General features: G+C 39.9%; 2 protein-coding genes and 2 pseudogenes across 5 annotated transcripts; 2 read left to right on the top strand and 2 right to left on the bottom strand.

The window, feature by feature from the left end:
- Positions 1-9877: 9877 nt before the first annotated feature.
- On the top strand, positions 9878-44094 carry MYB (MYB proto-oncogene, transcription factor). 4 transcript variants are annotated; one of them, XM_037045699.1, is made up of 16 exons: positions 9879-10064; positions 14582-14699; positions 16715-16786; positions 18253-18345; positions 18593-18813; positions 20480-20714; positions 21872-21952; positions 22398-22502; positions 23787-24041; positions 24939-25289; positions 26811-26953; positions 27889-28003; positions 28095-28220; positions 29129-29239; positions 31072-31179; positions 42822-44094. In XM_037045699.1, exons 1-16 carry the CDS (start codon positions 10042-10044, stop codon positions 42936-42938), a joined length of 2274 nt encoding a protein of 757 aa, XP_036901594.1. In that variant the 5' UTR covers positions 9879-10041; the 3' UTR covers positions 42939-44094. The 4 variants fall into 4 exon arrangements, with proteins under 4 accessions (XP_036901597.1, XP_036901594.1, XP_036901598.1 ...); XM_037045700.1 differs by lacking the exon at positions 9879-10064 and adding an exon at positions 11073-11764; XM_037045702.1 differs by lacking the exon at positions 31072-31179 and having other exon boundaries at positions 9878-10064.
- Positions 44095-92364: 48270 nt separating this feature from the next.
- Positions 92365-287050, bottom strand: AHI1 (Abelson helper integration site 1). The gene is made up of 26 exons (XM_037045869.1): positions 286966-287050; positions 286516-286606; positions 286106-286418; positions 273037-273596; positions 271992-272170; positions 264629-264851; positions 263487-263679; positions 260565-260660; positions 257364-257549; positions 256109-256261; positions 252332-252464; positions 247303-247426; positions 241034-241263; positions 239309-239415; positions 237079-237197; positions 234390-234520; positions 232973-233113; positions 213936-214132; positions 211546-211572; positions 199564-199684; positions 162578-162633; positions 133860-134022; positions 129488-129585; positions 109346-109404; positions 97721-97823; positions 92365-92451 (listed from the first exon to the last, which is right to left on the bottom strand). Exons 1-26 carry the CDS (start codon positions 287048-287050, stop codon positions 92449-92451), a joined length of 3891 nt encoding a protein of 1296 aa, XP_036901764.1. The 3' UTR covers positions 92365-92448.
- Positions 194057-195755, bottom strand: LOC118986680 (E3 ubiquitin-protein ligase RNF26-like; annotated as a pseudogene).
- Positions 195833-197004, top strand: LOC118986815 (60S ribosomal protein L7a-like; annotated as a pseudogene).
- Positions 287051-288358: the final 1308 nt, after the last annotated feature.

Here is a 288358-nt window from a genome sequence, read left to right as displayed (position 1 = left end):
TTTCGCTTCACGTCACACAATTGGCTGGGGACAGCTGCGAACACTCAGTGACCCGGACCTCAATCCCAGGTGTCTTTCTGCCCTCACTGCACCCTGCCTCCTCTCACCACCTCGTCAGCCTTTCCTTCATGCGAGGTAACACGCAAACTATTCAAGGAGAATTCTCGTGTTAGATCATCTAAATGAAACCTGCTGGGAAAAATGTCCTTTAGTTTAGCATTCAAGAATTCTGCAAATCTTGTTCTTAAGAAAATGATGAGGGCATCAACAGCTGGAAGAGAGCTGATTAATAAGCATCTGATTTCGGGCAAACCCATGTTCTACAGCCACGCGGTCTAATATAGTGGCCATGAGGTACATATGGCCACTGAGCAGTGAAATCGAGGCTTCTGTGACTGAGGACCTGAATTTTGCATTTTATTTATTTATCTATCTATTTATTTATTTTTAAAAGATTTTATTTATTTACCTTTAGAGGGGAAGGGAAGGAGAGAAAGAGAGAATATCAACGTATGGTTGCCTCTTGTGGGTCCCCTGCTGGGAACTGGCCTGAAACCCAGGCATGTGCCCTGACTGGGAATTGAACCTCAATCCTCTGGTTCGCAAGCCCCCGCTCAGTCCACTGAACTACACCAGCCAGGATGGCATTTTATTTATTTTTGATTAACCGAATAATACATTTAAAACTTGACACTTGCTTCAGTTACTGGAAAGCTGTTCAATATGTTTTGAAACAACTTGTATAAAGTTGTACAACTAAAAAAAAGTTGTACAACTTTTTATTTATTTATTTATTTATCTTTAGAGGGGAAGGAGAGGGAGAGAAACATCAATGTATGGTTGCCTTTCGTGCATCCCCTGCTGGGAGTTGGCCTGCAGGGAACTGGCCTGCAACCCAGGCATGTGCCCTGACTGGGAATCAAACCGCGATCCTCTGGTTCGCAGGCCCGCGCTCAGTCCACTGAGCTACGCCAGCCGGGGCAAAGTTGTACAACTTTTAAGTAAACCTTAATAAGTTTAAGTAAAAGTAAACCTAAAAAGTAGGTTTAGTTTTTCAGTTGTACATTTTTTAAGTTCTCATAATAGATCAAGTATTTCGGATAAAAATTTAACATTTGAGTTGATATGTTTTGTAAGTATAATATAAACACCAGATTTCAAAGACTTATGACCAGAAAAAAGAATGTCAAATATGTTCTTAATTTTTAATATTGATTTGCATTGAAATGATAATATTTGGGATATAGCAGGTGAAATAAAGTGAAATTGCAAAATTATTACAATTAAGGTTGTCAGTTTCTCTTTACTTTTAGAAACAGGACTACAAAAGCAATTTAAAGTAAATAACGCAAGCTGGCGTCCAATTCCATTTGGCGGCACCGCTCAACAGGAAATCCAATCACCTGTGTACAGAAAATCTCAGGTAATATCACTTCTCATTTCACCGATAAATTTCAATTTTTTACTAACGCAAGTCTCAGAGTCTTCATATTTAAGCTCTTTCAGGATGTTCCTGTTTCTGAGACAGCAAGGACGTGTGGGGATTTTTGGTGAGGTAAAAATGAAGGGATGGGCCAAAGTTCTAAAAAAATCCTAAAGTCGACATGATGCCTGACTTCAAAGCTATGTTCAGTCTAATCCAGTTGGCCTCAAACATGTGTGGGGTATCTACAAAGTGAAAAATAACTTGTTACATGAAGGTTAATAGAAGCCAAAACACTGGCCTCTGGGGAGCTTGTCAGAAACCGTTGCATCGGCACCACCTGGTTCTAGGTGCAGCAAGGCCTGTTGAATTAGACTCTCTGTATATGGTTATTCAGTCATCTGTGTGTTGAACGGCAATCCTTACGCCACTAAAATATGAGACCCAGTCTTCCAAAGGGTGAGAGGGACAGGAAACAAAGGTTGGATATAACGTAAGTCTTCCGCTAGAGGCACCGAAGCATTCACAGTGTGCCACGGGAGACTATCTAGCAGCAGGCCTTCGGACCGAGACTGGAACGACCAGCAGGAACTAGTCACCAAAGCAGGATGAAGGAGAGCAGCAAGGAGGATGGGACAGAGCAGGGCACCTCATGGCATATGCAGTGACGTGTACGCAGTGAAGTCCTACCGGCTCATGAGTATGACAGGAGGCTAGGAAGAGTCTTAGATGCAATGCTAATAATTTTGATCTTTCACCTGTAGGTCCGTTATTTTTTCCGGTAATGGGCTCACTGGTCAAGGTGGCAAGGGAGTCACCTGTAGCCTGATGCCCCAGATCTTCTGGTCAAGAGCCACTGCTATAAGCAAGATTTTAAGCAGAGGAGTATTAAGGCCAAGTCCATGTTTACAGGTTTTCTGTCTGACAACCACAGTGGGGATGGCTTTAAGGAGGCAGCCCAGCATGAGGGACTGGCTAGACATCTAAAATGAGGTGCTGGTAAAGGGGATAAAAAGGAGGGAAACCGTGGGATAAATTTTTTTTAAATGAACTTAGCAGGAGTCTGTGTTTCACTGAATGTTGGAGCAAGAGAGAGTTTAGAGCGACTCCCAAGATTCTGGCCCAACTAACTGAGAGGGTGTGTTGCCGTTCCCTGAGAGAGAACATAAACTCAGCCTACTCCAATTTCAAAACTTCGCTTGACATGTTCTTTTGAATTAGTCATTCTATGCAAAAACTACTGACAGTCTTCAAAAAGAACCAACAAAACCGTAACGTGGCTTTATGTATCACTCCACAGGAACCGCATCAGGTTTTGCATTAATAAAATCTGTTCCCATATTACATTTACAAAGAAACCTACTTACTATGAAATGTTCTTGGGATTTGAATCAATATTAGTTTAATGAAAATTCTGATAGTCACACACAGAAAGGTATCTTTAAATATATTGCAGTGAGATTTTCTTCTAAGTTAGGAAGGAAGGACAGTAAGAAAGAAAAAGAGAAAGAATAGGAGGGAGTGAGGAGGGAAGGAGGGAGGGAGGAAGGGCGGAAGGAAAGAAGGAAGGAAGGAGAAAGGCATGTTAGTGATTAGAAAAGATGCCAATTCTTACCAAACGAACTTTGCAAAGACTAAGAAAGTTTTTCATATTTGCTGGGACTAAGCACTCATTGGTTTTATGACTAGTTTCAAAATATATGGCTCCTTGACATAAAGAAATAGAATTCAATATTCTATAAAGATATATTAATGTAAATAAATGGATATAAATATGTAGTGATAGAGTGGGCTGGGAAGAAATAAGATTCAGACAAACAATATGTGAAAAAAGTGATTTGAAAGAAAACAGTTCCAGAGTCAAGTTGCCAACATGACAATAACCTAGGCAAATATTAGAAAGAAGTCACGATCAAGCAATGGTTTAGATATAATTTGTAAGGTTATCATCTTTTACTTGAGGACTAAATTGAACATGGGAGGTATTCACAATTTGAGTAGAATTACAAGAAAACATAGGAATTAAAAGCTGGAGGTTACCAGAAAGTAGTGGAAAGAGCTTGGGAACTGGAATAAAAAAACCTGGATTTAAACAATCCCAGCTCTTCAATTTATTATGTGTGTAACCTTGGGCAAATCACTTCACCTCTCTCAATCTTAGTCACCCCCACCCCAAAATGGGGAAAATAACGTGAGGGGGGACCATAAGCAGAAAGACAACAACTATTGTGAAGACTGAATGAGGTAATATATGACAAAGCTTGTTGTAAGCTCTAAAACCCAAAGATGAGGCATTATTAAGTATATTTAAAACACACACACACTCCAACTCATCCATCATGTATTGTCATCAGTGCTACGGACACTTACGTGCATACTTACTTGTGCGTAAGACCCTGATCCAAACTTAGAATGTAGAAAGGTAGAAGATGCCATTCCCCCCTTCCAGTTTATAATTAATACTCAAGATAAGGCATATTATAAAAGATAAAGTGATAGATATAGAGAGAGATGGATAAAATGGGTAAGTAAATATATAGCAAAGGAAGGTAATACAGGCCAAATGCTCAGTAAATGCTAGGAAAGTAGGCATTATCACAACTCACAGGTGGGAGCAATGATTGTGGATTAAGAAAGTCTAAGATAACTTCAGAAGGAAGGCTGGGCTTCACTGAGGCGAGTAGGATGGCAGGGACACTTACATAAGCAGAGAGGAGGAAGGAAGGCATTGCAGGCAGAAGGCATGGTGTAAGTAAAGGCCCTGAGATTGCCAATGGGTTTTTAGAGGGAGGAAACGGCGTGAACAGAGCATGGCAGGAGATAAGGTTGGAGCATAGGTTGTGTTGTGAAGAACAATGACGTTCAGCCCGTGCGCCCCAGCTGAGCTTACACAGGTTGTCTACAGCCAGGCCCATTCTGATTGGTTGTTACAGGAGCCACCGATTATTAAATACCATTACCCCTGGGGAATAAGGTTGTGTGGGCACAGAGGCCAAAGCAAGCTCGGGATAGGGAAGGCCAAATTAAAGAGTTCAGATCTTATCTTTTCAACATTTAGAGGCCAATTATGGGTTTTTAAACAGACGACTAAACTGCAAAAAGTGGTTGTAGTGAGGTGAGAATGGGTGGGGGGAAAAGAGACCATAGAGTGGAAGACTAGTTAGAGGCTAGGATGGCAGTGCTTGGCGACGTAATAATGATTTAGAAGGAGGTGGTTTCAGTGGGACTGGCAGAGCAGCCCTGAATGTGTATGGGCCTAGAGACAAAGGGCCCAGGCCTTTCCTTCTGCAAACCCATGCCCAACCCAGTGCCCAACACTGAGTAAATACTGTGTGTGTTTATCAACAAAAGGAACTATGAAAATATTGTTAGGCTTGGAAACCTTATCACTTTGTTGCTCATATAAACCCTTAAATGCCATAGTCATTGTTGTTTCTATTCGTGAAAGTCTGCTATTTTGTTGATAGATTGATTGTGTGTGTGTGTGTGTGTGTGTGTGTGTGTGTTGAGGTAGGATAAAAAATGTGTTTCTTCACGGCCAAAAGTATTTGAAGACCACTACCCCAAAATATTTTTTCTAAAAGTAAATAAAAACCTTTCAAAATCAGTTTACAAAATACAAAATTCCACTAAAAGAAGAGAAAAACATGTACTTGTATATATTTAGAAAAATTTCTTTGCTTTGCAGGAAATGTACTCACCTAGCCCCACAGCCAGTCTCAAGCTCATCTCTGAACCTAAGTATTCTCCAAAGACTTTCCCTTGGTTATATCTCTATGCAAATATATGTTAGCAAATTCATGGTGTGGCACAATTGTCACCTTCCTGCAGATAACTCTTAAATACAGCGTTTATTCAGGGTTGCCCTTGTCAAGGTGTAACAACCAGTTTTCTGGGGCAAGGCCCTATTTGTCGCATTTGCTACTGTGTGTGGTGTAAATACTCCAGCCTTCGCCCATTGCAAGCTATCCACATGACTTCACTGAACTCAGAAGTGGAAAGATATGCACATCAGCACACATTACGCAGTATTTCTACCATGCAGATATGATAGAGGCAAATAACCTCAAGAGCATATGTTACAGTAAAGTGTAGCAAAATAATTAGGAAATGATGAGTTTTAAAGACTTCTTGCCTTTAAAATATATTTAATTGTAGGTTTATATAATTTCATGTTTTCTGATGTCTGTGTCTAACAACTGGCTCACAGACCTTCACTCTGGCAACCCGGTGTCCTAGCTCGGGCTCCCAGGCAGGCTCTGATCCCATTGTCTCTGCCACCTGCCGAACTACTCTACCCACATCTCTTCCATAAGAAACCACAAACTTAACATACCAGAATCTAAATTCACTTTCCTCTTTGAATGTCCTTAGTGCACACTTCTCCTCCCCTCTTGACTTCCCTATTTCTATTAATGGTGCCTCCAAAAGCAGTCTAATCAGTTGCAAGTCTTGAAGGTTCTGCCTGTGTGATGTCCTTCAGACCTGCCCCCTCCTTTTCATTCCAATGAGGGTTACTGTCCTAGTCCAGACCAATGAACTGACCTCTTCCCCTTCCCCTTCATCTCAATCGGATCTACCCGAGGATACTGTTAGATTACTCTTCCAAATGCAGCTCTTCCATTACACAAACTCTCTGTCTCTTTCTATCTCTCTCTTTCTCTCTCTCTCTCTCTCACACACACACACACACACACACACACACACACACGCACAAATCTGGACCTCAAAGCTCTCCTTGCTCGGAGCAATCTAGACAGCTTCTTGTTCCCAGTGCCTGCAATATTCCTTGCAGCTGCTGATCATGTGCTTATGCTCACAGTTTTTTCCTTCCACTGGAATGCCCATCATAAAAAAAAACTCATACCTTATATTCAAGACTCCATTTATATGGCAATGAAAACACGCAAGTTGTTGTCTTAGGAATACATAAGTTTATGAGAATCAGGAGGGTGAAAACACAGAGGAAATGCCAAAACCGGTAACTATTTATTTGGTCACTGTCTCACATGGAGGCTCTAGGAAACGCTGCACTTCCCTCATGCTTATTACTAAAAGGTTTGCAGTGAGTCAACATGACGTTTATCTCAAACCTGTGGATTTCAAGTATACGTGCTCCAGCTGTCTATCTTTCATTAACTGAAATGATCAAGAATTGCCTGTATTTTCAATATTTGGTGTTAAGTGCAATTATGTCCTTCTTAATGCTCTAAACCAAATTGCGTTGAGGGGTTGGGGAAAGGTGGGTGGTTAGAGACACAGAGTCCCTAAAGCCTAGTCTGTCACCATCATTGATAAAAGCTCCTTCATTTTTGGTACACGGATCACAGATATTAAAGATCTACCACACGCACAGGATTTCTCAGCAGTCAGAAGCAAAAAAGCTGGAATATGTATGTATCTTCTATACATCTTTCTTCCGTCAACCCTTCCCCAATGTTTAGAGTAAAATAAAATGCTTTAAGTGCTTGCTTTCTCAAGGAGAATCATAAAGATAATTAGCAAGTGATTCCTTTTCTTCCAAATTTCATACGTGAGGCTGAATTTAGTAGTAAAGGACAAAGGAATAGGCTGCCATAGCCCTGTGGTCACTTGGTACCTACTTTCCTATGGACTTGAGTTAATTTGGATTTTTGAGAGCCTGAATCTTTAGGAGAGGTGAAGAGAATGAAGTAGGGGGAGGTGGTAAGAGATGGCTGGCAGAGGTAAAAACATTCTGAACCATCCTGCCCTCACTCTAATATCAAGACTGCCAATCAGGGCTCTGGAAACCTCCTCCATCATAGCCATTTAAGTACTTGTCTAAAATGCAGATTCCTGGCCCTGCCTCAGACCTACTGAGTCACAGTCTCTAGGGGACCACCTGGGACTGTGGGGATTGAGGATCACTGTTTTGGTGTTGAACAACTATGGTCTGCTGGCTTGATATGGCCTTTGAACTAAAAACTGTTCTTACATTTTTAAAGGGTTGCTTAGAAGGAAGGAAGGAAGGAAGGAAGGAAGGAAGGAAGGAAGGAAGGAAGGAAGGAAGGAAGAAAGGAAGGAAGGACGGACACTAGAGAAAGAGTAGGCAACACAGCCAACAAAGTCTGAAACACTTATAATCTGGCCCCTTTGCAAATAAAAGCCTGTGTCTAAAGTTAGCCCTGTCTTAGCCCTGCCACAGCTAAAATAACTAATGCAGTAATTTTTTTAAAAAAATTGAGAGTAATGAAAAATATATAAAGTCATCTAAAATGTGTTTGTAATATATGTGTATAAAAGAAATGTAGATAGTTACAGTACACATTCTGCAATGTTTTTGAAAAAATATATTTTATACATACAAGAATTTATGGTAACCCCATTGTAGTCTATCCTTCCATATAATTATCAGGTGGCACCGTATCCCAAATTAGCCTAGCAAGAATTATTGCATGTATATTCTTTATTGGACTAAGTTTGTCCCCATATATATTTTTGTCACGCATATGAGGAAAAATATGAACCAATATCCCAAAATGTCTGGGGAATGGAAATATTATAAATTCTCAAAACAAAACATAGGAAAATTATGCACAAAGGGAATACAGGAATTTGGTATCTTTCTACTTAAAAGGAGTTTAAGAATCATAGAGCAGTTTTAACTCGTAAGGATCTTGGGAAAGAGACTCTGAACTCACTTTGGGAGGGGTCCAGATGTTCTCACTGTGGCGAAGAGGCTCAGTGTTTGGGAATCATGTCAGTTAGAGTCATAAAGAAATCCCAAAGGCAGAATGCAGTTCTTTAGGGGGATGGTCTCTAGATATTTTTTAAATGTGTTTATTTTTGATGTGGAGAAACTTTATCACAGAACCTAGAAATAAATACTGGCTTTGAAAATATATAAACTTAAAAAGTGACTTGTCCTTTAGAATTGCGCACTGAAATATCTCACAATAACTTTGTTTCAATGTTGTATTTTCTCATGAAGAAAGGAATGTTAAAACCTTACTAGCAACTGACATTTTGATAAGTATTTAAACTACATGTCAGTTTTTAAGAAACAAAGGTCTTGAAACCTAACACACTTTACTATTTAATAAAATTATGACTCATTTCAGTAAGAAAATGCTTTTTTAGTAAGAAAAATGCTTTCTGAGCTAAGTTTGAACTGCTGGGGCACATGGGACACCCACAAACCCAGTCAGCAGAAGTCTCAAACTCCTATAAGATTAAAGGAAAAATAAATTAGTGTGTACAGAGAATGAAAAAAAATCCCCAATGGTACAAGTGTATAAACGGAAGTAAAACTAAAACTCCCCTAAAATCCCCCAATCACCAATCCTTATAAATTCAGCCCTTATCTTCTCCCTTTACTTCTTAGGGAGCCCCTAGTTAAATGGACATAAAAGTCTTGGGTGATTTTTATCTAGTAAAACAGTCCTCAAACTACACTAAGCGTGGATACGGACCTCCATATTACATATTGCTTAACTCTTAAAACCACAGATGCAAACGTGGGGTTTTCTGAGTTCTGCTGGGGGCGGGTTTTTCGGGACCCGGTGGATTTTGCAGGTGTGTGATCCAGGGCGCGCACTCCAAGGGCTGCGCGGAGGCAGAGGCGTGTGGTGGGCGCGGTCCGGGCAGGGCAGGGCAGGGTGGGTGGGGCCGGGCGTGCGCCCCGCAGAGAGTGACGGCCATGTGACAGCGCGGAGGTGGCGAGTCAGCTCCAGGATCTGGGTGGGGAGTCAAAGTTCCGCCGGAGTGTTCCACGAGGGAGCGGTGATCGCTCCAGTTCCACTCGAAATGTGTGCCCCTTGTCACTAGCGAGTTAAATTAGAGATGTTCTTTATTTTAAAGATATTAAAAAGGACCTAGGCAAACTTCCCATGAAAACATATGCTCCCATTCCCTATCACTACCACCCTCGCCTAATTCCCCCGTATTCAGAGAGCTGAGTTTTAAACCCTGCCTAAAATCCAATCCCTAATGCGGGAGTCGCCCCCGACCTGAACTGCGCACCCACTGCCGCCCCCGCAACAGGGAGTCAGAGCCCAGTTCTGGTTCTGGTGCCCCGGGGCGTCCGGAGTGGAGCGGCATCGGCGCGCGGTGGCGCGGGCCCTCGCCGCCCGAGCCGGGGAGCGGGGTTTGCGCAGGAAAAGGCGCCGCCGCGGACCCCGGCCACCCCTCCCTAGCCCCAGGCTCCCCGCCCGCGCGCTGCCCGGACCTCGAGGCGCGCCCGGCGAGGTGCGGCGGCGCGAGAGGCGAAGGGGAGCGGCGGCCGGGCCAGCCCTGCAGCGGAGCGGGCGGCCGCCAAGGCGACCGCGGAGGCGGCGGGCAGGGCGCGTGCGCACTGCAGGGGCGCCAGATTTGGCGGGAGGGGGAGTGTCCAAAGCTCTTTGTTTGATGGCATCTCTGTTTACAGAGTTTACACTTTAATATCAACCTGTTTCCTCCTCCTCCTTCTCCTCCTTCTCCTCCTCCTCCTCGACCTCCTCCTCCTCCTCCTCCTCCTCTTTCTCCTGAGAAACTTCGGCCCGGCAGTGCGGAACGTCGCTGCGCAGCCGGGGAGGGACGCAGGCAGGCGGCGGGCAGCGGGAGGCGGCAGCCCCTTGCGGTCCCCGCAGCTCCCGGCTGAGCCCGGCGCCCGCCGCGCCATGGCCCGCAGACCCCGGCACAGGTAACGGGGAGCCCGGGCGGGCGGCTGCAGGTGGGGGCGCGCGGGGCGCCAGACTCCCGGAGAGCAGGTGGGAATTCGTTCCCGGATCTTGTGCGGGGCTGTCAGATCGTGCGAGGACCTAGAGCCTCTGCCTCCGCAGCATAAGCCGCTGGAAAGACTGATGAATGAAAGAGTCTGTGCAGGAAATATATCAGGATGCCGGGAAGCACGCCCTGCGGCTCATTTTGCAGGTTGCACGGGGCTACGTTTCTGTCTAAGGGAGAAAAGGCAGCACGTTCCAGCCGGGGGCAGAGTGGTGCCCACCAGCCCCTGGGAGTCCACTAGGTCCCCGGCTTGATGCCGCGGGTGTCGGCGAGGGAGTCGCAGTGTAATTGCTGGATGCACTACGATTTGTTTGGACTTGGAAATGCAGAGCATATGGCAGATATAGGGAAAATGCCGGATTGTTCAGAGGCTGCAGGTAGTTTGTTTAGAGTTCATTCATTCTTTATGGACTCGAAGATGAGCGTCAGCTGACAGGCGGCTGGGAAAAGAAAGATTTTAGGGGAGGAAAAGAGTCACTATACTTGCAACATTGTTTTAAGCTCTGGTTTTGAAGGTTCTAATCGTTATTCTCTGGGAGGCTATTTCTAATGCAAACATTGCACAGGCGCCCGCGCCGCACATGTCACCGCACTTGGGATGGGTGGATGAAGTCCACTTACGTCGTGGCCGGACCAAGGGGAAGGGGGACAGAAAAGGAGGGAAACACTTGTCTGAACTGTCATTTGCTGACTCTGCCGCTTCCAAGCCGGTCTCTGGACTTCTCGGGCCGGACGCGCCAGAGCTCCCTGAGGGCGGCGGGGTCCCGGGCCGGCTCCGCGGAGGACACGGTTGCCACTCTGCGGAAAGGGACGGAGGCGGGCAGCACCCAAGGCCGCTGCCTCGCAACCGGGACGCAATCCGCAGGGCTAGAGGTCCGCGCGCGGCGCGCACACGTGGACGTGGCTGAGGTCGCGGCTCCTTCCTGCACTCTGCTCCCACCACCTCGGGTCGCCGGAGCGGAGAAGGGGTGACCAGACGGACCCTAGTGCAGAGGTTCTGGGTAAAGTCTCTGGGGGCACAGCAAACCCAACCCTCTTTTCTTCTGGGTAGTTTGATGATCTCGTGTTTGCTTTTGAACCTGCGGCCGCTTGACCCCGGTTAGCACTGGGAAGTTGCAAAGAGCGTGGGTGTGGGCCCTGCGGTAACACCCTCGGACCCCGCCTGGCTGAGAGCGGAGCAGCGCCGAAGCATGGCTGGGCTCCTGGGAAAGAGGCGAATTAGGGGACTCTAGGTCCCTACTCCTCGCCCTGGGTCCGGCTGCTCGGGGTGCGGGTGCTGCTCCTGAAGTGGTTTCACCTTTGCTTTGGGGACTTAACAGTGGAGAGCCGAGGTCACCTATTTTTTTTTTTTCTGAGAGCAGAAATTGGGAGGAGGTGAGCAGAGAGCTGGAAAGGGTTGCGGAGAGGAGGCGCGGTGGAGACTCCGCGCCGCGAGCTGTGGATCGTCCCCGCGGGGCGGGGCCTCTCGGTTCCCTGTGGCTCCCAGGTAGCGGAGGGGGGAGGAGGCCCCGAGGGGCGGGAACCTTGAACCTGCCTCCGGGGGAAGAGAAACCCGGCTGCGAGCCCGGAGCCGTTTCTTGCAGGGCCAGCTTCAACTCGGCTGGGATTATTAACCAGGTCAGCGAAATGAGTCTGAACCCCTTTTCTAGAATCACAGAATCGGCCACAAGGCACTTCCTCCCGCTCCCCTCCCTCTTCCCAACCCCCAACACCTCTTTTCTTTTTCGTTTCTTTGCACGGTTTGTTTCCTTGACAGAATGTAATATTCATAGTTGTAGTCTTGTAACCACACCGGGTCTAGCAGGTGGGGGAGTCGAGTGCATCAAGCCTGAAATCAGCCTTTGAAAGTTCTCTGACTGTTGGGTCTGAGATCTTGTCAGAATAGATAAAGGAAAAGTTATTTCGGGTCCTTAGTAGAAATTAATCATGCTACTCAGGCGACCGGAGACAACTTAGAACAAGGAAATCGCATGCAAATCGCAAAGGCGAGACCCCTCGCCCAGCCTGCGGACCGACCCAGGCGCTGCGTGAGCAGCCCTTGGCTCTCCCTCCGCTCCCTGCATGGCCTCTTCAGGACCTGCAGAAGTCGCACACCACGTTTCCCTCCGAGACTTCGCCTTTGCACACCTCGGCGGCTGTGCTTAATTCATAAGAGGCACAGCAGACATGGAATCATTATTTGTTAGCACTGGAAAGTACCTTAGAAGTAGAATCCAAACCCTTTATGTATACGCGCGGAACCGAGGTCCTGAGAGAGAGGAAGTGATTTGTCCAAGTCACGCAGCTAGGTGGAGGCAAAACTAGGACTGGCTGCTTCGCCTCCAGAGCCCTAGTCCTCTTCGACGGTGCCTGTTCTCTCTCGACTGATGTTGGCTGCCCCCTATGGGCGGCTCAGTATATTGCTTGTTCCTGGGTGTTGAGCTGTTTCCAAAAGAGTTCTGAAAGGCTGATCTCTAGGTTCCGCCAGACCTAAAAAGTTAAATCGAGTTGAATCTAAGGTTCCACTTTGATTACTCCTGTTTTCTTGGTATCCTGGATATTTCACAGGGATGCCACTTCATTTCGGGGGTTTCCAAGGAGTTCCCTGTGAACCTTTCAAAAGATGCTGATCTACAGCTCCGGGCCTTCAAACAATATTTTCTCTTGGGATCAAGTATCCCAAACACAAGTTGTTTTTTACTAAAGGGAAACTATTGCAATTATTGATCAGAAGTTATGAGCCTGTTGCTGACACTGCAGAACAGGATTAGGCGCTTCTCNATCGAGTTGAATCTAAGGTTCCACTTTGATTACTCCTGTTTTCTTGGTATCCTGGATATTTCACAGGGATGCCACTTCATTTCGGGGGTTTCCAAGGAGTTCCCTGTGAACCTTTCAAAAGATGCTGATCTACAGCTCCGGGCCTTCAAACAATATTTTCTCTTGGGATACTTGTGTTTTTTTACTAAAGGGAAACTATTGCAATTATTGATCAGAAGTTATGAGCCTGTTGCTGACACTGCAGAACAGGATTAGGCGCTTCTCTGAAGGGATAGACACCAAATGAAAGAAACGACTGTAGATTATAAATACAGTTTAATGGCCTTTTTTAATGATGGCGTTTTTCATTTGGGTCACGTCCTACTTACTTGCTACCATGCATCTTGGACTTTAAGATTGTTGCCCAAAATAATAGTTTTAAATTGTAACAACTTCTAATTCAGGATTTTTTAAGCACTTTTGCTGGACTTATAAAGAGTGGGTAGTGTATACTTATAAGTTTGGGAAAACAAATCTGATATGAATATAAACTTCCTTTTTAAAAAGAGTAAGTTGGCTATGATATTGCTTTATATTATTTTATTGGTCTCAGTTTCATGGGTTTCTCAATATTCCAAACAAATTTTAGTGAAGTTGCTAAAAGTATAATTTTCTCCATATCTTAACTTTGTAAGTAAAATTATAAGTAACAGTAAACTGTTACTGTAAAATTACAGTATAATTCAGCATATGATTAAGTATAGAGGAACTTCAAAAGTCATCCAAATTCAAAGTTTTGGTTAGCTAGGTAAAATAAAAGTCAGTTTTGAAGACAGTAATGTTTTTTTTTTTAACCCATCTGGAGGAATAGCTCAGCTTTGAATTAGGGACATTTTAAGATAGTTCAAATACCATTCCATTAGAGTTAGAAAAAAACCAGAAGAGTAAATAAGATTCTGACTATTGAGTGGCCTAATTATTCATTCAGTTACTCTGGAAACTGAGTACGGTAAACACGGCTACAGGCTGGGTCAGCCTGGCCTGGAGTTCTGAACTGTTTGATATTAATGTTCTTCACAAAGCTGATCCCTTGATTGTTTTTACCCTTCCTCGGGTTTTTAAATCCTTTCCTCTTAGATTCTCTTCATCTTCTAATCTTTAAGGGGTGACTGTAATTACATTGTGGGGCATAGTACTTCCTGATTTTTCCCCTCTTAATAAAACACCAGTCCCATTGTAACAACATAATTGAGTTGTTTATTGTATTTGGGGAATATTGTTTAAGTGATGTGACGTGTGCCAAAGACCTTGAGTGTGTACTTATCAAAAGGGTATGTGCTCTCATTCCTTTTATTGTCCTTAACATTAAGTTTTCAACTTAAACCTTCATTGGTTGGAGGGTGGCCAAATGTGTAACTTGTCACTGGTCTAACAGTAACAGCAGGTTTAAACACGCAGAGCAGCAAGCAAGTGCCAGGTCCTTGGCTGTATCTGTGGAGACCAGTAACAGCAGAACCAGTTTACAATACTAGAGCAACCGAATGCAGAAAACAATCTTGTTGTGCAGGTTTTCAAAGTTTTATCGTCATTAGCTTTGAAAAGGTTGCTGAGGAGTTTTTGTGTCAATTTTGCAGCCCAGTAGTTTAAGACTTCTGGTTTCAGCCCATATCTGCCTTTTCCTTTGTATTTCTGTAGCATATACAGCAGCGATGAGGATGATGAAGACATCGAGATGTGTGACCATGACTACGATGGGCTGCTTCCCAAGTCTGGAAAGCGTCACTTGGGGAAAACTAGGTGGACCAGGGAAGAGGTAACTAACCATGTTATTAAAACATGGGGAGAAACTAGAGTGTATCCATTTGTGAAAAACAAAATTTCAGCTAAACTACAAGTGTCCAAGCTCAGGCTTTTGGAATCTTACCTAGCCTGCCTGTGCAGCATAATCTTATTTACCTCTCACTGCTCTCCCGTATGTATATTATACCATAAATTTCCAACCCACTTGTAGTTCTTTGAGTGTCCTCTCTTTCTTACTTTATGTTTCATCCGTGTCGCCCACTGCCTAATCTGCTCTTGTCCTCTTGCTCCACAACCTCTAAGTACTTCATTACCTGTGAAGATACCACCTCTTCTGTGAAGCCATCCCTCACTTCCCACACAGGCTAGATGCACCCTCCAATCCTTGGATGCATGTTCTTACTATTGTTGCTGTGACTGACATACATGCCTCTTCCAGTAGACTACAAGTCTGCTGAGGGTAGGACTACACATCTGTTCATTTTTATGTTCCCTGAACCCAGAATTGCTGACACAAAATGGAATATTCACAAGTATTCCCTGAATAAACTGATGAATTGCTATTTCCAGAACCAAAAGAATAAAGCAACACTCCCATAGAACTTGTCTTGTTATAAAGGATTCATTCTTTAAAAAAAAATTTTTGTCTTTATTTATTTTTAGAGAGAGCAGAAGGTAAGGAGAAAGAGAGAGAGAGAAACATTGATTGGTAGCCTCTTGCATGGCCCCAACTGGGAACATAGCCCATACCCAGTCATGTGCCCTCATGGGGAATTGAACCAGTGACTTTTTGGTTCACAGGCTGGCACTCAATCCATTGAGCCACACCAGTCAAGGCTCATTTAACATTCTTGATATATAATAAATAGTATCTCACAGAGCCATATACATGAAGGTCTGTTTTAAAAGCAATCAATAATGGAAGAAGATATATCTGCTCCTTACCTATTTCTGATAGCTTATCAAAAGCTTATTTTTTGTAGGAATGAAAACATATTTAAGGAGAAAAATTATTAGTATATGGGAGAAGTTACTTTATCTTTAAAGTTTCAAAAAGTTTACAGCAGTTTTTAAAAAAAGATTTTATGTTAGAATTATTAGTACTGACTCTTCTTCAGTTTTATTCTACTCTACTTCACTTAAACCAGAGCTCCTCCTGATAGGCAGGCAGGATTTCCACTGAGGTCCACAGGAAATGCATATTTTACCGGTGGAGATTTTGGCTTAGATGGTCCTTAGAGATACAGAGTTCAGTTGTTAACACTGGTTTCCTAATTCCCATGTCTGTGTCATACCAGGGACCCACAATATGTGCAAAGTTAATTTTTTCAAAAAAGTGAGGGTTCTCTTTCAATTGATAGAACGTGTTTAGAAAGAATGAACTGAAAGATTTTCCCCACAATTTTTAGTGTCTTCTGTGTTCTAGTAAGTTCTGTATTCTAATAAGTTTAAATGATGAACATATTGATACAAAAACTAAATGATTTTCTCACATCACCCATGCCTTCAAGTTTAACTAAGAAAAGTGATCTTCCAACAGCGTGGTGTTTGAACTATTTTTCACTCGAGATCCTATCCATTGCCATAGATAAATGTCTTGAATCTAACGTTGGAGTTCATTTTCCCCCCCAACAGGGTAAAACTTTAAACAGTGACCGTGTACTAAACATTCAAGGAGCCAGGCATTATGCTATATGTTTTGCACAGTTACTGAATGTCACCCCCAAATAACCTTTTTGACACCATCATTCCCATTGTGTAGATGACAATACTAAGGCCTAGAAAAGCAAAATTATTTACCCAAGCTTCTACAACTACTGTAATCAATTACAGACTCAAGATTCAGACTCTGGTCTTTCTGACTTAAAAATAAACCTGTGCTCTAAATCAGTATATTACATTAATTATCTGTTGTGTTTGTATATTTTTTCCCTGAAGCAGATGATTAGATTGATTTCCTTTTACTTGAGTAGATTAGAGCTGTACAGTAAATGACTGATACCCTAGGATTGCCTTTAAATGTCTTAGGATGAAAAACTTAAGAAGCTGGTGGAACAGAATGGAACAGATGACTGGAAAGTTATTGCCAATTATCTTCCGGTAAGTCAGTAAGTTTTTCTTTCTGTAAAAGGAAATCTTACAAAGATCTTTAAGTAAGATATTTTAGGAGCATATATTAAAGCATTACATATCTGCTCATATATAAGAAGTAGAAGGACAAATACCTGACCCATAGCTTGTAGTGTATATTATAATACATATAATTAGTGTATCTAAATATTATTATTAATGGATTTTATGACATTTAAATTTTTTTCATCTTATCTTTTCATTTATTAGGACAATATAAATGATCACTTTCATGATTTGTTATAAGGTAGATGACTAACCTTGTAATATTTCCCCAAGTCACCTTTTGAGTTTCCTGTTTTTTGTCAAAGCCATACCTCTGATGCTTAAAATTCTGGAGCCCTCCCAGACTCCTCCCCTCGCTCCGCATCCCCTGCACCTGAGCGGCGACCGCGGGTTCTCGGAATCCCGTCAGCAGTCCCTTCTTTTCATTCTCCTCTCTGTTCCTACCCCCTCTCCTTTCCCTGGATGATGACAATGACTTCCTACTTAAGAGTTTTCCACTGTTTTTGTGCACTGGAGAGGGAGCTTCCTAAAATGCAGCTGTGCCCTATCTTCTCAAAGTCAACATCCATGACCTCGTCTCACAAATCAAGTGCACTGCCTGGACCTGGCACACTCCCAGGTGGCTCCGACATAGAGCTCCAGTGCTGTTTCTGGCTTCCTCTCAGAAAGAGCACACTCATTTGAATCCATTTCTGCTTTCCCTCTGAGCTTCTGTCCCGGCCGATGCCACTGCCTAGAATGTTTTGCATGGTTACTTCATGTCCTTCAAAGTTCCTATCGAGAGCCTTTCCAGACTCCTCCCAAGGAAACATAATTTCCCCTCCTAAGGAGGCGTTCCTTTTCCCACCCCAATACCATTTTGCATGGATTCCTTCTTGCCTGTGAATCAAATTCTGCCTTCTACTCATTGTATATTTGTCTTTGGCTGCTTATAAGATTACAGGCTCTTATAAGGTAGGGCCTATCGTTATTCATCATCTGAAACATTAACAGTGTGGTTCGAAATTGAAACACATCTCTTAGTTTGAATGGGAGTCGTGAGAGCGGGTTGCCACAAAAGCTTGACCTTAATATTGAATCTCTAACGAGGCTTAATCTTAGTCCTAGGTACTTCCACATGCAACAGACTGAGATTCAGCTTAAGTTAAATTCACAGCCATATGTGCAATATGATGGTCCTTTTGTTCATATGGCAGGACTATTGCCTGCCCTCAGGACGCAGAACTCACTTAAAATGCAACTTTGATATATTATTTGTATGTTTCTTAGCTGTAAGGAATGAGGGACAGAGGAGCTCTCCACACATGCCCTTGTATGTTCTTGAACATATTCACTGTATGTTATCTGTGCATGCTTCATGTTATAACAAAATCTTCATGTGCACCTAGCACATTGTATCTACATGACAATGCACACTCTTGTCTGTCTAGAATCGAACAGATGTGCAGTGCCAGCACCGGTGGCAGAAAGTACTAAACCCTGAGCTCATCAAGGGTCCTTGGACCAAAGAAGAAGATCAGAGAGTAAGTTCCTTCTTCATTGGCAGGTGGATCACAATTATGAGTATCGCCCAAATGTCCTTGTTGAATGTTTCCCGACTTGAAGAAACAGGTAAAGTGTGCATACAGGAAGCAGAGGACTCTATTCCTATATTTTCAATGAATGAAAGCAGATTTTTAGAAATTTTTCTAAAGAACTTGTAACAGAATGATTACACTGACTCATTATATAACATTAAAACATAGGTTATTTTTGTGTGTTTATCTGAAGGTGATAGAGCTTGTACAGAAATACGGTCCGAAACGTTGGTCTGTTATTGCCAAGCACTTAAAGGGGAGAATTGGAAAACAATGTAGGGAGAGGTGGCATAACCACTTGAATCCAGAAGTTAAGAAAACCTCCTGGACAGAAGAGGAAGACAGAATTATTTACCAGGCACACAAGAGACTGGGGAACAGATGGGCAGAAATCGCAAAGCTACTGCCTGGACGGTAATAATATGTCAACAAATATATTCATTGGGAAGAATGAGGGAGTGGGTATTGAATAGTTTGTTTTCAATGTATGGTGAGGGAATTCCATTCCATCAATGGTGTTTCGTTAGTTAAACCAGATCCATAGTTTTTAGAACTAGAGGAGATCTTAGAGTTTATCTGGTGGAACACTTCGAGAATCCACCCAAGGGTGAGCCTTGGGCCAACTCAATGGACTGTCCTCAGCCTCGGTTTCCCCATTTTTCAAATGAGTAATAACATAGTTCACAGGGCCAATGTTAATATAAAGTAACATACATTTCAAAGCACTTTGTAAACTACAAAGCTCTAAACATAGAGAAGGAAACTGAGAGGGACAGCTAGCCTGTGATCTGACTTCACAGAGCTGGTTAAATGGCTGGAAGGACTTTGGCCACCGTTTTCCTGATGCTAGCATTCCATTATACCACTTGGCTTAGTTTTGTTTTTTTTTAAGAAACAAATAGTGTATGTATCCAATTAACATGACTGCTCCCATGTTTTTAAATAACGTCAGTGTTATGCTTTCTTTCTAATGAACGGAGCACAAAAATGACCTCACTGTGAGGGATAGGTATGGAAGCTCATTTTTGTCCATTTTCCCTATTTAAACAACCATAACAGACTTTTTAAAAAGCTTACATAAAATAATATGTAAGTCAAAATATTTTAAGTAGTTTTCTTCGTGAGCTTCATAATCCAAAAGGGGAGGAAGCGTCCTTGCAAAGAAGGCCATGGTCCTGTGGTTTATGTTGTGATGCTCCGAAGCACCTCCTCCCTGGCGGTTCAGAAGGAGCTCGGTGAATTCATGAGACTGATCAAAGGATTCCTTTTCTCCCATATGGTCTGAGAGGATGTGCTGTTGATGCTTCTAAAACTTTAAGGGGCAATTGAACTTCCTCTTTCTTTAGCATGCATTCCCCACCCCCATCAAAATACTAAAAAGGAGGCTTAAAACGGTTCTTTTGAATTGAGAAACTGTTTTCCTGAGAATCGAAAGACCTTAGTAAAAATGCTTTGCAGTTGGAAATACATGGGAAGTTAGCATCTTTCCCTCTGGATCCCATTTTCAATTCTCAGCTTCTGTCTGGTTAACAGAACAATTTGTGGTGGTTTTCAAAAAGTGGGAGTGTTTTTTTCCACTCATAATTTCTGGCTAGTGCTATTGGAGATAAAGCGAGGACAATGAGGGGGCAGCAGCGTCACTATTGTCCACCCGACTTCACTCGGCGCCTGCTGTGGCGTCTGCAGGGGCCCCACTAGGCCAAACTCAAAGGAGCAGCTTTCTAGGACAGCAGGGACTTGGAGTCCTATCAGAGTCTTGTGCCACCGTCAGAACACACATGATGTGCTGTTCCACTGAGAGTACTCTCATCAAAGAAAGAGAATGGTTAAAGAACTTCAATATTCATAGAAAACTACGACTCCATATTAGGTAATGAAGAGCTGTAAATGGATTTTTAAATTAGGTAATAGGGGAAGCATGATTTTAGAATACAGAAATGACCCAAATGATTGAAAAGAAAAGGCATTATTGGTGAACCAAAAGAAAAGGCCTCTGTTAGAAACAGTTTTCTGTCAATTAAGTCTAATCTGAATTGAAATTTTTGTTTGTAAAGTTTGTATGTGATGTATTTCTGTGCAGAACTGATAATGCTATCAAGAACCACTGGAATTCTACAATGCGTCGGAAGGTTGAACAGGAAGGTTATCTGCAGGAGTCTTCCAAAGCCAGCCAGCCGACCGTGGCCACAAGTTTCCAGAAGAACAGTCATTTGATGAGTTTTGCTCATGCTCCACCTTCAGCTCAACTCTCCCCAACTGGTCAGCCCTCGGTGAACAACGACTACTCGTATTACCACCTTTCTGAAGCACAAAACGTAAGCCACTCCTGAGAATTTTGTTGAGCAAGGGAAATGGTTATTTTAACTCCAGGTAATGCTAACACCCCGCAGTTTCATGCTCTTCAGAAAGCATTTTATAAACAGGTCATGGGGTAGACATTGTTCTTCCTGATAGGTTCCTGGAAACGAGGGTGGTAAATGATTTGTCCAGGGCTACACAACTCACAGAGACAGCGCAGACTAGAATCCAAGCTGTTCCATTCTGCCTCTGCCTCTAATCTAATCTGAAGTTAGGTTTTAAATGTAAACTTACTTAAGGTCCTGCTGAAGAAGAAGGCAGCTGTAGTCAAATTCTTTTCTCTCCCACAGTGAAAGGGAGTGTAACTACATTTAAAGAGGAGATAGATCGACACCGAAATTCAATAGATCATTTTCAAGTTCCATTCCGGTAGTGATGGAACAGAAATGTCTTGACTTATTCATTCTGCGTTTACTTTCTTACTCCACATCTGGCGCAGTTTTGCAGCAGTATTCCCTGGTATCTCCTTTTATCTCCCTTGGATCAGTCTTATCTCTTCTTCATTTCCCGATATGAAGAAAGGTTCTTAGTCAGTGGAAAGAGAAGAATAAAGAGGAAAAAATTGAGACACTCTAATCTTAAAATTAACAATAAGAAGTGGTGTAATTTACCCAAGAATATAGAGCTCATATGCAAATTCTATGCAAAATATATTTGTAGAGTTTTGAGATGTATTTGACTACAGACTTTCCAAAAGGTCTCAGATGAATGAAGTACCACAAGAGGCTTTGTGCTACTTACTAAAGCTCATATTATTCCCAGAGAAATATTTTTATTTATATACAGCTAATGCCATAAGTTTTTCCCACCAAAACTCCCATGCATTTATTAATGTATTTTAGATTTCTTTTTCATTGTTTTTCTCTAAGTAAGGAATACTTCCTGCCAGGATTGATGAACACTTTAAATTTCTTTTACTATGTTGCTATAGCTATTTAGGTGTTGTTAAAAAGGCTTGGCTAAAATTTCAAAATAGAAGGTTTTTTTTTTAAATGTGAATTTGATCAGTGGAGTTTTTTTTTTCCTTATCCTTGAGCAAAACCTCAGGAAGCCAAGTCCCCTGGAGCACGTGCAATCACGAATGACTCGTCCTTTGTTCTGCCTTTCTGTCTAGGTCTCTGGTCACGTTCCATATCCTGTCGCGCTACATGTCAATATAGTCAATGTCCCTCAGCCAGCCGCCGCAGCCATTCAGGTAGGACCATTTTAAGGTCTTTTCTTAAAGAAACCTAGCTGTTTAAGGTACCGTTTTGAGACATGCTTTATTTCTTTCTCCTAAACACTTATCGTCACCTGACCAACTGAAATAAAAGGAGAAGGGATGAGTGGAGAGGCGGCAGGAGCTCCAGCCAGCCACCTACCACTCTTCACTTCTTGAGCGAGCTTACTCAGGAATTCTGGGATGATCTGATGGTATACACAACTCGTCAGTCAGCATCCACTGTAGCCTCAGATGTCACATCGCCCCCCCTACATCTAGAATAGCATGCATAGAGATTTCTATGGCGGCCACATTCAGCTGGCATTGGTTTCATGCCAGGCTCTATTACTGTTTTTTCATGCCCACGGGCCACAGCCATTGTATTTACAGCTTCCAATCAGACTCTTGTCTTTTTTCCTCCCTTAACTTTTCATTTCAGAGACACTATAACGATGAAGACCCCGAGAAGGAAAAGCGAATAAAGGAATTAGAGTTGCTCCTAATGTCAACTGAGAATGAACTCAAAGGGCAGCAGGCACTACCAGTAAGAATGTCACTGGGTGCTTAAATGGGGGGAGGGGGGAGCAGCTTTATTCCAGTGTTGTTCTGTTCCTTTTCCCTTTTCTTCTAAATAACACGTAATCAAGACTCTGAGTATCTATTAACAACGTTTAAACATGAGAAGTTGCTTGTGATAAAACACAGTTGGTATCAGAATGTTGACTAAATTGGAAGTCGTCCTCTATGCTACAGTAGAAACTCAACATCTATTAGTGATTATCCTCACTGATTTTTTTTCTTTAGAAGGACTATAATCAATTCAAGGACTATCAGAGATCAAAGGAATAAAAATATGCTTTTTTTGCAAAATATTGTATCTGTAGGATGCCTGTTCATTTCATTGCACTTTCTCTTTATTATTTCTCTTAACCTGGATTTTCATACTTTATAATTTCAAACATGATTTGATGAATGTTCAGTGTGTACCTGTGAAAAAGATGTACACAGTCTCTCCATCAATAACATTAGCTGCTCTCTTGTTTGTTTGTGTGAAAGCTGTGCAGACCATTCTGGAATTCTGACATCTATTTTAGTGATTGAGCAGCAAACTGGGAAAGCAGCTTGTAATTAATTCATAACGTAGGTAGTTAACCAGCCAAGAGAGGAAAAGAGATGTGATACAGAGTACATGTTTTTTGGGTTCAATACTAGAATGATTATATGCTTATGTTGGCTTGGCCACTTTTTAACTCGGAGGTTTTGCAATGTCTCCTGTTGCGTGGTCATGCTGAAAGGAGACTTCTGTTACTTTGCTCTTCTGCTTTCCTAACCACGTTGATTTGGCAGCCCTTCCCTGCATCAGCGCAATCCTTAGCATTCGAAAGGGACGGAAGCAACAAGAATATATGCAGATAAAAGCAACTTTTAACTCTTGCATTTTCCAGTCTTATGGAGGTTACAAAGAGACTACGAGAATTCTTAATTCACAGCAAACATTTATGATCCTATTGGAAATTGTATTAAAGAAGATTTTTCACTCCATGTGGAGGTTGTGCTTTATAACACAGTCCCTTTGTGTGCGTTTTGAACAAAGGGAGGACATTTAAGGTAATCGTGCAGATGACAGACTACATGACTATCAAAAAGCAGGGTCTTGCATTGATAAAAGGAAACATCTTGACAACTGTTTTATAGGCGCAAGTTTTGGATGATGCAACTACTTTTATCTTTCCTCCAACAGCGTCTGATACCTTGTGCAACTTCATTGCTAAGTTCCTTCTCCCTTTCTTCTCCCCGCTCTTTCTTTCTTCCCCCACCCCCTCCTTAGACACAGAACCACACATGCAGCTACCCCGGGTGGCACAGCACCACCATTGCCGACCACACCAGACCTCATGGAGACAGTGCACCTGTTTCCTGTTTGGAAGAACACCACTCTACTCCCTCTCTGCCTGTGGATCCCGGCTCCTTACCTGAAGAAAGCGCCTCTCCAGCAAGGTGCATGATCGTCCACCAAGGAGCCATTCTGGATAATGTTAAGAACCTCTTAGAATTTGCAGAAACACTTCAATTTATAGATTCTGTAAGTAGAATTGTTAAGGCAAGTTAATGTTTTTAGAAGGGGAACGAGGAAACCCGTTTCTCAAATCATTGCCATTTTCTATAGCAACTATCAGGTTACTATCATATGTTAATGTAAAGATAAATGTATGATTTTAGTCTTTGTGTGTATGTTTTCTCAAAGATCTAATTTCATACACTGCCCAGATGAAAGTTAGCTTTTCACACATTTCCTTCAAAATGCATATTTTTTAAAATAGTAAAGTTAATGACCTATAAGTAGAGCTTGGGTTATGGGAACGATGTTTTGAGTTATTTTTTATCTTTTAATTTATTTACTTTGTGGTTCTCGAGAATTGTGCTTTCCTTTTGAATAATGGCACGTTAAGATTATGTTTACTCAGAGCTTAAAGCAACCTTTCAAAATGTTTGAAGTGGTAATAAGTTCACTGGTGGTGCATGGCTTTCTCCACAAAACATTGATTATTGATTGAAACAAACCACCTCAGGGAAACAGACTTGAGTTCGGCCCCTCAAAAGCAGACAATCAATTCATTTCCTTTGTTTTCCAGTTGGTCAGCAGGCCTTTATTGCATGCCCATCAGACAGGGGATGAACACTGCCCAGTGTGCCGTCTAGAAAAGGGTTTCTTTTTGCTTTAAATTGCATGCAAATGCTGGGGTAACCCCTGGTCCCTGCATCACTGGTGCAGGACCAGCCTTGGGGCAGCATGGTAGACCTATGTGCAGTGTATCAGAACAACTGTTAATCCTGAAATTGTTGCTCAAGAAGTCAAACTAGGGAGCCAGGCAGGCGTTTTCTTTGCATTCAGCACCTCTTTCTCAGTGCTGTGTTTCAGGTGATGGCCCACATCATGCACACACTGTCTCAGAGTTCTGTGCCTCCCACATTGTTTCAGGATTCTTCATCATGGTGTGACCTCAGCAGTTTTGAACTCTTTGAAGAAGCAGACTTTTCACCTAGCCAACAGCACACAGACAAAGCCTTACAGCTCCAGCAAGGAGAGGGCCATGTGAATAGACCTGCAAGAGAGCCTAGCAAACGTCAGTTGAGTGAGGGTTCACTTGGCCCGCTCAAGCCCGTACCTCCTGCGAGGCACAGCACAATTCCGCTGGTCATCCTTCGAACAAGGAGGGGCCATGCCAGCCCCTTAGCCACTGGTGACTCTAGGTCCTTCATACTTGCTGATGTCAGTAGTTCAACTCCCAATGGGTCCCCTGTCAAAAGCCTGCCCTTCTCCCCCTCACAGGTAGAGCGCAGTTTCTGCACAGCTGTTACTAATTTTCAACAGACAACTGAGCTTTAACAATCTAGAAACTAATCCTTTGGAACAAATGACTAATTACTGCTGCCCTCACTGATTTCATTCCATCGTTGAATCTAGCTGTTGCTAAGTCATACTTCCTCCCCAAGTTCAGGCTCTCTGTAGGCTGCCTGATGATTTTGTCACAATTCTATCTTTTGGGTGATATGAAAGATGGTTAGTTGCATGAGATGCGCTTTTATTTCCTTCAGCACTAGAGTTTAACGTTTCTATCCCTTTCTTTTTTCCCTCCCTTTAAAAACTTTAACAGGTTTCTGCTTTTTCTGATCACTTGCCATGTGGTTCACTGACCCAGGGGAGGAGGGAAGCAAACTATGGTTGGGTTGCAGCTAGAAATTTTAAAGGTTCCACTCCATCTTTAAGTGGAAAATTGTGGGAAGAAGTTGAGGACAAATGCTTGAGGGAAACAATTTATGTTTTAATTTTCTCTTCTCAACATTGGCTCTTTGGACTTGTGCCATAACATTTTATTAGCATAGTTTTTGCCAATGGATATTCTTGTTTCATGTAGTATTTTTAAAAGCATGAAAATTTTCATTCGTATCAGAAACTTGTGTTTCTTAATTATTAAAATAATTGAAGTTAATAGATAATTTGGCACTATAAAACATTTTTCTGATAAAGTCTTGAGTTTGTGTTCAGGACAGCTTTGAATAGATGATGCACCTGGCCAAAACAGTCAGCTTGCATTTTTGCTTGAATTTTTCAAGTTGTGTTCTGGATAATATTCATTCTGCACGATTTTAATAGGTGTTCCAGAAAAACATCTACATATATAAGTATATATAGGTTTGGGAAGTACTGTATCGCATTAAGTTAAAAATTGCTTTTTTTACTGCAGGGCCTCCCACAATTTTTAATACACTGATGGATACTGTGAATTTCCAGAAGGAGATTATGATATGTGTGTTTCCCAAACTTATTTTACATTGGAACTGTTTGAGGAACACCTATTATTTTCCCAGAATATTAGTGTTCTAAGAGACACTACCCATTCATTATTCAACACAATGTAAACTTTTTCATACAATGTAAACTTTCTATAATAATGTCTCATAGATCATTAAAGAGAGAAAAACAGAGTATAAGAGAGAAACAATCATTACTTTCCAAAAAAATCACTTTGGTAATGCTTTTAGTCTCAGTGTAAGAGTGCATCTCGTTTCTTTAATGGCAAGTGCCATTTTTTGGCAATATTTTCTTAGGATTTTGCAAGTTTCCCAGCATTGACCCTCGATTTTGTTTCTTGGAAGTCACACTCCAAATCTTGGTGCTCAATTAAAATAAAACAATACCCCATCCAATAAATACCACACATTGTCAGCATCTTTATTATTTTACATAATGGGTCAGTAAAACATACTTGCTTGTTATCATGGTATGATTTTTAAGTTGGGCTGAATAAAGACTGACTGTTGAAGTAATTGTTTTTCTTCCCATATTTAGTTCTTAAACCCTTCCAGCAATCATGAAAACTTGGACTTGGAAACGCCTTCTTTAACTTCCGCCCCTCTCAGTGGTCACAAATTGACTGTTACAACTCCATTTCATAGAGACCAGACTGTGAAAGCTCAAAAGGAAAATACTATGTAAGTCCTTGGTTCAAGAATGAAGTTATTTATCTTATTTACTCCTACTTAATTAATGGAATATAGTCCCCAAATGTCTGTTCCATTTGTGTGTGTATTCCACATTGACTAGGTTTGTCCTGGGCCTCTTACAAGTACCTAGAGGTGGATGGTGAGAGGATAAACTAAACTAGCTTTTGAAGGTCACGTCAAATTTTCCTATATATGCAGAGGTAGTTTTCATATAACTTTTCCACTCAGTTTTTCTGTTTGACCAACAAGGCCTTTTCTTCTTCACTGAAAATACCTTTTCTCTTTGATAACAAGCCTCAGAATAAGAATGAGTATGGTTCTTTTCAGTTCATATCATTTTAATCTTATTTTTTTCTTTTTGAAATTTATCCATAGAGAGGGCCTCTTCTGACATCACCAGTAATATTATATGATTAGAAGCCTAAGAGTGATTAAGCAGTCGTTTATATTTAATAAAGGCTTAACACATTCAAAGAATGTCAGAGAAGCTCAATATGAAAACCTCAAAAACCTTTCATCTGATTATTTTCAAGTACAATAAATATGTCGTAAAAGATTAACGTGTTTTCTATGGTGGGTCCTGTTTGAATGAATAGATAAAATGGATTGGTAAGTGACATCAGATCTTCACGATGCTTATGGTCCTTTTAAAGACCTGAGCCAGTATGGGTGTCTTCAGATCAATTGGAAAAAGATGGGAAATATTTTAATAGTCTTATGGGGTACAGTACTTTAGTGTATTTGAAAATATGTAATATATTTAATATCTTTTTCTTAACAATACATGTATGAGTAATCGCCATACCCAATTTCGTATCAATAACAGTCTGTTGTGTTTAGTAGAAAAATACTAAATATAGTAGGTGGAGCAGTGTGAGGAACATACATTCTTTATTGAACCAACACTTGTTTTCTTTTTAAAGTTTTAGAACTCCAGCTATCAAAAGGTCAATCCTAGAAAGCTCTCCGAGAACCCCTACACCATTTAAGCATGCGCTTGCAGCTCAAGAAATTAAATATGGTCCCCTGAAGATGCTAGTAAGTGTTGGTAAAGTTCTTGGGTTCAGTTGGTACATGAGTTCAGACACAAATTTTCCTCCGATGCCAACATTCCTACTCTTCCCTTCAGCCTCAGACACCGTCTCATCTTGTAGAAGACCTACAGGATGTGATCAAACAGGAAGCTGATGAATCTGGAATTGTTACTGAGTTTCCGGAAAATGGACCACCTTTACTGAAGAAGATCAAACAAGAGGTAAATCCAAGACCCCTCTGCAAGGAACAGGCTGCGCATCCTGCTCCCTTGACTCCTCGGGGGCAGTTCCGTATGCCGGCGTCAGCGCGGCGGAACAGCCCCACTTTCCACCCCAGATGCTGTTCAGAGGCACTGCCAGACGGCAGGTTGGTGGCCTTTCGTGTGGTAGGCCGAGCCACTAATACCTACTTCGCGTTTTGAGCAGAAACATGCTGGAGAAGCTAGAGAAAGAGAAGGAAGCAGCTTTTTAACTATTCTTTCATCACTGCCGTATAGATGGACAGACAATTGACACACAGATATTTAACTTTCAAGAAGTCATGGAGAATTTAAATTTAAATCAAAATAATAGTATCTTTAATTCATAGTATAAAAGACAAGGAATCTAACTTTCAAGGACCAAAATTTTAGCTTGGTGGCAAGAAATGTTTCTAATAGGTTAGACATAGTAGCTCTTGAATTTATTTGTATATAAGGGTAGGTGTTTAAAAGACTGGCCAGACATCTATTTATTTCTTTTAGATGAAAGAAATAGATCTGTTCTTTTTATTATCTATTCATCTATCTGTTTTATTCCAGCCTAACTGAGATGGGATGAGTAGAGTTGTAAAATATTTAAAGTGTACAATATGATGATTTGATATGTGTGTACATTATGAAAGGATTCTCCCCCATTGAATTCATTAACATATCCATCACCTCACCAGTTTTCCCTTTTTTTGGTGAGAACATTTGAATACTACTCTCCTAGAAGATTTCAATTATACAATACAGTGCCATCAATTACAGTTACCTTGTTAAATGTTAGCTCCTTAGACCTTATCTTACAGAAATTTACTCTTGGGTGTAAATGTTTCATGGGAAATTCTGGTTCTGGAAACAACGAAGTCCTTCCTGTTTGCTTTCAGGTGGAATCTCCGACTGATAAAGCGGGGAACTTCTTCTGCTCCAGCCAGTGGGAAGCGGAGAGTCTGAGCACTCAGCTGTTCCCACAGGCCTCGCCTGTGGCAGATGTGCCGGTAAGTGCAGGCCGGTGCTGGGAGCTGTGGGTGCCTCGCAGAACTCCGCGTGGCGTGTGGGCTCCTGTGGTGTCAGCACCCGCAGGGGCGTCCAACCCAGTGGCGTCTCTAGGCCATGCTGGAAGAAGAGCTCTCCTGGGACACACATTAAATGAACAAATACTAATGAAAACTGATGAGCAAACAAAAAGGTTTTAATGAGTTTATGATTTTGTGTTGGGCCATATTTATAGCCGTCCTCAGCCATAGGCGGCCCGCTGGCCGTGGGTTGCTCACCCCTGCTCCAGATATTCTCTCACATTATGATTAATGTTGAATATAAAGTTGAGGTTTTGTTTATGTGTTGGAAGTAGATTCTGTTATATTGTAGATTTTGTGGTTATTTATAGTCTTAGGATTTGAAAGTCCTTAAAAAAATCTGCTGTTAAATATATATTTTTCCATAAAAATGAAATGTTAATTTTTATGTATTTTTTAATTTATTTATTTGTCTTCTAAATATAGTGTGTCCTCCTTGTTAGACTGTCACTTGGTTGGTCCTGTGCAGTGTAGTGCTAACTGCAGTGTCTATAAGTAGGTGCTCCTTACTGCACCCTGTATTGGATTGCTTTGGACACCACCATTTTAATAGACTTTATTTTTGTAGTCGTTTTGGGCTCACAGCAAAGCTGAGCAGAAGGTATGGAGATTTTCCCATGTACACACCGCCCCACACATGCACAGCTTTCCTTGTTAGAAATATCCCCTACTAGAGTGGTACCTTTGTTAGACGTATCACCCAAAATTCATAGTTTATATTCGGGGGTGGTATGCATTCGGGGGAATGGCATTACCCAAAGGCGTATGCCTTGCCTTGGGCAGAGGCGTTATGAAGTGCATCCACCACTATAGCACGGATATCAGATAGAGTAGTTTCACTGCACTAACGATTCTCTGTGCGCCACCTATTTATCCCATCTTCCCCCTCAGCCCTTGGCAACAACTGATCTTTGGTTTTACCTTTTCTGGAATGTCTTATAGTTGGAATCATACAGTACATAGTGTTCTTGGGCTGGCTTCTTTCACTTAATAATATGTACTTTTGATTCCTTCGTGTCTCCTCATGGCTTGATAGGTCATTTCTTTATAACACTTAGTTACCCATTTTTAAAGTTTGTAATTTGTGGATGGTTGGTTATCCTTTATGGTGAATCAAAGCTAGTAACAATTGTGAATATTTATTCAATATGTACTAAGTGGTAAGCGCTATTCTAAGAGCTTTAGATACGTTAACTCATTTATGCCTCTTGACAACCTTACCTGTTGATAACATCATTTCCATTATACCAGCTGAGAAACTGAGGCTCAGGGAGGCTTTGCTACTTGCTCCAGATTATGTTGTTGTAAGTAGGGTTCTTGGGTTACAACTCAGAAAGTCTAGTTTTCATTGACATCCTTTTAACTGCTATACTATACTATACTGCCACTAATTTGTAGCTCTGAAATATTTTGTACCAATATATATAAAAATAAGTCATTCCCTCACCAGAGATTAGTAAATCTTTCATTTTTAACAGCTGGTGTTCAGTAATTCATTTCACAGATGTTTTCTGAGCACCCAGCTCACACCTAACTTGTCTTCGTGCTGGTGCTTGCTGCCACGGGGTTGGGGCTAGGACACAGCTGAGTTCTCCTTTTCGCTCACCGAGGAGAGAATTTCCGGCAGATACCTGCATTTCTTCCCACTAACACGTGTCACATCACAGCCATCTACTCTCTACAGTGTCAGAACTGTGTCGGCTCTCACGTTATCCAACCCTATTTAAATTTCAAATTATTCTCTTTTCCTTTAGAATGTTCTTACCAGTTCCGTTTTAATGACTCCAGTATCAGAGGATGAAGACAGTGTTCTCAAAGCATTCACAGTACCTAAAAACAGGTCCCTGGCAAGTCCCTTGCAGGTAATTGCTATTCCCTTATTGGTTTCTTACAAGCCGTTCACGGAAAAACTTTTTGTTTTGATTTTTTTAGAAGGATTTTGGACATAAAGGAGTGGCACTTTTTAAAAATTTATTTTTAGAGAGAGGGGAAGGGAGGAAGAAAGAGAGGGACAGAAATATTGATGTGAGAGAGAAATATCGATCAGTTGTTTATGGTACATGCCCTGACCAGGGACCAAACCTGCAACCCAGGCATGTTCCCTGACCAGGAATCAAACCAGTGACCTTTTGCTTTGCTGGACAATGCACAACCAACTGAGCCACATGGTTCAGGGCAGAGTAGTAGTATTCCTAAACAACTCTAGATATCTAAAAAAAAAAAAAAACCCTTAAATTCCTCGTTGCCACTCATATGAAACACAATGGAAATTTTTCCGGGAGCAGGTTCCCAATGCATGATGAAGTGAAGCATTTGTCACTGTGTCTGAGACTAAGGTCATGTATCACACAGTGTCAATACCTCCTGCTTTTAAATATTATGTAAAAAGTTCATTGGCATAGTTTACTTTTTGCCCCCCCCAATTTTTTATGCTCCATCAAAACTCAGACACTGTTTAGATTTTAAATGAAGTGTGAAATGAACTAACTAAAAATAATTACAGTTTATCTGACTATCAGAGTAAGAAAGTCAAGTGTCAATGTCATGTGGTCAGCCTGTTATTGACCCTCTGCTGCTGGGTTTTAACATCAAAAGAGATTTCCTTTGAAACTCTAAAGTCGGTGTATGTTGATGAAATACAACAAATTCCAAATTAATCCTGTGCCAAATGTAAATAAGAATGCAAATTTTCCTCCCTAAATTATTTAAAGCAGTTGCCAAACATTAAATAGCCCCAAACCCAGCCACCTGCAGAGCCTTCCCCTCCATCCCTCTGAGCTACACTGAGAGGAACTTCACAAACCCTGGGGCATATAAAGAACCTGGATTCCGAAGCAGACAGTCATGTTTGGACTGTGAGTTATGTGCACTATAGTGGGATGTGTGCTAGGAGAGCTTGCCCTTTCTTTCAATGGCTTTCCTATCTTTGTGGTAGGCCTTCTCTCTCCAAATTGTGAGTATCTTAAAACATTCCCTGTGTAAGTATCTGTGATAGGTAGCATGGTTTTTTAACTGATACAAATAATGCAATGCAAGTAATACAGCTGGAAGGGCTACCGGCATATTTTGATGCTTCATTCAGTCGATTGCTTTCCTTGTGGCCGCTATGTGACCCACCTGCTTTGGCGAAAGGTGACTGTTGCCCGGAGTATGGATAGGGAACGTCAGTGCTTGTGGGGAACATGAAGCGGGGCCTGAGGTGGTCAGGCCTTGGTGGGCCCCCTCTGCAGAAGATTCAGAGCATCACAAAGGATTGGGAGATGGCAAAGGGCACGAACCCCACCGAGGCCTAAAAGGGACACAGAAGATGAGTTAGAAGGATGTCAGGCAAAGGCGGCTCTTTCAGAATTCTACCTCATGCTGATCCTGGCACCAGGGAAATGCCTTTCAGTTTTTCTTTCCCTCTTCTTTCCTAAATGTCTTGGCCCTTGGTTCCCACAGCATAGAGTTTGACTAAGTGTTGTTCTTAAGCTAGATTAAGTTTTATGTATGTTTTGTAACTTTGCCCGGGACTCAACCTACATTTATAGTAGTATATAAAAAATTTCAAATTTCTAAATTTGAAAGATCAAATGCGTAATTATATTTGGGGACATTTATCATTAAAATTCTTGGTTATTTTTCTAAAATCAAACCTAAAACTTTTAGCATGACCAAATAGTGCTCAACCAAAACCATTGAGCTGAACATGGTACTGATATAAAATACATGACGTATAAAGTTGGGGGGTTGTCAGTATAGTTGACCCAGGGACAACATGACTTTGTACTGCTCAGGTCCACTTACACACAGATTTTTTTTCAATGAATTCATCATCGTAGGCCCTCTGTATCCTTGGGTTTTGTACCCACAGATTCAACCAACTTGGATCAAAAACAGTATTTTCAATCTGTGACTAAATCTGTGATTGCAAAGGACTAACTGTGTGCATTGATCTACACCATTTTACATAAAGGATTTGAGCATCCATGGATTTTGGTACCCATGGGGTTCCTGGAACAGTTCCCCACAGATACCGAGGGACAACTGAGTTTTGGGAGTGTCAAGAAATATACACTGATCTTCACTTGTAAAGGGTCAGCTGTACTTATAAAATGTTGGTTGTCCAACTTTGTAAGTTCAAGTTTTCATTGCTATTGCATTTTTTAAAAAATCAGTATTGAACTTTATTATTAACATATTTATATTGCATTTCATGAAAACACTACTTCTCTTTGAAACTCAGAATTAAATAGTAGTTTTATTTTATTCATCTAGATTTCTAGCATAAGAGGGAGCCCCATTTGGCACTCTACAGATTCTGATGTCTGTGTGTGGAGATTCACCAAGTTTGCACATCACAGGGTGAAGGTGATATTTGTCAGTTCTACTAGTGTTCAGTTCAAATAACTGACACCTGAAAGTTGATTTTAGGGTTGAGCTTCCATCTGCACTTTGTGGTTTACTGATTTATGGTGCTCAAATATATTTTAATAATCTCTTATAATAGATAACTAACTTATTTTAAAAAATATTTATTAAATGGATGAATGCTGCACACCAGGTATCTCCTTTGTTTCGTGTCGTGGAGATCTGGCTTCTGATACCATAGAAATATGTGATTTCTAAAATGTTTCAAAGTTTTATGATAAATATTGGAAAATGCATCAAGTAATTTTAAATATTTAAACATAACTGTCCATATTTAATATAATCCTAATTTAACAATATTTATATAGGTTTTATGCAATTTGGTAATTTTGGTTTTTTAAGACAGTACTTTATTGTGTGTTTCCATTGATAATTTGACCTAATTAGATAGATTTCTCAGAGAGACTATTAGTGAATATGTTGTGCCTTTGCTAAATGACATGGCTATTTGACTTAAGAGTACTTTTGATAACCTGTTACTTCTGTAATCTGTACTGATAATAAATCAAATATTAAGTGAGATTTTTAGCCAAACAATATATATTTTTATCAGAGTGCTTTTAATTATGCTTCCTAAAATATTTTATAATTTTGATACATCTAAGGACAGTTTATTGAAGACTACAGTGACTGTGCAGTTCTGTAGTTAATTATCCCTGGCTTAATGAAGTATGGCAATAACACGTTAGCAGGACAATTACTGTTTTTGAGGCCCAGATTCTGGGCTTTCATGGTTCACCTTCAAGTGTACATGCAAATAAACATGCTTATACAGAAATTTGTGTAATACATGTAAAATTTTAAAATTGGAAATGCAAGAAGCTATGAGTTTAACGTTTCATTGTGATAAATCTCAAACATACATAGAAGTAGTACAGAGACTATTTTATAGTTTAGATTTACCAATTATTAACATTTTTTCATATTGATTTCATCAAGTTTTTATGAAGCATTCTAAAATCCAGAAAATACAACATTTTATTTTATGTATCTCTAAAAGGAAAGACATTTTCCTATACACCCTAATACTGCTCTCACACATTATTATTAAGAATACTTCCTTGATATTCTAATTCTTGGACTATATTTAAGATTCCCCATTATTCCAGAAAAGAATCTATTTATTATTTGCTTGGTCAAAATGGAGACAGTTTCACACATTGCATTTGATTCTTAAGTCTCTCAAATCTCTCGATCTTTGAACCAGCGTCCAGTAGAAGCTGTGCAGTGACCGAAACGCCCCAGGTGCCGCTGTCCAGTCTTCCAGCCAGGAGTCACATGTGGCCATTGAGCACTTGAAATGTGCCTGGAGCCATTGAAGAACAGAATTTTTAACTTTGTTTCACTTAAATGGCTTTAATGAAATAACCACATGTCCTTCCTTTCTTCTTGGAAACCAACCATTTCCCCAAGATGCCCTGACCATTCTATGTATGTAGAGACCAGAAGCAGGGTGCTGAGTGTGCCTGTTTGTTATTGGGTTGCCAGTGAGAAGCAACAGATTTTACTAAGTTGGAATTCTCCATAGATCCCCTAATACATGAACTGTGATGCCTAACTGGAAGCTGTTGTTAGCCATTATGCACACATAACGTTAGGTTTGTTTTAAAATGATTTATGCTTCATTTTTTTCCAAAAGTAATTTGTGCTGCCTGCATAATCTTGTTATGATTTGGACTTGTTTTCTTTTTAAGGTGCTTTAACTTTAATTGTAAAAGCAGGCAGGGATTCATAACATAAATGTTCTGAGACCTCTTTGATATTTATGTCTTTTTGTAGCTCAGAATGTGTGAGATTTCCCTGCTGGGCAGTCATTGTTCCGCATTGTGTGGGGGTCAGATGGAGTCCAGAAGCTCAAAAATGATCACAAGTGAGGACAAACACGTTCAGCTGAGAAACCTTGCACTCTTCAAAAGTTACCCTGAGCACTGGCTGGGGGCTCAGTTGGTTGGAGTGTTGTCCAGGGCAACAATAGGCTGTGGTTTTGATTCCTGGTCAGGGTACATACCTAGGTTGCAGGTTCGATCCCAGTCGGTGCGTGCATGGGAGGCAACTAATCGGTGTTTCCTTCTCACATCGATGTTTCTCTCTCTCTCTTCCTACCTCTCGCTCTCTAAAAATCAATAAAAATGTATCTTTGGTGTGGCCTAAAAAAAAATCACCCTGAGAGAGCGCCCGAGGCGCACACACATGAGCTCCCTTCTCAGCAAGGAGAAAAGCGGTGCCTGATTTTCTCAGTATGCTCTCAATTTGCTTTATATTTTGAAATAAATACATTTTACCACCAAACACTTTTTAAGGTTGACATGTTCATTAGTAGATCCGAAACTACTTAAGTTATAAGCCTTCTGAACTTCTGTATTTTTCTCTTAAATTATAATTTCCTTTTATTCCTATTTAAAACCCAAGTGTAAAAGATGTGTTCATATGCTTTCTACTCACTCACTTTCCTCTTTTTGGTAACCACAGAGTGACAGCCTTAAATTTTAATTTCCTGACTTAGCTTGCCATGGCCTTGCTTTTTTAAAAAGTGAGCTTAAGTAAATTTCTCCAGCCATTATTATTTAAACACATTTGCACAGCATCAGTGAATTTTAAAATATTGTTGTAAGCAACTGAAACTCACTTTTCAATTGCATGTGTTTGGGATTGCTCCTATTTTAGAGAATTACTTACAATTTTTTTAAAATGGGGTGAACCTTTTTGCATGATCGGTGTTGCTGAGGAGTGTAATAGATTACAGGCAATAAAATAAAATGCAGCCACCAAGGGCCTGGGCTCTGGTCTAGGTATCACCATTTTCTAACTGCATGTCTTTCATTCATTAACCTCTTCAGACCAAAAGGCTCTTGTCCATGGATTAGGATTATAGTCCATCCTTCCCTCATCATCCAAGGTTGCTGTGCAGTCCAAATGGACACAATGATGCTTTCAAAATGCAGCCCACTTGCCAGTGTTCATTGGTGGTGTCTGTTAACTAGGCAAAGGCCAGTGCAGCCTTATTCGTGAAACACAGGCAAGGAGGCCTCAGCAAGGGCCCGTCTCCTTGCCCTGTGCTGTCTTATTTCCTCTAGCACACGCTTTCTCATTCCCTGTTCCCCTCTCGCAGAACTGTGTCAGTGGGTCACCAAAAGAGATAGCTGATTCAACTGATTCCTGAAATAAAGGTAGTCATATCTTTGGTGTTATGGAGATGAAACAACTGATTGACTGGGTTTTCTCTATTTTTCTGCTTGTGTTGGCATGTCAACAGATACAAAACAGTCTCGTGTGACACAGAGCCTTCCAGGCAGTTTTGAGTACAGGGTGCTCTAGTTGACCTGCCTCTCCCCACCCAGGATACGTATACATGCATTTGGTGCTCTCTTTGGGTCACTTTTTTCCACTTGTCCTGGCAAGAATTTACTTAGCTGTCAGTAGTATGTCAGCAACCTGCTTTTAATATATGTTCTGAATTACTCAAGTCTGGTGGGTAGGGGAGATAGAAGAGGGTAAAGAGGAGATAAATGGTGTTGGAAGGAGACTTGACTTCGGGTGGTGAACACACGATACAATATACAGATGATGTATTAATAGAGTTGTAAACTTGAAACCTACGTAATTTTCTTAACCAATGTTACCCTAATAAGATTCAATAAATTTTTTTAATAAGTAAATTAGGCAAATTTACTGAGTATAGTTTTGGGGTTGACCTGAGAAAGGCTAAATGAATGGGAAGGTATGTCAGGCTCTCCACTGCATCGTGACCTGCCCTGGATATGTGTGGCCTTTTGGTTTGGTTTGGTTTGGTTTGGTTTGGTAAACACTATGATGTTGAAGCCACCTCTGGCCAGCAAAGACAGACTTGCTTTGGAGCAGTTTGGCACTTGTCTTAATCTTAATAGTCTGGAACGGATAGGTGACTGAGGAAAGAGCTATTCTCCTAAAAATTTGTGACACCCTAGGCTATGTGAAGTAAATTGTTGGAAAGTCTATAAACATATAAGGGAAGAGACCCCTAGTTTGTCTGGGACAAACTCCACATTTAGGCGAAGTCCCTGCCTGTTAGAACTTGCTAGCTTAGGCTCCGGTGGGAGGTGGAGGTACTGGTGGATTGGGCAACTCCCTGTCACCACCTGGACCTTCTGTCCCCTAACTTCAGGGCTCTTTTCTTTGACCCAGGGGACATTTAATGCTTTCGTGTCTGTATGCATAGGGTAGCATTTATGCATGGGAAAGTTTGGTGAACATGAACCTTGTCTTAGTGACTGTTCACCTCAGGTTCATCTCTGACATTCAAGGTGCAAGTGAAGATTTCTGTGTTAGCTCTTACAGCTAACACATTGTCCAAAGATGCCCCTTTGGGAAGGAATTCTGACTTTTAGAGTTTTAGTCCAAGTATTTTCCTCAAATGGGTTAAACAGAATAATCAGATCATTCTTTTTTTTACTCTTTTGGACATTATTCATATCTGCTTATTAAAAAACAAAGCAGTAAAAGAAAAACATGCCATCTCACAAGCTGCCTTGGTGTTACCAAATCATTTTTGATGATATATGCAGAATTCTTATTAGGCCTCTGAATTGTAGAGCACATACTTTGCTTTTGATATCAGTAGCTCTGGTGTGAAGTTGCTGTATGAATATAATAGTAGTAGTCGTAATAGTTGTTCAGCATGATGAGAAAAACTGTTCATAGTCTAGATGAAAAGTATGAATATAATCTGACAGAAAACCACCTGCGAACCTGGTCTTGTCTCCTTTTATGTCTTCTGTTTTCTGCAAAGGATATGAGTATTTATTTAAAGTGCTTTAGCAGGATATCCCAGTTAAAGCTTTTGACAGTCTACTTACAGTTCGCTTCTGCCCAGGGGCAATTAAAGACAGATTACAGGATAAGGAAGGTGACTCCCAGGCAAGAGCAGGGGGATGTGTGGTAGGATTATTGATGCTGAAATGAATCTGGGTAGAGTGACATGCCTGCAATAGTCCTGTGTGTTCATAATTTCACAAGAATTCACCTGCACAAATCTGGAATTCTTATGAATTCTTTATTGTAAATGAAACTAAATTTTAAAGCGAGGGAATAGGGAGGCTGCACAAAGATCTACATGACAGTATTAAAAAATATTCTTCCAGCACAAAGACATTTAATCCTTGTTTGTCAAACTCTTCTGTCTGCTTGAGAAATTGGCCCAGGGCCCCAGGGCTTCAGGGTAAGGAAAGAGACGGAAATGGCAGAAGAGCAGGCAGCTGCCCTTTGGGCTGTTGGATTGGAGTGTTTCTTTTCTTACCCAAGTACCTGGCCTTCTGCTCTGGCTTCCATGCCAAAGCATGGGGATGTGTCCACTCTGGCCAGTCTTATTCATGCATTGTTGTAAGAAGTGCTTGCTTTGTGCTCTCATAGTGCAGGAAAGGAGGCACCCACACGCTTCTCTGCTGGCTTTTTGTTCAGCACCCAGACTCTCGTACACAGTGGCTACTGTGTCCCGGTGTCTGTCTACACCGGGAGATTCAGGTGTTTTGAGTCATCTCACCCCTCCCAAGCCCTGAGCTTCAGGGCTTATATGCCCCTGAAATGCTCTGCTTTCTGGAGTTGGAACATTTCCATCAACTTGATCTATTTCTTGGTAAATTCCATTTGATGTAAGAGAAGCTCCTGAAAAGTTTTCTCAAAACCCTAATTACAAATACGTGGTGCCTTCAATCTACTGATCTTGTCTTCAATATCCGGCCCTGGAGGAGGAGCCCACAGGAACACAGTGATGATCGGGGGGAGGCCCAACAAGAACGGAAGTCCCGTTTCAAGTTGGAAATGTATCAAACCCATAACACTTGGTATGAGAATCTTCAGAACTCATTGTGGCAATTCTGAATTAACTTCAGTACCGGGATGCCAAGAATCAGAACTTGACTTTTACCAAGAAGCATGGTAAAACAATCATAACAGTCTCAACATAGTGTTTTAGGATACTTAGTTTACACATTTAAAAAATTAATTCCCTATTAATTGAAGCACAGCTAAGTGGGAAAATTCTCGACCAGTGAAAAACAAAAGCCTCCTTCCGTGCTCCTCAGCTTTATCTCTGCTCCTGCTCTCACTCCCTGTCCCCTCCACGTGTCTGCACGCAGTCTTCCCAAATGTGTGTCTTTGGTCTTTGGGTGTATCCCGTGTAATTTTAGACTTACCTACAGGATATTAGTGTACTGAGATGTCTCCTTTTGCTGCTTCTCTGGTCACTTGTTCTTTGAGATCCACGTGCTGTGTTCTCTGTGCCCTGTTGGCCCTGAGCCTTGCCTAGCACTACACAGTGGTCACTGGATGCCACATTCACGTCGCTGCAGTGACCGAAAACACAAGCTCCAGTTTTGAAAGGACCACATTACACTTTTCCTAACTGGGTTTTTCTGTGTGTCAATTTGGTGTTTTGGTGCTGCACTGAGAAATTTTAGCAACAACATATACACCATGACTAAACTAAAATAGGAAATTTGGTGGACAGATACACACCAGAGAAACATCCCTTATTCAGAACCACTTCGTAGAGAGCTGTAACCACCCTGGTGACCTTTGTTCAGGAGAACATTCAGTGTGGCTCAGTGGCAGAGTCAGGCCCTCTGTCATGTTTGTCCTGTCATCCTTGTGAACCACAGCTCCAGGAAAACTCTGCGACACTCCACCTTGCCACACAGTAGTTCTGGTTCCACGTCCATCCTCTGAGCAGAGTAAACGTGCAAACACGGCCAGTGCCCTTGACATTGGTGGTGAGATGGCATGGCCGATCGGGTGGAAGTGGGCAAACCCAGTTTGTGCCCCATGAAAGTTCCCAAGTTAGACACAAGGTACTAGAAACCTTATGTGACTGACATTTTTTTCCAGCCACTCTCTGAGGAAACCCCATCACCATACAGATACCACGCTCATTCAGAATTATCATACCTCTTGGCTAAAAGTCTGACAACCTCGACAAACCGTATATACACTCTTCCTACGTTCCAAGGCCTTGCTGCCCACCATTTTCCACTGATAAGAGCTGGAACAGAAGCAGCATCTTATGCTTACTAGGGCCCGAATTTGCATTCTTGCTTCTCACTTCTTAGCTGGGTGACCTCGAGGACATGCCCTAAATTCTCTCTTCCTTTGAAATTGCCTGGTTTGTAAACAGATGCGATGTGTGATGTGTTCGGTGTGAGAACTGGATGAGATGACTCGTGTGAAGCACTGGGAGCAGGGGAGGCCTGTAGCGCCCGCCGGCTGGGTGCTGTCATTCAGTCCACTCTGCTCCTCCCCTCCCTCCCACCCAGCCCCTCCCACAAACAACGCACACATGTCGGCCTCCTGGCCCTTTCATGCCATTTCTCCACCTGGGTTACACTCCTCTCTCCCCTGTCTACCTAAATCTTGCCTACTCTTGCCCTGTCCCAACAGCAGCGATTTTCAACCTGTGTGCCTCAGCAGGCACCCTGGCGTGCCACGAGGATTTTTAAAACATGCAATATCTGAGTGTTTAGTCAGGGCACAGACCTTTTTTCTTAGATTGTCAAATAAAATGATAACAGTAATAGTCATCTGGTGTCAATGAATCAAAATTATACCTATTATTTTGTCGGATAAACAAAAACTATAGTACTTGGTGTACCACAGAATTGCAGTAAATTAGTCTGTGTGTGCCATGAGACAAAAAAGGTTGAAAATCGCTGCCCTGGAGCATGGCCCTGGCCGTTCCTCTGTGTCCCCCACGTCCTCCTCACCTGGGCCCAGCTCCTTTCCCACCGCCTGCATCGCTCTGCCTATTTCACGTGTGTTCATCTTATCTCCTAATGGGCACTCGGAGCTTTAGAGAGCAGAGGCCTTTTTTGTTGTTGTTTTCTTCCATGGAAAGCAAAATCTCTGACATCAATACCAGGAATAGTTGTGCTTTTTAAAAACTGCCGATGCAGCCCTGACTGGTGTGGCTTGGTTGGTGGGTCCTGCAAAGTGAAAGGTCACTGGTTCCATTCCTGGTCAGGGCACATGCCTGGGTTGCAGGTTCAGAGGCAACCAAATGGTGACATTTCTCTCTCACATCGATGTTTCTCTCCCTCTCTTCCCCTCTCTCTAAAATAAATAGATAAATAAATAAATACCATTGATTTCGTTTTGGGCTTTCAAACATCAGATCTTATATCTGCTTGTGTTTTTATTTCCCTCTTTACACTGACTGCTGGAGAGCTCAGGGCCCAGGTTGAGGTTTCCATCCAGCAGGTACATTGCACTTCATGGCCAGTGTTTTGTGTACAAATCTCTCCCCATCTTCATGTGGTTAACTTTCAGTACATTTACCTGTGACCCTGCCTCATTCATGGCTTTATTTTGTAAGCATTTGACATCCTTTGGAGAACAAAGTAAGGCACAGGGAATATATATTTTAGTTTGAATGAACTGCTCCCACCAGGGCTGTTCAAGACAGACCTGGATTCGATGCCCCTTCCCTGCATGCCCTCACAGCGGCCTTGGGCATGTTCTCTCCACTCGGCGTCTCCGTGTCCTGCCCAGCTGAGGAGGGAATGGGCCTCCCTCGCAGGGTAGTTGTGCTGTGCACCTGAGATCGTGTGTGTTAAGTGCCAAACTTGGGAACTGGATCTGGATGCTGCCATTAGATAGTAGTCCTTTCCTATATCTTCCAGTGTGTCTTTAAAAAGTAAGCTCTCCTGCCCTGGCTGGTGTGGCTCAGTTGGTTGGGTGATGACCCGCAAACCGAAAGGTCATGGGCTGATTCCTGGTCAGGGCACGTGCCTGGGTTGCGGGTTCAATCCCCAGTCGGGGTGCCTTTCAGTGTACGCAAAAGGGCAAGCAATCAATGTTTCTCTCTCCTATCAATATGTCTCTCCCTCTCTTTCTTCCTCCCTTCCCCTCTCTATAAAAAATAAAACAAAATAAAGTATTTTAAAAAGAATGCTGGATCCCTGGTTGTCAGAGAGTTAAGGTTTTATCTGACAGAGGCTCCCTGGCGTTCATAACTTGCTACCTGGCGGTCAGAATTCCCTCTGCTGCTCTGCTGGGACTGGGCCTTCGCGTGCGGGCTCGACTCTGCTCTCGGTCTGACCTTGCTATTGCCTCGTCTTTCCCTCTTCAGCCTTGTAGCGGAGCCTGGGAAGCTGCGTCCTGTGGGAAGATGGAAGATCAGATGACGGCTTCGGGTCAGGCTCGGAAATACGCGAACGCCTTCTCCACCCGGACTCTGGTCATGTGAGATGCCCCCGCAGAAGCATTATGGTTTCAGAACACTTCAGGTCTGCGTAGGGTGCAGCCATCCTCTGTGTGGGACTTTTCGTAAATGGGAGAAGAACCTATTTTTGTTGTGGTACAACAGTCGAGACCGGCACCAAGTGCAGTTTAGCTGGACGAAGTCTCACCGGATTTCAGCCAACTAAAATGATTTTTTTAAAAAAAATAAATAGCAGTCTTACCTAAATTATTAGGTAATGAATTGTAGTCAGTTGTTAAGATGGTAGTGAAGATCTTTTTGAAACAGAAAGCAATTTACCTATAGTCTAGAAGATCCAACAGATCCATATTTTTTTCATAGTGAGGTTTTTGAAATTTTACGCACAAGAAGGTCCTCCAATATTTCACTTTTCTCAGTCACTAAACACAATGCATTACTATAAATGTTGGTTTCAGTGCCCCAGGGCAACTAATCGAGATTGTAAATGCTCATTTATGGTTCACAACATTGGAAGTACATCTCTCGTACCAAACCATTTTATGAGTTTTTTTTGTTAGCTTGCTCTAAAAGGTGTCACTGTATGAAATAGTTTTATAAAAAGATTTATATTTTTATTCAGTAATTTAATTTTGTAAATGCCAAATGGGAAATACGTTTTGCTGCTACGCTCTTAGCCTGTAGACGTGCTGCTAGTGTGAGGGGCAGTAGAGCTTGGGAGAGAAAGAAAACCTTGGTGATTGGTAATTGACTATGCACTAGTTTGTCAGACTTTTTTATTTTTATATATATCCTTTTTTTTCCTTTTGTAATACATCGGGAAACTTATTTGGGAGATTTCTGCCTTTGTTCCTGGTTTGTTGTTGTTGTTATTGTTACTCTTGGTTTATGAGAGCATGTGTTGCACTTCTGTTATTTTGGGAGATCTATGTTAGTGGTGTTCTATGTTTTATTTTGAGTTTACCTCCCTCTTCTTTAATTTGGGAGTTACCATGTGTCGTTCGCCATTCCTCGTGGTTTTCAAGTGCCTGGTTTCAGAACTGCCACACGTAACCTTTGTTTGCAGCTTGTGAGAAGTCTTGGGTCTTTTGGAAGTATTTGGTGCACAGTGCCTAGCCCAGACCTGTTGGTATGACAGTGTACTAACTGCCTCAGAAGGAAATAAAGCTCTGGTCTTATTTTACTTACTTTTGACGGCTCTCTTACTTGTGATCGTGGATGTTAGTTATACTTTTTTAAAAAATGGAGGGAACTCAGACTTCTTTCTTCTGTTCATGTGCACACCATCTAAATGTCATGGGAAGAAGCCAAGAATCATTACTTTGGAGAAGGAAGAGCAGGAATACCAAGTTCAGTAGTTCTAGCAGCATTGAAATTGGGCTAATCCAAGGAGAGTTCATTTACAAGGGTACTGATGCCACAGATGTGGGCAGGGAATAGGAGGACCACAGGAGTAGTGCATGCCTACGGGTGCAAGCCTGAAGAACTCTGCCTTGTGCAGGGGGAGGAGAGTCAGAGAAAACAAGAGTCCTCGGGAGGAGCCATGACCTTTGGAGACCTTACAGGGACGGCCAAGTATAATCCTTGACTTCCCTTCCCTATCCCTCCCATCTCTGCCAAGGGTTCTCCTCACTGGCAGAACCAACCAGAAGTGAGAGAGCGCCTGGATGTAAGGCAGCCAGCCAGCCTCCTCGGGCAGAGCCAAAGGACATTTATCTGTTGGGGCAAGGACAGAGGGTCCCGGCCAAGTTACCCAGCCCAGCTCCCTGTGTTACAGATGAACGTCCCCTGGCTTCCGTGTCTCAGCCCTGTGTTCTTTTCACTGCACTACAGTATCCCTTTCACACGGGTCCTTATAACTTCCTTCAGTCACTCTCAACTCAGACTGGGATTCTCACATGCATGATGCCCTTGGTGTCCCTAGAGCCAAGAATTTGTCACCCCTGGTGACTAGTCTTCAAAACTTCAGTATTCTTTGATTGTGTTTCTAATAGGTAACAATATACCATCCCAGTGTTAGGAAGCTTTTTATACTCATGCACTCTTAAAGTATTTTCCAGGTGCTGACTGCTACTTAACTAGCAGTTTGAACTTGGACAAGTCACTAACCTCTGTGCCTTTTTTCTTGTGAAATGCATGTGCTAGACAGTGCACCATACCAATGTGTTTGTTATTACATATGCTTTCCATAATGACGTGATACAGGTCATGCAGTAGATCAGATGTTCATCTGGCCAATAGTGTGCACTGCCGATTGCAGAATGAAACTCAGCGGCCCTATCGTCACTATTAAACTAATGGCAAGGGCGAACTCAGCACTGTACAGAACAGAAGTAAATACTTACTTTCCCAGCAAGTAGGTAAACCAATAACTAGAAACTGGAAAGTTTCTAAACTTTATAATCACTAAACTCATCAAAAGCAGTGTAAATGTAGATTTTATATACAAATACTCGCATTCATAAAACTCCCATTTCAGAAGCATCTCTAAAACATTGATTTATCCTGGCCATTTTTTAGTCTTTCTGCTTTCTGCAGCAGAGATTCCAGTAGTAACATAAACTGAAACAGTATCACTGACTACTCAAAGGCAGGTTGTCCTTTCGAGTTACTATGTGTTCAGCTTGTGTCCACACGTGCAACACTGGAGGACAGGACCCATGCTGAGGAGATTCCGAAGTATCTCCCAGCTGCTAGTGAGACTGATAACCCAAAATGAGAAATATGTGCAGTGAAGAACTTTTTGTTTCATTAAAATGATACTCTTAGAACCGGGGAAAAACCTGGTCTCCACAAAGCCATCCCCTTGTATCCTCCAGGGCCTCGTCCTGCAGATATTGTCTCTTCCTCCAACCTCGTAACATCTTCCTCCAAAGTCATCTTACCACACCAGTGGGGTCTGCATCTCCCAGGAGTAAAAGCCAGTTCCCCTTCCTCCCGCATCAACACCATCACACGGATCCGGTCATCCGCTCCTCCTCGCAGCGTGACTGCTTGCAGGGGTGCCCACACCGTGGCCCCCGAGTCGTGTGCAGCACAGGATGGCTGTGAATGGGGCCCGACATAAAACTTAAAATTTACTTAAAACATTATGAGATGTGTGTGTGTGTGTGTGTGTGTGTGTGTGTGATTGTGTGTTACATTGCATTTAATGTGTGGCCCAAGATAATTCTGCTTCTTCCAGTGTGGCCCAGAGATGCCAAAATGCTTGGACGCCCCTAGAAAGGATTTTTTAAAATATTTTATTTATTTATCTTTTAGAGGGGAAGGGGAAGAGAGAGGAAGAGAAACATCAATGTATGGTTGCTTCTCGTGCGTCCCCTGCTGGGAACTGGCGTGCAACCCAGGCATGTGCCCTGACTGGGAATCGAACCACGATCGTCAAGTTCACAGGCCTGCGCTCAATCCACTGAGCTACACCAGCTAGGGCGGAAAGGATCTTCTCTCGTTGGTAGTCCACGCCGCACGAACTTTTCTTCGTCCCTGCTCCACCTTGCCCGTCCTGTCCCTGTCACCAATGGCCTCCATGCTGACAAATCCTGGGGTCACTTCTTAGGCTTCATTTTACTTGGCCTCTCAGCATTCTTCAACAGAACTGACACCCCCAATTCCTAGAACCACTTTCGGGGCACCACTCTCCCGGTTTTCCTCCTTCCTCGCTGGTTTCCTCTGTTTGCTACTCTCCTGCCCGCGGCCGGGAAGTGGCCATTTTCCTCTGTATTGTTTTCCCGGCGGGATTGCATTGTTGCTGCTGCTTTAAATACCATCTCCATCTTCTGGAATCGCAGACTCCTGTGTCCTATTCCAGGTTAACATCCTCCCCACATAAGCGTCTTACACTTAGTCTAAACCAAACAAAATTTCTAATCCCCCAGTGCTTCTAGTTTTCTCATTCATAGTAATTAGCCCTAATTTCCTAATTATTTTTTTCATTCCTCAAGCCAAAAATGTGTCATCTTTGATTTCTCCCTTTACTTTATTACCTCCCTTACACTCGAGTGCTCAGAAATACCTGAATGCGGTGCCTTGAAAATACACGTGTATATTTTAAGCATGTCCACTTTTCTTTACTGTCAGTGATGACAGTAATGGCACAGTGTGTGTGACGTGCTCCCTGCTTGCTGGGAAGGAGGAGAGAGGGAGGGTTTCTGGCAAGGAGAAGGTAATGGTGGTGTCAGAGGTGGGAATGAGGAGTGACGGGAAGGGAAGCCTGGGGGAGCAGGAAGCCCAGAAGATGTTCTTTAAAAAAGCGAGAGCTTGGTCCTGAGAGGTATGGGACTTAATAAGTGGTCTTAGGCAGGGACATGAAGTTATTAATTTATACCTGATTTATATGAATAATTATTCATATAATTATTTGAATATAATTATGTTCAGATCATCATATAATTATGTTCAGATCCCTCTTTCATGGACAGTATAAAATTAAACCTCAGGTTTGCAGTTTAAGTCTTACACCCAATGAATTGGGTTTTACACAGTACATTTCCTATTGCTTCTTAATTTCAAAAGAATGTGCTTTAATTCCAGAAATTCTTACTGAAAAAAATCCTTTGATCTGAAGTATACACGAGATTTTTCACATTTTATTGTATATAATTCAGTATAGAAAGAATTGTTTGCATCAAACTTTTCTCCTTCAAGAGCAGACTATGTCAACCAATAAACAGTAATTTATATAAAACCTTCCTTGTGGCTTTGAAACACCAAATCTCCCATTGAATTTTTAAAATATGGTACAATCTTTGATTTGCCTCATGTTTTGTCCAATAATGAATCCATCTAATATTTGTTTTTAAAGGTATCATTGGCTTAGTTTTAGACTTATTTTATTAATACTCTCTAATCTAGAACACATTTTCTTGTCCATTGGTTTTCAGACTTTTGGGGTATCAGAAGCACACTGGGGACTTGTTTAAAATGGAGATTCTTGTCCTCACCTTCTGGGCTTCTAATTCATGAGTCATTTGTAGGTCTAGGAATGTTTTTTTTTTTAAGATTTTATTTATTTTTTAAAGAGTTTTTTTATTTCCAGAGAGAGAGGGGAAGGAAAAGAAAAAGAAGGAAATAAACATCAATGTGTGGCTGCCACTCACGTGCCCCATCTGGGGACCTGGCCCGCAACCCAGGCACATGCCCTGACTGGGAATTGAACTGGTGACGCTTTGGTTCATAGATTTGGTACTCAACCCACTGAGCTATACCAGCCAAGTGTATTTATTCATTTTTAGAAAGAGGAGAAGAAAGAGAGAAAGACGGGGAGAGAAACTTCAATGTGTGAAAGAAACATTGCCTTTTGCATGCCCCCAACCGAGGACCTGGCGGCAACCCAGGCACATGCCCTGACTGGGAATTGAACCAGTGACCCTTTGGTTTGCTGACCAGTTCTCTATCCTGAGCCACACCAGCCAGCACAGAATGTTTTAACAAGCTTCCAGGTGATTCTTATGTACGTGGTCTGAGTGGACCAAGGCAGTGGACCCTGCCTTGGGCAAAACCTTTTACACCCCCAACCCTGTGTTTTCCTTCTAGCACTACCCATAGCTTTCAACTCCTGTAAACCCCATAATTCTTTATTATAATACCCACTGTTCTATAGCATATGAGGAATGTGTTAAGCCCTAACTGTAAGTAGAGTTTCCTAACTGCAGAGAATCACTATATTACAGGTATTTTAATGTAAGCGAACCTTAACCTTCAGATCTATCTTTTTGTTGATTTTTACTGTATGTAAGGAAGTATAATTTTACAACCAATATGTCTCTTTAACATTATGGTTTTATTGGGCATGATCTAGCAAAGGGAATTTATATCGCAAGAAGCTTAAGCACACAAACAAAACAAAACAAAACAAAAAGAATATTTTCATCCAGAAGTCCCTGGTTCTAAACCAGGCTCTAATCAACTTGCAGGAAAACCCTTGTGCAACTCACTTTACACCTCCGTGCCTTGGGATTTCTATTTAAATGGAGGAACTATTGAATTCTGTAAATCCTGTATATGGTTACAAAGCATCTGGAAGTCCTGAGATCAAAAACAAAAATTCAAAGTAGCTCGAAGACATCTGAATACTTAGAATTGTGAGGTTTTCCTGCTGGAAAACATCCTCTGAAATGTATTTGTAAGTTAATAAATCATCCTTAGCCTGTTTTGTGGTAGATGTTCAGGACAAAACTAAGGTTTGTTTTCGTTCAGTCACTTTTCTAAAGAATGTAAATCCACCCACCGATTCTTTAATGGCCCCGCATACCCAGCAATGGGAACATCTCCTGCCTTTCCTTCATTGGCCAGTGTCTGAGTCAGTGCAAGCCGCAGCCAAGTGGACAGGCTGAGGACACTACAAAGGTGGCCACTGGTGTGATAGTAGATACTTGGCTTTATTCAGGTCATCCCCAATCAATGTTTCTCCCTGGTTTCAAATTGACCAAAATGAAAAGATGTTAGAAACGTATTCTGGTTAGATACAGTACATTGAAGATGTGAATTAATGCCACTCCATTGGGAAACTCAACCAATTGACCATGAGTGGGGAGGGGGGTGGGAAGGGCATAAATATATAAATCAGAGAATAAAAATAACAGGTGAGAGATTACTTGACAAGAACCTAACTCACTTATTCAATAAAGATTTATCGAGCACTTCCCATGCAAGGTAGAATTCAAAACTATACATAATTTGATACGTATAATTTTCAAATTACTGGTAGAGCAATATGGTCTTGGATACCCCACCCCCCCCAAGTACTAAGAAAATGGCCTACTCCAGGTATGTTTAAACATTCTGACACCAGGCTATATCTTTTAACATAGCCTGAATTTTCTTTCTTTGAAAATTGCTGGCCCTGGCTGGGTAGCTCAGTTGGTTAGAGTGTCATCCCAGCGCACCAAGGTTGTGGGTTCAATCTCTGGTCAGGGCACATACAAGAAGCAACCAATGAATGTAGAAATAAGAATAACAATAAATTAATGTTTCTCTCTTTCTTTCCCCTTTCCTCCCTCTCTCTAAAATCAATAAATAAAATGTTTAAAATTGTTATTAAATCCACAGAGCCTTATAATTGATGATACCATAAAATAAAGAGCTTGGAATTTATAACCAGAAATCTTAAAAAATACTCCTACTTCTTTATGAGTAATAAAACCAACAAGTGTTCAGCCTGCCACAAACTTTGTCTGCTTTCCCCAGTCACATCAAAGCCACATAATTAATTATGGCTCATGGGTTGGTGGGTGTCTAAACCATTTCAGGGTGGGAAGCCCCTTTTTTCTCCAGCGCCTGACCTCCACATGTGGTAGGTGCTCGAACAATATTTGGAAAATCCATGAAAGAATGTGAGTTTGCAGCTCTACACAGTCTCACCTCCACCTGTCCCTGTGATGATGGTGAACCTCTCCATCCCTCCGGGTTTGTGTTTCCTCAGCTATAAAATGAGCTTGGATAAGCTCAACTGCAGGCTCCTTTCAGCTCTCACCATCTGTGAGTGAGTAAAGTCATTCAGATGTGGCAAATGGGAAGCTAGGGTGATTTTAGAGGATTTATTTGACATGTGTCTTGCTCATAAAGGTAAAGCTTCTCATCGTTGTTAAAAGCTGAATTATGCACACCTCCCCAAACCCATGTGTTGTAGTTCTAACCTCAAGCATACCAGAATGTGCCTATATTTGGAAACAGGGCCTTGAAAGGGGTAATTAAGTTAAAATGAGGCTATGTAGGTGGGCCCTAATCCAACATGACTGATGTCTTATAAGAAGGGTTGAAGACACAGACCCACAGAAAGAGACTACGTGAAGACACAAGAAGAAGACAGTCATCTGCAAGTTGAGGACAAGGGTATTAAAAGAAACTAACCTTCTAATACCCGCACCTCAGACTACCAGCCTTCAGAACTATAAGAAAATAAATTTCTGTTGTATAAGCCACTCAGTCTCTGGTACTTTGTTATGGTAGCCATAGCAGTTTGCTAATCACCAATTGTATAAGAGGGGAAGAGGAGTTTCCTCACTTCAGAGCTCTTTCTATCTCTGTCCCCAAGCCTCACAATTGCTGCTTATGTGGGAGCCCTTCTATTCCAAGGAGCTCGACAATACTCTATTGTATCACTTGAAAGCTACTCTACATACGGAAGCTCTCTGTGTCTTACAGCTACTTCATATAACTTTACCTAACTTGACTAGCCAGCTGTTTCATCATGCAAAAGTCGTGGGCAACTTACATCTATTCTCTAGCACTCTCGTGGAAAGTCCATGCCATCAAACTGGGGTTGGAAAATTATGGACTTTGGCCAAATCTGGCCCATTGCCTGTTTTAGTAAATATGGTTTTATAGGAACACGGCCATGCCCTTTTACTTACACCTTGTCTATGGCTGGTTTCCCACAACAATGGCAGAGTTGAGTAGTTACAAGAAAGACCATGTGGCCTGCAAGGTCTAAAATATACATTATCAGGTGCTTTTCAGAAAAAATCTGTGGCACCAGCCCTGGAGAAAGAGTAATAAAAAATCACAATAGCAGAGCTATTATTAGTGGTGAAGATCATGAACTCTGCTCTAGTTAAACAGACTAGTTGAGTTTATGATTTCTCCATTTCCTCAGCCCTCTTGTTGGTTACATGCCACGACTGTTTTGTTTGAGAGTTGAGAACATCTATTAGGTTAAACAATATTTAATTGCCAACATTTGACAAATTTTGACCTACAAGTATGGCAACTTTATGTGACTCAACCTAATACTTTGGTCCCTTTCAGTGTGCTCAGTTTCAATCCCATTTTCCCTCTGTAGGCTTCCCACTACCTCCGTAGTTCTCAATCTTGGCTACCTATTAGGTGGCAACATACAAGGTGAGGTTGATGCTGCTGGTTCAGGATCCACAGTTTGAGAAACATTATGCTATTACCATCTTCCATGGGCACAGTACCCAGCACATAATGAGTCTTTCTCGAATGTGTTTGAACATATAAATGGGAGAATTTTGTGACAGAAGGTAAAGTTGATGATTCTTCCATGCTAGGTGGTAAGGCTACAGCAGTGGACAAGACAAACAGGCTTGTATGTATGTTCTCTATGCTCTGGGGAGAAATGCAGAACTTCAAGGGTGAATGTCAATACTGTGAAAGGGAAACAAGGAACACCATAGCAGCACATAGAAATCCCATAGCCTAACAGTTCTCAGTCCTCTGAAAAACCCCTTTTAAATTCCATGTTGTCAAGTTCTAAGATCATCACTAGATCCGCTGGAATTCAGGAAGAGAACACTCACTTGGGAAAATGGATAAATAGGTAGAGATAGGAGGGGGAGAGAGAAAGAGAGACAGACAGACAGACAGAGAGAGAGAGAGAGAGAGAACAGTGTATAAGTGAGAGCACTGGTTACAGATAAAAAGAAGAGCAAAAAGTGTTTGACCAGGAGTCAGATCTTAGGTTCCTACTTCCATCTTATTACCACTGTATTAATTAGCTTCGGTTGCCATAACAAAATACCACAGATTGAGTGGCTTAACAGCAATTTATATTCTCACACTCTTGAGGCTGAAAGTATGTGATCAGCATGGTCAGGTTCTGGTGAAGTTTCTCTTCCTGGCTTAAGATGGCCACACACTTATCACTGTGTCCTCACATGGCATTTCTGTGTCCTCACATGGCATTTCTGACCTTCTTATAAAGTCACCAATCTTAGCAGATTAGGACCTCGCCCTTTCGAGGTGAGGTCCTAATTCAACCTTAATTACCTCCTAAAAGCCTTATCTCCAAATACAGTCACCTCGGAGGTTAGGGCTTCAACAGACAAATTTTGAGGGGCTACAATCCAGTCCATAGCAACTACTGACTATAAACATAGCCTATTAATCAACTATAAAATTATATTATTTCTAATATATCTAAGATCCCAATGCTTCCAAAAGGAGTGACATGAAACTGTGAGCAAAGATTACATAGCTTATCCCTCTGCTCCTCCCACACACATACAGTGAGCACCTTGGAATACAAGAAGGTCTCCCCTTTTCAGTTCCTTCAGCTGCTAAGACTGCAAAGGCACAATCAGACTGGGGTCTTGTGGAGAACTGAGGGTGTCTGGGATATCATGGCAGCTGTGATGGTCCAATCACCCTGGGAGGCTTCCACTCCCACAGCTCAGTGGCTATTTCCTCCTGTCCACTGTGGTTCTACAGACCTTCCCACCATGAGGGCCCCAAGCAAACCCCCATCCATCTCTCTCCCACTGGTCATAAGCCTTATACTATCTCCTTAGCCAATTAAGATGACATGATTGTTTTCATCCTGAGCTTAGTTTCTGGATTCTTTTCTACAAACTATTACTGAAGACCCTCATTTTTCAAGTCAAAGTGCAAGTAATCTTGTCCATCAGGAAATTCATAAATGATGTACTACATTAATAACAGACTTAGGTGAAGTAGAATTTTCCTGTACTCTTCATACTACAAGAGAGTTGCTTAAATTCCTCCAAAATTTCCTCTTTCTATTCCTCCAATGCCCCCTCTGAGTGCTCTCTTGGTAAGTAGTAACATTCTATGAACATCTGCTTATCCCCAAACAAGGTGGCTGTGGTTTTAGCAGAGGGGTTGGGGGAAGTGGAGTCATAGGGCTTCACTCACTGGAGAAAACCCCTTCAGCCAGAGTTCAGCAGCCACAGGACATCCCCAGTCAATTTACAAAAGCTGTCAGCAGACATTGGAATTTGTGGACCTCCCAAACCTGCAAGTTTCAAATCCTTGGTTCAATACTTGTATTAAGTGAGTGGAATAAGGCATGAAATGGCACGTTCCAGGGACAGAAAATCAGCGACCAGGCTACGTGGTGGGTATCATGGTCTTAAACCAGTAGTGGAGTGTTTCCAGGACCCGCTGTCCCCACCCCCCATGGCACACATTGATCACCTTTCCTTCTAACGTCCAGCTGTATCACTCTTCTGGAGGTGCCTTGCCTCTTCTTTCCATCAGTGACTTTACCTTTCATCTGGGCGCAGGGCCCTTTGACAGAGTCACAGGGTGATCTCCTACCTTTCCACATCCATGATTGCAGGGTTTCCTGCATGTCTTCTTTTACTTATGTCACTGTTGAGAGGGAAGTCTAAGGAGAGAGAGAGAGAGAGAGAGAGAAGGAGTAAGGGAGAGAAGAGAGAAGAAGGGAAAAAGGCCCCAAACTATGACTCAGAAGTAGAGTTGCAGTAAAAGGAACACTCTCTGGGCCAGTGGGCAAGCGTTGCATTCTCGCCAACCCTTGCTACCAGCAGGCAGGCAGTGCCTGCCTTCAGACTGTGCATGTCATTTTGAAACTGACTGCAGTTGGCGCTTTAATTGGCACCCTTCCTTCGAAGCTGGCTTTCAGATCATCAGTGGTTTTGTATGCAGACCCTGCTGCTGAGGCAAAGCGATCAAACTTGGCTCACAAAGCAGTATTCTTGACAGTATTTTGTGCTGGGCTACTGAATGGTCTGACTAGGGGCGAATACAGAATTGGCAGGTGGGTAGGAATAGGTACATGGGTAGATGATGTGATAGAGCAAGTAAATTGTATAATTAATATTTTATCATCGATATTGTAAAAGATCGATGATAAAAATCTAGCAGTGAGTATATACCTATTTGCTTTAACATTATTTCAACACTTCTGGATGTTACAATAGTCGCAAAAAGTTGGGGGGAAAGATGGACACAATGTCAACAGTGAGTTTAGTTGTAGATTATAAACACTAGAAAGCTAAGCATGAGGATAAGACTGTAAAAGTTTTGTATTTTTTGAACTAAATGACTTGTTAGAGTTACTTATCTTCCTATTCAATATTTCCCAAATCAAAGACATTAATTTCATGCAAAAGGAGATGCGATTAACATCCTGAAGATCTTAAATGAAACATCCTATCAAATTCCAAACCACTGCTCACCTAAGTCACACGCGGAGAGGTGTGGGCTGCGGTGTCGGACGGTCTCTTCCAGGTCACTCATCTCTCTGAGCCTTGGTTTTGTCATGTGTAAGATGGGGCGGGGGGAGGGATAATACCCACATTTTTCAGTTATAATGTTTGTAAAGAATAAAGTACCTTATGCATATTACTCATAAAAAGAATAAGACGACTTTTTTTGTCACCCAGATGTCTCAGACGTGCTCCCTCCCCAGCCCGCACACCCCCAAGCGTGGCCACTGCTGTGTAAATAGCACCGTGGCCCTTTTGGAAGCCCCCTGAAACTCATCATTCATTCAATGTTTTTTTCACTCTCAGGGGAAAAAAAGATAGAAATAAAATACGGTGACTTTTAACTGTACTTCTTAAGTAAATTATATAAAAGTTGTGTGTACCTATCACAGAAAGGTAATTTGCCCAATATTGAAACAAATAAAATGCGTCACGCTGTCTAAGCTCCTGTGAGAAACCTTTGTCCCCAATCACTAATATTGCTACTACAGAACAGAGTGGGATTTGCCCTCTTAACCTGCCTCCGGAGAGAGATGGAACCCTGGCGGCAGAGCAAGGCAGTCCCAAGCTTCGTGTGCTAATGAACAGCCGTGAACTATTTCCTGTGAGCCCCATTCCTGCTGCTCTCAGCGGGGTTTCCTCCAGCATCCGGAGTCCAGCTTGGCCTCTGGGGCTGGTGCAGGGCTGCTGGGCTTGTTCGCCTAGCGGCTCTGGAGGCTCTGGAGGCGCAGGGCTCAGGTGGGCACAGTCTCTGGAAACCAGGGCTCAGTCACTTCCTTTGTCTTCTGTTGGTCAACGAAAGCCACAAGGTCAGCCCAAAGTCACAGGGAGGTAGAACAGACTTCAATTCTTGATGGGAAGAGCTACAGAATCACCATGAGAGGGGAACCAAATACTTATAGCCACATCTACCAACAGGCTATCAAAGCAACCACCACATCACTTACTTTTACCCGGGAAGATGCTCCTAGAGCGGCTCAGCACACCTTCCTCTTTAAAACAGCTGTGCAGCCAGGGACCAAATCCTGGTTCAGGATTGCCCATCAGAAGGTAAGAACCCGAAACAAAGATATTTTAGAGAAAACCAATGTCATGGTACCTGAATATATAGCAACAAGTTGGGTATCTCTGAGTGTCTTAATGCCGTGAAATTGATGTCCTGATGTCATGGTGTATTTTTAAACAATCACAAGTAGATGTAACTGAGAAAACACTTGCTCCTGAATTAGACGGGAAAGTCCCGTTTCCAGTTGGCCAGCACATTGGCACGCGTGGTACAGCGGGAGCCCCAGCAGCATCTGGATAAACAGATGGTCGAGACGAAAGCCCCGGGCGGCCTGGGCTCCGTGGGAAGCTCCCTGTGAGCTGCACTCCCATGCGGCCTTCTGGGTCCCCTAGCTGGAAACAATCTCGCTCCCCTCTGACTTGGCAAAGCATTTTATTCTTCTCTCTCTTCTGACACAAATTTCTCCATTATCTTTACATATGTAGCTCATCTTTCCCACAAGAATTTTCTGTCAGACCTTTCTTACGTTTGTCTTTGTATCTCCCATAGCCTTTTGTAAAGTGCCTCCTAGACACTGGAGCACAGCAGGGCTACAATGTATCTGCACTGGACGTTCATGGCCAGTGTCAATTCTGACTGCTCAGTGGCCATGCTGCCCCACCGGTAAAATGCACGCACACACGCACACACACACACACCAATGACAATGGCAACACAACTCCAATCAATTCATAAAGAATCAGTGGGTATCGAATCTATCATCACAGGGCACTATAGACCACAAAGGCCCTCTTATGGTAATATAACTAGACTTTATGTAAGTGTCAACAAATGGACTTTAAAAATAATTTTCAGTCTAACAAGAAGGCAGGATAAATCTCTAAGCCTCCCACAGCCCAACTCAAAGAAGACATAGTAAGATGATAAAGCATAGAGACAAAATCCGAATGACAAGAAGCAAGTAACTCCCAAAGCTGAAGTTGCCCAGGGAGAAAGCACTCACACTAGATCTGGAATATGGAGCGGAATTCCGTGTGAACAAAAGACCCTCCAAGGGGCCCAGCTGAGTTATTCTCAGTTGGTTCCTGGGGTAGGCAGAATTCTAAAGACGCCCCTCTCCCCAAGATTTCTGTACCCCAGCTACTTGGTCAAATGCTAATCTTGGTGCTGCTATAGGAGGAATTTTCGCATATAAGTTCCAAGTTAGTGGATCTTAATAGAGAGTCTATTGGTGGGCTTGACCGAGACAGGTCAGCCTTTAAAAGCAGAGCGTCTTCCCCAGAAAGTAGCAGAAGTGGAAGTAGGAGAGATTGGAAGTGTGCGGGGGACTCCTGTTGCAGGCTTTAAAGATGTAGGAGTCCCATACAAGACCATGGAGAATTCTCTAGAAGCGGAGTGGTCCGCACCTGTCAGTCAGCACGAAAACGAGGACCTTCGTTCTAACCAACCACGAGAAACTAGATTCTGCCAACAGCCTGGATGAACTTGGAGAACCTGCAGAGAAGAGCTCAGTCCGGCCAGCACCTTGACTTCAGCCAGTGAGGCACTGAGCAGAGAACCCAGCCAGGCCCCCCTGGAGGGCTGGCCACATAACTGCGAACTCGTAATAAATGGGTGTTGTTTGAAGTTGCTGAGTTTGTGGTAATTTGTCATGGGGCAGCATATGACTGTGTAGTTAAAAGGTGTGAAGTTTAAAGAGGGGAGGGAATGTGAGCAGTCTGTTCTCGAGAAGTGCTTAGAAGGAAAGCTGTCGTCAGGTGACAGGAGTTTCAGCTAAGGCCCAGGGGTGGGGGCAGCAGTCAAGTTTGGCGTATGCCTGTCAAAATGAGACGATGGCGTGGTTAACAGAAAGATGCTGCCAGTGCATGATCAAGTGTGGGCGTCTGGCTTTCTTTTCTTTCTCTTTGGTAAAATCAGGGGATATATACAAGTTTATGTTTTATAAAGACAGCTTTTCATAAAGTAGAAGATAACACGGTCAGAGGGAAGTAAATCTTCCCAGGTCCCCAAAAGTTCCCCACAGGGATGTAGAGCCCCGGGCGTACACCACACTGCCATCCTAGAATGCGGATTTGGCCAGGCATGAAGACCTTTGTGGCCTCCTGGCTCGTCTCCTAACCGACACTGTGGAAACCCTGCCTTCCTGAAGCTTATCAGGGGCAAGGCACTAGTGCAAACCAGTCCCAGCCCGTTCTCAAATGTCTGCTGTGAGATGCAGGGACGTGAAGGCAAATGTCCCAAGAGCACCCTCAGCAAGTCCAGCTGCCGGCTGGCCTGAGGTCCACACCCACTGGGCTTCCGTCATGATAGAGAGGAGCGTCAGGGCTGGAGAAGGGTCTGGGGAATATCTGAGCACAGGTCTGAGACTAAAAGAAAAACTGTGGGCCCTGGATGCGGTGCTGCCCCTGTGGGTCTAGTGGTGTTGGGCCACTTAATCCTTCTGATAGAATATATCCTGTGTGTATCCCTGGCTGGGCAGCTCAGCTGGTTAGAGCACCATCCTGATACACTAAGGCTGTGGGTTCAATCCATGGCCAGGGCACATGCAAGAAACAACCAATGGATGCATCCATGAGTGGAACAACAAAGCAGTATCTCTCTCTCTCTCTCGCTCTCTCTCTCTCATTTCCTATCTGTCGCTAAAATCAATAAATACACATTTAAAAATGCCCTGAGTGTAGGGTGGAGGTGAGGCTGCTGTGGGGTGCAGGGCAGGGAGAAGACAGCAGATTTCCTAATTCTCCTGAGAGAAGTGTTTTTGTGTTTGTGTTTTTCATTTAGACACGCGAGAGAACTGACTTAACTGCATATAACCAGGGGGCTGAATTCAGGAGCGTCAGACAGGATTCTATGGATCTTGTGCCGGTGCCGACACTTTTCTCCTAGTCAGAGCGAAGCCACAGGCACTGAGGTGTGGCTCGGGGTGAGATGAAAGCTCAATGGCACCCTGTCTCCCTTTCTGCCCACTTGTTCCCCTGAACTTCCAGTTCCTGCGAACATTTACACATCTTTGAATATGAACATGTTTAGCACATGCCTTTTTTACTTTCATATTTATTAACTTGATCAGTTATGATCTCTAGATTGGTAACTGTGTTTGGTTGGGGGGAAAATCCAAAACAAAAGTCCTAGTTACTGTTTTTCTCAAAAATGTTTAAGAGACTACCCAGGGAGGCAAGCACTATGATGAAAAAGGTAAAAGCCAAACTGTAGGTGCTTAATCTTCATACAGTGAGACGTGCCTAGAGGGTTCTCACATAGGTGGGGCCGAACCATAGAGAATCTGCTAATGCGCATCTCAGAAACTACATGCACAGTTTGGAGTAACTGTGCTGTTTTCCTTCAAAAGCATCTGTAAGCATTTGCAAGCTCTTCGGTCTCCACAACACTGGTTGGGATTTTCATGGATGTGAATGACAGGACCCCTGCTGAACTACCTGAATCACGTCTTCTATCTCAACCACACCTTTGGAGAGGTCCTGAGATGCCTGAGGGGCAGCTGGGGGCTGGGTTATGAGCATCAGGGCTGTCTCTGCTGCTTTCTGTGGGTGAGCTTCCTTCTCTCCAAACTTCAGCAGCGGCAGGTGCACCCTGACAAGCTCTCCACCTCCCAACTCCAGGTGCAAAAATCTCAGGCAGAGACATTGACCCAGCTGGAGTCAAGGCTGGCTTGGGTCAGGCTCCCTAGGAGCAGATCCAGTGAAGGAAGAGGCTGTGTGTTCAAGTAATTGAGAATGAAAGTGCTTTCAGGAGAAAAGGATCAGGGGAGCTGGGCAGGAAGGGGAAAGACACCAAATCAGGGTGCTGTTTGGGGCCATTTTCAGGTTCAGCCTAATCCTGCAGGGAGCTCTGGAGTACAAATAGCTCTCAGAGTTTGTCTGGACGTGAGACAAGTTTGAGGCACTTTCAGACTTCCACACCAGCTAGTCCTTGGCTGCAGGCCACCAGGAGAGCATACACTCCTGACGCTCTGACACTGCACTTGCTCGCAGGTGCTGTGTGAAGGCCAAGCCTCTCCAGTTGTCTGGGACAGTCCCCAGGAGAGTCACAGGTGCGAGCTCTCGGATGCAAAACACAGCAAAGCTGGGACACAGGCGTGCAAAGTGGGTGCCTGCGGGAACTGGTGCAGAGAACCAGGAGTGGCTGTTACACGTGGCTTTTCCATGGTCAAGGGCTATGGTCAGAGCCTTGGGATTCTATGTATCTTCAACAAATTCAGAGACTTTCCTCTTGAGTAGTCGCCATGGCCAAGTATATGAGGTTCCCTAAACGATGGCTGCTACCACTTAGATCTCGTGGTAGAGGCAGGGGAAGGAGAAGTTCCTCCAGAGGAATGCGATAGACAGATAAAATATGATTGTCTACAATGACCACTCCCCAAAGATTAAGAACAGCAAAACATTTTCAACCAGAATTTTGCAGATACCTTAGAAAGTTCAAATAATCTTGGGATGCGACATTCTGTCTATCTGATGCTTGTTCCTTTAAATAATATTTACTCATGGAGATGCTATTTATTTTTTTTAAAGTTTCTAATGGAGAGAAGCAACTCTGGAGAAATTGAGAAAACATGCATAAATCAAGTATTTGAACTCAGCACTGTTTGAGTCAAGACAGATTAATGGGGGACTGATCTGGCACATTAGTCTCTGTTGTTTTCGATTTCAGGAAATAGAATGTACATGTTGTTGTTGACAGTGTTTATTTCCTTGCAAACAATGTTTACAGTTAAAAGGGTGTATGTCTTTCTGATTTAAAAAAATGTGAAAAGAGTTGAAAGTAAATATTATGACTTACAGTTGGTTCCAAAAAAAGCACACATTTCAAAACAAAATATTACAGAATACCACAAAGCAAATGTTTCTTCAGCTGATTCAAAAATCTTTAATGAAGAAACTGAGATCAAAGATTCATTGACAATGTGCGCAAGCTTCCTGCAGAACGCGTTGAACAACATGGGAGTCTCACGGGCGCTGGGATGTCATCGAGACAGTCTTCGCACGGCTCTGAGAGCTGCTGTCTCATTCACGAAATGCGTGGCCCGGCCTGGGAAGACATTGCAGACACAGAGGGAGATTCGGTGGAGTCTTAGAAAGAACTAAGAGGAAGAATCGGAGGTTGGGTTATGCACCAATAATCACGTGAAAGTCTGTCTTCTGATTTATTCTTCATCTCCAGGGTTCTAGATTTCTTAGCACCCTTTCTACCTTCAAGGCTAACTCACTCCCCTGGGACCTGATTCTTGACGTTTTTCTCAAATATGGCTCTGGAATCCTCTTCTTGGCTATAATTTGGTCGTCCTGTTCGTTCCTGTCTGCTTCAGGCCGTTCTGAGCAAATAAAATATCCTACTCACCTTATCTCAAGTGGAACAAGAAAGAATCTCTCAGGTTTAAAGAAATACCATCAAACCCCACCGTGATATTTTTAAATCTGATAATACGATATTAAGTTTCATTTCAAAGAAGGATTAGGTTAAAATATCAAAGAGTACCCTAGAAAAAAAAAGACTAAGAAGGGGAGCCAGCACTGCCCTCTATTAGCAACAATAAATACATGTTTACAGCTCGGTGGGTGTTACTACACCCACAGCGCAGCAGTGAGAATTTAACACATCTTAAGGGAGGCCTCATCAAACGACCAGGAGGGAGATCAATGGTGGTTAATAGTTAGTGATTAGGCAGAAAATCCATTCATACCTGTACCACAGAGTATAGGATACAGTAAAAACCTAAATATTTTAATTTGTAAAAAAAGAGTTGAATATTTATTAAACAATAACAAATAATAAATGCTGGATGGCTTTATTAACCTTAGCAGTGAAAGACTGAATCACAAAAGTATCAGTCAGTAGATCTAGCTGAAGAGACATTGAAAGCCTTCACATCTCCAAAAAAAAAGTCTTTTTTAACCAACATAAAAAGCATACGAAAGGCTGTGAAAAAGGTATACAGCAAATACCATAAATACAGTAAATTCTTTCATACAAATTCATAAGGAAAATGAGCAAAATCCCAGTAGACGAATGAATGATTAGAAAAAGCATAATTAGCAAGCAACAAGACTTAAAATTATAAACCTCCTTAAAAATAAAAAAGTATACATTAAAACATTTTTCATCCCATTTCTGGAAATGTGGTTTAAAAAGCCAAAATAAATAAGAAGCGGCAGGATTTATGACAGGAAGCAGGGAAGACAGAAAGGAAGGTAGGAAGTTAAGAAGTTGGGAGGAAGCAAGGAAGAAAACAATAGGGCATTAATCAAGTTATGGTGCAATGCAGCCGTTTGAAATACTGTGTAAACTACAAAAGGCAAGTAACCACTTAATATTTAATATCCAGTACAAGAAGGCAGGGTGCGTCCTTTACACAGATTGAATTAGCCACCATGCAAACACGGGGCAGGAATATCATCAGCACAGGAGACTTTGCAAAGGTGAAGGTCGTTGGGATTTACTCCCTCGGTCTTCCAAGTGTTCTTTGCTGTCCCTTTATCTCCCTGCCCCTAGTGATGTGGATATAGAGTTGTTCCAGAGAAAGCTGATACACTCACCAACTCTTCCAGGCCAGATGATGAGATCAGTTTTTAACTGACCTTGGAAGTTTCTGGAACAAGGATAAACAAGAAAAAAAATAGAGGAAAAAATGAACACTTTGTTTACTTATTTTTTTTGAAGCCAGGAGAGGCCTAAAAGCATCCACCTTCTACATGCACGAGAGAGAAGACCGTGCAGGTCCTCGTATTCGTATTTCCAGGAAAACTTCAAAAAACGCTCCTGATAAGATCTTCTGGATAGGGATTGAGATTTGAGTCCTGTTTGGGCGCTTTGTTGCATTAGTCATCACCATCAAAGAAACCGTGTGTTAGTTACTCTCGCACACGCTGCTCCACTGGCCTTTATCTGAAAACAGTGGGATCCGCCCCAGGAACAGCAGACACCTTTCCTAAGAAAATGGGAAGCTCTGGCCTTTGGACTGGCTTCCTCCTGGCTCCACCACCGTGCCCTCGTCTGAGCACTCAGTTCCCCAGTGTGGTCCCAGAGGAGGGCACAGAGATTGTCTGCCCCTCGGGGGGCTTGTCCCGCTGCTCTCTGGGGACGGGCTTTCCTTTTCAATGATTAATAACAACGTGGCGGATTTTTTCTATTGTTCAATTGTCATTTCTAGGCTTTCCATTGCTGTCAGCCTGGCAGCCAAAGAAAACAAAACAAAACAAAACAAAAAAAGCCTCTATCCACACCAGAAACCGCTGCATTGGCTCAGGATCAGTGGGCAGCAGCGTTTCTGAACTGACAGCTTTAGGTGGAAGAGATGTCAGATTTACAGCCCTACCTGCTTTTTTGCCTCCTCAACTGTGAAAAGCTACAAGTGCCTGTTTCCTTTTAACACCTCAGCCCTAAACTACAACATAAGAAAGAGATTTCTATTTCCTGCCTTCCACTCCCATAGTTGCAAAACTGTCCTTTTTGACAGGTTATTAAAATCTTTAAAGTTGCGATGTGGGTTGTGTTTTGGTGGGGTTTTTTTTTTGAGCACTAACATTAATGGTTTTAGAATATCTTGAAAAGCAAAGTATGATTTAGCTTTCCGAGGACGCCATTCAGTTGTATAGCTCTGGCCCTGGTCTCCCAGAGTCCACTGGGCCTGACATGAAGATTTTCGAAAGGAGCCTTGGAGAAAGTGGTGGCTACGAGTTAGCAAAGTATTACTGCAAAAGGAATTTTACGTAAACAACTAACTGTAGACCCTGAAGATACTTCCAGTACAGTTCTGGCAGATCATTTGCTGTTCTCTATTGTACAACTGGCATGATTTGGTTCTTGGTGAAGAATTCACGGCCTTACGTAAGCTGATATGGACGAGAACTGGGGCAGAGCCAGAGTCCTGACCTCTCAGTACAGGCTGTGGCTGGGACTGTATAAATTCATGCACCTATCCAGTTAGAAAGACAGAAAGTGTGTTTTATGTATGTATGGGATGCAATGTCTCACTTGCCTCACTGAGGTAATCTTTTTTTTTTAATAAAAGTGCTTTTCTCAGTGGATTTATTTTTCTTATTATTTACACAAATATTTCATAGAACATACCAGGTACTTAGGAAACAAGAAAACTTTCCGAATGGAATCATGACACTACAGAGAATTAAAAGTGGCTTTCAGAAATCTTTAGGTCCACATAAGTATTAATTATTGCGATTAAAAATATTGCAATTTTTGATGAAAAAAGTTTAGTTTGCAGGTAGTGACTGTAGGACATGCCCAGGACGTGACTTCTTGGCAGCCCTTCCTGGTGGCTTTTTAAAGAAGGGCTGATGAGTATCATTATTTAGTAATAACATATATATAATAATTAAACTAGTATCTGCACTTCGTTGAGGCAGTCCTAGACAGCAAACAGAGATTAGTGTAAGTTCGAGTTCCCTCAACATTAATGCAGGACCCACTTGCAGGCAGAGCTCTACTTCAGTGTCCGTGGGAAATCACCATACAGGTGGGGAAAATGACCCCAGCACAATGAGTGACTCAGGCAAATTTGAAAGGGCGGGACTTTCAAGAGATCTGGTTGTCCAGGTTCCCTGTGTCTAGGTATGTCTCTAGTTGTGTCAATAAACAAGTGACGTAGCTCAGTTCTCTCTGGTCTGTGGACTGGGGAGCTTTAGCTCAAGTACCACAGAGCATGGCTCAGGACCAAATGAGGAAGAGTGTGTGTGTACGTGTGTGTGTGTGTGTGTGTAAACCACTTGACCCTGGGTCTGTAGAACTTCCAGCATCTCTAGCCAAGGCACTCCATCATCCCACCTCTCGGACCTCTGGCATTGAATTCCCTGTGTGCAGACCTGCCTTGAATCAGAGGGTAAATGCCGCCTTCAGAAATGAAAGGTCTGTTTGCAACGTTTGGTGTGTAGTGAAGAAACGTGTCAGCTGGCACAAAGGACCAGGTTGTCTGCTGAGCTCCTTAGTGGGCTTGGCAGGCCTGCGGGGGCAGGGCCAGCAGCGGGTTCTTTCTGGCCATCAGGACTGAGGATGTGAGGGGGCACTCCCAGCAAATGAGTGAGGCCTCCCCTAATGAAATGTGACAGTGTTCCCACTGGTGGGAGGCCGCCCGGGGACAGGGCCAAGGGAGGAATGGTAGTTAGGGAAGGATTTGCATAATTACATTCACCTGAGGGGCTCCATTTACCCAACAATGGGTCTCATTGTGGTGAAGCCTGCAGCTGGCCACACTGCTCCAACAATGTAAGCTGTGGCCTGGCTCTTCCGAAACCAGTGCCTGGACTCTGGAAAATGACAATTAGCGTTTTAAATGCTCTATAGCTATTAACAGTACTAATGTTAGCCTAGTGTTTAATACTCCAAATTATGGGGAATGTATTTATATGCAATTCATGAATTATATCACACTATAGCTGAGGAATTATGTACTAATAATAATACATTTACACATGCCCTACCTATACCATACACAGCCACCTTTATATATAAACATATACATATATATTAAAGTGTTCATGTGTCCATGGACAGAGTGAGATGACCCTTGAAGTATAAGTTTCCTCCTCATGTTTGGAAAAGAACCCGTATGAAAGGCTTTTCCTGTGTAGGGCACTTACTACTGTCAAGTTCCCGCACAGGGTCTTTTGTTCTTTGACTCCAAAAGTACACAATGGATTCCAGAGATGCTAATCAGACTGGGAGAGGAGGCAATTGACGGGAGAGGCTGCAGGGCTCGCACTCAGCCTTGCTCCATCGCTGGGGGCATGTTTACCTGAGACTCCAAATAGACAGAGTAGAGATATGAAGACTGTAAATACTGTGCCGGGCCCATTTCCTGGAATTGCCCACATTAACATTAAAAAGGGAGGCGCAGAGGGTGGAGGCTGGGTGGCTTAGATGCAGCTCCTTTCAATATGCCCAGGAATTGCTGTATTTTGTCCTTCAAATTCAGAGCACGGGAAGCATTTCCGAGGGGAGAAAAACCACTAGATGGGTTTGCCTAATCCCGGCTTTAATTAAGGACACATTTTAAATAGCATTTTGTAAGCGCAGCGGCACCTCAATTTTATTCCACTGTTTTCCTGAAGAGTAGGGACATCTTGGAGGACTTCAGCTGGGATGGAAGCTGGGCCTGTCTGATGCCAAAAAAGGGGAGGGAGAGTTGGCAAGCTCCTGCCTGAGGGACAGACACAGAAGCTGGCAGCTCGCAGGAACCGGAGCAGGTCTGGTCGGCCTTGGCCCTGTCCTGACTTCCAGAGACCGTGTTCTCATGAAAAACAAACATGCTGGTTTGTTATCTTTCTTCAGCAACAGGCAGTGGGAATTACAAGTGAAAGAGAGACACCTTGCTGCTAGGAAATAGGCTCACTCCTCGGGAGACAGGGTAGCACCAAGTGTCAGGATGGACGAGACAGGTGTGCCCCCACGGGAAGCCCCAGGAGGACCTGAGGCTCAGGCCACGGTCAGTTAGTATGGCCGGGCCTCCCACTTGGTGTCTGTGCCCTGTTAGCCCACCACTACCTGCCACCAAGGTGAGCTTTTTAAGAAAAAAAATAAAGAAAAAGAAACTTCCTTGAAATTTTCCTGGTCCTCATAGTCCACGGCAGAGGTGTCCATAGCCACCAGGCCTGGTGGCACCTCAGAGACATCTGGGCATGACCCCACCCCAAACCTCAGGGGCAGGTAGACACAGAAATCTGTATTTATATTGTACTTTTCAACTCCTCCAGCTTCTTGGAATCAGAGCAGTACAGAAGGCCCTCAAATAACATTATCTTGTTCAAAGTCATTTCATTATAACAATTATAATGTCGAGATGTCCTAGGAACTTAACTCTTGTTTGTATCAATTAGCTAAATTTGGTTTCACTAGCAGGACTGAGGCAGGACATTGAGAAGCTGGGAAAAGTCCTTGGCGCGTGGAACAGGGAAACTGAGACAGAGCTGAGCACAGTGGCGGAGCAATTCACAGCCCCAGGTGCAGATGTCACTAGGGCGGAAGACCCCAAGTGTCTGGTAGGGGGCAAACCTGGGAGAGCAAGGACCTCACCCCCAGGGGAACCTGGCCTCCCTGGAGACAACATCTAGGCTGCAGTTTTGTTTTGGCTTCAGGCCCAGAAAAGCAACAAAACCAGGCTGGTGAGGCCAGAATCAACGGCAATGACTAAACACCCCCTGTCCTGTCACTGACCACTCAGAGGAGGCCACGAAAGGGCACACCTGGAGAGCTGAGGAATATTCCATGGAAACCCTCCCCCGAGACCTCCCTTGATTTCCTGCCTGCAGGAGAAAGAGGAAAGGTGCTTTCCCTCTGGGGAGCAGCCGGAGGCATTTCCTTTCCCTTCCTTTTTCCCACTTCCTTCCCCACAGGCACGCACCTCCCAAACTCTAAGGCAATGGGCAGCTGGCAGCTTGGCCCAGGCTGACCCCCTGAACCTGCCCCCAAGACCCCCTTAGTTCTCTGACTTCCCAGGGAGCTAAGGCAGCCCAGCCCAGGCTGTCCTGTTGCTTCTCTGCTACAACCTTCCTTGTTTCATTGTCTCCAGCTTCCATAAATGGACCCTCGCAGTCCAACGGGTTCGTGCTGTGGAATCTTTCCTCCATGGAGTCGAGAACCCACACAGGACAGCTGGCCCCTGCAGACCTGCTCAGGTCCAAGCCCCCGTCCAGTAACAGGACCAATGGACAACATGAAATGAGACTTATGACTCCAACTACGTGAAAGAACTCAAGCTTCCATGATATGTAGTCTCTAAAAAATTTTATTTTTCTCCTAAATTGTTCTGAAGCTTCCCAGGTTAAAGGGGAGAAGGTTCTTAGATTTTTCTTGTTTTACTTTTTTTTCCTTTTTCTATTTCCCCAGCTCAGAACTCTTGCCTTCAACTTTTCCCTTTGATCAGTCGGTGGTCTCCCTGTCCTGTCTTTGTCTCTTTACCCCACCCTTCTTTCCCAGAGCATCACCACCAGACTGACACTAATTAGTGAATAGTACACCTTACCTAATGAATTGGGGGGGACTAGAGACAGTGAAAAATAGGAGACAGGGTACTGTTCAGGACCAGACACCACCGCTCCTAAAATGACCTGTCCCTTCCCACCAACAGAGAAGTAGCTGGATGGTGATGGCTGTCCTTATGTCCTGACCTCACCTGCCCCCAGCCAGAGACCCTTCTTCCCATCTTTCCTTCCCTCCCCCTCCCCAGTTTCAACTTCCTTCCTGCAAGCAACTGAAAGTTTCTGTTCCCCCAAATTCATATGTTGAAGCTCTAACCCCTAATGTAATGAATGTATGTTTGGAGGTGGGGCCTTTGGAGGTGATGAGGGTTAGATGAGGTTATGAAGATAGAGTCCCATGATGGGATTGGTTTTCTCTCTCTGTCTCTCTTCCGTCTGAACACAGAGCAAGAAGGCAGTCATCCACGAACCAGGAACTGAATCCACTGACACCTTGATTTTAGACTTCCCAGCCTCTAGAACCCAGGAGGCAAAAAAAAGGCACCAGGCCGAATCTGGCTCTCAACCTCGTTTTATCCGGCCCGAAACCTTCTTTCTAGTGGGCGGCAGCACTGAGCTCTTGCTCAGCTGTTAGGGAGCAGTTACATTCATACAGTCCTAAAGTAAGTTCGGCCCTTCGAAGGCAACTAATCACAAGGCTGATGTGGCCCCTGGTGTAAATGAGTCTGACGCCCCTTCTCTGGAACTATTAAGGCACAAATGTTTGTGGCTTAATAGATGTCTATATTCTTTCTGACACTGTCAGATTTTTTGCATTGCAAACATCTCCCTTGCTGGAGCCCCGAAAAGATTTCCGGTTGATTCTGATGGAGCCAGCTCCCTGACCAGGCCCGGGAACCTTGGCCTTCCCCTCCGTGGGACACCCCTCCCAGAACCTTGTCCATCTTGGGGAGTCCTGCTGGCCCTGGAAGAGTCTCTCTGCTTTTTCTCTCTGAAGCTTTCCATAACTCTACCCAAAGTAGCTTTTCCTTTTGTAGCACCATTATACTTTGTCCCTATCAGTACAAAAGCATTCCTCGTGTGGCAATGGGATTGGGGGGTTGTCACCTCAGACTGTCCTTCTGGTCCAAGGGTACCTACCTTGAGGGTGAGTCTTGTTCATTCTGGTGTCTCTGGAACCCAACATGCTTGGTGTAGAGTGCAGTGTTTTGTGGTTACTGAATGAAGTAAGATGTGGAATAAGTATGGGTTGGCTTAGGAAATTAGGAGGTTACTGGTGACCAGGGTCACTCCAGACGAAATACTCACTGGGCACAGCCTGCCTTTGGGGTTTCTGCTGGTGTTTGGGCAGGCTGGGATCTATACACAAGTGCTTGACTGGTGGGCTGGCACAATGAAACCATACCCACGTCCACTCTCCTAGCCCTGCCCTCTGGCTTGTGTGCCCCAACCCAGCGGAAGGCCGCTGTTTACTTACCAATCTCTCCTGGGGGTCCTGTTTTCTGCAGCTTGTCAGCTGCAGGCACTGCACGTGCTGGTAGAATCCCTGCTGCTGTTAGCTTCCACCTCCTGAGATTGGAGACAGCAGTTGGAACCCTATCGATTCATTTCATTCCTTTTTCTTTGTGAAGGCGGGAAACCTATTACAAATTTAGATGAAGTATTTTAGGAGGGCCATTACTGCCACGTATTTGGAAAATGTTCAAAGACCTCGAGATGTTTCCACAGGCACCTGAAACTCAACACTGGAAAAACGAATGTCATCCCTTCTGAATGGACCTGTCCTCTCTTGCATTCCCTTTAGCGCATGCATCTGGTTGCCCACAGGTCCTACTCCTGGGCTCCCTTCAAAAAGCTAATTCTAAGCCTCTTCCTTCCATTCCTTCACCAATGCCCTGCTTCAGCCCATCATCTTCTCTAGACCAGACTATTGCGATTGCTTTTTGTCCTCTCCTGTTGTGTTTGGTCTTTCCTCGCAAGTTCATCCTCCAGATGCCCTTCAAATAACTTTCTGAAAACCAGGATTTTATTCTCCTGCTCAAAGCCCTTACAAATCTCCCCGAAACTCTCATCCCACACTACCTTAGTATCAAGTCTGGCCTCTAGCTTAGTATTCACGTCCACTCACTTCTGTGCCAACCTAGCATTCTGCTCTTTCCCAGCTGCTCCATACCATTCCTTAGCCAGGTTCCTAAGGGTGTCACGTTTCATGAAGCTTCTTGGCTTTGCACGTGGTATTCCCTCAACAGTGCCTTCCCACTTTGTCAGTTCCATCTCCAGATGAATCCGAATCCCCCAGGTTCTCTATCCCTTCTCTCTATAACCGTACACTCCTACTTGGTAGTACTTCAAGTTCACATGAAATCATTTGTTTAATAGCCCCCACGGGAACTTGAACTTGGCTTCGTCAAAGGTGATGTATCATTCATTTTTCTCTCCCCAGCATTAATTAGTGTCTAGCATTCATTTTGCGCAAAGTAAATGCTTGTGGAATTCAAAGTCTATCAACAGACACATCAGGAGCTCTACTATGGAATGACAAGCAAAACTAAGGAGTGAGTTAGATTCACTCATATTGATTATAGTCGCAGAGTGATATGTATGGTACACCTCTAGTTTTGGTAAAAGGTGTAAAAACAGCTCTTTACATTTGTTTTTGCCTAGTTGAATATAGCACAGTGGATAGAAGACATTCTAAATGTAATTCTTGGTTAGCCCAGCGAAGAAGATTACAGGAAGGAGGGATAGGTGATTTCCTTTATAAGTCTATTGTTGACTTGTCACAAAGAGCTTATCTTGCTTTGTGCAATCCATTAAGAAAAATAAAGTCAATGGTTGATGAATGAGTAAATAAGCTTCAGGAAAGAAGTTTGTGGAAAAGAGAGAATATTGTGCAAACCCTAAGAAAATGTGAGGATGAAAATAAAGTCCCCCCGAACCTGAAACGTACAATTAGGGTATGATTATTCACTTTGAGAAGGATTTTTCTCTCCTCTAAAAGATCTCCGTGGGCTCCTTTTTTAAAAAAGGCAATTCCATTAAAGCTCTCACCCATTTGTTAACAGATCATTCATTAACTGCAGCGCTGGTGGGGCCAAGAAGAAGAAAGTTTTAGGAATCGGTGCCAGGTGTGACTGAAAGTCAATCTAAGGAAGATAAGCTACACTGGTATTAGAATGTCATTATCAGGGAAATTATTACAGTTTTGTAATTCAAAGGTCACACGGTTTTTCCGGAGAGAGGGCACACAGAGGTTGAGGAGAAGGAAAAGTGCCTGACTCGCTGGGGTGGGGAAGGTGGGCAAGGCCAGCGGTGGGGTGAAAGCAGCGCACTCACCTGGCAGGTACAGAAACCAAGCACAGATCTCACTGAGAAAGCAAATCCTCTTCAAGTGTCTGGAATGAGTCAGTGAGGAGAGGTAGGCTGGTAGTGGGCAGAGAAGAAATCTTTTTTTTACTTGAAGAAAAAAAACTAAATTAGACTGGGCAGTCACCATGGAAATAGAAGAAACTCTAAGAAACATTGTACTATGAGAAAGATGTGGACATACCTTTATCACTAAAGCAGAGAACAATGAGAGCTAATGACTCGTTTATGGTATTTAGTAAAAAAGAAATCAGTTGGGCTTGCATTCGTGTCTTACCATGTGCTTGTCACTATGTTGAAATTTTTTAAAATGTATGTTTTAACCAAAATAAAGGAAATCAATCTACAGGCCCCTTGGGCTCCCACCCACACTTTTTATACGATAAAAGTCAAGTTAAAAACAATAAGCACAGCCTCGAGGGCAGGAGGAAGACGGCACAGTGTGGCAGAGTATTATTCCACTCCTCCGAGCCGCATAAAACGTGGGAGGAAGACTTTTTCTGAAAAGAGCCAGATAGTAAATATTTTAGGCTTTCTAGGCCAAGAGATAAAATCTAAAATAACATGTAGGCACTTTTATAACAAGAGGGAAAAATAATTTTTCCACTACTTTTTCCTTTGACCATATTTCAAACTTTATTTATGGCCAGTGAAATTTGAATTTGATATCATGTTCATGTTCTACAAAAGAGTATTCTTTTCTAAATGTTTTCAACCATTTGAAAATGTAAAAAGCATTCTTAGCTCTTGGGTCCTACAAAAACAGGGGGTGGGCTAGATCTGCCTTTGGGGTATAGTTTGCGGACCCCAGACACATGAATGAACCACAGAACATGAATGAGTCATAACATGGTTCTGCAATCAGTCAAGACCCTGGAAGCTCAAGCTGAGCTTAGGTGTGACTTCAGAATCCTTCTCGACACAGCAGTGCTGCCAGTGGTTACCACGAGAGGTGGGCACGGGCAGCCTCCTTGCCACGCAGTAGCCGTCTCTACAGCGGCTACTAAAGAGTGGCTAACTCAGGTATCAGCTGGGTTCTCCCTTTACCTTTCAGATCTGGGAGCAATGGACTCAGTTCTCCATCCCCGGCCACGGGGAAGTCAAAGAGTTGGGTTGTTCCTTCAGGAGCGGGCCTGCTTGTCTCCAGGAGCAACTGCTTCTGCTGGCATTAGGTCATTTTCTGGACTCCCCTGCCCTTGCTTTCACTGCTATGTCGACCAGAGTGGGACATTCAGTGACTAACATTTGAAACACTTTTAAACAAACCCACGGACTTTAAACCAAAGATTTGCGAGGAGACGATGTTGATTCGCAAGGCAGCAGAGGCGGCATCCGCTCAGCGTGGTCCTTTACAACATAGCCAGCGTTTCCAGACAGCTGGCTTGTTCTGTCGGACACTTTCATATATTATCTTATTTAACCCCTCAATCATCATGAGAAATATACTATTTTTCAGAACAATTATTATTGCATTTTACGAAAAAAAAAATGAAGCTAAAGAGATCAGAAATCTGCCAGTCACAGAGCTAGTGATCAGTGGTGGTGCACAGTCAGAGACCCAGAGCCTGTTCTCCTAAACACTGCATGTTCTTAGGCACTTTAGTGAACATCAGGCACTTTTGCCCTTGAAAGTCATCCCCCCACCCTACTGGGGATTCTCTTTGGCCAGACCACCTCATGGAGTATGGCAACTTCCAGCCATTTTCCTGACCCCCTCCTCACCTGCGTCTTTCTCATCTCTTCTCCCAGGTTACTCTCACAGACTTCCAGGACCTTGATAAAATTATTTAGACTGATTAGGTCTTGTCAGCTTATACTCCCAAACTGAGCCCTAGGAAAAGCCTTCTTTGAGAAGCAATGCCATTTTACAGAAGGAAAATCTCAATAAGTCAATTGGACGTGTAAAAGTAAGAGGAGGTCTATAACAGGGAGGTGGAAGAAATGAAGTACAATTGGAAATTAGAGAATTAAAGAATTTTCTTTCTGAGAGAGGGGCAACAAATATACAAGGGAGGATAGAATTGGGGATTGTTGAACTGAACAGAAGAGAAGATACAGGACTCTTTGAAAAAAAGGATTTGCTTTGTATGTAACTATTCAATAAGGTCTTCTCCGCATAAGGAAAGCCTTGTGAGAATAGGCAGAATATGTGAAATGAAGAAATGAAGAATTCAACAGAGATGGGAGGTAGCAAGTGAATGTAAGCTCTTTGAGAATTTAAGGAGGTTCTGTAGATTTTTTATATTGGATGTTTGACATTGGACTTCCCACAGGATGTGCTCATGTTATCCAAATATTTGGGAACAGGGTGAATTGACATAGTAAAGTGTGAGCCCACAGGGAAGAGGACACTCTATCTGGGTGGGGAGAAAAGAATGAAAAAAAAATGTGTGGAGGGTGAGTAAGTGCTCATGTTAAGACCATCTTAAAAACCACATAAAGGGGGCCCGAATAAGGGGCAGGAAGATGGAACTGGAAAAAATGGCATGAATATGAGAGAGATGATACCACTGGTTGAGGTTCAGGTGTAGGAAACAGAGACTCCTCTGGGTATTTTAATGAGAAAGGGGAACAATGTAGGAAACTGGGTTATTTCAGACTTTTTTTTGTGAGGGCACAAGAAGCAGACTCTTAAACAACTCCTAGAAATGAACAACAACGCAGAGTGGCCCACCTGGGGATTGTACCCCTGCCTGAATAAGAGAAGTGGGGGTATCTGGAGGCCAACTTCAGCACTGTAGAATTCTGGGAAGGCCTACTGCACCTGTGACAGGAGCAGCTGTCCTTGCAAGTAGGGGCTCTAGAGCTATACACTGCCTGCTGCACTTACAACAGCAAAACGTGCAAGCCCCAGCCATGCTTTGCAAACCTCACTGTAGCAAGTGGCTGAATGCTGGAGAACTACACTTGCTAGCAGAAACCAGCATAGAAATACACCTTCCACCTCATTTCTGCCTTCCAGATTTCACACAAATGCCATACCAAGCTGTACTGGAGATAAAAGCAAGAGGAAATACCAGTAATACCACATTACATTTCAGTTTTTAAAATACTCCATTAACAATATTTACCTTGATTGCTGAGTTCTTTGATGACTGAGGTGCCTTACTGGCCTCATGCTAATTTCTGCCCTGTTGAGAACCCTAGCTGCAAGGGAGTCTTAGAAATAACAACTTTTAGCTTTTCATTCCCTGCGACACAGAAAGCACAGTAGAGGAGGATGGGGTGGAGGCAGAAAGGCTTCTGTGAGAGTTAGTTGTATGTGTTCTCTCGGCTAAGGTATGGTGCTCAGTTGCTTGGTCAAACACCAGTCCACATGTGGCTGTGGAGGTGTTTTTTAGATGTGGTTAACACTCCATTCACATGGGAGTCCTCGTCAAAGTCAGTTGAAGGCTTTAAAAGACGGAGATTCCCAGAAGAGGAAGAAATTCTACCTCTACAATTATGTGAGCCAATTATTTAAAATCACTGTCTCTCTCATATATGTGTGTGTGTGCATATATATGTATATATGTTATATATATACACATACACAACAACAAATCTCTAGCTACTTCAAGCAGAAAGGGACATACTATAGGGGATTGGGTTCTTTTGAATGTTTCTGGAAGGGCAAGAAAAGCAGACTCTTACACATAATTGATCCTACTAGTTCTGTTTCACTGGAGAACCTTGGCTAATACATGCGGAAGAGGTGATGGTTCAATAAGTCTACCATATTGAGGTAGAATAAACAACACTCAGTTACAGTTTCCATGTGGAGGGAGGGGACCAGAGAAGGAGAAGACTGTTGATTCCCAGGTTCCCGGTGTGGGTGGCCGGCTGGTGCCCCTGACCACGATAAGACAGATTCAGTAGCAGATATCCCCATGAGGAAAAGAGCACCTGCTTGTCATCCTTAGAAGACACCGCTAACATGTTCGAAATACAGCCATGCCTCAGTGTATGAGATCCACCCCATACATGTCACTGGTTGCTTGGGACAGGTGTTTTGGTTGTTCACCCAGTTATTCACTCAGTTTCCCATCCATTAAATAATTACAGAGGCGGGCAAAAGTAGGTTTATCGTTGTTTGTATGGAAAACAATACAATAATTGCTAAATAATAATATAGGAATAAACTCTAATTCGTGTACTCACTACTGTAAGTGTCTACCAGCATCTGGTATTGTTCTAAGTTTTGAAGGCAATATGGTGAATTAGGGATGAGTTGGCTTCTTTTGTGATGTTTTCATTGTAGTTTAGGAAGATGCAATAAACACATACACAAATAGCAAAGGAAGCCATTTCAGGTAGTGATGGGTGCAGTGAGGACCACAAAACAGGGAATGTGATGGAGAGTGACAGGGCATGCGTGATACCCTGGACACAGTCATTCAACTTGAATGTACTTGGATCCTGTAGGGACCTGGGGGGGGGGTGGTGGTGGAGGCGACAGCTGAGCTGTGTGTGTCTGTGTGTGTGACCCAGCTGGAATGAAAACAAACAGCCCCAGGCTTGTATGATGAGTCACTAACACAAGTGTCTGCAACACACTCACTTCCGCACACTGAAGAGGACTTGGCAGTAACCAAATGAGCCTGTGCAAGGCAAGAGATGGTGAGCTACACGGCAAGGGGCCAGGGCTGAGGCTACGAGCAGCATCTGCATCCCGACCAGAGGCTCCTTGGGGCAAAAGCAATGTCTGGAGGAGTTAAATTCCCAGAGTGACACAGGGCTTGGCACAGGGTGGGTCCTCTATACATATAGGTTGATGAATTAAGGAATCCTGTGCCTGAAGGTGAAGGGATCAGCTGTAGCGGTACCAGGGAGCCTTTGCATTCTGCATGGTTTCTTCATACTTGGGAGAAGCATTTGTCTCCCTCCATCAAACACGTCCCAGAGATGTCTCTGATTTTGTGCATGTGATTCCAGCACTTGCCATCCCCCCAGGGGATTGTGATTTGTTTTTAATGCTCCTGCCAAAGTCTGGACCTAAATCATTTCCTTAGGTTTGTCTCTTCAGCAGCTGAAGCCTGGGAATTCTAGAAGTCTTCATTAAATACGAAGGAAGTAGAAAAGACCAGCGAGCCAAGAGGACACAGGAAGAACAAGCTATCAGGTCTGTATACACTGTATAGTGTTCTGATCTTTCTAGACCTACTGGCTCTGGCACCATGTACTACATAGAAAGACCACTCATATCCAGCCCCCAAAATGGGTACAGTTTCACAGAAGACATGAGTCAGCTGTAGGCCCATCTCCACAAAGAGGGAGCAAATCTTACTTCTTCTCCAGCCTGAAGCTGGTACCTGACATTTGGATAGCATCAACACAGCCGGCAAATAAAAATACAAGGCTCCTGGTTAAACTGGAATTTCAGATAAACAACAAAGATTTTTTTTAGTATAAGTGCATCTCAAATGTTGCATGTTCCAAAATGGCACATGTGACATACTTATATTACGAATGACTAGTTTATCTGAAATTTGAATTTCACTGGGGAGGCTCCTATGGTCCCTGGCAACCCTAGTGAAGACCACAAAAGCAATTTGAACTTGCCACCTGCATCACATTTTCCACTCCATCCTTATTCTGGGTTCCAGCCCGGGGTCTCCATACCTCCCTTAGAGGTGTGAGGAAGCTTTTCCATAGTTCCAGTAAGTGACTTCTCCCTTTATTTGAGACCTTACCCACTTCCATTTCTCCACATGCAGGGGGTCCTGCCTGTCTGGACAGAGTCACAATGTCTGAACATACCATGAGCATATCATCCACACAGCAGAAATTATGTATTTTGTCATGCTTTTCTCCACAAAGCCTACGAGAGCTTTGTGCTTTCCTTTGGGAATATGGAGCTCAGTTCCCCAGGGGCCGTGCTCAAAATCCCGAGGACAGTAAAGCTTCATGCACAGTTGGTAGATAAGCAGACTAGAGCACAGCCATTTCTCTTACTTGTCAGAAGATTAAATAGTCACCCAACCATACGACATGCCTGGGAGCTATTTTGGGCTCTGTTTTAACCTGTTGAACCCCAGATAACAACTTCTATATTTTTGTCTTAGTGTACGTTTCCTTTGAGGCAGTGAGTCTAGGGCAGTGAGGTTGAAAAGGAATAACTAACAACTTTCAAGAAAACAATCTAAATTAAGCACTTGTGTAGTGATTATAAAAATATACAGAGTTCCTTCGCTTCTGCTGGTGATGCTGGAGCCCACACATTGGCGATGCGTCTGCGGCACGTGACTCGCCCTCACCCGCACAGTTCTTTTCCATTTAACCTTTGAGGTCCCATCTGCTAGATTTCCTCCCTCCTCCGCCACGTGATCAGCGCAGGATTTCTTGTTTTCTCATGTTGAAGCACTGATAATACTGTGTAACCCTTAATTCAGATATAGAGGTTAATGGCCATACGTGCCATTACAAAATATGTCTAAAATTTAGCTGGAATTCCTGGTCCTGGTTCTTGGACCGACTCTGGCTGTGTAGACAATGTTCAAAAGTGTCACTAGTCACCCCCCTTTCTCCTTTATGCAAGTGGACATGAGACTGGGACTTTTTTCAATGGTCTGAAAATTCAGTGAGGACCAGGACTTAGTCTTATTAGTTGCTAAAATCTCCTGGTAGGGCTGCCCCAATGAAACACCACAGGCTGGGTGGCTTAAGCATCAGAAAGTTAGTTTTCCCCAGGTCTGGAGGCTGGAAGTCCAATGTCAAGGTGTCAGCTAGTTTGTTTTCTTCTGGGCCTCTCTCCGTGGCTTGTAGATGGCTGCCTTCTGCTGTGCGTTCACATGGCCTTCTCTGTGCGCCCCTGTGTCTCTTTGGCCAAATTTCTTCTTATGAAGACACAGTCAGATGGGACTAGTGCCCACCCTGATGGCCTTATTTTAACTTAATTACCTCTTTAAAGGCCCTGTCTCCAAATAAAATTCTATGCTGATATGCTGGGCATAAGGGCTTCAACATAGACATTTTGAGGACACACAAATCCAGCCCGAACCACCGCTGTATGCACAATAATGAACTCAGTGGCTGGTACACAGCAGACAATACACATTTGTTGAACAAATGCAAGCACTTTGATGATGTCTTGGTGGGGTACATCCCTTAAGAGTTCCTTGTACCAGCGAATCTGCTTTTTAAGCTTCTTCTGTACCTGTCCATTTCACTGGTCATTAATTGTGTAAATGGAAAGTACTCTGACCATACATAACATTTGGGACACCGGAGCTTCAAGAGATGGGGCAGCACGTGAGGGCATCCTTCCCGCTCCTGGGTGCAGAGCTTGTCACTTCCCTGGCATCTCTGCCGCTCCCCATTGGGCTGGCGATGGTGGCTGTCCATGCAGCAGCAGTGACGAGGCTCCCCAGCTGTCACTCTCCTTTCAGCAGAGGCTTTACCTTGCCCTATGGAGGCAGCACCTCCCTGCTTCCGTTATTTCCTTCAAATTGGGAAGAAAAAATGTAACCCACCAAAGGTCTTCTCCTTTTCTAAGGGAGACCGGGCACCTCAACCACATACCCATTGTCTGATCTGAGCTTTGGTCCACTAGCCTTTCAGGGGAAAAAATAAGCCCCAAAACTTTGATCCCTGGGGAGGTGAAGCGGAAGTTGATCTTCACCATTAAATTTTTTTATAGATAGCAAAGTCCATGCTTCCACCTGCATCCAGGGCACAGAGGCAGCTGGCAGAACAAAGCACCAGAGAAAAATAGCTGGCCAGAGTCTCTTAAATTGCCCATGTACAGGTGCAGCTTGCTTTTCATCTGGTGGCAGTCACTCGTGATTGACAATGTTTTACCCAGAAGATTTAACCCTTTTCTCTCCTCGAGGAGCAAGAGTCAAATCTTAGGGTTTAGAAAACAAGTCCTACCCTGTCTGTTCCAAAGTAATTCAACCCAAATGGGTGGCAACGGGACTTTGAACCAATGTCAGTGTCAATGGAAGAAAGAACAATTTCAGACAAAAATTTTGAAAAATGCTCCTTAGGTCTTTATAGCTCCCTTGAGAAGGCTGATAGGACCCAGGCAGAGGCAGCGTGTGAAGGAAGCTCCTCTAGAAGGAGAGTGACTTTATGCGTTGGATTTGCCTGCTGTTCAGTAAGCCTTAAAGTACCTGACCTAGAAAACCAATTCCTGTTTGCTCTCAGCTTTTTCCATTACCACCAAACAAGGTATTTTGGAGGGTGAGCAGCAGAGAGGAGACACTGTCATGCAGCCAGCTTTGAAACTTTCAAAGATGGTGAACTGAACGGACTTGTCTCACTGGTTCTGTGCTGGTTTGCTGTTTTCTTCCCCCATGACTCCCACTGTGGGGCTACTTTTCACAGTTGGCACGAGGACATCAGCCATTTGGGGAGTCGCCCTGGAAGGTGTAGAAGTCCAGACAGATGAACCATGTGCATGGTGCTCACTTGGGCAGTCTTTGGAAGTTGCATGGGGGAAGGGGGTGAACTGAGCAATCAGACCGAGAGAGGGGTAGTCTTTAACAAATGATCGAGCTGGCACTGTGAGGTCTGCACAAACAGCTGTCAGAACCGCCACCAGGGTGGAAGAGTTGGGAAGAGGCCAAGTGCATGGGGGAAAGATCTCCAAGGCTGTGAGCCCTGCTAGTGAGGAGGGAAGTTTGCCATTGCTGACTACAAGTTGGCACTTCAGGAGAAGGCACTGAACCCTGGGGTGGACCCTTTAGTTCTCTGCATCCTCAGCAGGGTCCTGAGCCCAGGGAAAGAGATTTTAATGAGACAATATAGTATTGTGGATCAGATGGTTTCACATTCTGGTAGGTGCATTATAAATCACCTCCGCTTAGCACAAGAGACCTCACAATGCACATTTCTGGTAATTCAAGTGCCTGGAACACACCATGACATGAGTGCAGAGCATGACTGCAACACCCCTCCCAGTCAGGGAGCAATGGTTTGACTTCTGAATGGAAAAATGACATGCAGACAGCTTGGACACTTCCTGTGAGAGTCTCAGTAAGTTTCCAATGATCAAACATGCCGAAGAAGCCACTTTCTGTATCTCTGGCCTTGCCATGGCCTTTGAAATGAGTCCAGGCTAGGCGGAGGGCATCTGTCCAGATGTTCAGGTCTCCACACTCAAACCAGTTAATCTGGAGGTAAAATAATCAAAGGACTTCTGTGGCCTGGAAACCAATCTACTCCATTCATAAATCAAACCTTCTGTGTGAGCCCTGATATACCTATGTGGCCAAAAGCTATTGAATTTAAAATTTTTGAATTTTCATGAATTGCTTTGATCTCAGACATGGATAATAGCTACTAGTGATTGTGCATGAAATAAAATACCGAGATCATGCAGAAGTTCTAGGCTGAGCACCACGGTGATAATCTAATGAGACGAAAGCTGGGACCCATGTCAACTTCACAGAACAGCAGCACTGAAGCCAGGCAGGGGGACCGTAGGAAGTACTGCCTCGGAACCAGTTGGGCGGCATGGCTCCTCTCCACCTGAGCTCATAGTGGGCACAGGGCACATGTTTCTGCCTCAGTCTGATTCACAAAAACTTCTGCATGACTGGTGAGAAAAAGTCCTAAATTCGACTTCAGTATTTACTCCTGTCACTTGGACCTACGTCACTGCCACCAAATGGAAGCAGACAGCTTCCGGGCTCAGAGTGACCCATGGGCAGCTGAGGGCTGTGATCTTTCCACTCTGGTCACCACACAGGGAAGGCAGTCTTTCTAATCACCACACACATTCTAACAGATTTGTGCACAAGGGGTTATAGAGAATGATTTAGACTGTGGATATTCATGGCCTTGGGGAAAAAAAATTTCCCCCTCAAGTTTGTAAAGGTAATTACCATTATTTACAGTGCCGAGGCAAAGCCCCACCCTGGGCTTCAAGCCAGGGGATCTCAGACTGGAGTGTTGCGAGGTGAGCCAACTCCAAGACAAAAGCACAATTATGTTCACATAAAAACCAACACTGGTGGTAGTGGGCTGAAGGAAACACCCACGCAGAGGGGGAGGTGGGTGTAGGGAGGGGCTTCCTTTGAAGTTTTGCATAAACCTGGTCCTTCTCCCCCTCACGCTGCTGGGAATGGAGACTGCGTTTTCATCTTGGGTCTCTTATTAAGCTGTGCCATAAGGAAATGGACTTCCTTATTACTTGATTTCCCAATTTTAAAAACTGAACTTTAAATAAAAGAATTTGGGAAGAATTAAGAAAACGGGAAACGTTGTGTAAGGTGTTAAAAGGTTTTCGTCATTTCTTGGCAGAAAGGAACTCAACACCAAAAAGAAGGCGTCTATAGTTTTAGGCCCACTTCACTTTCAGGCACTTCTCTTGTCTTTCTCATTCATGTCCCTTGTCCCCTTGGGGACGTTTTACACTGTGAGGTTAGAAGAAGTGCTGCCACAGTATGCCTGGTTCTCCTGGTCAGAAAATAACTACCTGTAACTACTTGCACACATTATTTTCTTGTGAACTGTTCACCTTTTGCTTCCTGCCCGGATTAGGGCCAGATGATTATGTGTGCTAATGTCATGTATCAGTGACAAGAAAAGCGTGTAATGGAAGTGTTGACAAGCCTTGCAATACATGGGCCCTACGAGGTATCCATGGGCAGTGACAGGAAGCAGCAAAACTCACAGAGCTCACTAGAGCACTTCCCATCTGGCCCTAGAATGGTTGAGTGCCCTGGTTCTCCAAGCACAGGCCCCACAGATCATCCATAGCTCAGCTGTTCAGGAAAAAAAAAAAAAAAACATAGCAAGTTGGGTTGTCCCGAGTCCAGGAGGAAAATGCTCTTTGGGAAACACAGGTGGACATGTGAAGTCCCTTGGCCATGACCTCAGGGAAGCCAAAGCTGAAGACATTTCAGAGCATCAGCCTGCCCCTTACTCCTGCACGAGCCAGAAGGACGGACACACCCGACAGAACTCAGCAATCGGCTCTGCACACCCAGCGCTCAGCTGCTGGCAGCAAAGAGGAAAGGGGAATTACGGGAGGGCTGGGCTGGAAACACTGCTGTGGCCCCACCTGAATGTCAGGTGCCCCAGGGAGTGCTTTCAACCACCTGGGATTGAGGCTGTTTCAAGGTGCAGATGCAATATGTGTTTGTCTTGCTTTTGTTTGCACCTGAATGTAAGTACCAGGTGGAAGCCAGAAGGTGTGGAGCATTGCAAACAATTTTGACTGTAAATAAAGAGTATGTAAGAGTTTAAAAGCCATTGCTGTGGGCCTAAGTCCTGGAGAGGGAGATAGAGAGAGAGAGAGCAAGGGGGCGGGGGGGAGGAAACGTGAGGGGAGGGAGGAGAGAGAAGAAAGAGGAGAAGAAATAGTTTTACTAGAGGAAATGGGAAAATATACAGACATTTGTAATGGTGTGATATTGCTACATATTTCCCATGATATGTTAATATCCCTGCATACAACTCATCCTCAATTTATCTACGTATAGCAAGTAAGCCTTTGGCCCTGTGATCTGCCTTCTTCAGTACTGAATGTACCTACTATGTGCCAGGCACTAAAGTAAAAACTGGGAATAAACGATGAAAAGATACCTGACAGCAAGTTAAGACTTACAGTGTGACGGCTGCTACAGTGATGTACCACGGGTCATGACAACCTAAGAAACCCCGGTGTTCCTGTAGGATAGTGAAGGAAGACTAAAGAGGAAACACACCCAAAAGGAAGATCTTACTCAAACCTCTTCACCCCCAGAAGCAACCCCAATAGATACAACCCCCACAAAGGCTTGAAAGGCACTGGTGTGTTACTCGTTCCTTTTGGCTAGGATAACGTCTCTGTAGCACATAAAATTTAGAAATACATTTTACTTTAGTGCTAAAGGCTGATGTGAATATTTCCAGAGCAATGTGCAACTTTGAGACTCAGTTTTGATCAACCTATTTTTGTTGAAGATTGTTCTGCAGGAGGCATTCAAAGTTTGAAAAACATTAAATATTTATTTTTTTAGCTTTCTTATTTTTTAGTGTTACTTTTTGTCAACAGTGAAAGAAAAAAGCACTTTAAGTCACTGAATTTAAAAGGAGATACAGTATGTGTTATGGTTAAATGATTTTTTGAGTGGGATGACCCAGTAGTACTGAAGACATTCATTTAATAGAATAAACATCCAAATCACATTTTCCTGGCTGTGTCGACAGACTGAGTGTCACGGTGAGGTTACCCACAATGGCTTCCATTCTCAAGAAGCTGACCAGGCTAACGTTTATGCTCAGTAGTAGTTTCACTAATCCTAGGAGGTCTTATAAGATCAGAAGTTGAAAGCACATCAAGACGAAAAGTTAAGAGTGTTCAGCAGCATCTCTAACATCAGTCGGATAGAAAGCTGAGTGCAAAGTGTCATGACCATAAGCAGACCTGACATAGCTGAACCCCTTGCCAAAAGATGTTGAGCCCCATCTCTGCTCCGGTTGGCCACAGATTCCTGTGTGGATTCGTACCCCTCTGCCTCGGGGGTCTCCACACTTTTTATGTCAACACTGCTGCTCCACAGTCTTGGGCTTGCTTGTTGAACAAAGAGTTGTTTGAAGCTTCCAGGCTCTTTTTTATTTGGGTGATGAAAGTGAGTAGATTCCCTTTACTGGCATGAAACACATAATGTGAATCCTTAAAATTAGATGCTTAGACTCAGCAAGAGTGATACTCTGGACTTTTGCATGAGTCTAGGAAACTTTTCTCTCAGAAAACTATAGAAATTTTAAGAAAAGAGAGTCAAACTATCAGATTCACAGACAACAGAGTTCAGATATACAAATTCCAGAAGGTTTCTGAAGGATTTTTACCCTCAGATGAATGGGAATGCAAAATACTATGCAAACCTGATTTAATCTTCTGGATGATTTGCCTCAATAAAAGAAGTTAAAGATATAAAAAGAAGACTACAGCCACATTTTAGGATTGTGTCTTTGTGTAAATGAGGTGCCGCTCAGAATGTCTTGGGGGCTTGAACAGAGGTATCCAGAGTCACTCCTGGATGGGTCCTCCATGTTGGATTCCTCAGGGTCAGGAGGGAACTGAGATGTGATCAGCAATGGCATCAATGGATTAATGCTGAGTTCAGTGAGTGCCACTGGCTGATGTCAGGCAGGGGAGAAAATAATGAGCCAGAAAAAAGAGGGAAAAAAGAGGAGAGCGTGAGAAAGGGAAGAGAGGATGAAGAGACAAAAGACTGATGTGACCATGGAGAGGTGTGATCAAGTGACTAATGACATTTTCTTAGATTGCTTCCTTAAATTCAGTATTGTTGTGGGACATTCAGAATTTTTGCAGAGTATGTTCCACTTGAGAATATCCTGTGATATTGAGCATAAGCAGATTTATAAAAGTTATCTCAGACAGACCAAACATAGTAGATAATACACTGACCAATAGATCATGTATTACTTCATGTTAAATAGTACATTCATGGACAGATGGTCAGTTTCAATGTCACGTGCTGAGTGTCTTAATGAGAACACAATTACTCATCATAATGAGGACAGGAACCTCAGTCCACTTGACATTTGAAATGAAACTCAAATGGCAATATTTTGCAAAGGCTTTGGGAAAAAGGTGCTTTCGAGTCCAGGGCTTGAAGCTGCAATGGTCCCCGGAGTGAAGCAGCATGGCCTCGCAGCGGTGTGAACACAGGAACGGCGGACACACTCATGGAATGGGACAAGCCGCAGGGGAAAGGTCACAAGCTCAGTGGTTTGGACCTTATTTAGATATTGACTACGTTTCCTACTTTTGCGGTCTCTTCCTAAGTGCCAATTTCATCTGAGAGTCTCCTGAGATATCGAATAGCACAGGACCGGATTTATAGAAATTCTGAGGCAAACAGTTAAAGCTCAGTGAATTGAGTGATAGTGGATGGGGGTACCAGGGAAGTTCTAAGCAGGGCATGATGTGGTCTGGTCTGCATTTTATGAAAGGTTGGTTCTGCTGTACCTCTAAGATGGTCAGTTGATCTAATGAAGTTCTAGGTCAATGGAAATTGCCCTTTAATAGCAAATGTAATTTATTTGGTCACTTGAACAATAGTCATTTGGCTTGAATACACAATGCATGAAATTATTTTTTTGACTTGATTTACAAAAAGGTTTTGGAAAAGGGACTTGGAAATTTTCTTTACACCCCCACCCTCCTCTGTCTACAAAATACAATTTAAAAAATTGCTATAGGCTGTTATTTGGATTCTGTTACAATTTCATATGTAAGTTTCTTGTTTTTAAAAATATTCTTTGTTAATAATTGTGAGTTTACTGTCATTTTACTGTACACGTTTTTTATCTTCTTTTTCTTAGATAAGTCCCTTTAATATTTCATATAATAAGGGCTGGGTGATGATGAACTCCTTGAATTTGATCTTATCTGAGAAGCACCTTATCTGCCCTTCCATTCTAAACGAAAGCTTTGCTGGATAGAGCAATCTTGGATGTAGGTCCTTGCCTTTCATGACTTGGAATACTTCCTTCCAGCCCCTTCTTGCCTGGAAGATCTCTCTAGGATGGCAGCAAAAACACAAATACCTGACTACAGATCATAAATGGATTCCAAAAGACACACATCTAAATCACTATTAACTTACAGTTGCACAGGGGACAGATACTGGTTTCCCATATAATTTATTTACTCTACATTTCCCACGTCAGAAGAGTATTACTGGTTGGAAAGAACAGAGCCCTGGGAGCACAGCTGGGCTCTGACCAATAGTTGTTGGGCAAGTCATTTAATCTCCTCATGACTTGTTTGAAAAATAGGGGAATAATGCCTCTTCTGCACTACCAAAGGTTATTATAGGTTTAAGTTTGGTAATGTACATGGAGGTGCTCTGAAAGTCACTGTTGGGTGTCAGTGGCCGTAAGCAGGGGACAGTTTCAAGGTAGTCGACTAGAAGAGCAGAAGCTTCTGGTTCAACGGCCCGTCTGCTCCTGTCTAACGAGGGGCAGACAGGCATTTGATAATTAGTGTTAATGATAATATTCATGTACACACACACAGTTAAAAACATTAAAGGTGTTAAACCACTGATGACCCAGAATTATAAAAATATATTTAAGGAAGTAGTTAATAATTCCAGCTATTGAAAATTAGTCCCTATCTCTATCCAATTGTCAACATAGTAAGAAAACTAAAATCAAAGAAGCCAAACTCTTTGCCCATGCATGCACAGAAGTGCCACTTCTCCAGACCTGACGTCATCTTTTCTCCCCACTTCCAGCACTCACTCACTCAGAGGTACCACTTGTAATATCCTAGTTCTAAGGGGAATTTATCTGAATGTAGAGTATTCTCTGTATAGGGCATTTCCTATTAGTTGTGTATGAGACGGAGGAAATGTAGGGCTTGTTCTGAGAATTAGGTTTTAATGATGCAGCTGTAAGTCCAGTGAGGATGTTTATCCAGTAAGTAGGAGCAGTACCTGCCTCTGGTTTCTGTGACTCCAGATAAGTTATACTCAGTCGGGGTGTGTGAAGAAGGCTCTTGGGTGTTACTCTGGGGACACACACACTCATCCCATTTCAAAGTTCCAGGGAGAGAGCTCTGATGGGAGCATTTCAGGTGCAGGTAGTGGAAGGGTACAAAAGCTTTCCCACAGTACACTGCCTTGTTCATTATTCCCGCAGGTTATTCAGTTTGGAGTTCTGGTTTTTTGTTTTTTTTTTTAATTTAGGCCCAAGCAACAGACTGCTCATGTCCTCTGAGACAGGATCCATTTTCAGTAGTAAGGCTACGGAGAAAGACTATCACCAGAGAAAATGCAAAGAACACCAAGTGTTTACGGTCAGTCCCGGTAACTGGGCTGGAACCCCTGGTCCTAGCCTCGCTTCTCACATCTGTCTCCTTTGAATAGGACCCATCTCACCGGCTACCACCCGCAACCTTTCCCTCTCCCTGAAACTTCCAGATCAAGGTTCCCAGACCCCTCTGGGTGCTCTCGTTTGCAGTCTGTAGGCCTCCCAAAGGAAACAGCAAGGCTGTGACACTGACACAATGCAGATTTCACTTTTTAGGGGTGGGCAGCTCCACTCCGCCGGCACGAAGGAGCCTGTTTACTACGATCCATCCTTAACATCGACCACTGTTAACACCTGTAGTACACACACGAGCTTGCCTTTTCAAACTGATATGAAATGACAAAGGACTTACTGTTATATAGGGAGATCTATTTTGGCCAAAAAAACAGTTGTGTTTCTTTTTGTCTTTCTTTCTCTGGATTGGAGGGGGTTGGAGCAGATTTATCTGTGCTGGATGTTTGCAACATGGCAGTGTTGTGGCTTCCAGAAGACAACGAGACACAGATGCAGGAGGAGGTCTTGAGAGTCTTGTTTCCAGGAAAGGTGTGCTCAGGAGGCTATCTAGAGAACTGACCTTCAAATCTCCCAGGAGAGAATCCCGTCCCATCTAGCACGAGGCAGGCATTGGAAGGGTTGACCAGACTTCTCAACCCCCTACCCACGGCTGTCCCTCTTTAGGAAAAAAAACACACAATGCCGAGAACTTGTGATCTCAGCCCGGGATCTTTTCTACATTCTAGATATTCTTATTCTGAAATTCCAAAGTAATACTAAGTCTGCCTTTGGCTATAGGGCAAAGTAAATATAATGGGGCTATACTCATGTTTGAAAGGGAAATCTATTTTCACTTTATGTGTCTGCAGGATCTCCAGCAAGCATAGTAAAAAAAAAGTCTGTTGCAAGTGTATTGGATGTTTCAGTTTGCCAGACCTGTCATGATAAATTAATTACAGGATGTTGCAGAAATGGCAAAGCTCCAGCAGCATCTTGCATAGTTTAATATAGCCCCATTTCCCCATTTCAATGTATTTGTGGTTAGATAAATCCTCAGAAATTTACAGCTGCTATAGACTAGTTTATTATGTACTCTGCCTGCACACATGATAAGTATAATAAGAATTTGATGTTCTTAAAGCGTATGGATTTTACTGACATTTCTTTACCACGATGGAAATATTTAGTTGCTAAAAGTAGCATATACAGATACTTCTGAACATGAACTTCTGTGTAACAAGCAGGGATCGTTAAAACATTACTGTGCCTACCCATCTTCCTTTTACTTTAAATTGAAGAACTGTAGCTCAGAGAAAAGTTATATGGAACATTTATATAAAATGGTCCTGTGAACAAACAGAAAAGAAACTGCTACTGATTTTCAGCTGAAAACACTGAAAAAACGAACTGAAGCTACTACGCTTTTCTCCAGGGAAACTTCTTCCTTTGGTCTCATGACTGGTTTTTACAAGCTTCGGTTGTCCATTTTTGCTCTGGCAACAAGATTGTTTTCTTCACCTTCTTTTTTCTCTTTTTGAACTCTGCTTTTTTTTCTTTCTTGTCTTCATTAAACAAATCATCTCCATTCCCAGCAATTTTTAATGACTGACAATATGTTAAGTTTACTTAGATAAATGTTGTAGAACAAACCATTCCTACTTTTTCCGCTACCATATTCTTTCACAATTCTTGAAAAGATCAAGTGATAACTTAAGAAATGAAGCACAATAGATTAAGTAAAAATCAGATTACTCAGTACTTTTAGAAATGACACAAGCAGATATAGTTGGACGATTCTGACACAGTGTGAGAGGTGGAACATGTATGGTTACAGACTTTTTTTAGATTGAGAGTAGAAATTAAAATTGTAGATTCTTAGCATTATCCTCCCTAACTTTTTGAGAAAATAAAAATCACTCCTCCATACTCAGAATGAAGCTGAGGTGTTAGAACAACTTCAGAAAACTGGATGCTCACAACATATGCTGGATGCAGACTTGAAGAGCATCATTAGAAAAAAAGCCTTCTTTGTGTTTACAAAACAAATGTTTTTATACTATCTAGTTTCTGCCTTAACTTAAAGTATTTCCTATTCACTTTAATAATTAGAGCAGAAGTATATGATGAATGAAGTGCCTCATTACCAAGTTTGCTTTCCGGGTCTAGCTGTCTGCTTTTGCCTACTTGGTCCATTGTTAACCCTAAATGATGCTGACATCCAGTTCTCCTGCACATAATTGGGTCCATCCACAGACTGAGTTTGCCAGTCAACAGAGCCTTTTGATTGACATGAGTTTTGATGTTTTTATTATCATCTCTTACACGACTGGAATGGCGCCGAGGCTGCTTCTCGAATAATACGCGGTTATATATGTATTAGTTTGATTCCACAGACTCTATTTCTTAAGAAAATGTAAGAATTAGAGTATGGAGTAAAGATTTATCAAAATAATTATGGATAAACAAATGATCAGTTAATTTCTTTTTACCCAGATGTATTTCATTTTATTTAAGTCACTGTTGCATTAAAGACAAGGCAGACATTTCTGGTACCTGGATGTGGTTGTCAGGTAGTCACTCTGGCATATGCTGGAGTATCTGACTCTAGTCACTTGCTGCCTTACTCCACTCGGCCACTGAGACCCAGCACTTTGCAGGCCTCCCAGAGGACGAGTCTGACAAGCCTCCATTCACAGCTGACACTGTGTTTACTCGCCAAGGGCACTTGGACAAGTTCCTCAGCTTTCAAAGTCTTGGTTTCCTTATTTGCAGCGCAGAAAAGATTTTATCTACCTGATGGGTTTGCTGTGAAGAGTAAATGAGGTCATGTACCTAAATTGAAGAGCTGGAGAATATTTTCTGTAGTGAAGTTCAATGATGTAGAAATCAACAAATATATATAGTTTTAAAATGTTGGATTGTTGAAAAATGTTCCCATAATTCACTTAACAGATATTAGCCCTCAGATAGAAATCACTTAAATATTAAAGTATAAGTTCAAAAATTTTTGTTATAGTTTACAGAATTTTCTAACCCTCTTAAAAATACTTGTGAGTGAAATAAATGACTAAAGTGACCTGTCATGTACAGCTATAAAACCGTAAGTTATTTCCCAGATATAATCTTGCTGAACTTCTTAAGAAAAAAAATGTCTATAGCTTAAAAATAAAATTAAGGTCAAGAATTTGCTTTTATAAAAACAAACCTCACACAAGATTTCAAAAGCACCAAGTGTTAGCATTTTAAATATAAAACTGAATTTACGGTATAAAAGATTTCATGCTTTAAATCTTTTAAAAGCTTGCTCTTTATTCTAGTTTTGCAAATCTTATTTATTGACACTTTTGATACTGAAGAATCTTTAGTCATCAAGCTAGAGTATAATCAATAACTGGGAAACAAATTTCTAAGAATGGTTTAAAACATTTCTTAGATCTAGAAAAAGAGTGTCAAAGTGTTACTTGTTTGGAAAATAAAAAGACATCAAAATGGGATAAAATTCATTAATTTCAGAATGAAGATAAAACAAAAAAACGTTTTTTTTTACTAAGAAAGTGTATGGCTGTCAGAAATCTTCAGACTCTTTTGTCTGATTCTTCTGCCTGAGTATAATTTGGAACTATTACCTGTGGGGCATTTTTATGATCTCCCCCATCCGATCTCATTTCAGAGAATGTGGTGTAAGATGTTTCATTAATTTACTTGTGAACGTAACCCAGTCTTTCTTCATCAACGACAAGAATGACTGGGCTTTGAGCGGAGCCAACTTTTCCTGCTGTTTGCCTCAGTGGTGATTTTCATCTTCAGGAGTTGCAATATAAAAACAACCCTTTATTTTTCATATGAACATTGAGATCTCAGCTTATGTTTAGCTCTCCTAACATCTTCTTTCAATTGCCATGATTTGAAGTTTTCTGCAATGTGTTGAGAATCTTTGTGATTAAAACCAAAATAAAAGAATCAACACACACATCAAAACTATGAGCTGAAGCTGCAGAGACGCGTATTTTTATTGAATTATCCAAGGCAGTCACAAGACACACAAAACACGCTTGCACAAGGTGTCTCAAGCTGGCTGCGCCCAGCTGCGCCTGAAGGACGGACAGAAGCATCCAGAGCCATGAGAACTCACTGCTGTAGGAAGGGACTTGCGCTGATCCCGAGGGCTTGCACACTCACCACCACCACTCACCACTTTCAGAAACGCCCCTCCCTTCACTTCCACACAGCAGGGGCTGTTTACCGGTGTTCATGCCTCGACGCCGCGTGCAGGGATAAGAGCCAAATGCAGTTTTGCTAGAAGACACTTCGCATTGGGTGCACATCTGGACGAGGTTCACACCTCAGTGCCCAGCACTGTTTTTCTCACTTCTTATTTTAATGGAATCAATTGTCTAATTTGGTAAATAAGTTTTCTAATTTTACATTAGTTTTGACCTTTGCGGGTTAAATATTTCATTGACAGACTTATAATCACACAGTTGAAGAAAAGAAGTCAAGAAAAATGAAATAAACTTTCCTATGATAACATTACACTTCAAAATATATAGTCACATAGTAATGACAAGTGTTATTCTGGAATTAAAAAAATAATGCAATGTAACCATTTAAAACAAACATTAAGACTAAAATAAATATTGAACATTGTATGCCTAGAAATCACTTATATGCTTAAATATGAAAGGCTTTTTTAAAAAATATTTTATTTATTTATCTTAAGAGGGGAAGGGAAGGAGAGGGGGAGAGGAATATCAATGTATGGTTGCCTCTCATGCATCCCCTGCTGGGAACTGGCCTGTAACCCAGGCATGTGCCGGGACTGGGAATCAAACTGCGATCCTTTTATTCGCAGGCCTGCGCTCAGTGTACTGAGCTACACCAGCCAGGGCTGAAAGGCTTTTTTTAAGTAAAGAAATTTGGAATGCCATTGCCACTCTAGCCAAAAGACATTTTAGTTGATCTATATCAAGTTTATGACTCATTCAAAACAAATCTGTTCCCTTTTAATGCCTTTCTTACTTGGAACGGCTCTGAATACACAATATTTTAAAACCACATATATTTTAAATAAAATTACATGTCAGAAGCAGATACTTCATATTTTGAGCATAACATCACACCTGTTCCCACATTAGGGATATAGCATTAGATGATTACCTAACTGAACACCCTAACAACACAAACACTTTTTTTTCACATTTGTTGAGTAGCAGTTATGGTTTTTACTTTACTGGTTTTGAACAATGGTAATGTAATTTTAATGTAATCACTAATAAGTACAAGTACTGACACTTTGATCAATAACAAATCACAATGGTTTATAATAATTAAGCTCAAAAGGCCACATTTATTTTTCTAATCATACCTTCTTGCTTCTGATTTTTCTAGATTCTATCATATGGATGAGAATAGTAGATTCTTCCTTTCTTCCTTGGTTCCTGAAAATTCTCAGCTCTGAAGAGAAACTCCATTTGATTTAATTTGTCATTTCATTTCTGTGTATTTGGTTCTTTGTCTCTTCATTCTTCTTCAACTCTTTACTAGGAGAAAAATATACACAATTTACTAAATGAACTTAATGTCTTTTGGCCACAGTCAAATCTTGGCATGATCAGGCCAAGTAACGGCACAGGCAATAAAACCCACGTGCAATGCACACGCACAACCACCAAAACATTAATTATAATACTCATCCTCTGTGTGTCTTGTGAAAATACTGTTAACATCTTTTAGTACCATAAGCAGTTGCTGAAAGCCTGTTCCAGCACTGGCAACTTAAGTATAAGCACCCCCCCCCCCAAAAACACACAACAACAACAGCAACAAAAAAACAACCACCAACCACCACTTCTCAAATACAGACACTAAGTACTCCAAGCACTAGATGCCTCCCAGGAGTTAAGAGCAGGCTATCAGAGTTTATAAAACCCTTCATTCACTGGGAAAGAAAATTGTCATGGATCAGGCTTCAGAGTTATAAGTGGGTAAACTATTACGTATTTTTTTCAAATTAATCAAAAAAAATGTTGTGTGTCATTTTTGATGGACAAAGACAGTGATGGTTAACTCTGCATCTAGGTGCAGCTTTGAGATAAAACAATTACACCATTAATGAAAACCACAGATGAAAAAAAAGCTGCCTCTTTAGAACCCACGTAGTAAGTACACTGCAACTGAGGGCGATAAGCAAGTGGGGTTGAACCTGACCCCATACACTAGTTACCAATAAAAGTATCTGGACTTAAACAACGTCTCTTCCCTAAACAGACAGGCGTAACACTTGGTTGCTCTTCAAAAACAGACCACAGCCTAAGGATGCTGGCATCCTGGGGAAGGTGGTGGTGCACTCCACGGGTCGCTCCCAGGGGTGGTGTAGGCTAGCTATTTCCCAAGGGCCTTCCCTGGTGGCCCAGAGGGATAGGGAACATCTGTGTCTGGGGACAGGACCCTCCTAAGGAAATGATTGCATTGTCTTTTCATATGAAAAACATTTACACACAAGGGGCAAAAAGTCCTTTGTTAGTTGGTGCTTCCTGACTTTAATTTGTTAAACAGACTAATTACAGAGAAGTTGGTATGACAGACAAACCCAAAAATGATTTCAATGAAGTTCGCAAAAGAAACTGGAGTAGGGAATGGTACAGGTACAATGTGCCAAGGTACAGTCTCATAGGAGCAAAAAAAAGAACAAACCAAAAACAAACAAAAAAAAACAAAAAAAAAAACCCAGCACCATTTTTGTCCATGTGTGGATACAGGTCGAGTACATAAAACTTGCAGCTAATTAGCCCTGGCTGGTGTGGCTCGGTGGATTGAGCGCGGGCCTGTGAGCCACACAACTGCGGTTTGATTCCCAGTCAGGGCACGAGCCTGGGTTGCGGGCCAGTTCCCAGCAGGGGACTCATGAGAGGCAACCATACATTGATGTTTCTCTCCTTCTCTCCTTCCCTTCCCCTCTAAAGATAAATAAATAATATCTTTAAAAAAAACAAACAAAAAACTTGCAGCTAATTAGGGTCCGATGAAAATGAGAGAGTAGTAAAGGCTCAAATGGATGCTGGACACCAGTCACCCAGAGTCTTACAAACATGTGTAAGGGACAGAGAAGATGGTTAAGAGGCCCTCAGAAGACTAATAAGGCAAAATAGAGGGAGAGGAAGTTTACGACCATGGCAGGCCAGAGTCAAAGAAGGAAACCAGGAAAGGGGAAGGACGGGGGGACAGCTGGAAGTGAGGGAAGGAACCCCGCACATGCAGAAGACACAGGGCCAGTTAAACGAATCGGGTGGAGACAGCACTGTGAGGTCGGTAAACAGAGGAGCCAGGAGGACCCCCAGGAGAGGGAACCATGAGAAATCTAATGAGAAAAAGCTGAAGTAGGCAGTACAGATAACGTCTCTACGGGAAATGAAGCAGGCTAAAAGGAGGAAGGTGGGCTGCAAGGAGAATGACAAAGGCTGCCCACGAAAAGGAGAAAAGGGACTGAACTGCAAAGGAGAAGAGATGGTCAAGTTTACACCTCTGACAACCAGGGAGAAGGAACGGCCCACTGTCACGGTGACTGGTGACAATACCGGGGCTGAAAGGCTAAGAGACAGATTTGCTGCAAGAGGGAAGGAATGTCCCCTAACCAAAGTCACAAGAATGAGTCCAAATCCGGTCTTCCTCTGAGGCATCTCCACCTAAAGTGTCCTGGGGAGGAGCTAACAGAGGAAGAGAGTAACAAAGGGCCTTTTTAAAGGTAAATCGCATGAAAGGAAAAAGGAAAACCTGCACAGCAAGATTTTGAAAATGAATATGAAACCACAATTGTGTTTGTGGGTATGTTACATGTGAAAAAGAAGATTCATAAAAATACTGGGCTCTCCCCGACCAGAAATTCAATCCAGTAAATATTCCCCACAGGTTTAGTAGGTGGCAAGTCCCCAGGCCGAGGGCCGCCCACAAGCAGGTACAGTCCCTGCCTACACGCACTCGCCATCCACGCATCTCATCGGAGTTAGCAAAGTGCTGGGGAACAGACATAACCCTGAACTAGGAGCCAAAAGATCAAGTCCTAGTTTGATCACTTTTTAGCGGTGACTCGGAGACCGTGAATCTTTTACACGTAGAGAGAGCAGGCCATGGAAATTTTCTGAAATTACTTTCATTTAAAAAGACAAATACCATATGATCTCACCTTTAACAAGAAGCTAAACACCAAAACAAACAAGCAAGCAAAATATAACCAAAGACACTGAAATAGAGAACAGGCGGACAGTGACCGGAGGGAAGAGGGGAGGGAATTTCAGGGGAAGTAGGGGAGGGATTTAGAGGAACCTATGTAAAGGATACATGGACAACAACTGGGAAGGGTGGAAATGGGAGGGAGGGGGGGAGCATGGGAGGTGGGATGGGATGTGAGTAATAGACAGAAAACTGTACTTGAAAAATAATTAAATAAAAAAAATTTAAAACAACAACAACAACAAAACAAAAACAAAAACACCCAAAACAAAACAAACAAAGAAATGATAAAGGAGTAAATATCAAACAGGCAGAGTGGAAAGATGAGAAAATACACTAAAATGAAAGTTCCAGGTATAATAATAATAATAAATGTCAGGAGCCGAGAAGTCTTAGTGTTTATCATTCATTGGCTACACGGCCTTAGCCAGGCTCCTGCTCTTTGTAAACCACTGCCTACAGGAGCACCCTTTTAACTGAATCTCTGCACGTGCACTTGACCCTTTTCCTCCATTAGAGTCTTGCAAGCTGAACTCTCAGGTCAAAGTACAGGAGCGAGTTTGAAAATTAAACCTCAAAACAACAACGACAACAAAACCAAACCACCCTCCACAAAGTATGGATCAGTCGCACACTGCTGCTATCAGTGTATCAACTTGGTACTTTACCTTTGAAACTTGTTGCCATTTATCCTTATCCTTGTGAAGGATAAGGTATTTGTTTTAATTTCTCTTAATGTGATCACTGACAGAGGGTATGTTTCCTATTTTCACTGCCATTTACATACGCACATATGTATAATTTCTTCCTGTTTTTTAAAAACAATTTATTTATTTTTAGAGAGAGGGAAAGGGAGGGAGAAAGAGAACGAGAGAAACACCAATGTGCGTGTGTCCCCTACTGGGAACTGGCCTCCAACCCCAGACATGTGCCCTGACTGGGAATTGAACTGGAGACCTTTTATTTCACAGGCTGGCACTCAATCCTCTGAGCCACACAAGCTGGGGTATGTATGTGTGTGTGTATAATATTTCTTTAAGAATTACTCTGAGAATGTCTTGTGTACCCTGGCCTGTATGGCTCGGTGAATTGAGTGCCAGCCAGTGAACTGAAAGGTCTCTGGTTCGATCCCAAGTCAAGGCACATGCTCAGGTTTTGAGCCAGGTCCCCAGTTGGGGGTGTATAAGAGACAACCAATGGATATATCTCTTGCACATCAATTTTTTTCTCTCCTTCTTCCTCCCTCCGTTTCCCTCTTTGCAAAGAAAAATAAATAAAACCCAAAAAGAGTGCCTCGTTCACACTTTTTGGCAGTTTTTCTATTGGTGTCCTTTTCCTTGCTATTTTTTAGAGCTTTTTATATGCTAAGGGTATTACACTAATCCTTTATCTGTCATATATTTTATGAAGTTTTCCCCTATCTTAGGCTATCATAGGATTTTAGATTTTGCTTATGGCGGTTCTTCTGTTTGAATCACAGAGTTCACTGTGCTTCACGAACTGCTGGTTCATGGCCGTCTTCCGCTGAGGGAGTCTAGGGCTTCATTCCATCAACAGGCTCAGACGGTGGCCAGCATTTTTGGGCAATCATGTGTTTTTAAATTAAGTGTACCATAGATATAATGCTACTGTACACTTAACAGACTACAGTATAGTGTAAGCAAAACTTACATATGCATTAGAAACCAAAAAATTCATGTGACTTGCTTTACTGCAATATTTGCTTTATTGCAGAGGTCTGGGACAAACCCACCCTATCTCTGAGACATGCCTGCACATCGTTTTAAAGTTTCTATTATTTGAATCTAAAAATCTGCTTCAAAATGGTTTCTAATTCTGGTATTGGGATTAAAAAAATTTATCACCTAACCCTCAATTACGTAACTATTCACCTCTATGCCCTCTGTACAATTAGATTTTATATTTTTACAACTAAAATCTGATAATACTGATGAAAAATTTGAATCTAGTTCCCAGAAGATGAAAATTTCATAAAAGCAGACACGCCAGAGCAGCAGCGTCTTACTGCAGCAGACAAGGTGCCGGTACCAGACAGGAAAGACGGAGTCTTCTGAGGGGCCTTCCTTATACTCCTCCCCCATGAGAAAAATGACCACACAAACACATTTTTTTCCTGCTTGCCTGTCGGAGTGGCAAAGGGGCCCCCATTGCTTGTTACACAGTCTAATCCTAGGTATTTCCGTAGGTCCCCAGGGATTTCCCTCTTTTCATGTACCTTCGATGGCTCCGCTCAAGGAACAATTTCCTCTCAGTCTGTAAATATTCTTGTCACTCCCCTCTGTACCAAGACCTTCTCTACACTGGATACTGCCCAGCCTTGTCTTTCCTTGAAGGCAGCCTCTTGGAGGAGCAGTCCATTCTGACGGCCTCTTCCCCTTAGGCAGGAGAATCTGATTCCTGCTCCTGGGGCTCCACCAAACCATGCTCCGTCCTCTGGGCTGCAGGGCACTTTTCAGTCCCGACTCAACTTCTCTCTTTGGCACTTGTCATTACTGACCACGCCTTTCCAAAATCTTCTCCTACTGACTCTATGACACAACTTTCTCCCAGTTGTCTTCTTACCTCTATGAGGGTGACTTTTCGGCCGGTTTGCTCATCCTCGTTCACCTGTGTGTCCACCACATGTCCTCGGTCCTCCTGGCCCTGTGCTTTGCCCGCTTGAGAACTACAGGAGGGAGAGATTCGAAACAAAGAGCCAGTAAGAAGGCTGCTGCAACAGCTCCAACCAGGCTCTGGTCTCAGAAAGTGGCAGTGAGAATGCAAAGGGGAGGTAAGTGTGAGGACCGGAGAGGAAAACACTTGAGAGACTATACGAGGGATTATACATGGGGGTGAGAGACAGGGAGTTGCTCAAAATAATGCAAAGACATAAAACTTGGTAGGGCTCCCCCTTAACCATGACAAAGGGAGAAAAATAAAACAAATTTTACTACTCTCAGAAAGATGTCTGGGATATCTTTCAGAAAGCTTTAATCAATTTAAAATGGAAAAATATGTGTGCCTGTGTGTGTGTGTATGTAAAAGTATGGGGTGTTCCTTAATGACAAAGAAATGAATGAAGAAGTTCATGCATAAGAAAGTTGTGATATTCTAACCTGTGGAATGGGAATGCAGCTTTTCAAATGGTTCAATAGTAATAGTAAAATATAAAACAAATATTAGTGGATGATTCTGTATTAGTCCAAGTATGTTAGAAGAAAGAAAATACGAAAACAATGTAAAAAGGGAAAAAAGTCAGCCAGAGCTGGCAGGGCTCAGTGGACTGAGCACCAGTCTGTGAACCACAGGGTCACTGGTTCTATTCCCAGTCAGGGCACATGCCTGGGTTGCAAGCCAGGTCCCCAGTAGGGGGCATGTGAGAGGTAACCACACACTGATGTTTCTCTTCCTCTCTTTCTCCCCTGCTTCCCATCTGTCTAAAAATAAATAAATGAAATCTTTAAAAAAAAATTTAAAAAGGGAAAAAAATCAAAGAGTGGAAGACAGTACCACCTCCTTTCTAGGAGATCCAGGAATGGTAGGAGATAGCAAAACAACCAAACCAAAAGATGAAAAAAATTCATAATCAAGTAATAAGTAGAATAGAATTGAATAGAGAGTGCTATGAACTGAATGTGCTATCTTATAACAGACAAATTGAAGACTTAACCAAAAGGAATATATTTAGAAATAGGGCCTTTAAGGAGGTAATTAAGTTTAAATGAGGTGGTAAGGGTGGGACTCAAATCTGTAGGACTGGTGTCCTTATAAGAGGAAGAGACACCAGAAATCTTCCCTTTCACACATGCACCAGGGAAAGGCCATGAGAGGACACAGCAAGAAGGTGGCCACCTGTGACACTGCTGGAACCTTGATCTTGAACTCACCGTCCCCTAGAACCGTGAAAAGACAGAATGCTGTTGTGTAAGCTGCCCAGACTCTAGCGGTTCGAGAAGGGAGATACGGAGATGTGCAGCTAAAATGAAGCCTGATGACTGGGAAGCAAAAGGCCAGGAATTACAAAGATGAAAGAATAAATAAAGTATAATTAAGAAAGAAGTAGAATAGTGAGTGAGAAAGGAAAGGATGAAAATGAACATGAAACTGGGCTAGTGTTCTGAAATAAGAACTAGTAATTTACAATATTAATCAATCTGAGGTCAACCCTTTCCACCTATCTCCAGGGAACTGATGCTGTGGCATTAAAAGAGAATTTTTTTAAAAAATATTTATTTTTAGAGAGAAGGGAAGGGAAGGAGAAAGAGGGAGAGAAACATCAATGTGTGGTTGTCTCTCATGTGCCTTCAACTGGGGACCTGGCCTGGGGACCCAGGCATGTGCCTTGACCTGGAATCGAACCAGCATTTAGATTTTTGCAGGCCTGTGCTCAACCCACTGAACCACACCAGCCAGGGTCCTGTGGCATTAAAGTAAAACCCAAGTGTCTGTGTAGGCCACAGTGGCCAGTAAGTGAGGGAAGCCACAGGTAACACAGCAGCACTGCGACCAACTGCAGAGGGGCTGACCCAGCTGAGGGAGGTGGTCCATGGGCTCGGCCTCAGCTGATGGACACCACAGAAGAAGGTAGAGCTGTGTATTACTCATTTCATTTTTACAAATTATATTTTATTGATTATGCCATTACAGTTGTCCTATTCCCCCCTTCATTCCCCTCCACCCTGCACACCCCCTCCCCCACCATTCCCCCCTTCATTTATGTCCATGTGTCAAAAGTTCTGTAGATTCTATATTTCCCATACTATTCTTGCCCTCCCCCTCTCTATTTTCTACCTACTGTCTATGCTACTTATTCTCTGTACCCTCTCCCTGCTTCTCCTCCTTCCACTGCCCTGTTGCTAACCCTCCATGTGATGTCCATTTCTATGGTTCCACTCCTGATCTAGCTGTCCTCTTAGTTTGCTTTTGTTTTATGTGTGGTTGTTAATAACTGAGTTTGCTGTTCTTTCACAGTTCATATTTTTTATTTTCTTTTCCTTAGATAAGTCCCTTTAATATTTCACATAATAAGGGCTTGGTGATGATGAACTCCTTGAATTTGACCTTATCTGAGAAGCACTATCTGCCCTTCCATTCTAAATGAAAGCTTTGCTGGATAGAGCAATCTTGGATGTAGGTCTTTGGATTTCATGAGTTGGGATACTTCTTTCCAGTCCCTTCTTGCCTGTAAAATCTCTTTTCAGAAATCAGCTGACACTCTGATGGGCATTATTTCTAAAAGAAGTCAAATACCTGTATTTATGTAGAATATTTTTATATTTGGACAACTAATACAATTATACATAGGCACAGTGGACCCAACCAAGGATCCCAGGAAAGATACCTTGGAAATACATAAAACATCTGGGCTTTGCTCGCAGCCAAGATGGAGTAACTGGAACCAGATGTACCTTCATGTCTACACCAACTAAAAAGATGACGAAATACATGAACCAACAGTTTTCAAGATACTCAATCAGAGGCAACAAAGAAGAGTTTCCCAAGATATGAACAATAAAGGAGATAAGCCCTATGATGGCCCAGGGTACTGCCTTCACTGTTTCCAGGCCATGGCGTGAGACCCGCGTGGAACCCGGGGAGAGCCTGAGAAGACCTGAGGGCCTGGGAAAACCAAAGCGGGCAGGGTTCGCTGAATGCCAGAGAGGAGGGAGCTTCATAGTGAGAGAACCTGAACATCTGCAAAGCATTCCCTTCAAGTATTTGACAGAGCACAGATGAGCGCACGCATCTGAGGAAATTCAGCAACAGTGCCTGTTCCCACCAGCCAGGCTGGAAAACCTCACAACTCAGAGGGCATTGGGTGGAAGCCACTGTGTCCGTGGTAGGAATAAGTAGCCCTAGACTAAACATGGTTCCAGTCCCACCTAACAAGCCTTAACAGCAAGACCTGAAAGTATCACACAGTTTTCCAGTAGCTTAATGACATTCCAGAACAGAGCTTAAAAATGTTTATGGGAATACAAAAATATCTAGCAGCCGAAGATAAAAGTTTCAGTGTGGCATCCAATAAAAATTGACCAGAAGCGAGGTAAAAAAAAAAAACAAAAACAAAAAAACAAGGGGTAGGGTAAATACAACCTATAACAAGGACAAAAAATGAAACCAACCCAGAATGCCACAGATGTTAGAATTATCAGATGAAGACTTTACAACAGTTGTTTCTGTATTCTACCTACTCTAAAGGTAGAGAAGACACCTGGAGGAGTTTTAGAAGATCTAAACTGAGTTTTTGGAGATGAAAATTAGTATGTCCAAGATGAAAAATATTCTGGATGGGATGAAAGGCAGACTGGACATTGCAAAGGAAGTATCAGAAAACTTGGAAGACACAATAAAACTATCCAGGATGAAACACACAGACAGAAAAGAATTAAAAAATAAACCAAGCATCAGTAAGCTGTAGGACATCTTCCTATGTCTTACTGTACATGAAATTGGAATCTTCGAAGAAGAGCAGAGAAACAACTGGGTATAGGGGGAAAAAAAGGCAAAAGAAAAAGTGGCCTAAAATGTTCCACATTTGATGACAACTATAAACCTACAGATCCAAGATCAGCTAACCCCTAGTACCAGAAATACAAAGAAAATCACAATGAAGCACATCATAATTTAATTACCCCAAACTAATAATAAAAAATCTGAAAAAAATTTATTTTTGATTTTAAAGAGAGAAAGAAAGAAGAAAGAAGAAAGAAATGTCAATGTGAGAAACACTGACTGGCTCCCTTCTGTAGGCTCCCCGACTGGGACTGAACCTGCAACCCAGGCAGGCATGTGTCCTCACTGGGGATCCAACTGGACTTTCCTCTTTGTGGGAAGACACTCGACCAGCTGAGCCACACCAACCAGAGTGGTGATAAAGAGAAATCTTCAAAGTAGCCAAACTGGGAGAATACATGCTATACACAGTGGAACATATTGCTTGTTGGGAAAAAATACAAGTGAGAAGAGAGTGGAACGACATCTTTCCAGTACCAGAAAACAAATAAAGAAACAAACAAACAAACAAGCAAATAGCAAATGTTTTAATGGAGAATTGCATTCCAGATGAAAATAGCATTCAAAAACAGAGGTGAAATGAACTGTTTCAGATACGCAAAAAAGTAAGGTATTCATTCTTAGCTAGCCAACAGTACAAGAAATGCTACAGGGAGTTCTTCAGGCAGAAGAAAAGGATTGATGAAAATACAAATCTATATAAAGGAATGAAAACCACTGGACTTATAACAAAATGGGCAAGTATGTAAGACTTTAATATTTTCCATCTCTTCAAAAGATGGTAGTATAAGCAAAAATAATAATCGTGCAGTGAGGGGCTTTTTATAACATATATAAAAATAAAATATATGACTATAGAAACATGAGGGTCAGGAGAGAAGAAATGGAAGTAGACTATTCTAAAGCTCTTGAAGACACACTGTGTGATAAGGATTTGTATTATAAACCCTAAAGAAATAATGAAAACAGCAAGAGAAATATATATGTGTTTTTTTGGATACAGGATTTACTTCTCTGGATAGAATATATATATCACAGGTAAGTATGGGGAAAGTGTCTCACGAGATAATATCAATAAAGGGATAGAAATTATAAAAGTGAGTGGTAACACCAAATCTACATAAAATCTCCCAGAAAACTGAAAAGATGGGAATACTTCCTAATTCATTCCATGTGGCTAGTTTACCCTGATACTGAAACTGGACCAAAATACAACAAAACAAAACAAAACTATAGACCCATGTTCTTCATGAAAAAAATACAAACAAAAATTTAAATAAAATTTTAGTAAGTCAAGTAACATAATATCAATTTATAAAAAGGATAAATGGGGTTTAGCCTATGAATAAAAGATTTGCTTTAACATTTATGCATCAATGTAATTTACATATTAAAACACTAAAAAATCATATAATTATCTTAACATGCAGAAAAAGCATTTGACAAACATCCAACATCCATTCCTGATACAAACTAGAAAACAGAGGAAACTACCTCAAAAGGGCATTTATTAAAAAAAAAACAAAACACCTTATAGTAATATCGTAATTAATGGTAAAAAAAAAAGACTGAATGTTTTCCTACTCATTCTCCATAAGACTGGGAAGAAGATAAAAATGTCTACTCTCATAACTTCTATTCAACACTGACCTGGAGGTTCTAGCCAGTACAGTAAGTCAAAGGGGAAAACCCCCCCAAAACAAAAGGCATCTAGATTTGAAGGAAGAAATTAAACTGCTTTTTATTTGCATGACTACACATATATATAAAATGTACTGAAATCTAAAGAGCTAGTAAAACTAACAGGAATTTAGAAAGGTGGAATGATGCAAAGTCAATCAATATACAACTATTTGCAATATTCTGTAAGTTAACAACAAATTATTGTTAATAGAAAATAAAAAACAATACCATTTACACATGAAATACACAGGAATAAGTTAGCCAAATATGTGCGAGAGTTATACACTAAAAACTAAAAATACAGTGCCGAGAGAAATTAAAGACTGAAATAAATGGAGAAACATGTCATGTTAAAGAGTGAGAATATTAAATATTGTTAACATGTCAATTCGCCCCACACTGATGTAAAGATTCAAGGCAATCCCAACCGAAATCCCAGCGGGCTTTTTTGTAGAAATCGACAACCTTATTCTAAAATTCATGTGGACATCCAAAGAACCTTGAACAACTTAGTCAACTTTTAAAAAGGACAAAGCTGGAGAGCCAGTATTATTTGATTTCAAGATATACTGCAAAACTACAGGAATCAGGAGAGTGTGTTACTAATGCAGAGACAGAATCAGATCAAATCAGAATGGAGACCAGAAAGAGACCTAGTCTCATACCAACAACTGGTTTTCAATAAAGGCCATTCGGTTGAGGCAGGACTGTGTTTCAACATATGGTACTAGAACAAATGCAAACAAAACAAAACAAAACAAAACAAAACTCTCTTATCCAAACTTCACACCATATACAAAAAGTGAACACAAAATAGATCACAGACAAATATAAAACCTGGTAACACAAAACTTTCACAGGACAACACAGGAGGAAACTTTTGTGGCCCCGGGCAAATGTTTCTTAGGTACTACACTAAAGCATGGTTCATAAAACTAAAAACATGGTAAATAGATTTTCATCAGAAGTAAAAAAAAAAAAGTCTGCTCTTCAAAAGCCACTAATAAGAAAAAGAGTGAAAAGGCAAAACAGACCGAGAAAATATTTGCAAATCATGTATCTGATAAAGAACATACTCGGAATATATCTGATGCCATCCACCTGACAATGGATAGTTCTGATTTCAGAAATGTGGGTGTGTGCAGAGGGTTAAAAGGCCAAAAAAGAAAGAACTTTAAAAAAGTTGCCAGTAACAGTGTATTTTAGGGAAAAAAAGTAAACGAGAGCTTTCTCATGAAGAGAAGAAATTGAAGGAGTCTAGAACAGGATTATAATAATGAAAAAATATATAGTGGAGGAGTGATAGAATACTTGGAATTAACTCGTCACTACTCTGTAGTAAGAAGAGATTTCACTCATTGAGTTCACATTTGAGTGCAATATTTATAAAGGACTTTAATATGATTGACCATGTAAATTAACTTCTTTCTCACTCAAGTTGTTAATAATAAAGCACTCTCTGTTTTAAACACCCTCCAACAAACTCAAGATAAAATATGTTAGTAACTAACTAGGGAACACCAACACTATTGTATTTATATGGATTATAACATATTTATGGACGTTTCCTTGGAAACTCTGACTTGGTCAGCAGATAGTAACAACATAGAGGCATGAGGTACAAAAGTGAAAGTTTAAGACTTTCAAGAGCTTGCCTTTGTTAAACTAACCTAGAGAAGTTTCTTCTTCTTATCTTAAAAATAGTGTAGCTTTACTAAAATATGTATAAATAGTTTGTGCAGAAGTGATTGGCATTTCAAAAAAATACAGGAAGAAGAAAGACAAGAAATTCAAGTACAAAGTTGTAAAAGGCGATCCTTTATGACTCATTCTGGTCAAGCAACTAATAGATGGTGCAAACAGAATGGCAAGACTGCAAAGAAACCAAAAAACTGAAAAAACAAACAAAAAAAAACCAGACCAGCTTCAGTCCATTTACTTGGGTACAATGGACTCACTAAGGTAAATTAAAGAAATAAAGAGGTGATTTTTTTTGTACATAGTGGGCCATAAATAGTATTCCCACCTTCCACTAGCCTACAAGTTTTCAGTCATGAGAAACGCATCTTAATTCATACTTGCTTCTAAGAAATTACAGGTTCAGGGAAAGCCCAAAGACTTTAGATGAACTAGAGCACTTAGATATATCTGAACTTCTCATGAAAATTCATTTCCAGATGCTTCTTAAACACTCCATGTTCCAAAGGAGAAACCAAGCTGTTCTGAGAGCCTTGAGGGGTTGGGATGTTTTGTGAGGCTCTTCAACTTGAATCTGGAAAGCAGGGAACAATCTCTCCATCACCTGAAACCGGGTGTCCAACGGAGTCAGAGTGACTAGTCTCTCACTCACTTAGGAGGTAGAAAGTTTTAATGATGTTACCAAGAGCATTGTTCCCATAATGTCTTAAGTGTGGTCATTTTTTGGTTGTTGAAATAATTTGTCCTTATTTTTCCAGTCTGTTTTTCACACGTGCACTCTCTTGTTGAGTATAATTTCCTCACGGTCAGTGACTGTATTATCACTGCTATGTAAACTTTCAATTATTCAGACTGGAACTGAAAACATACCTGGCAGATAAAACAAAAACAAAAACAAAAAACAGAAGGATCTGGGATGTGTGTCTGCACCTCCTGACAGACGAGGAGGAAGACAGGAAGAGCCCGGCTGATGAGGGAGGAGGGGACTGGTGGCCTGGCTCTGGTCACTGGTCATTCACTGGCTCTGCCACTGGCTGCCTGCAGCGGCTGAGACCTGCCACAGCCTCCCAGGGCTTGCCTCTCTTCCAGGTCTGCATCCCTCCCAGGGAAGTGGGAGAATCAACTGTGACACTGTCAGTGACTGTGCTCTGAAGTGACATGAGGCTGTATATAGTTATCTAATTACTAACAGATTTTCCTTCTCAAAAAAAAAAGATTTTAAACTTGTAACAAAATGGTATCTTACCAAGGAGCCTGACAACACTGAATACAGCTTAAAACACACACACACACACACACACACACGTGGCCGGAGGATCAGGAGACGCAGGTCCTGGCCCAAGAGCGGATGTAAATATGCCCGTGCGATCTGTAAGAGGCCTTGCCCATTAGCATTCTTGACAATAAAACAGAAGCTACAGAAAGAATTTCTAAGCCATCTTCTAGGGCATGATTTGGTGACTCCTTTAAATACCACTCAAATATTATGCTGATCTTTTATCTATAGAATGAAATATTATCTTGTGAAATAACACATGCTTTCATTTGATAATTCCTGTAAATTAGACTGTAATCTGAGTCAGGATTTTTGAACCAGAAGACATTTCAAAATATCAAAGTGTACAACAGGATTAACTTCAACAGATATTTTCCTGAAGAAAATTCAGCAGGGATTATGTGTGCACACGTGTGAAAGCATGCACTTGTGTGTTTTGGGGGGTGACAGGAAGGCATGATATTTGAGGCATGTTCAAGGCATGTGATAGTTTGCTAGTGATGTCTGAGTATAAAGTTTGGGCTTAAAATTAGGTGCAAAATGATCTTCAGTGATAAAAATTTGGGGGAATGTTTTCATGTAATTCTTTTAAAATATAAGAGGGATTGTCTATTTAATGTATTAAATGATACAGCAAGTACCAAATTAAAACACAAAACTTTCTAGAGATCTTTTAAAATAAAAACTTCAAAATAAATTGCTCAATCGCATTACGCATTTGTAGAAAATACACAATGCTAGTGTTTTGGGTATTAGCACTTTTTAAAAATTTTATTTATTATTATTATTTTATCTTTAGAGGGGAAGGGAAGGAGAGAGGGAGAGAAATATCAATGTACGGTTGCCTCTTGTGCGTCCCCTGCCAGGAATCGGGAACTGGCTTGCAACCCAGGCATGTGCCCTGACTGGGAATCGAACTGTGATCGTGTGGTTCACAGGCCTGGGCTCAATCCACTGAGCTACACCAGCCAGGGCAGCACTTTTTTTTTAATACCTGGAAATAGGCACTTCATGGTATTTTTTACTGCATATTGTACATGTTTTCAGTTAATACATTTCAAAGGTGACTCAAACAAAAGTAAATGACAAACTGGGTCCATAAAAACAAAAATTTAGTGTGAACCTCAGACAATAGCTCAACTGGTTACAGCGTTGTCCTGATATACCAAGGTTTTGCGGTTTGCCCCACCCTGGCAAATACCTGAGGCTCTGCCGCTTACTACATAACAGGTGCTCTGAGACAAAAAATTATGGCTCAAATCAAAAAACAGAACAAAACTCCAAAAACAGAACTAAGTGATGAAGAGACAGCCTATTAGATGCAGAGTTCAAAACACTGGTAGTTAAGGATGCTCAGAGAAATGGTTGAGTGTGGTCGCAAAACAGGAAAAAATGTAGGCTACACAAAGTGAAATAAGGAAAAATTTCCAGGGAACCAACAGTGAAGGAAAAAGAACCAGGACTCAAATCAATCATTTGGAACAAGAGGAAGAACTGAACATTCAACCAGAACAGAATGAAGAAACAAGAATTCAAAAAAAATGAGGAAAGGCTCAGGAACCTTCGGGACAACTTTAAACATGACAACACAGAAGCACAGGAGTTCCAGAAGGAGACGAGGAAGAGCAAGAAATTAAAAACTTATTTGAAAACATAATGAAGGAGAACTACCTCAATCTGGCAAAGGAAATAGACTCCCAGGAAGTCAAGGAAGCCCAGAGAGTCCCAAAGAAGTTGGACCCAAGAAATATACACCAAGGCACATCATTATTACATTACCCAAGATTAAAGATAAGGAGAGAATCTTAAAAGCAGCAGCAAGAGAAAAGGAGAGAGTTACCTATAAAGGAGTTCCCAAAAGACTATCAGTTGATTTCTCAGAGGAAACCTTACAGGCAAGAAGGGGCTGGAAAGAAGTATTTCCAGTCATGAAAGGCAAGGAACTCCATCCAAGATTACTCTATCCAGCAAAGCTATCATTTAGATTGGGAGAGCAGATAAAGTGCTTCCCAGATAAGGTCAAATTAAAGGAGTTCATCATCACCAAGCCCTTATTACAGAAAATGTTAAAGGGACTTACCTAAGAAAAAAATGATTAAAAATATGAAGAGTAAAATGACAACAAACTCACAACTATCAACAACTGAACCTAAAAGAGAACAAAAGCAAAAGCAAACGACTAGAACAGGAACAGAATCACAGAAATGGAGATCACATGGGGTGTTATCAGCAGGGAGGGAAGGGGAATGGGGGAAAAGGTACAGGGAATAAGAAGCTTAAATGGTAGGTACAAAATAGACAGGGGGAGGTTAAGAACAGTACAGGATATGGAGAAGCCACAGAACTTGTATGTATGACCCATGGACATGAACTAAGGGGGATGCTGATGGGAGGGGGGTGCAGGGCAGAGGGGAATAACGGGGAGAAAAAATGGGACAATGGTAATAGCATAATCAATAAAATATACTTAAAAAAAGAAGCAACCAGTGAATGAAGCAGTAAGTGGAACAACAAATGATGTATCTATCTCTTCCTTATTCTCCTTCTCTTAAATAAATACATCAAAAAGATTATGTTCAAAAAATTTTAGTGTGATACTTTAATTTCTTGTAATTTTTCATATACATCCTCAACATCCAACCATTAAAATATTCTCCTTGCCCTGACTGGCATGGCTCAGTTGGTTAGGCATCGTTCCACAAAATGAAAGGTCACCGGTTCAATTCCTGGTCAGGGCACATGCCTGGGTTGTGGGTTCAGTTCCACTTGGGGCAGGTGTAAGAGGCAACCAATCGTGTTTCTCTGCCACATCAACGTTTCTCTCCCTCTCTCTCTCCCTCCCTTCCCCTCTGTTCAAAAATAAATGAATAAATTTTTTAAAAATATTTTTCTTAAATCAACTAAACTCTTTTATATGAATTATCTGAAATTTAATTCAGAGTAGGTTTTGAGAAGGAAAATGAAAAATTGTCCTTAATAAAAAAAAACCCCAACTATTTATTGCTGCAAATTCTTTAGGAAGAAATGTTGCTCACTGTGTCACAGACTCATAGCTCTGTCGGAAATCCTGAGACTTGTCCTTCTTGACCGACTGCTGTGAAAGAGGAAGAAAACACCGAACAGGAAGTCAAAAATCAGAGAAGACAGCACAGGTAACACTCATGCTGAAAACCCACCAACGTGCCGAGTGAGGAGCGAGCAGGCCTGATCTGAACATAGACCAAGAGGTCTCAGACTGCTGAAGCGCACTCTGCCAAGACGGCCAGCTTCCAGGTGTGTGGCAAAAGGCATCCCACTGAACAGTCTAAATTAATCGGGCAACACTACCGGAGATATTACTTAAGTTCTGAATTTACCTTTCGTCATTGCATCTTGACTTTGTAATCTTTTTAATATACTCTGTATTTTCATAGTATACTCACTGAACTATATGTAAAATATTAAATCTGGGAGCTCTTTAAATCTTCTACAAAATTTGTTCCAAGTGCCTGTTTTATTAATGGCACCTCTATGAGAAAAGCAAATAAATAAGCACTCTCAGTGGTGTCATATTATACACTAAGTATTAGATATGAACATTACTTCCAAGTAAAAGTATACTGTGGGAAAACAGTGTTTGATATAGGCAGTTTTTTACAAATCAACCAAATATTGCCATCAAATAGACTGCAAATGTCTTCTACAGATAATTACATGTTATGAAAAGGATCCACTTAAATTCATATAAAATATAAATTGTTACTATGCTAAAGTTTTGAATTATACACAAATTGAATCACATACGAGTGAGGGAGATACACCACATCTGTTTATTTAAGTAAAGAAACTCAGAAAACAAAACCCAAAATGAACGAAAAGGAGTACAACCTTCTCTTTCCATCTCAAGCTGTTTGAGTAATTCCTCCCCCCCAGTCCTATGGCCATGAAAGCTTGTTTTCGTTTTTCGCATTTCCTCTACAATGAGATTCCTGCAGGATCGTTCCTCACAAGATTCAGCACCAAATATTTTTAAACATGTACCACTTTTCTCATCAGAAAGACTTCAAAAGGATATTATGTTTTTCTGGACCATAATTACATGATATTATTACTAGCTCTATAGCATTAAATCAAGCATATAATAAAACAAGAAAAAAGAACAAGAAGCCTTAGTAGTGAAAGGTTTTAATAAGTGACTCAATTTTATAGAAAACAAAAGAACCAATGACAAACACCTTAATTTTTTTTTCTAGCAGTGAAGATGATCTGACTCAGTTGAAATGTGTTTGTTTGGAAAATTCAAACTCAAGGAGTAATTCAGATTGCAGAATACTTTACCTGCCTTAAATCCAACAGAGCAAGAAGCTAAGAAAACCATCAAAACCTAGCTCAAAAAGCATCAATTATAATGGAATTTCTTCAGTTTTTTTCCAGGCTTAGGAAATAAATTCCAAACATAGCCATCAAATTAAAGGTAAGAGGCTTTACTCTTTACGTGGTCTAAGTATTACTATATCTCTTTGCCCATGGCAAGACAAGTATCTTACCATAAGTATATCTACATATATGAAACTTTTATAAAATTACTGGATAAAAAAACCATTAACATAATGGCTCTGATTAGAATCTGTACTACTCCAGAGGTTGAGGAAATGTCAAACAGAATTACAGATCACTAAGACAATGTTACTTTTAATTACTTGTGACCTTGACAGAGGAGGGTAACATATTACCACGTGCAGGTCTTACCAAACCTGCTTCTAATAGTCAGTTCACGTGAAATGGATACGGTGATGTCCTCAGAAAAGTTGGTCTTACCCAGGTCAAACATCGTCCCTGCCATCTTTCCTACTATATTACTGCACTACTGTAACTGTCTATCCAAAGGTGCATGATGCCTTCAAATGCTATGAATCCCAAAGTAGGGTATCCACATGACAGAGTTTTAATACTTATTTGTAAAAGGACACACATTTAATTCACTTCTGAACACCTTTACTCACTCATTCCTTGGTCTCGGCGGCAGCATGCCATATGGGTAGTTACTTATGGAGGCAGAAGAGGAGGGGGAAGAAGGAGCTGTCTCTGGGAGCTGTTTTGTTTTATTTTCTCTTTAAACAAAAAAGCCCCTAAGGCTACAATATCATCAGCCCATAAGCAACCCGCCCCCCCCACCATCCACAAGGCCAAGGAGCAGGACTGCCCTTCTTCCCCTCCTGTCCACACACACCTCTCTGAGGGTTGTTTTGTGACTTCGCTTCTTCCTCATGGGTACTCGTGACTAGAGAGGAGGATGAAGAGAGGAAGATGAGCAAAGCAAGAGAGATGAATGAAAGGACCAACTTCATCTGCAGACTCCTGCTTCCCGAAACCTTACCACTTCTTAGAGGTGCTTTTACATTTAGAATCAGTGAGACTTAAACATGAGAGGAATGATTAATGGAATGATTTTTAAGTGCTTCGACTGATTACATGCAGATTAGCCAAGAAGAAACAACTCATAAATAGCTCTGTAAAAGAGAAATGGGCCAGGCAAACAAGTTACCCAAATATTTCTTATATATTTGAAGAAAGAATGTAAAATTACGTAAGTGTCCAATCCATGTTTGTTGTAACTAGCACACCAGCTTTAAAGAAGGCAAATTTAACATGGCATAGCTCTACTTTTACCTGCTGTTTATATAACCCCGGTATCTATTTTTCCATGTAATTAATATCCATAACTTGTTTATATCCACTCTGTAGGGTTTTAAAAAATGTTTTATTTATTTATTTTTAGAGAGAAGGGAAGGGAAGGAGAAAGTGGGAGAGAAACATCAATGTGTGGTTGCCTCTCATGGTCCCTTGCTCAGGACCTGGCCTGCAACCCAGGCACGTGCCCCGACTGGGAATCAAACCAGCAACCCTTTGCTTCGCAGGCTCGTGCTCAATCCACTGAGTTACACCAACCAGGGCATTTTTTTTTTTTTTTTGGAGAGAGAGAGAAAGAGAGAGGAACAACGACCAGGGATGGTGGTTAAATTCTAGTCTTGGTTCTGTCATTAACTCTCTATGTGGCCTAAGTACACCACTTCTCTTGGGAGTCTGATGTTTTATTTGAAATAGAACAGCAGGGGCAGAATGAAAGCTTGAACTATTGTGGCACCACTCTCGTCTTTTACAGATGAGGAAATGCAGGCCCAGAGTCACTACAAGGTTCTGGAAGTAGCCTGAAGGTTATGCTCCTGTTTTTAAAAACAATTGAACAGTAAAATAATTTTTCAGTACAATTTTGTTTGAAAACCTCATATACAAACACTTAATGGTAGACTCACTCTAGGTGAAGCAAGGTTTGGCAGCCGGGCAAACCTGGCCCCCACACCAGCCCCCAGAGCCCTGAGGAACAGGGCTGTCCCAGAGGACAGAGTTGACAACTGGACTACACAAGTTCTTCGGGTTTCCTCTGTTGCTGTAATTCTGTTCCAGGAGTGTAATTTTATGATTTTAACTATTCATATGAGTTTGATGTTGATTCTTCGATTTTAAAATTTATTATCATGTGATTTGTATTTGATGCTAAATCCTCCAATGATAATGCTTTTCCTTAAGGACAAAACATTCTTTTGCATTGAGATGCAGTTTCTACAAATAGACCTAAAAGGGAAGGCTTTTGTGATTCAGGATTTATAATGCTGGAGGGTGACGGTGCCAATTAAACAACCGCACACTCTCGGGGAACACCACTCTACCAGTGAGGTGTGATGCCAGGCTCCCGGGACATGGTACCGAGCAGGCTCAAGAGCTCACACTCCAAGGGAGACAGGTGTGGAAACAATGGACAAGGAAGAGGGAGAGATGTCATGATAAAGGTGAAAAGGAACTATGCGGAGAAGAACAACAGACGGCTCAAATTGTGTAACTGGAGACTTTTGAGAAGGATTTAGAGGAGGAAACATTTAGTTAGATCGTAAAGGATAAATTAACATTCTGGTAATTGGGGAAGCACCCAAAACCCCAAGAAAGCAGTTCAAGAAAGCAGGGTGAGCAGAGGTTTGAGGGACCTGTCTGTCGAGCAGCACACAGCAGCCTGTGTTGGAGGATGGGGAAGAGTAGGTCGAAACTTCTTTTCGACCTCTGAGGATGGGAATCCAAAACCATTTGCGAGATTTGGACAACACAGACAAACATAGAGCCAACTGACATTTCTGAGCTGGTAAGTCACATGGCTTGACTTCTGCTTTAGGAAGGTATCTGCAATAGGCGATGAAAGGTACATAAAAGTTGGAGAATGGAAGAACGAAGACTGCGGTAGGCGGGGGGGCCTGGGGGCCGTTTCATAGCAACACCCTCCCCAAGCTCTTCCCCCTCAGTTCACTCTAAAAATTCCGGCATCCTTTACTGATCCCTACCCTTTGTCCTGTTCATCCTTTACACTTCTCTACTCCCATAGGTTCAGCCAGCACGCTTATGCTAAAGACTTCCAAATCAATACAGTGAATTCAGATCTCTAGTGATCTTCATAATGACCCAGCAATTGTCAGTTTTCACTGAATCTTATAAACACAATCGTTGTTCTAAATACACACTTGAATCTAAAATTTTCACCCAAACTACCTTGCAAGTTTTAAAATTTTTCTTGAGTCCCATTGAAGCCTTCAAGAGATCTGCAACTGGCTGTTGTACATATACTGCAAACTTCACGTGTCTCAAAACTGAGGGTCTTATATTTTCATACACAGGGATGTTCAAATTTAGAAACCTAGATTTCTCCTTTTCCTTCTCATGGATTTAGTCACCAAATCCTACTTTCTCAACATGTTTGGCTTGGGTTACTGCAACAGCCCTTTCTGGTCTTACTTCCTGCAGTACTGCATTTTCCCAGTCTTCTCAGAGCTTCTAGAACGAGCTTTTGAAATAACCAATCTGATGTCATCTTCCACGCTTTATATCCTTTGTGGCTCCCTACTGCCTTGAGGATAAAAATCCCGCTCCTACATGTGCCGCATGAGGACCCCCGTGATCCTGTCTGCTCGCTCAGGTTCGGCTCTGCTTTCACTTTGCGTCCTAACCCCCAGCCTGATGAAACACGTGTGGTGGCCCACGTGTATCGGGCATAGTATATGCCTGCTCAGTCTGCCTCGATGTCCTTTCACCCCTAACACTCAATTTAGAAATTAACTCCTCTGGAAAGCCTTTCCCCACTGGGCTCGGGTAAGGGGCTACTTCTATTTGCTCGCCTAGCATTTCATGTAGCACTCTATCAAGAACACTTACACTATCATGCTACAACCCCCCCTGAAGTTTGCCTACCTGCCTGCTCTTTTCACAGAGAATTCTTTGACCTTCAAGGTAAGGGATGGTTCCATTAATGCACTGGAATATTGAGGAAAATTCAAGTTTTTAAACATGGATTTGATTTTGGGCATTTTGTACTCAAGATTCCAGACTGTATCTATGTGAAAATTTCTAGTTGGCAGTCAGAAATACTTGGGGAATTCAGAACAGGAGCCAGGGTTACAGATGTAGAATATACCAAAGTAATATTTGCAACTAAAGGTAGAAGGGGAAAATCCAGAAAAAACATGCTACAGAAAAATAAAAGAAACGAACAAAAGATGCAACATGTGTCTTGGTGAAAGCTTGTATTCTAGTGCCAGGCAAAGCCAGAGACAGAGAAACAGGAGCGGTAAGTGCAGTGTCACAAAAGTCAAGGAAAGAGAAAAAGTAGAGACAAAGGTGTTCATGACCCAGAACACTGGGGGCCGGAATATTTCTTCACATGGCCTGTAAATTGCTGGCTTTGGCCCCTCCCTCCATCTTGTGTTCACTCCTTCACCCTCCTGCCTGTGAGCAGCTGGTTTCCCGTTTCTCTGATGAGCATTTCTGGCTACATTAGGGCTTGTGCACACGCTATTGCTAATGCTCCCAATGCATTCTCCTGCGTACCTGGCCCACCTTACAAACACTAACCCATCCATTCCTTTCTACTTGGCCTCATAATTTCTTTGCTACCCTTTTGCCACTTATATGTTTAATTTTGTGACTCATTAATTACAGTTACTTTCAATCACCAGACTGTCACTTCTGTAAGTAGAGGGACTATTTCTGTTTAATTCACCAGTATCCACCCATACAATATTCCACCTTAGTGCCTGGAAAACCAGCAGGCATTCAATATGTACATGTTAAAGGAATAGAAAATGAAGATGCCAGAGGGATGAGGAGTGAGGGCTAGAAGAATGTGGGAGGGGAAACTGTCAGTCACACAAAGGAAGGGCACTTCCTTTTCTGAGATCTGAAAGGAGCAGAGAAGGAAGGTGAAAGTACAGAAATACAGAGAAAGTAGGGATGAGAAGTCGAGGCAATTAATGTTGGATTCTTCTCTTCAAGAAAGCAGGTAGATTTCTGGTCAAGACGGCAGCACAGGCAGACATGGCTCACCTCTTAGCACAACCACGTCAAGACTACAACTAAAATATAGAGCAACCATTGCTTAGAACCATCAGAAACAGAGTTGAATGGAAGTCTGACAACTACAGAATAAAAGACACCACGTGTGTCCTGACTAGTAGGAGGGCCCCAGATGCGAAATGGACTGGTCCTTCACCCACATGCAGTGGACAAAAATTTCGGAGGAATATCTTGGGAGCGAGGAGTCCCGACCCCATACTACAACCCCAGCCCAGGGTTCCAGTGCCAGGAAGATAAGTTCCCACAACTTCTGGCTGCAAAAACCAGTGGGGATTGAGTCAGTGGAAAAAACTTCTGGAGCCCCAAGCAACAACAGCAACCAAGGCTCGACTACAAAAGGAAGGTGTACTCAGCCCACACGAAAGGTACATACCCAGCTTGGGTGATAAGGGAGGCTGGGCCACTGGATCCTTCAGGACACCTACTACTTCAGGCCACCCTAATAAGACACAGAGTCAAAGCAGCTCTACCTAGTACAGAGAAACAAACACAGAGAGGCTGCCAAAATGAGGAGACAAAAAAACATGGCCAAATAAAAGAACAGATCAAATTCCAGAAAAGGAGCTAAATGAAATGGAGATAAGCAATGTATCAGATGCAGAGCTCAAAGCATTTGTTATAAGGATGCTCAAGGAACTTAGTGAGGACCTCAGCAGCATTAAAAAAGATCCAGTCAGAAATGAAGGATACACTAATTGAGATAAAGAACAATTTACAAGGAAACAACTGTAGAGTGGATGAAGCAAAGAATCAAATCAATGATTTGGAACATAAGGAAGTGAAAAACAATCAGCCAGAACAAGAATTAAAAAAAAGAATCCAAAAAGTCAATATCCAGAACTCTATTAGGAAAGAAAACTGGAGAGACAGAAGGAGACCTGGGCATATTGGACTAGAGATTCCAGAATTATATCAGTGCGAACATTCCTAGTTGCAGCTAGAAGTACTTGGGGAATTCAGACCAGGAGTTTTAAGAAGCCCACTGTTGCCCTCTGTGTACTGCTAAATGTCCACCTGTGTGTCTCCGACAGGGCTCGGGCCTGACTTGGGAGAGTAACAAGCATCTCAGAACAGTTGCTCCTATTTGTTTACCCAACCCTTTACTCAGTAAACATTCATTCATACCTGGCTTTGAAATAGATGCTTGGAATTCAGTTTTGAATAAGAGTCCCTGTCTTCAAGGAACTTTTACACCTTATATTTCTATCTAAAGAGGAAGAAAGGAAAAGGAGAAAAAGGCACACACAAAACAAGAGCCATGCTGGGAGAAGCAGTCAGTGACACTTTTCCTTTTGATCTAATTTCCTTTACCTACCCTTTCCTTTCTTCAATCTTCATTTTAAAGACCCACAGGTTTTATTAAACAATGTTTTTATTTTTAATGAAGTTTCAAAAGATAGCAGATCCTCATTACTTGTAGATTTCCTATTTGCAAAATTGCCTACTTACTGAAAGTTATTTGTAACCCCCAAACCAATTCTTACAGAGCTTCCAGTCATTTAAATACAGGCACAGGCACCGGGCAGGGAAAAACTGAGCTGCTCAGTCACGCCTTTTCTCCGCTGTAAGCTTTTAATGCCGGGCATGTTCCTAATGCTCTCCCTGTGTTGTTTAAGCTCTTATACTGTGAATGAGTGTCCTTTTGTGGTTTATGTAGTGCCATGCTTTTCGCACTTTTGTGCTTTTTGTTGGTGATTTTGCTGTTTAACATGGTCCCTGAGCACAGAGTTGAAGTGCTGTCTAGTGTGACTAAGTGCAGAGGCTGACAGACCATGTACAGAAAACACGTGAGCTAGGTAAGCTTTGTTGAGGCACAAGTTACAGTGCTGGTGAGTATGAGTTTGATTTTAATGAATCGACAATCTACATATATTAAATAAAGCGTCTGTAAACAGAATATATGTAAAACAAGGTTATGTATGGATTGATTGATAAAAATGTTGTGACCACAGGCTCACAGGGACTGAATCCTATACTTCCCCTAGAGATGTTGATTCAGTATTTGCTAATTTAGTGTTCACAACAAATTTATAGAACACAACTACTCTGAATAGTAAGAACTGACCGTATATTTTTCAGCATGGCTTCTGTGCACCTACCAGATAACAATTTGACTGTTCTTAGTTGCCACCTTCTCTAATGCTATTCCTGACATATCTCTGAAGTTTTGGGAAGTTCTGTCTCAATCAAATCGTAGTTGTTCATTGAGACTATCCTGTAGTAAAGTACTAAGGTGGTGACTGGGGGCAAAACGACTCTCACACAGCTGATTCCCACTGGTTTCACACAGCTGTGTGGAACAGTTTACAGACTGTTCCATTGTCCAGTCAACTGGAAGTTTATATCCGGAGATCAAGGGGCCCAACGTAGGTACTAGTCCACCGAGAGGCTGGAAGAGGATTTTGAAGAAAACTCCGTAACTCCTGTGTCTACAGGGAAACTTTCAGAAACATAACGGAGCACCTGCTGAAGATCAGCACACTTAGAGGAGGGCCTAGGCATTTTTCTTAATTGATGTAACATTTTTAACTTATTATATAAGTTTCAAGTGGACATTATAGTTTGACATCTGTACACACTGCATTGTGTTCAGCACTGAAAGTTTCCATCTGTTATCATACAACAGACCCCTTTAACTGTTCTGCCTTCCCCCCACCCCCCTTCCCCTGGTAACTACCACTCTGTTGTCTGCATCTGTGAATATTTTGGTTTGTTTGTTCATTTGTTTTTATTAATGTTCAATACATAAGTGAAATCACACAGAATTTGTCTTTTTCCCTTCTGACTTATTTCACTTAGCATAATAGCCTCACGGGCCTTCCATGTTGTTGCAAATGGCAGGACCTCACCTTTTTAATGGCTGAGTAGTAGTCCATCACACACACACAGAGCACATTTTTATCCATTATCTGTCAATAGACATGTAAGTTGTTTCCATTTCATGGCTATTGTAAATAAGGCAGTAATGAGCATAGATGTTTGGGTGTGGGTATTTTTACATAATGATCTAAAGATGTTTGAGGCATAGCAGTTTGATAAAGATTAATCTGGCATACACCAAATTGGCTATGTGTAAGGGTAAGAATGCCCAGATCCAATTCTTGACTTGTCTGAAGCTGACTGAGTAGCCCATAAGTGCGGATTGCTGTTATCCCTACTGTTTCCTCCTTTTCTTCCCCCTTCCTCTGGTTTGAAACTCAATTTTTCCCTACCCTTCCCATGAAGGATTTCAATTTCCCTCCCAACAAATCATAGTAAGCAGACACAGACAGCCAGGGCAAATGTGGGTCTATGTAATTTGGCACCGAGGCAGAAGGCGTTAAACGCAGTCTACTATAAGACTACAGGACAAAATGAGAGCCCTCTGACCAAGTGGAGATTCTGGACAGCCTGCCTGTAGCCCAATCTAAGAGATTCCTTATTCCTCATCACCTCACTTTGTGTACATATGTAGGTATGTATATGTGTACAAATAGTCAATATATATTATTAGTTTAAAAAGCTGCTCTGTCGTGTTGCTTTGAAATTTGCTCTTCAGTTTTCTTCTCTGATAGATTTATACCTGTGTGTATCTAAGCATAAACTATTTTGTTGATATTTATAATGTACACATTAGCAGCCATAACAGACTAAATAATTACACAAGGTATTATTTAGTGGTAATTATTATTTTGTGGTAATTACAAAAGTTGCAACAAAAAACGTATTCCTGCTAGTGAGTTTAAGGACTGGGCAATAAGTAGCCTTCACGGCCTTACAGGAGTGTTTTCCTACAGTCACCGGGGTGCGACACTACTCTCTTGTCAGTGCCTGGAAATGACATGGCAGCGTTTTTTCTCAACGGAGTTGTCAACCTTTGGAGGTCTGTCACACTGTCTGCATTGTGTAAGATGCACCGATGTGTAAGAGGCTGCTGCTTTAATACACCCACGGTAATGGGGAAGCAGCCGTAGGGGTACAAAGAAAGAAAAGACTCATTAAGTACAGAAAAGTTCAGTAAACGAGTGATACAAGCAAATCTGTTCCAATATGTTGAAAGAGATCAAGTGTGTGTATGGTTTATGTGTCTAAAAGAGACATTTACATAAAGAAGGTTCTTCCCTTGTGATGTCAGCCAAAGGAGAGCCACCTTAGAATCAGAGGCCATTGTAACAACGTTATTGTGACTGCTAAGCAATTACAAGAACGCTAGCATACAGTTCATTTTCAAAGGTTTTTGGAAGGAGCAGCATACAGTTAATTCATCAAGCAAAGGAAATAAATGGTAGTCAAGAGCTATCTAAACTAAATTAAGAGAGATTTTTATATAAACTCATCATGTTGAACCTCACATAGCTGGCTGGATACATCTTTATGTGAAATGGTTGTTTTTAAGCAGAATAGTCTTGAACTCCAACTACTACTTATATAGTTGCCAATTACATAATGAAAAAGTGAAAGCAAAATTTCATTTACAGGATCTTAAAATAAAAAAATTATAATTTGAGGAAAAATACATATCCACACACAGTATTATACATGCTCTTCTATTAAAAGAGAGCAGTTCTCAGTGGGGGGTCTGTGTGACCTCCAGGGAAGATCTAATAGTGTCTGGACGACACTTTTGATCATCAGAACTTGAGGGGGTTGGTGCTTCCAGCATCTAGTGGACAGAGGCCAGCGATGCCACTATACACCCCACAATGACCAACACTTTCCCCCCAAGCGAAGAATTTTTCTCTAGCCCAAATGCCAATAGTGCCAAGGTTGAGAAGCCCAGAGTACTTGACAGAACAAGAGCAGAGTTAGGGTGTCAGGAGACTGAAAAAGGTCATACTGCTCGTCAAGTCCGAAGACAGCGTGACTGATAAGGATCAATTCCACCACTATCTAAAGGACAAGTTACAACCAGGAATGACTGGCTGCCAGTTCTCTCAATAACATCTTTCACATTTGAGATCTGTAATAGATTGTGAGACGGGTGTTACTCATTTTTAGGTCGACCATAAAAATATACTCATGAAGAACAAACACTATCAAACAGCCCTGAAGGTCATTGTCAGAGAGAGCAGTACTGGGCCAAGCAGAACACTGTTTTGACACAGCGCAACATTATTTACCTCATACTTTTTGTTTACCTGTTATTCAAAGATTAAAACCCCCTACTTGACTTCTCAGAAGGAATGTCCTACAATACTTATCAATGCTCCATTGGAACAATGACGAAATCTTTATTGAAAATTTACATCATTCTCCAAACTGAGTTTTCATGGAAGATCTATTCATAAGAAAATGAGATAGAGGCAGGGCTCAGAGGCTCACATCAGCTGAATAATCAGTGGGCTGCTAAAATAAAACACAAAATCACACTTATTCTGTTTACTATAAATTTTAAGTAACTTGAGTTAGGAAGACGTGAAGGCAATGACACACTGGGCCCCCCCAAAACCGGTTCTGGGGTGGAGGCTGCAGAGGCGCTCTCTCCCAGCCCACTTAGCTCAGAACCCTGGGCAACGACCTAGTTTGTACCCCCAGGTTAGACAAACTGAAAGGCAAGCAGCCAGTGGGGTGCCTGTTTGTTGAGGGTAACAGGGTCCTGGGAAGTTGGAGGGGAACCGCCCAGGGTGGTGAGGAACACAGCTGCTCGGGGAAGCGACAGAGCAGCACTGAGGTGCGCGTGTCAAACCCAGCGCTGGGGCAAAGGCAGGAAAAGGAGACCGAGCAGCAGGCGGGTCCCCAGGCCTTCGGGAAAGTCAAGACCTAATGGGCTCCTTTCAGGGTCAGAGAGAGTCTGAAGGCTTTGAGAGTTCCTCTGTGCACAACGGTTAGGGATTTCATTTTCGAAAGTGAATACTTGAACAACAATTAAAACAATTTTTTTTCAAAAAAGAAAGAAAGTGGAATCTGTGGGTGTGAAGTGACTCACACTGGCTTTGCAGCCACACTGCTGGGGTCCCACTCACTTTCTTTGTGGGACACAGATATTTTCAAAAGCAAATGACATTTTTTAAATCAACCTTAAAATACTTGTTATTGAAACAAATTTGGGGGAAAAAGAAATATGTATCAGTGTTGCCTGCACTGAGACTCTTCATGGGACACAAGTTCTTCCCTTATAAGATTTTGATTTTGTTCTCATCAAATAAAGAAAAAAAACATTGAAATAAAAGCAAATCCAAGCATATATTAATTTTATCTCTTTAATATAATAAATCATATAACTGGTTTTCTTTGATAAATAAAACTACTAAAGTATAAAAAGATATAAATTAATATTATTCTTTAGCAATAGGAAGGAGGCAATAATAATTATGATTGTATTTTCAATGATTTACTGTATATTAACTAACTTCTAGGTATTTGGAAAGCCTGCTTTGCTATACCAAAAATAACTAATGTCTATTATAAATTTGTTGTTGGATTTAACACAGTAATAAAATCAAATTATTCCTAGGGTTAAAAATAATTTAGATGGACTCCTGGTACAAGGACCAGTACATGGAAAAACATTTTTTTTCTATATGAAGTGATTTTTGAAAACAGTGATATAAGGCACAATGAATCCAGACTTTAATAAACTGTCTACTTTGGGGATGAAGAGGGTAAGTGAAAATTAGATATTTTTTAGACTAAGCTAGACACATGTACATTAAGGGCAAATTATTTATTTCCCACTGTTTTTCTGAGAGGTTGACAGAATCACCAATGTAAAACTGTGTGTGTGTGTGTGTGTGTGTGTGTGTGTCTGGAAGAGAAACCACCATGGAGTTATATGATCCTTTTGGGTTCTCTCTTTGTTTTGTACTAGACAACAAAGCAGCTGGCCCTGAATTTAAGTGGAATATGCACTTTGTTTTAGAAGCCAGCTCTCTTTTGAACTGACCCAGCCAGGTAAAAAAATGAAAATAATTACCACTCTTGTCACATGAAGAGATGAGCAATAACGGATATTTTTATAATTACCTTAGGAATGGCAAAACCAGTAACTATTATTTACTTACTGAGTTCTCAGAGAAAGACATAAGCAAAAATGTCATAGTAATTTCTCCACATTCACAGATAAAATATGACATTCCTGTGCATAATTATTACTATATGTATGGCATTAAAAGAAAACATATTTGGTTTTGTCAATGTTTAAACACTTACAGAATATGGAAGGTAATTTTCTACTTTGGTTTTTTAAAATAAGTATTTTTAGAAATTGAAAAAAAGTTTATTTTAGGAATTAAAAAAAAGAAAATTAGGCATTTTAGTAACTTGAAACTGTTAAACAGAATTGTCTATACTAATAAGAAAGATGTCCAAGGTATACTGTGAAAGAAAAACAGAATATTAACTATGACCCTGGTTTCATAGAAACATAGATATGAATAAAGACATGTATATTTATACACAGAACATTTTAAACAGGAATGCAAGTTAGAATGAACATAAATATTAGCAGGACAGTTTTATTTTTCATGTATAGTATTCTTTATTGGTTGAATTCTTAAAACTATGAGCATATATTACTTTAACACAACAACCTAAAATAATACTGAAAAATGTTTAAAGGAATTTTAACAACTTGTTTCCCCAAATAAATGAATGACATAGGTATAGCAAATGATATAGGTTAGAGAAAATAAAAAAGCCTAAAAAAATAAATCTCCTCTTAAAAAACCAAAGTTGTCAGCAGGGCTTTTTCTTTTCTTTTCTTTTTGTAATCCTCACCCAAGGACACTTTTTAACTATTTTTTAGAGCAAGAGAGAGGAAAAGTTGGCGGGGGTGGGGCAGGGGGAGAAAAACATCAATTGGTTGCCTTCTCATATGTGCCCAGACCAGGGGTAGAACCTGCAAACTGGATATGTGTCCTGACCAGGAATCAAATCTGGGACCTTTCAGTCTACGGGACAATGCGGCCAACCAACTTAACCACACTGGCCAGGGCAGCTGCTTTTTTTTTTTAAGCTTCTGAGTTTGTTTCATCTTAGATAGCACCAATATTCTCCCCCTCTATTAGAGGCAAAGTTATAGCACACTGTAATCAAAATGTTCTGGAATGAACTTGAGGAAAACGTTCTTCTACTCCCCCATCCCTCTGATACAGGCCATTACTGATCCGTTTGGGGACTCAAGCCTGTGCCCTCCTCCTGCAGCGGGAGAGCAAATGCTTCCATCGCCTGCTAACATTTCAATGACCCAGATGAAACGCTGGAAGGGACCTGGCACATTTAGCAACAGGACAGGTGTGTTCCACTTGGAAGAACTTAATAAGATCCAGCAGCTGCCAAGCTATTAAAAGGTATAATTTTACTTCTCATTCTGCAGTTTGAATAGAAATAATTTAAAAAGAAAACAATTCTGGAGGTTTCTTTTTTTTTCCTTAAAAAGTATAAAGAATGAAATTCTAAAGACTTCCATATGAAGAAGGGTATAATGAAACAAACATAAAACAGGGACGTGAAAAATCAACGTGACACAAAACCTGGTCAGCTGTGCGGGCAACAGCTGTCTGGGTCAGTGCCGCGGTGGTGGGGCAAACAGGCCACTGACCTGGGGCCACGGAGGAGCCGGAGCCCCACACTAGGACTGTCGCTTCCAATGACACTCTCCCAACCTTTCTGGGCCCTGATTCCTCATCTGCAAAGTGAAGGGAGCTGACCAGAACCACAGGGATGATCCCGGATCATGTCGCCAATTCTATAATTCTACGAACTGAGGACTCTCCCCCGCTTCAGTCACTTTTCAGAGACAACTTTTCATGTTCTTCTTCTTCTTGTCACATATAGTGACAAAAATAAAACTTGCACGTGAAATTAAACACCTGGTAGAATTTGTGGTAGGTTTATAAGGCAGGATCTTGATCAAATCAAACCATATACATTTCGATGAAGGAAGGAAGCCGAAGACACGCCTCCATACCAGGTGCTAAGGAAGCCCAGGCACACTTTCTCAGGGGCTGGCTGCCTGCGCGCGGGCTCGTGGCTCAGCGCACGGGAGGGAATCTGAGTCCCAGAGTCAACACTGCCATTTCGCAGGGACTTCTTTTCACATAAGTATAGACCACTCTTCATACTTCCTTCCACAGGACCGCGAAACATTATCAAACTATACACATGGTAGGTTCCCAAGAGGAAAAGATGTATGTAGGAGTCTATGCTTTTCAACAAAAGAAATCTGTTATCTCCAACGTTGAAGCCCAATTCGAGTTCCGTCACCTCACCAAAACCTTTCTGCGCCCTTGCTCAAATAGATTATCTTCCACAATTCCCTTGCTTTACCTAGTTTCTGTTTTCAAATGTTTTACTTTGCATGTCTGCAAGTTCCTTGAGCTCTGTTAGAACTGGGGTTTGGGCAGCAGTGGGTAAGCCTGAAGCACTCCTCAAGGATCAGAAAGAACTGGTCTGCTGTGATGTGAATACGAAGGTGTATGTTAAGCACGATCGGTCTGTGAGAGGAAAGGGCACACAAAATCAAAAAACTCAACTACAGTGTAAACTCTGAGGCTGTGATGCAGTGAGTTCTAAGTAGGGGAGTAGCACACGTAGGGAGAACTGGCCAGTCTGGGAAGCAGGTAAGAGGTCTTGATCTACGGTAGCACAGGAGCATCAGGAAGGGGAAGGGGTGATGCCAAATTCATGGACAGCCAGTAAAAATTCCTTGTTACCTCTCCTCTGGCTGAGTCAGAGTCAGTTCAAGGCCATTGGTCAGGGACACACAGAGGCAGGGTTAGGTAACCCCAGTTTCAAAGACCAGCATGACAGAGCATCAGGGGTACCAGAAAGCCACTACAGGTACAGACTGTGTCTGGCAGCTTCTCACACAGTTCCGGACACAGACTACAAATACTATTAGCTGTCCTGATGACTCCCTGAGCCAAGTTATAAATATTTTGAAAATTTACATTACCATCTTCCTAAATTCTTAAATCTTGTGAATTGCAAACAGTGGATAATATTGCACATGTGGAGTTTGCCCATGGTAAAATTTTTTGCCAACCCTTCCAAATGCATCCCGTGTAGTCCCCACGCTGTCACAGGCAGCCATCCCCACTCACCCCCGATGCGCGTGAAACCGGTGTTTTACCGAGAAACCGTTTTTCTCTCAGTTCCTTGCAGTACAGGCTGTTCATCCTCACAGAGTCCATAGGCCACGACAGTTAGCGCTGGCCTCTCAGCTCTGTTGCTGATTTTGGACATATACATTCAAAGCACTCCTCGCTGGGTGCCCTCACACCTGGCTGGAACATCCTCTCTTTATCTTTGCAGCTGTTACCCTCGGACATTGGGGTCACTCTAACACAATGGTTCTCAACGTTGGCTGCATGTTAAAATCCCCTGGAAAGCCTTTGAAATCTACCCATGCCAAGGTTCCATTCTGGACCAACTGAATCAATTTGTGGGTGTGGGGACAAGCATCAGATTTTTAAAAAATTTCTTAAGTGATTTCAACGTAAAGGCAAGACTGAGACATCTGCTTGACCGCAAGAATTCAGCACTTCAGCTCTTGGTTCAGTGTCCCCTTGACCCCAACTCTTGCAATCATTCCGGCACTTTAATGTCCAAGGAAACAATCTACCCAACTCTTGGATATAGTTCCTCGGTCAACTCAATGCTAATAACAGGTCCTTCAATTTGGCTTCAGCTCTTACATACATCTCTGTGAATTTATCATAACTTTAAGCTGCTTAACATCTGAAATGCTAAGTAAGCAAGCTTCTTGATTTACAGGCCATAGTTCCAGTCTGTTAGCTCCATTACTGCATGACACTATGCCTCCACTCGGGCATGGGTGCTTATGGCGACCTTGCAGAGAACCTTGCTCTCTAAGTTGGCCAGTCTTCTGATTCCACCACATCTTTTCCAATCTGGCTGGTCTTCCATAACTTATTACTCCCATAGTTTTTGCTATCAAGTCTCTGATGATTTTGGCCTCGATCATACCCACAACTCCAATTATTTATATATCAAAACAAATCTATCTTCTCTACCACTACATCCTAGACACTGAGCATGACTAAAGAAAAAACCCAACTACAGAGAATTACGCCCCCTCCATTTCTATGGTACTCAGCAGCTTCTGTGTTCTCAGAAACCCCTTTACGTGTCCCGAATGAGCTCCTGCCCCCGCTGTCCTCACAGGCATTCCAACAGTCACTGTTCCTCCTATCTCATGCCTTTCACCCTCACATCTGATGTGGATCTTCCTTTCTGTTTTTAAGAACATAAAGACATCCTTGATTCCCAGACTTCCACTTTATTAACTCATCTGCAGCCCCATTCATATTAACCTGTCTCAGATGGGTACTGCTGTCAGCTCAGCACTACTGATGTTTTTGGCCAGATAATCCTTTGAGGAGGAGGGCTGTCCTGTGCATTCTAGGGTATTTATCAACATCTGTGACCTCTACCCACTAGATGCTATCGTATCCCCCTACTTGAAGACATTTGCAAAAATATCTCCAGACACTGCCAGGTGTCTCTTTGGAGGTGAAACCACCCTCAGGTGGGAACCACTGCTCTATAGCCAATGTTAACCTACCAACCTGTCTTGGCGACAAAAACCTCCTGCTTTCTCCAAGACCCTGCGTGCTTTCTTTGTCTATCTTCAACCTCAACCTGTCCATTGGCTTTGTCTTCTTATGTTATAATTTTATGTGTCACTCCAGTATTTAAAAAGTCACTCTTAGAGCTGGGTCTCCCTCCAGTGACTGCCTGACTTTTTTTTCCCTTCAAGGGAAGCCCTGGGAATGAGTTCCACGAGTTCCCCTGCTGAGGCCCATTCTACTCTTCAATCCTTGTCGTGCTATCATCAACCTTAATACCAGCGCAAAGGCGCCGAATGCTTAGACAACCTGACTGGCTATTTCTGACGCTACTGACTGTACCCTGTACCTAGTACTTCTCTTCTCCCTGGCTTCCAGGGCAGATCTTTTTTTCCGGATCTTTCTTTCTCCCTTGATTATTCTTTATTAATCTTCTCTTCCTTTGATTTCCTTTAAATGTTAGTGTTCCACTGGGATTCTGTCCTTGGACTTCTCTCTCAGAACTCCACAATGTTTGTTCTGAGCCACCTCTGTCATTACAAGCTTTAGCTCTACTGATGTAATACAATACACAACAAATCCTAACTCCTCCCCATTTTATGTTGAAGCCCTACCTTCTCTCAAGTTCCAGCCCTGCATTTCTGGCTCCCTGGTGAATCTCTGCACCTGGGAGCACCACTAACAAATCACGGTATCTAAAAGTGAACTCACCACATTCTACTCCCTACCACTCCTTGTCTGTATCCCCCCAACCTTCCTTATTCTTTTATTATTTCCGTGGTACCACTATCCAGTCACTTATACAATAAGCCAGGGCCCTTAGCACAGTTCCTAGATTTCAACATCACTAATCACATCCAATCAATCATAAAATCCTGTCAATCATACCCCTGCAGTTTGGGTTTTTATATTTCATTTTAATGGATTCCCAATGTACAGTATTTCCTTGTCCCAGGCCTTAGCTCCCTTTAAGCCAGTGCTGCCAGTAAAACAGTATTTTTAACATGTCGATCTGCACACATCACTTCTTTGATCACCTCGCCCAGGGGAGCCCCTGGGTCTGAAGAATACGACCTAAGCATCTTAGCGGAATACAGCAGACTCTCTGCGGCCTGACTCCTGCACTTCTTCATCCTTCTGTCCGTTAGGACCTGCACTTCACAACACACCTACACTGTACCACATCTTACTCAAGTTGCTCCCTTTGCTGGAATGTCTTTTTTCTAAGATCATCTACCTAGCACACACTTTCTCATCCTATAATCCTCAGCTCAAGCATGACCTCCTCTGGAACCTCTTCTTGGACTCCTCAGGGCAGACTTAGAGGGTTTCTTTCTGTGTGTTCCCAACACATTGGGCACACGTCTTCTCTATCGTCCCTACCACAGTCTGTTGGAACTGCCTATTTGCAGGTGTCCCACCCACCAGCCTGCTAAGCTCAAGGGCAAGTGCTTTGCCTACTCAGTCTTGTTTCTGTGAGGACCAATGGAATGCTCGGCATGGAAGTAATAAGCACTCAATAAATACAGGTGAATGACTAATGACACAGGACAAGTTCAACTGTCAAAAAACTGTATACATCAGTTCATATTGTCAAAAAGTGAAGTGACTCAGTCCAAGGCAAAAGCTAATGTCACAGAATGAAATAAGTTCAATAAGTAATACACATGGTGGCATATTGCTTATTAAACTTTGTACCAAAGTACTAGTAACATCAGAAGAATACTGACTGAGGGTACCTGAAGGTCCAGGCTGAAAAACATGACACTTTTCTGGCTGATAATATATCCACACTCATTTTAATCTGAAGATATCTTAAATTACTATCAAGTGGAAGGCGTACTCCAGGAAGAGAGACCACCTTTATTTGGTGGCCTCTAGTGACTTTCGGCACACACTTGGGTGGGGCTGATGACAGTGTCACCATCACGGTGCCAGACACAAGACAGGGTGGAACCAGCATCACACTTAAACTCACAAGTTCTACTTCAGGTCCTTGTTCCATTACTTGGGCTATGACTCCCAGTCTACTTTCATCTCTGAGCCTCCTCAGTTTCCCGATCTGAAAAGTGGCTATAATAATATTTGCCTTACATATTTCGTAATGTTGGTGCCAATAATACAAGAAATAATAAGGTAAACAATGAAGGATGTAAGCATGAAACTAAAGTAATATTTTACCCAGAGAGAGTGAAAAATCAAAGTACATTTGCTATACATATTCTTGAAAACATTTACCTTTTGAGAAGATGAAGGTTTCTCCATTTTGTTTTTCTCCTTGGGGGTTAGAGGAGGGGATCGCTCCTTTATTTCTGGAGGCAGTTCTTGATACAGTGCTGGAATTAGAAAAGGAATTCAGGAGTCAGACTGAGAAGCACTGTTTCACAGGGGAAAGAACGGCGATGGAGGAGGGGCAGATGTGAAACCAAAGAAACCAATATTCAGTGCTTTGGTGTACAAATAAGCTACCTAGCACTTACTGTTCAGGCAATTTGCACACTTACACATTAGTTATCAAAAGAACATAATGTATGATTGTGAAGTTAGGATCAACAAGAATTCAGAAATGTAGGTGTCATTTTCACTTACTACGTGGTCACATAGATGTTTATTTCATTTTACTTCAATGCACACCTATCAGGAACGTGCCACACGCATGGCTATCTGCTAGGCACTGCTAGAGGGGATACTTATTAGATGATCAAAGCGGTCTTTCTCTCAGGGAGCTTACAGTCCGGCTAGAGGCACATGTTCACAAGGAACTGTAACACAAAATAGAAGGTGACACTACTTAAAAGAAAAATAATAACAAAGACCCACTTATGTGGGGATAGCAAATGCTTAATGCAAGAAATAGGTGCGTTGGACTTTGAAGAATAGGTAGGATTTTGCCAGGCAGAGGTGTGGAGAAAGGATAATTTGGGAAGATGGAATGAAATAAATGAGCATGGAGCAAGGACTATACGGGATATGAATCTATTCTGTCTTAAATCTAGGATTCTTGCCCTGGCTGGTGTAGCTCAGTGGATTGAGTGCGGGCCTGCGAACCGAACAGTTTGATTCCAAGTCAGGGCACATGCCTGGGTTGCAGGCCAGTTCCCAGCAGGGGACTCATGAGAGGCAACCATTCATTGATGTTTCTCTCTCTCTCTCCTTCCCTTCCCCTCTAAAGATAAATAAATTTTAAAAAAATCTAGGATTCTTACAATGTGAAGTTACAATCTACATAATCTCTTTAACTTACGCACAATGCTGAATCTAAAAATTTTGGTTAAATGACTTGAGCAACTCAATTGAGAGAAGTTGTTAAATTATACCTAATAAAAATTCTAAGATTAGGAGATACANTGAGTGCGGGCCTGCGAACCGAACAACAACAGTTTGATTCCCAGTCAGGGCATGTGCCTGGGTTGCAGGCCAGTTCCCAGCAGGGGACTCATGAGAGGCAACCATACATTGATGTTTCTCTCTCTCTCTCCTTCCCTTCCCCTCTAAAGATAAATAAATTTAAAAAAAATCTAGGAATTCTTACAATGTGAAGTTATAATCTACATAATCTCTTTAACTTACACACAATGCTGAATCTAAAAATTTTGGTTAAATGACTTGAGCAACTCAATTGAGAGAAGTTGTTAAATTATACCTAATAAAAATTCTAAGATTAGGAGATACATTAGTCGACTTTGTGTATGGGTTGATTTTATTATTAGCTTTCTTTATCTCTTATTGGAAAAGACAATAGGTGTGATTAAGGGAAGCTGATCATGTTTTTCTTCCCAGTGACTTAAGACACAAAGGGAGTAAGTCCTCTGTAACAATGGGGTTCCAACATCTTGTCTGCGTTGTTCTTTAGAGGACAGGGCTCTCACCAGCTGGTACAAACTCCATTCTGATGAGTACTTCTAGATCATCTGCTTTGCATGGTTAGCTCTGGATAAATTAAAGGACAACTTCTACTACTTTTTGGGTAAATGTGCTGCTGACAGTCATTTTTTCTCTAATGTTAAAAACAATACTGCAAAAAACGCAGATAGGATATGGCAAAAAAGAGTTGCAATATTACAAAAAAGAGTAGGATAAAAGGGAAAAATAAATCCCTGATCATGTGGGAATTCAATCATTACATTCTTGATTATCTGAGGATTTTTTCTATTTGTTCTGGTCTTTACAAGGCTCTTCCAACAAGCAATAACTGATGCCAAAAGAAAACATCAATTATTCTGGGAGGTGATAAGGAATTACAGCAGTTAAAGAACAGTTACTACCCCAGACCATTAATTTCTGTACATAACCACTAACCATCATTACAGTATGTGTCAGAAGTCTCACTGGGGTTATTGAGGAATAAAAACTTCATTGGGCCCTGGCTGGTGTAGCTCAGTGGATCGAGCATGGGCCTGCGAACCACGCGGTCAGGGTTCGATTCCCAGGCAGGGCACATGTCTGGGTTGCAGGCCAGTTCCCAGCAGGGGACTCATGAGAGGCAACCATACATTGATATTCACTCCTTCCCTCCCTTCTAAAGATAAAAAAATAAAATAAAAAAAAATAAAATAAAATAAACTTCATTGGATTTTCAACCAACTGTAGATCAAATATCTATAGTCTCTCAAGATTTGGAAGCCCAAGAGGTTATTTCTGTAAATTAAATAAACTTTAAATTTAAAAGCAACTGCCCTGGCTGGTGTGGCTCGGTTGGTGGGGGTCCAACCAGAGGGTCACAGGTTTGATTCCCGGTCAGGGCACAGGCCTGGGTTGCGGGCTCAGTCCCTTGTTGGGGTGCGTACAGAAGGCAGCCAGTTGGTGTTTTTCACATTGATGTTTCTTTCCCTCTCTTCCTCCCTCCCTTCCCTTCTCTCTAAAATCAATAAGCATGTCCTCCAGTGAGGATGAAAAAATTAAAAATAAAAAATAAAAATTAAATAAATGAAGTTAAAGCCTCTAACATTATCCGTTCTGGAAATACAGAATCTTTTTAAATTGTCATGTTAAGCAATGTATGTTTTCATTGTATCTGGGTTAATAATGAATTGTCACACCTAGTTAAAATAACAGACACTCTAGAGTGACTATGATGTGCGGGAAGCTGGTGATTTAAACCAGAAGCTGAATTCTGGCTGTTGACCCCGTGGAAAAGCCATCACTGGGAAGCAAAGGGAAAAAACTTGGATAGTTGAGGCAATCTGGAAGTTAGAAGTGCAGGTAACTGGGTATTAACCAGCCCCGAATTTCTTCCTTCCATGTTGCCTTATGTTTTCTCCATTTGTACTTCTTTTAAACATAAAAATATAGCTCCAATAGAGTTTAAGAGCTAATAGCCATATACTACTAAGAGAAAAAGAATATGAAAGGTAGCACAGAGGAACTTTAGAATTTTGTTCTATTAGGGAGAAGTGGGTAATTTTTGAGACACTCAGCACTTGTGAGGGGAGGAGTTTGCTCAAAGCGGCAGATGAGTGGAGGCAGGAAGCTGCCAGGAGCCTGAAGCAGCCCTGGAGAGACCGCAGGGAAGCCCTGGGAGCGCCAGGCTTCACACAGGGAAGTGGGAGGGGGCCAAAGAGAAAATATCTTATCTGAGCTTAAGCCAGCACCCAGCACTCATGGAAGGACTTCTTCCTCTGCCACCTCCTTTGCTCTCAAAATTCAGAACTTAGGTCAGGAAACGACAGTGCTTTGGTTCAGCCTTTGTTTTGGTTTAAATGGGGTTTCACACACTAGCCTCAAAAGAATCTATTATTTATCATACTCACTTCTTGGCAAAAACAAGAGACTTAACAATAAATACGCAGAACAGTGTTCTCAAGGCTGCCTCTACTACACTTTAAATCAGAACTATATCATTTTAGTGTTTCTGGAAGAAAACTTAAGAGATGGCAGAGCTCAGCTGCCTCACTTTCGAGGAGGAAACTGAGGCATCTCAGGAATGGCTGTGGAGGAGCGGGGATCAGCGCCAGCTTCCTTCCTACCACGCTATGAAGTTAACTGCTGAGAGGAAGCATTCTTCCAAAGAAATGTTACTCTCCCCCCTCCTTTCTATGTAGTCTTTATTTCCAGGCTCTCAGTGCACTGTTTTCACCTCTCAAGGTGAAATCTACAGCTAGTGGTCCACCCCTTTCAGAAGCATCCTTCTCTAGCTCCTGTCCTTCTTTCACAGATGGCTTACTGTACTTGAGAAAGAAACAGCCTGCTGTAGATAGGTGAGAGCGAGGCCTGAGGCACAGAAAGAATGGGAGCTGGGGGGCTGGAGGTTCTTAAAAAGTGACTGGCAACTGGGGAGTCACTATGGCAAGAGCAGAGCTGACATAGTCATGAGTGAAGTGTGTAAAGCTGGTGGTAGGAGAAATGGGCTGAATGAAGAAGGTTGTCAATTGGATGGGCAGGTCCCCTGGGATGAGAAGTTTGCAAAGCAAGTATTCCAGAACAAAACTGCTTTCTAGTGTTCTAGTGCCTCCCCCTTTTATTTTTTTGCATCATGAAAATGAAAAGTGATAGCCAGTGGTAAACATATGCAAAAGTTACACAGACAGTAAATTAAAAAGTAGAAAATGATAAAATCTTGTACTATCAGTTACACCATATTAGTAGACCAGGAAGGGAGCATAAAACTTACTTTCGCTAGCCACATGATTAGCTGGAAAATAACCTTCCTGTCCCTTTCCTACGCTGCCATACCACCAGTCTTCATTATCTTTGAAAAACACTCGGATAATGTCTCCGCGATGGATGGTTAGTTCATCTGATCGATTCGCTGTGTAGTCATAAAGAGCCACTACCTAAGAGAGAGATAAGACCACCACAGCTTTATCACAACTGTACCACAGAGAAAACCCCCAACATTCACTTCCTCTTGCAGAAGAGCAGCTGAAACCAAAGCAGTACTTTGGTAAGTCGGAGGCGGTCTCGAAGTTTGCTAATGGGATCAGGGGCGGTGGGAACACAGCAGGAGAAGCAAGATAAAAGACTGTGGGATTGAAAAATGGTTAAGGGCATTCAATACACTAAGATTAGCTTCAAAATAGCAGATGTTAATTTTTTTAAAGTAAATTACTTGTGAAGCAAATTAAAAAAAAGGTCACACACCATTGACTTTCTTAGAATTGCTTTATTCTACCTTTAGTTCTCATTCTCTGTGCTAAGCAGATGCATCTGCAAAAAAATTTCTCAGAACACCAACAACTTTACAAAAAGGAAAACTCAATGGAACAACCCAATTATACAACTTCGTAATCACTTGGTATATCGTTAATGTCTCTTTTTGAGATATATCTCTCTACACGACATGCTTCTGGTACTTTATTTCAACAATCTAAATCTTCTGACTACCATTTAAAACACTCTCCTAAGGTCATTTGCACTCAACAGAAACTTAGGAGGAAAAGCCTTTCGATGAGAATCCTCTCCTCTGTGTCATTACAAGAGTCACTCTGTTGGATTTTTGTCTTTTGAAAAATCCAAATCAAAATGAATGACCGCACGTGCATTTACAAATCCCTTATAGCAACTGTAAGGAGGCGGACACTGACCTGTTTTAGATGTGCTATATTGTATAAAGCAGCAGAACAGTGGCTTGGCCAAGAGGCCCATTTAGTTTTTTTCCATAAAATAAAAGACACATTCTTCATTTTCACAATAACTTTATTGATTTGGATATTCTGAGTATGTGGGTTATCTTCCGGTGCCGCTAAACATCTTCCAATGCATAAAAAGAGCCCCACAGCAAAGAATTATTTGGCCAAAATGTCAATAGTACCAAGACACTTTGCAAACCACTTTTGACACGTTTGATCAGTCACAGCACCTTCTCCATACACTGCACACATCTTTTTTTGCATTTCAGTTGCATTTTTACCTTTCTTGGAATTATAAAGCATAATATGCTGAAAATGATGCTTATTTTCTCCCATCTTCAATATTAAAATGGCTACACAAAAATTCACCAATTTTTTTTTAAAGCACACTGATACAACAGCTGTCACAATACAATCTGACAAAATTGTTTTGAATGAAGTAAAAGATAACTAAGCACTACTAGTATGGAAAAAAAAGAAACAAAGTTTTTGGCCAACCCAAAATAAAAACTAAAGAACAAACTACTTTTTTTTCCCTTTACATGGGACTTGAAAATTTACAGATTATATACATTTATGCTGAATACTGACTCATTCACTTAACAAGTATTTACTGAATTCCTAATGTGCCTGGTACTGTGCCAGGGGCTAAATATACAATGAGATAGGATAATTTCTGGTAAGAGTATCTCACTTAGGCTTTGCAGGAGAATAAAGGATAATCAGGAATTAGCCAGGTGAAGAGATCTAATGTGTGTCTCAGGTAGATTATACAGCATGTGTGAGAGTTCAAAAATCGGCAACCCAAAATAGTTCAATATGGTGGAAGCCTGGGATGAGAGTTAAGAGCCCAGAAAGAAGGGTGAGGGAAGCTGAGGCCACAGAAGAAAGAAGTGGCCAGATCATGCATGCTGAAAGAGTTGAGGAGTCTCATAATATGGGTAACAGGAAGACAGTTTTAAGTGGAATATTATATAATGGTTCACAAGACTCTCTGTGGTGCCTCTTAATTAAATTACAATACAGTATTAACACATTTACCAGGAGATTTTAATGGATGAATTTAACTATTGTCACTATATGGTATAAGGGCACTGACATATTAATTCAAATGGGAGAAATGCAATTCCTATTGTACTGTTTGGCATAGCCTCTAATTTCCACCATGCTAAGCAGGATAGTTTAAAACTTTTCTAGTTTATTGATTTTAGGGAGGGTGGGGGGAGAAAGGAAAGGAAGAGACAGATAGACAGTGATTTGTTGTTCCACTTATTTATGCATTCATTGGCTGATTCTTACATGTGCCCTGACCTAGGACTGAACCCACAACCTTGCATATCGGGATGATGCTCTAACCGAATGAGCAGCCTGGCCAGGGCTCATGCAGGATATTGTTTAAAGATTACAAATCTTTCATATTTCAGCATATCAATGCCCAGCCACTTATGTGAAAGTGGTACTTTTACCTTTTCCCTTCATTCTTCCTTCTTCAAATCTCGTCTCCCTTATTCTCCTACCTGGCACTATCATAGAAGAGGAAAGCAAATTAAAATGTTTTGAGTGCCTGTCATGTTCTGTGTACCACACTACTTTGCTTACATAAGTTATCTTAATCTTTATGACAATCTCATGAGGGCATAAATTCCTATTTTCATTTTATAAATGAGAAATGTGATGTACAGAGAAATTTAATGACTTGCCTCAAGCCAAGTAAACAAACTGTAGAATCAGGACTTAGAGTTTTTTTCATAACTAAATACACTGATAGGCCGTGTTTATCTAGAATCAAACACGGGGAAGAAGCAGAAGAGAGGGAAAAGGAGGAACCAGAAACCCTAATCACTCATTGAAGATGACACATTTGGGGGATGGTAGTACTCGAGTGGTCAGCAGTGCTGCGAGGATCAACTATCCTCAGGCACCTGGCAGGCCCACTTGTGTTCCTCTCATGATGGAATCTAGTGTTAGAAAACTGGGTGTTTGCTCCTTCCGTTCCTTAGGCTGGCTTTGGTACAGAGACAGCACAACATTGATGATCTTAAGCAAGTATGAGGTCAATGTATGCTTATTGGTCTGCAGCCAGAGGTGGCTACTGGGAAGGAGAGTAGGAGAGATTCAGCTCAGGCAACAGAATCATTTAGGAAGTCCCACATCAGGCTTAAATACTTGTGTGAGCTTCTGACAATCTGGAATTCATCAAACTGGAGTCCGAAAACTTTCCCTGATTTTTCCACCAGGCTCTGTTGGGGGGAGGGGGAAAAGAGCCCCTTCAGAGGTACAGGGGTCCAAAAGAACTGTGAGATTCTGTATTTCCATTTCTCTATTACAGTACCCACTGATTATCTTCATTACACTATCAAATACAGCACACCAGTTCTGCATGGCCTTGTATTCCTTGGAAACATGTTCCACATTCTGTGTCCCTGTCATGGACTACATTGTGTGTGTCCCCCCAAAATTCATAAATTGAAGTTCTAGCTGCCAATGTGACTGTATTTGAAGACAGGACCTTTTAAGAGGTAATTATGATTCAATGAGATATTCATATAGGTGGGGCCCTAATCCAATAGGACGGGTGTCCCTATAAAAAGAGGAAGAGATACCAGGATGACACGTGCCCAGAGAAAAAGGTCCTGTGGGGACACAGTGGGAAGGAAGTAATCGGCAAGCAAGCCTAGGGCAGGGCTCAGAAGCAGCTAACCTTTCAGCCTCCAGAACTGTGGCCAAATGCACTTCCGTCGTTTAAGTCCCCTGTTCTATGGCATCCTGTTAGAGCAGTCCTGGCACACTTAACAGTCCTGCAACCTGACGGTGTCAGATGAATTGCTCATTCCTGGGCTGGTACTGCAAATGGGCCATGCCACACTCGTATCCATTATAGGTCCTTACCAGCCAGTACAGTCCTGTGTTCTTCACTATTACAATGCTACCTTCCTGATGCAGAAACAGCGTCCTTGGCACTGAACTCTACAACCAACATCGAGGCAGGTGATGATTGGGGACGTTGTATCCCTCAAAGCAAAGGAACAGTCCTGGGGAGCATATCACCATTACTGACAAGTACGTGCAGATCTGCTACACAGAAGGAATCAGTGTGTTTCCCATGCCAACAGCCCACATTCCGGAGTGGAGTTCAGACCATTCTTCTACCATACTGACAGCAGCCACGCGGCTCATGAGTATTCCAGTCTGCGTTTTTCTCCAATTCGTTATCTTCTCATCTGAAGACCTCTTACTCTCTTCGGAGCATCACTGTGAGTATACACAGTGACTTCTTCCAATTTGGCAGTGGAGTGTGCATAAGACAGGTCTCCCCGATCTCCAATTAGATTTTGTTGTTCTCTCTCCTTTTAGGATAAATTAAAGCTCCAGGAGAAAGGTGGGAAGCAGCAGATGAACCGGAGCCTTTGGCTTCAGCATGACCGTGTTTCTTCAAGCATCATCCCAGCAAACAGGAGTCTGGGTCTGCACCCTGAGAAAGCCGACCCAGGACAATAGACCTTTTTGGTTCTCCCCAGAAGACAAATACTCCCGACACTGAATCACCATCAAGAAACGTTTCAAGGTGCTGAGGACCCAGCAACTATGCCCTGTCCTCTGAGGGTCCCTTAAATTTCATTTTTCTCTTGCCACCTGCTATCCCACCGAGACACCCTGAAACCAACTTCCATCTGTGAGTCTGGAAGCCTTCTTACCTGCCTTGCTCTTTGGAATCTAGCGTCATCATTACCTTTAACCACATGTGTGCCAGACAATTGTATTTGACTCACTGTTGGGTTAATAAAATAATTTGAAAAAAAAAGTTAAAAGTTGAGAGACACAATGTCATCAAGAGGTTTGTTTTGAATTAATACTGTTTCTGTTTTCTTCTTTTTTCTGCTGGTTTTTGTCATTACGTTACCATTCCTTGCACACAGTGGTCCGACATTATAGGTATGACAATGTCTTTGGCAATGTTCCAGAAAGCTTTTTGTGACAGAAGCTGAGAAACATGAGTTTTTGAGCACAGGTTAGTAATGACGGGACTGGGAAATGAGATGTTCTGCAAAATCCGCTTGGCCAAATTTTGTCCACTCTTCACACATTTGAAACAGAGCTCCTTCTCCTTCTCAAAGCCTGACAACTTGCCTGGGCATAGTCCTGGTGGACGTGCCACTTTGGGGACATTCTTCAGTCTTCAGAGCAGCGCCTGCCAGATACTGCTTTTTTGGTTTAAGCAGTCTGCCAGGCTGTTATAACGCATTTTGGTGAATTCCTCTGATATTAACTTCTGAGAGAATTTTTTTAATTATTATAATTGTCTCTGAAAAACTCTCAATGGTCCCTGAAGCTGGTGTACTGAAGGAAGACTAACCAGATTGGTCAGCAGATGTTCCTTACAACTTTACCCATAATGCAACGCACAAATCAATACTCCTCATGGCCCCAAGTCATCAACAAGCTGTGTTATGATGAATAAACTAGTGCTCGCGCACTTTCTCCCCTAGCACTGCTTCAGCTGCGCCAGTGAAGGCCGGCAGCTTCTCTGTGCCAGCCTGCAGCCAGTGTGGCACCAGGACCAACCACTTTCCCTTGCTTTCTCTTTGCCTAACTTAAGTTCAGACTTCTGGCCTCCAGGAAAGCAAGTGAACAAATCCCTGTCTTAAGCCACACCAAGCTCGTGGTCATTTTGTCACAACAGCCCTAGAAAACCACTGCACGTGAATTTTACTCTGGCGAGTGCTAGATTTTCTCGTATTTCTTTAAAGAGTCTTGGACCTTTTTTTGGCCTGTAGGTACTTGAGATCAGTTTGACCCTTTCTAGGTCAGCTTTGAAGTTTTGCTAGAACAGATTCACAAAGACTTCCCCCGAGGACTCAGAAACCCCCATTTCTATGGTGTCAATTTCCTCCTGATAATTTTACCTGATGCTCCGTATATCAGGAGGTTTTTCCATTCTGGCTGTCGGGAATGTGCATTATTCCCATCCTGTTATGCAGCCAACTCATCTCAAATGGTTCCTTTCGTAGGAAGTTTTATCTCATACATGTGAAGAGCAGTACTCAGCCAAAGGCTTGCTGGGTATTACCTATGGTTACTGGCAGGACTGCCAATTAATATAAGGTGAAATAAAAAGTAACATCTTAGTAACAGTATATGCCAGAAGCCTTGTGACAGTTTAACGTACCTTAACTAAAATGTGTACATTTTTTGTGTTCATGATAAATGCAATTATGACCTTATTACACCTTTTTCATCCTTTAAGAAAGCACATTAAGACTCAATACAGAAATATTTAAGTTATGCTTAACATGTGTTTAGGTAATAACAAGCATTTGTTCTTTTTTATCTCACACATTTTCTCCTCAGGTATGGCCCATCTTGTGTATGCCTGGATCGACTTTTGGTTACATGAACAGCCCTGTTATTTCACCACCCTGGATATACTGAAATGGAAAGCAACGTACATACAAGACAATTAATCGGAACAACGGGAAAGGTGTTTCTTCGTGCGGATTACATAAAGACCATGAGCCCTGTGTATGCTGGAGCCCGGAAGTTCCATTTACAGCATAGTTTGTTACGTAGTTCGAACACGATGTGATTATAGTTTTTTAAACTATGGAACCCTTGAGAGATTGTATCTTCTACTTGAAATAAAGTATTTATAGTAGGTTATGAGTTCAGGGTCTGTTGTTTCTCAAACATTTACTAAACAATGAATTTTACAGAATTCTGAGAATAGGGCTTTAAAAATACATATTTAATTTTTTTAAATTTATTGATTTTAGAGAAGAGGGGAGAGGGAGAAAAAAACACTGATCTATTGCTTCACTTATTTATGTATTCACTGGCTGCTTCTTGTATGTGCCCTGAATAGAGGCTGAACCCCAACCTTGGTGTATCGGGATGGTGCCCTAACCAAGTGGGCTGCCTGGTCAGGCTCAGAAAAAGGATTTTTTTACTCCCTTCCTTTCAAGTTTTAAAATGTTTCACTATTTACAAGAGGTCTGGGGTGTATAGCTATACCATTTCATATGCTTTCCCAGAGAAATGGACCATTTCCTTGGCCACTGAAGATATTTCTCAGGTAATCAAACAACACTTTGTACATCTTGATCCTATTCATTATTTTTCCTGTGTGTTTCTTGGGGGTTAAAATGGCTCCCACAGTCTCACCAAATATAGTCTGCAGTCCCTTTTGGACTAAAACTGAATGTTGCACAGAGCAACATGTTCCTATTTCTTTTGCTGTTTCTATTCTTGTTCCACAAATATAGTTTATTCTTTCATATTATTCAATGTTGCTGAAGTTTTGGAGTCACCTCAGAGATCAGTCTGAGCTGCTATTAATAAAATGGGCACGTAAGACATCAATCAATGGATAAGATAAAGGTCTCAGACAATGACCGTCTTCCTGTGTTATCAGTTTTCCTGTCTGGCTGTGTCAGAGTCCTAGGAGGTGCCACTTGGCCCCTAATGGTGATGCTGACTGTGTAGTGGTGGACAATGGTGGGCACTTACTCCTCTGCGAAGGCACCATTGGCCTGTTTTGCCCACTGTCCTGTCACCAACCACCATGCACTGGAGAATCAGTGTACTTGGCAGTGAGCTAGGCTGCTACTAGATAGCCTCTGGGCATGGTCCCAGTAGCCTCCCCAACTATGCATGCCCACTGCCTCCTAGTAATTATTTAATAAGCAAAATTAAAAAAAAAAAGCTTTAAGAAAGTCTTTTTTCCCAATAATGTCAGTAAAGGAATATTTGGTCTTTACTATTAAAATAGAAAAATAGAGCAGTTAAAAACGTTAGTAGAACCCTGACCAGTGTGGCTCAGTTAGTTGGGGGTCCTCCCACAAAGTGAAAGGTTGCTGGTTCGATTCCCGGTCAGGACATGGAGGGTTTCAGGTTCAGTCCCCAGTTGGGGCACCTTTGAGAGGCAACCAATTGATGAGTCTTTCTCACATTAATATTTCTCTTCCTTTCTTTCTCCCTCCCTTCTCCTCACTCTAAAAATATATAAAAATCTTTACAAATTCCAAATTGTACAAAGTACATGATTAAATATTCAAATGACTACTTTACTATTAGTGACAGCGGGACTATATTTTTATTTCACCAGAGGAATAAACAAACATACAGTCCTATTTCTAGCATCATGTGATAGTAGTATAGAGTCTTTTATGATTATTTCCATGAATATTATGTAAGATATTACATAATATTTATAAGATATTATAAATATTATAATATCTTACAGATATTTATAAGAAAGAAACCAAGGTCCTGTTATTTTTAACTGATCTTATCTGGGTAATAATAGATTAAGAAAACAGAGATAAAGAAAGTAAATAACTGCACAAAGTTTACTGTCTCCGAACCAGACGAACTATCTGTTCCGATCCTGCTATAAAATGCTAGTGTATGTGAACCTTGAACACTTCATCAGACAAATGTTTGAGAACGCTTGATTCCAGATACTTTCGGCAAAGTACATACAGGGGCAAGGGCAAGAAGGCCGAACCAGGCCTCCAGCCAGTGAGCTTCCAGCTCTGTCCGGTCCTCCGAAACCGAAGTATGTTACACACACTCGGATTGCGTGTCTGTCAACTAGGGGGACTGAGCCAGATCATAATGTGGTATCCTCTCCAGCTTTAAAATTCGATCACCCCAGGTACTCCAAAAACTATTCTAGAAGAACAGCATTCATAAATTTGAAAGTAAATTCAAAGGACACATGGACAACAAGTAAGGGGGTGGAAACGGGAGGGAGGTGGGGAGCACTGGGGGGAGGGGAGGGGTGGGCTGGGATAGGAGTAAAAAACAGAAAACTGTACTTGAACAACAATTAAAATGAATAAATTTAAAACAACCCCAATCTGGCAGATAACAGTGCAGCTGTATTACCTGTAATCATGCACGAACTGCAAAAGCTAGTTGAATTGCTGCAACACTGTACAGGAAAATTGTATAGTAACAATTAAAACAAAAACGATAGAGCAGTTCTTTTGAATTGCCAGGTGGAAATATTTCTTTCTTCTTTGACAAATAGGGATAACCTGACTTTTGGTGTTCACAAATAAGCAACTCATTTTATATGGTGATTAGTATCAATTAAGCCTTTTCTTACAGAAATCACAATTCATATACTTTGTCACAATGAATTACTAGTGCTTCACTGAAAAAGGCTCTAACGTTTATCTTTTTATTGGTTATCTCCTTAAAAAAATCAAAAGCATGATGTGGACCTTTATAAACTAGACTACATACATATTTTTGTTGTTTTAGCAAAGAAAAATTATAGTGTACTTGAATTTTCTTTTTGGGGAGGGATAGTAAACAGAGGGTTATAAATCACCGGTTTACATGGGAGTTCTCAAAGTGAGGTCTCCAGACCACAAGAGGCACATTACCTGGAAACTTGTCAGAAATGCAAAATTCGTGGGCCCCTTTCAGACCAACTGAAATCATCCAGTCTGGGGATGGGTGCAGCCGTCTGAGTTTTAAAAAGCCTTCCATGTGATTCTGACAACACCTAAAACCTAGTTAGCACCTGATTTCAACCTCTTATAAAACAAGTACATCGTTTTTTGCACATATCAAGCGATGCGACTGAATGGGTAAGAAACAATCTAAAATATAAAGTCAAATCTTGTAACAAAGTGTTACTGGCAAAACTTAAAGTATGCCCGTTCCTCCTTCCCTTTTAGTTTTACTTATCTTTCTTAGTTTCCCTCTTGTCTCACTGAAATGCTGATCTGCTCCCGATTTGAGTAATTTAACATCTACTTTGTCATTTTTTTCAACAAGGTCATGCTCAAACCGCAACTAGGAGTCATAGTCATTACTTCTTAGGTTTTCCTACAACCTCTTAAGGATTAGCAAAATTAAAAAAAAAAAGCAAGATTGAAAAATTAAATCTGTTTATTCAGCTTTGTTAAGCACCAATAGGTATCTCAGCTACTCTCGTAGGCCGGAAAGAAAGCACAGAACAACAGAGAGAAATCTCTGCCCTTAGGAGGCGTCCATTTTATTTGCTGCTTCATTGTTTTTGGTCTGGTGGCCCTTTTTAAAAGAGAGATACCTTTCATCTCTCTTCTGTTTCTCAACTTTTAAGTGGACAATAAATGGTAACAGGGTACACACTGAAACTGAATATTAAAATAACTTATGAATTACTTCAGTAAAGCATAATACATCTCTTTAAACTACCTCAATGAACCATGAGTTATGACTAAATTTAAAATTACTAGCAAAACAACTAGATAGACAATATTTTTAAACAAAATTAAAGTATTTGCAAGTAACATTCATAATTTGTAGATACTCAGTTTTAGTAGTTATAAATTTTATACTCTATAGTTTAAAGCAGTGATTTATGGAGATTATGTATAGAAACAAATCCCTTATAATGAATGAAACAGTCTTCTTTTTACCCTACTGCATTTATTACACGGTTTTATTTACCCATAGTCACAAATGCTGAGAGGTCATAAAAATCTTTATAAGAAAATATATAAACATACATATTTGTAAATATTGAAACAGAAACAAATTATTAATTAAGGTGTTTTAGGATATAAACACACGAACACATAAATATTAAACTATTTGTGCTTAAATGTACATTTAGCAGAGATAACAGACCTATTAAAAATAGCATGAGGTCTGGAGACGAGTCTATTGAAAACTGAAATTAAGCCTCCCCTTGATGGGTCACGGCACCGCAAAGGCTTCCTGAGCTCCAGCTCTGGGTGCGGTCGGGTCCTCGACATCTCCAGGCGGCCTGCACGGAAACTTCCGAGAACTATCAGCAGCACTCCTCAGAACATTTGTTAAATTCAGAAAAGGAATGATACACACTTTCTAAAAATCATACACACTTTCTGAAAAGATAAATATCTCATTCCTTTAGCAAGTGTCTTTAGTGTGTGCGTACGTGGCTCTGTACATACACAGCAGGGGAAATAAAGAAATGAAGCGTGCGGGTTTGGACCTGAAGATGCCAGGATATAATTAAGAAAAATATATTGTTTCAAATGTTATATGCTTAAAATATGTATTCTTAGTTTAGCATAAATTAATATCTTTATAATAATCTATTTTATTTAAAAATAAAACATCTCATTTAAATGTTTTCGTTCATTCAACCAAGGTCTTAAAAGTCACTAGTTCTGAAACAAATATATAAATCTTAGTTTAGGTTTTTCTCAGCATCGTGTGCATCTACTGTTATTATTTAATAATCTGTAAGCTACGGATATGTTGGCGTATCTGTCTGGATATATCAAGAAATACATGTATCTACCATTTATTTAATGCTTACTGTGTACCAGGGATGTGCTAAGTACTTATATATATTTTATAATATATTATATGGTATATATGCACTATATAGTGTATATAATACATATGATACAAAATATATTTTACTCTACGTAGTTCATATACTATTTGCATACACCCTTTGGTTCCTTAATTATATACTAAAAGAACTATCATTTGTCTAAATCACACGGTTTGGTATATTCTAGGTGTTAGCAGGTCTGCTTTTCTTTTAAGGCTATGCTGTTCATCATCAAACCTATCTATTTAAGTTGAAGTTAGAGGCCTTCACATAAACATGTAAATACAAGGATGCTAGGAGCACTGCCTGGGATTTTTCTTAAGATTATGCCCAAAAAAGGGTCTTAAAGACTTGGTATTTCTATAAAGATCATAGCAGCACTTTTCTTCAGCTTCTCAGTCACAGTTTGTTGAGGCCACCAAAATGGGAAACAAAAACTGGGGTAAGATGACAGTTTCTGGATGTATATTGACATGTGTATCTACTTGGTCACAGCAGTTTATACTTAAGGGTGGAGGGAATTACTGAAATGACTACAGGTAGAGTTAACTGGAAAAGACTTTCTGAAAGAATCTTGAGTAATAAATTTAAATGGAAAGAGAAAAGCGTCTTAGGACGCCAACAGTCAGACATCACTATTTCAACCGCTTATCTATTTAAATACCGAGGCTTGTCTATTTCCAGTTCTAACATCAACCCAAATACTCTAAAAAACACATGTGCACATATGTGAGCATTTGCTCTAGTGGGGAAAACAGAGAAGAACAGAAAGTAAAAGCATGAGGAAGACACTAAATGGAAAATGCCCCTACTCTAACCTTCTAATTCTGATTGTGACAATGTGGAGATGTAGACAGCTGAATAGGATGCAATAAAACTCACCAAACAGTATTTCAAATGGCAAAATAGGAATCAGCAAATAGAGTTTTTAAAAAGCGAATAAAAATTTCTGAGCTTAGAGACAAATGAGCGGAAGCTCTTCCGGAATGGGGGGTAATAAAAATTGGCTTTTTCATAAGAGCAAGGACACTGGTAAAAATGGTCCAAATCGGCTTTTTAAGAACTCTATTAGCCAAAGGTCTGTAACAATCTAAGGAGCAATGCGAGGAAAACAGATCCCTAAATCTTGGTGAACACAGCAAGCAAGCTCTGTGGGGTTTTAAGCTGCCCTGCTCCCCTTACCCCCTTGCCAGCTCTATGGCAGCCTTCGAAACCAACGGACTCAAACTACGGGAACTCTGAGAACTCGCAGGCGAGCAGTCACGGGAGAGGGCAGGACGGGTTCACAGCGCCTCCAAAGCCCCATCTCCAGAGAAGCGACACTACATGACCTGTATGGCACCTCCTGAAAAGCTCCATTCTCAGGGCTTGTCTTTATTCTATGTGACTCAGAGCCAGGGATGTGAACAGCCATTTCTGGTCATTTGTTAAAAACAATGGGTTGCAACTTAGGTGGTGACAGAAGTTAGGACCAATGGAGGGATGACCAGAAAATTAAAAGGAAAATGACGTGTCTCCAGGGCACTCTGAAAAGCTCTGACACGTTCTTGGAAACCTAGAAGGCCACGAGAGTGTGCAGGACTGTGTGTACGCCTGCACACAACCAGAGAAGGCTCCACTCTTCCCCTCTGGCTGACGTTTGCAGTCCGCGCGAGCAGAAAGTGAAATCCACGGGAGGCAGAGCTATAAACTCCTACTGAAGCACGGAGAACATGCCCCAACACCACACACACAGCCCCTTGGAAAAGGCTGCAGGACTTGGTCCCAGGACTTTAAGGAAATCACCTCCTGGTCTTTAGCTGAACACCAAGTGGACACTTCAGTGGTTGCACAACACAAAACTTGGAGACTTTATGTAGAATTATCCCAGGACACCCACTAACTAAATAAGTAGTAAGAGTAACAGTAACAAAAACAATAAACCATGGAAGGGTAGGGGTGGGGGTTTGCTTTCCAGGTTTGCCACATTATAGTATCTCTAATGTCCAGTTAGCAACAAATGATTTACAAGACATAAAAAAATAAAACTTTTACAGTACAGTGAAGTATAACCCTCCCCAGGAATTAAAGTAGTCAATAAAAATCGTCCCCGAGAAAGCCCAGATATTGGATTTACTAGACAATGATTTTAAAAAGATTTATATATGTTAAAAGATCAAAAGGAAACCATGATTAAAGAATGAAGAGAAAGTATGAGATGATATCTCAGCAATGGAAAGTATCAATAGAAACTTAAAAATTATTTTTAAAAAAGAGAAATTCTGGAGTTCAAAGGTAAAACAGTCAGGAGAGTCGCTGACTCAACAGACCTGAATTGGCAGAGGAAAGAATCAGGGAAGATTTAGGATAAGCAAATTGATGGGATCTAATCTGAGCAACAGATAGAAAAAGAGAATGAAGAAAACGAAGCAGCAGCCGACATCCTTTCCTGATAAAAACACTCAACAAGGCAGGAGTACAAAGGAACTTCCTAGACCTGATAAAGGCTAGACAAAGAATGGTGGGTGTTGTTAAATGCTTTTCCTCTCTCTATTGCGATTACTGTGTAGGCTTTGTCCTCAGTGCTGTAATATGACCTATTATACTGACTGATTTCCGTATGTTCAATGTGCTTGTCATTCCTGAGACAAATCCTACTTGGTCATGGTGTATAATCATTTTTATATGCTGTAACTCCGTTAACCAGTATTTCTGTTGATGGTTTTACATCCATATTCATAATAGACTTTGGTCTGTAAAGTTCTGGTTGAGTTCTGGGATCACAGTAACACTGACTCCATAAAATGAATTGGAAAATGTTCATTTCTCTTTTAATTTTTGGAAGAGTTTGTAAAAGATTGATGTTATTACTTATTTAAAACATTTGGTAAAATTCACCAACGACGCATTCTGTGCCCGGGATTTTCTTTGTGGGAAGTTTTTGGATTGCAAATTCAATCACTTTATTCTTGCAAGTCTATTCAGTTTCTTTTTCTTCTTCAGTCAGTTTTAAGTTGTTTCTTTTTATGGATTTGTCCCTTCTATCTAGGTTATTTAATTTGTTAGCCAATAGTTGTATGCTCTTACAGTCTTTTTTATGTCTCTAAGGCCAGCAGTGGCATCCCTACTCCCCCCCCCCAATAGAAAATGAACAAAATCTTAGCTAGACTGACTAAAATTTTGTTCATTCTCTTGATTTTTCAAAAAATCAATTTTTGGTTTAATTAATTTTTTCTATTTGCAATTTCACTTATTCCCTTCCTAACGGACCCGCTAACTTCACCTAAATGTCTAAAAACAAAAATTTATGTCTACATTTTGTATAAGCTCTTAATCCAATATATGCATATACAGTAACATGTTTACAAATGTCTAATGTATATAGTTATATAGTAAAATAATTTGCCAAATTAGAAAATTGCCAAGAGATTTGAATAGATTCTCCAAAGAAGATACACAAATAACATTTTAAGAATGCTCACATCATTAGTAATTAAGGAAATGCAAACCCAAATCACGAGGTTCTACTCCCTACCCACTAGGATGGTTATAACAACAAACAAGTGCTGATGAGGCTGAGGAGAAACTGAAACCATCGTACATGACTGGTGGGATCGTCCGATGTTTCAGAGCCACTTTGGAGAACATCTTAATAGTTCCTCAAAATGTTAAACCTGCAGGTAACATGATGCAGCAATTCCACTTCTAAATATATACCAAAGGGAGCTGAAAATACATCCACCCGAAGCCTCTATGTTCATATAGCATTATTCGTAACAGCTAAAAATGGAAGCAACTCAAATGCTCATCAATAGATTAAAGGATAAATAACATGTGGTAGGTCCACATAATAAAAGATTATTTGGCCATAAAAAGGAATGAAATGCTGACCCACGCTACGACATGGAGAAACTTAGACAACATTATGCTAAGTGAAAAAAGCCAGACACAGGTCATATGTATCATATGACTGCATTTATATAAAGTACCCATAACGAGCAAATCCACAGAGACAGAAAATAGTTTGGTATCTGCCGGGGGCAGGGAGAGAAAGCAATGGAGGCGGGTGATGACTAACGAGCACAGGGTTTCTTTGTGGGTCAGACTGAGTATGTTTTAAACTTGGAAAACAGGGACAGTTGCAAAAGTCCGTGAACGTATTAAAGCCCAATGGATTGTAGACTTTAAAAGGGTACATTTTATGCTCTGTGAATTATGGCCAAATGAAGCTATTAAAAATCATAGGAGCTGTGGTCATGAAGGGCATAGCTGGTTATGATGAATAAAGCAACAGAGACCATCCCTCTTCGTGTTAGATATGTCGGACAAGAGAGCCCTGATTCCGGCTAAAGAAATGGAAATATAACACAAGGAGAAAGTAATATCCAAGAGAAACAGACATGCTTAACGTATCACAAGGTTTTGCTGGTAAGGACTTAAGCTGCTGGCAGTACCAATGACAGAAAATTAGAGTGGAAGGGCCAGATGAAGTGTCTGGGGAAGATAGCAATTTTATTGAGGTTTACTCATTTTTATGTTCTTCAGGTTACCAAATGGTTAACAGTCTAAGAGCTTATTATAAAGCCTTTTCTAACATAAAGGAGAAGAGGAAGAATAATTAACATTGGAAACATTCACTGAGGAGCCACTCATACTTGGGTGTTGGCTCAAACTTAAGGGTATACAATGAGCTTTACAAGTAGGTCTCAAGGAAGAAGCAAAAGGAGCCCAATCACCTCACTCTTGGGTGATACTCAAAATTACCTTCTCATTCCTTCACTCCTGCTCTTCGAACAGCTGTCTGCGGCATGTGGGTAGCAGAGTTTGAAGTGTAGCAGGTGTTTGTAATTTCCTTTCTCAAGGTCACAGGTGACTCTGCCAGCGCACTAGAAAAACCACAGCTTCTGGGCCCCTTTCTTCCCACCAAACCCCAAGATCCCCTTCTCACATCCAGATTACTCTCTGCTACTTATGTCTTTAACTTATCCCACAGCTATTCGACCAAAGTGCCATTATTCCTAAGAAATCTAAGCCTTTCTCCACTAACCTCAAATCATCTCTGGTTAAAATTTGTCAGTGGGTGGATGGGATATCCTCCAAGAAAAAAAATTGAAATTGCCTTTCTTAGATAACTTCCAGGGCAGATTGATCAAGAAGAAGGAAACTGCACTGGGCTGTGTCCCTCCTCAGCCAAGACCTCCATGAACACTTCCGTCGGTCACTCCGGTCGGCCTCGCCAGCAGTGCCCAGCACGCCCCTCATCACGCACCCCGCCGAGTTGCGGGGTGACATAAAGATCAGAGGAGAGAGTATACAGTGCGGAGCAGAGCTTTTAAAACTTTAAGTTGTTTTTTTAAGTGTTAACTGCTGTGAATATTACCTGAACTGCTTCCAATTTCCACAGAATCTGCTTAGTTTTGCTGAGTAGCATTGGAGCTTAAAGGTTTATTCACATGAACCGATTCTGCTTTAAAGGGAGTTAATATTGTTGGCTCATCTACCAAAATGCACTGACACATTCGATTTAAATGTTTCTAGGAGACCTTCTGTGTTTCAGTTTTCCACTGGGAAATGATGACAATACTTTTACCTTACGGAATTATTGTGACATTCAAGTGAGAAGATAACCTACACAGAATACTTTGTACAATGCCTGGCACAGACTAAGTGCCCAGTAAGCAGGCATACTTATTATTATTCAATTTTTAAAGCTCTACGGGTTATCATAGAGAAATGGTGTTTTGTAGTCAACTTTCAGTAACCATCCACAACTATAAATGTGATTATATTTTCCAAACCAAATATAGATCTATTAACTTCAACTCCATTCCTGAACAAAAACTTATTTCTAGTTTCGTTAAAGTAAGCTCTGAATCCATGAAGTGCCCCCAAAGAAGTCTGCTCATGTTGCCGTAAAATATCACCAAGCAGAGATTTGGTGACAAGAAAACTTGATGAAGTTTCACTAAAAACAGAACAAAAAGTTTCATTTCCTTCCAAAATTTATCTAAATCTTTATGCATCATACTAATCTGCGACCAGGTACGTGGTTCTACCAAGAGGGGCCTGTGTTACTGACCACCGTCAGCAGCCAACACTCTTGGCTGCTCTGGGCCAAGGGTGCCCTTGGGGGGCACGGAGATGGCGGCCGGACGCAGAGCAGCACAGAATGAAGACACGGGGCCAACTCCCAGAGAGGGTCTATGGGGCATCAGCAGTGGCAGTTGGTCCATGTTCCCCTAGGCAGGAAACACAAGAGCACCTGGTTCATAATTTTTAATTTAATTTCTCCCCAAATTGAGAATGTTTCATAAGATGATGAGGATTACTTTTTTTTCTTTTTGAAATAACTGTTTTCTTCACTTGATGGCATGATCTATTCAAGTTTTGGTTTCTTCTATGAGCTCTATTAATGCTTCCTTAAAAGGATCAAATTTTATATTAATTGGCAGGAAAACTTCAAGTAACCACCAAATCCGATTTTAATAAATATGTAAGGAAACACTTTGATAAGCACAATGCCATGGAACGCTGAAATTGATTTTAAATAATTATACTCCCCAACAAAATGACGTAATAAATTGTGCACAGATAAAAAATTTTCATTGTTACTGTTTAATCCTTTTCTAATGTTCTGAATAAAGACAACTAGTAAGGTACAATATTAAATTTGTTGATGTTACAGAGTTTGGAAGAGAGTTATTGCCACGGAAGAAAAGATTAGGATTCGAAAGAACTTTACAGGCTGGTTAGCGAAGCAAAACAAATTAATGAAACTCAAGGGGAATAAATGGACAACTTTGCACTTGAATAATAATAGCCAAGAGATTACTGTTGGGCTTACACTCTGTAATCAGTACTTCAAACAACAGAACAACACTAATAAAGTGGTTGCTATCACCATTCTAGAGATAAGGATTCTGTCCCACACATAAATAAATAATGGGAAGATATGTCTTGATAGCACATCTTTAAAACGTCAAGAAGTTATGGCAGGTCAAAGTTCAGTATCAACACAGTATCCAGATTACAGAAACCAGTAATACCACTAAATTTTCACATCACAATCAGAACATTAACTCCAGTTACAGATGCCCCCTTTTTCAAGGAAAGCAAACAAACAGGAATGGAATCAACACAGGTTAAGACAAGTAAATGGATATGATATAGATATTCTCAAACATCTTACGAGCTGCATTTATGGAAGAGGAAACTGATTTGTTCTAAAATGGTCTAGAAAAAGAGTACAGCTAAGATACTAATCATTTGCAGTAAAGTAAAAGACTTGAGGTAATAAAAAACAGTGTTTTAAGGTGGAATTCGTTTTTGTTTTCCAGGAAAGAATGTCTCCACAAGTAAAGGGACTTTTTCTTTAGTAACCACTGACACATCTTTCTCACATGTTGAAACTCAATGACTGGAAACGTGTAAAGATTAGAAATGTCTCAAAACTCTTCTGACAATATCCCATTATTAGCAGAAAATGTGGTCTCTGGAAAAGTTTTGATGCAAATATCAGGAACTCTAGGGGCTCTCAGGCAGCAGCATGTTAATGAAAAAAGAAAAGAACCCCCCAACTCCCCGTGTACCAGCTGTGCGATCCTACACAAGCCTCTCGCGTCTCAGTGCCTCGGTTCACAATCTGTGGGAATAATACCACCTACCTGAGAATTACGCAGATGAAAAGAAAGTAGATACATAGATATACTGATAACACAGTAAAGTATTCAATGCATATATACCATTAATCTCCACAAGGCACTGATAAAGTAAATGATAATTTTGCATTATTTTTAAATTGAATTTATTGGGGTGACATTGCATCACAAAATATACAGGTTTCAGGGGTACAGCCCATCACCCCAGGCAACATCTCTTTCTGTCCCGTCTCGCCCACTTTGCCCACTTCCACCTACCCCCACCAAACCCTTTTCTCTCTTACTATCACCACTCTGTTGTCTGTGTCTTTGTGTTATATAGAGAGATTTTACTGCCTACATTTTCTTCTACGATTTTTATGGTTTTGTGACTTACCCATCAGTCATCTATCCATTTTGAGTTTATTGTTATGTATGATGTAAGTTGGTGGTCTAGTTTCATTTTTTCACATGTACCTGTTTCCAAAACCATTTATCGCAAAGTCTGTCTTTACTCCACTGTATACTCTTGTGCCCTTTGTCAAATATCAACTGACCATAAAGGCGTGCGATTAACTTGTTCAGGATTGTTATAAATGCTGGGAATATAATAACAGTTATTGCTTTGCAGAGTGCTCAGACTGTAGTGCTGAACAGAGCGTGCGGATCCCTCTCTGGATCGAGCACACATTTCACTTGGAGAGACATTTGCTGATATCTAAAGAAACAGAATTAGGAAAGATCCAAAGAACAAAGATGTGTCATCACAGACCAAGGCAAAGATCATCCTCACCCTCATACAATTACTATGCATAATTGCAAAAGTTGGACAGTGGGGAAAACTGATAGGAAAAAATCAATTAATTTGAAATGTGTGGTTAGAGAAGAGCTCCATGAATACTCTGGACCATCAGAAAGATGAACAGGTGGAGGCCTAGAGCAAATTAAGCCTGAAACATGTCTGGAGGCAAAAATGAAAAAAACTGAAGCTGTCCTACTTCGAGTGCATCATGAGAAGGCAGGGTTCTTTGCAAGGAATTATATTGCTAGAAAAATAGAAGGCAGCAAGAAAAAAGAAAGACCAAATATGAGCTGGACCGACTCCATAAAAGAAGCCACAGGCAAGAGTCTACAGGAACTACGCAGGGCTGTTGAAGACAGGACCCTGTGGACATCACTCATTCACGAGGTCAGCAGGAATTGGAGCCAATTCAACAACATGTAACACGTTCAAAGAAAAAGCTTGTCATGCAAAAGTGTGCATATTCCTCACAGAGACCAAACGTTCAAAGGCCTGTGTATGAGGAGGTAACAGCTGGGCCCTATTGAAGAAGCTTAGCAGAGAGTGTCATAAAACGATGCTGATGAGAAAGGTAGAGATCAGATTGTGGAGGCCCTACAAGTTCCTGGGAGAGGTTTTGTGTTGTATTCTAAACGTGGGGAGAAGTTATTGAAGTGTTAAGCAGGAGGATAACACATTCTGAATTACATTTTAAAAAGATCCCTCTGGCTGTCGGGACTTCTGAATTCATGAGTAAGGTGTGATTACCTGTGTAGGACAGCCCGACAGTCCCAGTCCTGCGGTGACTGGACTTCTGCACTGACTCCAGGCGAGAGTCAGAATGCACAAATAAACTGACACATAATCAAACAAACTTCAAAAACTGAAGAGAGAGCCCTGGCCAGGCAGCTCAGTTGGCTGGAGCATCATCCTGTACACCAAAAGGCTGCAGGTTCAATTCCCAGTCAGGGCACATACCTAGGTTGTGGGTTCAATTGCTGGTTGGGGCACTGATGGGAGGCAACTGATCGATGGTTCTCTCTCACATCAGCATTTCTCTTTCCCCCTTTCCTCTCTCTCTAAAATCAATTAAAAATATCCTTGGGTGAGGATTAAAAAAATGAAAAAAGAAAAAGAAGGAAGGCTGGTCAAGACACACGCAGGCTGTTGTGGCAATTTTCATCAGATTCCCTTGTTCCTGATGTCCCTGACCTAACTGGGACCCTGAGGCCCTTCCTCTGATTCTTCACCTAAGACATCTTCTCAGGCTTGGGATAATTTCTTGTCCTTATTATCTGGCCATTTCTTGTGATTAAATAATACTCAATATCTGGTACACAGAGAAATATATTGAGTAGGGTGCGATGTGTCTTAACTCATTCCTTGCAACAACCCTTGAGGTAGGTATTACTACCCCCACTTACAGATCAGGAAACTGAAGCACAAAGAGATAAGTCACATGGAGCAAAAGTGGCTGAACTAGCACTTACAGTCAGGTCATTTGGTTTTGGATTAAGTGTTCTTAACCCCTCTTCTAACAGTACTTGTCAATGCGAAACACTCAGACATGTTTAGAGATCTGCAAGTAACTCAGAGTCGCCAGAGTGAGCATCGGGGAAGAGCTGGAAATAAGCCTAGAAAGGGAGAGGAAGGGCTCCAAATGGCGTGCTGAATAGCTTTCCAACTGGTAGGAGATGAGGTACACCGCAGGGTCTTCAATGCATGACAATATTTATGTTGCAGAGAAACAACTTTGTGGAGAATGGAATTGGGAGGTGAGTAGGCAGAGACTGCTTTCTGACTCAGCTTTTTCTGAAGATTGGGTGTCTGCCTTCTTCCTGGACAGGGAACGCTGGATACCCCTAGTGAGGAATCCGCCCGCTCCCAGCCCATGTTGATGCGAGTGACTTCCCACGCAGACGCCTGAGCCTTCCAACTGCTGGGGCTCCCTCCTGCACTGCTTCCTCCACGGCTGCACAGTGTCGCTCTACCAAGCACAACACATCTAGATCTTCAAACTCATCCCCATTTCTGAGATTCGAGCCTATGTTCTCAGTTCTCTGGACATTTCTACTTATCCATGGACTTAGGTTATCTGAAATTTAACATGCCTAAAATCGAATCTATTATTCTCTTAAGAAAATTAGCCTTCATTCCTCTTTTCAAAAATAATCTGTTATTGGTGTCATCATTCTCTCCATTTGGGAATCATCTTTTACCACTTTTGTTCTGAGTTGCTACCATCAATTCTAATCCCCAAATCTTTCTCAAAAGCACACCTCTGCTTCCATTTCCACTGCCCCTTCCTCACTCAGACCAGTCACTCAGACCAGAATCACTTCAAATGTGGATTGCAGTGGCTTCACAACTCATATTCTTCCTATTACCATCCACCTTTTATTTCAACCTGTTTAACAACATTACCCCCTTGGACACATATATACAACAAAATACCACTTGGCCATGAAAAGGAATGAATCTTACTATTTGCAACAGCAAGGATGGGCCTACAGGGTACTATGATCAGTGAAATAAGCCAGTCTGAGACGGACAAGCATCATATGATTTCACTCATATGAAGAATCTAAGGAACAAAATAAACAAATGAACAAACAAAATAGAAACACACGTACAGATACAGAGGACAGATTGACGGTTGCCAGAGGGGAGGGGTGCTGGGCGGCAGGGTTAAAAAAGGTGAAGGGATTAAGAAGTACCAACTGATCATCACAAAATCAGGATGTAAGGGAAGGCACAGGAAATATGGTCAACAATGCTGTGGCGATGGTCCATGGTGCTGGGTGGACATGAATTACCAGAGGGAACACTTTGTAGAGCACATGAATGTCCAGCCACTGTGATGTTCATCTGACACTAAAACAAAATAGTGTTGAATGCAAACTATAATCGAAAAAAAACACCATTTTCCGGACTATAAGATGCACCTAGGTTTTAGAGGAAAATAGAAAAAAATTTTTAAGCAAAAAATGTGGTAAAATATTTAATAACATAAATAACATAATATTTGACCAATATAAATGTAAACAGAACTCAACAGCAGCATTAGCAACCATAATTCTTCCCAAATTTGGGGGGGAGGGCGGTGCATCTTATAGTCTGAAAAATATGTGACAAAAAATTACCCCCTTGATCATATTCTATGCTCAAATGCTTTACTATTGCTCCTGTTGAGAAAGTCTTTATTCTGCATCTAACACCCAGTGATCTTTATGAATCATGTCCAAATTACCTTTTCTAATCTGGTAGCTGATGTTCTTAAATACTCTGCTTCAGTCAAACTGAGTATCATCTGTGTATTTTCCTTCTATGGATCTTTGGTCACATCGTTACTCTGGTCTAGAATATCCGATTCCTCTTTAAATCCCAGCCTCTCTCATTATCCAGTAGCACCTTCCCTAACAGCCTTCTCTAAACAGTGTTCCCAACCCCCGGAGTCCTGGGAATCCCTGTAGCGCGCAAGGCCAAGGCCGAATCCAGCTCTCCACTGTGCTTTATCCATCCATCCGGGCACCTTGTTTCTACCCAGTGGCAGCACTGAGCGCTCGATTAACTGCTAAGGAGTAGCTACATTCATAGAGCCCTAAAGTTACATTCGGCCCTTTGAAGGCAACTGTGAGGCTGATGTGGCTCCCGGTGAAAATGAGTTTGACACCCTAACCCATATTCCTTACCTTAAGCACAAGCTGCTGTGGTGACACGACATGTGTTTCACATTGCTCATAATTTTTATCCATTTCATATATTGGGATTTAACTGTTCACAGCTGACTTTTCTAATGAGACTAAGAGCTACTCAAAGACACAAAGCATGTTTTGTATTTTTTATACTTCTAATTTGGCCATGCCACTCTCTTACCTATCCACTGCCTGGTACTGCACTATGCTATGTGCATTCCTAATGTTTACTGATAATGCAGAAAGCACCCTCAGACTATGCCACTGTTATGTTACAGTCCTCCAGTGATATAAAATTTCCAGAATGTTAAGTCTGCCAGGTAGAAAGATTCAGAATGGTCAAAACAGAATTAAGGGGGAAAGTCTAGGAAAAACGTGAATGTCAGTGAAGTGTGCTGATGGGAAAAATCAACATAACTTAAAATTTCTGGGTAAAAAACTACTGTGCAGATACTTAAGAGAAATGACATATTATGAACAACTCAAAGTAGTCTTAAAGGAGAACTTATTTTGTATTTAGATTTGAATTTCAAAAGAACTGCTTTGAATTGCTACTTTATTGATAAGTGAAAACAGATTCTTTTATGACTTCAGCTATAAAAGCTTGTAGTTTATCAGTTCCCTCTCCACCCTGCAATTACCTACAGGAAGAGATTGGCCATGGGTTCTATTTTATGAGTTTTACAGGGACACATTCACCCCAAATTACATACTATGAATTCCTGGAAAATTCTACAAACTGAAAAAAATAGAGTGCTGGCAATCTTATGAACCTACAGAGTGGGCTATATACTGATAACAACCCAACAACTCAAATGTGGTGGAATAGGTACCGATACGAAGAAACTTTAGAGTCTTGAAATAAAATTAAATTTGTAGAACTCAGATAAGTACATTCATGAATAATGTTATTGTTAAGGGTGAGCAATAACACGGACATCTCGGATACCCTTTTAGAATAACAAAACACCCTAAAACACATTAAAGTTTATTACTGATGAAAAATTATGTGACAAAAATTTACCTATCAAGTCCTTAGAAAACCCAGACAAAGCGTAACTGCCAGAATGAATGAATGAATGGCTTGCAAATTGCTTGGTCTTATAATGAGAAAGAATAATAAACCAACATTTGAATTTCCACTCAAACTAGGACATTTTCATCCCTGATGATTAGTGCAGGCCCTGGACGGCCGCGGTCCATAGGTGAGCGTCCCGGGAGGCGGCCCGGGCGCTGTCCCAGCCTGTCGTGGAGGATGTGGAGGCTTCTGTGAAAGCGCCAGCTGTAGTTCCATAAACTGCCAACAATCTATTTGCTAAAAGAATGCTGTTCTTCCTAGTGGGGTTGTGGAATCACTTCATAAAATAAAAAGAAAAAAGTACTATTCGTCAGTGTGACAGTTTTAGAACTGAAGAAGCTTTACAAAAATGGATGACTGACAACCACAGGCCACACCGATGCGATCTGAAGTTTACTGTATCTGTCTTCACTGCAAAACATTCAAAAACAACTCTTCACAAATCACAGTTATTTATAATATTCAGCGTGGTGTGCCACGTTTTAATTCCACCAGACAACAGGAAACGCCATGGGAACTGCTGTGCATGTGGTTGTAATCAAAGGGCAGGTAGGTTTTAACTTTATTCCTCAGGTAATAATCTCAAATACGTAAAGATCAAACACGTGAGGGAAGACTTCCTTATGCTAGTTACTATTTCTCTTTGATACGCAAATGAGTCCTTCATTTAAGGTAAACAGGGAACTCAAGCTAGTATCGACTTAACTATTAACTAACTTTTACACCAGTTTTCCAGGGTTCAGACAGTGACCTTTGATTAATCCGAGTCTGGTATTACCCTTAACTTGCTGCAGACTACAAGCAGGTGCAGCAACTAGTTCTTAAAGTGGCATGGTCTAATTATTTTCATGTGATCTAATACTATGATTGTCTAATGTTTTATTCGCTTTTCTACAATACTAAAATGTCTGAGTGAATACCATTCAGGACAAAATTCAGTGAAAAGGAAGCCACATGTTTACCCATTAAATCTGAAATAAGAGATTAGGTATAAATAAAAGAAAATCTGTAATACACAAGCAGGCAAAACAAGCTATCTATACAAAAGAATAAGTACTGATATACAATGTCTCTCCTTTACTGAATACTAGAAGCCAGACATGACAATTTCCAATGCTTTGAGACAAAAAGGTTATGTTCAAATAATTAAAAACCCTGGCAAGCTGTCTTATGCAAAGACAACTAAGATATTTTAAAATATGTAGACTCAGATAACATACCTCTTTCAATTTATATTTCTTAAAAACATAACTTGAAAATGTACTCATATATAAACTAGGTTAAGAACTCAGAATGCAAAAAAATGAGTAGTAACTAGAGCTAGTGAAAGAAGAGTTCGCTTCTTCCTGATGGAGGGGTAATGCCAGATGGGCGTATTTTTTTACTTTCTATCAAAGGCACCTCAAAAACAGATATGATATTATTTATATCAGAAAGAAAAATTTCCAATGTAAATATTAAAGTGCATATAATAAAATTTGTAAAGTACATTAAAAAGAGAATGAGAGAAAACACAGAACAAAGATACACAGGTGATTTATGTCAGAACAACCTATATTTTCTTAAGGAATACTACAGCATATTACAGTGCTACAGAATTAAACTATCCTCTGCAACCGCATATTCACTGAAAAGTTCATTCTAACTCAGAATGTGAGACACACATCTTTACCTATTATGGAGAAACTCTTTTTTCCATCACCTGATGAATAGTTATAGCTAGTACTGTACACTCCCCTAGACCCAGGACATTCATGGTGGTCCTTAGAGCAGAAGGGAACTGGGATGCTAATGTGTAGCAAGACGTGAGCTGGAAATTGCTAGTTAGGTACAAAGTCAAGAAGTCACGTGGGGCCCCAGCCTCAGCCATTTTGAAATCCTAGCCAACTCCCTTTCAAGTTTTTTTCTCAGACTCCAGGAATATCTCTTCTTTTCAGACCAACCTAGTACAAAAAGTTTGAACTTATAAACATCCCACCTTAAATTCTTTAGACAACCCTAGCTGGTGTTGCTCAGTGGATTGAGCACTGGCCTGTAAACCAAAGCATTGTAGGTCTGATTCCTAGTCACTGCACATGCCTGGGTTGTGGGTCAGGTCCCCAGTAGGGGACACACAAGAGAAAACCACAGACTGATGAGAATTTCTCTCCCTGTCTTTTGCCCTCTCTTCCCCTCTCTCTAAAAAATAAATAAAATACTTTAAAAAAATTTTAGGCAAGCTTTCCCCATTTCTTCCATCTCTAAATACTTTCTTCTCTTAATCCCTTAAAAGAAAATGAGAGTATACAGAAACAAAGGATGGAAATTGGGTAAAATTGTATTTTCTGTGAAAATCAGACTTTATCTTCCAGGACACTGAGTAATGAACACATCTTTGATTCTATTTAGAGGTTATGGAGAAAGGGCCAAAGGTACCGGCCAGTAAGCAGGGGGCTGGGGAGAACAGGGGTGGCAGAATATATATAGTTTGTAGTAAAGAGAGAGGAGAAGACCTTNAATACTTTCTTCTCTTAATCCCTTAAAAGAAAATGAGAGTATACAGAAACAAAGGATGGAAATTGGGTAAAATTGTATTTTCTGTGAAAATCAGACTTTATCTTCCAGGACACTGAGTAATGAACACATCTTTGATTCTATTTAGAGGTTATGGAGAAAGGGCCAAAGGTACCGGCCAGTAAGCAGGGGGCTGGGGAGAACAGGGGTGGTAGAATATATATAGTTTGTAGTAAAGAGAGAGGAGAAGAGCTTCAAAAAATGTAAAGAAGAAACTTGGCTGAAGTTGAAACCTGGAGAACTGAGTGTCTGGGGGGGGGTGCTGCATACACCAAGTATATTACAACTGAGTGACTGCACAGAGTTTCTACTGTTATTAATATAATAGGAACCAGCATTTATAATCTAAACGGGGAAAACAATCAAAAGACCAGCAGGACCTAAACTGTTATTATTAGATGTTGTTCCTAATTCACTGAAGTCATTTTGAGATCACTATGGTAAATGTTAATACCATCATTTTTCGTAAGTTCATGATGATTCGGTTCTATTATTTTACCACTTAACATGAGAATCTATAATTAGTCTACACACAAAACTCTCTGCCAGGATGCACTTTTCTAAGTTCCAGAATGTACAACAATCCCTCCAGAAATGGAAACACGGGTGCCACAGGGAATGCCTGCAGGAGTAACACAAATTCCAAAAGTATGCAAAATAATCCAATGAGTATATGATTTGAATGCAGTAAAATAGTTTATGTTCCATAATTGCTAATCTGTAATTTTAAATATTACAGAATAAAACTTACCTAGGCTATGGCTACTAAAGGGTAATTGGAACACACAGAGCAGCCAACTATTTTTTAATACTACACTGACGATGAGTTCCTCAAACACCAGTCTTTACGGCAGCTCCACATGCTACTAGGCCATCAGATATGCTGAATTACTCATATGGATTTATTACAAATAGAAACTGGAGGCAATCTGCCTTTGAGAAAAATATTATCAATACAATTCAGATATAGTAGAATATTGTCTTCATTTTCTTGAAAAAGATTAGGTATTACCAGATTTTCTAACAGCAGGAAATGATGAGTTTTATGAACTACTTAATGAACAGAAAGGACAAGAATAAGATTATGCTTCGTGAAGAGGAAGATACACTCTAGTCTACATCATCACAAACCTTTTAAGTGGGAACTTACCAACTAGTATATATTTCATGTAAATGTTATATTCACAGATAAAATTTAATCATTTTCTTTTTATATCATCTTTATAATTATTTTAATCTAGAGTGACACTACAAGTGTTAAATGACTTTTGTTGCCTGGTAGTAATGTAAGAAGGATAAATTAAAAGATTTCCCTTGGATAACAACAAAGCCCAGCAAAAAAGTCAAAGCCCAACATTCACTCTAAATGAGTCCAGTGCACAGAACAACATGCATTTTAGAAAGGGTTTAAATTCATTTGCATAGAGATTTGCATTACTTTGTCAAAAGGATGAGGTATTTTTAAATTAAAAACCATTCTGTTTATAACATTAACAAGTACCTATAAAAATGATACAGATGTTATTTTTTTACACCTTGGCAAAAATTAGTAAATTTTCCTCATCAGAACACATGAGGTTCCTTTTCGTGAAGGGGTATAAATTTCCAACCAAAGGGGGGTGACGAGAGTTTTCTACAAAGTCATGACTACAACCAGCAGCACTGCGTAGCTTCTTATCAGGTTAACAAAGCAGAAATGCATCGCCTTACCGCTGGTGCAGCGTCCACGTGATGGTTACCAGGCATTCTTTCTGGGCTGGTAATTCCTATGAAAAGAAAAGACGGTGAATATTTGCTTATTATACCTGTTCATTTTATTTTGAAAACATTTATGTCAGTAAGACACGATTCCTACAGCTTATAAGAAAAAAAGCATCGCTTCAACCACAGGGTCCTATAAAGTTCACAAACGCTTGGGGAGCTGAGCTAAGGGATTTGACTTCAGGTGAGACAGGCCACTTTCCCTATTCCACTGGCCTCAGCACTGGTGCAAAACATGTCCACATCCTGCTGTCGGCTCAGAATTATACACACACCATTATCTCTGCTCTACTGCACTGCTTCCTTGAAACTTTATTTCTGACCCTAGGGCATCATGTTTTCATAGAGAAATATCACAAAAGCTAGAAGAAATCACTTCCTTATTTTCTAAAAAAGAATAAATAAAGCTATTTGAATTTCTCTTTGATCTGACTACTATAACACACTGTATTATTTATTCGGTCACCATGGATTATCTGGAAAATTAAAATTCCCTTTGATTCTCCTCTTTAAAATGATAACACTGACTAATAAACTTGAAAAAAATCCTTTTATCATGTGAGGATTTATCTCTTTGTTCCTAATGTTCTTTACTTCATTTCCTCGTAATAAACAGCTCCTAAGGATATAACACACTGCATCTCATCTGTAAAGATACTGGTTCAAAGTAAAGCTCTAGTTAAAAATGAACACATGTGTGGGTCTCCTTCACTCGACAACGCGTCCATCAGCAAACCAGTGAGTTGGGATCTCAGAATAGTTTGCTCAAATAATCCTAAAGGCTCTCACAGGCGGGGATGGTTAGAAGTCAGACTGCAATGTACTGTTAGTGGTGATTAGCAAAATTCCTAATTGACACAAAATATTAGTTCTTCTGATTTATAGGCATTTAACTTATTTTTCTTAAGATATGATTGAGATTAACACAAAAAAATCACTTTTTGTCACTTTGCAAGAGTACATTCAAAATAAACAAAGTACAAAAATAAAGTACCATGAAACATTAAAAATTTTGTTTCATTAAAATTTTTTTCTCAACATCTATTATTAGCCAGTGCAGTATAAAGGACAGTACCACCTTTTATTTAATCAACTAATATATACTGAGTGGCTACTTGGTACTCAGTAATAAAAGATAAATTATAAAGGATAAATTATGATTTCTGACCTCAAGAGTGCAAGAAAAAAAGATATCCTTTTTTGAAGAAGCACCACAGAGCATATAAACAGTTTCGTATTAAGTGTAATAACAATTTTAAGGTAATTTTGACAGGCACATTTTTATTCATATAGTAACATTGGCCTTGAATTTAAACACATTTTTTAAAAACCTGAGTAAAACACATTGTAAAACATTCAAGTGATGCCAATTCTTTTTTTCTATTTAAAGTGAAATTTGAATCAAAAAACATTTTTGAATGCTTGAATACAGTTGTCTCCATCTTCCCATCATCACTTTCCCCAACCCCACCTAAATAATGCCAATTCGTAATGCAAGATTTTTAATAACGTCAAAGTATATACAGAACAAATGGGGAAATCCTCTCTTCCCCAGACCCCGTTCCCACAACTCTCCCTAGGTGCAGCCACTAGGACCAGTCTGGCATGACGTCTGTGTCCTCACTAATGTCACCTGCTGTCAGGTTGGCCTAGACCGATTACTGATTTTAAAATTCTTACCAATTACAAGCAACTTCAAAATGATGGAAATTAAACAAAAAGAATCCCCAAAAATCTGTATCTTCAGTTTATAAAATTAGAAAACAACTACATAATTAACAGTTCCAATTTTGGAATCTGTTAAAAATGTAAGTTTTAGAAGTGGGTTATCCAAAGACATAATCTTAGCTTTAAATCCTAGTTTTAAATAATATCATTTGTAAATACAATCATACATGTTTGTTCAAACTTTCAGTGAATACACAGAAAGTTCTGTTTGTTAGAATATCCCCAAATAGCTCTATTCTATGGAAATTTTACCTAAACAATCTATATTGATCTATATTTGTACCTTATTTCACCTTTATCAAGGTGAAAGCTCATATTAAGGAGCTTGCAATGGGGGCATTTTTGCATGTCAACTTGGCTAGGCCCCCGTACTCAGACGTATGGCCATCCCACACGGTCCTGGGGAGGTGTTTTCAGGATGCTGTGAACATTTACATCGACAGACTTTGAGCAAAGCAGATTATATTCCCTATGGTGGCTGAGTCTCATCCAATTGGTTGAAAGCCTCAAGAGTAACCTCTCTGAGAAAGAGGGACTTTTGTCATTAGACTGCTTTTGAACTTCATCTGTAACTCTTCCCTAACTTTCTGGCCTGCCAGCCTGCCTGAAAATTTTGGACTTCCCAGCCTCCATAATCATGTGAACCAATTCCACAAAATAAATCTATCTACACTCACACTGTACTGGTTCTCTTTTCCTGCAGAACACTAACAGTTACTTTATGGGAAACATTAAATAAAATATTATTTGCAATGTTTATATTCTAAGTTAAATACTTGTTCTCTAACTATATTAATGAGGTAGAAATATAGTTAAATATATAATTTATGATGGAGTATTTTAAAATTAGAATACCTCAAAATGAACTTAAGAAAATAAAACATCTATAGTTAATCAATCTATCAATAATTTTTTAAGAATATAAAATCAGTGTGTCAATAAATACTGCTAAATTGTCTAGTCTGACAGTCTTTGCTTTTTAATGCTTGGATTATTTACATTTGGTGCAATTAAAGTATGGCTGTGTTTAAATCTGTTATCTTGCTATTTTATTTCCTCCTTTTCTGTACTCTTTTGGAACAATAAAATATCTTTACTATTCCACATTATATATTCCAAATGGCTAAATTTTTCAATATACATCTTTATACTTTTTAATGGTTAATCTACAGGCACAATAGACATCTTCATTACAGTGTACATGGAATTAGGATTTTCCATTTCACAAATAATACAATCATCTCAAAACAGTATTATTTCATTTACCCTACCACCCTTTATGCCACTGTTGGCTTATATTTTACTTTTACATGTTATAAATCCCACAATACACTGTCAATATAGTTGTTTTAAAGTCAATATAGTCTCTGAGGATTTCAAAAAAAATTAGTCTTTTATATTTAGATGTACAGCATTCAGCAGAAGTAAGTTCTGCTTGAGTGTAGTTGGTAGGGTAATAGTATGCATGTAATAATTTATAATATCAATTTGAACATTCTACCTAAAACATCATATGATATGCTTGAGTATGGTATCGATGTTGCATGCTTATGGTTTTGTAACAAAAGGGGGGCTTTATTTGTGCTGGAACCCATATATTTATCCTTTCCAGGATTTTCATTCCTCGCTGCAGATCCAAAATTTTATCTGAGATCATTTACCTTTCCTACAAAATCTCTTGTAAGATAAATCTGCTGGTGACTGTATTATTTTTTTTTCCTGAGAAGTCTTTAGTAGGTATCATTTTATGAAGAAAATTTTTGCTAGGTATAGAAATCTAGGCGGATAGCCATTTTCTTTCAGCACTTTATTTCATTCCATTGTTTCTTTTTTAAAAAGATTTTATTTATATATTTTTAGAGGGGAAGGGGAGGGGAAAAGAGAGGAAAACATCAATGTGTGGTTACCTCTTGTGCAACCCCTACTGGGGACCCGGCCCACAACCCAGGCATGTGCCCTGACTGAGAATGAAACCAGTGACCCCTTGCTTTGCAGGCCTGAGCTCAATCTACTGAGCCACACTAGCCAGGGTTCATTCTTATGAATGAACAATTCAATTGTTTCTTAGGAGGAAGTAGCCATCATCCCTATTGTTATTCCTCTGAATGTAATACATTTTTTCCTTTGACTGCTTTTACCATTCTTTTCTAGGTTTCATTTTCTTTAGTTTAATTAAGGTGTATTAGGTGGGGTTTCATTTACATAAATCTTTTGGGTTTACTAAGCTTTTTATACATTAGGTTAATGTTTTTTACTGGAGTTTGAAAACTACTAGGTCATTAATTTCTTCGCCACTTTTCTCTCTTTCTTTCCGGAATCCCAGTTATACCTGATTAGTAGTCCGTTTGATACATCACACAAGTCTGGTGCTCTGTCACCTCCGCCCCACACCCTAGGTTTGAATTTAGGTAATTTTTTATTGTCCCATCCTTGAGTTCACCGATCCTTTCTTTCTAACTGCACACTACCTGCTCTTAGCCCCACTTACTTACTTTTTAAAATTCATTTACTCTTCAGGTGTAGAATTCCCATTCTTTATCTTTTTACCATCTCTCTCCTGAAATTCTCCATCTTTTCACTCATTTTTCCCAGGTACCCTAAAAATTATTGAATATATATATATAAATGTTATTTTAAAGTTCTTGTCTAATTCTGACATTGATCATTCTTCACTAATGGTTCTTTTTCTTGATTATGGGTCACCTATTCCTGCTTATTCACCTACCTCATTATTTCTGATTTTAGGTTAGAACTGCTAGATATGTAATCAGTGAAGAATGAAATAAAAAGAAATGTTCCTTCAGAAAAGGCTCACACTTTCCTCTTTTATCAAAGTACAATGAAGGGTGGATCTTTCTGTCCAAATCAGGGGCTGGCCTGGGTTGGGGACTGAGCTGTTGCTTTAGTTAATTTCAAAATATCTATTAAATATCCCCCAAATAAGATTATCAGTTGCTCCCTCTAGGAGAATTGAGATTCAAGCATCTAGAGATCAAGAGAACTCTCTCTGCCTTTCCCCCAGTTTCTTGTTTCACTGCTTATGCCACGTTGTCCTGTTGGCAGGACTGATGGGTAGAGAGGACTGACTCACATGTGGGGTCTTCTAGGTCCCACTCCATTGTGCCAGTCCCCATGATTCTCAGAAGTTCAACTGATTTCCGTCTCAGCAAAATCACTTCGCCTGTAAAAGGCTTGCTCCTCTGCTCTCCTGTGTCTCTGTCTTAATAAATGCTCCCAGGTACTGAAGTGACTACAGGTGTAGACCACCGCAGGGAGCAGGACTCGGTCCCCTGTGGAATGTATTTCATTTGGGCTTTTTTCTGCCCACATCTCTCTGATGACGTTTAGTTTATGTGAGCCTTCTTAGTGCTGCCGTAGGAGTGACGACCATCACCAATCTCCACTTTCACTTACTGTTTCTTCTTAACTTTTCTCTGTTCTTGTCTTTGGTCATTTTCAACGCACACCCCTTTTTATCTGAATTTGTTTCTAATTTTTACTAATGTTTTAATTGTGCTATAAGTATATTATTATTTATCCAAATGAATATCTGAAAATCCCCTCCAAATGCCATATTTACCAATACCTCTTTGTTCCACACCAAAAAACTTTAAGAAGGCTTTTATTTCTCTATTCTTTTACATAAATTTATAGTTAAATTGAAATAGATGGAAATGCATAGGAATTTGTATAAATGCTAAGTATAAAGTTATTTTTTTATTTTTTAAGATTTTGTTTATTTATTGTTAAAGAGAGGGGATGGGAAGGAGAAAGAGAGGGAGAGAAACAGCAATGAGTGGTTGCCTCTCATGTGTCCCCTACTGTGAACCTGGCCCACAACCCAGGCATGTGGCTCAGTGGGAACTGAACTGACAACCCTGTGGCTTGTAGGCTGGTGCTCAATCCACTGAGCCACACCAGCCAGGGCAGAAGATACATTTTTTTACTGTATCTGAGTTCCTGGCGTGTTGGGCAAAGGGTGTAAGGTGGTACAGCTTTGCTCTCCTTGGCGCCAAACAAGGACCTGGGCAGGTAAAGCAAGGTTCTTCCAAAAGAGTAGACAGAAAATGTTTTTTTCAGAGTTGACTGAGGGCTCTGAGCTGGCAGACGCTCTAAGTCCCCTGGGGAGCTGGGTGCATCCGTCAGTTTAATGTCTGTAGCACATCGAGGGCCTGGCAGAGCCTACGGACCACACTGGACGTCCCCGCCCAGTCCCTGGGAGATGGCTGCAACACAAAATTGCTAAGACTTGAAGGGCAGAAGCCCATTCCTGTGTCTCCGCAGAAGGGTGACCAGGATTTGGGTTTCTTGCAACAGCTTATGCCTCCTTCGTAACAGCTGGAACCGCAAACCCTGAGCATGCAAACAAAACTAACAACCTCATAAGCAGTTTTAGTCACCTGAAGACCAAAGATGATAATGGAAAAATTAATTATCTGTTAAAATAAACAAAACAAGTGAAATTCAGCAACTCTGAAGAATTTGAGGATAATTAACATACAACAAAGGTACCCTCGTTTGAAAAGGAGGATACATGGCTTGCAGGAAGTAAATCGGAAGATGGGTGACATTCCCAAGGTCACACAACCAAGGAGCAGCAGCAGCAGGACTGAAACCCGAGCATCTAAGTCACAAAACCCTCCCGACTCATTTATGTGTTTGTTTATTTTAGCCCCTGTGGTCAGAACCTAATTTTATTCATCTTTGTATCCGCAGTACCTAAGCCAAATGCCTCAAACACAGAAAGTCCGCAAGAACTGACTCAAATACCGACTGAACAAATGCAATCTATGGCATATCCACGCAGTGTTAACAGATTACATTAATCACTGGAATGTTGGAGTTAAATGTTCTGGGACTGATTTCAAAAATGTTAATTTACTGCTATCTTTGGTAATGGTTTTAAATTTAATATAAAACTGAAATGTATTACTTAAAATTTTTCCTAGTTTTCCAGACATTAACACACTCTAGAGAAGGTAGTAGAAGAAATTTTATGCTTCTTCTTCTTCCTGCTTCTTCTTCTTCCTGCTTCTTCGGAGATGCTTTAGGTATTTCATTTTGTAGGAGATCAGAACATGACATTTTAGCCCATTTGTACTTGACTGATCCAAACAGCTAAATTACATATATTTTTAGTTTCCCTAAACTCTACCAACCTTCAACTCAGGATCATGATCAAAGGAAAGAGAGAACAAGGATTTATTGGACAAAGAGAGATCAGATTTATTGCAGAAGCGAAAACAGGGAGAGAAGCGAAAACTAGAGCCAGAACATACATCCAGCTATCTTATGTATCATCACCAAATGTTTATGGGCTATCCACTAAGCACAAAGCACTGTGGTAGGCAGAAGAACTTTCCCCTCCCCTTTCATTACACCATTTTAAGAGCTTTTTGCTTCAGGTAACACTATAATCATGGACCCTATCTGAGTTTTGGAAATCACCACGAATCTTTTTATAGGGCAGAAAGAATTAGGCTTCCATTATTTATGGCCAGGAAAACATAAAGAAGTATTTCAATAGAAATACTATTTGGTTTTTTTCCCTTTCTTCTTCTTTTTTATTGTTATTCTCTTACAGTTGTACCAAATTTCCGCCTTTGCCCTCCTCCACCCAGTCCACCTCCACCTCCAGTCAATTCCTACACCTTATCCATGTCCATGGGTCATTCATACATGTTCTTTGGTCTCTTCCCTTTCTTTTCACTATTATCTGCACCACACCCCCCGTCAGTCTGTTCCACGTTTCCATATCTCTAATATCTCTAGTTCTATTCTGCTCCTTAGTTGATTTTATTATATTCCTCTTACAAGTGAGATTATAAGGTATTTGCCTTTCATCGACTGGCTTATTTCACTTAGTATAAGATTCTCCAGTTCCATCCATGCTGTCACAAAGAGTAGGAGGAGTTCCTTCTTTTGTTCTGCTATGTACTATTCCATTGTGTAAATGTACCAGTTTTTTTTAAAGATTTTTTATTTATTTATTTATCTTTAGAGGGGAAGGAGAGAGGGAGAGAAACATCAATATATGGTTGCCTTTCACGTGTCCCCTGCTGGGAGTTGGCCTGCAGGGAACTGGCCTGCAACCCAGGCATGTGCCCTGACTGGGAATCGAACCACGATCCTCTGGTTCGCAGGCCTGCGCTCAGTCCACTGAGCTACACCAGTCAGGGCTGTACCAGTTTTTTGATCCATTCATTTACCGATGGGCACTTAGGTTGCTTCCAGCACTTGGCTATTATAAATTGTGCTGCTATGAACACTGGGGTGCGTAAGTTCTTTTGAATTGGTGATTTGGGATTCTTAGGGCATATTCCCAGCAGTAGAATTGCTGGGTCAAAAAGTAGCTTCATTTTTAATTTTTGAGGAAATTCCATACTATTTTCCACAGTGGCTGTATTGGTCTGCATTCCCACCAACAGTGCACTAGGGTTCCCTTTTCTCCACATCAAGCCAGCACTTGATGTTTGTTAATTTATTCATGATAGACAGTAGTTAGTTAGCTACTTAAGAACTGGGAAAAAAAATAAAACTGTATTTCAGATAATAATTTTATACCTAGAAAGGCTAAAAGTCAATGCTAAAATTAACAAAACAACAGAACTAATAAATAAATGAGAAAGTCAACACACTTTAAAATATAAAAAAATCAATATCCTTTACACATTTAAACAACCAGTCAGAAGATGTAATTGAAGAGAGTATCTCATTTATAAGAGTGTAAAAGATAAAATACTTGAATAAACACAAGAAATGTATAAAACTGTACTAAGAAAGTGTTAAAATACTTCAGAAAAACATAAAAGTACTCTTGAATAAATGGAAAGACATCCTCGTTCTGAGACAAAACAATATAACATCATACAAGTGACCATTCTCTTCAAGAGAATGTCATTAAAGTTAATGTTATTGCAATTAAAAAGGTTTTTCCCCCTCACATTAGACAAGTTGTTTCTAAAATTCATGTAGAATATGTAATACCACCTAGAAAAATCCTGGGGTGGAAGAAGAGCCATGAGTAAAAATAAACTCTACTAAATGTCTACATCTAAATCAAGCCACAGTAGTTAAAACAATGAGGTAATGATACAGGAGTAGATATGCAGAGAAACAGAACACATTAAAATGTTCAGAAATGCATCAAACTACAGAAGGAAGGTTGATATACGAGGCAGAAGAAATATTTTTTAATATACGGTGTTGGGACAGCTGGGTGAACATTTAAAATTTTTTTAATGCTCATAGAGGATATTAGATACATTTATTGATTCTAGAGAGAAAAGGTGTGAGAGAGAGAGAAATATCAATGTGTGAGAGAGAAACAATCCATTTTTTTTTCTTTTCTTTTTTTTAATTTATTTTTCAAGTACAGTTTTTGGTCTACTACTCTCATCCCATCCCTGCCCCCCATGCTCCCCACCTCCCTTCCATTTCCACCCCCCTTAGCTGTTGTCCATGTGTCCTTTATACTAGTTCCTCTAAATCCCTTCCCCTTTTCCCCTGAAATTCCTCCCCTTTCCCCTCTGATTGCTGCCCCCCCGTTCTTTATTTCAGTGTCTTTGTTTTTATTTTGCTTGCTTGTTTGTTTTGTTGTTTAATCCATTTCTTCTTATACGCAGCCTGACCAGGGACTGAATCCAGAACCCAGATATGTGACTGACAGGAGGCTGACCCCGCAACCTTCTGGTGTACGGGATGATTCTCCAGCCAACTGGGTCACCCAGCCTGGGTAAACATTTAAAAAGAAAATTGGATCCATACTGCATACCATAAAACAGAAAAGTTCTTAATGGGTCAGAGATTTCAATGATAAAAATGAAGCTATGCCAATCCTAGAAGAAAACATAGCAAATACCGTCATAAACCTAGGCATGAGAAAAGCTTTTCTAAACAAAAGTTTTGCACTACAGAGTCAAACGCCAAATGACAATCTGGGCAAACATATCTGTAACCTACATCACTGATGAAGGCCAAATCTCCCAATTATATAAAGAACAAACATACAAATACAATATATAATAAGGGTAATCTAAAATTCGAATTGGAAATATCAGTATAAACTAATTTTTAAAAACTTGATTTGCTGGATATGTCCACTGAAAGGTCTTAGAAGCAATGATATCCCAATCGCATTAAGAGTACTTATTTCCAGATATTAGTTTCTAAATTCCATTGTCCACTAAACGGCACCAGTTTAGAAATGACTGATTCCAGCACTGGGGCAAAGTGCAAGGTGAACCTAGGGACACCGTATGTGAGGAAGTACTCAAAGGCTAACAGGGTCATGTCAAAGAACATGGGAATAGATGTGAATGGGCTCTCCTTCACCAAATTAGGCACAACTTGAGTAACACAAAGAAAATGACAGTAAAGCAGTCTAAGAAACTGAATTAAAAAGTCTATAATACTCAAAAAGGGGCCATAAAAAAACCCTACTCTTCTGGACCACCCACCAGCCAAGAAATGTAGAAACAATTATAACATTAGAAACTCACCATTCCGCATCCCCCTAGCCAGTGAAATAATTAATTCAGCTAAGGATCATTAATGGATGCTGAAACCATTGAGAAAGGTAGTTGGGTAATAGGATATTCACGTGTCTCAAAGTATTACCCTGCCCCACACATTACTCGGCAATTACAAAGAAAAGTTTATCTTTATAAGGGATCTGGAGTCTTATCTTAATCAAGGACAAATTAGTGATATGAATAGTGAGATGACCTGGCATTATGTCACGTAATGTGATGCAAAAAGTACCCATCACAGTGTTCTTCCCAAAAAAGTCTAGCCTGACTAGTCTCAATGAAATAGATAAAAATCAAAACACTGGCCATTCTACAGGACAACTGACTCAACCAGACTCCTTACAAAAGTCAATGTCACCACAAACCCAAAAAAGATTCTAGATCTGTGCTATTTAGTTCCAAATAGTAATCCAAAATTAAATTCACTGATCCACTGAATATATAAAGTTACCGTATCTTTAAGTTTTAAAGTCATGGCCAGTTATTTTAATTGTGTTAACCAATAATTAGTCAAAAATCCTATTTATTTCTGTTTAAATACTATCAAGAACAGCATAAAATTTTATTTTTTGCATATTTTATTGATTATGCTGTTATAGTTGCCCCGTTTTTTCTCCCCTTTATCCCCCTCACCCTGCACACCGCCAATCCCAACAGCATCTGTCCCCTTTGTTGGCTCACACACATAAGTGCTTTGTCTTCTCCATTTCTGATACTGTTCTTAACCTCCCCCTGTCTATTTTGCACTCTTATCACCTATGCTTCTTATTCCCTGTACCTTTTCCATCATTCTCCCCCAGCACCCTCCCCACTGATAACCCTCCATGTGATCTCCATTTCCGTAATTCTTTTCCTGTTATAGTTGTTGGCTTAGTTTGCTTTTTAGGTTCAGTTGTTGACAGTTGTGAGTTTGTTGTCATTTTACTCTTCATATTTTTTATCTTCTTTTTCTTAGATAAGTCCCTCTAACATTTCCTATAATAAAGGTTTGGTGATGATGCACTCCTTTAACTTGACCTTATCTGGGAAGCATTTTATCGTCCTTCTACTCTACACGATAGCTTTGCTGGATAGAGTAATATTGGATGTAGGTCCTTAGCTTTCACGACTTTGAATACTTCTTTCCAGCCCCTTCTTGCCTGTAAGGTTTCTTCTGAGGAATCAACTGACAGTCTGATGGGAACTCTTTTGTAGGTAATTCTCTCCTTTTCTCTTGCTGCTGCTTTTAAGATTCTCTCCTGATCTTTAATCTTGGGTAATGTAATCATGATGTGCCTTGGCGTGGTCCTCCTTGGGTCCAACTTCTTTGGGGCTCTCTGAGCTGCCTGGATTTCCTGGAAGTCTATTTCCTTTGCCAGATTGGGAAAGTTCTAGTTCACTATTTTCTCAAAAAAGTTTTCAATTTCTTGCTCTTCCTCTTTTCCTTCTGGCACCTCTATGATTCTGTGTTGGAACGTTTAAAGTTGTCCTGGAGGTTTCTAAACCTCTCCTCATTTTTTGAATTCTTGTTTCTTCATTCTGTTCCAGTTGGATGTTTTTTTTTTTCCTTCTCCAAATCATTGATTTGTGTCCCAGCTTCCTTCTCTTCTCTCTTGGTTCCCTGTACATTTTTCTTTATTTCACTTTGTACAGCCTTCACTTCTTTATTTTGTATCTGTACTCAATTATTTCTGTGAGCATCCTGATTACCTGTTTTGAATTCTGCATTTGATAGGTTGGCTATGTCCTCAGTGCTTAGTTCTTTTCCTTGAGTTTTGTTCTCTTCTTTTATTCGGGCCATATTTTTTTTTGTCTTGGCCCACCTGTTACACAGCAAGGGGCAGAGCCTTAAATATTCGTCAGGGCAGAGTAACCCACGTTGCTGTGTTATGCTGCATGTGGGGAGGGGTCCCAGAGGAAACAATACTGCTTGCTGGGCTCTCTGCTGGCTTTCAGTCACTTCCCCCACTGCCCACAAGCAAATTGGGCCTTTTGGCCCTAATTCCCAGGTGAGTGGGCTTGTGTTATATTCTGGGACCCAATGGGTCTACAACAAACTCCTAGCCTATGAGGCTAGGAGTTTCTCCTAAAGCAGCAACAACCCCCCCCCCCCCCATTTTTTTTACAGCCAGAGGTGTTGAGGCTTGTTTCCTATGCTGGAACCCTGGGTTGCACGGTCTGTCTCACTCTCCAGTTGTTTTTCTTGGCTTCTGTGCATGCAAATGTGGACCACTTGGTCCACCAACTGCCGCCTCACCAGGCTACTCCACTGCCTTGCTATGTGTCCTCTCCGTCCAGCTGCCCACCTCCGCCCCTTCCACAAGTTTGGATGAATGTTTCTTTTTTAAATCCTTGGTTGTTGGACTCTCTACAGTTCGATTTTCTGGCAGCTCTGGTTATTTTTTGTTTTTAAATTGGTTATTGTCCTTTTTGTTGTGAGAGTACGCAAAATGTATCTACCTACACCCCCATCTTTGCCCGAAGTCCTTGTTAAAAAAACTGCATACAGTATTAGTATTTAATAAGCTCTAACAGGAAACTGAAGTTCAAATCACATCCTTTGTGACATGCTCTATTCAATTGGAGGACAGTCAGGTATGCTTCAGATAAAAATGTGCCTCACATTACGTAGACAAGGTAAAAATATTTGAATTCTGCATGTTTAATCCTTAAAATATAATTTAGTATCTGTAAGTCTTTACATGAATTATTAGTTAAGAATAATGTTATAGTACCTCGAAAATCACAAACACAGGTGTAAAAAGGATGTAATTCAGGCATTTCTTTTTTATTCAGATTTGTCATTGCAATGAAGAATTAAACAAAGGCATGTAGCATAAAACATATTTCTTGTAGTTACTTATGTGCTCAATTGTTTTGTTTTTGTTTTTTTACTTTTTGAACAGCAAACATACAAGATGTAACCTCAGTCATCCTAATGTTTCTTAGTCTCTTGGCTTCTTTTCATTCAATAGCCTCTTGCAGCTTATCTCCTTAACACCTGTGAATTCAAAGACTATCTATATATGTCACTGACTCCTTAACCTATACTTAATGCTCCAAGCTTTATTTCAAAGTCAAGTTCCCAGCTCAGCACTGACACAGAGTAGGACAGTTAATAAATGAGTTTCAAATGAAAGAACAAATTATTAGATATGTCACTCCAGATGTCTTCCAGGCATCTCAAACTCAATATAGCCAAAAAATAAAGTTCATTAACTTTTCCCCAATATTTCCATATTTTCCCATTTTTAATAGATTGCCATCCACTCATCCACTGAAATTAAAAGCCCCAGTTACCCTAAAATTCCATTTCTTTATCCCTTACCACTCACCCATCTCTTCTTTCTTACTTCAGTCCTGTTCTCCCACCTCAATTATTAAAATCACCTTTTAACTGGGTTTCCTCACTGAAATGTCTTAATATCTCTTATGATTATTAGTCTTCATATATAATAACAATTAGCTTAAATACTGCCTTCTCTATGAGGAATTATTTGTCACTACATCATATATACTCTGCAGAACACTTTATTCATTTTTCTTAATATAGCAAGTATCAAACTGTACAATCCCGCCTACATCCCCCTTTTAAAAGTATCTCTAGTGCATACTGCCAATGCTAGGGATGGGGCCATGTCCTGCACTTTATTTACACAAGGTTCTGTAAGATCTGGGCCCTCGCTATCCCTCTGGCCTCATTGTCTTCTATTTCCCCCCTCATTCCCTCCATTCTAGCCACACTGGCCTCTTTGCTGCTCAAAATGCACATCAAGCACGCTCCTAACTCAGGATCTTGGTTAGGGATAACATGGTTTTCTTTCTCCTTCAAAATTCTGCTCATGTCAGCTTCTTTGTGAAGCGTCCTCTGACCATCCCATTTAAAACAGTAACATAACCCCACTCCCCAGTTCACTTTATCACTTTTCCCTGCTTTGCTTGCCTTTTATTCCATATTTGTTTGCTTATTATCTGCCTCTCTTCACTAGATGTCAGTAAGCTGAACAAGAACATGGATTTTTACCTGTTTTGTTCACAGATAACATTCACATAACACCTACAATAGTGCCTGGGACAAAGTAAGTATTCACTGGGTCCTTATTGAATGTACGAATGGATCTTGCTTTCCAACAGGAATTAAACATCCTTTACTATTAAAAAAGGCACACACACATACACACACACACAGAGACAAAGTTTAAGTGAGAAAGGATTTAATAATAGAAAAACTATTTTTGTTTATTACACCAGTATGGCACTGAGACTGTAGGAAGGCAAGAAAGAACTCATTTTCTCAGTTCTATCCATAAAAGATATACTTAGATTCTAGGAATGGATAATAAATTTCAACTCTGAACATAAGCATGATAATTTAAAAAAATGATTTCTATAACTCAGAAGTCATTTAAAAAATATACTTACGCTATATCAACTTTTTCCCTATAAAAGTTCAATGGATATTAAGAGGTACACTAATTTGCTGAATCTCTACACTGTGCATTTATAATCGCCTTTAACACCGGCTTTTAAAGCGTTTTACTTTCAACTCTTTGTTAAATCTTCTCTTGAGAATATACAGACAAACAAGACAGAGACACTATTAAATATCAAGCCTCATAACGTCACTACAAAAGAAGAAAACAAGACAATCTTCCTAAAGCACCCCCACCCCCGAACTTTGTTGATTTTGAATTGACCAAAATGAAAAAACCTTCTTTGCTCAAACGAAATTTAACAGCCGTGAGATGTGAAAGACTTGATTCCTTTCCAAAGCAGGGCGGGTGTACACCACACACACAGTCACTCACACACATTAACATGGGAGAAAACGGAGTGCTTTACAATCATTCACTCCTTCCCAGAATACCGGAACGCCCCTGGGAGGCAGATTTGAAGCAGGTAGCATAGTAACTAAGAGCATTACATGACTTGTGACACCACAGATGGCAAGAAACTCGCGACTCCTAGTCCTCCGCTATCACTTGGAGGAGTCCTAACTGGACAATACTGTCCCGTATCATACAGACAACAAAGAATTCAAAGCAGGGCCGTGAAACTAAGTGCATTTTGTAAGGATGATATATTTAATTAGATTTATTACTTTTTCTGTGCTCCCTCGGTATATCCTTATCGCCTGTCGAACTCAACCCCATTATACTGTAACTGTGTCTTTGAGGCTGAATTCCTCAGCTACCCTGGGCAGACTTTTCAGGGTAGTACTCCCATTTCTCCAGGGTGTGGCCAATCCCTATCACATAGTAGGTTCTCCACAAACAATGGATGATGAACTGTATACATTTTTCATTAATTATAAAAAGTTTTTATTTTTTAAAGTGTCTAATAGTTTTTATTAGAGTGCTTCCACTAAATTGGCTCTGCTAAAAAATGGATATTAGTAAAAAATCATTCTCAATTTTTATTCCTTGTAAAATTATAGTTGATTTTATAGTAGAAAGAAAGAGCTGAGGGGGAAAAAGTTGCTTAGAATTGGAACAATATTCTACTTTTTACTTAATAAGCATTTACAATGCAAAAGCATTCTAAATTATTTTTGAAAAATGACCAGTCGCTGCATTTACTCATTTTTTAGTTTCCATATCTGTCATTGACTTTGCTCTCAAACTCACAGGCAGGTTGCTAGGAAATATACAGAGATAGAGTCTTCACATTCTTATTCAAGGAAACTTCCTGAAAACACACATTTAAAATTCTGGAAAATACAAATCAACACTACACAGACACCTCTTTCATTACCACAAGGCCTGGTTCCTAAACCTAATTTCCATCATTAGTTGGCATTTTCAATAAATGATGGATATTCATTTCCAGAAAACATTACCAGTAAATTCTGTGACATCACAGACCATTCACTGTCCAGACCAAACTGACTAAACCACAACATGCAAAAGCATGCACTTAGCTGGTCTAAGGGAAAACTTAGGGCTACTCTGAGTTTTAGAAAAGTATAACCTAACTCAGTACAATTAAATGAGAACTTCATTTACATAGCCCTTTTCTTCTGCACTTCCAGGGTCTTGCTGTGAATTTCTAGGGCCTTCAGTAGACACAAACCAAAATGTTTAAAAACAAGTGTTTCCTGTAATTGATTTTACTTTTAAAAAGATTACTTTGGGACATAGACATTTATGAAGTAACAAAAATTATTATATTTATGATATAAATGGTATTTTATATTTTCTCCTTGACAGGGGAGGAAACTTTAAGGACTGCTTCTTTGGTTCTTAGCAGTGCCTATCCCAAGCAAAATTTAGTAAATATAAAATGATTGCTAGTTTTTTAAATTTAATTATTGTTCAAGTACAGTTTTCTGTCTTTTACTCCCATCCCAGCCCCCCCCCCCAGTGCTCCCCACATCCCTCCCATGTCCACCACCCTTAGTTTTTGTCCATGTGTCCTTTATACTTGTTCCTGTGAACCCTTCCCCTTTTTGCCTGAAATTCCCTCCCCTTTACCCTCTGGTCCCTGTCTGCCTGTTCTCTACTTCAGTGTCTTTGGTTATATTTTGCCTGCTTGTTTGTTTTGTTGTTTAGGTTCCTGTTAAAGGTGAGATCATATGGTATTTGTCTTTCACCGCCTGGCTTATTTCACTCAGCATAATGCTTTCCAGTTCCATCCACGCTGTCGCAAAGGGTAAGGAGCTCCTTCTTTCTTTCTGCTGCATAAAATTCCATTGTGTAAATGTACTATAGTTTTGTGATCCAGTCATTAACCGATGGGCATCTAGGTTGCTTCCAACTCTTGGCTATCATAAATTGTGCTGCTATGAACATTGGGGTGCATAGGTTCTTTTGGATTGGTGTTTCAGGGTTCTTAGGATACACTCCTAGCAGTGGAATTGCTGGGTCAAAAGGCATATTCATTTTCACTCTTAGAAAATTCCATACTGTTTTCCATAATGGTTGTACCAGTCTGCAATCCCACCAACAGTGAACTAGGGTCCCCTTTTCCCCACAACCTCTCCAGCACTTGTTGTTTCTTTGTTTATGATAGCCATTCTGACTGGTGTAAAGTGGTATCTCACTGTGGTTTTAATTTGCATCTCTCTGATAGTTAGCAATATTGAGCATCTTTTCATGTGTCTCTGGATCCTCTGTATGTCCTCCTTGGAGAAATGTCTATTCAAGTTCTTTGCCCACTTTTTAATTGGGTTAGTTGTCTTAGAGTGAAGTTGTGTGAGTTCTTTGTATATTTTGTAGATTAAACCTTTGTCTGAGGTATCATTGGCAAATATGTTTTCCCAAACAGTTGGTTCTCTTTTTATTTTAATGCTGTTTTCTTTATCCATGAAGAAGCTTTTAATTTTGATGAGATCCCACTTGTTTATTCTTTCCTTTATGTCCCTTGCTCCAGGGGACATATCAGTAAAAATGTTGCTGCATGAAACATCTGAGATTTTCCTGCCAATGTTATGATTACTAGTTTTTAAAACTTACTATTTTTCACAGAATCATAAAACATAAAGGCTAGAATGAAAAATGATTTGAAATATGCAAAATGTTAATGCTCAGGGATATAAAGGGAAAAATGAATATGGACTAAATTTGACCTTTTATTTTAAATACAAATTCAAATATTGTTCATTATCAAAGATATGAACATTCTCATATACAGATATACTCCTTACAATATTGAAAAACTAAAAGTACTGTAATATTTGACAACTGAAAAAAGGTTTCAACATTATGGAATAATCATTTCTTTCAAGACCATATATTATTCATTTTATAATCAGAAAAAATTGCCCTGGCTGGTGTAGCTCAGTGGATTGAGCGCGGGCCTCCGACTCAGACAATCGCGGTTCGATTCCCAGTCAGGGCACATGCCTGGGTTGCAGGCCAGTTCCCTGCAGGCCAGTTCCCAGCAGGGGATGCACAAAAGGCAACCACACATTGTTGTTTCTCTCCCTCTCTCCTTCTCTTCCCCTCTAAAGATAAATAAATAAAATTTTTAAAAAAATCAGAAAAAATTATGGAAGAATGTGCTTTAAAAATTACATATTTGGAACTATACCCTACACTATTTTTCAAATGCTCAATTGTCTTAAAAATTAAAAAGTTGCCATTTCAGTTTGAGATGATAAAAATAGTACAATTCATCATATGGTTAATGCATTGATTTACTAAAATGCATCATGTACTAAGTAACAGTAAATGTAGTCTTATTCTCAAACTATAAAAACAAACAATAGAGTGCTTGTTCAAAAACAATTCGGTCATTTTACAACCCGCTCTCTCACCTTGCCTGTTGCAGCCCTGCAGAGCGGTCGTAACTCTCTCTAATCCTCACTTTCAGTGCACTGACAGGGGCATTTTACCTTGGAGGCTCAGCAGCAAGTTCAGAACACTCACTACTTTGACCGTGATATAAATGACATTCTGATTAAGAAGCTGAAACCTTTCAAGTCTCCTTCTTAAGAGTTATGTAATAAAAACCACTATTGTCCTTTTAAAAATACTTTTATTTCTTTATTTTTAGACAGAGGGGAAGGGAGGGAGAAAGAGGGAGAGAAACAACAATGTGTGGTTGCCTGTCACGCACCCCTCAACCCAGGCATGTGTCCTGACTGGGAATTGAACCAGCAACCTTTTGGTTCGCAGGCCTGTGCTCAGTCCACTGAGCCACACCAGCCAGGGAAAAACCACTATTGTCTAGGAAATGTTTAATCAGTATGCCTAGAACTTGTATTTTGAAAATATACATATACGTACTAAAGCAGGGGTCCCCAACCTCCAGGCTTCAGACCGATACTGGTCTGGGCCTGGTTAGAAACTGGCCCGCACAGCAAGCAGGAAGGGAGCTTGATTGTAACGCACTTGAATCACCCCCAAACCACCTCACCACCCCACCCACCCTGCCGTGTAAAAACTGTCTCCTACAAAACTGGTCCCTGGTGCCAAAAAGGTTGGGACCGCTGTACTAGAAGATTATGTGTATTAACATAAGACATTCACTAAGTTTAAATCTAAGAACATAGTGATTTCTCTTTCTAAAATTTAGCAGGAAGTTGGATTAATTTAAAACAAAAAGTTTCAATAATTAAAATAGAGGGAGTGGAGAGATTGAGCAAAAAGGAAAAAGGACACGTGGACAACAATGTGGTGATTGCTGGGGTGAGAGGAGTATAAAGGGACTAAATGGTAATGAAAAAAATACAATAAAGATTGAATTTAAAAAATAATTACTTGGTCAAGATGGAGACTTAGGCAAACATGGGTCTCCTCCTTGCACAACCACAGTAAAAATTATAACTAGGCTACAAAACAAATGTTATAAGTGTTACAAAATTGAGCTCTATGGAAGTCTGACAACCAAGGAATTAAAGAAGCCACATTCATCCAAATGGGTAAGAGGGGCAAAGACACCGGGCAGGCAGTCCCACACCCATGTGTGGTAGATAAAAATCGGGAGGGACACCTCAGGAGGGAGGGATCTGAGGCCCACACCAGACCACTCAGCAGAGTTCCAGCACCAGGATGGTAAGTCCTCATAACTTCTGGCTGCAAACACCAGTGGGGGTTGGGGCGGTGGAAGAAACTGGGCTTATCAGGAGTCTCCTCTTAAAGGTCCCATAAGGGACGTAGGACTTACACAGACTCACTCTCTCTGGGCTTCAGTACCAGGGCAACACCTGGAGGTGGCTTACAGGGACAAATTGAAGTGTCTGGCACCAGTGAGTGCAAGGAGAGCTTCCTCCTGGACAAAACTCCAGAGGCCAGGCAGCAGCACTGTCCCCTCTCTGATTCCTCTCCCACATAGAGCCACAGGGCAGTGACACAGGTTGCCCTGCCCTGGTGATTATCTAAAGCTCTGCCCCATCCAACTTACAGGTGTGCTTTTCTACATTGGGCCATGCTACTAAACAGGAAGTCAAAGCAGCTCTACCTAATACACAGAAACAAACACAGGGAGACTGCCAAAATGAGGGGACAAAGAAGTATGGCCCAAGTGAAAAAACAGAACAAAACTCCAGAAGAATAACTAAACAAAATGGAGATAAGTAATCTAACAGATACAGAGTTCAAAACATTGGTTATTAGGATGCTCAAGGAACTCACTAGGTACTTCGACCAGTCAGAAATGAAGGTTAGGCTAAGTGAAATACAGAAAAATTTACAGGGAACCAACAGTGGAATGGATGAAGCTGAGAATCAAATCAGTGATTTGGAACATAAGGAAGGAAAAAATATTCAATCAGAACAGCAAGAAGAGAAAGGAATAAAAAAACACCCCCAAACCGAGGACAGGCTAAGAAACCTCTGGGACATCTTCACATGCACCAACATTTGAATCATAGGGGTACCAGAAGAAGAGGAAGAGCAAAAAATTGAAAACTTATAAAAGAAATAGACATACAAGTCCAGGAAGCACAAGATGGACCCAAAGAGGACCACACCAAGACACATCATAATTAAAATGCCACAGGTTAAAGATAAAGGGAATCTTAAAAGCAGCGAGGAAAGAACAGAGAGTTACCTACAAAGGAGTCCCCTTAAGACTGTTAGCTGATTTCTCAAAAGAAACTTTGCAGGTGAGAAGGGATGAGCCAGAAGTATTTCATTCAAAATAATGAAAATAACCTACAACCTAGATTACTCTATCTCGCAAAGCTATCACTTAGAATTGAAGGGCAGATAAAGAGCTTCCCAGACAAGCTAAAGCTAAAGGAGTTCACTATCACCGAGCCATTACTGTATGAAATGCTAAAAGGACTTATTTAAGAAAAAGAAGAAGATCAAAACTATGAATGATGAATGACAATAAACACATACCTACTAATAACTGAATAAAAAAACCGACTAAATAAACAAAAAGGACAGAAACCGGATTGTGGATATAGAAGGTGTCTTGATGGCTGCCAGACAGGTGAAGGAAAGGGTGAAGATGTGAGGGGATTAAGAAGTATATATTGATAGTCACAGAACAGCTATAGGGATGTGAAGTACAGTATAGGAACTAGAGCAGCCAAAGAACTCATATGCACCCATGGACATGAACTAAGTGGGGACAATGGCGGAGGGAATATAGGTTACTGGGTGAGGGGGGCACAGGGGAACAACTGGGGCAACTGTAATAACATAATAAAATACATTAAAAATAATTAAAGTAGTTCAGAATATTCTAAAAGATAATATCTGTAATTCTTATTTCATTATGTCTAACATAGGTTAATCTGAAAACTTTCACTTGCAGTAAACTCTCCTATCATCTATTTTCAAATGGCAAGTCACTATGATGAAAACACTTGTTCCAGGTCATAGCATAAGTAACAGAATCTGGATCTAAATTCAGGTGTCTCCAATTGCTTGGCTAGGTGCTACTACATCATCATGTGTTAATTTAAATACTAAATTAAGGAAATCTTAGAGTATGCAAGTTAATCGGTATTGCTCATTAATAACATCTGCAGAATTATGATGATGAAATATGAAATCTCCCACATTATAACTATGTATGGTGCCAGTTGTAGGTACTGGAAATATCAAGGGGAACACTCCGTAAAGTATATGATTGTCTAACCACTAGGTTGTACACCTGAAACCAATACAAAACAAAAAGGAAAGGGGAAAAAAAAGAAGTACTTGCTAAGGAGACAGGAAAACAGAATGTGGTGTCCTAGAAACCAGTGTATAAGATGTGATCAAATGTGTCAAATGCCAACAAAACCAAGCAAAATAAGAACAAAGACTTGACTATGCAATGTTAAAGTTACTGGTGAGCTTGAAAACAAGATTACAGATTTGAACACATTTATGGAAGATGGAAAGTGATTAGAGACATGTTGCTGAAAACACCATGGCAGGCTGCAGTAGATACCTAATCTGTCTGACAATGAAACTCACAGGGTCTATGACCACAGATTCAGCACTTTTGGTAGACAACAAAATAAAATGAACCCCAGAGAAAATAACTGAAGGTCTGTATACAAAAAATAACCCAACCAGGCTGCAGATTACACATGAAATGGATGCTACAGGGCATTCACCTCAGATAAAAAACAAATCAGTGGAATTGTCTCTAAATATTGGACAAAGCATTTGGGAAGAGTAAAGACTTCTACAGTGTCATCCCTCTTATTCTCATTCTGACAAATAGTCTGACAGCTGGGCTCATTTACCTTGCCTGCTTACGCTAAATATAAGCTGCGAGTCAGTATGTCTCATCTCTGTATACAAAGTTCTCAACAGACTTTCTGGTAAGGTGAACAAAATAGTGAGATTACAGAGCTATTTGCAAAACAGAATATTTACCATATTTGCACCCAGTCCTCCAATATTTTTAAATTCTCACCAGAGGATATGTTCATTGATTTGTGTAAGGGTGAGGGGAAAGAGGGAGAGAGAGAGGAAGAGAGAGAAACATCGACTGGTTACTTCCCATTTGCACTCCAACCAACTGGGGACGAAATCTGAAACCTAGGTATGTGCCCTGACCGGGGAACTGAGTCCACAAGCTTTACGAGAAGAAACCCCCATCTACTGAACCATCAGGCCAGGACCATTCTTAAAAATAGACATGCCAAGGATCGTTTGAAATAAACAATCCATTGGCATGAAAAAAACCCCCCAGGATATATAAGCAGATAAAATAGCTGAACACAGAGGAAACATCACTTCAGAGAAAAGGGCTTTACGTTCATATTTAGAAGGATGTAATGACATCCACAAACTGATACCAGAAAACAGGAACAAACAGGACAAGAAAGAAAACCCTAAAGATTAAAAAGGATGACTGGTGAAGAGAGCTGTAGAATAAAGAAATAAGAAGACTCTGAGACGGACTGGTTTGATAAAGGAAATGAGAACAGTCAAAGATGAATCCAGTTTCCAAGTGAAAGAACGGCAATGTTATCGTAAGAGGTGAGACAGAAGAGGAAAACACAGAGGCTTCTTTCAGGGAGCTTAAGCCCACGAAGGGCAGTGATTACATTTCTGTGACACATATGACAAAGAGTGGTTAGCTTACCTATCCTGCTACACAGGTTTGAGGATGAATGTCTTTTCTGTGTTTAGACTTCATACGCAGAGCCACACATACACAACAGGGCTGTTACATTTTTACTGAGCTCTCAAAAACTTTACACTAGTCCTTTAAGTATAAGAGGCTGCGTGACAATAATTTCTATAAATCTTCAAAATATAAAACAAATTAAGAAGTTAATGTATCAATTGGTAAACGTAAGAATATCTACAAAATACAAACTCAGTAATCTAGTGTGTACTTTTGCTATGTTTGCATTAAATCATAATAGTTTTCCTACCCATTAAATCAATAAGATCTCATTTTAATTACAGTTTATGGCCTTCGGTTGCTTTTTTTATTTTCACTCAATATGAAAATAACTATTTCACTTTTAAAATTAATCCATTGGGCAAACACTACAACATGCTTTGACAACTAAATTCAGTAGTTCACAAACTAAATATGCCCCCCGGCACGCAAACGCAACTGAAAAAAAATAGCTTCAAGTAAATTTTCTGTGCTTAACAGATTGAGGAAAAGGGCTAAAAATTTTAAGGTTCAAACTATATATACCACATAAATATCACATAAAATAGCTTCTTACAAAATAAATGCCTAGAAAAGAGCAAATTTAAGCTCATTAAAATCAGCAGATATAAATTATAAAAGTTTGCATTTATATTCTACCCTCAGGGAATATTAGGAAAAATTTATTCTCTCAAAGGAGACATTAATACTCAATGTATATCCCTGTGCATGAGAACAATTCATTAATTATATTAATATTTAACAGTTCATAAGAATGATTTTAAATTTTAAAATATACAGAATATGCTTTATTAATAGCATTAGAAACACTTTACTAATTCATATGACATTATTCAGGAAATAAAGGGGCTTTTATTCCAAGTGACTAAGTTTTAACCTTTAATAAATGGATTAACTCAGCTCACTGGAGAATTCTTAGTGAAATTCTGATATTGATTACTAAAATGGTACCTTATACCTTTAATTTAACAAATATCAATTTCAGAGAATCCAGTTATGAAAGAGCACCAAAAAAAAAAAAAAAAAAAAAACAACCCCCAAAACAGCTGAACAAATGAAATCACAGTCTTTGTGGAAGAGAAGGATAAAATGGTCATGTTAAAGGAAAAAAATTCACATAATCGGGGTCTTTTGCTCAGTGTCCAGAAATATCCAAATAGAAACAGTCTCACCTCCAGGGTTTTTGTTGACTGGTGTTCATGTGGAAAGCCCAAGTTTTAAAAGTTAAGTGGTTTCTAGTGGATTACTTAAAGTCTGAGATGCTTGCTTAAAACCTTTCCTCTTAAAATTACTTCATCTTAATGTCTTTTTTGGCATCCTTCTAAAACTTCTATATCCATTATTTGCCTCTGACATGTTCTTTTTTTTCTATAATAATCATTTAACACATTTTATTAAGTCATGTCTTAAAACGAGATTTCCTCCATTCCTCTGGCCACAATGCAAATTGCATAATTTCAAACTCTTAAGAAATGGAATCTCCCATAAAAACTCATGTTGTTTAGTCTCACAACATCTCATACATTTCAAAGTATTTAAAATATTTGTCTCATCCTCATGATTCTATGAAGCAAGAAATTTAAATGAAGTTGAAAATAGAGACATGAGGCCTAGAGAGAGAGAGTCAGCTACCCAAGGCAACAGCTCTGAGAAGGGGTGACCAGGGCTCAGGCCCAACTCTTCTGGCCTTGAGACCTAAGGGCCACTGCTTTTTCCATCATAATGCATGAGTCCTGAATTCACATTCAACAAAATCTTGCTTTTAAAAATTGTGTAACAGAAGCCTTATTCTTTTTCAGTTCCATAAAGCACATTTAAGGACTTTTGTCTACAGAAAATCAGTTAATTCTGTAGTAGATTATCTTTATCTATGGTAGTGAATTAATTTCTTTCACCCATCCTACCATCTAAACTTAAATTCTAAGATTTCAAAAGGGTATTCAATAAAATATTTTTTTCAATTAATAGTTTAAAGTTCATTAAGCAATACTAACAGGAAACACTGCCAATTCTGATGGGATAAGAAAGTTCTTTGAAGTTTACTTTACTTTCCTTAAAATGGAAACCCCCTTTAACATCAACTATGTTTACCGAGAGTTATTCTAATTCCTAATTTTTGCCAAAAATATTTTTTCTTCTTTTGAAATACAAGAATCATCTTGTTTCTAGCTTACTTATAACATCTTCTTCAATGGGGTATATTGAGGATATCACAGACTCTCCGGTGAAATTATGGGCCAAGCAGAACTCATCTTTTTTAAAAAATGTATTTTATTGATTGTGCTGTTACAGTTGTCCCATTTTTTCCTCCTCCACCCTGAACCCCCTCCCACCAACATGCCCCCCCCTTAGTTCATGTCCATGAGTCATACATGTAAGTTCTGTGGCTTCTCCATTCCCTGTACTATTTTTAACCTCCCCGTCTATTTTGTACCCACCGTTTATGCTTATTTCCTGTACCTTTTCCCCCATTCTCACCCCTCCCCCTCCCCGCTGATAACCCCTCCATGTGACCTCCAGTTCTGTGATTCTGTTCCATTCTAGTTATTTGCTTAGTTTGTTTTCATTTTTTTTAGGTTCAGCTGTTGACAGTTGTGAGTTTATTGTCATTTTACTGTTAACAGTTTTGATCATCTTTTTCTTAGATAAGTGCCTTTAATATTTCATATAAGGGCTAAGTGATAATGAACTCGTTTCACTTGACCTTGTCTGGGAAGCACTTTATCTGCCCTTCCATTCTAAGAAATAGCTTTGCTCAACAGAATAATCTTGGATGTAGGTCCTTGCCTTTCATGGCTTTGAATACTTTTTCCAGCCCCTTCTTGCATGTAAGGTCTCTTTTGAGAAATCAACTGACAGTCTTACGGGAATTCCTTTGTAGGTAACTCTCTCCTTTCCTCTGGCTGCTTTTAAGATTCTCTCCTGATCTTTAATCTTGGGTAATGTAATGATGATTTGCCTTGGTGTGTTCCTCCTTGGGTCCAACTTCTTTGGGACTCTCTGAGCTTCCTGAACTTCCTGGAAGTTTATTTCCTTTGCCAGATTGGGAAAGTTCTAGTTCACTATTTTTTCAAAAAAGTTTTCAATTTCTTGCTGTTCTTCTCCTTCTGGCACCCCTATAACTGGGATGTTGTAATGTTTAAACTTGTCCTGGAAGTTCCTAAGCCTCTCATTTTTTGAATTCTTATTTAATTCTGTTCCAGTTGAATGTTTATTTCTTCCTTCTGCTCCAAATTGTTGAGACGAGTCCTGGTGTTCTTCCCCTCACTGTTAGTTCCCTGTACATTTCTTTTTTTTTTTAAGATTTTATTTATTTATCTTTAAAGGGGAAGGGAAGGAGAAGAGGGAGACAAATATCAATGATGGTTGCCTCTCATACGTCCCCTGCTGGGAAACTGGTCTGCAACCCAGGCATGTGCCCTGACTGGGAATCGAACCGTGATCGTGTGGTTCGCAGGCCCGCGCTCAATCCACTGAGCTACATACCAGCCAGGGCCCCTGTACATTTCTTTATTTCACTTAGCATACCCTTCATGTTTTCCTCTATTTTGTGACCATACTCAACTGTTTCTGTGAGCATCCTGATTACCAGTGTTTTGAACTCTGAATCTGATGGTTTAGCTGTCTCTGTACTGCTTAGTTCTATTTTTGGAGTTCTGATCTGTTCTTTCATTAGGGGCATATTTTTTTTTTGTCTCAGCCTGCCAATTATGTAGTAAGGGGTGGAGCCTTAGGTATTCACCAGGGTAGGACAACCCTTGTCGTGGCATTGTGGTGCAGTGGGGGAGGGATCTAAGAGAGAATAATGCCACTTGCTTGGCTCTTGCCATGCTTTTAGTCATTTCCTCTGCTACCTACAAGCAAATTGGGCCTTTCTGGTGCTGATTCCCAGGTGGGTAGGTTTGTGTATGTTCTAGGGCCCTTTAGGTTTCTCCAATGAACTCTCCTAAGAGACTGAGAGTTTATTCCGCTGATGCAACCCCCACAGATTTTTACAGCCAGAGGTTTGAGGCTTTATTTCCCCACGCTGGAACACTGGGTTGCATGGTCTGCCTTGCTCCCCAGTTGTTCCTCCTGGTTTATCCACAGGCAGATGTGAGACTGCCAGTCTGCCATCCGCTGCCTTGCCATGCCTCCTCTCCACCCCCGCTGCCCGTCTCTGCCCCTCCTACCAGGCTGGTTGAATGTTTCTCCTTTAACTCCTTAGTTGTTGGACTTCCATACAGTTCGACTGTCTGGCAGTTCTGGTTATTTTTTATTTTCAAATTTGTTGTTGTCCTTCTTCTGATTGTGCGAGGAGGTAAAGTTTATCTACCTACCTCAATCTTGGCCGGAAATACATTTATTTTAAAAGTTTTGCACTTCTCTGTAACAAGTTAAGCCTTAAGAAATGGTGGAATCTTGAAAACAATAAAAATAAAATTTAACTGGACAAATAACTCCTAATTTTAAGTGTTAATTTTAATTTTTTATTCTCAAGGGAACAAGTGTATACTCGCCAAAGACACGCAAAATAAATATAAAAATACAGCTCTTCAAGTAATATTCAAAATGTAAAGCAAAAAGTTAATTTGAAAGATATCTTAACCAATACCAAAGTCATTAGAATGATATTATGACTTTGTTTAATTTGAATAACTTGAATGTTTAGGATATGGTAAAAAGTTAAGATTTAATGACTGGCTATCAAGTTTCTTATGTGCTTATATGATCTAATGGAGAGTGTAAAAAAATATGAAGACAGAAGCTACTGGTTGTTTTTAAAACCAAGTTATACTATGCCTCCTCCATCAAACCAAGTCAACAACTGAAAAAGATGAAATAAAGATATTAATGATTCATTTTATTTTGTATGAGCCATCTATTACATATGAATTGAATTTAGCACAATGTTGTGAAAAGATAAACCAAGTTTGTAAAAATAAAACATGCTATCCTTCAAGTATGAAGACACAAAGATGATACAACTACCCCACTGCCAATAGAATAAGCACTTCTGGCTAATTTTCATGACCCCCCACAACATTGATGAGTTTTATTTTTTACTTAATAAGCCACATTTAAAAATTTACTTCTCTAATAAGGTCTCCTGAGATGGTTGTAGGGGTTCTGAGATCTTAACAAACTGTCACAGAAAAAATTTCTCGGCAGAGAACTTCTGGAACTGACTGAAGACTAAAAACATCACAGTCTCACTAGAACCTAGCTTTTTAAAAGAACCTAGTAATTTGCAAACAAAGAATTATATTTAAAGGCAACCCCCCGAGTTTATTAATCCTCAGAAAATACTTCCTTGATGCCTCAATTTTACAGGTATACCTATTCCAAACAGTCTTGTTCAGGTTGTTACTTGGCTATACAACTAAAGCCAGTACAATGGTAACACCCACAGCCAGGGAGACCTGCTGGCAGAGTGGGAGGGCAGGGGCAGCGGGCCAGGAATGAAGGAATGGCTCCGGACACGGGCTCCCTGAGGGTCCTGAGCAGGCAGTCTGCTTCATCTCCTGCACTGTGTCCTTCTCTGGGAATAGGCAGTCTGGTGTGGTGAGGATGATCCTGAGCCAGGAGCAGGGAATGTGGCTTCAGGCGTGACTGCCACTAGCTGGCTACCTGAACTCTGACAAGTCAGCCGCTTGCTTCTCAGTTTCACAGTAAAGGAACTGAACAGCAAATTCCAAGTTCCTACTAGGGGTGTCCAAACTTTATGTGTCTCTGGTGTACACTGGAAGAAGAGTTGTCTTGGGTCGCACATTAAATACACAAACACTAATGAAAACTGATGAGCAAAAAAGAAGTTGTAAGTAAATTTACAATTTTGTGTTGTGGTGCATTCACAGCCATCCTGGGCTGCACGGGGCCCGAGGGCTGGACACCCAATTTAGATGCTCTAAAAAGGTTTCACTCCTTATGACTTTAACATTTACCCTACTTTCCAGAGTGTTTTTTGTTGTTGTTGTTGCTGTTGTTGACACTATCAGATCTCAGAGGATATATATAAAAGTACTTAATTTTATATACTGTTGGGAACCGCCCTACCTGATTTCAGAAGCTGTAACCCCCCTAGGGCTAAGGCTGAGTAAAAAGACCTTGGGACCATAAGCCACTAAGGAAACAAAGCTTATTTTCCCAGCAGGGGTGACACCTCTGCCCCCTTTATTTCACCCTGCTGGGCCCTGGGCAGATGACTGGTTAGCCAATGATGGGTAAGATTCCTGAAGGGAGGGATGACCTAAGACAGGCATGGTCATGAAGGGACCATCAGAGAAGGCCTCAGGGGATGACAGAAAAGGGGTGATGGACCCTCACCCCTCAGCTTTGTCATAGCCTGAGTCCTCATTCTATCTGTAAGTCTTCTAATTTCTTAGCTGCCCACAACCCCATCTAACTTAAGCCTAAAACAATGCTGGAGGCAGGTGTGGCCCTGTGCTGGAACAAGCAGTTTCCTGGACAATCAGGCCTAAAAGAGAATGCATAAAATCCTGTGAAACCTGCTTTGCTAAGAATGTCCTCAATTTTTTTTTAAGATTTTATTTATTTGTCTTCAGAGGGGAATGGAAGGAAAGGAGAGAAGGAGAGAAATATCAATGTATGGTTGCCTCATGTGAGTCCCCTGCTGGGAACTGGCCTGCAACCCAGGCATGTGCCCTGACTGGGAATCGAACCGCCATCGTGTGGTTTGCAGGCCCGCGCTAAATCCACTGAGCCAGGGCAGAATGTCCTCAATTTAAATGATAAGGGTCCAAGCATAAAATTAGTTTGTTTCCCAAGGTTTTATGCCTTTTGGCAGTCATTCTATCTATCTGACCCCGACTCAGAATAAGCCCTCAAAGTTCTTTGGATGTTATCTATTGTTTGATCCTTACTGCCTGACAACGATTGATGAGCTCTACGTATATGCCCTGTATTTCTATGCAAATTAAACCCAATAAAAGCCCACTGAGGGGCTCAAGGCCCTTCTCCTTTGAGAGATTGGCCACCTTTCCTCCTTAAGCAGATCATGTCTTGGTAGACTTATTCTCATCTGCATTGGCCTGGGGGAGCTCTGCTAGAACCGCCCCCTACCCACCGCCATGGTATACAAACAGAAGTTACTGTTACTGTTTTAGAGATTTTCTTCACTATACTAAAGCATGAAGACAGTTTTGAGATGCAGTTTAGCATGTTTAATACATGGTGACACATTATGAGCTATTACTACAAATTAATGTAGAATGTTAACATTACAATTGCTTTTCTTTTTCCCCAGCTTTATTAAAGTACACTGACAAATAAAATTATACAATTTTCTATCTTATACAAATTACTCAGGGAAGATTTATAGTTTTAATTTTAATAGGATTAACTGATTTATTATTTTCTAATTAAGAAGATAGAGTGACAGCCTAATTAATGAACAGTTCCTAAAGTATCTCTTAAGAGTTGTAGCTATATTTTTTCTCTCTAACCCACTCCTCATTCAGACACCAGCTGTATTTTTTTTTTTTAGAGTTGTCAACAAGACAACTCCACTTTATTCACTGGACTGCATGTCCCTAGGCCCTGGTCGCTGCTGTGCTTGGACCCTAGTATACCGTGCAGTCTGCCCTCCCCAGTGCCAGGGAGTGACAAAACAGAAGGGGAACACCATTTTTCTCTGTGATGTGGGAAGTGAAAGGGATATGAACAGAAATCTGGTTCTCTTTCCTGAGCCTTCCAGTGGAGCTGGGGTATGAGGGTTCATGGTCACAAAGATGGGTGCAGACACCTCCTCCTGACCTCAGCCATTGGGTCAGGTTGGGAATGAGCCTCCTAAGATCATGGCAGGCAAAAGTGATAACTCAAGGGCATCTGAGATATACCACCCCCAAACCTACCTAGTAAAAGTTCAAGATCATTCCGAGGTTCTTGAGTTGTTGAAACACCCAAATGACATTGATGTGTTGTGGCTGCGGAAGATGGGAGGCAGTGGCGATGGGGCAGGGACGGGATCTGCACATCCCCCAAAGAAAAGCTGGAAGCATGGAGGGGGAGCCCCAGAGGCTGGGTTCTGGGTGAGCCCTGGAAAGGGGGAGGGGAGTCCACAGCAAATAGTTTCACCACCCTCAGCATCACAGGGACCCACAGCATAAAGAGAAGCTGTTACCCTTCTCTCACCCAGGTCAGTCTTCCAGGGTGTGCCATCTCAACATCCTGGATGTATGGCCTGGAGGCTTGGCATGATAATTATGGGCAGTAGAGGATGAAGGCCAGGACCTGAGATCAGATGTTAATGGTGTCCTAGTCAGGAGGCTGTGTGGAGCCTGGACCTGGAAGGGTGGGCAGGGAGGGAGGGCGTTTTCAGAGGTAGACATTGAGAGTATAAAGAGTGCTCCAGTGGTGGTAGATTGGGTGTTGCATCAGGATTTCAGTGCAGGCCTGGCACAGGCAAAGGTGCTGGCAGGGCAGAAGCAGCACCACCTTGCTCTGGTCCTGGCAGACGATGCCCTTCTTCCCCTCCTCTTGCTTCTTCAACAACTTCCATGGGCAAAAACTTGCCCAGCTACAGGTTTCTCCTCATTGAGACTCTCCCTGCCCCAGGCAGCTGTCACTCTGGCCACTCTAATTTCCTCCTCTTCTGCCTCTTATCTGGACCCTGCTTCAGGAAGAGTGTCCTGTTGTCAGGTCCTGGCTTAGGGCACACTTCTGGGGCCAACTTGGGGAGCCCCAAATGCCCCACCCTGGTTCGGCCAGCTTGTCAGCTACAGGCAGCGGCTCCAGACTTGGTACCAAGCCTCTAAGTCCAGTGGTAGGGGAGAAAGCTGCACAACATCTTCCTGAAGCTGGTGTTAGGAGGGCTGGGAGTAGAGCTGAGTGCCCAGGTGGCCAGCCTCAGGGTGAGGTCCAGGTGCAACCCTGTCACTGCCTGCATGCAAATCACAACACAGGTGAGAAACAAGCACAAAGCTGGGCAAGACATAGGGAGGTGAGGCCAGGAGTTCCAGTGCTAGTTGGCAGGGCATCAAGGAGGATGGCTATGACTTCAGCACTGCTGGAAATGTGAGCAAGGAAGGTAGCCATAACATCTGGCATTCTCCATAGTGGCCCCATCACTGAACCTCATAGGGATAGCAACAAGGAGAAGAGATTCTGAGGGAGAAAAGGCAGATGCTAACCAGGCTATTGATCATACAGGCCACCAGGCTCATGGCAATAGCATAGTGTCACAGGCCAGACGCAGCAAAGCACTGGAGACCACAGTGAGGATGCCCCAGTGTAGTATATCCCAGTTCTTCAATGACCCACAAAAGGCTCAGTGCCCCAGGAGCTTTAGGCTCTTCAGGCCAGAGCAGTTGCTGTAAAGTTGGGTACAGAGGCCTGAAAGCCCCTAACAGTGACTCAGACCAAGGCTTTGATCAAGGCCAGCTGTGAAAGCAGGACTCTGCGGACCACGTGCAGACTAGTCAGTACAGTGTGTGGCAGCTGGTAGATGAAGGCCAGGAGCCAGGCCAGGGGAGCCAGGAGGGAGGACACCAGCAGGGAGTTGAGGTCCAAGAGCAAGGTCAGCACTTTTGGCACCAGGCCCACACCATTCACCACCAGGTACACAGCTTCCATGCCAGGACTTCGGAGGTCAGTCAAAAGGAAGTCTAGCTCCCAGTTGAGGGGAGTGGCAAGGTTGCCAATATTCTGGGGAGGGTGATCAGGGATTAATTTGGAAGAGAAGTCAGTAGTCTCCAACTAAGGGAGAGAATCAAGAATCTGAGAAATGGGTTAGAGTGGAGTGGAGTCTCAGTGGAGGGAATGGGGCCCAGGCGTGGGTCCAGGAGTCCCGGTTTTGAAGGCAGACTGTTTGGGAGGGAAAAGGCCAAATATCTCTCCAGTGGAGGTGAGCCCGGGCTAGAGGAGAGCTATCAGCTTTGGAGACCTGGTGGTGGCACACCACATCCAGGCAATGCATCAGAATGAGAGAAGAGCGGGAATGGCTGGGATCGGGCTGGACCGGGTGGGGTGGTTCAGGCTGGGCGCAGGCGCCAAGGTCCAGCTACGCAGGTGCCCCCGTCCCTGTCCTCTGGGCTCTTGGCACTCTGTGCCCAAAGAGGGAATGGGAAAGGGAGTCAACCTCAACAAATTCCAGGTGCAGCCTCCACTCCATCGTGCCATCATCTTGTGTCAGCAGCTGTATTTTTTAAAAATACATTTATCATCTCTTTTACATTCATACCATTGGATAGCTCACTTTTTATTAGAGAATAAAATGTGAATTCCTCAGTAGAACACAATTTGACCCCAATCTACCTTTGCAGACTCAGTTTTACCTAATGCATCCATCTCACCCTTTCCTCCAGCTAAACTAAAACTCAAACCATTCCCTTGACTGCCAAGCTGTCTTCTAGGTGTGACCTTGAAGAGGCACTGGCCCCTCCTGTTATGAAGAAGAAAGAGGCCAAGAAGGTGGTAAATCTGCTTGAGAAAAGGCCCCAGAATTTTGGCACTGTACAGGACGTCCAGGCCAAAAGGGACCTCACGCACTTTGTCAAATGGCCCTGCTACATGCAACTGTAGCGCCAAGGGCTATATTCTCTACAAGGGTCCTAAAGTGCCCCCTGCCATCAACCAGTATGCCCAGGCCTTGTACTGCCAAGTGGCTGTGCAGCTGCTTAAGCTGGCCTGCAAGTAAAGACCAGAGACAAAGCAGGGGAAAAAGCAGAGATTGCTGGGCAGGGCCAAGGAAAGAAAACACTGGCAAAGGGGATGTCCCCACCAAGAGGCCACCTGTCTCTCAAGCAGGCATTAACACTGTTACCACCCTGGTGGAGACCAAGGCCCAGCAGTGATTGTACAGAGTGTGGATCCCATTGAGCTGGTTGTCTTCCTGCTGGCCCTGTGCCGGAAGATGGGGTTCTCTACTGCGTTATCAAGGGGAAGGCCAGGTTGGGGTGTCTGGGCCACAGGAAGACCTGCACACAGGTTAACTCGGAAGACGAAGGAGCTCTGGCTCAGCTGGCGGAAGCTCTCCTTACCAGCTGCAATGACAGATGTGATGAGATCTGCCACCACTGGGGAGGCAACGGCCTGGGTCCAAAGTCGGCTGCTCACACTACCAAACTGGAAAAGGTCAAAGCTAAAGACCTGGCCACCAAACTAGGCTAAGTATACACTGTTGAGTTTTCTGTACTAAAAGTAATAAAAACCCTTCTAAATAAATGAAATAAATAACTTACTGAAAAATCTATCTACATTATGTGTTTTTATATTTCAGATTCTGATGGATTATTTGTATTAACTCTTTGTATAAACTTAACTATTTACTCCCTCTTAAGGCTGGTTTGAACACTAAAGAGAATCACAGAATTTTTAAGACAGAAACTCGCCAAATCCAGAGCCTTTCTTACCTAGAGGGATAAGAAAACTGAAGCTTGAAAAGAAATTGTTCAACACTCTATAGTCATTTAGAAATGGAGACAGATGCAGAAAGCGGTTCACCTGTTTCCTAGTACAGGATTCTCCCCCACTCCCCGGAAACACTGGCTGCTTATAATGAAGAAAATGGATTAATTTGGCCATTTTGTAACAAACTACATATTTTGTTTTTATAATTATTCCATGCAGTGTTATTTCAATAAATTTTATAGGAAGAATATGCCTTAAAATGAGGTCAGGCATATCAAGAACTAAAGCAAAATCAAGTGAAGCAGTGTTATCGTGTGTGCCATATGGCTTAACTGTAACACTTCTGAGATAGTGGGTGCATGGAGGGACACACATGGTATAAACACCGAAACTCAAGGCCTATTTGGCCAGAGAGAACCATGTGCAAAGTTTGTAAGGCTTGTCTTTATCATACCCAGCATTCCTTTTATTCTTTATCTGTGTCGCTGATAATCCCTCTTCCATTTCAAAGGCCTTCCTATCTATCCTCTCTCCTCTTTTCCTTTACAGAAAAGGAAGAATGTTTTATCTATCATCTGCACTTGCTGGCTGACAAGCCTAAGACACTACCTGAATGAGTTTTAATCAATACATTAACTCAACCAAACATATCCGTTCTATGCCTTTAATCCTAAAGTGTGAAATGAAAAACTTGTTCTCCGAAGCATTTTAGACCTGGGGAGAAAGAAGACAGGGATCAGGTGGTAGAGACAGATTCCCTGCATCCAGGTCATTAAAACCCCCTGGTGTGAAGTCACACCAACTATCGGGCTACAGTGCAGAGAATGCGAGTGAGCCTAACGGGAGAGTGCGCTGCGCATACGAACAGCCAACACTACTGCTCCGACTTCTCGCAGTGTGAGAAATTTAAAATTGTCTGCAATTTCTAACATTGCAGATGTCTGCAATGTCAGAAATTTAAAATTCCTAATGTTCGGGATAATCTGATCATTCACTGATTTTGAATTAGAACTCAAAATATTTTCAAAGCTAGCATATACATATTTATCATGTTTACAATTTAAGTATGTTACACTCGTGTAGCGCCTTATGCTTACAAAGTATTTCAATGTGCTCTGCAATCTGAACTTCAACAGGATGTAATGTAAACATTACTAGTTTCCAAATCAATATTCTTAGGCAACAAGTTATAATAAAAGTTGCAGCCAAGAGAGAACATAAGAGTTCTTGATCCAAGTATTTTCCTCCCATAATAAATCACTTATAAAGCAACATTAACATAACTTGCATATGTAAACTGCAAACACTTTCCAAGTAGAAAAGCAACACAGTCCCCATATTTCTAAGTAAATTATGTCAATCTTTACAAACTAAAGTTTCTTTTTATTATAATCGCTTTGTCAAAGATAACTGTTTAGTTTTTCTCAGTGGTCTCATTTTTATATAAGAATTCAATAATACATAAAATACTGACAAAAACATATAGCCAATGAAAAGAAATAGCCATCTTTCAATCTCAAAGTGAAATTCTCAGATAAATGCTTTTTCTTTGATGTCCTCTGAAAATCTTATTCAAATTAACTTAAAATGGCCTAAAAATTTGCAACTGCATGGTTCATTTCAACTCAGTGATTCATGTAGATTTTTGTAACTAGCTTCTTTGCATATTTTATTAATTTGCCAACTTTGAAGAAACAAAGTACCACTGGCAGGTTGAATACTGTTTCTGCCAATGCATTTTGCCTTGGATTCCTTGAAACGGATTATGACATACGAAATCAGTTATGGTTCTTTTACCTAAGAGAACTGAATCATACTTAATAGTATACATGTTTAAACCTAATGTTTTGCTATTTTAAAATCATTATCTGTTCAGCCCTGGTGTAATTCAGGGAATGAGGGCAGGCCTGCAAACCAAAGGGTCGTCAGTTTGATTCCCAGTCAGGGCACATGCCTGGGTTGAGGGACAGGTTCCTCTATGGGGTGTGTAAGAGGCAACAACACATTGATGTTTCTCTCTCTCTCTTTCTCCCTCCCTTCCCCTCTCTCTAAAAATAAATAAATAAAATCTTTAAAAAATACCCAAATTATTATGTGTTCAATGGAATACAGGCTGAGAGTATGTATTATTAAAGATAACAAATTCAATTTGCTTTTGAAATAACTTGAGTAACTTTTAAAGAAGATGCTAGAATGTAATTCAGGCGTAAAAACTGACAATTAAAATGCTATGAGCTGTATTTCTGAAATGACATAAATAACACTTGTGAAGAAATAGTATCTGAACATTCAAAAGAACAGTCGAGGAAAAGGGCTCACCAGTCTGTGTGAAGCCGATCTGACGCGGGGCTGGGTGACGAGTGTCCAGCATGTCTGAATGTTTTAACTTAGACTGTTGTGAGGAGGCTGGTGTTGAAGCAAACGAGAGATTTTTGTTGACCTGTAATAGGAAAGGCAAATCAGAAAGAAAAATGTAATTTCCTGGGCTACTGATGCAAAAACCTAATGAGAAATATTTGCTTACGATGCAAACCATGACATGTGGTAGGTCAAAGGGAGTAATGATTTATAGGCTTAGTTTGCAAAGTCCACAGAACAGGAGAGTTTTTATCAAGGAAGGACTGCAATGGTAATGAAGCATAACTATATTAAAGTGAACCTGCTTTATTAAATAAAGCAAGCTGGCTTATTATGGAACTGACATTAATAATATGAAATAGAGTGGTATTAAAAGTTATGCAAAGAAATGCAAAAAATGAAAGTGACTCCTTGACAACTTTCAATTGAGAAAGAGTTAGAATGTTCCAGACCCACGTGTCTCTAGTGTTTTGTAAAACAGCAGGGACTTCCTCTAAGAAGCCTGCACAGAAAACACCTGTAACACTCACACTTACATACATCATGGTGACACAGATACACAGCTGTAACCCAACCTGCCACGTGAAACAGTTTCCGCTGCATCCAAAAACCTTCTTAAGACATGGTTTAAACACAGCATTAAAAACCTGAAATTTTGAATTTCGAATTCACTGAAAAAATATAATTTATGAATTAACAAAATGTTAAATGATAGTTTACGGTAAATAAATATTTGTATATAAAAATTGCTGCCCTTTCTCTCTCTCTCTTATAAATAATCAAATCACACAGAGCGCTTCCATGTATTAGCATTTAAAAATTCCCTTTTGATGTTTTGTATTAGTACATTGTGGTTACATGCCCTCATTTGACTAATTATTATTTGTAAATGCCGCTCTTCTTTCAAACAGTGATTGCAAATAATATATTCCAGATTAAGTTTTTCTCCTTGGGGCAAAGAGCTATACATAGCTGATGAAAAAGCCAATTAATTAAGACCATATAATAATACAGTCCTGAAGTTCCTAAACTGTTATGATACCATTTTATGGAAAAAATTTTTTTCAAAGTAGTCAGAGGAAGTCATATACCAGATTAGTCCTAAAAAAATGATCCTGCTTTAAAAATCCTATCAGGAGCCATTATTAAACCTTGGCCAAAGTTAATGTTGACTATTTATATTAATATCACACTGAAAGTGACAATGAAATCATCTAACGTTTTCAAGTTTCACTTTCCATCTTTAAGTGGAGATAATAAAAACAATATGTATGCTTCGATGGGAATGTGACGTGACGGCAAAAAAGATGAACTAGTACTAAAGAGTGCTGTTCATACATGCTGACCCACACAGCACCCAACAGCATTAAATCCGAAACACATCAAACAGAGCACGTTGGCAAAGGGAAATCACCAAGTGCTATACAGGTAAAGTGCTATATAAACATTTGTTGTTGTTATTATTAATATCACTAGAAGAGTAACTAAAAATACACATAATTCAGTAAATTTTTCAGTGCTATGCTTTTAAATTGAAGTACTGTACACAAAATTATGTATTTATCACCGAACAATTTAGTCCACTTCTCTTTTTAGAATCATTTTTCAGTTTTACTTCTGTGTTCTTGAAAATTTTTATCCTACATGTCAAACAATGCATTTTGAAATCTGGTGCAAAGGAGCAGGTGTGTGCTGGGCGCGCACACACACACACACACACACTTCAGTCTTCCTCTTTAGAAATATGCTTGTGCTAAAGTCAAAAGGAACACCAGGAAGGCTAGAGTAAAATACTTACATGCATCACTCAGACAGAAAGGCGTGTCACTTTTTAAAAAGAAAATGCTGTTAAAAAAACTCAACTATAATCTACAATTACATGTTCCTCCTAAAGCATTTTTATAATTCTGCTCTTTCTTGACACATTTCTTTAGGGACTATCAAATGTTCATAAAGTGATGAGTAGCAATGTAAAACAGATAAGTCAATGTTTAAGGTTTGAGATATATTATAGTGATTTGAAATTAGGATGCAGAGCATTTGCAAAGCTAGCCTACACATATTCACTACTCCATTTAGAGGAAGAAAAGTAGTAATAACCATTAAATATAGTGAAGCAATATCTATTTTTGAAATACACGCTGTGGAAAAGAGTTGCTTAATAATTTTCAACAACAGAAAGGTTGACTAAGACAGTCTACCCTACACCAACCTACCCTCTTTTCACAACACGTTTTTCTGCTTGCTTCATGCAAAAACCACAGTCTGCCAGAGTCAGTTTGTTACCTCCATAATGGGGGAAACTAAACGCACACGAATTTAATGAAACCAATAATAGAAAAAAAGAAAAAAAGTCACCTGAACTTCAGCCAAGTTAATTACAAAACTGTTTTCCTTACTCTTTCAGGGGTACAAGTACCTTCGTGCAAAATATGCAAACACTAATTTTCTTGGAGGGGACGGATTTTCCTGTTAAACAAGTTAAAACAAGCTAACAATCAGTTTTTCTTTGGGTGATTAAATTTTAAAAACTTTGGGAGAGATATAACATTCATTTCGTATATACTTATGTGGGAAATAAAAAAGTAATTTTCTCGCCCTGGCTGGTGTAGCTCAATGGATTGAGCACGGGCCTGTGAAGCAAAGGGTCGCTGGTTCGATTCCCAGTCAGGGCACATGCCTGGGTTGCAGGCCAGGTCTCCAGTTGGGGGCACATGAGAGGCAACCACACATTGATGTTTCTCTTCTACTCTTTCTCCTTCCTTTCCCCTCTCTCTAAAAATAAATAAATAAATAAATTTTAAAAAGTAATTTTCTTTCCACCTTCTCAGTCCTTCTAACTGGGCTAATAATTAAACTAACAGGAGAAAAATGTCCAAAGTTTATTATATAAATGCCCATTTGGGGTGCCCTAAGAATGAGACCAAAGAGGCACTGGGCAGCTGAGATATTATATGCCATTATAGACAAAGGAGTAAGAGGGCCAGGAAATGGGGGGAAAAGGAAATTCACAGGCAGCTGAAATGAGCAAAACACACTTGGCAAATTCCTGCTTGGCAACCCAGAAAAAAATGGGCCAGTGATGGGGAGGTGGGGTAACAGGTCCTGTTTGATCCTTCCTAATGCTATGGAATAGTTTTAGATTTCCTTCCTGGAGTAGGCCTTTCTATGTGAATCTCTCAGGCTGGAAAGGGGGACGGTCAAAGGTTCTTTCTGAGTTATTTCTGAGTAACCTGTTTAAAATCAACACCCCAAAAGACACACTTTGGGTGGCAAAACTTTGGTCTACTTTACTTGCAAATCTAATCATTTTGGCTGACTTTAGGTTGCAACCTATTACATTTGCATTTATACTATATTCAAGCTGTAAAGAAATTTTGAATTGATTTTAAGTTAAAACTGGAAAGATGTTAATGCTGTCTACATACTTATGTTCACAAATCTGCCTCCCCTTCTCTAGATGGCTGTTTGTTTACTAAGCTTGAACAACAGTGTGGACAATACTTTGATTTGAGGACAGTTCTGGCAGCAAAACCCACCAACTCCTAAGGACATGTTTTGTTGCATATCACACATCTGTTATAAAAATTAAAGATTAAAGTATAAGTTAAACACAAGACTTGAGCCAAAGTGATATTCAAGGTATATGAAGTCTCGCATCTTAACATTCTCCTGTTATAAATTCTAAAAGCAGGTTATGCCCTCATTATCTAGGTTGGTAAAACCTACGAAATGAGTAGTCTATGGTGTCACAAAGAGACACTAAAACATGATCTCTTAGGTCTTCAGCTATTTCCCTTATAAACCAGGACAATGAAATGAAGAATTAGAAAGAAACACTGATACTATTAAAGAGAAATTTTTACAGTGGAGTAAGGTGCCAAAAATCTCCCTCAAATCAGTTCATCACTACCACATGAACTAAAACTGGAAATTTAAATCATGCATAAGTAAGTTGTATTTGCAATATTTAATAAAGATTTTTTGAGCCTCTGATACATACACCAAGGACTGGTGGGTCAAAGATTACCATACGGTTCCTCTGCATGAAGCACAAAATTAAAATTTAGTCCTGTTGAAACCATTTACCCAAAAGTATGCCCCAGTGAAAGCCAATTGACTCGATGATTCTTGGTTTTCTCCAAATTTTTACTACATTTCCTCAATACATCTCCTTATTTCATGGGAAAGTGGTCTTGAACCCCCTCCTAAAATCCTCATCTTCAAACTCATGAAAATAGAAACAGAGGCATGGACACATGGATCAGACTGACATCTATCAGAGAAGGTGGGCAGGAGGGGGGGGGAATGAATGAAAGAAGGTGAAGGGATTAGCCAAAGAACACACACACACACACACACACACACACACATATATCACAGACACATAGAACAGTGTGGCGGGGGCCAGAGGGCACAGGGCAGGGGCACTAGGGATGGGTAGAGGTGGGCAAAAAGGAAGAACAATAAAAAATAAAGGGGGGAAAAGAATGTACTGGTACCTCTTGCACCTCCCCTCGTCTCTCTTCTTCTGGTGTCAGAGGAAGAGGTACCCTTCTGCTCAGGATTAAGCCCATCTCTTCCTGAGAACATCCTTAAAGGTCTTCTGAATTCTACTTTCAAATTTTCTATGGGCTGTTTCCCTACAGGCTATAAGCATAGATCTTTCTACTTCAGCACAAAACAAAGAGCAAACAACAAAAATTTCCACTATGATTCTATAATTTCCGTAAGGTTCACTGAAAGCTAAACTCCTTGAAAAATAGCATGTTACTGCTACCTATATACCTCAACCATCCAATTTTAACCAGCTACAATGAAGCTTTTCTCCATCAGAACATTAAATCTGAAGTCAAAGTCACTCTGGACTTCAAAAGATCAATTTCAGTAGAGTCCCTGGGGCCTCAGATATCAAATTCTGTTGATCACTGTCCTTGCTCTGTTACTGGAAAGCCACTTCTGCTGCTTATCCTGCCACTGCTCATCAGTGTCCTGGGCCAGACCCGCGGGGCTCCCTCCTGTTCCTTCACAGCACATTGGTTACTCTGGGCGATAACGGTTGTTTTCACCGCTTTACCTGCCTTCTGCGCCGGCATTTCTTAAAATGTAAAACTGTTCTGATCAGTAAGTTCAGAATAAATTAACATTTCCCTACTATCTACTTCCTCGGGGAAAGCTATCCCTATCACTGAGTTGTCCCAGCCAGAAAGACGAGAATCAGCCCAGAATGCTTCCTCACGCTCCGCCAGTCACAAGTCAACCAGATGCTCTGGCGTCTGATCACACTCTCTCCACAGTCGTCGGTGCTTTGGCTCAGGCCTTCCTACCGCTAGCAAGCTACTGCAGTGGTCTCCCGATCTGCCTCCCTATCTCGTCTGCTCCTCTAATTATTCTATACTGCTAACAGGTGACTTTTCTAACATGCTGGCTTTATTGACAACACTTCTGCTTAAAACCTCTCATCACCTGTCCCACTCAATGGGAAGTCCATACTTTCTTTAGCATGGCATACAAAGCTTGCTGTACTTTAACAACTACCCGCTCGACAACCTCACTGCTCCATTTCCTATCCCTGGACCCAACGAACGGTATCTGTCTCCCAGACAGGCAGGTTGTTTCATGTCTCTGTGACTTAGCCCATGATGCTCCTCTTCTCATTTCCGGGAATCGGTTCCCCACTGGCACTACCTTCCCGGTGGATGTCAACTCTTCTTTTGATCTTCAGCTCAAGTATTACATCATGTGTGAAAAGCCTTTTATACTCTCCCAACAAAATTTACCTCTGCCTCCTCTGTTTCTCCAATATGCCCCATTTCTTCTATTATCACAGTCCTCGTAACACTTTGGAACAGATATCCCAAAACCCTTGTAATTTCCTACATGATAAGAACACTAGAAGCATCTTTTGTTCTAATATTTGGTCTCTGACTCTGGTTTCTGACAGTGAGCTCTGAAATCCCTTGGAATTTCGTGCATGATAGAAATGCCTTTTGTCCTAATCGAGTGACTCCATGTGGGCTCTTAGATGAAGGCTGACCACCAGAAAGAGCAAGCAATGCTTAGAAGGCTGGAATCCACACCATCCTCATTTTCAAGAGAGGGGAGAGGGGCTGGAAAGGAAGTTAATCAATGATTATGCCCAAATGATGAAGCCTCCATAAAAATTTCAATACTGAAGGGTTGGAAGAGTTTCCAGGTTGGCGGGAACACATCCATGGAGGCGGTGGGAGAGTGACATGCCCAGAGAGGGCGTGGGCTCCGCACCCCTTCCCACGTGCCTTGCTCTGCACCCCTCTTCCTTCTGAATGTTCATCCGCATCCTTTATCATATTCTTTTATAACAAAGTGTAAGTAGGTCAACTGTTTTCCTGAGTTCAATGAGCTGCTCTAGCAAATTAATGAAACCCTAGGAAGCCACCAAGGAACCTGGATTTACAACTGACTGGCCAGAAGCACAGGTAATGGTGTAGACTTGCAACAGGCATCTGAAGGGGGTGGGGAGCAGCTGTGCGAAGGGACCCTCAGTCTGTCGGAGGTGACGCTCACCTCAAAGCAGACAGTGTCAGAACTGAGGTAAACTGTAGGATACCTGGACGGCGTTACAGAATCGGTTGGTGTGGGAAACCCCCACACACCTGATGTCAGAAGTGTTGTGTGTCAGTAATGTAACAGTAATGGAGACACACGGGAGGGAAATTTGTTTCTCCTAAAATTTTCCCTGTTTTCTAAAATTTCCAGTGAGGGAATTCCATAATTGCTTTTAGTCATTTACTGTAGCTTGTACTATTTCTTTTAGTCAGGCCAATCTTCCCAATATTGTTAAAATAGTACAACTTAATTTGCTCTTTTGCAATGCCGTGAAGACATAATTGGGAGCATTACAAAACATATTTAAAAAGCTCTTCAAATAACTGAAGGCCACTATTCTACTCAAGTCTCAACTTAATTTTTTCCTCTTCATGAAAAAAATATCCAAACTTTTTAAAAGGAGATTTAAAAAATGATCTCTTGATTCTCTAGTTTTTAAGCTTTTTAATATTTCAGCAAAAAATATGTCCTGTATAGATTACACTATAATATAGATAATTACGGTTATAGCGTTTGTTACTAAACTTTAGCATGGCTACATTTATATTTATTGAGGGTAGGTGATACTAATAACTGAAAAACAAAGATAAAGTCTCATGGCTGCAAAATGCTTACAGAGAAGTGTAGAAATTCAGACACGTGAAGACTAGAGGTGGAAACACTATGTAAATTTAAAAGGAAGAAAAAAAGGGAGGGAAGAGAGGACGTGAAGGAGAAAGGAAAGAACACAAGAGAGACCAGCTCGCCCTTGAGAGAATTCGTAATTTACTTCTGGAAAAGACAGGCAGAATCAATTATAATTTAAGGCAGACTAGGCCCCATTATACAGTATTCTAGGTATGAATAAACATGCCTGGGAACATGAGAAAGACAGATTAATTCCATTTCTGAGGAACCATGAAAGCTTCCTGGAGATAGACTCTAGGCAGTATCATTTTGATATGCCTCAATCCAACCTTAAAGCAGGGGAAGACCAAGGAAATATGTGAACTGCAAATTCATAGGTGGATATTCTAGGGCCATGGCAATTCACAGCAATACAAGGCTTCTAATAACAATTTCCATCTTGTAAGCAATCAGATGAGAACTCTTTAACTTTCCCATCATCAGAGCTATATGTGAACATCAATTTCTACCTACCTGCCTATCAAAAATGATGAAAAATCCCTTCTCTTAGCCCAGTCTCTCCATCGGTATTTAGGATTACAGCCCCTCTCACTTTTCCAGGGATCTGAGTCCAGCAATTACCACCTTCACGGCACATTATCAACCTTGCCATCACCACTGAATTATTCCCATCAGCAAATAGATATGCTGTAGTACTATCCATCTAGTATTCCCCTCCACTCCTGTTTCTCTGCTCCTCAGTCAAAAATTCTTAGAAGGATGCCTGTACAGTCACTGCCTTATGGCTTTCACTCTGTCTTCAACCTACTTCAACTGTGCTCTTGTCTCTGCTGCTTACTGAACTAGCAGCCGACATGGTAAACCAAAGGACATCATCTTGCTAAACACAATGGTCAATTTTCTGTCCTCATTTTCCTCATTTGCTCAGTAGTATGTGACGGTCTATCACTCCTCTCTCCTGAGATGCCGTCCTCTAGGCTTCTCTGCTATGCCCTCCCCAGGATCAGCGCCTCAAGTATTCAGCTATACTCTCCCCTCTGGTGATCTTATCCAAAGTGACAGATTTTAAAAATATGACTATATATTTATACAATGGAACATTACTCAGCTGTAAAAAGAAAGAAATCTTACCTGTTGTGACAGCATGGATGGACTTATTATGCTACGTGAAATAAGCCAGGGAAAGACAGGTTCTATATGATTTCAATTATATGTGGATTCTAATGAATGAAATAAACAAACAAAAGAGAAACAGAGTCACAGATGCAGAGAACAGACTTACAGCTGCTAGAAGGGAGGTGGTTTGGGAGGGGCTGGGTGAAAAATGTGAAGGGATCAGGCAAAAACAAACAAAAAATCTCTTACACAGAAAATTACCAGAGGGAAAGGGGTTATGAAGGATGCAGAAAAGGATATATAAGGGATAAATGGTGATGGAAGGACCTGACTTCGGGTGGTGAACACAGAGTAAAAAGATGATGTATTATAGAACTATACACTTGAAACCTATATAATTTTATTAACCAATGTTACCCCAAAAAATTTCATAAATTTTTTTTAAAAGTTCTGAAAAAAGAAAATAATGACTTCTTCCCCGAGCTCAAGACTCACATCCACCTTCCCCCTTTATAGCTACCTCCACACTGAAGACTCCACTCCTAGTAAGTGCTCCCCACTCCAGCATTCCATTAAAATGCACTACTAGCATCTGTAATGTTGCCGAAAGTAACAACATAGGAGCTATTCCTAATTCCTCTTTCCTTTACTTATACCACATCCACCCATCACCAAGTTGTACCGAATCTACTTCCAAAATAGCTCCCAAATCTGTCCATCACCTGCATCTTCATCACCACCAATGTTAAAATGATAAACAAGGAGGCCATCAGACTGAAGCAGCTCAAACTCTTAAAAGTTAATAAGAAGACACAAAATTTTTTTTAAGAATGGTCAAAGGACTTGAACAGACATTTCTCCAAAGAAAATATACAAATGGCACAACAAAAATGCTCAACGTCATTAGTCATTAGGGAAACGCAAATCAAAATCACGAGATACCACCACTTCCCAAGCAGGATGGCAGCTACTGCAAAAAAGAGAACGCGTGTGTTAACAAGGATGAGGAGAAACTGGCACCCTTCTTCACTACGGGTGGGATTCTAAAATGGTGCAGACACTTTGGAAAACTNTCAGACTGAAGCAGCTCAAACTCTTAAAAGTTAATAAGAAGACACAAAATTTTTTTTAAGAATGGTCAAAGGACTTGAACAGACATTTCTCCAAAGAAAATATACAAATGGCACAACAAAAATGCTCAACGTCATTAGTCATTAGGGAAACGCAAATCAAAATCACAAGATATCACTTCCCAAGCAGGATGGCAGCTATTGCAAAAAAGAGAACGCGTGTGTTAACAAGGATGAGGAGAAACTGGCACCCTTCCTCACTACGGGTGGGATTCTAAAATGGTGCAGACACTTTGGAAAACTGTTTGGATGCTTCTCAAAATGCTAAACAGGATTATCAGAGGACCCAAAGATTCCAGTACTAGATAAGTTCCCAGGAGAAATGAAAGCTTGTACATTCGTGTTCATCAGTTCATCACAGCACTATACTTGGTAGCCAAAAGGTGGGACCAACCCAAATGTCCATAAACTGATGAATGGGTAAACAAAGTATAACACAGCCATATAATCAAACCCCATTTGGCAATAAAAAGTAGTACTTATACACACTACAAATGAAGGAACCTTGAAAACATTAAGTTAAAGAAGCTCATTACAAATGACAATGCTTTGTACAATTTCAAAGTGTCCAGAATAAGCAAATCTATAGAGAAAAAAGTACATTTGTGAGTGCCAGAAGTTTGAGCCTCTCTCTCTTTGCCCGTTTCCCTCTCCCTCCCTCTCCACCTCTGTGTGCGCATGCGTGTGGGCACACACTGAAATAAAGCATGATAGCGAAAATAAATGGGGCAAAGAGTGACTGCTACGATAAACGGGGTTTCTTGGTTTCTTTTTGGAGGGAACTCAAAAGTGCTATAATCAGATAGTAGTGAAAGTTGCACAACTCTGTGAATATGGTAAAAACCAGTGAATTGTACACTTTCAAAGGGTAAACATACTGATGTGAATTAGTTCAATAAGACTGTTATTTTTTAAAAAATCTAAAGACGCTAATAAGATTAATCTCTCCGGACCTCAATTAATTTGCAAAAATACCATATTTTCAATGAACATTTATTCTACTTTTGTCAAATATCAGGGATATCAAGATGAATAACAGGATCCCCAGCCTCAGGGAGTTTCCAGATTGGCAGAGGTCATGCTCCACAAAGCCTGCCAAACATGTGCAGAACACTACACTCTGGATGCAGAGCATTAGAAAAGACGTATATTTGTTAGACACAGTATATTTGTTAAAATAAAAACAGCTCTGAATTACGGATCAGAGAATGAACAACTTTTACATACTAGGCATACGTAGGGAGATTAGCAATCTTGGAGCTACAATCATCACACCAATCATCGCTATCAGGAACAAGTTTCCTGACCATCTGCAGCCCAAATCAGAATACAGCGTGTTCTTTTTTCCTTTGTCTTCCTTCCCCTTGTCTATATTCCATATCCTGTTGACTTGTGATGATTAGGTTAAAAAGTGGTGGGTTCTGACTGATACCAGACAGCTCAGGGACGGGGTAAGGCCAGTGTTTTCCGACATTAATGGTTCCTCTGTCAGATGCCCCATGTAGAGACAGCAGCCGACTCACTCCTGTATTCCCAGTGCCTGCCATGTACGAGTAGGTGTTTACTGCCAGACATTTTATAAAGCAGTCTTTGAACATACCAACACCATTGTCAGTCTCTCCCTTCTGGGTATTTTACCCTTTTACTCTGTGACACATATAATTAAATCTGATAAATGAATAGATGTCTAATTATTTAACTTAATTTTGGTAGTGGACAGAAGAGGAAAGGATGCACATGTGGTAACATTTCAATTCTTATACATTAAAACGTATTTTCCTAACTAAGTTAATGGCCGTGCATAAAACGCACTCGCTTGCAAAAGGAAGAAAGCTGCTGTGTTGAAAGCATCGCAATACAATTTAGTTGCAACTGTTTAAAATTCAAAATCTATTTTGTATATCTCTATGTTTAGATTAACTTTCGGGTCTTGGGCCAATCACTTAGCCTCAGTAAATCTCGAATTCCTCCTGTCTAAAACTGGAATAATAATACCTAATAATAATACCTAATCTGTCTCTCAGGATTGTTATACAGTTAAACGGGAAAAAGTGTGAAACGCTGCTGTGAATGACCAAAAGCATTATCAGCATAACCACTGCTGTTTATACACAGCTTGCACACATGCCAGGCTCACACAATTTACTCGGCAAGCAACCAATGAAACCGTACTGGTGTCTCTCCCATTAAGTATCATGTAATATTTTTCCAGAAAGGAAAATGACCTTGTTCGTCCCTTACTGAGAGTGTATCCCAATCACTTAGTATTCTGAAATCTAAAACAATATGAAGAGGCTTCCTAAATTCTCAGGTCCCAGTAATATAATTCCTTGATAAATTGAAGCTCAAATGAGGAAACTACCAAATTAATGTTTATAAAAGTTCTATGGGAAATCCACGAACGGTACAGTTTAATTCTTCAGTACATCACAATATCAACTACAGTTTTAAAGTTACCTTCTTGGTAATAAAAACTACCTACCTTTTCAGCACAGGCTCGTATCACCTCCTAAAAGAAATACAGTAAAGAAATATTAATAATTTCATCTTAATAAAATATCAACTCTTCAACAGTCAGATGTTAATATTTTAATAACCGAAATCTCCATTTGGTAGTGTTTCTTTATTATTCTACAGTTACCACCATACTGTTTCCAATAAGACGAGGGAAAAAAGAAACTCTTAAGTTAAAGATGCACTGACATACTCTGCATAAATCTAACTCACCAAAACGAAATGCACTGATCAACGAGATTTTGGGAGGCCCCCGTGTAACCACCTCAAGGAAAACGTGTCTCCTTGGTAAACTTGGCATAAATATTAAGATTCTGTACCAGAACACTAATGTGTCTAAAAGACATATCCTGAAGTAAATGAAGTATAATACTTATCCCCATAAGTAGGTGCCATAAATATAATTCCCACATTGATAATGTATTTCAAAAGAAATCTAACGCTAACACCACTGAGTGGTAAAGTATACAAGCAGTTCTGAAGGAGCCACAGAAAGGAACTGCCTACAATTCATGGAGCAAGGCCGGGAAAAGATCACTTTTGAAAAAGAAACTGGTAAACAATCAACATATACCAGATGATTTCAAAATCTGCTACTTAGGCAAAAAAAGTATTCAAATCAATTAACATCGGCCAGCATATGACATCGGCCTAGTACAGAACTACAGAAAAATAACAATTAATGTGGAACCTAGGGGAAAAAAGAGAACCGAAAAGAGGAACATGAATGTTTTTATCCAGAAACTTCGAAGGGCCAGATACTTAGTCTAAAGAAGAGAAATCCAATCACTGAAAGGAGACAGTAAACTTGACTGTGGATATGGGATTCTGACGGCCGGGACCGCACTTCAGCTCCAATGCTTACTATCTGTGTGACCTTGGCAACACTGCCTTATCTCTGTCAGCCTCAACTTTGTCTTCTATAAAGGGGGGTAACACTAACACCCACATTATAAGATGGGTTTGAGGATTAACTACAACGAATATGTAGAATACTTAGCACACTCTCCAAAATTCATTAGGTCAGTTATTATTCACCATTAAATACGCGATGTTAGTTATAATCAATCATTATAAGGTGAAATCTCCTGTGATGTAAAGAAAATCAACATTTTCCAAAATAAGTGTACAACATTTTAAAATCCATCTAATCCCTATTTCTATGACTCTGCTTACTGACTTGGGTTTCTGGTTAATTTGAAAAAGGGAGAGTGATCTTGAGTGTTCAGGCAGCTGGTCTCTCAATGTACTTCATCATAGGTTTAGTTTAAAACTGGTCAAAAAATGGTCAAGCTATCAAAGGAGGAAGGAAAGGGATATTATTATATCAAGTGCCAGGCACTGTGTGTGCAAAGGTGAGGACCCAACAAAGCACAAGCCTGCACAGTTCTTGTCTTGAAGGAGTTCAAGGCCAATTCTGACTAAAAGAACTATTATGGTCAGAGGGCATGAATATTTTTAAGGAAGTTTAAGTTTCTCACTATATTTTACCACTTATTTTTCATTTTAATTTTTTTCTTTAATTTTTCTAGAGAGAGGGGAAGGGAGAAGGAGAGGAACATTGATATGGGAGAGAAACACTGAATCAGTTGCCTCTTGCACATGCCCAGACTGAGGACCAAACCCGCAATCCAGGACGTGCCCTGACTGGGGATCAAACCAGCAACCTTCTGCTTTTGCAGGATGACACCCAACCAGCTAAGAGACATCAGCCAGGGCTTGCCACTTATCTTTGAGATAGATTTGATAGTCTTTTATCATCAACAGAATAATACACTAATTTTAACCAAGCATCCTCCTCCTCATAGTCATTCTCTATTCTCCAGTTTTATGGGCAATGCCTGGTTTCTGGAGACTTCTTCTTAGTAATGAGATAGAACTTTTGAGTATGTTTATGACACATTTGTATCTACTTTTTTTGGAAGTACATGTTTCTTTTATACAGTTCTTTATTGAAATCTTTTCTCTTTACTGTTTAGTTTTTGCATACTAAGGCTGTTGCTTTAATATATTTTATGTATATATTTTCCCAGGTTGGTACTGGAGTCAGTGTGTGTGATACGTATATATATGCACACATACACACACTAATATTTTTAGACAAAGAAACAGGTCCTGGGCTGGTCTTTACGAAGATATCAAGTCATGAAAACATGACAGATTATCCTAAATTCAGTCTGTTTATTGAAGTTACTGATTTTAGAACAAGTACCAGGAAGGAACCCTAAGTGTAAGAAAGCCTAGCTTTACGTAAACTAACTTACTTCATTCAATCAGTATTTATTGGCGTAACAATGTAAACTAGGATAGGAATGGCTTTCAAAATTCCAACTACTCAATTGCATAAAAGAAACATACTGTGACGGAATCGAGTCTCTGCTTCACTTGCTGTAACTTCATTGAAGAATCCTCAGTGTGGACATAGTCATCAATCTGAAAAGAGCCTTGTTGAGGTGGTTTGGAAGGGGTACATAAAGGATCTCTACTTTGGTGTATTCCGGGGAATGGAAATGCTCCACTGTAGCATTTGAACGTTTCAGCCTCCTGCTGGGCAACTGGAAAAATGAATGCATATTAGTGCAAAGCATTATAGCAAAAGTATAATGAAATAATTAAGCCACACAACTGTAGCATTAAATAAATGATAAGAAACTGCATAATACATTTCAAATGCTGAATAAGAAGAAGACAACATAACTGGTAAAATGTGAAATTATTAAGTACTCTAAAACCATAAAGAAGAAAATATAATAATTTCATAGATAATTTCATACCAGACAGTATTATAATTGAGTCTTGAAGGCCATGCATATCTGTCAAATATAACAAACTGAGTGGAAGCCTAAATTGAATATATGTGGATAGAAAGATAATATAAAAAATCAAAGGCATAATATAAAATAATTAAAGAACACACAAAAAATAAAAATAATTATAAAATGAGTCTATCTCCCTAAAACAAAAAGGTGAAAACCATTTCTAAAGCTCTCCTACTCTTTATACATATATACATTTTACATATCATGGCATAAATGTAATTTGACATTTAAAAATTTTAAATGCAAACACCTTCCATATTTACACAGCAATGTAATTTTCATTTTTAAAAGCTTTACAAGATCACAGCTAATGAAGCACCATAATTTATTTACGCATTCTTCTATCATTAAATATTTACAATGTTTTCTACTTTCCCTTATTACAGACCATGTGTAAGTCCTTCACAATTTAATTTGTTTCTTAAATAATTCTTCTTTGGGTTTAATTACTAGCATGGAATAGGTGACTCAGAGGATGAACACTACTGATGATGACGATGAAGACAAAGACACTGCCATTGGAAATGCACGCTATGATTTTAGGCTGCTTCAACCTGTACCATCTCTCTGATCACTTAAAATATGTGAATTTATAAAATTTTAAAATGTCTGTATATACAAAGAAAAAATATATAAAATAACCATTTAAAATGATTTCCTAATTATTATCGGTCTATTCAGGTTTTTGCTTCTTCATTCAGTTTTGGAAAATTATGTTTCTAGAAATTTGTCCGTTTTGCCAGGCTGTCAAATTTCTTGGCATATAGTTAGTTCATAGTTATTTCTCACAATACTTTGAATTTCTGTGGTACTGGCTGTCATTTCCCCTCTTTTGTTTCTGATTTTATTTATTTGGGTCCTCTTTTTCTCTTGATGAGTCTGGTCAAAGGCTTGTCAATTTTGTTTACCATTCAAAGAACCAGCTTCTAGATTTACTGATCCTTTGAATTGTTCTTTTAGTCTCCATGTCATTTAATTCTGCCCTGATCTTGATTGTTTCCTTCCTTCTACTCACTCTGGGATTTGTTTGTTGTTGTTCCTGTAGTTCTTATAGATGCAGGGTTAGGTTGTTTATTTGAAATTTTTCTACGTTTTTTAACCTGTATTGCTATGAACTTCCCTCTCAGGACTGCCTTCACTGTGTCCCACAGGTTTTGGGCTGCTGCATGTTCATTTTCATTTGTTTCCAGAAACTTTATTATTTCTTCCTTGATCTCATTGTTAACCCACTCATTATTTAATAGCATGTTATTCAGTGTCTATAAAATTTGAATGTTTTTGAGTTTTTTCCTTGAGGTTGGTTTCCAATTTCAAGCCATTGTGATCCCAGAGGATGCTTGATATAATTTCAATTTTCTTGGGTTTGTTGAGGTTTGTTTTGTGACCTACATGTGGTCTATCTTTGAAAATGTTCTATGCACACTTGAAAAGAAATTGTATTTTGCTTCTTTGGGGTGAAAGGTCCTTTGGGGTGAAATATCGATTAAGTCCCTTTGATCTAGAGTGTTGTTCAATGCCACAACAACCTTGTTGATGCTTTGCTTGGAAGATCTATCCATTGTTGACACAGGGTATTAAAGTCCCTTACTATAAATGTGTTGCTGTCAATATTTTTCTTGAAGTCCTCCAAAATTTTCCTTGTATATTTTGGTTCTCTTATCTGGGATGCATATATGTTTACAAGGGTTATATCTTCTTGATGGATTGTTCCCTTAAGTATTATACAGTGTCTCCCTTTGTCTCTTTTTATGGCCTTTGTCTGATACAAGTATAACTACCCCAGCTTTTTTCTCAAGTCTGCTTGCTTGGAATTATTATTATTTTTTACTTTCAGTCTGCATAGATCTTTTGTCTTGAGGTCTATCTCTTGTAGGCAGCATATGTGTGGGTCATGTTTTCTTATCCACTCAGCTACCCTATGTCTTCTGATGGGAGCATTTAATCCATTTACATTTAAGGTTATTATTGATAGGCACTTATTCACCACCACTTTTTCTCTTTGTTCTTGTGTTCCCCTCTCTTTTTCTTCATCTTCTCAAAGCAGTCCCTTTACCATCTCTTGCAGTGCTAGTTTGGTGAAGATATGTTCCTTTAGCCTTTTTTTTTTTTTAATCTGAGAGGCTCCTTATTTTGCCTTCCTTTTTATTTTAGTAAAATATTTTACTGATTATGCTATTAGAGTTGCCTCATTTTTTCCTACCCCCCCCCCATTCCTCTTCCCTAAAACCACCCCTCAGCATTCTCCCACCATAGTTCACGTCCATGGGCATCCATATAAGTTCTGTGGCTTCTCCATTTTCCATACTACTCTTAACCTTCCCCCTGTCTATTTTGTACCTACAATTTATGCTTCTTATTTCCTGTACCTTTCACCTCCTTCTACCCCCTCCTCCTCCCTGCTGATAACCCTTCATATGATCTCCATTTCTGTGATTCTGTTCCTGTTCTAGTTGTTCACTTAGTTTGTTTTTTACATTCAGTTGTTGATAGTTGTAAGTATGTTGTCATTTTACTGTTCACAATTGTGATCTTCTTCTGAGTACCTCTAACATTTCATATAATAAGGGCTTGGTGATGGTGAATTCCTTTAACTGGACCTTACCTGGAAAGCATTTTATCTGCCCTTCCATTTTAAACAATAGCTTTGCTGGATAGAGTACTGTTGGATGTAGGTCCTTGGTTTTCATCATTTTGAATACTTCTTGCCAGCCCCTTCTTGCCTGCAGTTTCTTTTGAGAAATCAATCGATAGTCTTGTGGGAACTCCTTTGCAGGCAACCGTCTCCTTTTCTCTTGCTGCTTTTACTATTCTCTCATCTTTAATCTTGGGTAATGTAATTATGATGTGTCTTATGTTCCTCTTTGGATCCAATTTCTTTGGGACTCTCTAAGCTTCCTGGAAGTCAATTTCCTTTGCCATACTAAGGAAGTTCTCCTTCATTATGTTTTCAAACAAGTTTTCAATTTCTTCTTCTTTCTCTTCTCCTTCTGGCACCCCTCTGATTTGGATGTTCAAATACTTAAAGTTGTCCCAGAGATTCCCAAGCCTCTTCTCTTTTTCTTTTGAATTCTTGTTTATTCACTCTCTTCTGACTGAATGTTTATTTCTTCCTTCCTTCCAATGATTTTGTCCAAATTGTTGACGGCAGTCCCAGTTTCCTTCCCATCAGTATTGGTTCCCTGTACATTTTCCTTTATTTCACTTTGCTTTCACTTCTTATTTTGTAACCATAATCAACCACTTCTGTGAGCATCCTGCTACAGAGGGTAAAATACCACTTGACCACTGTTTTGAACTCTGCATCCGATAGGTTGGCTATCCCTTCATCGATTAGTTCTATTTTTGGAGTTTCGATCTGTTCACTTTGGCCATACTTTTTTGTCTCAGTGTGCCTATTACATAATAATGGGTGGAGCCTTAGGTGTTCACCAGGGCAGGGCAGCCTGTGTCCCTTCGTTGTGGCACTATATGTAGAAGAGGGTCCAAGAGGGAACAATGCAGCTTGCTGCAATATTGTGCCCTCTGGTGCTGATTCCCAGATGGATGGATTTTGTGTACATTCTAGAGCCCTAGGGGTCTCTCCAACAAACTCTCTGTAAGGCTGGGAGTTCTCCCGCCACCACAATCCCCACAGGTTTTTATAGCCAGAAGTTTCGAGGCTTTATTTCCCCATGTTGGAACCCTGGGTTGTACAGTCTATCTCACTTCCCAGTTGTTCCTGTTTATCCACACACAAATGTGGGACCGCCCAGCCTGCCAGCTGCCACCTTCCCATGAGTCCTTTCCACCCCAGCTGCCTGTCTCTGTCCCTCCTAACAGTCTGGATGAACGCTTCTTCTTTAACCCCTTGGTTGTCAGACTTCCATACAGTTTGATTTTTTGGCAGTTCTGGTTATTTTGTGTTTTTAAATTTGTTGTCTTTCTTTTGGTTGTGCAAGGAGGCAAAATGTATCTACTTATGCCTCCATCTTGGCCTGAAGTCCCGGCATTCCATATTAAATGAGTCTGGCTGGGTAGAAATGAACCTATACCACCAACTCACACCACACACCAGAATAAACTCAAAATGGATAAAAAACTTATACATAAGCCTCAACACCATAAAAGCCCATAGTCAGTAAATTTCAGATAACCCATTCAGCAACATTTTCAATGATAAATCCTGTAGGGCAAGAGAAATAAAAGAAAGAATAAATAAATGGGACTACTTCAAATTAAAAAGCTTCTGCATGTCTAAAGAAAACATCATCAAAATAAAAAGGGAACCAACCATATGGGAAAACATATTTGCCAACAATACCTTGGAGAAGGGTTTCTCTTCAAAATATATGAACAACTCATATGACTGAATGCCAGGAAGACAAACAATCCAATTAAAAAATGGGCACAGGACCTGAACAGACACTTCTCCAAACAGGACATATAATGGGCCCATATAAGAGGCATATGAAAGGATGCTCTACATCACGAGCCATCAGAGAGATGCCAATTAAAACCACAGGAGATACCACCTCACACAGGTCAGAATGACCATCATAAACACTTCAACAAACAAGTGCTGGCAAAGTTGTGGAGAAAAGGGAACCCTAATGCACTGTTGGTGGGAATGCAGACTGGTGCAGCCACTGTGGAAAGCAGTATGGAGTTACCTCAAGAAACTAAACATGAAACTGCCTTTTGACCCAGCAATTCCACTGCTGGGATTATATTCTAAGAATACTGAAACACCAATCAAAATCTATGCACCTCAATATTCATAGCAGCACAATTTATAATATCCAAGTGCTGGAAAGAGCCTAAGTGTCCACCAGTAAATGAGTGGATCAAAAAACTGTGGTACATTTACACAATGGAATACTACACAGCATAAAGAGAGAAGGAGATCCTACTCTTTGCAACAGCATGGATGGAACTGGATAGTATTATGCTAAGTGAAATAAACCAGGCAGAGAATGACTAATACCGTATAATCTCACCTGTAAGTGAAACCTAATGAACAAAACAAACAAGCAAAATAGAACCAGAGGCATGGAAACAAGGAACAGACTGACAGGGACCAGGGTGTAGGGGAGGAGGATAAGGGAAGAAAGAAGCGGAAAGGTCTAGTCAAAGAACAAGTGTAAATGAGCCATGGACATGGACAATGGGGTGGGGACTAACCGTGGGAACGGGAGGTGGGCGGGCAGAGGACAGCAATGGGGGAAAATTGGGACAACTGTAATAGACCAAGAATAACAAAATAAAATAAAAATAAAAATGATTTCCTTAATCATATAATTTTAAATGGAAGGCATTTCTAAACATGACACACAAAGAATAAAATAAAAATTCACAACATGGAATCCACAGAAGAGCCTTCAAAGATTCTGTAAGACTAATTAAGTTACATACAGAAATATAAGTGTGTTTATTAATGTTTCTGGAAATCAGATCCATAACTTTTATCAGATTAGCTATCAAAGATTTGCATGAATCAGAAAACATTAAGAATTGTCAACATAAAATCTCAGCAAATTTTGCTACTGTAATATTTAAAGTTTTCAAACAAGCCTTGGCCAGGTGGCTCAGTAGGTTGGAGCGTCATCCTATACACCAAAAGGTTGTGGGTTTGATTCCTAGTCAGAGCACATATTAGGTTGTGGGTTTCATCCCCAGCTGGGGCACATACAAGAGGAAACTGATGAATGTTTCTCTCCCATCAATGTTTCTTTCTCCCTCTCTTTCTCTCTCTCTTCCTCTATAAAAATCAATAAATATATAGTGGGGTAAAGACAGTCTACTCAATAAACATTCTTAGGAATACTGAGCAATTATGTACAAAAAATGAAACTAGACCCCCTTCTTAAACCACATACAATAAACTACTATGCAGCAGACAGAAAGAAGGAGCTTTTACCCTCTGTAACAGCATGGATGGAACTGGAGGGAGGGCATTGTGCTAAATGAAATAAGCCAGGCAGTGAGGGACAAATACCATACAATCTCATCTTTAACTGGAACATAATCAATAAAAGAAAAAAGCAAACAAAATATAACCAGAGACACTGAACAACAATCTAACAATAACCAGAGGGGAGGGGTGAGGGGACAATAGAGGGAAGGTTTTTCAGGAACTACTATAAAGGACACATGGACAAAACCAAAGGGGAGGGTGGAAGCAAGGGAGGGAGGTGGATTTTGCTGGGGTGGGGGGAAGTGGTGGGGAGAAAATGCAGATAACTGTATTTTTAAACAATAAAATAATTTAAAAATACAAATAAAAAAAGAATAAACTCAGAATGGATTAAAGACTTTAATATTAGACTCAAGACCATAAAAACCCAAGAAGAAAAAACAGGTAGTAAAATCCCTAACATTTCTTGTAGCAATATCTTTTCTGATATATCTCCTTGGGCTAGGGAAAAGAAAAATAATAAACAAATAGGACTGCATCAAACCAAAAAGTTTTTTCAGAGCAAAGGAAATCATCAATGACGTGAAAAGACAACCCACTGAATAGGAGAGCACATTTGTTGATATATCTGAAAAGGGCTTAATATTCAAAATTTATTAAGAACTTATAAAACTCAACACCAAAAAAAACAAATAATTCAATTAAAAAATGGATGAAGGAAATGAATAACAGACACTTCTCCAGAGAGGAGAAGATATACGGATGGCCACAAGACATATGAAAAGATGCTCAATGTCATTAATCATCAGAGAAATGCTAATTAAAACCACAATGTGATACACCTCACAAAAGCCAAAATGGCTCTCATCAATAAATCAACAAACAACACGGGCTGATGAGGATGTGGAGAAAGGGGAACCCTTGTGCACTGTTGGTGGGAATGCAGACTGGTGCAGACACTGTAGAAAGCAGTATGGAGTAACCTCAAAAAATTACAAATAGATCTGCCTGATGACCCAATGATTCCACTTCAGGGAATTTATCTGAAAAAACCTGAAACACTAATTCAAAAGAATATATGCACCCTGTGCGCTTCAGTGAATTTTATGTTCACTGAAGCATTCTTTACAATAGCCAAGATTTAGAAGCAGCCCAAGTATTCATTAGTAGATGAGTGGATAAAAACTGTGTGGGACATTTAAGCAATGGAATACTACTCACCCATAAAAAGAAGGAACTTTTGCTCCTTGCAACAGCATGGACGGAATAGAGAATGTCGCACTAAGTGAAATGAGTCAGTCAGAGAAAGACAAGCACCGTATGATTTTACTCATATGTGGAAGTTAATGAACAAGATGAACTAACAAGCAAAACAAAGACAGACTCATGGAGAACAGGCTGACAACTGTCATAAGGGAGGCTGGTAGGGAGGCTAGAGGGATGAAGTAAAGAAGGGAAAAAAGAGAGAACTCACGGACATGGGCAAGGGTGGGGTGAGTGCCGAGGGGGGAGGTGGTAAGACAGAGACTTGACTTGGGGTGGTAAACACACAACGCATTACATAGATAATGGTTGTAGAATTATGCACTGGAAATCTATATACTTTTGTTAACCAGTGTTACTCCACTAAACAGATGAAAAGAAACGGGAAAAAAACCCAAGGGGACCTACACAACCTGTCTTCAAGTCTTATTATAAAGCTATAGTAACCAAGAGACTTTGTTATTGACCTAAAGTAAACAAATAAGTGAAGAGTACAAAATAGAGACTCCAGTATTTATGGACAATGGGTAAAAGCAATTTTGGGAAAGAAAACAGTCTTTTGACAAAGAGTGCTGGAACTGGATATTCGTATGTGAGAGAATCTATTCATTCATACCTTATACCATGTCCAAAAAGGAGTTCAAAATGAGTAACAAATCTAAATGTAAAACCTAAAACCATAAAACTTCTAGAAGAAAACACAGGAGAACATTTTTGTGGGCTATAGTATCAACATCTATAAAAGAAAAAAATTAATATTTTTGACCTCCATCAAAAATTCAGGTATTCATTCTACAAACCCATTAAGACAAATTAGAAGACAAGACAAAGACTAGTTGTAATATCTGCAAATCAGCATCAATTGTATACAGAAAACTTAACTCCCAAAATATCAATAATTACAAAACAAGCCAATTTTAAAAACGGGCAAAGATTTGAACAGACCCATTACTTAAAAAGATCTATGGATGGCAAATAAACATGTTAAAGGGGCTCAACATCATTAGTCATTAAGGACGAGCAAATCAAAACCACAATGAACTAGCACTTCATACCTATCACAGTGGCTAAAATTAAGCAGACTGCCCATTTTGCATTTAGCAAGAATATGGAGATGCTAAAATATTTACACACTACTGGTGGAAATGTTAAAAGGCATGACCACTTCAGAAAAGTCTGGCAGCTTCTTAAAAGGTAAACATACAACTGTATTAGGATCCAGCCCTTCTACTTTTAAAAATTTATTAAAGAGAAATGAAGGCATATGTTCATACAAGGACTTGTACATGAATATATTCACAGCAGACTTACTTGTGATAGGTAAATAATGAATACAACCCAAATGCCCATAAACAGGTAAATGTACAAACAAACTGATATATCCATAAAATGAAACAATACCCAGAAATAAAAAGGCTGACCTATTATTGATAAACTCTAAGACACAGATGAATCTCAAAGTAATTATGAGTGAAAGGAGCCAGATAAAAACATAGTACGTGGTATGTACTGTTTCACTTACATGCAATTCTGGAGAACACAAACTAACTCACAATGATGGCCCGGTGGAAGGGGAGGTAGGAAGAGATCAGACAGGAGCTTTCGGAGCTGATGAATGTGTTGCTTGTTGTCTGACTGAGGTGACCATGGTCTCACAAGTGTATGAGTATGTCTAGACTTATCAGGGTATAATTTTAAGTATATGAAAATGTATGTGGTTCACTGCATGTTAACCATATGGCAAAGAAGCTGCTCACTAAAAAAGCAAACAATAAACTAGTGATAAAATGGGTTAATATTCTTAATATGCAGAGTCCCAATAAAATCCATTAAAAATGGATGACCCAAGAGAAAAAATGGACAAAGGATCATTACAGAAAATTCACAAAAGAATTATATAACCCATTAGAAATATATTCAACCTCCCTAATAATAGAAGAAATTACTAAGAAAAATATGGAAATTAGAAAGTGATGCTTTTTTCAAACATGTTTGACTCATCGTACCTGAAGATATTTTTTCCTATGGAATAAATTCAATGAGGATACCCAGGCATTTACTAAAGTTTTTTTAAAATCACTGAAAACCATGTAACAGTAGAATTGTGCAACAGTAGCTGTTTAAATAAATTATGACATTCATTTAACAAAAGAAAATTCAGCCACTAAAATTATGTATAAAATATGATTATCATGATGGAAAATTGCTCATAATTTATTATGAATTATAAGAAAAATAGTTTATAAAACAATATAATATACAAGAGGATGATTTTTTAATTATTATTTTTTTAGTTACCAACCTTGGTTTCACTAACCATGAATTTGAGACAGCACATATTAAAAATTTTAGGTCTTCGTTTTTTATATTCAGGTACTCATTCATTCGCGCACTCTGACTAGTGACTAGGACAATAATGAGTAGCGTTCTCTCCCTTCGGGCCTTGACGGTCGGGTCGGAAGTACTAGGGAACCTTACTGAGGGAGGGGGCCTGCTTAGTCACCTGTTCAGTGATCACCAATCACTGGTCTTCGATGGAAGTGCAGCTGTTTCTACGCTTAGATTTTTGTGGGTTTGACTATGATTTTCCGGTACCTATTTTGGATTTCCTTTCGTAAGACTCAGAACACTTATTTTATTCTCAAATATTCAAAGGTAGTTTAAAGAACAAGAGAAACTTTGAAGATAACAGGTGGGTTGGAATTTAGAAGGTTTAACATTAGTACCTATGTCAGGAATGAATAAATCAACACATGAAAGTCAGTTCCATGATCTTTGCTTTATTTGCCTTTCAAAATTGTCCTTTTAACATTTCATTGATTTTTTGCACCGCTATCAATGGAAAGTAAAGTTGAGTTTCACTATTTGATGGCATTTTCTAACTCCACATATTTTCATATTAGCTAGATTCATACTGGCCATGATTTCACTTTAAGCTCTGAGTTGGAGGGCATGCATGGAAGCATATTCATGGATATTAGCAACAGTTACAGAGGGCAGCAGGGCTTGGGTATTCATTCATTCTTCTTGCCAAACTGTATTTTGTAAGTATGATGCTGCGCTGAGCATGATTTTTTAAAGAAAGGATTTTAACTAGACTTCTGAAGAAAATAGAACTCTTTGCCTAAATATTTGTTTCTTTATTTTTCCAGGCATTAAGATGCCTTTGAAAAGGGGTTAAAATGGCTTAAGTAGAGGCAGGTAACAAAATAAACCCCCGATTATGAACTTGGTTCAGTTGTTTGACGGGGATTTTCTATACAAGAGCCATCTGACTGAATTTAAAGGAATCAAATTAACATCCTACTTTATGTTTGGCACCTCTTGTTCTGTGAAGATAGCCATAAAAAATCAGCAGAAATGTTCACAAAAGAAGCTGTTCACTTCTGTTCTTTCATTCTTCCCCTCCCCCATCTTAAACAGATTATTCACCTATTTGTACAAGGTCATACAGATTACTTCACTGCAAAAGTAGCTTGTAATAGATGATTTCTGAAATTCCTTCGGCTCTATGCACCCGACATTTCAAAGGTTCTAAAACACTTTTACGAGAGGCCATCACTAGAGTATGATGTTGCAACTAAATAACTGTTTCTTCATTTTCTCTTCTTGGTGCTAACGTAACTTTGTACACTTAAAACTTAGCTCTAATCTGTCCTGGTATGTTTAAAACTCACAATTTTAAGAGTCCCACAGCCATTTTTAAGGAGTGCACTACAACAGGCTCTGAAAACACAAGGGTACCGACCTCCCGTTGGGGTCTGAATCTTTCTGAGGTCAGCGGGAAATTTCCGCTGGGTGCTTAGGAGCATAGGAGAGAAATGGACACAGTGCTGAGAACACCGAGGTGGCAGCTATATTTGCTTAAAGGAATGTTTTTCAATCAAAATACCTCTAAAAATACCTCCATTAGCTATAATTTGGGATTCTAAATTTTGAAGAATTAAAAGTAACTCTTAAAATGTTTTCAGAATTGATGGTCCTTTGATTTATACAAATTCGGTGTATCTTCTGGACTTAAACAATTTTTAAAATAATGTGATTTTCTCAGGAGATTTTTTTTATCTTTATAGGAGGCAGAATGGAGGAAATAGAATATTTTCACCCAGTGCCCTTTGCCTTTGGATGGAATCCAAGGTCTGTTATTACTAATATCTTTATGTTACTGACTTCATCATAAAGTACAACTAAAATCACAACATATTCTTCCACTTACACTACGGTAACAGTGAGATTTCCTTTTTGTTTAACATTCTTTGTTCAGGACCTGTTACTATACACAGCCCTGCTACTACGTACAGTCATCCCAATGGATTTCTCACTCTTCAGCTTCTAAGTTATTCTATTTCTAGTTTCAATATGATTAATGGCAGCTAACAGGGCCACTTCTCTGGTTTCCCAGCATTCGGCAGTCACGCAGCACCCTCTTTCTCTTCCTCTAACCTTTGCTGTCTGTGGAGAATTTCTGTACTCTAAATGTCTGTGCCCTCCCCCTAAAATTCACCTGCTGAAATCTAATGGCCAAGTGGCTGGTATCGGGAGGCAAATGTTTTATGAGGTGATTAGATCCTGAGGGCAGAGCCCTCTCGAGTGAGATTAGTGCCCTTGTCAAAGGGGCCCCTGAGGGCTCCTCTGCCCCTTCCACCAGGTCAAGTCACAGCCAGCTGATGCAGTCTGAGAATCAGAAAGCAGACGCTCACTGGACAGTGCATCTGGTGGGGCCTTGGTCTTGGACTTTGCAGATTTCAGAACTGTAACAATAAAATTCTGTTGTTTATAAGCAATCCAAATAGACTAAAACAAGACTGGCCAAGGGCTTATAATGTGTTTTATTGTATTTCACCAGGCCTGACTTGTGCCTGCTTCAGCCAATCTTAAACTACCACGAAGACAAATCTGAGCTCTACTGAGTAACACTTTGGATTCTAGTAGCCTGGGTGTACTTGAGGGTCTGTTAGTAATCTTGTATTTCCTTGACACATTTTATATGTCAAGCAGAAATAATAAGTGTTACTTAAAAAGCTGTTCAAAAAGCTATACAAGAAAGTGTAGCAGCTTCATGCCTCATAGCCAACCAAACAGGATAGCAACTATCACCATTTGGCAAATCCTTTAGTTGAACCCCAAAATATAATAAATTATTTCCTAATTTCCTCAAGTATATGTTATTGTTCTTTCACTGATTTCCTAGTCCACGATCAACTCATAATCACATATCATGCTAATGCACTGAAAGTATGTAATGCGTCTGTTGCTACAGAAAATAGCTGGAATTTCTAAACTGCACCTTGGCTTCGTTTTGCTTTACAGTTTCATTTTATCCTTTAACAAAATACTGACATCAAACAGAAAAGGTATTATTGAAATTTTACAGGTCAAAAAGCCAGGTGCAGAAACATTAGATTGTTTGACCATGATCAAGCAGAAAGTGATGGCATTCTGTCTGGAACTCTAATGCTCTCAACTCATGCTCTGGCCTTTCCCACCACACTGTTGTTTATTTTGCACCACACCTTTCTTCTTTCTTGGTGTACTTTATTTTTATTATTGATTGATTGATTTGAGAGAGAGAGAGGAAAGGAGAGAGGGAGATCGGGGGAGGGAAGGGGAAAGAGACCAGAGACAGAGACAGACATTAATCTGACTGGTTGTTCCACTTATCTCTGCATTCGTTGGCTGATTTTAGTATGTGCCCTGCCCAGGGATCAAACCCACAACATTGGCATATCAGGACAATGCTCTAACCAACTGAGCTAACCAGCCAGGGCTTGATGCATTTTAAAAAGCAGCAACACTTGGATGAAGAATTTAGGGGTCTGGTTTATGCTCAAAGCCATTAAGTTGACTAAGTGTTCCATGTCTTAAATCCTTAAATGACATAAGCTTTCAAATCAAAGTGTCCATTAGTGAAGCATATTAAAATAGATGTTTTAGGATATAACCAAAAATAGGTATTTTCAGCATGCCTTAAAATATAGCATATTATTTATTTTTTTATAGATTTTTAAATTATTTATTTATTTACCTTTAGAGGGGAAGGAGAGAGGGAGAGAAACATCAATGTATGGTTGCCTTTTGTGCGTCCCCTGCTGGGAGTTGGCCTGCAGGGAACCGGCCTGCAACCCAGGCATGTGCCCTGACTGGGAGTCGAACTGCGATCCTCTGGTTTGCAGGCCTGTGCTCAATCCACTGAGCTATACCAGCCAGGGCAGCATATTATTTTTTAATTTACCCTAATAGGCTAATAATAGACACTTAAAATTCTGACTTACAATTAGTTACTTTTGTTACTGCATGATCTTATTCAAGTATGAAGATTATAATATCTGTGTATGCCTTCCAATTATTCATCATTAGGACTCAAGAATCCTATTAAATTACACATAAAACTATGGATATAAAATGTATTTCAACTAGACATTATCTTATTGCAAAGAAATATTCTAAAGTAGTTACATTAAAATTTAATGCTGCATGATAAAGAAAATGTGTATTTTAGACTACATTGAGAATGGCTTGAGGCATTATCATTACCTTGCAAATATATGAAGGAGTAAACTATTAATAATAATACTGGATAAGCAATATTCCTTTTAAGCTTAAGAAGTTCTTCTAAATGTTAAAACTGAAAACAAACAACATGTTTCTCCATGGGAATATTTTCCCACATTCTTAATTTAAGGTCCTCCAGACACAGGACATGCAAAGATCACATGAATAGCTGTGGCCAACAGCTTAATGGTTGAAGAACATGGGCTCTCAAGTCACATAGCCTAGAATCAAACGGTAGCTGGACCAGTCACCAACTGTTTGGCTGCAGGTAAGTTACTTCATTCTCGCTGTACCTCAGTTCCTCATCTGCAAAATGAGGGTAGTGGTATCGACTTCACGGGCCTTGGGGAGTTCCGTGTGAGATAATACAGGTGAAGTGCTCATCACAGTAGGGGACACACAGTAAATCCCTGACAGAGGTTAGCTATGACTATCAACATTATTATTAGCCCCCAATCTATAGACTGACCCTGCCTTTCATTCTATAATTTTATAACATTTAAGGAAAACATGCTATTTTACAGAATTTATGGTTCTTATTTCAAACACTGATTGAACATCGGTAGTATACCAGGTACTGTATTAGTCATAGGGCATTCATTATAAACACCATGGACTTTCGGTCAAAGAGTAAGTTATACAACAAAATTTTTACAGGAGTCTAAAGTTATACATTGCCCTAAACTCTGGTAAAGCATGTGACAATGTGAAAAATAAAGCTACTAACAATGACAATATAGATGGTCATTAATAAATATGAATTCTACAAAAATAATAATATTAATGTCAATAAGTAGGGATTGCTTTTCAGTTTAACTAAAGTTCTCCCAGAGGTTTAATCAACTCCTTTGGAAACACAAAAGAATGGAATACAGCATGATAATCTGAGTGTGATTCCTGGGTTTCATAGCCCTGTTCAATCGGAAACATTACAGGTGCTTAATAAAGCTTTGTCTTGCCTAAGGCGGACTGAAAAACACTCGAGTCAATACTGACTCAGAGGAGATATTGCCCCCTAGTGAAAAATTACGCTTATTACCTGAAATTATCAAGTAATGCTGAGAACTTTCCAAATTTGATACTATTTAAAATACTAATTTTTTTTGTACCTACCATTTATGCTTCTTATTCCGTGTACCTTTCCCCCCATTTCCCCCCCTCAAGGGGGGGGTTAAGAATAGTATAGGAAATGTAGAAACCAAAGAACTTGTATGTACAACCCACGGAAAAGAACTAATGAGGGGGGATGGGGTGGGAAGGGGGTTGCAGGGCAGAGGGGAATAATGGGGAGGAATGGGACAACTATAATAGCATAATCAATTAAATACATAAAAAGAGTAAAATGCTAAATGTAAATTCATCACGTGTGAGTATTCAGACTAGGTACTATACTGCTAAGACAAAGACAAATAGGGCATTATAAACACCTACAACCATAGATGATACAAAGAAATACATACTCCACAGAGAAGCACAGGGTAAACAGTACTATAGGAAAAAAAAGGTTTGCTTATTAGACAATCAAAAACTATTATTTCAGGAAATTTGCTAAAAAGACACTTTAGTATAGTGAATAAGATCATAGACTCCAAGTACAGCCTGTATGGATCCAAGACTCGGTCCCTGTAAACTGGGGTAATTATAGAACCAATCTCGTCAGATTATTGTGGCAAACTGAGCACGTGTAAAGTGCTTACAGCGGTCCCAGGAATACGGAAAGGGCTTTGTAAGTATGAGCTCTGAGTATGATTAAATGTGGAGGGGGATCCTAGAGATTGAGGTAGATAAGTATTGATCAATAACAGAACATTATTGCCAAGGTCTAGCTTCGTAAATTTTAGTCAGCAGAAGCCGTTTCTCTGACTAGTACTCTGTTATTGTGGGAATCCTTAAAGTACATTACTCTTGTGACTAAATTTTGTATTACTAGATGATTAAACCGTTCAACATCAGGCAAATAAAACTGCCTTCTGAAAGTAAAAATCATATTTCTTACCAAAAAAAGCAAAAAGTCAGTAGGATGAAAGACCCAAAAGACCACAACCTGAACATATGCTTAACAGAGAAAGATGCTTGCTGACTCTTCACAGACTTTGCTAGAACTGAAAGATGCATGATACATTTAGCTACCACTGTGGTCTCATTTGCAGCTTATTTAACTTATTTTTTAAAAAGCTTGTTCCATTTTCCTTGAAAATTACCTAAACTTATCAGCAGCTCTGATAATTACAATTTAAAAGCCATGTAACTGTTTTATATTTTTCAAATTTTGTACTGTTAAAACATTTATGTAAAGTTACATGTACACTTTTTTTGCAGACAAGATAATCTGGGCAAAATATTCCATTATTTAAAAAAACATGTAAGGAAAATTTATGTTAATAATAAACATTACAATTTTCAATAAAATATTTAAGACGACTTCACTTGATGAGTCTGGCCTGTATTTAATGAGTAAACTATTTTAGAGTATGAAACCACTTTTCATTTTCTTATGGACAGATAACACACACAGAACTGTGTCAAATCCTGGGTTTCTTGAGATTATGTAATGTCTTCCTAAGCTGCTTCTTTTTAAAAGCAAGCAGCAAAAAGTTAGGAAAATGTGTTAAAAACATTCTAAGTTTCATTTGCTTGTAAAGGTGTGCTAGAATATTTTTAAAAATGTTTTCTAAATACACTGCACAAAATAATTTTAATTTTGTGTTTATTATTTGATCATTTCCAAGACACTTGGAACTCCTTCCTCTTCCATGTTAAGGTAGTGAATGTGGTTATATCATGATGTTCTTCACATCATGACTTCATTTTCAAATATATCTGTCCTCAAAAGGTGCACACGCTAATCAACAAAACAAAAAGGTTGCCTCAAGAAAGAATAAGAGAGGAAAAATAATCCTTTTTCAATTCTGTTCCATGTATAGATAGATACTTATCAGCATCCAAAAACATAAGTTTCCATAAAGTCAAGTGTGTACTGGTCACATGAGCATGGTAACAATCCATTTTACCTTTCTTTGTTTATTTTAATCTCGTGCTTATTGATTTACAAGGTACGCTCACATAGTATCTCCACAAATAACTCAGGTAGCACAGGTACCAGCAGTAGCAGTGCCATTTACTAGGTAAGAGTCTTGTGCCAGGTCACTAAGGAAGCAGAACCGAAGCTAAAACCCATGTTCTTGCTCTCCTAAAAACACTGTTCTTTCTACTTATGCTTCTTCAATACACTTCTCAGTTGAAAACCTATTATTTAAAAACAGATGGGCAAAAGTGACTGGGCTAATCTAATCATGAAATCCCTCTATTAATGACCAAGAAAAAAAAACCCTGAAGAAAAAAGAAAGATAACAGCAGAACTTAATTTGTAGTGAAAATTTCAAAAGCCTAGAAAGTAAATTAGAAATTGAATGAAGACTGTTGTGAAACTTCTCAAGTCTGAGGAAATAACTGTGCTGCCTGTTTCATATGTAACAGTTCCAATCAGAAAGCCCTTAGGCGTAATTCTTCTCCTTTACGTGAAGATTTAGGGGCTACGAAGGAAGATCTGCTTCTGGACACACATTTTAACCAGATCTGGACACTGGATGACTTGATAAACCCATCTGTCTTTCCCTAGAATTAGATAGTGTGTATTTTTGCTAATATTTGCTTGTAGCAGTAAATGGTCTTGTGGTGTTTAATAATTCTACCATTAGTAATAGTGTTCCATAAATGTGTACACTAACAAAATCCATTATTTCTTCTCTGTAGAGTTCTTTAAAATAAGTCTCTAATTTACACATTATTTTCTAAAATAATTTGAGAAGACATAATAAAATCCATACCATGATAGAAAAAACTTCAGGTTCAGAATTTAATTGTTTAGTAACTTAGCACTTAACACAACCCTTAACCAATTTGATCTGTATAAATGAAATAAACTTAAGCATTCACATTTCATTACTTTAAAACACTTTGTTTACTCCCACATTACTGTTGCTTATATATACATATCTGTATATTTATGCAGTTATGGAAATGTGTGCAAATTTTGCTACCTTAGCAAGAACAGTGAATAATACATGACACATTAAACTAATCAAAGAAATGAATAAAAATTTTAATACATGAAAGAGATGAATTGCAATTTTGAGATCGACAGCACTATGAGTGTAGCGCAGAACAACGAAATCCTATTATCAGGAGAGAAATTAAAGAAATATATAAAAAGAGCATAGATCTATATACTCCATGCCTTATAATTCCAGAAAAAAATGTACCCAGTCTTTATTTCCTTCTTTATCAGAATGATAGAACAGTGAAATTTTAGAGCAGAAGAAGACATTAGATCTCTAATTCTGGGTCTTGCTTTCATCGACAGTTGCTTCTTGCCTTCTCTTCATGTTACGAAATTCTTAAAACTACAACTTATTAAAATGATGTGCTTTAGTAAAAGAACAAAAACACAGAATAAGAAACTAACTCAATATTCAACTGAACACATTAAAGATCCATATTTCCTATATGTCACTTAGCTTTTAAATTTAGTTAACATCACCAAATAATTTTTAGGTGCATTTTGTTTATTTAAATTGATTTACAAAGAAAGTGATAACTACCTTTCTGTGATTCCAACATAAGGGCACAACTATTTTATGTGTTTTTGCTGATATATAAATTCCAGAACAATAGTGCTTATGGAAAAATAAAATGTTATAATATAATAACATAATCTATTTTATCTGCTTTGCTCTTACAACAGATTCAAGAGAGCTCTGTTAAATAAATACAAAGAATGACAGTTTTCACAGAATTCATGATTCCTGGTTCAGTCTAAATGTAAATGTTACTCTAAATATTATTTACTTATCAAGAAGTGGACTTACCATGGAAATCATAAATATAGAGAAGAACTGGCTCATTCTGTCCAAATGCACAAAATGCAACCATATGTTCAAGTGGATGATAGGAAATGTCTCGAACGGGTGACTTAAATGGCAGGTCAGAATACACTGCTACTTGTTCTCCTAAATAAGAAAAGACATTCAATAATTTGTATTGTTATTTCTCATTAGAAGATTATTCTGCAACTTATCAAAAATATTTATAGAAAGTAACGATGAAGCTCATGGTGTTTACATGAAAACTTCAAATACTTATAGACATTTGAGTACTTCTATATTAAATAATGATCTTTATTTTTCATTCTTTTGGCCCTCCTCTCCCTACTTCTTACCACTTCTCAATCCAAACTCTTCAACAAGGTTCACAAGGCACAAAGCAAAGGCAGAGTTCAGAAGGAGAGAGGTACCCAACTCTGAGATCTGACAGGGCTGGGCAAATGTCAGCTAGCACAGAGCTCCAGAGGGGAGGGGGACTGCAGGGATCCAAAACGAAAGACGCTCCCAGCCTGGGCGAGGCCTGGCGAGGAATTATTTTCCAGATGCAGTATGAGGTATCATCTGCTTTAATAATATGTATGATGACTAATGGCTAGAAGAGGCCTATGGCAGAGGTCTAAGAAACCTATGACAAGTAGAATTTCAAAGAGCAAAAACTCTAGATCCATTCACTGAAGGGGTAAAGTGATTTAACATTTTTGAATTGATACTAATGTCTCAAAACACAGTAAGAAAAGAAAAAAAAACCCTAAGTGAGCCACTAGTCAAAAATGCCTAAAGGGAAGACCAAGAGAATAAACAAAAGGTAATTAAATACTGTTCATAAAGATATTATACAGTAAATTTTATAAAATTCTTTCCATTTATTGCTAAAATATTTATGTACCCTTAGCTTTTTTTTTTTTGAAAGACAAAGATAGGGCACAGATGAACTTCCCAATGCAATAGTGTATTTTATTAGATTATACTAATTCAGGTGAATCGCTACTAAGCTTCACACATCAAAAATTTGACAGAAATGTTTCTAATGAGAATATATTGTAGATGTTTCACCACTTGTATATTTAGTTATGTTCCAAATTCAGCTCGTAACATTTGTGTTTTACATTATAATTATCATTAAATATTTCTCTAAGATTCACAATATCTCATTATAGACAAAGAAAGAATAAATCTTAAATTATAATGTAAAATTCAAAGTCCATGAATATATTGAAACAATGAGGAAGAGAATTTAATATAAATTTAGACTGCAGCTGATTTCCATTATCAGCATTCCAATTCTGAAAACCAGAATCGAGAACCCACAGTCAGAATTTCCTTCAAAATTATTCCACAAAATGGTGTTTTTCACACTTCCTCAAAAACTGATATAATTTTTGCAGATCAGTGAAGGATTTACCTGTTTCTGGGTTCCAAACATACACTATCCCATCCTCACTTCCGGCAAAGAGAAAAGTCCCACATGGGGTCAAAGTACTATGGATCTTCTCCCGGTAATTTGCTGCTCCTACAAATTTCCTTGCCGCTAATCTACAAACAGAAAAAGATTTTACGAATGTAGAATCTATGTGGTAAAAACTTTTAAGTATTGGTAAAAACTGTTCAATACTCCATTTTCATTTAACAAATAATTTTTGAAAATCTGTTCCATGAGAAACACCCTGTGATGGACGCAGAAGAAGGAAGAGGCGGTGCTAGAGCTCGGGGCAATTAGAATGAGTAAACAGAGAAGAAATAGAGAGGGGGGGATGCAGGGACAGAAAACAGAAAGTGCACGCAGAAGGGCCACAAGGGAAGAAAAGCAAGGGTACTTTGCAGATCTAGGTGAGACAAATTACCTCTAGCTACGAAGAGAGACTACTTTACGGAAGTAGCATTTGAACTGATTGGTAAAAAAGGGACAGAATTTTTCTATTTTTTCATGTAATAAATTTTAAAAACCACACTTGATCCTTGCAGAAATATTAGACAGAACATACTATTAAGTCATCTACTAAACGTGATATACAGCCTCTAGGTTTTTTTGCTTATGAAAAACAGCTAGCACTGCTTGAATGCTTACTATGTGCCAGTTAGGAACTATTATCATCCCCAGTTTACAGAGAGATATTACACACACTGCTCTGTTACCTGCTTTTTCCAGTCATCAAAACGACCACAAGCAATGGCCCTCCATAGCAGAACATGCAGAGTGTGCACCAGCATTCCAATAGGTACATGTTACACCATCACCTAAATGGATCTTAAGAAATATTCTGTTGCTGAACAGCACAAATGTTTCCAGCTTTCCCTTACCACAAACATAATTTCTATGAATAATCTTGTATACAAGTATATTTTTGCACTGTTTTATCCATTTTTATTAAATTTATTGGCATGACACCAGTTAATAACATTATACAGGTTTCAAGTGTACAATTTCATAACAGATCATCTGTATATTCCATTGTGTGCTCCCCAAAGTCTACTCACCACATACTTGACCTCTTCTTCTCACACCCCCTTCCTCTCTGGTAACTTTCACACTGTTGTATGATTTCTTGCACTGGTTTATATTATCTTACCATAAATTCTCAGACCTGAGGTCAGAGGCAAACGTTTCTGTAGTCCTTGTCATGTGCTATAACATTCTAAGTGTTTTACATGTATAAACTAGTCCTTCCCCCTCCAAACCCTTATAAGTGTGTGTATGTGTGTGTGTGTATATATATATGTATACATATTTCATACATATATATATATTTACATATATATAAATATATATATATTTCTCCCATTTGAGTGCTGAGAAAAGAGAGGCACAGAGAAGAAAATTAGCTAGTAAGGGGTGGACAAGGCCATATTTCACTCTAAGCAGTTTGCCTCTAGAGATCAAGTACAATCTTAAACTGAAAACTATATTGCTTAAAAAAAGAATAACCAAACTCCTTAGGCCTGATCTTCTAAAATTGGACTGCAACCTCTATTTGTAAGAAAAAAAAAACGCTCTCAGCATTTCTTATCAAGAAACCTATGCTCATACAGACTAACTCCCTCTGTCAAGAATACAGCTTATATTATCCACCTCTGAAGGTTATTCCAGGCTTTGCATATTTTTCGCCTGACTGAACATGCTCCCATCCTATCTAAAGTCTACCCATTCTTCAGACTGAGTGCAAAGGCCGGCCTCTCCCTGGAGTCTTTAACAGAAAGACTATATTAGAGCTACCACCTGTGTTGCCCTGAAAAATATAACCTTTATATTATATATTTATATTCATTAAAAACACATTCTGAGTACTTGCCTGCCAGGCACAGCATGGCTGCTATGTGCAGAGAAAAAGAATACACAGATTCCAGCCCCAGAAGAGCTCACAACTTAACCTAATTAAATGTCCTGTGTGCCATTCTGGAGGCAGGACAGTGGACTATAAACTCCCGAGGAGCTACTTCTGCTCACCACGCTCCCACAGCACCCCTGCCCATGTCCTGGACAGTGCTACATAAATATTTAAGGCCCGCATGGTTAGCCCTAAAAAGAGAACTGCACAGGAAACTAATGCAGACCTTTCTACAAACAATAATGAAATCTAATAGCTTCCTCTCATTTGTTTTAGTGGAACTCAACACCAAAACCAAAGCATAGCACAAGTCCATGCTGACTTTCCCAGAACTCTGCTTCTGCCTTTACATTCAAAGTATTTCCCTTCATTGGCCTTATTCAGAAATAAAACAAAACAAGAAAAAAAAGGACGAATTATTCAAAAGCCCTCTCATTCAGTTATGATATTATATCATAACACTACGCTACACCATATTGTAGATAAGAGATATTCCATGACAGAAATATTTTTTTAATCATAAAAATAAAAAGGAATTGGCTACATTCCGGCTTTAAACTGTTCACATTTTGGGCCAGGGAATTCTTTGTCATTCGAGGCTGCCTTATGAACTTGAGGATGCTTAGTAGTGTCTCTGGTCTCCATCCACTAGATACAGAAGCAACATTCCAAAATGCCTTCGGACACTAGCACAGCTACATTTTATAAGTACAAATTAATTCATTACTTATCTGAGTGCTTAAACTGTCAACAGTGAAATATACTTACATGCGGAGATCCATAATTCTCAAAGTACTGTCTTTGGTGTGGATTAGCAAACGTTTTCCATTGGGATGGACCTCCAAATAATTTATTGGAATCCCCTTAAACTCACTCTCCTTAATTTCCTAAAAATAAAAAAAATAAATAAATAAAATAAAAAAGGCCATATAACATCACCATTGTAAAGTTTGTCTGTTAAGCCCTTTTTAGAGTACAAAAGAGGAAAATTACCTTTAAAATAAAATATAATTTTCAATTATACTATATAGGATGCTTTAAAATTGTTTAAAAGAATCCCCAGTAATTTCAGTTTAAGGGTGAAAATAAAGCTGATGAAATGCATTTTTTGGTTGTTATCTAATACCACATTAGTACGTGTCTTTGTAGTGTATCCCCAAACAAGAGGAACTTCCTATAAACACATCTTCTAACATTGCATTTTCTCCATATTATCATGTAAAAAGCTTTCATTTTTATAAATTCAAAGTACAGAATTAACTTTCAAGTTCTATTTCAATCTCAGATTATTTCTTCACACACTTATTTCCACTTGTCCTGAAAAAGGTGTTTCATCAGCAGGTAATTCTGAAATCATTCAATTTAGATTTTAATTTTAGGTGGGTTTTAAAAAATAATTATTTAAGGCAGTTATAGAACACCTGATTAATGATGTCAAGAAAGACACAAGCACTGATGGAGAGTCTGCCTGAACAAGCCTTGCATTAATTAGAATAATTACCAGAGGTCCTTGTTGTTTGGATTACCAGGAGAATGAAAAAAAAATCACAAATGCCAAACTGCTCAGACTCAAGTCTTTCTTCTCCCCAGAGGACCCTGTATTACTTTCGGCCCTGCTGCCTAGAGGCCATCCTCTTCAGAGGTGGGCTGGCATCAGCCCAGGCAGGGTACAAACTGCTCCGGTCCTAATTAATACCAGCAGGTGACCCTCTGCGACCACAGTCTGACACAAAGACCTGCTGTCAGCTATTTTTTCAAGTTACAGAAAAAGTCAAACACTGACACCCCAGATGGGGATTTTACTGAGCTAAAGAACAACCATTTGAGGGTGGGGATGCTGCTCTGCTGGGCGATTCCAGCAAGTGGAGTAACATGTTCACAGATGCAAATGTGCAAAATAAAAACCGCACAACAAGTTAAGTATCAGGTATAAATTTGACAAACGTGCCGGCAGACTTAGTGTTAGGGATATTTGTTAGTGATTTCCCCCACATTTTTATTTATCCTCATGCTCGAACGAAAAAGCCCTAAGTTTGAAGCCCAGGTTCTGCATCCAAGTGGCTCATGGACGCTTCGTTTAAGCCAACGCTGAGCGTGACTCTGCATTCCCCACACTGCTGGCTGCCAGGAAGCAGCAAGAAGTGGCAGTCTCGTCTGGCCTATGGCATGAACTATAAAAAAAAATTTCCAGCTCATTTTCTTTCTTTTTTTTTTGGACTGTCTCAAGTAACCACACCAGGCTGCAAATTATTCAGGTAAATTTGCCTTTTGGTTAATATCCTGAGGTAAAGGAACACATGATTTTTAACACAAACAACAGACTCTGCACTGTGGACTCAAACGACTGGAACTGGTGCCTTTGGGGCCTTGCCAATCCCTCAGGTATATAAGTAATTAGAATTCTTTCAAAGTGTGTGAAGTTAAGCTACAACATGAATCCCAGGCCATCATCAATCTGACAGGCAGAAGAGAATGACTAAAAATAAAACAGACTGTTTCCTAAGCATATATGATAGACTCAACAGGCTTAACTAAAGTTCATGGAAATTCTTTTACACTTACAGTGTCTGTTTTTCAAACAAGGGCAATTGTTATATTCTATGATGAGCAACAATAAATTAAAATATAAGTTACTACTGATAGGTGGTAATGTAATATAACATTACATTGTATATAAGGTATATAACGTATACCTTATTTAAGCATAAATTTCAGTAATGGGTCACTAAATGCCACGCTACAAATTAGAGTTCAAGAAAATTAAGACAAATCTTCACCAAGATGAAGAAAATTCTCACTAAATGACTGGATTATCAATTAGCCATCAGAAAGCCATGATAATTAATCAGTAACAACAGACTATCCAGGGACTGAGAAAAACTTAAATTTTTTGAAAAGAGAGAACAGAATGTCATGCTGTCATATATGAAAGCCATGCGGTCCAATGGTCTTTCCGATTTCCTTAGTGAACCCCAAACTATGAAACGCGGGGTCATACCTTATTCACACTCCAGTGGCGCACGGAATGCTGCACATCATTCACTTTCACGTAGGTGTTCCACACGACAATCACCCCTGTGCAGTCTCCTGAGTACATGTGATGACCTGGTTAAACACAGTTACTCAGTGATCAAAGTTACACAGAGGTAGAAAGAAGTAATATGAAATTGGGAAAATGCACGCCAATCAAACAGTCAAAGAATCCTAGGGCTATTAAAAGGTATTTCAGTTTAATAAGCCAAAAACCAAACACAACTACTCAAATCCCAATGATCTTTAAATGAAATCTGTGTTTTTTGGATGATTTTTGATGACTATATTTCCCTTTGAATTTCCCTGATTTTCATACAAAAAGAACCAAGTATCCCAGTCTACGTGCACGCACGCACACACACACACACACACACACACACACACACACACACACGGCTCAAATTCCAAAGCCAAACAAATTACCTGAATTACCCAATATGTATCTGTGTCACTCACTTTTATCAACCACTATAATGTCTTATATTCCTGGAAAAAAACCTATATTCTAACATGGTCTGTTAGCAAGATGCCTGAGACTCAGCAAGAACTCAGTGACCAGGGGATGAATAAAATAATAAATAACAGTCATTCTACTTTAAAATAACTTTTAAATTCAACCCATCTTTCAGTTGAATGAGACCTCAGAGACCATCAAGTTCAGCTTCACACCCACTTAGCAGTAGTTTACATACCATTACAAACAGATGGTTATTCAAAAACTGTGAATTTCATTTGTCAAAAGCAGCTTATTCAAATAATGAACTGCTCTATGTATTAGGGTGTTTTTTTCTAATTCTGAGCAAAGAAAACCTGTCTTCTGTAACTTTGGCCCTATCTTTATCCACTAGAGCAACACAGACTGATTTCTCTTTTAAGTTTTAATAGCCAAATAATGAAGAAATTCTTCATCTCTCCACTGTAATATGAGCTACTTCTATTATGACACAGTTTTCAGATACCTTTCTGTCACGGGTGTATCTTTCCTGAATGTGTTCCAATATATTAACACCCTCAGAGTTGAACAGAGTACATTAGCAGTATAATTTTAATCTGGATCCCATACTAATTATCATTAGAGCCTATATATCTAGTGTCTGAAATAATGTAAAAGATGACTATTTAAAAGATGTAATATATTTCCTTATTCTTTTAGTTGATAAAATAATCTATATTTTACATTTTTAAAAGACTACCTATATTATTCATATACTAGAATAAACTAAAATAATTGCAAATTTCCCTTCTATATGCTTATACTTTAAAAAATAATACTGTTGCTACATTTAAAATATGTATTTTCAAAATTCTTTTGGGAGTTTCTCTTCATCTTCCTAATTTTTAGCCTTTAACTGAAAAGGCCATTAATAAAAAAAAGGACTAAGGGGATAATCACCAATCTAATGTGATCTATTTATGAAATTTGGAACATGACCGGTTTACAGCAAAGATTAGTTAAGTCTAAATGTTTAGGATCTTAATGACTTTAGAATTACAAACAAAAGTCCTTCAGTGCCAAATCTATGCCCAGGTATATCATGTAATCTGCAAAATACACATAAATTTCAATATACACAATCATTAATACATAAAATCCTTCCTTCTCAAGCTTAAGTATTTGTCCCAGTGAGATAAAACTGTTTTTAATTCTTCATACAACTAGGCTTAATTTGGAATATATACTCTGACATACCTTCAATATCAAAACAGAGAGAGTTAACGAAACTCTTGTGAGTGTCAAACTGTCGGATCAGTACGGCAAAATCCTCTTTCATATCAACTCTCCATACCCGTACCACAGAATCGTAGCATCCTGTAACCACCAGTTCTTTCACGGCGGGATGGAATTTGGCCGTGTAAACAAAACAAGGATGAGGTAAAACTCGGAAAGTATTTGTATTGTTTATTTCATTTTTCCATATCCTAGAAAAGGATAAAAAGTTACATATAATTCCTGAAAGGCACAAATTCCTTTAAATGCTTCTCTGAACACCCACAGAGCCAATGGGACTTAAGTAGGCAAGTGATAACAGTAAACTAAATTTAAATTTTATAACTAAACATTAATATGATCACGTATTTGGTGGCTGAGGTTGTTTACATTTGACAAAGCTATTTTCTTAGAGGTATTTTCAAGCATAATGTAAGTACCTGCATACTAATTGTAATCTATACTACCAAACAAAAAAACTGTATTTGGATTTGAATATGTCTGTCTTTCTAAAATCTACCAACTTTTGCCCTGACTAATGTGGCTCAGTTGTTCAGGTGTCCTCCCACGAGGCAAAAGGTCACCGGTTCTACTCCCAGTCAGGGCACATACAGGAGGCAACTGATCGATGTTTCTGTGACATCGATGCTTCTTTCCCTTCCTTCCCCTCAAATAAATAAATAAATAAATAAATATTTTTAAAAATCTACCTACTTTTGATAATGATTAAACAAACACATCAGATAGTTGGTAAAATACTATATTCAGTATAAATATATAAGAATACAGGGAGAAACTTCAATGACTTCCCATCTTTGGTTGTGTATATTGCTTTTACAAAGTACTTACCAGTAAGGGGTTAGTTAATAGTATACTCAATTAACTTTATATTAGTAACTTCAAAGCCTAGATATTAAACATGAAGATCTCAAAGACTGATAAGCCATAATGAAATTACTATATGAATACATGAGTAAAATAAAATAAATATAATTGTTAAGTTTTGATAAAAACAGATAATCCAGTATTAAATATTCACTTGGTATTAACACTCTTATTACTTCTTCCTCTAAATCAGGGGTGTCAAACTCATTTTCGCAGGGGCCACATCAGCCCCATGGTTGCCTTCAAAAGGTTGAAAGTAATTTCAACTCCTTAACAGTTAAGAAATAGTTACATTTATATGGTCCTAAAATTACTTCCACCCCTTGAAGGCAACCTCGAGGCTGATGTGGCCCTGGTGAAAATGAGTTTGACACCCCTGCTCCAAATAATGGACAATCAAAAAATTAGTATTATTGTTATCGCTACAGTCCTGACAAAAGAGTAAACCCTAAGGGTTAAACTGTTCCGTTAGATGCTCTACAATTCTAGTCACTGTGTAAAAACGGGCAAAACCTAGCAATATGTAACTGCGATGTGAGTGCAGAATATTGGATTTTTAAAAGCTTAAGTTATTAGTATTTGAAGAATACATTAATCTTTTAATATATGGATTCACAATCTATTCCTTTAATTACTGCCTAGGAACTACAGAAAATTAAGTCCTTCACAAAATTATCAATAAAGAAAGATTATAGTTGTTATTCAAGAATAGCATTCAATGAGTTGTCTCAACAGCTGCTTAAAATACAGGATATGATCTTCAATTACTAAGAATCCAAACTAATAATGAAGGAAGTGAAAGAACATGTTTTCAAGTAAAAATAAAGCATGTGTGTCAGAGCATAAACATTTTAACCATAATAATACTTTCAATGAACATATGTTGCATGAAACACAGTATTTATTGAAAGAACCAAAATCACTAACTTAAAGGAGCTATTTTAAGATTGTTATAGGGGACTAAGTGGTAATGGGAAAAATATAATAAAGATTATATATTAAAAAATAAAAAACACTGCTAAAAGATAAAAACTTCAGCTGCTTGCTAACGAATCTTAGCAAAATAATTTGAAATACAGGCACAAATGAAGCCATCATATTTTAAAAACAGCCCAATATAATTAAGATATATGTAATATTTTAAAATAAAAATGAAGCTTTTTATGTAAAAAAACTGGTCTCAATGGTGGCTTTCATCACCCAATTAACGGTAGAATCCAAGATCAAAATGAATGTATGAATAGATTTTGGAAAAAATCAGGTTCATCACAGACAGAAAAGAAGAAGGAGCACAAATTTGTAAAGACTAGCTGTCTGTAAAACGTTACTAGAATTGGGGAAGAAAAAACATACCAAAGTTAAAACAGCACATGTAAGGGGCGGTGGCCTATTTGGGAGCCATTACACACGGAAAATGCTTTCTGATTATATTAGGAGCTATTAATGTGGGGAAAAGTACAGATTAAACTGAAGATAACTGAAAAAGGGGATTTAGGTTAAGCCCTTAAGGCAGACAGCTAACCAGCAGGAAAGAGTTACTCAGGCAACACTAAGGGTAACAGGTTACAGCGACGCTGAGGAAGACAGAGAGAAGACACGAGCAGAAACCCATACTTCTACCACTTTGGGGTGTGAACAACTCATTCTCTTCCTTCTAACTGGAGGCCTTCCCTTACCTTTTTCAAAACCTCACTGCCTTTCTGGTTCTAGCCACAATGCTACTTCCCTCACCCAGTTAATCCTTCACAGTAATATTTTCGTGATGTCGAGTCCTTAGTATCAATTTCAAGCTACATAAAGTAAAAAGCATACTTTACTACTATTATATGTTGTGTGGGGAAGTCCCAGGTGGCTTCAAGAAATGATGAAATCTGAGCTGGGTTTTAAACGATGGCTGTGAGCCCACTATGTGGAGTGAATGAGTTGAGCAGGAAGGGCTTTTAAGCATAGGAGAATAGGTAATGGAGTGGAGATGCAAAAAAAGTTGTTAGCAGTATTTCAAAAGATTGTGTGGATAAGGCAGAGAGTACATGGGAAGTGCACACGAGAAGGTAAGGCCAGCCTGAATGCGGGGCAGCCTGCCATGCCAATCTAAGGAACTGGGACGTTTTCCAGAGGGCAGTGGTAGTCAAAGATTTTTTAAATCAAGGCATTATGAACGATGGTACTGGAAGAGGCTAGAGATGCAGGAGTTTGAAGACTGAACACTGGGAAAGTTTAGCAGCATCATGTTAAGCAAGAGATAACAAGTCCATGAATTAAGGCAACAGCAGTGAGGGGAAAAAAAGGATGACAGAATGGTGGGTCTTTTAGAAGAGAAAATTTAGAGACTTTAGTATTACTTAGATATAGAAATAAATGGTAGAAAGAAAAGAAGAAATGAGTACTACTTTTGATTTCCAGATAAAGAAGTTATTAAAAATATATAGTATAAGAGAGCCCTAGCTGGTGTGGCTCAATGAATTGAGCACTGGACTGCGAAGCAAAAAGTCGCCGGTTTGATTCCCAGGCAGGGCACATGCCTGGACTGTAGTCCAGATGCCCAGTAGCGAGCACAATAGAGACAACCACACATTGATATTTCTCTCCCTTTCGTTCTCCTCCCTTCCCCTCTCTCTAAAAATAAATAAAATCTTAAAAATATATCTATATCTATATACAGATATAAGAGGACTAAATATTTATATCTATAGATATTATGTATACATATAGATATGTATATCTATATCTATATACATAGTATAAGAGGACTAAAAGAGGAAGACCAAGTTTGGTGATATTGGTAAGTCTGGTTTTAGACTTGAGATGCCACTGTACAATCCAGATAGAAGTGTGCAAAAGAAAGTCAAACTCAGAAAAAGTGAGAGCTAGAAGTCATTAGCATACAAGTAAGATTCAAAGCAAGGGAAGATGAGAGAGGCCTGGATAAGCACACCAAACCAGAGGAGACAATCCAAGTAAAGAATCTTGAAGAGAACAGGCAGAGGAAAGGAACTAAAAAAAGAGACGGCCCCTCCCCTTCTTTCCACCCTGCCCATTCCCCTCTGGTCACTGTCAGTCTGTTCCTTGTTTCCAGGCCTCTGGTTCTATTTTGCTCATTTGTTTGTATAGACAAGGGACAGGTGTAAATGACACATGGACATGGAGAACAGGGTGGGGAGTGACTGGAGGCAGGTCTGTGAGGCACAGGGCAGGGGAAAGCAGTGGGGTAAAACTGGGTCAGCTGTAATAGAACAATAAAAAAAGAAAGAAAATCAATAGACTAGAAAGAAAAATTAAATAGAATGAGAATTGTTCAAAGTCCTAAAAAGAAAACAAAAGAGGTGGTCAATAAAAACCATAAATTGAAACTGTTTCAAGATTGGTCAATAATTAAATACTGTAGTGAAGGCAAGGAGGTTAAGAACTAAAACTGGCAAATGCATCTTAAAAGAAGCAAGTAACTGCTGACTTCTTGAAGAATGTTTACACGGCATGGTGAGAGTGACAGTCAGACTGACTGGGCTGAAGCAAAGACAAGTGTATTAGATGCTCTTGATGATGCAGAAAAAAAATGATGCGGTAGCTGAAAGGCAGAATGAGTTGAGAAAAATATTTTTAAAAGGAAATCTGGCCCTGGCTGGTGTATGTAGCTCAGTGAATTGAGCTCGGGCCTGGGAACTAAGGGATCACGATTCAATTCCCTGTCAGGGCACATGCCTGGGTTGCAGGCCAGTTCCCAACAGGGGATGCATGAGAGGAAACCATACATTGATATTTCTCTCCCTCTCTCTTTCCCTTCTCCTCTAAAGATTAATAAATAATATCTTTTTAAAAAAGATAAGATCTGAGCGTACAGTGGACCTTTGAATAACATGAGTTTGAACCGAGATGGTCCACCTTTCTAAACTTGGTTTTGAAACCACATTTTCAATCTATGATGGTTTCTAAGATAAGAGGACAAAATCAACAGAGAGAATGATACTAAAGAGTCAAGAGGTATAGGAAGCAGAAGTTAACAGAAATATAGATGAGAGGACTGGGATTAAAGGCACAGAACAATAATTAGCCTTAAAGGTGTCTATAACCATACCTCTTTGTTAAGAGAAATAGGTAGAGATAAAGATGGGTAAATTTACAGATATTAGATGGGAAACCAGAAGGAAATATAGGAAGCTCATGTCTGCCTAATTCACTGCAAACTGAGGGCAGTCATCTAATGAAAGTGGGCAGATGATGACTCAGGGCATGGAACTTGAAGCGTGGATCTGCTGCCACCGGGATGAGAAAAGACAGCTGAACAGAGACGAGACCTTGCTCAGACCACGGTCAGGTCTTAGGAAGGTTATACATTTTTCTCTGGCATAACCTGGCATCCGACAATGCCTCTGCTATTCTTGGGGCTATTAAAAAGGACTAATAGTAGATTCCCAGCTGGATAGAGAGGTAAAATCAAATGTTGTCATCTATTTTATTTAACTATAAACTGAACAGTAATAGCATCTTAATTAATTGGACATTATATATTGAAGAGGAAGCTGATAAGATTAACAGAAAGAGAGACCCAGATACTAGAAGTGTCTGCAAAAAAGTGCGTTTAAAAGAGCAGGAAGTGGAAGTAAGAGTGAAATCAGAGCGGATCTCGAACTGCTCCAAATGTCAGTTTCCTACTCTGCAGAGATAATAAATATCATTTGTTGAAATCAAATTTAAAGGACATATATAAAAGCATCTTCAACAACTGCCTCAAAATATTTTTAGAATATATCCAAGGTAGATCAAGCAGCTACAAAAAGCATAAGTTAAAACTTAAAAAATAGCTTTGAAAATATTTTATTGTGACACATTAAATAGGAAGGGGTTATTCTAAGACTGACATTTGGAAAAATGCAAATACTATCTATAAAGCTCTTAAAACATAAGGTGTGTATTTGTTTTTTACTAAGCATCACTGTGACCTGGCCCCTGCACCAAGCTGCGAGTGAAGATGGAATTCCCGCCATCCAGAGCTTATATTCCAGGAAAAATCTCAGTTGTTTAATGACACTGTCAAACAGCGTGCATGATGGTCATTTAAAGATAGTGAGGACAAGAAATACTACATATTACTACATACATATTTATGTAGTAATACTATATAATACTACATAAATACTACATACTACATAATGTGTACATATTACACATCACATTAATATTTTACAAAAATGTCTTCAAGAAAAGTTTTCACTGCTATCTGTTTAATCAGTTAGCCTGTCCGATGCATATTCATGACAATCTCTTGATAGGCAAAACATAATTGAAGCACGAGTTGTTCTATCAGTTAATATTCTCTTTCCCTTCCTGGATGGCAAGCAGCACACACTAAACATGTCCCAAACACAAACCTGGCAGTGCCGTCAGCCGATGCAGTAAGGATATAGCGATCATCTTCTGACCAGCAAAGATCGTAAATGATATTGAGGTGGCCACACAATTCTCTCAGAAAGCGTCCAGAAGGAATTTCGTATACTATGGAAAATATTCAAAAATCAGCAGGTTTCCAGACAGAGGACCCTCAACACAATAACATAAAAATTCATAGTTTATAATAACTTGTATACAAAGCACTGTCTGTAAGAATATCACCAAAGATTTTCAGTGTAAAAAATTTCAAAAGAAAGCCCTGGCTGGTATAGCTCAGTGGATTGAGCACAGGCCTGTGAACCACACGATCACGGTTCAATTCCCAGTCAAGGCACATGCCTGGGTTGCAGGCCAGTTCTCAGCAAGGGACTCACGAGAGGCAACCATACATTCATGTTTCTCTCCTTCTCTCCTTCCCTTCCCCTCTAAGGATAAATAAATAAAATATTTTTTAAAATTTCAAAAGCTACTTTCAGTTTTCACTTGCCTTAGACACAAGAACTTACAAACATAAAATTTTGTAATATGCTACAATTAACAATTATTCTCATTTCACCAAAACAACTTTTCTAATAATCTTTGATAGTCAATTAATCAATCATATAATAACATTTAAATTGCAATTCACTTCAAAGACTCTATAAGTTGGATTTTTGTTAAAAAGGTATTATTTTACTTGAAAATGGATTAAATTGCAGCCAAAATTTTATTTGTAGAAACAAGAAATTGAAACTGTACTACTGTCAAAAAAAATTCTAATACTAAAATTATAGATGTAGTAAGGGAATTAATAGAGACCCAATCCAATAAACACTGTAGTTTTGCTATGTTGATGTATACAATAAAATCATCTAAGACGATGACTTTCAATCTTTTTCGTCTCATGGCACCTATAAACAAATTATTAACATTTTGCAACACACCAAAATACTTTTTTTTTGCCAATTTGACCAAACAAAAAAGAGACATAATTTTGATTTATTCACACTGGATGGTTATTATTGTGTTGGCCGTTATATTTTTCTTTGACAATAAGAGGTCAGTGTCCCTGACTAAACTAGTTAGGTACTGCACGTTTTAAAAATTCTTAGGGCTCGCTGGTTGAAAATCACAGATCTAAGCTGGTAACAACCAAGTTTCCAAGTCTCTACTTCCACCTAGTGGTCAAACCAATTGCCTTTAAAATACTAAGGAACTACAAGGGCTCAAACAAAACCTAGGTGGAGTGGAATGAATCAGTGGAGGCAGGTGAGGATGGCTGGGGTTGGTGGGGGGAAGTGGTGGGGGGTAAATGCAGACAACAATAAAATAAGTATAAAATAAAATAAAATACTAAGCAGTACAGGAATGCTTCTGGCATAGCAAATTAAGGACCACAAAAAATGTACACCCCCATAAAAGCAATGAGACTGGAAAAATAGGGAAAAGTAAGTAACTTTTTCAGAACTCTGGAAATTAAACAAAGGCTTGCAACAATCTGAGGAGGATTTATTGAAGAAAAACAGCTGAATCTCAGTAAGAACACTGAGCTTTACAGTATTTTTTAACTCCCCTTGTTCCTCCCCATTCCCCTCTCCCCAGCTCCAAAGTACCCTTAAACACCAACAGCCTTGCAACTACAATGGAAACCTGCAGCCTGGCAGACACAGGATGGGGCAGAAGAGGTCTGATGCTCCCCGAAAGCCCCATCCCTAAGACTTACCACTATCAGGCATGGCAGCTTCCTGAAAGCTCCATTTCCAGGGCTTGTTGGCCTCACTTTGAGCATGCTGTGTGTGACCATTCCTAACCCTAGGCGCATGTATATAATGCAGTTGCCCGGCTGTCTGAGGCAGTGATACCAGCTGGGGCTAAGAAGAGACTGACCAAAAAGCTTAAAAAGAAAAAATTGGGAACGAGATGTCCACAGAGGACTTTGAAAAACTCCAACATATTCCTGGGAATCTGGGACATAAGCTCCTGAAAGGCTGTGTGCATGCCCAATAAAGACCCGAGAGGCCCTGTCTTAGTCTGGCTGACCTGAGGTGGCTCTGTGCAAAGAGGAAGTGAAGGCCAAGGCTGAAGAACTGAAAGTGTATCCCAATACTACGCTCACAGAGCCCCTCAGCAACGATGGGAGAGCTATTCATTCAATGCATAAAAAAACCTCTCTCTCTAACCATTAGCTACTACTAAGCTAATCAAGCAGAGACTTCAGTGGCAACACATGACGAAGGCAAAAGATTCAGAATTAGTCCAGAAAAGTTGTGAAACGAACTAAACAATATATTCTGGCCCTGCCATGTACCTCACTTGGTCAGAATGTCGCCCAGACCCAATAAGGTTGTGGGTTCAATCTCCAGTCAGGGCACATACAGGAAGCAACCGATAAATGTGTAAATAAGTGAAACAACAAATTGATTTTTTTCTCTCTCTCTTTCCTTTCTTTTCTCTCTCTAAAATAAATAAGTTTTTAAAAGATTTTAGCCCTGGCTGGCGTAGCTCAGTGGACTGAGTGTAGAACTGCGAACCAAAGGATCACGGTTCGATTCCCAGTCAGGGCACATGCCTGGGTTGCAGGCCAGTTCCCAGCAGCGAACACATGAGAGGCAACCATACATTGATATTTCTCTCCCTCCCTTCCCCTATAAAGATAAATAAATTAAAAATCTTTAAAAAAGATTAAAAAAAATAGTAACATCCCGATTGTGTAGACAGAGAGGAAGAAGGGGAAATCTACAAGAGCTGCCACATTTCAATAATTAAAATATATAATTTCAATGTAAAATTATGCTGACATGAAAAAAACAAAACAAAACAGAAAAGTCTGACCATACATAGAAAAAAAAAGCAGTCAATAGAAACGGTTCATGAGTAAGCCTTAACATTAGTCTTCCTAGGCAAGATTTTAAATCCACTCTCTAAACAAAATATTGTCTAAAGAATTAAGGTGTGAGAATTTCTCACCAATAAAGGGACAGAAATTATCTTTAAGAAAAGACCAAATGGAAATTCTAGAGTTGAAAAGTACTGTAACTAAAATAAACAACTCACTGAGGGGGGCTCAACATCAGATCCGAACTAACAGAAGAATCAAGACATGAAGGCATGTCAGTTGAGATTTTGCAGTCTAAGGGCCAGAAAGGAAAAGAATAAAGAAAAACAAATAAAGCTGTAGAGACCTGTGGGACACCACTGAGTATTCCAACACAGAAATGACAGGAGCCCCTCAGGAAGAGAAGAAATAAAAAGTGGGGGGAATAACATTTGAAGAAATAAAGATAAAAATCTTAAATTTGTGAAAAATTTAATCAGCACATCCTACAAGGAAACAAATCCTAAGGAGACCTGGCATAATCAATAATCAGAAAGATTCTTCTGTATTTTAAGATTTAAATAGTAAGTAAAGCTAAATTTATATACCATTCTGAACAAGATTTTTTAAGCATAAAGTAGCACGTATTTACCACAGAAATGTTGAAAACATAAATAAAAATGAATTCTTTCACTATCCAAAGATGGAAATCACTATTAATATTCTGGAGTATGTTTCCTAAGAATCTTTTTCCCACCATTTATAGGTTTCAGTGAATTTTTGAAGTAGCAGAGCTGTAATCAAAGTATACAAATAATTTTGTATTTCTTAAAGATAACATTATTTCATCACAAGTAATATTTATTTAACAAATGCTAATCAAGCTAAGTATAAGTCCCTGCTGAAAAAAAAAACCATCAATGAAGAAGTAACTGTGAGAAAATTCAACGGAGTCTGGTGCTTAGGAGAGATGCCCATAAGGAACTGAGGTGAGCTGGTGTTCATCACAGCAAGAAGCATGGGGAAGTAGTAAAGCTTCTAAGTCTAGAACAGTATAGTGCTCATTTAAATTTTAAAAAATCTCTAAAGACACAGATAAAATTTTTCTTTTTACCAGTTTTCTATATTTTTAATCATTCTTTGTTGTTGTTCGAATACAGCTGTCTCCATTCTCCCACCACCACTTTCACCCCTGAACCCCCCTCCCTCAATCCTACCCCCTCTTTGGCTCTGTCCATGGGACCTGTATACATGTGCCTTGACAACCCTTTCCCTTCTTTCCTCCATTATCTCCTTCCCCACCCTCTGGTTACTGTCAGTTTGTTCTTTATTTCCATGTCTCTGGTTCTATTTTGTTCACTTGTTTGTTTTGTTGATTAGGTTTCAGTTAAAGGTGAGATCATATGGTATTTGTCTTTCACCACCTGGCTTATTTCACTTAGCATAATGCTCTCCAGTTCCATCCATGCTGCCGCAAAGGGTAGGAGCTCCTTCTTTCTTTCTACCACACAGTATTCCATTGTGTAAATGTATCATAGTTTTTTGATACACTCATTTACTGATGGGCACTTAGGTTGCTTCCAGCACTTGGATATTGTAAAGTGTGCTGCTATGAACATTGGCATACATGGGTTTTTTTCAATCGGTGTTTCAGGGTTCTTAGGGTATAATCCCAGCACTGGTACTGCTAGGTCAAAAGGCAGGTCCATTTTTAGTTTTTTTGAGGAAATTCCACACTGTTTTCCACAGTGGCTACATAATGAGAAGTCTTAATTCAGGTCCTACTGAGACAAATACTATTGTTCTAATGCATAACAAATTCGAGGGCTTTCAGCACTCAAATGATCACTGCTATCAACTGACCACATTAAAATGAAAATCCTCCTGAAATTTATTATCCTTCATGGTTCTAAATGTCTATATTTAAAGTAAAAATGCTTCATAAAATCCACCTGCATGTTTTAAAATAATTTACCACCCCTCACTCTACTTCTGAAAACATATTATATATAAAAATATAAAATTCTACTTTGGAAAACATACTGCATAGAAAAGCATAAAATTATTAAAAAGAACTGTCACTTTACTTGAAAAAATCTATTTAATTTAGTAGTGCTGGGGAATTACAAAAATTAAAATTTCAATGAATTAAAAAAACCAGAGAATATCTTCTATAAAGACTTTGATCAAATTAAACAAATAGGATTAATACTCACAAATAATTGGATATCCATCCCGACTAGCACAGGCTGCTGCTAATATTCTTCCATTGTGAGAGAAAGAAAGACAAAAACATCCTCGTTCTCCTGCATTTAGTGAGAAGAGGTGCTTGTTTGGGATACGGCAAGCCTAAAAAACATACATTTTAAAAACAAATTAAGAAACATTAAAAGATGAAGTCTAGCTATAAATTTTAATTACTGTAGGTGTTTTTTAAGTCCCTTTACAGTGACAAAGAGTAAGCAGAATGATGGGAAACCACAGACTTTCTAAAGAGAAAATCAGTTCTCCATAAAATTAAGTGGATTTGTACCCCATACCTAACTAGTACTTAATTCACCTAAAATATGAGTAGAAAATTTTAATATCTTGTACTCTAAAGCTGTCATTACTAGTTTTTATATCAACACACACACACACACACACACACACACACAAATACATCACACCTTTATCCCCAGATACCAACTAATAACGTGATTTTTGCTGAACCATAAACTTGTTCTAAGACCATAAATGCCCCTTGGGGCCTAGCTTAAGCCCAGGATGTATAACTATTTATTCTCTCTCTTTCGCTCTTAAAATAACCATCATTCGTGGCCACCTTCCAAAATGTATTTTCAAAGTAATTATTCACTTCCTATTGGTTTCTGATTCAAAAATTATATTAAATTTTTTCATAGTTTTTATGTACTCATTCCCTATTACCAGATGAAATCAAAACTTTTAATGTATTAATATACCTATTGTAGGAAAAGTTCAATTAAACATATACTGTGCCCTTACTATATGCCAAGAATGTGGTACTTCATTATGCAAGTATATTTTCATACATTCATCACAGCAACCCCATGAATAACCATTATTACTATATAGAGCTAAAAAAGATTATTCAGAGGGTCAAGCCCAGCTTAATGAGCCTAGTCAGAGACTGTTAGTTCAAGGGCCTGCATTCTAGACGGGGGCCGGGTTCTTCCCAAGTAGCAGTATTAGGAGGCAGCATTAGGGGTAGCTAGTTGGAAGGTGGAAAACTGAGTAGACATTTATTAGGTGACAATAATGTACCAGACACAACTCTACGCATTTTCCCCTCCATTCTCTATCCACACAACTTTGAAAAGGAAGAGGAAATTAAAGAGAGGAAAAAGTTGACGGAAAAATCAGGAGGTTTTATAATTAGTTGCTGCTGCTCCTAGAGCAGGAGATGGAGACGAGGGAAACTTGGCCCAACCTACCTAAGCTAAAGTCACTGAGGCCACTATCACTTTCTTTGCACTCTCAGGGTCTGACACTGTACTTAGAGTAGCCAATGAAAGTTTAATATCAATAAAGGGCCTCAACATCTCTGACTCTTTCCCTTTCTTTACCACCTTGCCAGTCACTAAATTATGCCGGTTCGTTCTTTCTTTCTTGTTTTCCTCTCCTCTTTTGCATTTGTGCTACCATTATCCCTTTGTCACCTCACAGCAACGACTGCAACGGTCCTCTGGTGGGTATCTTTCATTCTGATGTATACTAACCTCAAGAGCTACATGCCACTGCCAGCTTTAATCTGTCCTAAAATACTGAGACCATACTTCTCTCCTACCCCAAAACCATTCATTAATTTCTCACATCCCACACAATCAACTATTAGGCTATTATTTAAGACACTCCTCAACAAGGGCCTGCCTCATCTGCCACACAACCTTAGCAAACCGGTTTCCAGCCCGTCAACTTCTGAGTGCCTGATGAATACAGCGGGTACTTTCCCATTTATTTACAACTTGGCCCCCATATGAAGTACCTTTCCCTACCCTTCGCCTACCCCCAACTTGGCCATCTTTTAAAGTCTAACTTAAATCCACCAGCCCGTTAAATAAACACGTCTTCTGCAACTCCAGTGCACCTTTGCAATTCCTGCAATTCTCAAAATATTCTAGTTTCAAGATGCTTTACAGTTTCAGAAAAATTTTGAGGACTCCCCGCCAAAAGTTTTGTATATGTGGATACATACATGGCTATTTATCATATCAGAAATTAAAATTGACAAATTTAGGCCTGGCTGGTGTAGCTCCGTGGATTGAGTGCAGGCCTGTGAACCACACGATTTCGGTTCAATTCCCAGTCAGGGCACATGCCTGGGTTGCAGGCCAGTTCCCAGCAGGGGAGGCATGAGAGGCAACCATACATTGATATTTCTCTCCCTCTCTCCTTACCTTCCCCTCTAAAGATAAATAAATAAAATCTTTAAAAAAAAAAATAAAATTGACAAATTTAAAAAATTGTTAATTCATTTAAAAATAACTATGTCTTTTAATGAAAAACAAGTATATAAAATGAAACTGTTCTACATTTTTGAAAATATCTTTAATATCTGGCTTCATAAGAGATAGTTAAGATTTCATAATTGATATCACATATCATTTAACTTCTGGAAAACTTCATTGTATACTTGTGAGAGAATAAAAGTGCAAAAGAAACCAAATCATTATAAAATTATTAAAATCATTATGATTTCATTATGAAAAAAAGTTGATTGTACAGTCTCCCTAAAAGGGTCTCAGTACTTCTACAGTTCCCCAATCACACCTTGAGAGTTGCTCATCTATAAAACTATCTTTATACCTGTGCTTCCTCAAGAGTTCTCTGCACGCACCTGACAGTGAAGAACAATGGTTTCTGCTGCCCCAGCAGATGGGAAAGGTCCCTAGAGCACAGTGTAAGTGCTATTCTCCCCATATTAATATGTCTAAAGTATTTTAAATAACACTAAAATGGATTTGTAAAAAAAGTCAAATGTGATGTAAAACTCAGAAAATGAGGTCTGGGAAAACAATCATTCTTATGTATATGCTAAGTGCATAAATTAAGACTTTTAAATAAACTGCATTAATATTGGCTTATATATAGAAAATAAGCCCCTCTTCTTCTTTGTGGAAACAAGTAACAGATTTCCAAACTGTATCTGAAATACTTCTTGCTACTGCAAAGTATGCTAACCAAGAAAAATTTAGTGAAAGCTTAAATACTGCTCAACTTGTAGTAAAAAATATACATGTACATATCACCATCAAAATGTGATTCAGGAAGAAGCCAGACTCTACAAAAAATTTCATGAATCCATTTTTTAAAAATCAATTTTTAATAATAAATCAATTAGGAAACATACCTCTTATACTCATCAAAAACCTATGTATTGTTATGAGCTGAATTGTGTGCCCCAAAATGCATTTGTTAAAGCCCAACCCCAGTACTGCAGAAGGTAACAGTATTTGGAGATAAGTTCTTTAGCTGGCTGGTTAAGTTAAAATGAAGGTTTGTGTTTTTGTTTTGTTCTGCTTTGTTTAAGGGCAGGCCATGATTAGAAGAGGAAAAGACACAGGAGATATATACAAGGCAGGGGGAAAAGACCAGAAAAGGGCAGCCAGATGGCAGCCATCTGACAGCCAAGAAGAAAGGATTCAGGGTAAACCAACGCTGCCACCCCTGGTCTTGGAACCTGCAGCCCGCAGAACCACAGGTAAATAAATGTCTGCGGTTTAAGTCAAGCAGGCAGCTCTACCAAACTAAAAAAACTGCTCCTGTCTCTAAACAAACGACCTAAAGAGTGTTTTTATGCAAGTGATAATCACTCTATTATTACTTGTCAAATGAATTATTGGAAAGACAAATGTTGTGGTTAAAAACAAGAATACTCTGAGAGTTTAAAATAGCCGTGTATGGCCCTAGGAGTTGCTGAAGTATTAAAGGAGGAAATATCTAAGTGAACACAGTGCCAGCAAACACCTCACCTGCCCTGGCAGCCGTTTCCACCTTACTACTTCCTTTGAATCTTCTAACCCAGGTTCTGTGTCTGCTGAACTTGACTCATGGTGTTGTTCACAATACGCGGGTTTACTTTTTTCCTCCTGAAGAGCCATTGCCGGACGGTAAGATGGCTTTACCTAAATATGCATAGAAAGTGAGAAAATTATGTATCATGTTAATTTTTTCTTTTCTACCATAGATGGTTTTTAAAACATTGAAACCAATAATATGGAAATGTTTTCAAATGTAATCCAGAAAAAATTAAACATTTATGTGTACATTATTCTAAATAAGAAGGAAGTTGTTTAAAATTACTGTCCTATAACCAAAAAGCCTTAGAAGTTAGAAGAAAAAGTAGGGCTTGATTAGTTTAATAACTCTGTTCTTTTGCTTCTGTCTCTTCACCAACACCTACCAGATGTTACGGCACAACTCTGAGATACTATGGTATCTCTGGCTTTAATGTCACAAAACTGATACTAAATCTAAAGTTTTTTAAATCTTCCATTTGTTAAAAATAGATTTAACTGCATTCAAATCAATTCAAACCAACTCTATGGTCACAGTTTATAATACCAACTACAGAATATGCAACTGACCTGAAATATCTATAGCAAATAAGACAAAAGCAGAAGTTTCACTTCATTTTAAGTGAAACTTTTGCCAAGATCATTACAATTTTAAACTATGAAAAACAGCAGTAGAAATATCATTTACTGATTATTTAAATAATATTGTAAAAAATGTGCCTGTAAATCATGTCTGCAAACTATGGCCCAGGCCAAATCTATCCTGACTGTTCTTGTAAATAAGGTTTTACTAGAACACATTTTCAAATTGTTTTGTTATCACCTACATCTGTCTACATAGCTACTTTCACACTAAAAGCTGAGTAACTGCAACAGACTGTATAGCCTGAAAAGCTTAAAATATTAACTATCTGATCCTTTGTGAACAGTATTTCTCAGTTCTTGTTTTATATCACTTTTATCTTTAATATTTTAAAAATCAGTATTATTTTTAAAAACATTTTCCCCTAACAATGAAATCTATATTATTTAAAACTCATTTAATTATGTTTTAAATATCAGCTATTACAGGATCAATACATAATCTCTGAAGGTAACTTTCTATTCTACAAATTAATTAAAACAATTCTAGAGATATTTTTAGGACTGGAAAACATGTCACCGTTTAATCTCAACAGAAGATACATATTTATGTGTGCTGTTAACTTACACATTCTGGAATTTTCAATCCTCTTACAGTTACATACAGCGTTGATGGATAACGATTTCGGGGACACTTTGACCACCATTCAAAAACCTCAACAACATTTAAGTGGGATCGCGACTTAGCAGGCGGGTAGTAGAGCTGCAAGCGAAGTTTTGAATTGATGTTGACATTTCCATTGGCTCCCAGAAGCTTAAAAGAAGAATTCAAATAGAATTTTATCTTCATAGGAAATAAATAAATCTAATAAAGTAATAATATATAGTCAAAAACTCATTTAAAAAATTTATATGGCATGCAAAAATTTTTTAGATTATAAAGCAAAGAACTCAGACATAGTTAGCTAACCACAGTTCAAAATCACTTGACAGTGGGTAATGCAAATGACTTTTTAAACATTTTCCTGATAGTTGTCTTTTTGCCTATACAACTTCAGATTGTCGGTAAGGCATTTACGTTTCTGTGTAGATGTTACTTTGCACAAAGACGGGGATCAATACACCTTTGAGATAATAATGATAAAGATCAAATGCATACTATTTAAACATGGAAACAAATGTTCCATTGTTTAGTATTAGTACTTCTTTTTATCCTCACTCAAGGACAGGTCACTGATTTCTGAGAGAGGGACAGGGAGACACAGGGAAAGGGAGGAGTGAAGCATTGATGTGGGAGAGAGACACTGACTGGCTGCCTTTTGAACTCACCCCAACTGGGGACCAAACCCAGAACCTAGGCATGCGCCTTGATGGGGAACTGAACCCACGACATTCTGGTTTACTGGATGACACTGCAAATAACTGAGCTACGTGATATACATTATAATTTACAATGCTTAAAAGAATAGATATATACATATGTGCTAAAAGAACTAAAAGTGCCTCTAGCTGAGAATTATGATAAGTCTCAAAAATTTATATCTGGACAAGTTCCTTTGGGGTTCATATGGACCACTATAATAACTTTACAATCACCCAAGACATTCCTGGAACCAATGGTATAGGTATTAAAACAACAAAATTTTAATGTGATTCATGCCTTGTCAGATGCATTTTTTTCCTAGTCACTGTTTCCATACATTTATTAATTTTCTCAATAGATATTTACTAAGCACTTTATGTGCTGGGAGCACTAATATGCTGGGAGGTGGTGATATTATGAAATACAGAGGTTCAAGAGAGTGATATATATTAAATGCAAAGAGATTTGGTGAAATAAAACTAAAAATGTTTAACAAATTTGCCAAGAAGAGGCATTGCTGACTTTGAAAAGCTTAGTCAGGTGAGGGAGACATTTAAGTGTTCCTACAGACGAAGCACACAGAGTATCTTACCCTTTACAGGGGGTGGGGCCAGGAGAACTCCTGATTGCCATTTCTGCCAATGGTATGTAATAGATAAATAAGAATCTACATGACATTTAAAGGCAAATGCTGTGAAATACAGTTCTGTTTCCCAGTTCTGCAGTTCAGTATTTCCTGCAGCTTACAGGAAATACTGAAGTTCTACACAATCCTTAGCATTAACGGAATGATTAATAAGACCACAAGAAAGCAATGCTTACTGTGTGAAAGTGACCTTTCTAAGGGTTTTTTTTTTTTTTGTTTTCCCCCTCACTTAATATAAAGGGGCACAGAAATAATGGGTTATGAAAGGGTGATTTTAAACGAAACACTGAACCGAGTGATTTCCAAGTTCACTGCAGAATTACTTCCTCATCACAGCCAACCCGGCTGCCCCTCGGCAGCCAGACTGCCCTCTTCTAAAGCCCCTCTCGACCCCCCAGCATGCATTCAGTGACTTCCCTGGGTTTTCAGAGCATGTGCTCTATAGCACACAGTCATGTAAGTAATATGTTTACACAGACACTGAACTGGAGGGCAAGAACACTGTCTAATTTATCCATGAAGGCCCTTTATAATGGCAGTGCCCAGCATTTCAGAGACGCAAAATTGGATGGATGTACAAAAGGAAAAGTTTTATAATAAGAGAGTACAAAATAGGTTAATTACTCCAGACTTTTTGTTACTCAAATTTATGTTTGAAGTCAGAAATAAAAAATACCAGAAATTTAAAAATTATAAAATTAAAATATCTTTTTAACAAATGTTAATCTTTCCATGCCTTTTACCTCTGCAGAAATATCCTAGACACCGTTTTAGACATAGACTGCTGCGCGAATTTCCTGCTTTGACCTAGAATATATATTTGCAGCCTCTCTGCTCTCTTCTCCACCCAACAGTCTTTCCAAAACATAAGTCAGTTTATTTTATCCTTCTGTTTAAAATCCTATAAAGCTTTCCACAGCTCTTTAAAATCCTGTAATGGCTTTTCTGTGGCAATAATGCCTTAGAAGACCTTGTATAACCAAGACACTGTCTAGCTCAGCAATCTCTTCAGTCACCCATTCCTCCTCAGTCTGTGTCCCCAGTATCAGGGGCCTTCTTTTGGCTAAGTACAGCAGGTCCTAATAACGTTTCGTTAAACATCCTTTTGTCATAACACGGTGGGATGCCATAGGAACTAAACTCTTGTTTACATCAATTATTCTACGATGAAGCTGATATCACTACGTACATCACTTCGCGGAAAGTTGCAGACCCCATGGACGACACTGAGGACTCACGTCTCCCTCACGGCCAACAACAGCAGTGCCTCTGCACACACTGTGTCCTCTTCTTAGTGTCGCCTTTGCCCCACTGCTACCATCCAGCTGACACCCAGGTTCAGTGTCTCTTCCGGACGTTTCTCTGACCCCCAGGCTGTTGTCATCATCCACCTCATACCTCTTCACAGTGTGTTCGAAAATTAAAATAAATGAAAAATTGTGTAATCAATTGTTTGGTGTGTTTTTCTTGCTAGATATGAGGTCCACGAGGCCAAGGAGTTTCTCTTCTTTGTTCACTGACTAGAACAGTGACTGGCATACAGGAAGGGTTTAATAAACATTCGCTGGGTAAATGACAGCAGGACTGTGTCTGTCTTTTCCAGTGCTGTGTCCTTAGAGCCAAACAGCAAGCCTGGCACAAACCAGGCACTCAGCAAATGTTTCAGAGTCTGAATGAGTACCGCTGGGGCTCCAGTTGGTGACTCTACCACTGCAGTCTCACCTGAGACCGTAACTCCTTATATGAAACCAAACTGAAAAAAGCAGTCTGTTTGAGTTAAAGATTATATTAAAAATGTTTAAAACGGAAGAAAAACATACCTTGAGAAATGCCCAAGCAATTTTCCGAAAGCCACATTCTTGGTTTCGAACTTCAGAGTTATTCCTAATTTCATCCATGCTTAAGAAATCAAGAATCTATAAATAAATATTTTTAAAAATTATTTTACATAAGACTAGGCTACCTAAAATTTAATATTTTCTAATAGCATATTATGAAAATGAAAAAATTATGTTTTCTTAAAAGTTTTCCTTATAGGAAGGAAAAACATTTTTATTTCATTTCATTAATTTCATTAACCTTTAATTTCATTAACCTTTTACTTAATTTCATTAACCTTTAAGTTAATTCATACTGTTAATGAGGATCTAATTTTTGGCCACTGTTTTATTAATAAATCTTTTACTAAGATTTATTTTATATCCAAGATGAAAATACTAATCACCTCAAATATGGTCTAGGCGCAAACACACCAGGCACAGAATACTTAAACTTGGACAGTTTCTTAATGAGAGCAGACTTCGAAGGACCATTTGCTTGGAAAACTCACAGGCTTATCTATCTCTGGGTCCTTCCTTAGATCATCTTTGTGAAGCTGGGGATTTTCTCTTTGTACATAAGCTGTAATTAGGTCTCCCAAGATTTCTTTCACATCTCCAGCCTGTCTAGATGCCAAAGCTCAAAAATGCACACCTGACCTTCCACAGGGACTACGTGTACTCCAGGGTCTTACCGAAGACTGTCACTTTGAACTTACCAAAGTGCTTATCAACAGTTCACTGGGATAACGAATCTTTATAGAAGAATGCTTTAAAAAAATAATATGGATTCCACTCATCCCTGCTCTTTATATTCTTAAATCTGTCTTCAGTTGTTATACATGCTCAATAAAAAACACTGACAATATAAGAAAAATATATTACTAAATAAAAACAACTTGTAATCCAGACCCAGAAATGATCAACAGTAACATCTAAATGTTTACAGGTTCACATGTATCTAAGCTTTTTTCCTGAGTATTCCTAAATATCTTTATATTAATACGAGTCCAATGCTATTTCACAAACCATTATGATACACTTCAGACTGAATAGCTATGTAAGTCAATTCATACATATGTATATTATCATGGCAATGGCTGCCTAGTATTCTTCTGTATTATAAATACCATAAATTTAATATAAACCAAAATTTAACCAAACCTCATTTTGATTGAAAAAACTTGTCTCTGGAACGGTAAAAAAAAGATTTATTTATTTATCTTTAGAGGGGAAGGGAAGGAGAGAGGGAGAGAAACATCAATGTATGATTGCCTCTTGTGCACCCCCCGCTGGGAACTGGCCTACAACCCAGGCATGTGCCCTGACTGGGAATCGAACCGCAATCCTTTGGTTCGCAGGCCTGTGTTCAATCCACTGAGCCACACCAGCCAGGACTATAAACAGTACTTAAGTAAATAAATACCCTTGTACATACATCTTTGTATACTTGTCACTTTTTCCCTTAGGAAAAATACTTAGAATTGCAGTAAGTTTTAAAGATTTCTGGTAGTTATTATCAAGCTGTCCTCAATAAACCCTTAAAAAGTTGAAATAAAAATCTGTTTTGTAGACAATAACACATTATGTTAAGCACCCAAAAGTGTTTATAATCCAACAATCTTTCTTAAATCTCTATTACTAAAGTGAATATAAAAGAATATTATAGTAGTAAATGACAAATTTCTATGACAGAAAAGTTCCTTGACATACAAATCATATCACTTCTCAAAAGAAATTAAAGCTCTGTATAAATTATACACAAAGCTTAAATTATATAACACAATCACATGTGACTGTTAGAATATTTGTTTCATAAACACACACAGACCACCTAAAATTTAGGGTCTATAAACATAAGTATCTACAAAACCAGGCCCTGGCCCTGGTCACACCACCCATGCCACGCTGAAATTCACCACTTTGCTGACACTGGAAGAGGATTTCTCTGCCTCCCTTTGCTTATGGAAAGAGAACATGAATCATCTGAAAGAAATGTGATTTTTAGGTTTAAACTAGCTTCAAATACAAATGACCTGGCTTAAAGTTGAAGTAACTGAGAAAAATCACTTTACACTTCTTGATTTCTTTTGCAACAAAAAATCAGAATAGCATGTCAGCTCAAAGACCATATACCTCATAAAAGTTTTCCTAACTGCTTGGACCCTCCACTAACTTTTCACATCTAAGAAGCTCCACTTCATTCGGTTATACATTACATTGTATCAGTCAAGTGATCTGTGTATGCTCAACTTCATTTCTCTTAGTAGTATACAAACTCTCAGGGAGTCTGATACTGTTAAATGAGTTTACACTTTGTGAATGGGTTAAGAATGGAATATTACATAGATACACATTCAATTCGACACTTCAGTTAACAGTCACAGCATTGTCCTAAGGATTAAATAATAGAGTAAATCCAAAGGCTAACTACTCATACTAGTAAATGCTCAATAAATATGCTATTACTTGTATCTCTCACTTGTATCACTTGTGGAGACTGCTTATTACAAACATTAAATAACAGAAATTAAATTTTCACACTACTTGGTTGCATACTGAACTACTAAAACAACAGCTTTACAATTGGCCCTCTGTATCCGTGGGTTCCACATTCAAAGATTCAACTAACCACAGATCTCATATATATATTTTTTAAATCCCAGAAAGTTCCCAAAGTAAAACCTGAATTTGCCATGCACAGAGAACTACACCGAGTCAACATGAATGCAGTGATTTGTGGGCAGACTCTGCTGCAGCCTACATGCAAACAGAAGCTAGATGCAAATACTGTGCCACTTTATATAAAGGACTTAACACCCACAGATGTTAGTATCTACAGAGGATCCTGGAACCAACCCCCCGTAGATAACCAAGGGATGATAGTAATAGCCGAAATTTAGTCTAAATGCTCTATTTACATACCTCAAAGAACAGGATGACTTTAGGGCTTTCATCAAAATCTCGAAGCAAATAGGGAAAGTTTTCATTAAATATAATTTGTTCTTCCCATTCTGGAAGCCTTGATTTTAACTGTTTAAAATCATACGGCTGGGTCATAATAGGAAGAATATAATCCACATTGTCTTTTTCAAAATAAGAGGAAACAGGTCGTTCACTGTTAAAAAAAAAGGTATTTCTATTAACACTATTCTTCATAAATTTGAGAATGTGAGAAAAAAATAATGGTATTCAAGGTGAGGCAACTAAAAAAAATGAATAGCTATAATACATAAGGAAAAATTACTTTGATAGTCCATCTAGAAAATTACAAATTTTATGAGACTTAAAAGTAGTTGTACTTTATTTTGCATTTATATGTATCCGTTGGTTTCACAGAGTTATTTTATTACAGAAATATAAAGTGAGAGGTATGATTATACCTTCAGCATGCAAAGCTGGAATAAAGTAACTCCTTCAGAATCTTAAATGAGTTTGTCATAAAACAGTATAGTAAATTTAAGTACGAAAATGAGCTCATCAGGATTATAAACCTTTCGAGGTGTATCATATCTTTTCTGTATGCCCTCAGACAACTGAATAAATGAATGACCTTTTTGATAATACTGTTTCTCATCTTTGCCATATTTCAAATACTATCAAGAAGATAGTATTTTTTCCAATTTAACTGTATATTTTATTGTACTTTTTCTTTGGGCCTTCAAGCATGTAGCTATAGAATAGAAGGAAAAAATTAAATTCAAAATTCATTTACTTCACCTGAGGCCCAGGTAACATATTAACTTCAAAACAAAAATAGGAACTTAGCATTTACAATGTAACAGAAGACAATTTAGCTGGCTCAATGCCATAAACGAGTCATTAAGCTTGGCAGAAACTCCCTCAACTCCCATCCACTTACAATGAATCAATGAATTAACAGATGCTCTCCATCTCTTCTATAAAACATACTGACCAGTATCAATGGGTGACGAACACCTACAACTAGCAGATTTTTCTCCAATACAAATCCATAACCCTACTTGCATTGACTTTCAATGGCAGAAAAGAACTTCTACTGTGGGCATTTTCAACTCAAGGGTTGGCTGTGAAATTTTAAAAAGTACCTATCATCTTTCTTGACGTATTGACCAGTGTTCTCATCAACCACATGAACTTTCACCATCGGGTGAGATATCATAAAATCTGACTTAAGTCGATCAGTTCGGTGAATGTAAACTCCCAGGACAAGGTCATCATCAAGCAAACACTTGGGATACACCGGACTATCTCGACTTGTTACTTCGTGAACACCATCGTCACCATCAGTGTCTTCGTTATCATCTGACACTACAAGCACAGAAGAACACAAACATTCTCATCCATTGTTCCCACAACAATATACTCAACAACATAAGCTGGATTTTCATATAGCCTAATCTTTATGATCCGTGGTTATTTTCCTTTGTTAATAAAGACACTTCAAGGAAAAAGAAAGAAAAAGCCAGGCAATGGCAGACTTACCTTTGGCAGAGTAAAACACTGCACTTAATTAATGTATTAAAAGAAGGAATCTTTCTAATTTTTTCTGACAAGGACCAACAACCAAAGAAAAATAGAACTAAGATAAAAACTAATTTTATCTAGGTATTTTCTAAGTGGAATACATATCATTCAATTCATTTATAACTATAATTTATGCTTATGGGCAGGTGTAGTAGGACGTAGCAAGTCAATGCATCTGGTAACAAAAGCTTGAAAAGCCAAATGAATTACAAAAGGATTTTTTTAAAACCTCAGAGAAGTGCAGAAATAACGTGGAGTAGATGGACTAAAATTCTAGGCAAGGAGAATCATTCGGAGGTGAGCTGATGCAATGGCAGCTGTTACAGCCTCCGGGAACATTTGCTGATTCAGGGTGTGGGTCGAGCATCAGTATCCGGCCCCGGCAAGAGGACACTACCAGGTGAAAGAGGAGGGAGAAAAACTTTAAGTGGCTGCATGGGGCTACAGTGATAAAACTGCAGTTTTGAGGGGCCTCAAACACACGGCCAATTTGCCTCACAAAACTTAATTCTGAAGCTACAGGAGAGGCTAAAGAGCCCCATGAGTGAAATCTCCCATTCTTTTGATACTTGGAAACAATGACCAGCCAAGGAGAGAGGCCTGAAATAAAACAGACAAAGATGAAGCCCTTGGGGGCCTGGTCAATTTATACCAACTACCACTTTTCACCTAGGGTCACTTACCAATTCTGGGTGCAGTTAGAGGTTGAGAAGCCAGGTGTGGCCCCCTGGTAGAAGGCCCCTCCTGGGGGACAGGGAAACCAGCAGAGATACTGGGGGACTGGAGTGACAAAATTGAAGACTTGAGGGGCCTCAAACACATGGCCAGTTTCCCCCTCAAGACATTTTGAAGCTGCATGGAGCAGAAGAAGGCTAATGGACTCAGCTGAGAACCTTTGAAGGACATAACTCAACCTCCCACATGAGGAGATAAGTATCCACCAGGCTCTCAATTTAAAACACCTGGAAAGCCACGTATTAGGAACAGGACAAACCAGAGACAGAATCTTACCAAAACTACAACCTAGCCCTAAAGTAGCTCAGCTCCTCACTGGTCGAAATTGGAATCAGTTGCCTACCCTATCTGCCTAAGACTACAAAGAGGAAATCCTTTCTGATGGAAGATACGAATCATCTAGAGCTTCTAGGATTCTACACACAATGTACAAATACAATACAAAATCACTAGACAGAAAAGAGGCAAGACTTTATGAACAATAACCAACCGAAAAACCAAAACCAGAAAACAGAAGCTGACCCACAGATGATCCAGACTAAATTAGCACACAAGGACTTTTTTTTAACCTCATCCACAAACATGCTCATTGATTTTACAGAGAGGGGAAGGGAGGGGGAGAGAGAAGGAGAGAAACATCAGTATGAGACACAACCATCAATCAGTTGCCTCTGACAGACATCCCGACTGGGACCAAACCTGCAACCTAGACACATGCCCTGACCGGGATTCAAACCCACAACCTTTTGTTTTATGGGCTGATGTTCCAACCAACTGAGCCACAACTGGCCAGGGGAGCACACAAGGACTTTCAATAACTATGATTAATATGTTCAAGAAAATAGAGGGAAAGATGAGCAAAATAATTCTAAAAGTGAAGACTTCTGACAGAGAATTGGAATCCTACCCTCCAATGTGACAGTATTAAGAGATGGGGCTTTAGGAGGTGATTAAATCCTGAGGTCGAGCCCTCATGAACGGGATTAGTGCCCCTAAAAAGAGGTCCCAGAGAGCTCCTTTGCCACCTCCACCATGTGAAGTGACACTGAGAAGACACTAGTCTATAATCAGACCCCGAATCTGTGCATGCCTGATCTTGAACTTCCCAACCTCCAGAACTATGAGAAATAGATGTTTATTGTTTAAGCCATCCAATCTCTGGTTTTGTTATAACAGCCTGAACAGATCAAGACAATAAAGTGTCGATGTGACAGCAAGATACAACAATCCTACGCGTGCATATATTCATTAATATAGTTTCAAAATATATAAAGAAAAAACTAACAGAAATAAAACAGAGAAACCCAAAATCATGGTGGAAATTTTAATATATGACTCAACTGACAGAGTAAGCAGACCAAAAAAAGAACAAAAAAAAACCAGTCTATAAAATCAGCTGAAGACATTAAATTTAATCTAACTTACATACATAGGACGCTGCACACAACGGCATCAGAATTCACATTGTTTTCAAGTGCACATGGATTGTTTACTAAATTGACCAGAAACGGGCCAATAAAGAAGGCCTCAAAAAAGTCAAAAGACCGAGCGAGATTCACAATGTTCTCTGACAATGGCAGACAGATACCAAAGTAAAAAGATAATCAGGAAAGTCACCTACTGCATGAGACAAGACAATATACTTTTAAATAATCCATGATCAAGGAATTAAAATGGAATTCAGAACACATTTTTACTGAATAACAATGAAGACGCAGCATTCAAGAAAGGTGTAAGATACAGCTAAAGTAGCGCTTAGATAAAAATGCAAAGTCTTCTAAAGCCAGTTTTTGTAATTACTATTATCTACTTGGAATTGTTTTCTGGAGTGAGTATGAAATCCCCCCTCATGCATAGCTGGGAACTGGAAATTAAGAACAAGAAAATTACACCATGTTAAGTGTAAGAAAAGGAAAGAAACCAATCATCTTTTTTAATGTAATAATTCTTCTCATTATTAAAATAGCATACATGCATTTTAATACATACATGGCATAGAAAAAAAGAAACTTAAAGTCTTAAATGCATATAAAGAATGACTGAAATTTCATAAAATCCACCTTATAAAGCTAGAAACAAATACCAAATCAAACCCAAAGACAGTAGAAATGACAGAGACAGAAGAAATAACTAAAATAATACACAATCTACAATAGACAGAATCAGAGCTAAAAAGGTTGGTTCTTTGAAAAGATTCGTAACGTGAAAATCTACAGACTGATGAGGAAATCAAGAGAAAACAAAGCAATATCAAGGGATACCCTTTCAGGTCTACTGACATACAAAAATGACAAATCTGAATTGCACGGACAAAATCCTCAAAATATACTGTCTAATGAAGTTGATGAAAAAAACTGAAGAGTCTAGTATTTATTTAAAAATTAAATGATTTAAAATTCAAGAAAAGAAAAGAAAACCTAAGCCTAAAAAGCTCCCTTAGTAAATTCTTCCAAACAACTAAGGAAGAAATAACACCAACTGACATAATACTTTCAGCTAAATGAAAGAGATGGAACATTTTCCATCTACGTTTGAGACCAAAACTTTGATATCAAAAACTCTGGTATTTCGAGTAAGGAAATGTACAAAACATTCTCTCACATGACCACAGAAATAAAAAACCTAGACAAAGTGTCAGCAGAACAAAGCCAACAGATTTTTAAAAAGTGACACATCACAACCCAGTGGGTCACCCACGCCTATCAAGTACAGAAAGATGACCTAATATTCAGTAACAATCACATTAACAGAAAAAAGGGCAAAAATTTATATAATCGTGTTGATGCAAAAAAAGTACCTGATAAAATTCTGCATCTATTCATTAGTTTTAAAAAAATCATTACCAGGTGACATGATTGTGACTGTAGAAATAAAAAAATCTATAAACTCTTAGTAATAAATGAATTTAGCAAAAACTGAATATAAATGTTAAACATTTTAAAATCAATTATATTTTATTTATATATATATATATATATATATATATATATATATCTGCAACCTACAAATATTGGGTTGGCCAAAAAGATCGTGTGGTTATTTCCCTAAGATGGCTCCAGTAGTGCTTAGTTGTCTTTGACTTCATTTGAAATAATTTTGTTAGATTGTATTGTGACAGCTGTCGTATCAGTGTGCATTTAAAAAAAACATCAAACTTGATGAATTTTTGTGTAGCCATTTAATACTGAAGATGGAAGAAAATAAGCAATGTTTTCGGCATATTATATTTTATTATTTCAAGAAAGGTAAAAACACAACTGAAATGCAAAAATAGATTCGTATGGAGAAGGTGCTGTAATCAATTGAATGTGTCAACAGTGGTTCGTGAAGTTTCCTGCTGATTTTCTTGCTGATGCTCCATGGTCAGGCAGACCAGCTGAAGTTGACTAGGATCAAATCAAGATATTAACTGAGAACAATCAACATTCTACCATGTGGGAGATAGCCAATGTACCCAAATATCCAAATTGATAAAGTTATTGGTGAAAATGAAAAATGTGTCTCTTATTTTACCAGAAAAAAATACAGCCTTTTTGATCAACCTGAAAGGAAACAAAATTTTAAAAAATGCCATTCACAACAGAATTAAGAAAAAAGTACCNCTGATTTTCTTGCTGATGCTCCATGGTCAGGCAGACCAGCTGAAGTTGACTAGGATCAAATCAAGATATTAACTGAGAACAATCAACATTCTACCATGTGGGAGATAGCCAATGTACCCAAATATCCAAATTGATAAAGTTATTGGTGACAATGAAAAATGTGTCTCTTATTTTACCAGAAAAAAATACAGCCTTTTTGATCAACCCAAAAGGAAACAAAATTTTAAAAAATGCCATTCACAATAGAATTAAGAAAAAAGTACCTAGAAATAAATCTTAAGGCGACACACTGCCAAAAGTTAAAATATTATGAAGATAAGGTGAAGTGTAAGTAAATGGAGGTATGTACCAATTTCTTGGATGGCAAAAATCAGTACTCTGTAAAGATATCAAGTGTACTTAGAGTTGTTATATTGTAAATCTCTGTAGATTCACCCAATCTGGATCAAAATCATGGGTAGAGAAAGGGAAAGAGAGAGAATTGAGAAGCTGCTTCTAAAATTTATATGGAAATGCAAAGAATAAAATTTAGTCCGGGCAATGCTAAAGAACACAAATGTTAGGGTGCTTTCACTACCTAACAGTAAGACCCATTGTAAAGTTATGGTAATTAAGACATGGTGGCATTGGTACAACCAGTCTAATGTAACAGAGCAGAGATGACAGAAATGGACCTGTTTACACACTCATGTCATTTACTATAAAAGTGACACTGCAACACTGAGGGGAAGGAGTCTCTCCTCAGGAAACGGCACTAGGTCAATCACTCGGTCACATGGAGGAAAATGGGTCTTGACCACTACCTCTCACTACACACAAAATCAATTCCAGATGGACTGTATAAACTGATGTGAAAAGCAAAACAAAAACTTTTAGGAAATAATATCAGAAACATCTTCAGAACTTGGGAGAGTTCATAAATCACAGAGAGCACTTACTATCAAAAGAACAAAATGGATAAACTGAGCTACATAAAATTTAAAGATTCTATTTTTTAAATGATTCAATAAGAGAAAAATAAAACAACCCAGAGTGGAAGGATATCTGCAAGATATATGTGCATATCTATTTATTTATGAGAAAAGACTGATGTCTAGAAATGTAAAACACTCCCACAAATAAAAAGGCAATTCAACTTCTTAAATTCATACACTGAAGACTAGAACAAATCTACCAGTAAAGAAATCCAGGTAGTCAATAAACACGAAGAAGATGTTTGACTTCATTAGTTATCATGGAAATCAAATTAAAGTTAAAATGAAACATACACAACAAAAACAGGTAACATTTTAACATATCAACAACATACATGTTGTGCAGCACTGGAGGCCCTCAAATACCGCTAGTGTCGATCAGTAAACCAACTCTTGAAAATGGGAAGTACCTAGAAAATACACACAACCTATGACACAGTAACTCTATGCCTAAGATACGCTAAATAGAAATGTATACATACACTGCCAAAAGACATGACAGTTCCTTACCGCTTTATTTGTAATCGCCCCAAACTAGAAACAACTCAAATGTCCATCAATACAACAGGTAAATTAACTGTGGTACATTTATACAATGGATATCTATACAGCACAAAAACAACTGAGAATGAGTAAGTTTAACTGTGTGCAATAATAGCATAAATCTCACAAAAATAAGTTTGAGTGAAAAAAGCCAGACAAAAAAGAGCATAGTATTTGTGATACTATTTATAGGAAAACGGAAAAGCAGGCAAAAATAAACTATGTGTCAGATTCAAGACAGTGTTTACTTCTGAAGGGCAATAAGCTGGAAAGGGACTTGAGGGGACTTCTTGGTGTGAACAATGTTCTGTTTTTCGATTTGGATGATGATTTTATAGGCACGTTCAGTTTGTGAAAATTCACTAAGTAGCATACTTATGATATGTACACTTCTCTAAAATTTAATTACAGAAACCACAAGACATCATCAATTGCATAATCCAATGAATAAGTACCATAAATCCTAAAATTGCCTATTTTAGTCCCATTAAGTGGAAACTGAAAACAATAGAATAAAGTAGAAAAAAAGCAAGAGTAATAGGTAAAGGAACATAAGAGGAAAGACACGAGTAAAGAGGAAGACTGAAAGCCAGAAGAGAAGAGGGAAAGTGGGGAGGACGAGAGCAGACCTGGGCCGAGGAGTTAGGAAGATGCCCCATATGACAGCTACGCAGCCTTGTCATCTAGCGTGTTCACTGCCTGTTGACTGTTTACTGCTTTCAACGACTACGGGTCTAGTAGTCGTGTTACTTAGGGTTCTAAATTCAATGGCAGAAACAGGAAATCGTCTCTGCTATAATAACTACAAAGTTAATGTTTCTAGAGTTGAATTAAATTAAGTCAGGAATTAGAGATGACTCAAGTAACACTAACTTATCACAGGAAGTCAGAGCCACAAATAAATGACTGTTTTAGTCTAGATGAAGCCAAGAACAAGTACCAAATATTATATATTTAATATTTTATTATATCCTTTGGGACTAATTTTCTTTAATTTTAAGGAATGAAAGTCCTAAAATCAAGCTATATCTACCAAGAACACATGTTTTCATTTCATTTGGATAACAAACCTGCTTTGGGCTTCTTTTTCTTTTTTTGGGGCTTGGATTTTGGGTCATCTTGCACACTGTCTTCTACATTCTGATCCACCAAGGTTACTTCATCATCTTGATGATTATCTGAAGTAACTGTTCCAGCCAGACCTTCCTTCTTTTGCTCACCTTCAGCTGTGTCACGCAAGGTCAATACACTGCAAATACAACCCAAGTACAAGTCATTATGCAGCAGCAGGTAACTAACAAATACACTAACACGCCCATGTAGCAACTCTGTGTGCCCTCTCTTTGTTAGCACTGGTTGTCTAGCTTCTGATACGAGGAGAATTATTTTTAGATGAGGACATTAGGGAAAATTGCTCCTGTGTGCCAGGCAATAGATACAAAATGTTCTCACCTCAAGATGTTTACCTAAATATGGACTACAGAAAACAAATTATGGTGGTTAAAGGTCGTTTTTTATTTCGGTTTCCCCAGAGACATATTTATATGAATATACGCACAGAAGTTCACATTGCATATGCCAGCATACATATATAAGCATCATATACAGAAAAGCGTAGAACACCAAATTGCTAATAGTGGTTATCTCTGGATGATTGGATTGCTTTCATTTTCTTCTCTGTTTCTGTGTGTTCTACAATGAAGAAATGCTATTTGTATATTAAGGGAAAAGGGCTCTATTTGCATATCCAAAGAGGCATTTATAACTGACAAATGGAATAATAATGAGGTTTCTACTATTTGAAAGGAGATGTAAATGAGTAGTTAAGGGTAGAGCTTTTAGAGCAAGACGGCCAAGCTTTTGGCTCAACTTCTTACAGGTCCTGTGACATAGCTCTTCCGTTTCCTCATCTACAAACAACAGCATTCCTATTCCTCATTGGGTTAGTTAATTCGTACACAGCATTTAACACATAGTAAGGTTAGCTGTTGTTATTGCACTGACAATGTGTCCAAATGAAAGTCAAGAATTTTCTTTGTGAAACTACAGGTATCACTTAAAAGTAGAAAATAATAGCTTTTAAGAGAGCATTTTATAGTTATCAATGTAAAGTACCTTGTTTCAGCATTAGACAGGACTGGAGCTTTCTTTTTTTTCTTTCTCTTTTTTTCACTGCTCAATTTGTCATCACGCAAGGAAGAATCTGAGGGAAAGTACATCAACTGTTCTTTGAGTTTCTTTCTTATTTTCTTCTTGATCTCCTTTGCCATTTCTTCAGCTACTTGGAGCTGGTATACTTGCTTCAGTTCTTCTTCCTCATCTAAATTATTTCCTTTTTCTTCATTTGCTTTCTCATTTTTCTGATGGGCAACACCCAGCTGTGACTTGGTCCGTGCTTTCTGGTGTACGGAGTCCACCTGCTTTTCAGGAGTGTCCTGTTCCATCTGTTGTGCGGGCACCTGGCACACTGCTTTTGTAACCTTCCTATGTGCCTTTTCTTGCTTGTCTTCCTCTCCACTCACATCATCATCTGGATTTTCAACTGCAGACTGTAGGTTGCTTGGTTTGTCTTTAATGACTCGCATGTTCTTCTGTGGGGTGTTAGTATTAGCAGCAACTGCTTCTTCACTTTCTGTTTCTTTAATTTTCTGAAGATTGCTTCTAACAGTGTCAAACTAGGAAATAAAGACACAATAACAACGTTTCACTAAGCAGAGTTTAGTTATGTAAAGATGTAACACAATGATTAGTGTTCAACCATGTGTAACATTGGAAAAATTATTTCATTTTTGTACTTGAACATAGCAAGATTCTAGACGAGAGTATCTGATAACCTCATTCATTCTCCCAGCATTAGGTTAGTAATTGCTCAGGGTAACCTCTGATAGAGTGAGTTGATTAACATGTGAAAAAGTACTTAATTGCTTTTAATAAGTTAACTAATTGCTCAAATCTCAAATGCTATTTTTCTCTGACAGAATGATCCATACTCTAATTCAGAGAAAATGGTAATGGGCCACTGAGCTAACGCACCTCAGGTTCCTCACTAGGAAACACACATAGGTCATTTATCTCACTTCACAATTACATTCTAAAACCCAAAGTCTATAGCTCTAGGATCACCCTGCAATTAGTCCAAATATATCACTGAAAATACTGCTGAGTATTAAAAATTACCAAGTGAAGTCAAATGGCAGACTAAACACACACCTATACCTCCTTCCCCAATAAAAACAATTTAAAATACGAGATATTTGAATAGAGAAAAAGACTGAAAATCAAAAAGGGATGTTACTAAAATAAAATGAATAATAAAATAAATATTTTCAGGAATTCCCAAAAAGATAAAAAATGGGCAGGATTAAATCTACTAAGGAACTCCCAGAGAAAACCACAGCCCGTAGGAAAAGACTCCTCCAGAGAAAATGGTGCTTCCGGAGACACTATGAACTCAGAATTAGGAAATACAAAGGGAAGTGAGGGATGGGCCTAAGGACGGCCACTGAGGAGCTGGGAGGGACGGCCCTACCCCCACCTCCATCTGCGTTAGATGGTGACTCTCACTCAGGACAAAGCAGCTGAACACCGAGAGACACAGCGGGACACTCCAGGTGGGGACGATCCTCACCAAGGGCAGGAGATCACCATGTCGAATACAACCAACAGGCAGGAGAGAGAGATTCTTACCCAGAAAGATGGCTGGACAAGTAAAAACTAACACACACTTAAGGATAAACCACAATGAAGTAAGAGCCACAAAATCCCATAAAATAGAAATACTAACAATGAAGGAAAATGGGCAGCATAAACAAAGAATTTAAAATAAGTGTGATCAATTAGATGTAGTCCCATTTGTTTATTTTTTTGTTTGTTTCCCTTGCCTGAGGAGATATATCTGAAAATATTGCTACAAGCAATGTTTATAGTTTCAGGTCTAACATTTAAGTCTTTGGTCCATTTTGAATTTATTCTTGTGTGTGGTGTAAGAAGGTGGTCAAGTTTCATTTTTCTGCACTTATCTTTTCCAATTTCCCCAACACCATTTATTGAGTAAACTATCTTAACCCATTGTATGTGCTTGCTTCCTCTGTCAAACGGTAATTGGCTGTAAAGGTGTGGGTTTATTTCTGGGCTCTCTGTTCTGTTCCACTGATATATGTGTCTGTTTTTATGCCACTACCATGCTGTTTTGATTACTATGGCCTTATCTATAGCATAGTTCAATATTAGGTGACATGATTCCTCCAACTTTGTTCTTCTTTCTCAGGATCACTGTTGCTGTGCAGGGCCTTTTGTGGTTCCATATAAATTTTTGAAATATTTGTTCTAGTTCTGTGAAATATGGCATTGGAATCTTGATAGGAATTGTGTTGAATCTACAGACTGCTTTGGGAAGTATGGACATTTTACTGATGTTAATTATTCCTATCCATGAACATGGTATGTGCTTCCACTGTTTGTATCTTCTTCATTTTCTCTCTTCAGTATCTTATAATCTTCCAAGTACAGATCTTTTGACATCCTCGGTTAGGGTTATTCCTAGGCATTTTATTCCTTTTTTTTCCAAACTAAAAAGTTTTTACACAGCAAAGGAAAACAAAATAAAAAGACAACCCACAGAATAGGAGAACATATTCACTGATACATCTGTTAATATCCAAAATGTATAAAGAACTTACAAAATTAAACACCAAAAAAATCTCATTAAAAAATGAGCAAAGGACTTGAATAGATACTTCTCCAAAGAGGACATAGAGATGCCTGAGGGACATGTGAAAAGATGCTCCATGTCACTAATCATTAGAAAAATGCAAATTATAACCACAATGAGATGATATCATCTCACACCTATAATAATGGCTACCATCAATAAATCAAAAAACAACAAATGTTGGTGAGGATGTGGAGAAAGGGGAATGCTCATGCACTGCTGGTGGGAATGCAGACTGGTGCAGCCACTGTGGAAAGCAGTAAGGAGATACCTCAAATAATTTAAAACGGATCTGCTTTTGACCCAGAGATCCCACTTCTGGGAATACATGTGAAGGAACCCAAAACTCTGTAATTAGAAATAACATAAGCACCCCTATGTTCATTGCACTGTTGTTTACAATCGCCAAGATATGAAAGCAGCCCAAGGTGTGTCAGTAGATGAGTGGGTAGAACAGCTACGGGACATTTACACAACGAAATACCACCACTCGGCCATAAAAAAGAAGAAAATTTTATCCTTTGCAACAGTATGGATGGGCCTGAAGAAAATTATTCTAAGTGGAATAAGCCAGTCAGAGAAAGATAAATACCATATGATCTCACTTATACGTGGAACCTAATGAACAAACTGAACTAACAACCAAAATAGAGACAGATCTATAAATAGAGAGCAGGATGACATCTGGGGGCGGGGGCGGGGGCAGGTTAAGGGGTGGAGGGATTAAGCAAAAAAGAAAAAGGACTCATGGACATGGACAACAGTGCGGTGATTGCACGGGGCAGGAGGTACAAGGGGACTAAATGGTAATGAGAAAAATTCAATAAAGATAATATTAACATAAAAAATAAAATAAGTGTCATTAACACCAATAAAGAAATTTGAAAGCATAATGGATGCAAAAAAACAAGCACTGCAGATGTTAGAATTAAAATTTTGAGTGACAGAAATTAAAGTTTAAGATATGCATTGGAAAACAGAATGGGCAAAAGCAAAGTCCTAAAGATGGAAGCCAATATCAAAATGAAGAATTCTCCCAGAAATGCATGAGCTTATCAATAAAATCTGAAGTTCACTTTTTGAATATTCCCATGTTTAAAAGTAGTTAGAAAATATCTACTATATGAGAAAAGAAGGGAAAATGCTAAAAGAACTAGGATCCCAATATACAAAGTAGGTAGATATGAAACATTAGGTTTACAGTGGTACATATGAAAAATAATACAATCATTAATCAATAATAATACAAGAATAAACTGTTTTGTACACTCACAACAATAAACCTATTCCACCATACTGCCATATCTATTTTACCATCTCTTTTGATTACCTAAAATATATTTCCAAATTCTATCTGTTCTTCAAGGATGAATTACGAAGCCTAGTCCTCAAAAAAAAAATAAAACAAAATAAAAACTTCCCTAATCAAATATAATGAAAATAAATTTTCTTTTAAAAAAGTTTACTTTACATGTTCTGTTTGTAGAAGCAATATATGCTTCAGTTAAGACAGTAGAAACAAAAAGGTGAAAATACAAAACAACAGAAATACAGAGGAAAAAAAGAAGACCCAAAGCTCAGCCCTGTCTCACACGAGGGAAATCACTGCTAATCTTTTCAGAACCTTATTTTTGTCTTTTCCGTGAATATAGTCATACCTGCCAACCTTGAATTTCCATTATGTTAAAATGGGGCAAATGTTAATTTTTTTTATTTTCAGTGAGTATCAGAAATTTAGTGGCAATATTATATAAAATGTGAGGAAATTAATAAAGGAAATAGTTGGAAAATGACAGCCAAGGATCAAAAATAGAAAAAAGAACAAAATTCTAGAAGATTAAAAAAAATTAAACCCTTGATGGTTGCATGGGTAAATACAGCTCACCTCCTCACACAACCACATCAAAATTACAACTAAAATATAGAACCACCATCACTCAGAACTGTCAGAAATCAAGTTGAATGGAAGTCTGAAAACTATGGAATTACCAGTAATAACACACCCACCAGCCCTGGGTGGTACATCTCAGCAGACTGAGCGTGGGCTGTGAACCAAAGGATCACTAGTCGATTCCCAGTCAGGACACATGCTAGGGTTGTAGCCCAGGTCCCCAGTAGGGGCCACATGAGAGTCAACCGCACATTGATGTTTCTCTCCCTCTCTTGGTCTCTCCCTTCCCCTCTCTCTAAAAATAAATAAATAAACACATCCATCCAAACTGGTAAGAAGGGCAGGAACATGTAGATATGAAACAAGCTGGTCCCACATCCACGTGTGGTGGTTACAAATTCCAGACAGGTGTCTTGAGAGGGACGAGTCCCAGCTCCACACCAGGCCCCCAAGTCCAAGGTCCCAGTGTCAGTAAGGTAAGTCCACTTGAATTCCATTTACAAAAACCAGCAGGGGTTGAGTTGGACAAAAATGCTAAAGCCCCAAGCAGTTCTCCTTAAAGAACCCACACCAGGACTTATTCAGACTCAGTAAGTCTGAGCTCCAGCACTGGGGTAGCAACTTGACAGGCACCAGTGGCATGCAGGGAGGAACTGCAGTGTCTGGCATCAAGGCGAGATCAGCTTTTATCAAAGGTGACAGCTTTCTGAGCCCTAGCTGGTGTGGCTCAGTGGATTGAGCATCAGACTGCGAACCAAAAGGCCACCAGTTCGATTCCCAGTCAGGATGCACACCTGGGTTGTGGGCCAGGTCCCTAGTGGGTGCACATGAGAGGCAACCACACATTGATGTTTCTCTCCCTCTCTAAAAGGAAATAAATAAATAGAATCTTTAAAAAGCCCTGGCTGGTGTAGCTCAGTGGATTGAGCGGGGGCCTGCGAACCAGACGATCGCGGTTCGATTCCCAGTCAGGGCACATGCATGGGTTGCAGGCCGGTTCCCTGCAGGCCAACTCCCAGCAGGGAACGTACGAAAGGCAACCATACATTGATGTTTCTCTCCCTCTCTCCTTCTCCTCTAAAGATAAATAAATAAATAAAATATTTAAAAAAAAAAAAGGTGACAGCTTTCTCCCAGACAGAAAGGTGGGCAGAGGTCACTGCTCCCCTTCTGAGCCCTCCCCTCAGACAAGCCACAGCAGGTGCCATATCTGAGACTCCACGTAATCACTCTGGCTAACACTGTTTGTCCTGCCTTGGAGAACCTGAGGCTCTGCCCTACCCAACTCACAGATTCAACCACACTGTGTGACTTTTCCATATGAATAGTTGGCCTTGGGTAACGCTTCACAACTTCCTAAATCCTACCAAACAAGCAACAGCCAGCCTCAGTAAGTCCTCAGCCCCATATCTCTTGCTAAGCAGTCCCAGACCTGGTACTGGCAGCAGCCAGCCTAGATTCATTCACAGTTCAGATTCGTCTCAATTTTGATTTGCCTGGGAATCTCTAAGCCCAGCACAAGTAGCAGACACCTCAGATTGCTTTATAGCTCAGGCAATGTGACCCCAGGAAGAAACCAGGTAGGGGCTGATCTTAGCCTGTATCACCCAGGAAACTGCAGAGCCTACAGACCCAGTGGATGACTAGAGACCACACTGGAGCAACACTACCCTGCCCCTACACAGCTGACCCTCCACAAAGGGCACAGTTGGGTAGTCGGCAGTCACAGCCTGTCCCTGCAGATGACTGGCCTGGGGAAATCCCTCCCATTGACTTGCCAACAGCAATCAAAGCTCAGACCACACAAAGGGCACACCTCGAGTACCCAGCTTGGGTGATAGGGGAGGCTATGCCACTGAACCTACAGGACACCTACTACATTAGGCCATGCTACCAAGACACAGAGTCACAGCAGATCTATCTAATACGCAGAAACAGACACAATGAGGCTGCTAAAACAAGGAGACAAAGAAATATGGCCCAAATGAAAGAAAAGATCAAAACTATAGAAAAACAACTAAACAAAATGGAGATAAGCATTCTATCAGATTCAGAGTTGAAAACACTGGTTATAAGGATGCTCAAAGAACACAGTGAAGACCTCAACAGTATAAAAAAGGTCCAGTCAGAAACAAAGGATTCCCTAACTGAAATCAAAAACAGTTTACAAGGAAACAACAGTATAGTGAATGAAGCTAAGCACTGAATCAATGATTTGGAACATAAGGAACCAAAAACAACCAATCAGAACAAGAAGAAAAAAAATTTTTTTAAATGAGGATAGCATAAGCAGCCTCTGGGACCACTTCAAGCATTCCAACATTTGCATCACAGGGGTGCCAGAAGGAGAAGAGAAAGAGCAAGAAATTGGAAATCTAGTTGAAAATATAATGAAAGAAAACTTCCCTAATCTGGTGAAGGAAAATAGACATGCAAGTCTATGAAAGACAAACAGTCCCAAATAAGATGGATCCAAAGAGGCCCACTCCAAGACATATCATAATTAAAATGCCAAAGGTTACAGACAAAGAGAGAATCGTGAGAGCAGCAAGACAGATGCAGTTAGTTACCTACAGGGGAGTTCCCATAAGATCATCAGCTGATTTCTCAAGACACTTTGGAGGTTGGAAGAAACTGCTAGGAAATATTCCAAGGTATGAAAAGCAGGCATATACAGCCAAGACTCCTCTACCCCGCAAAGCTATCATTTAGAATCAAAGGGCAGCTAAAAAGTGCTTACCAGACATGAAAAAACTAAAGGAGTTCATCATCACCAAACCATTACTATTATAAAATATTGAAAGGACTTTGAAAAAAAGATCAAAACTATGAATAATATAATGGCAATAAATCATATGTACCAACAATTGAATCTAAAAAACTAAGTAAACAAGAACAGAGACAGAATCATGGATAGAGTGTTTCAAAGGTTGCTGCATTGGTGGGGGATGTAGGGGAATGGTTAAAGAGGTGAGGGGATTAAGGATTAAGAAGTACAAATAGGTAGTTGCAGAATAGCCATGGGAATACAAAGTACATTGTAGGAAATGGAGTAGCAAAGAACTTACACATATGACCCATGAATGTGAACAATGGTAGGGAGAGTGATTGCCTTAAGGCAGGGGTGTCAAACTCATTTTCACCAAGAGCCACATCAGCCTCACAGTTGCCTTCAAAGAGCCAAATGTAACTTTAGGACTGTATAAATATAACTACTCCTTAGCTAGGGGCAAAGAGCTCGGCACTGCCGCTGGGTAGAAACAACGTGCCAGGCCGGATAAAACAACACGAAGGGCCGGATTTGGCCTTCAGGCCTTGTGTTTGCCACCTGTGCCTTAAGGAGGGGTGCTGAGTGGAGGAGGGCGATGGGGGAAATATTGGGACAACACTTATAATGTAATCAATAAAATATAATTAAAATAAAAAATGAAACCCTTGGAAAGCTATCAGATGAGGCTCAATTTTTAAATTACTCTCTTCCACTGATGTCAACCTTCATACTAATAACATCATATTAATTTTATAGTGACTTTATATTCATGATCTATAGCTTTTGTTTTATTCAATTTTTTAAGCCACTGCAATAAACACAAATCCTAAATACCATTTGTAGCATCTCTTATATTCTGTAGCACAGATATTTACTTTTTACAAGATGCTGTTTGTGCTTTTGATTTTCTTTTTCTTGATAACAGCTTTATGGGCTAGTTTTTAAATTTCCAAGTAGCTTATAAATATTAAACTTTTGTTATTAACTTCTAGGTTTCATTGTACTATTGTAAAAAATGTCTGAAATTTAATAGTTTCACAGATTGGATTTTGACTGAATCTTGAAGTGTCACAAATATATTTGCTTATGATCTATTATATCTTTGCCCATCCTTTTATCTTTACCATCCATACATTTAGTATTTTGACTTAATTTGCATGTTTTTAAAATCAGCTATACTGGCATATAACTTATATAACAATAAACTTCACCAATTTTAAGTATACAATTAAATGAGTTTTGGCAAATATGTATAGATATGTGACTACCAGCTTATCGTGGTATTAAGCATTTCCATCACTCCACATGATCGTTTATAAAATCAACTCCTACTCCCACATGCCCTGGTCCCACTCAAACTGCTATCATTATAGTTTTGTCTTGTCTAGAATTTTATATAAATAGCATCATCCTGTATATGCCCTTTGTGTCTGATTTCCTTTACTCAGCATAGAGCTTTGAGATTCATCCGCGTTGCTGCATGAAGTGTATTCCTTCTTATTGCTGAATAATATTCCATTGCGTGACTATATACTACATTCAATTTTTGCATTTGGGCATTTGGGCTATTTTCAGTTTTGCACTATTATGTTTTCATTTGTCTTGAGTATATACCCAGAAACTTGAATGCTGTGCCATGTGTAAGTGGATGGTTAACTTCTTAAATAAATGCCAAACTGCTTCTCTAAGCAGCTATACCATTTTGCATTCCCAATGTTTTTAACATCAGTTCTAGTTCTAACATCTTTATTGGCACTTAGCATTGTCAATTTTCATTAAGCTGTTCTAATAAGTGTGTAATGATATCTGATTCCTGTTTTAAATTTCACTTCTCTAATTACTAATTGATCTTTACATGTGTTATTTGCTGTCTGCATCTTTTTTGGGTGTTAAATCTTTTGCCCATTTTCATTGGCTTATTTTCACATCACTGAGTTGTAAGAGTTCTTAAAATATTCCAGATACACTTCAAAACATTTAGGTTATCATTTTATTTTCTTAGCAGTGTTCTGAATTTTTACAAAGTCCAATTTATCCCTTTTTTCTTTTATGGTTCCTGCTTTTATATCATGAGAAGTCTATTCATAACTCAAGGTTAGGAAGGTTTTATCCTGTTTCTTATGTAAGTTACATAGTTTTAGTGCTCATGGTTAGGTCATTGATCCACTTCTATTTAATTTCTGAGCATGATTTATGGCTAGACTTGATAACATTGTTATATGGATACCTGGTTGTTCCAGCACAATTTGTCAAAAATGATTATCCTTTTCCTTACTACCTGGGCAATTCTGTCAAGAATCAATTGACCATGTACATTTGGCTCTATTTCTAGACTCTCTGCTGCTCTACAGCTTTATGAATTTTGAATTAAAACAACAAAATTCCTTTGAGTTTGTACTTTTTTATAATTGATTTGGCTTTCTAGGCCCATTATTTAAATTTCTAAGTAAATTTTATAATTAGATTTTTAATTTTTTTTAATCCTTACCCAGGGACATGCTTATTAATTCCAGAGAGACAGAAAAGGAAGGAGAAAGAGGGGGAGAGACATCGATGCACAGGAGAAACATCAACTGGTTACCTCTTGTCCAAACCCTGGGGATCAACCTGCAAACTATTGTAGGTATGTGCTCCGGCCAGGAATCGAACCCGCAACCTTTTGGTGCACGGGCTCACTCTAACCAACTGAACCACCAACCAGCCAGGGTTGTAATCAAAACTTCTTCTACGGGCACTCAGTGAGTGCAGTGGGCATGCTGAGCTGGTATCTGAGGGCACTAAGTGGCTACAGGCACTGGCCCCACTGTCAGATCTCTGGACTCAAGTGTTAGTTCCACCTGTCAGTAGATTCATCTCTGTGGACCTCTATTTCCTAATCTTTCAAGTAACAGTAAACCACCCAGAAGGTTTCTGTCAAGATTAAAAAAGAATATAAAAGTAAAACTTAGAATAATGCCTGGAGCATGGCAAGCCTTTCAAAAATGGTGGCTATTATTACTGTATATATGTGTGTATATGTGTACTATAATCGGATTATGTTTGGCAGGCAACAGAATACAGGCATACCTTGTTTTTCTGCACTTCACTTTATTGCGCTTCACAGATGTTGTATTTTTCACAAATTAAAGCCATGACCCTCCACCAGCAAAAAAGATCCAACTTACTTTATCCAATGCTCCCTTTATTGTGGTGGTCTAGACAGAACCCACAGTATCTCCGAGGAGTGCTTTTATCATAATCCAGCAAGGAGAGCTAGGCTGAAGTTTTGGGCATCATTTATATCTGTAATGGTTGCACGAAAACAAGTGCTAAATACCGAACTCTGGGAGCCCACAAGATAAGGTAAAAATATATCAGAGAGGTAGGTGGTAAACTGGGAGAAGTAACCAAAGGGAAAAGGGTTTTAGGAAAGAAGTGACGTACACTGTGCAGTACCTAGAGTAGCTGCAAGTTTTGAAGCGAGTTCACTGGGTCTGCCATCAGGAAGTCACATACGCAAAGCTGTTTATGGAGGGACAGAAACCTGAAAGCCACAGGTGGAGAAACAAATGAAAGTTGAGACCAGAGAAGAAACAGCAGATGAATTATTTCTGCAGTTCTGCTTCCAACTGTCTTCCCTTGCCCCCAAAGACAGTGACCTGAGGCAGCAGCTCTGAGACAAAAAGACAATGGAAGGATTTTGCAGGGGATTTTTTAGATTGTTTCCACTCCTTCACCACCCTAACCTCACACCCCAACCAGAGTCATTTTCTAAAATACAAATATGATGGTACCATTTATTTGTTTGAAACTCTTCACTGGTTCCCAACCACCAAATGGAAACATATAAAGTCTTTATTATTGGGGACCTAAAACTACATATGAAACGACCCTTTGCCATTCTTCACCTCCCCTTCTCCAGCCACACCTCTGCCCACATTCTGTGCTCTAGCCACGTGAAACTACTTGCAGCCCTCAACCACGCCAAAGGTTTGCCTTTGTACCATTACAAATACATCTCTCTTCTCAGAAATGCCTTTCCTCCCCTGTTCTTCTAACAAATGTCCAAGTACACTTTGACACCAACTGCAATTGGTATCTTCTACAGAGAGCACTCTAACCTTGAAGGGCAGTTAAATACGTCTCCTCTGTGCTCACATAGTGCCTTGATCCTCATACCTCCTTCTAGTTTAGCCCTGAATTTTCACAGGAGGAATGTGTTCTGTGACCCTACCCTCCCCCAACTGAAATGCTAGCTTTTTGGAGAACTAGGCCTACATCTTCCCTTCATCTTTGTATTCCCGTTTTAAAAAGAGGAGGGAGGTGTCAGTATGAATGGTTCTAGGGTCAAAAAGACTCAGATTTAAATTCTTGTTCTGTCACTTACAAAATGTGCCTTGGGCAAGGCAAGCTACTTAATACCACTAAAGCTTGTTTTTTGTTTTTGCCTGAAAAATTAAAATGGCACCTACTTTTTTGTAAAGAGAAATGGAATTAATGAAAAACAAAGTGATCAGCACAGTAGCTGGCACATTTTAGGTGTTCAATAAAATTACTTTATGTCCATTATCATGGTGTTAAAATAATTATGTGATAGGTAAAGTACATTATGTGTTTACATCATTCACTATTTACTATTTTTAATGCACAACTGATAAACATTAGTTAACACAGAAAATACATTACATAATCATCTCTGAATGTTAATGTACACTACAGCAAATAAATTACAGAATATTTGATTAGTAACATCAATGGCAAAAGTTAAAGTCAGACTTAGAAGGGCATTCCTGAGCCTCACATATGACATTATTTTAAATCTTCTCCTTCACAACCCCTTTGACAGGTGCTGTTAAGAAAGACTATATAGGAGAATTGTACACTGCGTAATTGTACACTTCGTTTGTACACTGCGTAATGTCTAATCTCATTTCACTTTTCTCTAACCACCTGACTATTAGCCAATATATGACTAAAGCTCAGAGGAAAAAAGGCTGTAATATTTGGATCACTCACTCTTTAACAGAATTTCATAGCGGGGGGGGGGAGGAGAGAAACAAAAAAACCTTTATACAAAATTAAATTTATAAATCAACAATAACCTACATAAACAAGATTGTAAATATGGTTTAAAAATATTCTTGGTATTCGAATTTATTTCAAATATATTTTAAAATTTTCCTTAAAAAATTCCCATAGTCCTAATACGCAATCTTCTTCCCTAAAGCCCAAGCAGTATCAGCAATCATTAATGCAACAGGTGAAAAAACTGTTAGCGTCCATTCCTTGAAAAGAAAAAGTCATACACTCCAATCAGTAGATGCTTCACAGTAGGAATTCTTAGACTACTTTTTCCCTATAGCTAAACTTATCAAAAAGACCCTACTAATGTAATTCGACTTTTTTTCTTCTAAATGAAACGCATCGATTGATCACCTTTTCTCAGACGTAAATAAGAAGGCTTTCACAGGTTCACCATCAGCACCAGGTTGACATCCTAAAAGGAAATTAACGTACTTACTACGCATGTGATTTAAACGATTAACCCAGAATCAGGAGTAGGAAAGGCAAAGATTGCATTCCCTCCTTTGCCACACTGCGCTCAACCTCCGGACCCGAGGAGCCCAGGGAAGGGAGCGGAAAAGTACGTATATTTCCCCAACACCACACCCGAGGGCTGGCGTCGCTGGCCCAGTCAGCCTGAGGATGCTCACCGCCGCCTCGAGCCCACCGACCCCGGCATCCCCCGCCCCACGCCACCGCCCCCGGGCGGGGCGGACCGATCCGAGTGCGTGGGCCGGGCTAGGCACCAACGCGCCTCCTGCGTACTCACAGGGAGGGGAGCGCCGGGCGGCCTCCAGCCCGTCCCACTGAAGCCGACGTCGGGCTGTGCGAAGCGGCTTGCCACCGCAGGAGGAGCGGGCAGGCAGTTTAGCGGACACACACCCAACGCAGCCCCCACAAATCCCGACTCCGGGAATCGGCCCCTTGCCGCATTGCGGCCAGCAATCCGCCCACTGACGTCACACCTACTTAGGCCGCCGTTCCCTTGACAACCGATGCGACCCCTCCTGGACTGCAGCCCTGCTCCAACTCCCCTTACGGCCCCACCCCCCGCCCACCTACGCCCGAGCCCGAAGGCGAGGCTGTGCAGTGGCGGCGGAAGCGGCGCGCGCGCCCGAGGGCCCGCGGGTCCTCAAGATGCAGCCGGGCGCGCGCTCTGGGGCCGCGCGCGCGCCGCACTCCTCGAGCGCGCGCGCGACCGTGAAAGGGTGAAGAATCCGCTCTTTCGGGAGTCGGAAGGGAACCCGGTAATACTCAGGTGGTCCTAGAGCTTAAGGAGGAAAAAACACGTCTACACCTCAGAACTGTAGCCGGCGCTGGGAAAAATCGGACGTTCCACAGCGAGCGGGGAGGCTGTCGAGTAACCAGCCAAAGATAAACATGAATGAAGAAACAGACTCGTTAGCGCCCACAAGAAGGGAAACGTCTTTTTAAGCGAGGAGTTGTACTACAGACCCAATCTTAAGGAAAAAATTGTCCACGAGTCATTTGGTGCTAAATTATCTCACTACGTCTTTAAAGCAGAGCAAAAAAGAAAAATGTCTTTTTCTACGCCCATGCCCCTCCCACTGCCTAGTTTCTGCCACAGGCGCCATCTTTAGTTCCGAGTCCCGGGGGCTGGAAAAATACCAGATAAATCACGCCTCCACTCTTCAATTCGCTGCTGTTGTGGTCGTGCACTATAACCTGTTGCTTCGTTTGTACAGTGCGACATTATGCATATTTCCTTGGGGGCCACGTTTTCCATTCCACTGGCATCACCTTGCCTTACTAAGCATCGCATTTTGTTTCTCCAAATAATGTGAGAAGGTGGAAGTACTGCAAATCTACAGCGTCTCATACTGAACCTTTCCACTCAAAACCGTTCTGGGTTTCTATCTTGGTTTAAGCTGCCAGTATCTTCTCAGATTGTAGTTAAGATAGTGGTAGAGAATCCTATACTCCTTACAGCAAAACCATGTCCAGTCTACCTTTAAAATATCCCCAGTGTATAGCTTATCCATCGTTTTCTTTTTTCTTTTTCAAATATGTTTTATTGATTATGCTATTACAGGTCTCCAATATTTTACCTTTTGCCCCCCTCCACCCAGCACCCCCCCCCCCTTGTTCAAGTCCATGGGTCATGTGTATGAATTCTTTGGCTACTCCATTTCCTATACTGTGCTTTACATCCCCATGGCTATTCTGCAACTACCTATTTGTACTTCTTAATCCCCTCACCTCTTTAACCATTCCCCTACATCCCCCACCAATGCAGCAACCTTTGAAACACTGTATCCATGATTCTGTCTCTGTTCTTGTTCAGTTTTTTAGATTCAATTGTTGGTACATATGATTTATTGCCATTATATTATTCATAGTTTTGATCTTTTTCTTTAAAAGTCCCTTTAACATTTCATAATAGTAATGGTTTGGTGATGATGAACTCCTTTAGTTTTTTCATGTCTGGTAAGCACTTTTTAGCTGCCCTTTGATTCTAAATGATAGCTTTGCAGGGTAGAGGAGTCTTGGCTGTATATCCCTGCTTTTCATACCTTGGAATATTTCTTAGCAATTTCTTCCAGCCTGCAAAGTGTCTTTTGAGAAATCAGCTGATGATCTTATGGGAACTCCCCTGTAGGTAACTAACTGCATCTGTCTTGCTGCTCTCAAGATTCTCTCTTTGTCTGTCACCTTTGGCATTTTAATTATGATGTGTCTTGGAGTGGGCCTCTTTGGATCCATCTTGTTTGGGACTGTTTGTCTTTCATAGACTTGCATGTCTATTTTCCTTCACCAGATTAGGGAAGTTTTCTTTCATTATATTTTCAACTAGATTTCCAATTTCTTGCTCTTTCTCTTCTCCTTCTGGCACCCCTATGATGCTAATGTTGGAATGCTTGAAATGGTCCCAGAGGCTGCTTAATGCTATTTTGTTTTGTTTTGTTTTGGTTTGTTTTGGTTTGGGTTTTTTTTTTTCTTCTGATTGGTTGTTTTTTGGTACCTGATGTTCCAAATCATTGCTTTGATTCTTAGCTTCATC

Source organism: Sturnira hondurensis, unplaced genomic scaffold (genome assembly GCF_014824575.4).
Source record: "Sturnira hondurensis isolate 20B ecotype Veracruz unplaced genomic scaffold, ASM1482457v3 Scaffold0004474, whole genome shotgun sequence".
NCBI lineage: Eukaryota > Metazoa > Chordata > Mammalia > Chiroptera > Phyllostomidae > Sturnira > Sturnira hondurensis.
Note: the sequence above shows the minus strand (reverse complement) of the source record. Positions and strands in the feature narration are given on the sequence as shown.

Excerpts from the sequence above, each read along its gene's own strand:
- AHI1 (XM_037045869.1), bottom strand. The coding sequence starts at position 287,050 with ATGTCGCACTGTACAAACGAAGCAACAGGTTATAGTGCACGACCACAA. Across the intron at positions 247,427-252,331 it reads GGATGGATATCCAATTATTT|TATACGAAATTCCTTCTGGA; the intron begins GTGAGTATTAAT and ends TATTTTCCATAG. Across the intron at positions 97,824-109,345 it reads AGCTATGAGTCTGTGACACA|TTCTCAAGCGGGCAAAGCAC; the intron begins GTGAGCAACATT and ends TCCCTCCTGTAG.
- MYB (XM_037045699.1), top strand. The coding sequence starts at position 10,042 with ATGGCCCGCAGACCCCGGCACAG. Across the intron at positions 14,700-16,714 it reads CTAGGTGGACCAGGGAAGAG|GATGAAAAACTTAAGAAGCT; the intron begins GTAACTAACCAT and ends TAAATGTCTTAG. Across the intron at positions 18,814-20,479 it reads GCAAAGCTACTGCCTGGACG|AACTGATAATGCTATCAAGA; the intron begins GTAATAATATGT and ends ATTTCTGTGCAG.